Source organism: Salmo salar, chromosome ssa09 (assembly GCF_905237065.1).
Source record: "Salmo salar chromosome ssa09, Ssal_v3.1, whole genome shotgun sequence".
Taxonomy (NCBI): domain Eukaryota; kingdom Metazoa; phylum Chordata; class Actinopteri; order Salmoniformes; family Salmonidae; genus Salmo; species Salmo salar.
Window position 1 is genome coordinate 90,753,210 of NC_059450.1, and position 288,358 is coordinate 91,041,567.

The following is a 288,358-nucleotide window of genomic DNA, read 5'->3' on the forward strand; positions in this document are numbered from 1 at the left end:
TAATTTCCTGTTCTCTTTCAAGGATATAAACAGTTAATCTGAGGCGAACCCCAATCAGGACAAATTTAATGACAATGGTGGACTGTCGCTTCAGCTATTCAAAGTTAGTTGACCTTGAAAAATGGAATTAAAAGGAAATTAGTTTTCATTGAAATTAACAATGGGCTGCAACAATCAACAATCATTTTGCAGAGGTTCACTGTTAGACATTGAGAAATAATTCACCATGTTGCCTAGTCTCTTGCCATATAAATGTACTAAATGTTGTCAATCTTGAATGATTAATACAACTCCATGCCCTGTTAAGTATTCTTACTCTATGCAATATGCAATTGATGATCATGGCGCTGGACGGAATAGTGGACATTTTATGGGCTCATGAACAATTGTGCTATTTTGTGTGCGTTTTTGCTCTGATCTTAACTTTTTTTGTGCATAATGTTTACGTTATCGTTTCTTATGACCAAAAAGCGCTTCTGGACATTAGAACATTTGGACGAGGACTTCTACTCAATAAGTTGGCGGCAAAAGACATATTGATTATCTGAGACCAGGCTTAAATCCCCAAGACATGAAGAAGGAGGAGACGTCACTATAGAGGCCAGAGTATGGGATACCTGACGAGACTACGTCAGAGAGTGGATAAACCACCACTACTCTCCGTTCTATTGGCGAACGTGCAATCACTGAAGAATAAACTGGATGAGCTCCGTTTGAGATGGTCCTATCAACGTGATCTAAAGAACTGTAATATCCTATGTTTCTCAGAGTCATGGCTGAACAAGGACATGGTCAATGTAAATCTAGATTGTTTTTCTATACATCGGCAGGAGAGAACGCTTCTGCTCGCCTGAGTGAGTATACCTCATGATAGTCCTGATAGCTAATGGTTAACTATTGGACTACCTGCATTGACCCTTTCTGCACTAACTCTTTTGACTCATCACATACGCTGCTGTTACTGTTTATTATCCATCCTGTTGCCTTGTCACTTTATCCCCACCTATACCCCTGCACATCGACTCTGTACTGATACCCCGTGTATATAGCCAAGTTATATCATTGTGGATTTATTCCTTGTGTTATTAATGTTCTATTATTTCTCTTTTTTCTCTCTGCATTGTTAGGAAGGGCCGTAAGTAAGCATTTAAATGTTAGTCTACATCTGTTTACAAAGCATGTGACAAATAAAAATGTATTTGATTTGATGTAAATCTCTCTGGATGAAATCATCTACGTTCGTGTCAGGAATGTCAACGTCAACATGTAAGAAGACTGAACATTGAAACACAAGCCAACTAGGACATTATAGGCCACCAAGTGATAACCCAAACTTTCACTAATTTAAAATACAGTCCTGCACTTCTAGAAGAGAGAGAGAGAAGGACAGAAAGAGAGAAAGAGAATGACAGAAGGAGAGAGTGAGGGGAGAGGGAGAGAAGGAGAGAGAAAGACAGAGAATAAGAAATAAATGGATGAGCAGAGAGAGAGAGAGCTCCTTGCTCCCATTACTGGACAATACGTATTGATTGGTTCCGTCACATCAGAATCCTGTGCACACAGATCCATGTATCTGTTCCTCTGTCTGCAGCCGAGCTATGGTGAGCCAATGCAGACAGCAGGTCAATACACTAAAGCCTACTCAACATTCTTTTTTTTTTAATACATCAACATTATAGGCTTCTTCCGAGACGACCGGGGGAGACTACGGCAGACTGGGAGAGAACAAGGTTTCTGTTGAAGATCACTACTGCCACCTATTGGTGCTTGGATCGTTGGACTGACAATATGAATGGGTTTGGGCTTGGGTCTAGAAGCTGTTTGGAATGGGGAGGCAGGGGTTGTTTTAGCCAACTCCTGTGGTAAAAGAGACAGTGACTGAGTTGTTTGGAGCGAAACACACATGAGCATATGATAAGATCGACTACCTGAAAGATAAAAGGGCCCATCAATTAATAACTGATTCCATGTATAATTGCTATATAATTTTTTTTAAGACAGTGGTTAAGAATAGGATGGTTATCTCTAGGTCTGTAAGACTACCCACTCGGCACACCATGTCATTTCAATGTGGATAATTGGTTAATATTTGGTTGACAAGTTGATCAATGAGATTACAACCTACACTGAGTATACAAAACATCTTTCCATGACATAGACTGACAGGTGAATCCAGGTGAAAGTCACTAATTAAACCCACTTCAGTCAGCGTAGATGAAGGGGAGGAGAATTTTTAAGCCTTGAGACAATTGACACAAGGATTATGTATGTGTGCCATTCAGAGGGTGAATGGGCAAGATAAAAGATTTAAGTGCCTTTAAACGGGGTATGGTAGTACTGGTTTGAGTGTGTCAAGAACTGCAACGCTGCTGAGTTTTTCACACTCAACAGTTTCCCATGTGTATCAAGAATGGTCCACCACCCGAAGATCATCCAGCCAACTTGACACAACTGTGAGAAGCATACGAGTCAACATGGGCCAGCATCCCTGTGGAATGGAATGCTTTCGACACCTTGTAGAGTCCAATGAATTGTGGCTGTTCTGACGGCCAAAGTGGGGGGGTGCAACTAAATGTTGAGATTACATTAAAAGTACAGTACATGATGCAATTGATCAATGCCGTTCAACATTCTGTGCAGATTATTACAGCAATTGTGAAGATCTCCACAGACCTGCAACGACCTCTGCATGCTATCTTGAACATTCAAGCTTTATGTGATTACATAAGAAGACAACTTCAAAATGTGGCCGTGGATGTGTTACTAATTTTAAGGTTGAACGTTACATTAGTTTGTAAGAAAGCCTAGTGCAGTCAAAAACATGATTTTCCTGTGTTTTATATTTCCATACTATGATGTTGGAATAATATTGTGAAAATTGTAATGCCCCTTTAGTGTAAGAGCTGTTTGAAATGTTCGCCTGAAATGTCAGCCTGTTTTGGTGGGATGGTGTTCTGGCCTACCTTGTGACATCACCAGGCGGTAAATCTGTTAGTAGACCAATAAGAAAGAGAGTTCCTGTCACGTCCTGACCCTAGTAAGATGTCATTTTCTATAGTAGAGTAGGTCAGGGCGTGACAGGGGGTGTTTTTGGGTTGTTCTATGTTTTCTATTTCTATGTTTAAGTTCTAGTTTTTCTATTTCTATGTTGGGATTGTTTGGGTTGATCTCTAATTGGAGGCAGCTGGTCCTCGTTGCCTCTGATTAGAGATCATATTTAAGTAGGGGTTTTTCTTCCTGGGTTTTGTGGGTAGTTGTTTTCTGTTTAGTGTATGTCACCTGATGGAACGGTTGTCGGTCGTTTTGTTATAAAGTCTTCATTAAAAGTAAATATGTGCACTCTACACGCTGCGACTTGGTCCCCTTTAGACGACCCGCGTTACAGTTCCAAACCTCTCTGCCAATAACATCTAGTTTTCAGTTTTCCGCTCTCCACTCAGACCACTCCCAGACATTCATAGCAAAATTCTTGCGTGAGAAATGTGGGATGGTGGGTTATCGCTTCGTGGACTTCTTTGCTAAGAAGCTATTTTTTTGACCATTTTAATTGAAAACAATCACAATAAGGTACTTAATTGTTACCCAGAAATGATTTGATATTGAGACAAAAACGGCTGCATTGGACCTTTAACTTTAGGCTATTTACAGTATTACAAAACTAATTTTGAATTGTGTTTGGTTGACAACTCAACCAAATATTAACATTTAAAGTAGATGTATCTTCAGCTTGGGTCGTTCCATCTGAGCCCCTGGCTTCATCCCATTCTTTAACTTGTATTTTTGGTTGAGGTGGAGTTGTGAATCCAACATATAATATGTCAACACGTTAATAGGCTATTTATTATATTTCAAAAGTGATACTGAATTGTGTTTGGTTGTCAACGCAACCAAATATCAACATTTGAAGGCGCTTCATCTTCTGCTTGCGTAGTTCCATCTCAACCAAAAAATCTAAGTAGGACTAAACAAACTAAACTTTAAATAAAGTTGGATTTGATTTAGTCCTATTCTTCAGCTTTGATTTTTGGTTGAGATGGAGACAATTATTAATTTGAAAACAAACTGGAATTAAAGCCAGACTAAGTCAGTGGCTCAGACGGAATTATCCAAGCAGAAGATGAAGCTCCCTCAAATGTTAATATTTGGTTGCGTTGACAATCAAACACAATTCAATATCACTAAATATCATTACATTTGAAATCAACCAGAGCTTGAAACTCTAGGCCTATGTATTATCTATTTTTAGTTGAATCCTGGGTTGAATTGAAACTATAGCTGTTAATGACTTTGTTAATGCTATATAGTTCTAGATAGCCTCATTGATGATGTATGAATGACCACATGTGCTCTGTTAAACCTACCCTTTGGAATGACTTCAATAGCAACAGTGAATCTATTTATTTGTTAAGTGGAGATCTCTCAACAATCATTCTCATGATAGGGCATTTGGTAGTAGCCAGTGACATCATATCTAAGCAGGGCTGGGCTTGATTAAAGCCCTGAATTCTCCAGTAGGATGTGCTGCCAAGCTTATTGTTATTTTTGTTCTCATAGTGGATATAACGTTGAAGGTTTGACGTTCTTTTAAAAGTACAAATGTAACATATTTAATACAAGTTTTGTTTACAGTATGTTGAAATTTGGTTACCATGATGGCAATCCTGTGGTTGAAATTTTACCCTCAAAACAACAGTTTACGTTGATGACTTTTTTCAAATCCAATGTATTTCCCACGTAGATTCCACGTCACAATACGCTGACAAACTATGTTAAAACAACATTGGTTCGTCCAGTTGGTGCCCAGTGTGTAGTGGATACAAACTAGGCGATCCAGCAATCACAGTATGTAATGTATTCAAACAATTCAGCTCTTCCCCTAAAAAGAAATGCTCTCCACATTCATTTAACCACATTCTTCCAGAACCTCACCTCAACAACCAAAACCTCACCCCGTCAACCAAAACGTCACCCCAACAACCAAAACCTCACCCCAACAACCAAAACCTCACTCCAACAACCAAAAGCCAAAGCCAATTAATTGCTACTGACTCTGCTCAATATTCTCTTGATCCACCGCATGAGTTTGATAGAAATCCCAATACAAAAAGCATCCAAAGGAGTACATCAAAGGATATCACACATAAAAAAACCTCTTTTGATGTGGAATGAAACTGAATTGCAATGCAGTTCCTCCCCGCTCTTCTTCACAGGATAGCATTGGCTAATCTTGCAGTGAAACTTCATTCATCTTAATGGAACATTTAAATGGGCTCCCGAGTGGTGCAGCGGTCTAAGGCACTGCATCTTAATGCTAGAGGCGTTACTACAGACCCTGGTTCCATTCCAGGCTATATCACAACCGGCCGTGATTGGGAGAGGGCGGCGCCCAGCATCGTTAGGGTTTGGTCGGGGGAGGTCATCTTTGTAAATAAGAATTTGTTCTTAACTGACTTGCCTAGTTTAATAAAATAAATAGATGTTATGAACACCTAAAATCTGAAGAATCATGAAGAAATTCATAGGATATACAGTACCAGTCAAAAGTTTGGACACACCTACTCATTCAAGGGTTTTTAGACATCAAAACTATGAACTAACACATACGGAATCATGTAGTAACCAAAAAAGTGTTAAACAAATCAAAATATATTTTAGATTTTAGATTCTTCAAATTAGCCACCCTTTGTCTTGTTGACAGCTTTGCACACCCTTGGCATTCTACCAACCAGCTTTGTGAGGTAGTTACCTGGAATGCATTTCAATTATCAGGTGTGCCTTGTTAAAAGTTAATTTGTGGAATTTCTTTCCTTCTTAATGCGTTTGAGCCAATCAGTTGTGTTGTGACATGGTAGGGTTTGTATACAGAAGACAACCCTATTTGGTAAAAGACCAAGTCCATATTATGGCAACAACAGCTCAAATAAGCAAAGAGAAACAACATTCCGTCATTGTTTTGAGACATGAAGGTCAGTCAATGCGGAAAATGTCATGAACTTCAAAGTTTGTTCAATTGCAGTCGCAAATCCCATCAAGCGCTATGATGGAACTGGCTCTCATGAGCACCGACACAGGAAAGGCAGACCCAGAGTTACCTCTGCTGTAGAGGATAAGTTCATTAGTTACCAGCCTCAGAAATTGCAGCCCAAATAAATGCTTCACAGAGTTGAAGTAACAGACACATCTCAACATCAACTGTTCAGAGGAGACTGTGAATCAGGCCTTCATGGTCGAATTGCTGCAAAGAAAACACTACTAAATGACAGCAATGAGAAGAGACCTTCTTGGGTCATGAAACACAAGCAATGGACATTAGACCAGTGGAAATTTGCCCTTTGGTCAGATGAGTCCAAATTTGCTATTTTTGATTCCAACCACCGTGTCTTTGTGAGAGGCAGAGTAGGTGAACGGATGATATCCGCATGTGTGGTTCCCACCGTGAAGCATGGAGGAGTGATGGTGTAGGGGTGCTTTGCTGGTGACATTTTCTGTGATTTATTTAGAATTCAAGGCACACTTAACCAGCATGGCTACAACAGCATTCTGCAGCGATACACCTAGTGGGACTATCATTTGTTTTTCAACAGGACAATGACCCAACACACCTCCAGGCTGTGTAAGGGCTATTTGACCAAGAAGGAGAGTGATGGAATGCTGCATCAGATGACCTGGCCTCCACAATCACTGACCTCAACCCAATTGAGATGGTTTGGGATGAGTTGGACTGCAGAGTGAAGGAAAAGCAGCCAACAAGTGATCAGCATATTTGGGAACTCCTTCAAGACTGTTGGAAAAGCTTTCCAGGTGAAGCTGGTTGAGAGAATGCCAAGAGTGTGCAAAGCTGTCATCAAGGCAAAGGATGGCTACTTTGAAGAATCTAAAATATCTTTTGATTTGTTTAATACTGTTACGGTTACTACATGATTCCATATGTGTTATTTCATAGTTTTGATGTCTTCACTATTATTCTACAATGTAGAAAATAATAAAAATGCATAAAATCCCTTGAATGAGTAGGTGTGTCCAAACTTTTGACTGGTACTGTATATTTGTTATGTTTATTGATTTGGCAACACTGGTCTTCTCCTTCCATGAAAATAAAGCTTACTTTACATTTGGACCGACCGACCGACCGACCGACAGCGAGAGAGAGACACAGAGAGAGAGAAACAGAGAGAGACACAGAGAGAGAGAGAAACAGAGAGAGACACAGAGAGAGAGAGAAACAGAGAGAGAGAGAGAGACAGAGAGAGACACAGAGAGAGAGAGAGAGACACAGAGAGAGAGAGAGACAGAGAGAGACACAGAGAGAGAGATAGAGAGAACGACACAGAAGGAATGTATGGATAGAGGGCTGGAACTGATGATTGGAGACTGGGCCACCAAGCCGTTATTTTAGGAGGAGGTTTAAGGGAGGTAATGAATCAGACACCAGAATGGGAGACGGTGTTTACCGGCGGGGGTCTCGATTGATGTGATGGAGGAGTTGGAGATGGAGGGAGGAGTAAAGGAGTGTTAACCACACTTAACAGAATGTGACAGGCGCAAAATGACAGGGTTCGTAGCGGAGTCAGGGCGATGTGTGGTACACACACAAACACACACACGTTAGCAGCAGGGACTCAGGGTCTGAGTGAGGGAGGGGGAGGGTGGTGGGTGGATTGGAGGGCAGGAGACGGTAGTAGGGGGGCAATTTAATCTGATCCACGGAGCGCAAATCAATGGCTGCCTCCCAAATAGCACCCTTTTACCTATACTATGCACCCAATGGGCCCAGGTCAAAAGTAGGGCACTATTTAGAGGATAGGGTATCATTCAGGATGCAGAAGTGCCTCTGCTCCATCTCTCCATCTCTTCATTCGCAAGCCTGCCACATTGCCAATCAGAAAGGAGACAACACTCTCTCAGACAGGAGACGAGATGAAGTCATCCCAGTGTCACCGTGGTTCACCGTAGCGGCTTCTAGTGGAGGAGGAAATAGATGGCTATTACAGGAATGAACCTGGCGGTGGTGTGTGGAAGTCCCCTACTCTTCTCCTTTATATCGCTCTCTCCTTTGTTCTCCTCTCTTTACCTCTGTCCTCTCCTCCTTTCTCTCTCCCTATCCTTCCTCTACCATCCCTCCCTCCTCCTCAGGTAGGTCACGTGTCATTCTGAATCGTTATACCTGTGCTAGGCCTTATATCTGCCTCTGGTGGAGTTACCTGTGTCACAGTGGGAATAATGGGAATAATGAGATTAATGGGAATAATGGGAATAATGGGAATAGTAATAATAATTATAATAATGGGAATAATAATAATAATGGGAATAATGAAAATAATGGGAATAATGAGAATAATGGGAATAATGGGAATAATAATGGGAATAATGGGAATATTGAGAATATTGAGAATAATGGAAATAATGGGAATAGTAATAATAATGATAATAATGGGAATAATGGAAATAATAATAATAATGGGAATAATGAGAATAATTAAAATAATGGTAATAACGGGAATAATAATGAGAATAATGGGCATGATGGGAATAATAATGGGAATAATGAAAATAATGGGAATATTGAGAATAATGGGAATAATGAGAATAATAAAAATAATGGGAATAATAATGATAATAACGGGAATAATAATAATAATGGGAATAATGAGAATAATACAAAAAATGGGAATAATAATGATAACGGGAATAATTATAATAATGGGAATAATGAGAATAATAAAAATTATGGGAATAATAATGGGAATAATGGGAATAATAATGAGAATAATGGGAATAATGAGAATAATGGGAATAATGAGAATATTGAGAATAATAATGTATTTTTCTTCACATATACAGTACCAGTCAAAAGGTTGGACACAACTACTCATTCCAGGGTTTTTCTATATTATTACTATTTTCTACATTCTACAATAATAGTGAAGACATCAAAACTATGAAATAACACATATGGTATCATGTAGTAACCGTAACAGTATTAAACAAATCAAAATATATTTTAGATTTTAGTTAGTTGTCATCAAGGCAAAGGGTGGCTACTTTGAAGAATCTCAAATATAAAATATATTTTGATTTGTTTAACACTTTTTGGTTACTACATGATTCCATATGTATTATTTCATAGTTTTGAAGTCTTCACTATTATTCTACAAATTTAGAAAATAAAAATAAATAAAAACCCTTGAATGAGTAGGTGTGTCCAAATGTTTGACTGGTACTGTACATGTGCAACCACATCCACATATATATGAACAGGTCCTCGATCTTAGAGCTCCAGAAGTATTGGGACAGTGACATGTAGTTTGTTTGTTTTGGCTCTGTACTCCAGTGCTTTGGAATGATGCAATGACTGTTAGGTTAAATTGCAGACTGTCAGCTTTAATTTGAGGGTATTTTCATCCATATCAAGTGAACCGTTTAGAAATTACAGCACTTGTTGTACATAGTCCCCCCATTTTAGGGCACCAAAAATATAGTGACAAATTCAGTTATATGTGTACTGAAGTAGTCAAAAGTTTAGTGTTTGGTCCCATATTCATAGCACGTAATGACTACATGAAATTTGTGACTTTACAAATTTGTTGGATGCATTTGCTGTTTGTTTTGGTTGTGTTTCAGATTATTTTGTGCCCGATAGAAAATAATGGTAAATAATGTATTGAGTCATTTTGGAATAACATTTATTGTAAATTCGAATAGAATATGTTTTAAACACTTCTACATTAATGTGGATGCTACCATGATTACGGATAATCCTGAATGAATCGTGAATAATGATCATGATATGATTTTGTGCATCTGTAACGTTCCCCCCCATATTTATAGTTGCGTCCACTTTTCATCATGTTCTTCATTATGGATCGTAAATAATGGGTGTAAAGGTGCCGGGGCTCCTCCATAGTCTCCATAACATTGCCAAGCGTCATCCATCTTGTATCCCAGTCATACGGCATTACCTGTTCTGAGTTACGGTTTATTAGCTACCATCCATATGCCCCTCCTTACCTCCACATCATGGTTTCACTAAGGAGAACACACACACCTACGTACACTCAAACACACAAGCATACAGAGGTGCATGTGCACGAACACACACACACACTACAGCATGAACTTTTAAGGGCTTTATGGCATCTTCTTTACCCAAGACACACCATCAATCTGGTTAATGTCTGTCTCGACCCCTCATCCCCGTTCATAAAATAAAAAGATATGAATACAGCCCATTACAGCCTCTATTGAGGAGAGAGGGGATAAATCAGACAGGTACTTTTAGAGGGATTGGCTGGGCGAGGACAGGTTAGCCAGAGACATTCATCTAGCCTGCTTGGTTTATAGGAGGTCTCTTACCCCCAGTTTAGTGCTGAACAGTCCAAACTGAGGACACTCAAACTGACATTTGTTTTTTGCTGTAAAAGTGAAGGGAGGGATAGAAAGAAAGGGAAGGAAGCAGGGATGGATAGAGGTAGAGATAGACATAATTACATTTTGTTGGAATAGCAGTTGGACCAACTGGTATCAAGTGTTGAATTACGTAGCAAGTCGAGGTTACATGAGTCGATTGTTTATTCGGAAGATGCATCGTAAACAACCCTCAGACTGCTGTTCTTCTTGTTCATTCCTCTGTTTCTCATCCTCTTGTTTTCAAGGATTTGAATGTCCTTTTACTCAAAACAGGAAAGTAAAGAAAATTGTCTATTCCTCTTCATAGGATATCTGAAGGATAGCCCTACCTCTATTCCTCTCCATAGGATATCTGAAGGATAGCCCTACCTCAACTCCTCTCCATAGGATATCTGAGTCTCTCTCTCTCTCTCTCTCTCTCTCTCTCTCTCTCTCTCTCTCTCTCTCTCTCTCTCTCTCTCTCTCTCTCTCTCTCTCTCTCTCTCTCTCTCTGTATAAGCGACAGAAAAAAGAAAGAATTCTCTGCAGATCAGCATACAAAAGCACAGCCAACTTCACAGCATCACCACATTGCTGTTCACTCTATTGACGCAGCTAACGTGTGTGTGTGTGTGTGTGTGTGTGTGTGTGTGTGTGTGTGTGTGTGTGTGTGTGTGTGTGTGTGTGTGTGTGTGTTCCTGCTCTAGTCCCATTGTCAGGTAAAACTCTTGGCCCTACTCCTAAGCATCAAAAGTATCAACATTGATCCAGCCTGCTCTGGTGAATTGATTGGTTCTGACCTTAGATTTGACAGCTACTGCTGCAAAAGCATTTCTCATTCTCCACAAACTAATAAAATGCTGAAATCGCTCCAATCTCCCTCTACCTCTCTCTCTGTATCTCTACCTCTCCCTCTATTGCTTACTCGCTCTCTCTAAATAACCCTTTATGGTAGCTGCAAATCATCTCTCTGGCTGTAGCACACACACACACACACACACACACACACACACACACACACACACACACACACACACACACACACACACACACATACACATCCCACCAGCCCTTTACACCAGGAGAGCAGAGGCAGGTTTATCTCCTGCAGCATGGGAGTTGGACCCAGGGGGGTGATACAAAGTTATTGATTAGCTGCGCACACACAAACACACACACACAAACTTTGGCACGCGACATCCCATTAAAGATCATTGATTAACCTCACCCGCCCTAGCTCCAGTTCTCCTTCTACAGAGCCCACCTCATTACTCTCTCCTCTATTGTTGTTCTCAACTAATCCTCCACTCCTCCACCTAAACTTAACCGCTCCCCAACTTCTGCTCAGCAAACCTGTCTCTGGATTCCACCCTGTCCTCTATCTACTCTCCTCTATCCCTCTATGTCTTTTCAGCTCCCTCCGTCCCCATGCATCTCCTAGGCTAAGAACACATGCCACCACATGCTCACACTAATGCACACACATTAATCTATCAATCCAGTTTCAGGCAATAGTCAAGGTCAATTCCTACTTCTGTCAACAACCAGACAGACACACTTCATACTCATCAACAGAGAACTAACCTTTGGTCTGTGTGGAACATAACACATGGCGCACATTTTAAACAGGAAACTCCTTGTTCCTGCAACAAGCTCTCATAGTCTCACTGCAGAATTAGACGTGTATCCACATTTCTCCAGATGTCAAATTTCAAAGTTGCTCCAAACGTCAAATTTAGAAGATTAAGGATTAAGGTTTTTGATAGGGTTAAAACATTACGTTTAGGCACTCAATCGGAATTGTTAAGACAAGGGTTAAGGTTTGGGATAGGGTTAAAACAAACAAATAAAAATAAAAACAAAAACTAGTGTCCACCACTGGGATTGAAAACATAACCTTCTGATCCAGAGCCGTAGTGGCCGGTTTGGAAGGCATTTCCCGACATCCTCAGGACATGGCTAGACGTCCAATTTTGAAGTCACTCTTGCGCAACTTGCCTGTATTCCACAGCCGTATGGCGTAATAATAGACATTTGGTGACGTTACGGTATGAAGTGACTCCCGAGAGAAATTACACTATCCTGTTTCTCAGATATGAAATAACGTGGACAGAAAAGAGCGCTCATATCAATCTGTCAAACTACCACACACACACACACACACACACACACACACACACACACACACACACACACACACACACACACACACACAGCAGCGAAGACAAACCGTTATTCTAAATGGGTTTTTTCCTCTCAGTCAGTACAGGTCCAAGAGGGCAACCACATGAGAGTTTAAATAGATCTATTTCTATGGTGAGAAATCAAACAAGCCTGTAGTCCCATCTCATCCCATCTCTCCAGGGTGTTGTCACATTCACAACATGGAGTCATTTTCTCAGTTGCTAACCCATTCTCATAGTCACACCCTCCTCTGCCACTGAGCAGAATTGTAATCGGCCGAAGAGAAATAGAGAGAAAGTGTGTGTGCTTGCAAGAACATGCCAAGAAGAGACAGTATGAACATTTGCATGACTTTTTGCCTTTGTTATGAATGGGGGAAAGTGGATTTTTGATTTCTAGAATAATGTGAAAAGCAATCATGAAAACTATTTTCACTTCAACCTTTATTTTGCAAGGATGAAGGGGACAAGTGTGTTTGGGAGAGAGAGAGAGAGAGAGAGAGAGAGAGAGAGAGAGAGAGAGAGAGAGAGAGAGAGAGAGAGAGAGAGAGAGAGAGAGAGAGAGAGAGAGAGAGAGAGAGAGAGAGAGAGAGAGAGAGAGAGAGAGAGAGAGAGAGAGAGAGAGAGAGAGAGAGAGAGAGAGAGAGAGAGAGAGAGAGAGAGAGAGAGAGAGAGAGAGAGAGAGAGAGAGAGAGAGAGAGAGAGAGAGAGAGAGAGAGAGAGTTCTACTGGTCTGGACAGGGGTGTCATGGCACAAAGCAGGTCATGACAGAGGTTAGTGCTGCATTAGTAACTGTCACTGACTGGACAGAAGAGAGCAGACAGCAGGGCACCCTGTCACACACACACACACGCTCGGCCATCCTGACTCTGACAGAAGTGGACACTTCCCTCCGCTTCGGGCAGTACCCTCCGTGTGCATCACAGTCACACCTTGTTGGCTTTGATCTGTGACACAGTGTGTGACTGTGCGTGTGTGTGCGCGTGTGTGCGTGTGTGTGTGTGTGTGTGAGAGAGAGAGAGAGAGCGAGAGAGGGAAAAGTGAGTCTGGGTCAGCCAGAAACAGGACATTTTCCTTGCCTTTGAGGAAAATGGACCTTGTCTTTCACTTTCTGACACACACCATGTCATGACTGTCCTGTAAGGATCCAAGTAGGTCAGATCAGCTTTGCAATAAATAACTTCAGCCAAACCCTCTCTCACCCGCTGTCAACATTCAGCTATCTCCCTCTCACCAACTTTCAACATTCAGCTATCTCCCTCTCCAAATTCACTGGAACCATATTTCTAACATAGAACGTGGGGAATGGTCAGAGGCTACCCAAAGACCACTAATGTTGTTTGGCTGTTATTTTGTGAAGTTTCCATCCTCTACGTTGCGTATGAAATATGACACATGATGAAAGTGTTTTTGATAAGAGAGGGATGGATCTTAGAAACTATCAGAGGAAATTGTTTCTGGAACTTTGTACAAGTAAGTAGTCACCGCCCCCTTGAGTAAGATCAGAGAGCGTCAGGCGACGGATTCACCCCTTTTGAACAAACTGTATAAAACGATGGGTTGAGAATTAACATATCAGACCAGAGAGACGATGAACTGCAGCTCACGTCCAAAGTGGTTAGAACTCTGAAATCTCAACACGAGGTAGAGATGATAAACTCACCTCCAGGACAATCACTGGTACAGCTGATTAGCTGTCCTAAGTAAAGTATCTAGAAAAGTGAACTTAAGTGGGACCATTCTACTACTCTTCTCAAATCCCCGTAATACGCTACTCTCATCACCCCAATAGGAACCATCGACACGGATGGCTAGCCTATCTTCAAAGAGGCAGCTTCAGGAGAGAATGGAAGGGAAATCAACTCTGTAGTTCTGTCTGAACTACACGACAAGTCACCGGAAACCAGACGACAGCAGAGATTAACAACAGTAGAAGACTGGACAATCAGAGCCTTACAAGCGTGCAACAAAAAGGACCAACAACATTTCCAAGAAGGCCGGGCTCCAACAGAAATACACAAAGAACCAAGACATTTACACGTAAATACATTCATGAATTCTACTCCAAACGGGCAGCGGTTTGGTTACAAAGTATATGATTACTGTGAGAGTAGTTTCTAAATGTACCAAAGTATTATGTCTCTGTCCCTCTGTCCTCCCCCTCGCCATCTCTTTTGTAACAAGCCACCATATTGTGTCAGTCCGCTAGGGACCTGTTTCTAATGTATTAAGTGTGTATGTTTATCCTGTGTTACCATTTAGTTAGCTAGTAAATAAATAATTAAACCAATTTGTGTAGTACTGAATCACAAGTAAGGCTGGGGTTTTTGCAGATGCAAGGAGGATACGACTGTTCAGAATGATGATATGATACAAGGTTATGATTAATAAGTTGACTGTTTATAGATGTGATAGCTAAAGACCTTTAGAGTTTAATTGGGGAGATGGTAACTCTTTAAAGAACCACTCTTGTGGTGCCCCAAATCCTAATGAGTTAACCTGTTAGGGCTAGGGGGCAGTATTGACACGGCTGGATAAAAAAACATACCCGATTTAATCTGGTTACCACTCCTACCCAGTAACTAGAATATGCATATACTTATTACATATGGATAGAAAACACCCTAAATTTTCTAAAACTGTTTGAATGGTGTCTGAGTATAACAAAACTCATTTGGCAGGCAAAACCCTGAGACATTTTCTGACAGGAAGTGGATACCTGATGTGTTGTATTACCTTTAAACCTATCCCATTGAAAAACACAGGGGCTGAGGAATATTTTGGCACTTCCTATTGCTTCCACTAGATGTCACCAGCCTTTACAAAGTGTTTTGAGTCTTCTGGAGGGAGATCTGACCGAACAAGAGCCATGGAACGATGATGGCCCATTAGACACCTGGCGCGCGAGTTCATGTTGGGTACCCTCGTTCCAATACGTTATAAAAGAGTATGCATTCGTCCACCTTGAATATTATTCATGTTTTGGTTAAAAAGGCCCTAATGATTTATGCTATACAACGTTTGACATGTTTGAACGAACGTAAATATATTTTTTCCCCTCGTTCATGACGAGAAGTCCGGCTGGCTTAGATCATGTGCTAACAAGACGGAGATTTTTGGACATAAATGATGAGCTTTTTTGAACAAAACTACATTCGTTATGGACCTGTGATACCTGGAAGTGACATCTGATGAAGAGAATCAAAGGTAATGGATTATTTACATAGTATTTTCGATTTTAGATCTCCCCAACATGACATCTAGTCTGTATCGCAACGCGTATTTTTCTGGGCGCAGTGCTCAGATTATTGCAAAGTGTGATTTCCCAGTAAGGTTATTTTTAAATCTGGCAAGTTGATTGCGTTCAAGAGATGTAAATCTATAATTCTTTAAATGACAATATAATATTTTACCAATGTTTTCTAATTTTAATTATTTAATTTGTGGTGTTGAATTGACTGCCGGTTATTGGAGGGAAACGATTTCCTCAACATCAATGCCATAGTAAAACGCTGTTTTTGGATATAAATATGAACTTGATAGAACTAAAAATACATGCATTGTCTAACATAATGTCCTAGGAGTGTCATCTGATGGAGATTGTAAAAGGTTAGTGCATCATTTTAGCTGGTTTTATGGTTTTGGTGACCCTGTCTTTGAATTGACAAAACATTACACACAACTCTTGTAAATGTACTGTCCTAACATACTCTAAATTTATGCTTTCGCCGTAAAACCTTTTTGAAATCGTAAAACGTGGTTAGATTAAGGAGATGTTTATCTTTCAAAGGGTGTAAAATAGTTGTATGTTTGAAAAATTAGAATTTTGACATTTATTTGGATTCAAATTTGCCGCTCTTGAAATGCACCTGCTGTTGATGGAGTGCACCACGGGTGGGACGCTAGCGTCCCACCTAGCCCATAGAGGTTAACCTCTATGGGCTAGGCGGGACGTAATCGTCCCACCTACGTAACAGCCAGTGTAATCCAGTGGCGCAATTTCAAATACCTTAAAAATCCTATTACTTCAATTTCTCAAACATATGACTATTTTACAGCTATTTAAAGACAAGACTCTCGTTAATCTAACCACACTGTCCGATTTCAAAAAGGCTTTACAACGAAAGGAAAACATTAGATTATGTCAGCAGAGTACCCAGCCAGAAATAATCAGACACCCATTTTTCAAGCTAGCATATAATGTCACAAAAACCCAGAAGACAGCTAAATGCAGCACTAACCTTTGATGATCTTCATCAGATGACAACCCTAGGACATTATGTTATACAATACATGCATGTTTTGTTCAATCAAGTTCATATTTATATCAAAAAACAGCTTTTTAACATTAGCATGTGACGTTCAGAACTAGCATACCCCCCGCAAACTTCCGGGGAATTTACTAACAATTTACTAAATTACTCACGATAAACGTTCACAAAAAGCATAACAATTATTTTAAGAATTATAGATACAGAACTCCTCTATGCACTCGATATGTCCGATTTTAAAATAGCTTTTTGGTGAAAGCACATTTTGCAATATTCTAAGTACATAGCCCAGCCATCACGGGCTAGCTATTTAGACACCCGGCAAGTTTAGCCTTCACCAAAATCAGATTTACTATTATAAAAGTTTGATTACCTTTTGTTGTCTTCGTCAGAATGCACTCCCAGGACTGCTACTTCAATAACAAATGTTGGTTTGGTCCAAAATAATCCATCGTTATATCCGAATAGCGGCGTTTTGTTCGTGCGTCCCAGACACTATCCGAAATGGTAAATCAGGGTCGCGCGCATGGCGCAATTCATGACAAAAAATGTCTAAATATTCCAATACCGTACCTCGAAGCATGTCAACCGCTGTTTAAAATCAATTTTTATGCAATTTATCTCGTAAAAAAGCGATAATATTCCGACCGGGAATCTCCTTTTCGGCAAACAGAGGAAAAAACACAAAGACGGGGGCGGCCAGTGCACGCGCCTAAGCCCACAGTCCCTTGATCGGCCACTTGAGAAAGGCGATAATGTGTTTCAGCCTGGGGCTGGAATGACCACATTCAGGTTTTTCCCGGGCTCTGAGAGCCTATTGGAGCCGTGGGAAGTGTCACGTTACCGCAGAGATCCTTTGTAATTGAATGAGATGTCAAAGAAAGACAATAAATGGTCAGACAGGCCACTTCCTTTAAAGGAATCTCTCAGGTTTTGACCTGCCATTTGAGTTCTGTTATACTCACAGACACCATTCAAACAGTTTTAGAAACTTTGGAGTGTTTTCTATCCAAAGCCAATAATTATATGCATATTCTAGTTACTGGGCAGGAGTAGTAACCAGATTAAATCGGGTACGTTTTTTATCCAGCCGTGTCAATACTGCCCCCTAGCCCTAACATGTTAATTGTTACATGATTCATTTGATCGGGTCACAATTAAACATAGTTAGTTGATTAGATAAATAACAGTCATCAGATTAATGTAAGTAAAGTCACAACAATCACACCATCTCTTCCTGTCTCTTTGAACATACACCATCTCTTCCGGTCTCTTTGAATACACACCATTGTCACATCCTGACCAGTAAAGGGGTCATTTGTCATTGTAGTATGGTCAGGGCGTGGCAGGGGGTGTTGTTTTTGTGTGTTTTGGGGTTAGTTTATTTAAAGGGGATTTGTTCTAGTTCTTATTTTCTATGTTCGTTTTCTATGTGTGGCCGAGTATGGTTTCCAATCAGAGGCAGGTGTCTTTTGTTGTCTCTGATTGGAAGCCATACTTAGGCAGCCCTTTTTCCTTTGGGTTTGTGGGTGGTTGTTTTCTGTATAGGTTGTGTGCCTTACGGAACTGTTTAGTCATTTGTTTATTTTGTTTGAGTGTTCACTAAATAAAGAAGAAAGATGAGCACTATACCCGCTGAGTTTTGGTCACCTTTCATCGACGCTTGTGACAGAACCACCCACCAGAGAAGGACCAAGCAGCGGGTAAGGAGCAGGAGAGGTATTTGGAGTCGTGGACGTGGGAGGAGATTTTAGACCGGAAGGGACCCTGGAGGCAGGCTGGGGAGTATCGTCGACCGAAGGAGGAACTGGAGGCAGCGAAGGCAGAGCGGCGCTACTATGAGGCGCTGTATAAGCCAAGAGGCAAGTGCGGGAGGCAGCCCCTCAAAAAAAATTGGGGGGGGGGCGGGCACACGGGGAGTTGGGCAGAGTCAGGGGGGAGTCCTGAGCCAACTCCCTGTGCTTACCGTGGGGAGCGGGTGACGAGGAGAGCACCAAGCTTGCGGAAATACGCACGGTATCGCCCATACGCACGCACAGTCCTGTGCGGTCAGTACGGGCTCCGCAGCGTTGCCGAGCGAGAGTTGGCCGGCAGCCAGGGAGAAGTGCGCCGTCGCAGCGCATCTGGCCGCCAGTGCGTATCCTCGGTCCAGCTTACCCTGCGCCTGCTCTACACACGGCAGCCCTCACTCTCCTGCACATCCCAGTTCGCCCTGTGCCAGCGCTCCGCCCGTGCCGGGCTACACCGACCATTCAGCCAGGACGGGGTGTGCCAGCCCTGAACTCCAGACCGCCGGTGCGCCTCCACGGCCCAGTGTGCCCCGTGCCTGCTCTGCGCACCCAGTCTCCTGTAAGTCTCCCCAGTCCGGGGAGACTGGTCCCAGCTCCACGCAGGAACCTCCAGCGACGCTCCTCAGCCAGGAGCCTCCAGCGACGCTCCTCAGCCCGGAGCCTCCAGCGACGCTCCTCAGCCCGGAGCCTCCAGCGACGCTCCTCAGCCCGGGGCCTCCAGCGACGCCTCTCAGCTCGGGGCCTCCAGCGACGCCTCTCAGCCCGGGGCCTCCAGCGACGCCTCTCAGCCCGGGGCCTCCAGCGACGCCTCTCAGCCCGGGGCCTCCAGCGACGCCTCTCAGCCCGGGCCTCCAGCGACGCCTCTCAGCCCGGGGCCTCCAGCGACGCCTCTCAGCCCGGGACCTCCAGCGACGCCGCGCAGCCCTGGGCCCCCAGCAATGGTCTGCAGCCAAGAGTCTTCAGCGGTGGTCTGCAGCCAGGGGCATTCGGTGGTGGTCTGCAGCCAAGAAACTTCAGCGGTGGTCTGCAGCCCAGAGTCTTCAGAACGGGAGCCACACCCAGAGCCAGAGCCACCTCCGTAGTGGGAGGATTGGCGAAGGGGGGGGGTGCAGCACAGAAACCGTCGTTGATGGTGGCCACCCTCCCTTCCCTCCCTTTAGGTTTTGGGTTGTTTTTGTGTTTTTTTTTTGGTTTTGAGGTGCAGTTGGGGTCTCCACCTTTGGGGGGGGGGGGTACTGTCATGTCCTGACCAGTAAAGGGGTCATTTGTCATTGTAGTATGGTCAGGGTGTGGCAGGGGGTGTTGTTTTTGTGTGTATTGGGGTTGGTTTATTTAGAGGGGATTTGTTCTAGTTTTCATTTTCTATGTTCGTTTTCTATGAGTGGCCAAGTATGGTTTCCAATCAGAGGCAGGTGTCTTTCGTTGTCTCTGATTGGAAGCCATACTTAGGCAGCCCTTTTTCCTTTGGGTTTGTGGGTGGTTGTTTTTGTGTATACCTTGTGTGCCTTATGGAACTGTTTAGTCATTTATTTTGTTTGAGAGTTCTTTCTAAATAAAGAAGAAAAATGAGCACTATACCCGCTGCGTTTTGGTCACCTTTCATCGACGCTTGTGACAACCATCTCTTCCTGTCTCTTTGAACACACACCATCTCTTCCTGTCTCTTTGAACACACACCATCTCTTCCTGTTCTTTGAACACACACCATCTCTTCCTGTTCTTTGAACACACACCATCTCGTCTTTGAACACACACCATCTCTTCCTGTCTCTTTGAATACACACCATCTCTTCCTGTCTCTTTGAATACACACCATCTCTTCCTGTCTCTTTGAACACACACCACCTCTTCCTGTCTCTCTGAACACACACCACCTCTTCCTGTGTCTGAACACACACCATCTCTTCCTGTCTCTTTGAACATACACCATCTCTTCCTGTCTCTTTGAATACACACCATCTCTTCCTGTCTCTTTGAACACACACCATCTCTTCCTGTGTCTGAACACACACCACCTCTTCCTGTGTCTGAACACACACCATCTCTTCCTGTCTCTCTGAACACACACCTTCTCTTCCTGTGTCTGAACACACACCATCTCTTCCTGTCTCTTTGAATACACACCATCTCTTCCTTTCATTTTGAAGAACAACAACTCAAATGAGGGGCACATTGTGGGCAGATTAAGGACTTCCCAGCTGACTGAACTCCATGTTCCCCTGTTATCTGATCAGACAGAGGAGAAGAAAAGAGACATAACTCCATGTTCCCCTGTTATCTGCTCACATGGAGGAGAAGAAAATAGACATTAAGCAAACCCCATCTTAGAGGCCTGACCAACTTTTCTCCCAACTTCTGTCTGAATGTCTCCGTCTCTTAGTCTGGGTGTCGTTCTGTATTTAATGTACGTGTGAGTTTGTCTGTGTGTGGTGTGCATGTAGGTGTGTTTGAAGCTAGAGCTAGGGTGTATGTCTGTCTGAGCCTCTTTCAACACTTGCCAGCGTTGAATCTCTCCTTGGTTCCACATTTTACACTCTACCTCTCACCTTGCCTTTCATTATTCCGTTTTTCAGCAGACCCTGATGTTCTCAGTCCCTTCTCCTACTAGACCTTTCAGCTTTGAAGTGGTTGCACATCTGTCACCCTCAGAAGAATCCTTCCCTCCTAACACAGCCAGCGTTTTATATTACATTCAGCTTCTATTATGACCTAAGTGCTGGGTTAGAATGACGCTTATCAGCCAAGGGAGTACTCATAGCTGGTCCTTCGACAGATACAATGTATATCTACCTCTCATCGTCCACTAGTGGTCAGTAACAACACTCCATGAAATAGGCCTCTACTGTCATAAATACAGTCAAAGCAAAATGCCCTTAGCACAGTGGTTATCTCCTGGAGGACCCCCAGCCATGCCAGGAATTTCATCTATTCCAGAGGTAGCACACATTACTCAACTTGTCATCAAGCCCTTGACTAGGTGACTAAGGTGAGCTACGTCTGAAAATGTGAAACGTCTGGGGGTCCCTGAGGAGAGGTTTAAAAACCACTGCCCTATCAAATTGCAGGTGGTGTCATTGTAGTAGGTCGACACTACACTATACGTACCAGCCTATTTTAGGCCTACACTATACTATACCTACCTGTCTATTGTAGACCTACACTACACTACACCTACCTGTCTATTGTAGACCTACACTACACCACCTACCTGTCTATTGTAGACCTACACTACACTACCTACCTGTCTAGTGTAGACCTACACTACACTACACCTACCTGTCTATTGTAGACCTACACCAAACTATACCTACCAGCCTATTGTAGACCTACACTACACCTACCAGCCTATTGTAGACCTACACCACACTACACCTACCTGTCTGTTGTAGACCTACACTACACTATACCTACCTGTCTATTGTAGACCTACACTACACCCTACCTACCTGTCTATTGTAGACCTACACTACACTAAGCCTACCTGTCTATTGTAGACCTACACTACACAATACCTACCTGTCTATTGTAGACCTACACCACACTACACTACACCTACCTGCCTATTGTAGACCTACTCTTCACTACACTATACCTACCTGTCTATTGTAGACCTACACCACACTACACCTACCTGTCTATTGTAGACCTACACCACACTACACCTACCTGCCTATTGTAGACCTACACTTCACTACACTATACCTGCCTGTCAATTGTAGACCTACACCACACTACACTATACCTACCTGTCTATTGTAGACCTACACCACACCACACCTACCTGTCTATTGTAGACCCACACCACACTATACCTACCTGTCTATTGTAGACCTACACCACACTTTACCTACCTGCCTATTGTAGACCTACACCACACTAAACCTACCTGCCTCTTGTATACCTACACTTCACTACACTATACCTACCTGTCTATTGTAGACCTACACCACACTACACCTACCTGTCTATTGTAGACCTACACTACACTATACCTACCAGCCTATTGTAGCCCTACACTACACTATACCTACCAGCCTATTGTAGACCTACACTACACTATACCTACCTGTCTATTGTAGACCTACACCACACTACACTATACCTACCTGTCTATTGTAGACCTACACCACACTACACCTACCTGTCTTTGTAGACCTACACTACACTATACCTACCAGCCTATTGTAGACCTACACTACACTATACCTACCAGCCTATTGTAGACCTACACTACACTATACCTACCTGTCTATTGTAGACCTACACCACACTACACTACACCTACCTGCCTATTGTAGACCTACACTACACTATACCTACCTGTCTATTGTAGACCTACACTACACTATACCTACCTGTCTATTGTAGACCTACACTACACTAAGCCTACCTGTCTATTGTAGACCTACACTACACTATACCTACATGTCTATTGTAGACCTACACCACACTACATTACACCTACCTGTCTATTGTAGACCTACACTACACTAAGCCTACCTGTCTATTGTAGACCTACACTACACTATACCTACCAGCCTATTATAGACCTACACTACACTATACCTACCTGTCTATTGTAGACCTACACCACACTACACTACACCTACCTGCCTATTGTAGACCTACTCTTCACTACACTATACCTACCTGTCTATTGTAGACCTACACCACACTACACCTACCTGTCTATTGTAGACCTACACCACACTACACCTACCTGCCTATTGTAGACCTACACTTCACTACACTATACCTGCCTGTCTATTGTAGACCTACACCACACTACACTATACCTACCTGTCTATTGTAGACCTACACCACACCACACCTACCTGTCTATTGTAGACCCACACCACACTATACCTACCTGTCTATTGTAGACCTACACCACACTTTACCTACCTGCCTATTGTAGACCTACACCACACTAAACCTACCTGCCTCTTGTATACCTACACTTCACTACACTATACCTACCTGTCTATTGTAGACCTACACCACACTACACCTACCTGTCTATTGTAGACCTACACTACACTATACCTACCAGCCTATTGTAGCCCTACACTACACTATACCTACCAGCCTATTGTAGCCCTACACTACACTATACCTACCAGCCTATTGTAGACCTACACCACACTACACTATACCTACATGTCTATTGTAGACATACACCACACTACACTACACCTACCTGCCTATTGTAGACCTACACTACACTATACCTACCTGTCTGTTGTAGACCTACACTACACTATACCTACCTGTCTATTGTAGACCTACACCACACTACACTAGACCTACCTGTCTATTGTAGACCTACATCACACTACACCTACCTGTCTATTGTAGACCTACACCACACTACACCTACCTGCCTATTGTAGACCTACACCACACTACACCTACCTGTCTATTGTAGACCTACACCACACTTCACTATACCTACCTGCCTATTGTAGACCGACACCACACCACACCTACCTGCCTATTGTAGACCTACACCACACTACACCTACCAGCCTATTGTAGACCTACACCACACTACACTACACCTACCAGCCTATTGTAGACCTACACCACAGTACACTACACCTACCTGTCTATTGTAGACCTACACCACACTACACCTACATGCCTGTTGTAGACCTACACCACACTACACCTACCTGCCTATTGTAGACCTACACCACACTCTACCTACCTGTCTATTGTAGACCTACACCACACTATACCTACCTGCCTATTGTAGACCTACACCACACTACACCTACCTGCCTATTGTAGACCTACACTACACTACACCTACCTGTCTATTGTAGACCTACACTACACTACCTACCTGTCTAGTGTAGACCTACACTACACTACACCTACCTGTCTATTGTAGACCTACACCACACTACACCTACTTGTCTATTGTAGACCTACACTACACTATACCTACCTGCCTATTGTAGACCTTCACTACACTACACCTACCAGCCTATTGTAGACCTACACCACAGTACACTACACCTACGTGTCTATTATAGACCTGCACTATACTACACCTACCTGTCTAATGTAGACCTACACTATACTACACCTACCTGTCTATTGTAGACCTACACCACACTATACCTACCTGCCTATTATAGACCTACACCACACTACACCTACCTGCCTATTGTAGACCTACACTATACTATACCTACTTGTCTATTGTAGACCTACACCACACTACACTATACCTACCAGCCTATTGTAGACCTACACCACACTACACTATACCTACCTGCCTATTGTAGACCTACACTACACTACACCTACCAGCCTATTGTAGACCTACACCACAGTACACTACACCTACGTGTCTATTATAGACCTGCACTATACTACACCTACCTGTCTAATGTAGACCTACACTATACTACACCTACCTGTCTATTGTAGACCTACACCACACTATACCTACCTGCCTATTGTAGACCTACACCACACTACACCTACCTGCCTATTGTAGACCTACACTATACTATACCTACTTGTCTATTGTAGACCTACACCACACTACACTATACCTACCAGCCTATTGTAGACCTACACCACACTACACTATACCTACCTGCCTATTGTAGACCTACACTACACTACACCTACCAGCCTATTGTAGACCTACACCACAGTACACTACACCTACGTGTCTATTATAGACCTGCACTATACTACACCTACCTGTCTAATGTAGACCTACACTATACTACACCTACCTGTCTATTGTAGACCTACACCACACTATACCTACCTGCCTATTGTAGACCTACACCACACTACACCTACCTGCCTATTGTAGACCTACACTATACTATACCTACTTGTCTATTGTAGACCTACACCACACTACACTATACCTACCAGCCTATTGTAGACCTACACTACACTATACCTACCTGTCTGTTGTAGACCTACACTACACTATACCTACCTGTCTATTGTAGACCTACACCACACTACACTAGACCTACCTGTCTATTGTAGACCTACATCACACTACACCTTCCATGTCTATTGTAGACCTACACCACACCACACCTACCTGCCTATTGTAGACCTACACCACACTACACCTACCTGCCTATTGTAGACCTACACCACACTTCACTATACCTACCTGCCTATTGTAGACGACACCACACCACACCTACCTGCCTATTGTAGACCTACACCACACTACACCTACCAGCCTATTGTAGACCTACACCACACTACACTACACCTACCAGCCTATTGTAGACCTACACCACAGTACACTACACCTACCTGTCTATTGTAGACCTACACCACACTACACCTACATGCCTATTGTAGACCTACACCACACTACACCTACCTGCCTATTGTAGACCTACACCACACTCTACCTACCTGTCTATTGTAGACCTACACCACACTATACCTACCTGCCTATTGTAGACCTACACCACACTACACCTACCTGCCTATTGTAGACCTACACTACACTACACCTACCTGTCTATTGTAGACCTACACTACACTATACCTACCTGCCTATTGTAGACCTACACTATACTATACCTACCAGCCTATTGTAGACCTACACCACACTACACCTACTTGTCTATTGTAGACCTACACTACACTATACCTACCTGCCTATTGTAGACCTACACTACACTACACCTACCAGCCTATTGTAGACCTACACCACAGTACACTACACCTACGTGTCTATTATAGACCTACACTATACTACACCTACCTGTCTAATGTAGACCTACACTATTCTACACCTACCTGTCTATTGTAGACCTACACCACACTATACCTACCTGCCTATTGTAGACCTACACTACACTACACCTACCTGCCTATTGTAGACCTACACTATACTATACCTACTTGTCTATTGTAGACCTACACCACACTACACTATACCTACCAGCCTATTGTAGACCTACACCACACTACACTATACCTACCTGCCTATTGTAGACCTACACCACACTACACCTACCTGCCTATTGTAGACCTACACTACACTATACCTACCAGCCTATTGTAGACCTACACCACACTACACTACACCTACCAGCCTATTGTAGACCTACACGACACTACACTATACCTACCTGCCTATTGTAGACCTACACCACACTATACCTACCAGCCTATTGTAGACCTACACCACACTACACCTACCTGCCTATTGTAGACCTACACTACACTATACCTACCAGCCTGTTGTAGACCTACACTACACTATACCTACCTGTCTATTGTAGACCTACACTACACCTACCTGTCTATTGTAGACCTACACCACACTTCACTATACCTACCTGCCTATTGTAGACCTACACTACACTATACCTACCAGCCTATTGTAGACCTACACCACACCTCACCTACCTGTCTATTGTAGACCTACACTACACCTACCTGTTTATTGTAGACCTACACTACACTATACCTACCTGTTTGTTGTAGACCTACACCACACCTCACCTACCTGTCTATTGTAGACCTACACTACACTACACCTACCTGTTTATTGTAGACCTACACTACACTATACCTACCTGTTTATTGTAGACCTACTGTACATTGTAGATATGTCTCTATCTGATTGCCCGTTTCACCTTATATCCACTATGTGTATCCTGTGCATATGACACAAACGTAACTTCTCCTGTAGGTCTCTATTGGCGAATGTCGACTGAGAATTTACACTGGTGTTTTACCTCAGTGTTTTACCCTGGTGTTTTACTAAAAAGGCTCAGATGTTTCCACATCCATGGCCCGGTTCGTGACTCACTGGGCCTTGGTCTCAGTGGACCTGCTGTCTTGGGGCCAAGATGAGGACAATGGGGACTTTCCGGGCGGCCTATCCATAACAATAACTAACTGTGAACATTGGTTAACACCTTATCCCAAAACAACTACACTATACCTACCTGTCTATTGTAGACCTACACTACACCTACCTGTCTATTGTAGACCTACACCACACTTCACTATACCTACCTGCCTATTGTAGACCTACACTACACTATACCTACCAGCCTATTGTAGACCTACACCACACCTCACCTACCTGTCTATTGTAGACCTACACTACACCTACCTGTTTATTGTAGACCTACACTACACTATACCTACCTGTTTGTTGTAGACCTACACCACACCTCACCTACCTGTCTATTGTAGACCTACACTACACTACACCTACCTGTTTATTGTAGACCTACACTACACTATACCTACCTGTTTATTGTAGACCTACTGTACATTGTAGATATGTCTCTATCTGATTGCCCGTTTCACCTTATATCCACTATGTGTATCCTGTGCATATGACACAAACGTAACTTCTCCTGTAGGTCTCTATTGGCGAATGTCGACTGAGAATTTACACTGGTGTTTTACCTCAGTGTTTTACCCTGGTGTTTTACTAAAAAGGCTCAGATGTTTCCACATCCATGGCCCGGTTCGTGACTCACTGGGCCTTGGTCTCAGTGGACCTGCTGTCTTGGGGCCAAGATGAGGACAATGGGGACTTTCCGGGCGGCCTATCCATAACAATAACTAACTGTGAACATTGGTTAACACCTTATCCCAAAACAACTGTAGATGATGCAGAGGTTGCTGATTCTGCTCTTCACAAGTGTTAGGTGTCACACTTCCACATAAATAACACTAGAGCTTACATTAATATAATCATTGGAGACACTCAGGTGTTGCTATGGAAAAAGCCCTTATAAGGCCAGATAGATCTCTCAGTTCCTCTTATAGCAGCTCAACGGCAGCTCAACAGGCAGCTCAAAGGGTTTAATGACAGTCAGGTAAAATTGCTTTTTCCGCTGATGCTGTCAAACAAAGACCTGGCTGACAGGAAGAGAGGCAGGTATAAAAGACAGAGAGGAGGACGGTCACGTGTGCTCTACCTGACTGCCACGTCACTACCTGCTCTTCTTTTTATTTAACTAGGCAAGTCAGATAAGAACACATTCTTACAATGACAGCCTACTGGGGAACAGTGGGTTAACTGCCTTGTTCAGAAGAACAGATTTTTACCTTGTCAGATTGGGGATTTTATCAAGCAACCTTTTGGTTACTGGCCCAACGCTCTAACCACAAGGCTACCAGCTCTTCTCACCTCAGCTGGCTGTCTGTTTCAGGTAGGTGGATACATAACAGGGTTGGGCTCAATTACATTTTAATTCCCGTCAATTCAGGATGTACACTGAATTTCCAATTCTCTTCAATGCAAAAATTCTAATTTGGAAATTAATTTTGGTTCACTTTCTGTCTGTCTGTCTGTCTGTCTGTCACAGAGTATTTATACAGTGTATCCTGATCCTAATCCTGGATTAATCCAGAAAACAAGGAAGGGCTAGATGATGAGCTGATTAGTTGAATCAGGCATGTTGGTGCTTGAGCTGGAACTAAGGGACAGGTACAGGAAGGATGCACATCCTTCCTGTCCCTGTGATATGGACATGGACTCCCTCTCTTTCTCCATGTTCTCTCACCCAGCTCTCTTTCTATTGTTCTATGGCTGTGATACTGTGGTCTCTCTCTCCCTCCAGATCGTATATAGCTGTGGTACTGTGGTCTCTCTCCCTCCAGATCGTATATAGCTGTGGTACTGTGGTCTCTCTCCCTCCAGATCGTATATAGCTGTGGTACTGTGGTCTCTCTCCCTCCAGATCGTATATAGCTGTGGTACTGTGGTCTCTCTCCCTCCAGATCGTATATAGCTGTGGTACTGTGGTCTCTCTCTCCCTCCAGATCGTATATGGCTGTGGTACTGTGGTCTCTCTCCCTCCAGATCGTATATAGCTGTGGTACTGTGGTCTCTCTCTCTCCAGATCGTATATAGCTGTGGTACTGTGGTCTCTCTCCCTCCAGATCGTATATAGCTGTGGTACTGTGGTCTCTCTCCCTCCAGATCGTATATAGCTGTGGTACTGTGGTCTCTCTCCCTCCAGATCGTATATAGCTGTGGTACTGTGGTCTCTCTCTCCCTCCAGATCGTATATAGCTGTGGTACTATGGTCTCTCTCTCCCTCCAGATAGTATATAGCTGTGGTACTGTGGTCTCTCTCTCCCTCCAGATCGTATATGGCTGTGGTACTGTGGTCTCTCTCTCTCCAGATTGTATATGGCTGTGATACTGTGGTCTCTCTCTCCCTCCAGATCGTATATAGCTGTGGTACTGTGGTCTCTCTCTCCCTCCAGATAGTATATAGCTGTGGTACTGTGGTCTCTCTCCCTCCAGATCGTATATAGCTGTGGTACTGTGGTCTCTCTCTCCCTCCAGATCGTATATAGCTGTGGTACTGTGGTCTCTCTCTCCCTCCAGATAGTATATAGCTGTGGTACTGTGGTCTCTCTCCCTCCAGATCGTATATAGCTGTGGTACTGTGGTCTCTCTCTCCCTCCAGATCGTATATGGCTGTGGTACTGTGGTCTTTCTCCCTCCAGATCGTATATAGCTGTGGTACTGTGGTCTCTCTCCCTCCAGATCGTATATAGCTGTGGTACTGTGGTCTCTCTCTCCCTCCAGATAGTATATAGCTGTGGTACTGTGGTCTCTCTCCCTCCAGATCGTATATAGCTGTGGTACTGTGGTCTCTCTCTCCCTCCAGATCGTATATGGCTGTGGTACTGTGGTCTCTCTCTCCCTCCAGATCGTATATGACTGTGGTACTGTGGTCTCTCTCCCTCCAGATCGTATATAGCTGTGGTACTGTGGTCTCTCTCCCTCCAGATCGTATATAGCTGTGGTACTGTGGTCTCTCTCTCCCTCCAGATCGTATATGGCTGTGGTACTGTGGTCTCTCTCTCCCTCCAGATCGTATATGACTGTGGTCTCTCTCTCCCTCCAGATCGTATATGACTGTGGTACTGTGGTCTCTCTCTCCCTCCAGATCATATATGGCTGTGGTACTGTGGTCTCTCTCTCCCTCCAGATCATATATGGCTGTGGTCTCTCTCTCCCTCCAGATCGTATATGACTGTGGTCTCTCTCTCCCTCCAGATCGTATATGACTGTGGTACTGTGGTCTCTCTCTCCCTCCAGATCGTATATGGCTGTGGTCTCTCTCTCCCTCCAGATCGTATATGACTGTGGTACTGTGGTCTCTCTCTCTCTCCAGATCATATATGGCTGTGGTCTCTCTCTCCCTCCAGATCGTATATGACTGTGGTACTGTGGTCTCTCTCTCCCTCCAGATCGTATATGACTGTGGTACTGTGGTCTCTCTCTCCCTCCAGATCATATATGGCTGTGGTCTCTCTCTCCCTCCAGATCGTATATGACTGTGGTACTGTGGTCTCTCTCTCCCTCCAGATCGTATATGGCTGTGGTAGTATGGGCCCTGTCTGTTCTGTTACTGCTGGTCCTGTCTTCCCCGGGGGTCTGCTCAGCTCCCAGCGCCCAGCACCTGTGTGGCTCTCACCTGGTGGATGCCCTCTACCTGGTCTGTGGGGAACAAGGGTTCTTCTATAACCCCAACAGAACCCCCAGAGACCTACTCCTGCAACACCTCATAGGTGAGACTGAGAGCAGGGGGTGATTTGAAGGGTGGCACTATATTCAATATATTTTAAATATGTGATGCTTTTATTACAAGCTGACACATTTTGAAAGAGAGGGTATATTGTTAAAGAGATACTTCTGGATTTTGGCAATGAGAACCTTTATCTACTTCCTCAGAGTCTGATGAACTCGTGGATACCATTTATATCTCTGTGTCCAGTATGAAGGAAGTTGGTTCGTTTCTCGAGAAAATGCTAAATAGTGTTAGCACAATAAGTGGAAGCCTATGGGTATCTGCTAGCATAATTACTTGTAACATTGAACAAGTCTGCAGTCCCCCTCCCCCCAACCCTCTCTATATTAAATTAAATTAAAATGGGCTTTATTGGCATGGGGAACATATGTTTACATTGTCAAAGCAAGTGAAATAGATAATAAACTAAAGTGAAATAAACAATCAAAAATGAACAGTAAACATTACACTCACAAGTTTCAAAGGAACAGACACATTTCAAATGTCATATTATGGCTATGTAGTGTTATAATGATGTGCAAATTGTTTATGTATAAAACAAATATGGGTTGTATTTACAATGGTGTTTGTTGTCTTCACTGGTTGCCCTTTTCTTGTGGCAACACAAATCTTGCTGCTGTGATGGCACACTGGTATTTCAGCCAATAGATATGGGGGATTCTCAAAATTGGATTTGTTTTCAAATTCTTTGTGGGTCTATGTAATCTGAGGGAAATATACTGCTCAAAAAAATAAAGGGAACACTAAAATAACACACCCTAGATCTGAATGAAATAATCTTATTAAATCATTTTTTCTTTACATAGTTGAATGTGCTGACAACAAAACCACACAAAAATAATCAATGGAAATCCAATTTATCAACCCATGGAGGTCTGGATTTGGAGTCACACTCAAAATTAAAGTGGATAACCACACTACAGGCTGATCCAACTTTCATGTAATGTCCTAAAACAAGTCAAAATGAGGCTCAGTAGTGTGTGTGGCCTCCACGTGCCTGTATGACCTCCCTACAACGCCTGGGCATGCTCCTGATGAGGTGGCGGATGGTCTCCTGAGGGATCTCCTCCCAGACCTGGACTAAAGCATCCGCCAACTCCTGGACAGTCTGTGGTGCAACGTGGCGTTGGTGGATGGAGCGAGACATGATGTCCCAGATGTGCTCAATTGGATTCAGGTCTGGGGAACGGGCGGGCCAGTCCATAGCATCAATGCCTTCCTCTTGCAGGAACTGCTGACACACTTCAGCCACATGAGGTCTAGCATTGTCTTGCATTAGGAGGAACCCAGGGCCAACCGCACCAGCATATGGTCTCACAAGGGGTCTGAGGATCTCATCTCGGTACCTAATGGCAGTCAGGCTACCTCTGGCGAGCACATGGAGGGCTGTGCAGCCCCCCAAAGAAATGCCACCCCACACCATGACTGACCCACCGCCAAACCGGTCATGCTGGAGGATGTTGCAGGCAGCAGAACGTTCTCCACGGCGTCTCCAGACTCTGTCACGTGCTCTGTGTGAACCTGCTTTCATCTGTGAAGAGCACAGGGCGCCAGTGGCATTCAAAAGTGACCAAAACATCAGCCAGGAAGCATAGGAACTGAGAAGTGGTCTGTGGTCCCCACCTGCAGAACCACTCCTTTATTGGGGGTGTCTTGCTAATTGCCTATAATTTCCACCTGTTGTCTATTCCATTTGCACAACAGCATGTGAAATTTATTATCAATCAGTGTTGCTTCCTAAGTGGACAGTTTGATATCACAGAAGTGTGATTGACTTGGAGTTACATTGTGTTGTTTAAGTGTTCCCTTGATTTTTTTGAGCAGTGTATGTGTCTCTAATATGGTCATACATTTGGCAGGTTAGGAAGTACAGCTCAGTTTTCCCCTCATTTTTAGGAAGTACAGCTCAGTTTCCACCTCATTTTGTGGGCAGCGTGCACATAGCCTGTCTTCTCTTGAAAGACAGTTCTGCATACCTCAACAGCAAGACCATGCTCACTGAGTCCGTACATAGTCAAAGCTTTCCTTAAGTTTCTGCCACTGTGTACTCTCTGTTAAGGACCAAATAGCATTCCAGTTTGCTTTGTTTTTTTGGTAAATTCTTTCCAATGTGTTAAGTAATTATCTTTTTGTTTCCTCATATTTAGGTTAGGTCTAATTACGTTTGTGAACAGAGCCCTAGGACCAGCTTGCTTAGGGGGCTCTTCTCCAGGTTCATCTCTCTGTAGGTGATGGCTTTGTTATGGAAGGTTTGAGAATCGCTTCTTTTTAGGTGGTTGTAGGTGCTCTTTTCTGGATTTTAATAATTAGCGGGTATCGGTTTAATTCTGCTCTGCATGCATTATTTGGTGTTTTATGTTGTACATAGATGTTTTTGCAGAATTCTGCATGCAGTCTCAATTTGTTGTTTGTCCTATTTTGTGAATTCTTGGTTGGTAAGCAGACCCCAGACCTCACAACCATAAGGACAATGGACTCTATAATTGATGCCAGTACTTTTGATGGTATAGAAGGCCTTTCTTGCCTTGTCTCTCAGATTGTTCACAGCTTTGTGGAAGTTACCTGTGACGCTGATGTTTAGGCCGAGGTATGTATAGTTTTTTGTGTGCTCTAGGGCAACGGTGTCTAGATGGAATTTGTATTTGTGGTCCTAGCAACTGAACCTTTTTTGGAACACCATTATTTTTGTCTTACTGAGATTTACTGTCATGGCCCAGAAGATCTGGGTGCTGCTGTAGGCCCTCCTTGGTTGGGGACAGAAGCACCAGATCATCAAACAGTAAACATTTGACTTCAGTCGGTCTCTCTCTTCCATCTGTGAAGAGGGTATGTTGAAGAGGGAATACCTTCTCTTGAAGTTTGTCATATACTGTAGCTATCCCTACTGATCTTTTGCTGAGACCGTTCCTAACTACCGACTTTGTGAGATATCACATTAAGAATCTTGTGAATTCTCCAGATCCATTATATTCTCTCCCAGAACATGATCGAAGTGGATCTATCACCTCAGTTAAACCCCCTGCTCAGACATCCCATTGATATGTCTGAAGTTAACTTTACTTCAGAGGTAGGAAGCTGAGCTACACCGGTCAGATCTCTCCTCTGAAGGACGTGGAGAGCCTTAAACAAGACTAAACAGTGTGACGCTCCGATAACACGCTCATTCAGTCTGTTAAACAGCCAACATTCTAAATGGTCATTTGAGTAAGTGAAGGAGTTTGCTGATCTGCTTTACTTCACAGCTTTTGGGAAGTTTCCCTCTCTACATCCCTCCATTTCTCTCCCTCTACTTTAAAGGGTTCCTGTCTAAGAGCAGACAGGGTTGGAGGGTGAAGCAGGAACGTCCGTGGAAGGACCATGAAGACCAGAAGGTGAAAAGAGGCATTGTGGAACAGTGCTGTCATAAGCCATGTAGCTTCAGCCACCTGCAGAGCTACTGCGACTGACTGGAGTCTACTCCTCAGTCTACACTCGATTGACAAGAGCGCAGACTAGCCTCAAGAGCTACTGGTGGAAGGACATGTCAATCTTGTATAAATCTAAATGTCAAGGGGGGGGGGGGACTACAGAAAAAAATTAAACAACTGTATGACCAGTAACAGACTGTTGGTATGTTGAAGACAGTGGGTCTTTGTTCCAATGTGGGAAGTTATGAAGGAAAAAGGAGATACAAATCAGGGGGTAAAAAAAACAGTCAGGCAAGACAAAGGGTCCAGAGTGTGATGTGATTGCAATCCTAGAATGCTCTCTACTGGCTACAGAGGAGTGTGGCTGTTGATGTCAGGAGATGAGCAGCAGAGCCATGCATTTTGAGAATTGAATTTACAAACGCACCACATTAAACATGGGGAATATAAATAATATCTAACTGAATGCCTAAAATCTGAACAATACTCAAATATTTAAGATGGCTCAGCTGTAAATATATGGCTCTGACAAGCAGGTACGCTGGCTCACAGTAGTGTCTGATCGTATAGGAGTTCATAGGTATGGGACGTTTAACACAACTGGTTTTTTCATTTCAAAGTTTCCCCCCATTTTTTGGTGAATGAACAGGCCCATGTCAGGCAAGGGTAAGGTATAACAGTAATTTCAACAAGCTTGTATGGGATGACCCCACTGGGATCCCTTATCAAAAACACACTCGCTACATTTATTTAAAACAATCCTCCCGCTTCTCTCAGTGTGAAGGAAAAGAGAACATTTGGGGCTTTATTTACAAGAGTCAGTCTGTTAGAAGAAAGTGAAAAGAGAGAAGTTACATTCCCATCTTCTGGAAATCAAAACTGTTGATTAGACAAAACAAAAAAAACTTAAAATGAATAGAGCTAAACATGTACAGTGTATTTGCATTATACACAACTGTATGTTAGGTTGAAGAAAACAAACAAAACATTGTGCTTAATATGAATGCTGTAGCAAAAGAATGACGGGCATGTTTCATGCCGAAACTGACATAATTGCTCTATAGGATGGAAAAATAAAGGCCTCTGTTTCTCCTAAAACATATTCAGGGTTACAAACACCCCCACCCCCCTTATAGATTCATCAAGTAGCTTTTCAGAGCATTTGGTTTCAAATGAGAAAGAAATATTACGCATGACCATGACCTCTTGACTCAGTAGGAGGTGTCCTGTTCAACCAGGGCAGTTGGTGCTTTCTATGAGGGTCTGTCCATTGTCTAACTTTCAACAGCGGTTTCCTAAAAGAGGCAGGATTAGAGTTAGTTGCAGCATTTTCCTTTGGGAAAATTTGGGACAGTCAAATGTCCGTACAGAGTTTTACCCAAATATACTATTTATCTACAGTATCCATACGTAATAAGTAACTAATATAAAAAAAGGCACCATGTCCGTAAAATGTATGTACACGTAACAAAATGTTTGTCCTCTGATGAGGGGTACATTTCAGGTTTAAAAAAAGCTTCCGAAATTTGCAAGTTCAACTCAAATTTCAGACTTGATTATCCCTAACCAAAGATGTATCAGCCCCTACAAAAATGTCCATTAATTATAATCCACATTTCCTGTTGCTGCAGGATTATTTTCCCACTATAGCAATCTAGCTCAAATTAAGACCTGACATCTGTAGCTAGCCATCTTGAAATGTTTAACTTTGTAAAAGCTAGATATACCCTACGCAAACAGGCATTAGTGGACATTTGTCAGTTCTTGGGTAGATTAATCTAGAAAAAGCATTCATAAAATACATGAACATTTCTCCCATGAGCCAAAAACAGCTGTGTGTCACAGGCTGGGCCAAGTTGTTGTAAATTCTCTATGGGAGCACAAGATGAAGACAGGCAGAGTAGAGAGGTGATGCCATTGAAAGACAACCTGAACCAACTGCCATGCAGCCAATGTGATTGATATTCATCAGGATATTTTCTGTCGGACAATGTTCATGTGACGGTTTCTATGTCTTTAAAAATTGGCCAAAAGCTGTCAATTACCTGCTAAAAGAAACGCTGGTGAGTACTCACCCTGTCTGAGAGGTGCGGCAGCAGGCTGCTCGTTCTCCTTGCTGTCCTGGTGGTTCAAGGCTTTGGTGGGGTCAACCCTGCGTTGGGGCTGGCCTCCCTTCTTCTGACGGGACACCTGGGCACGCAGCTTAGACAGCTCCTACACACACACGCACACTTTACAATCATGTCTGACTGTAGTACACCCAAAAAGCTTTTAGCAACACCCATTCCCTTCGTGGATTTAAAAGAAGTGGATATATGAAAACAATGGTGAAACTTCTACTCCACAATTTCGTGGTAACTAAAGTGTGTGTGTTGCTATAACCATATTTTGTTAACTCCAATCAATATAGCCCATGCTTCTACAGTATTTAAATCTGTAAACCAGATGGAGGCATCTGACCTGTTTGAGAGAGACATTCTCATCTTTGAGCTTCACCACATGTCTGATCTTCTGTTTCTGGTTCTGGTGGCCAAGCAGACGAGCGTAGGCGTCCGCGAGCCGGGTCAGCTCCTCCTGGTTCGCCCCATTCTCGTTCAGCAGCGCATCCCGCTCCGCAGCAAACCCATTCAGCTGCTCCTGCAGGGCCAGACCAACCGGAGGAAGAGATGGGGGAAACATAGAATTTGAAACAGTAGAATGGGCTCCCCCCCGTTTAAGTCAATGATGGGTGTACCCCTTCTACTCATATGGGGGAATATACATGACCATCGGCAGCAACACAGAAGAAAACTCAGAGAAACTACATTTCCCATAATGCAGCAGTGGTGACCCCTTGCCTCTGCTGTGACTGACCTGGAAGGGCTTGACCTTAGTGTAGAGATCCTCGTACTGTCTCCTCCAGTGTTCCGTCTCTGCATCACTGAGAGAGGAAAGGACAGAGTTGGAACAGTGTATTGAGAGCCTATCCTTTGGTGTTATAATACCATTGTCTTCTACTTGATGATCTGGGCCAGTACTCATAAAGTCTCAGAGTAGGGTGCAGCTCCAGGCTCAGTTCCCCCCTGTCCATGCAATTGTATTTATTAATTCATCTGAAAGGTGAAACTGATCTAAGAACAGCACTCAGACAGTTCATGAATACAGGCCCTGATCTTCACAGCCCAGTCAGTGATTCCTGGTCCTCCTTACCTCTTGTCCTGAATTGCCACCAGCTGTCTCTGGTAGTCTCTTCTCTGTTCCTCCATCTCCCACTGGAGAGAAACCTTCTCCTGGACAACTGGGTCTACCTGGCTCTGGAGAGAAACCTTCTCTTCCATCAGTTCTACCTGGCTCTGGAGACTCGCTCTCTGTTCTTCTGCCTTCATCGGTCGGTTGTTTATTAGTTCTACCTGGTCCTGAAGGCCCCGTTTGTCTATGTCGAACATTTGCACTACTGTTTTCAGATCATCCCTCTCTTTCTCTACCTCCTTCATGTGGTTCTCTAGACAGGGCAGATCTTTCTTTACCTGATTCTCCAACTGGTTGTGAAGGCTCAGTTTCTCCTTCTCCACCTCTCCTACCAAGCACTGAAGAGCTAGCTTCTCCTCCTCTACCACCTCCACCCGTCTCTCTAGCCTCCCCACCTCGTCTGACATCCATTGCTTCAAGTCTCTCCTCTGCACCTCCCTCTCTCCTTTCTCCTGCTCCAGTAGTCTTTGAACCTCCTCTTTCTCCATCCTCTCCTCCTGCAGCTCCTCCTCAGCCCTCTTCATCTCCTCATCTCTCTGAGCTAGACGAGTCTGTGCCGCCAACAGCATTCTAGGGGGGGGAGAGAAGGGAGAGCGTCAGAGGTTGCACATTCAATCACCAGATATTGAGAAGAAGCCTTATGATGAGCTCACCTTGCATACTCCGCTCTTGCTTTCTCCTGAGCCTGCTGGTCAGCTAGATGTTTCTCCTGCTCCTCCAGCATCTCCTCCCTCACTTTCTTCACCTCCACCTCTTTACGCTGATTCACTCTCTCCATCTCTTCTTTCATCTGCTTAGTCACCCTCTCCACCACCTCCTCCAGCGCTCTACCCCTCTCCTCTGCTCCTTTCAGGGCCTGCCTGGAGCTGGTGGAACAAAATACACATTTTGAAGTATTAAAGCCGATTTATGCTTGATCCGGGGATGTGGTGTGGAGGCTCCGTACGTAGAGTGTGACAATTGCAGAGCCTCCGGAGGCCAAATCAAGCTCCCGTACGGCGATGCCATGCATCTCCCGCCAAACAAATTGCAATGCAGAGGGCTTCGTATATCTCCGCATTGGCAGTAGGTGGGGGCGGTACGTCCTGTATAAACACAAACTCACTTCCTCCTAGACAACAGCTCTTCTCCACTCCACGAAGCACCAGAAGTATGACTGCCCTGAACTGGCATTAATGCTGTACTGACACTGCAGAATCCGATTGACCATAAATCAGCTTTTACAGAGCCATGACTGCTAATACTTTAACCCAAAGTTAAAAAGGGACAACTGACTTAAAATGCAGTTGATGTTTTCATCCATCAAAAGTTAACTTTAGTGAAACAAGAGTGAAAGTGTTTTTTTCCCCTTATGAAAGGAGAGTGAAAGAGTCCCTTTAAACAGATTAGCATTGGACAACAGGTCAACTCCGTACCTCTCCAGTTCAGTGGCCAGGTCTCCTATCTTGCTGAGGGAGGTGGAGTGTTCCTCCTGCAGCCTCCTCATGGCAGCAGAGTGTACCTCCTGCATGTCACTGTTCCTCCTGGATGGAGATACAACACACAACATTGAAAGGAACAGTTTGATTAAAGAGGAGGTGCAGAATTCCTAATCACATAACAGGGCTCGACATTAACACTTGTCCGCTTTCCCGGGACAAGAAAAAAATAAAATAATTGTCAGGCAAGCAGAATATAGATTTAAGTTGCCCGACAAGTAAAAAAATAAAATGGCAATATCAAAAATATACTCAGATTATTGGATCAGATTGTCCTCCGGATGCAATGTTTTAAGCAGTGTTCTTTCTCCCAATTTCTGTAGACCGCGTCAGAGTAGAATTGTATTGCATTGCATTGACAGGCACAAGCTGTCTTTATCAATCCCCAGGGGCCGGCCGGTTGCACCAGCTGGTCGTAAGCCCTTCTATAAGCTAAGCTTAGGGGTGAATTCTATGCCTATTAGGGAGCAGGTATAGAGTGTTAGATTGGGACCATCATCATCATCATCATCATCATCATCATCATCATGACATACATAGAAAAGAATAGCAATTTATATTTTCAAAAGCACACGAGTCTCAGGTTTATATTTCACAACTTCCGTAAGCTTTTGGAGATGCATATGAGCGAGTGAACAACTAATAGCCTACACTTCATTTAGGCTACATTAGGAAGCTAAATGTTTCAGATCAGTGATACAGTAGACAAGCATATCTTAGTTACCTTGCTTAGAACTAGCATACCTTAAGACTCCCGAGTGGTGCTGCGATCTAAGGCACTGCATCGCAGTGCTAGAGGGATCACTACAGACCCGGGTTCGATCCCAGGCTGTGTCACAACCAGCTGAAACCAGGAGACCCACGAGGCAGCGCACAATTGGCCCAGTGTCGTCTGGGTTAGGGAAGGGTTTGGCCGGCCGGGATGTCCTTGTCCCACTGCGCTCTTGCAACTCCTTGAGACGGCCGGGCGCATGCAAGCTGACTTCAGTCGCCAAGTGTACAGTGTTTCCTCCGACACATTGGTGCGGCTGGTTTCCAGGTTAAGCAAGCAGTAGTGCAGCTCAGCAGGGTGGTGTTTCGGAGGACGCACGACTCTCCACCGTTGCCTCTCCCGAGTCCGTACGGGAGTTGCAGCAGTGGGACAAGACTAACTACCAGTTGGAAAACACCAAATGTTGGAGAAAAACAGGTAAAAAGTGGAAAAAAATACTGCTAAAAAAAATTGCCATTTTGATCCTTTATTAATGAAATGTGACTATTTTATAAAGACATGAAAAGTATTTGGTTGTAATTTTTATGTTGCAATATTTTGTTGGCTATGAAGGGTGGCCAACCATCCTCCAGGAGAGCCTTAAAGGGGCAGTGTTGTATTTTGAGACAGGCCTGAATATGCAAAGAAGCCAATAAACAGATTGAAGCCTACATTTGTCAGATTTTCTATAGTAATAACAATGGACTTTATTTTGCAAAGTGAGTCCTAGCAGAAATGATGTCGTGGACCTTTTGGGGGGGGGACAAGTGACTCGAGCTTTCAGTCAAGCCCTGCATAATGAGTAACTATTTTGTATGCAAAGTCGTCGATTCAGTTCAGTCTGACTGCAGCTAAACCTGTAGCTAAACTCCACGGCAACTCAAGCCAACCAAGTTCTCTTATTTGAAACACTATTTCAAAGAATGTTAAAAACAAAGCCGACAGAGCGCATTTCATTCATGTTTTCAGTTCCGCTTTACACTTCCAGACTCCTCACCTGTCTAGCAGTGCTCTGGTCTCAGTCAGCTCTCTCTCCAACTCTGTCTTCTCCTGTTGGAGACGCTGTAGGGCCTCCTCTCTCCGCTCCTCCTGCAACTCCAGAACCGACAGCTCTCCTAGAGCCTCCTCCAACTGTTTCCTCTCCTCCTCTGTCTCCTCCTTCACCCTCTCCAGCACCGAGGCCAGGGAGGCTGCATGCTCCTGGGGAGAACAAGAGGAGAGTCAGATGTAGGATTTTAATGGGTGCCATATTGGATTCAAGTCATCCCCAACAGCACTAACCTTTTCCTGCTTCAACTCCTCAGCCAGGGAGGTGTGTGTCTGCTCCAGCTGCTCCTGCACCTCCTTCTCACTTCTTCTGTTCTCCCGCAGGAGGCTCAGCTCTGCCTTCAGCTCCTCCACTCTCCCCTGTCTACTAACTAAAGACAGATACAGACACTTGGTATAGAGCCCACACTGACGCAACCTAGGCACTTGGTATAGAGCCCACACTGACAGCAACCTAGACGCTTGGTATGGAGCCCACACTGACGACAGCAACCTAGACGCTTGGTATAGAGCCCACACTGACGACAGCAACCTAGACGCTTGGTATAGAGCCCACACTGACGACAGCAACCTAGACACTTGGTATAGAGCCCACACTGATAACAGCAACCTAGAGATAATTCCCCAAAACCTGACCCTTCAGGAAAACTGGAAAAGGGTAAGATCAGAAATTCCTGATAAATCTGCTTCAGTTCCCATTAGACCCATTCTTTCAGATCTACAAGGAACAATCAAGAAGAGTCTAGTACTTCAGGGTATGTCAGTAATATAATTAGGGACTAGGACTGTTTGTGTACCTCTCTCCTCCTCCAGGACCTTGCACTTCTCTTCCAGGTGAGCTACTCTCTCATCCAGCTCCTCCCCTGTCCTCCTCAGCACTTCCCTCAGCCGCACTAGCTCCGCCTCTTGCTGCCACACTGCACTCTGGGAGTCAGACACTTCCTGGTTGGCCCGCTGCATCTGCACCTCCATCTCTCCCAATGCCTTCTGGGAGGACATCAGCTCCGCCTCTCGCCGCTCCAGAAGCTTCCAAGTCTCCTGCAAAGCATCCCGGGAGGCCTGCAGGTCCTGCTGACCTTTCTCTGACTCCTCCTCCTTCTGACGGAGAGTGTTCTGAGAGTTTTCGAGCTCCGTGGTGCACTGCTCAAGTTTCTGCTCAAGATGGCTGAGAGAAAAGGACATGGTAAGAGATCAGGTGTTTTTGTTTTGCATGTCAACCAAGACAACTTAGAAACTGATGTCATCAATTTCAACAGACAGAAATATAGGAAGAGGTCAAGAAGACAGAAAAATAAACCCTGAATTTCAATGATTCTGAAAGAAGTTGTTCTGGGAGGACATGTGCATTTGCTCACCCCAGTTTCTGCTGCTGAGACTCAGAGATGCTGTTCACCATCTCGGTCTTCCTATGAAGCTTCATACGCAGATCCTAAGGAGACAACAGCATGTTATAACAGCCACAATTATAATTATTTTCTGTCTACGTTGAGAACCCAATGTAAGCATGATAATGGACCAGTCAAGTAGTTTCTCCATACACATTTCTTCCCTCGGTAAACAGTATGTTTAACAGGCTCCCAAGTGGCGCAGCATCTCCGAGTTATTGGCGTAAATAAAGGTTAAATACATTTTTTTTTTTTTAAATGTTAGTATTTCATCCCTTGTTCCCTCCCTCCACACAGCTCTAAGCATCAACCTCGCCTTCCTTCTATCCTTCCCTTAAGCTCTCCCCTCCCCTATAAATTGGAAACATTCCCTTTAATTGAGATTTGTTTTTTTACCATTCCTCTCCCTTACCAAATGGTTTGTCCTGTCTGAACTAGTTTCATTTGGCTTGCTTTGTGTGCGTTTCTCCTGACATGTTTCTTCCCTCAGTGACCAGTATATTAGTACCTGGATGGGTGCGTCTCTCCTGACATGTTTCTTCCCTCAGTGACCAGTATATTAGTACCTGGATGGGTGCGTCTCTCCTTACATGTTTCTTCCCTCAGTGACCAGTATATTAGTACCTGGATGTGTGTGTGTCTCTCCTTACATGTTTCTTCCCTCAGTGACCAGTATATTAGTACCTGGATGTGTGTGTGTCTCTCCTTAAATGTTTCTTCCCTCAGTGACCAGTATATTAGTACCTGGATGTGTGTGTGTCTCTCCTTAAATGTTTCTTCCCTCAGTGACCAGTATATTAGTACCTGGATGTGGTCGTTGGCTGTGTCCAGGTAACCCTGAAGAACATTGACCTCCTCTCTCAGCTCCTGGATCACAGCTGAGAGACAGGGATACAGCACATGGTTAGAATCATGCCATCTAAAGGACGAATTATACAGAGGCTGGGAGAATGGACACAAACACAACTTACCTTGCAGCGTATCCATATCATTCTCCAGCTCCTCATTCTGGACTTTGGTGTCATGGTGGAGGTCCTCTGAAAACAAAACATTACATTTAAAAAAACATTTTTTAAATAATTTTTTTAGGCCAACTAAGCCAGGTACTGTATTAGGGGTAAGGAGTCAACCCAGGCTTGTTTTACTATTTTAAAACCTGTTGGGGCTAGGGGGCAGTATTTGCACGGCCGGATAAAAAAAACGTACCCGATTTAACCTGTTGGGGATAGGGGGCAGTATTTGCAAGGCCGGATAAAAAACGTACCCGATTTAATCTGGTTATTACTACTGCCCAGAAACTAGAATATGCATATAATTATTGGCTTTGGATAGAAAACACCCTAAAGTTTCTAAAACTGTTTGAATGGTGTCTGTGAGTATAACTCATATGGCAGGCCAAAACCTGAGAAGATTCCTTACAGGAAGTGGCCTGTCTGTAGAAGCCCAAGAAATGGTCCCTCTCTTTATCGAAAACTGAGGATCTCTGCTGTAACGTGACACTTCCTACGGCTCCCATAGGCTCTCAGAAGGCGGCAAACCGATGAATGATGTCTTTGCAGGCCCTGGCTGAAAAACATTAGCGCATTTGGATAGTGGTCGATCAGAGGACAATGAGACTGAGGCGCGTGCACGAGGCGACACCATGTTTTTATTTTTTCGTCTTTGAACTAAAACAGGGTTTCCCGGTCGGAATATTATCGCTTTTTTACGAGAAAAATGGCATAAAAATTGATTTTAAACAGCGGTTGACATGCTTCGAAGTACGGTAATGGAATATTTAGACATTTGTCACGAAACGCGTCGGGCGCGTCACCCTTCGGATAGTGTCTTGAACGCACGAACAAAACAGAGGATATTTGAACATAACGATGGATTATTTTGAACCAAACCAACATTTGTTATTGAAGTAGAAGTCCTGGGAGTGCATTCTGACGAAGAACAGCAAAGGTAATCAAATTTTTCTAATAGTAAAATCAGAGTTTGGTGAGGGCCAAACTTGGTGGGTGTCTAAATAGCTAGCCCGTGATGGCTGGGCTATCTACTCAGAATATTGCAAAATATGCTTTTGCCGAAAAGCTATTTTAAAATCGGACATAGTGATTGCATAAAGGAGTTCTGTATCTATAATTCTTAAAATAATTATGTTTTTTGTGAACGTTTATCGTGAGTAATTTAGTAAATTCACCGTAAGTTTGCGGTGGGTATGCTAGTTCTGAACGTCACATGCTAATGTAAAAAGCTGGTTTTTGATACAAATATGAACTTCATTGAACAAAACATGCATGTATTGTATAACAATGTCCTAGGATTGTCATCTGATGAAGATCAAAGGTTAGTGCTGCATTTAGCTGTGGTTTGGGTTTATGTGACATTATATGCTAGCTTGAAAAATGGGTGTCTGATTATTTCTGGCTGGGTACTCTGCTGACAATCTAATGTTTTGCTTTCGTTGTAAAGCCTTTTTGAAATCGGACAGTGTGGTTAGATTAACGAGAGTCTTGTCTTTAAAATGGTGTAAAATAGTCATATGTTTGAGAAATTAAAGTAATAGCATTTCTAAGGCATTTGAATAACGCGCCACGGGATTCCACTGGCCATTGAGTAGGTGGGACGATTTCGTCCCATATACCCTAGAGAGGTTAATCTGGTTACTACTCCTGCCCAGTAACTAGAATATGCATATAATTATTGGCTTTGGATAGAAAACACCCTAAAGTTTCTAAAACTGTTTGAATGGTGTCTGTGAGTATAACAGAACTCATATGGCAGGCCAAAACCTGAGAAGATTCCATGCAGGAAGTGGAAATCTGATTTGTGGAATCACCTTCAACACTTTGCCTATGAAACACACCGTGAGTTAGGATTCATTTAGCACTTCCTAATGCTTCCACTAGATGTCAACAGTCTTTAAAGTGGTTTGAGTCTTCCCCGGTAAAAACTGACTGAACGAGAGGCCTGGAAAGTTGGTCATAGAGGGAGGGCCATTACTACTATGACGTGGGCGCCCGTGGGTACCCTCTCGTTCCGAAACGTTTAGTAAGACAATGCAATCGTCCGCCTTGAATATTATTGAAGCTCTGATTGAAAAAGGCCCTAAAGATTTGTTATACAACATTTGACATGTTTGAACGAACGTAAATATATATTTTTTTGCACATTCATGACGACAAGTCCCGCGCGCCTCGTACATTATGAGTAGCCTTCGGAACGCGCTAACAAGAATGAGCTATTGGGACATAAATTATTAACTTTTTCGAACAAAACTACATTTGTTCTGGACCTGGGATTCCTGGAAGTGCCTTCTGATGAAGATAATCAAAGGTAAGGGAATATTTACAATAGTATATTTGATTTTAGATGGTTCCAAGATGGCGCTAACCTGTATCGCCTAGCCTATTTTTCTGAGCATAGCACCTCGTTTATTGTAAAGTGTGATTTCCCAGTAAAGTTATTTTTAAATCCGGCAATGCGGTTGCATTCACGAGATGTTAATCTATAATTCTTTGAATGACAATATTACATTTTAACAATGTTTTCGAATAGTAATTTTGTCAATTGTAGCGCTGATCCACCGGAAGCATTTGAGGGAAAATATTTTCTGAACGTCACGCGCCGATGTAAGATGCTGTTTTTATATATAAATATGAACTTTATCGAACAAAAAATGCATGTATTGTGTAACATGATGTCCTAGGAGTGTCATCTGATGAAGATTGTCAAAGGTTAGTGCTGCATTTAGCTGTGTTTTGGGTATTTGTGATGCATGCTAGTTGCTTTGAAAATGGCAGTGTGATTATTTTTGGCAGGGTACTCTCCTAACATAATCTAATGTTTTGCTTTTGCTGTAAAGCCTTTTTGAAAATCGGACAACGTGGTTCGATTCAGGAGAGGTGTATCTATAAAATGGTGTAAAATAGTCATATGTTTGAAAAATTGAAGTTATAGCATTTATGAGGTATTTGTATTTCGCGCGACGCGATTCCACTGGCTGTTGACTAGGGTGGGACGCAAACGTCCCACGTTGCCCAGACAGGTTAATGCATCTCTTCATTTTAAGTTGTGTTCATCTTTCTCACCTTTATTAGTTTATTTGGTTAGAACTAGATTTTGTTGGTAAGAAATGTCCTGTATAAAAAACATTTTATTGATTGATAAGCATTAGGCAGGTTAACGATGAGGTGTCAGTGAGGTCAGGTGGTCTCACCCAGGTCCTTGTTCCTCTCCCTCAGGGCGGTGAGTGTAGCTCTGGCAGCCTCCAGGTCTATCTCCAGCAACTTCACCTGGCCCTCTGTACTGATCTGGAGGAAACTCAGCTCCTGATAGGACAACAACTGTCAGTCAATCAACCATCCATACTACACCTGCAGGAAACTCAGCTCCTGAACAAAAACACAATATCAGCTCACACATTAATAATTTAGAGAGGTGTGTGTAAGGCCAACACCACTAGATAGACAGGATAGTAAATGGTGTGTGAACAGGGCCACTTTCAGTTTGCCAAACATTGCAGATAGAAATGCCATGAATAGAGCCAACGTAGCAATTTATTTAACATATTAGTATGTTCTACACAGCATATTTGAATCAATATTTGAACACTTTGGGTAGTGCTGAACGCGTCATACCTTGTCATTGACGTCTAATTTGTTTCTGGCCTCCATCAGCTCCATAGACAGAGACTGGATCCTCTTCTTAGTGATGTCTGCAGATACCTGGTGGAACACAACACAATCAGACATTTACAAAACAAGGTACAAACAGGGGGGGTAGTAACCGATAATAGTATTGTTTTGTCAACTAGACCCAGATAACCCATAACCAGTTTATACCTTTTTAACCCTGCAGTTAAAGACTCCTGCTTTAAGACCATGGGGCCGGTTTCCCAAGCACAGATTAAGCCTAGTCCAAGACTAAAAAGCATCCTTAAAAATGGAGATTCTCCATTGAAATAGCTTTTTATTTCAGCACTTGGCCAAATCTGTTAGGAAAGCAACCCATTGAGTTGAGCATACCAACGTTTGACTCTACCATCAAACACCACACTACCTTGTTCTTGAGGAACTCGTTAGTCTTCTTGAGCTCAGCCAGCTGTCTCTCCAGGGTGGTGACGTTAGCTGCCAGACCAGTCTTCTCCCTGACCGCAGACAACAGCTTGGCCTCCACCTTCCTCAGCTCCTCCTCCAGGGTTACCAGGCGCCTGTCCTGCTCCCCGCGCTGCTGCACCAGGGACCGGATCTACAGGAGGGAGGGAGGAGACGGGGTGGATCAGTGCGTTAGAATGAAGGGAAAAAAATAAGGCGTGCATGCAGTAAGGTAGGTCACAGCAGCTGTGATAACTGGAAAACCTTGTGTCCACATCCATGATAAATCTCTTGTCATTTTCATTTAACTGGTAACACTGACAATGTATGTATGCTATTGGGACAGACAAGACAATATATATATATATATATATATATATATATATATATATATATATAATTTTTTTTTTTTTTCTCCTCAAACCAGTCTGTATAACTAGGCTACCTCTTTCTCCAGGAGTTTCTGCTGTTTCAACTGCATCAATAGGCCGCTCTTGTCTTTCTTTGACATGGACCCATCAACCTGGGTGAAGGAGGAATGGAAGAATGAATTGCAGAGGGCCATTACATTAAGGTTCAAGGGACAGTTCAGGATTTTGGCAATGAAACCCTTCATCTACTTTCCCAGAGTCAGATGAACACATTGATAAGAGAATTATCTAATAAAAGGTAAATGAATCAATAAACCATGATTAATTATTAGTCATACAGCATGGTTAATGAATAAACAATGTAATGATCAATGTAGTGATCGATTGGTCTGATTAGTTCGAGAAAGTCCAGGAACCACTGGAGAGGGAAAGAAATGTGTGTATGTAATTAGTGTAGAGAGCAGGGGACAGATGGTAAAGGGAGTAAAACTTCAAAGGGTTCCTAACCTTGAGGAACAGGCTGAGCTAGGTAGTGATAAACAGTGTGAGAAGTCAATGGGGGATGCAGGTCACCAACAGTTTGTGTGTAAATGCATGTGCGTAAGTAAGCAAGAACTATAAAATGACTTTTGTTATCGTGACCTCAGAACGTTCTCTGAATAAAGCTACAGAAACCTTTTGCAGAAAGCTGAGTCCTTGCCTAATTATTTAACCCATTGTCTTACACACCTTGGGCATTAGTCAAGGTGAATTGATTATTATCATCAAGATATCAAATTATTCTAACACACATGGATTCCATTTTTGTCAAAGCATTCAGTTTGAAGTAAGCTGCCAACTAGAATTAGTGCTATTGCTAACTAGCGTTCTCGCAAGGACCGGAAGTCTACGGGAACAGCTAGTATGGGAAAAACTATCATGCTAGGTGTTCCTGTAGAATTTCAGTCATTGCGCTAACACTAGTTAGCATTGGCTTCCTTGATACATACTGGACAGACAAAAATGGTTTACATGATGTTATCTGACTCTGGGGAAGTAGATAAAAGGGCTCCATTGACAAAATCCTGAACTATCCCTTTAAAGCACCAGGGGTGTATCCATTAGACGGATTCCGTTGCAAAACATTTTGCAACAGAAACTGTTTCCCCAAACAGAAAACGTTTCGCAAGGATATTGCTGCCAGAGCATCTGCTAAATTACGTAAATGTCATGTAAAATGCAAGGAAAACAAGTTTCTATTTGACAAATTCAGTTAGGTCCCTCCCAGTATCATTACATTTGCTTCCATTTAGTTCCTAGAGTAAACTTTTAAATCTGACAAGATTATCTTGATGATGTGGCTGTGCCAACCAAGGCCGATGTGTTTATTATGTGAACACCAGCTTACTAAAAAGTATGTTTGAATGACACTGAGGGGCAGTGTTTTTACAGCTAATGCCGGTTTGCCTGAGGCTGATGCCATGCAGGTGTTTGTACACATGCATATATACACACACACACATTCAAATAAACGCATACAAGAACACACACATACAGTCGTGGCCAAAAGTTGAGAATGACATAAATATTAATTTTCACAAAGTCTGCTGCCTCAGTTTGTATGATGGCAATTTGCATATACTCCAGAATGTTATGAAGAGTGACCAGATGAATTGCAATTAATTGCAAAGTCCCTCTTTGCCATGCAAATTAACTATTGGGGAACTGTGTGTGTGTGTGGGGGATCTTGGAGGGTTCAGGTTCACGTTTTTTGGCCTGGTGGGAGATCTGTCAATGTGCCCGTTGACCCTGGATGCTTCTGTGTGTCGCTCTGAATAGGAGTCTGTTGGATGACTGGTATGGTGTAGTTGTTGAGCGGCTTCACTGCAAGTATATTGTATGTTTCAGATATTCAATAAAATAAAAAAGAAACAGCAACTTACCAGGCCATCCACAGACATGGTCCTACGCACAGCCACAGGTGACATGGGCACATCTTTAGAAGGAGATGGTGGTGGGATGAAAGGAGCTGAATGGAGAGAAAAGGGGAACGGTGAAATTACAATGGTGTAGAAAGTAAAAACATCTAGGCTGTACACTACCTGTCAAAAGTTTTGGAACACCTACTCATTCAAATGGTTTTTCTTTATTTTTACTATTTTCTACATTGTAGAATAATAGTGAAGACATCAAAACTATGAAATAACACAGAATCATGTAACCAAAAAGTGTTAAACAAAATCAAAATATACTTTATATTTGAGATTCCTCAAATAGCCACCCTTTGCCTTGATGACAGCTTTGCACACTCTTGGCATTCTCTTAACCAGCTTCACCTGGAATGCTTTTCCAACAGTCTTGAAGGAGTTCCCACATATGCTGAACACTTGTTGGCTGCTTTTCCTTCACTCTGAGGTCCGACTCATCCCAAACCATGTCAATTAGGTTGAGGTCGGGCGATTGTGGAGGCCAGGTCATCTGAGGCAGCACGCCATTACTCTCCTTCTTGGTAAAATAGCCCTTACACAGCCTGGAGGTGTGTTGGGTCATTGTCCTGCTGAAAAACAAATGACAGTGCCACTAAGCCCAAACCAGATTGGATGGTGTATCGCTGCAGAATGCGGTGGTAACCATGCTGGTTAAGTGTGCCTTAAATTCTAAATAAATCACAGACATTGTCACCAGCAAAGCACCCCCACACCATAACACCTCCTCCTCCATTCGTTATGATGGAAAACACACATGCAGAGATAATCCGTTCACCCACACCGCATCTCACTAAGACACGGCGGTTGGAGCCAAAAATCACAAATTTGGACTCCAGACCAAAGGACACATTTCCACTGGTCTAATGTCCATTGCTCGTGTTTCTTGACCCAAGAAGGTCTCTTCTCATTGCTGTCATTTAGTAGTGTTTTCTTTGCAGCAATTCGACCATGAAGGCCTGATTCACAGTCTCCTCTGAACAGTTGATGTTGAGATGTGTCTGTTACTTCAACTCTGTGAAGCATTTATTTGGGCTGCAATTTCTGAGGCTGGTAACTAATGAACTTATCCTCTACAGCAGAGGTAACTCTGGGTCTTCCTTTCCCATGGCGGTCCTCATGAGAGCCAGTTTCATCATAGCGCTTGATGGTTTTTGCGACTGCACTTGAAGAACCTTTCAAAGTTCTTGAAATGTTCCGTATTGACTGACCTTCATGTCTTAAAGTAATGATGGAATGTCATTCTCTTTGCTTATTTCAGCTGTTCTTACCATAATATGGACTTGGTCTTTTACCAAATAGGGTTATCTTCTGTATACCCCACTACCTTGTCTCAACACAACTGAAAGGCTCAAACGCTTTAAGTAAAGAAATTCCACAAATGAACTTTTAACAAGGCACACCTGTTAATGTAAATGCATTCCAGGTGACTACCTCATGAAGCTGGTTGAGAGAATGCCAAGAGTGTACAAAGCTGTCAAGGCAAAAGGTGGCTATTTGAATTATCACAAATAGAAAATATATTTTGAATTATTTAACCCTTTTTTGGTTAGTACATGACTCCATGTGTTATTTCATTGTTTTGATGTCTTCACTATTATTCTACAATGTAGAAAATAGTAAAATAAAATAAAAACCTTGAATGAGGAGGTGTTCTAAAACTTGACAGGTAGTGTAGATCTACTGTTAAAAGTATGAGAGTTATTTGGTATGAGATTTAAGAGTAGAGCTTCAGCTGTCTGACAGTTGAACTCACCACCACTGGCCTTGAGCAGTTTGAAGCGCTCTGACCGGTGGAAAGATGCAGGTCCCTTCACCTCTCCTGGTTTCAGCTCGTATGTGCCCGGTGCTGGGGCGCAGCCTGGACAAAACATGATGAAAACAAGAATTAGGTTGCGTTTACACAGGAAGCCCAATTCTCATGTGTTCCTCAATTATTGTCAAAAGTGAGAAAATTTGTGAGAAGAAAAAAAATCAGAATTGGGCTGCCTGTGTAAACGCATTGGCATGACTATCAACATAGGTATCCAATTAACGTTAGCTACCGTAACCGACGTGGAATTGTTTTGCCCTTTGCTTGGTGGATTGGAGTAACGTTAGACATCCCTGCATTACGTTTACGTTAACTAGCTAGCTAGTTAGTAAACAATTGTATACAAAATATTGTTGGATAGCTAGATTAGCTGGCTACTTAAAGCAGCTTACGTTAGCTAGGCCAAAGAAAGCAACGTTAGTTGGCTAGGTTTGCTCAGGTAAATCATTATTTAACTCACCGATATTTTCATTAAATCGTTTCACTGGAGCTCTTGAAAAAGACATGGCTTAAGTTTGGACGAAATTGTTCGCTAGTTTAAAAGTTATAGCGACGCACGAAGAGTTCTAACGCACTGATTAAAATTGAAAACACCAGTATCAATACGTAAGGTGTCCCGCTGAAATTTCAAAACTAGGAACGTCATAACGTTGAAAAAAGACAACAGGAATTTAACCAATCAGAGCAGAGGAAACGAGACTTCCGCCAGCGCACACTGACTTCTGATACATAGCGGATACACTGTAGCCATCTTCAAATGCATACAGAATTTTCAAGTTACAATGTACACGGTCATACATGATTCTTAGTACATTTTCAGTTAATTAACACATTTTTTATTTCATGGAAATACAATTTAATTTCCTTTTGCAGGACCATTCGTTGTACATCTTTATATTCTCTTTTACTCCTTTTTTTGTATCTCAAAACATGATCACTTATACAACAATATCATGAACAAAAACCTGTCACAAACGTACCCTTGACAATATATCGCTCTTCTTGTCATGCTAACATTTTGGAAAATGATGCACTGATAACTTTTACTTATCAATAGATCACCCATTCAATGAACATTAAGGTGTAGTTGTGTGAATAAAGATAATAAAAAGGACAATGGAACAATTACAGGAAACTAAACTTAATTTTGTTTTTTTATTCAAACTGAAAATGTGGTCGCTCCTTCATGGGTGTAACAATTAACTTTCCTTCATAAGAATAAAAACAGGGTAAAAAGACTTTGATAACACTGCTAAAGAAAAAAAATACAACAATATGGAATATTGAATATATTTAGGAAATTGCCCTCTCTCGATCTCGAAAACAAATCCTATAATATGGAATATTTAATATATTTAGGAAATCACCCTCTCTCCATCTCTTGTGTGTAATTGGTACCTAAACAGCGAAAATGCAACTTCTTGATTCCTTTAAGTCTTCTTCTATAGAGGGAATGAACTGTACAGGAGTTGGATTGGTCGTGTGATCCTACCAACATCTTCCATTCACTCTCTGAACAAATCTATCTAATACAGTAAAGTCATCCTGGTCTCTTTTGTTCTTTGACAACCAAGAATTATTTCTAACATTTTTTTTTACTCTGGAAAAAAAACTTTAAAAACACACGCGCAGATGAAGATGTTGTCAATAATTTCAAAAATGGTAAACAATATCACTGTATTAAGCGCACATACAGAATATAAAAATGTTCAATAAACTGACAAGACAGAGAGAAATCAAAAAGTAGGTGAGGATTCTCGTCAGTAGAAGAGGCAAGTTATACCAAGGATGAAAAATGTAATTATCAATAATTAATTAAAAACAATAACAATTACAACACTCAACACTTCTCTTTTTAGTTCAACAGTGACATTTACAACGGAGAATGGAACTGAATAAAAAGTATACTCAGAGGCTAAAACCCCCCAAATAAGTGAAAAATAAATAAATCAACTATGAAAAGCAGTCAAGTGTCCTTGTTATGCTATTTGAAACTGTAGGGTTGTGTGAGGGAAGAAGAGGTGAGTTGTGGCTAACTACTCCTATGACAATGGTTTACTAAGCATGGGTATGTCCAGGGAGATGTTGTCTGCATCCAAATGGCACCCTATTCCTTATAGGAGCTGGTCAAAAGTAGTGCACTATATAGGGAATAGGGTGCCATTTGGGACATACACGTTAGCTTCTGGGATGAATTAATGGACAGCTTGACTTGTGTGATGATCATATTATGGATGTTATGGGGGGAAATGCCACTGATGACTTTGGTGTAATTAAGTATCATCATAATACTTAGCACCCGTGTGGACTTCATTAAGCAATTCAATAAAATGGCCGTTAGGTTTGCTTTCGTACGTCATCTACGAAATAATAATCTCAGGTTATAGGTCATTTCAGAATCAGATTATTTGTATGCGTTGAGGTTTTGGAGATTATTCCAGCATATCTATCATCTTTTATGTAGGTTGATTGTTGTTGCTTACTAAATGGTTTCTCAGAGGTATCTGATAGACTGTTGATTGTGACTAGAGGGGAGGCAGGGCGTTACTGCAGATCTGTAACCATTCAGGATTGGCAGTTGTGTATTACTGAGCCCATCCATGTGACATATAGCTCTAGTGACAAGAGAATGGATGCTGAGTCTGGGTGTGAGAGTCACATGGGTTGAGAACAGAAAAACTAACATCTGAAAACACCCACTCCTCTAAAACTAGACTGTGGTTATGGGCCTAAAATACTCAAACTTCAGAAAACTCCGTTTGAGATTTACACTTTTTAATGGGCGCCATGTTGACACGAAAAGTTCCAAGACAGTTGCATTCTAGAATGCAAATTGGAATGTCATTGGTATGGAAAATGTGGTGCCAAGATGGTGTACAGTCAGACAGAGCTCTGGAATTCTAAGGCTCTGAGAGTCTGAGTACAAGGCCAAAGAGAGGCAGACTGTGTGGTGATGATTTGGGTTGGTGCGTGTGTGTATGTGTAGTTTGTGGGCTTATGTGTGTAGCTTATGTGTGGCTTATGTGTGTAGCGTGTGTTTGTAGCACGTGTGAGTTCTTCTCAGCATGTTGTGGCCAGGGACTGGTGTATAGGTGGCTGGAAGCAGCGGACATGCTCCACGGTGGAACTGTCCGTCTCCACAGCCTTCATGTACTTGTTGAGGATGGCAAAGATCTCATTGTTCAGGATCTGGTACTTCCTGATGCGATCAGCCATCTTCTTCAGCGGCTATAGATAGATAGATAGATAGATAGATAGATAGATAGATAGATAGATAGATAGATAGATAGATAGATAGATAGATAGATAGATAGATGATAGATAGATAGATAGGGTTTGAATCCAATTATACAATTAAAACCACAGACCAGGATTGTAGAAGCCAAGGACTTGCCACCATAAAGACGGTGAGCTTCCTCTTCTCATATCAAACAAAACAAATTGCCAGCAGTTGACATATCTCTTAATCCATTCTGTCATCCTACCTCTGTGTTAGCATGCTGGTTAAAACAAAGCAGATGTTTGCGTAGTGTCAGTGGGTACCCACCACGTTCTTGATGATCTCGTCCTTGCCGTCCTGCCTCTGCACCTTGAGCAGGTGGTAGCAGAAGTCAAACAGGTCGAAGCGGCGCTGCTGACCCAACAGCACGATGATGGAACAGCCTGCCCAGTTCAGCCCGTCACCAAAACACTGCCTGCAGAGGATACGCACAGGAACTTAGTAAGTACTTTGAATTTGTAGAAAACGCTTAACAAATCAAGCTCAGTTGATTGAATAGTGATTGGTTTTTCTATTACCGTACATGTGCACTACACTGCCCTGAGAGGACTACAGTAACTCACTGCTTACTGTGTGAGTACGCTGCCATGCCCCCTACAGTAACTCACTCCTTACTGTGTGAGTGTACGCTGCCATGCCCACTACAGTAACTCACTCCTTACTGTGTGAGTGTACGCTGCCATGCCCCTACATTAACTGACTCCTTACTGTGTGAGTACGCTGCCATGCCCTCTACAGTAACTCACTTCTTACTGTGTGTGTGAGTGTACGCTGCCATGCGCTCTACTGTAACTCTCTCCTTACTGTGTGAGCACGCTGCCATGCCCTCTACAGTAACTCACTCCTTACTGTGTGAGTACGCTGCCATGCCCTCTACAGTAACTCACTCCTTACTGTGTGAGTACACTATCATGCCCTCTACAGTAACTCACTCCTTACTGTGTGTGTGAGTACGCTGCCAAGCCCTCTACAGTAACTCACTTCTTACTGTGTGTGTGTGTGTGTACGCTGCCATGCCCTCTACAGTAACTCACTCCTTACTGTGTGAGTACGCTGCCATGCCCTCTACAGTAACTCACTCCTTACTGTGTGAGTACGCTGTCATGCCCTCTACAGTAACTCACTCCTTACTGTTTGTGTGAATGTACGCTGCCATGCCCTCTACAGTAACTCTCTCCTTACTGTGTGAGTACGCTGCCATGCCCTCTACAATAACGCACTCCTTACTGTGTGTGTGTGAGTATTCTACCATGCCCTCTACATTAACTCACTCCTTACTGTGTGTGTGTGTACGCTGCCATGCCCTCTACAGTAACTCAATTCTTACTGTGTGTGTGAGTATGCTGCCATGCCCTCTACAGTAACTCACTCCTTACTGTGTGAGTACGCTGCCATGCCCTCTACAGTAACTCACTCCTTACTGTGTGTTTGAGTATGCTGCCATGCCCTCTACAGTAACTCACTCCTTACTGTGTGAGTACGCTGCCATGCCCTCTACAGTAACTCACCCCTTACTGTGTGTGTGAGTATGCTGCCATGCCCTCTACAGTAACTCACTCCTTACTGTGTGTGTGAGTATGCTGCCATGCCCTCTACAGTAACTCACTCCTTACTGTGTGTGTGAGTATGCTGCCACGCCCTCTACAGTAACTCACTCCTTACTGTGTGAGTATGCTTCCATGCCCTCTATAGTAACTCACTCCTTACTGTGTGAGTATGCTGCCATGCCCTCTACAGTAACTCACTCCTTACTGTGTGTGTGTGTGTGTGTGAGTATGCTGCCATGCCCTCTACAGTAACTCACTCCTTACAGTGTGAGTACGCTGCCATGCCCTCTACAGTAACTCACTCCTTACTGTTTGTGTGAGTATGCTGCCATGCCCTCTACAGTAACTCACTCCTTACTGTGTGAGTACGCTGCCATGCCCTCTACAGTAACTCACTCCTTACTGTGTGAGTATGCTGCCATGCCCTCTACAGTAACTCACTCCTTACTGTGTGAGTATGCTGCCATGCCCTCTACAGTAACTCACTCCTTACTGTGTGAGTACGCTGCCATGCCCTCTACAGTAACTCAATCCTTACTGTGTGAGTACGCTGCCATGCCCTCTACAGTAACTCTCTCCTTACTGTGTGAGTATGCTGCCATGCCCTCTACAGTAACTCACTCCTTACTGTGTGTGTGTGAGTACGCTGCCATGCCCTCTACAGTAACTCTCTCCTTACTGTGTGAGTATGCTGCCATGCCCTCTACAGTAACTCACTCCTTACTGTGTGTGTGTGAGTACGCTGCCATGCCCTCTACAGTAACTCATTCCTTACTGTGTGAGTACGCTACCATGCCCTCTACAGTAACTCATTCCTTACTGTGTGAGTACGCTACCATGCCCTCTACAGTAACTCACTCCTTACTGTGTGAGTACGCTGTCATGCCCTCTACAGTAACTCACTCCTTACTGTGTGTGTGAATGTACGCTGCCATGCCCTCTACAGTAACTCTCTCCTTACTGTGTGAGTACGCTGCCATGCCCTCTACAATAACGCACTCCTTACTGTGTGTGTGTGTGAGTATTCTACCATGCCCTCTACATTAACTCACTCCTTACTGTGTGTGTGTGTACGCTGCCATGCCCTCTACAGTAACTCAATTCTTACTGTGTGTGTGAGTATGCTGCCATGCCCTCTACAGTAACTCAATTCTTACTGTGTGTGTGAGTATGCTGCCATGCCCTCTACAGTAACTCACTCCTTACTGTGTGAGTACGCTGCCATGCCCTCTACAGTAACTCACTCCTTACTGTGTGTTTGAGTATGCTGCCATGCCCTCTACAGTAACTCACTCCTTACTGTGTGAGTACGCTGCCATGCCCTCTACAGTAACTCACTCCTTACTGTGTGTGTGAGTATGCTGCCATGCCCTCTACAGTAACTCACTCCTTACTGTGTGTGAGTATGCTGCCATGCCCTCTACAGTAACTCACTCCTTACTGTGTGTGTGAGTATGCTGCCACGCCCTCTACAGTAACTCACTCCTTACTGTGTGAGTACGCTGCCATGCCCTCTACAGTCACTCACTCCTTACTATGTGTGTGAGTATGCTGCGATGCCCTCTACAGTAACTCACTCCTTACTGTGCGAGTATGCTGCCATGCACTCTACAGTAACTCACTCCTTACTGTGTGAGTATGCTGCCATGCCCTCTACAGTAACTCACTCCTTACTGTGTGAGTAAGCTGCCATGCCCTCTACAGTAACTCACTCCTTACTATGTGAGTACGCTGCCATGCCCTCTACAGTAACTCACTCCTTACTGTGTGAGTATGCTGCCATGCCCTCTACAGTAACTCACTCCTTACTGTGTGTGTGAGTGTACGCTGCCATGCCCTCTACAGTAACTCACTCCTTACTGTGTGTGTGTGAGTACGCTGCCATGCCCTCTACAGTAACTCTCTCCTTACTGTGTGAGTACGCTTCCATGCCCTCTACAGTAACTCTCTCCTTACTGTGTGAGTATGCTGCCATGCCCTCTACAGTAACTCACTCCTTACTGTGTGTGTGTGTACGCTGCCATGCCCTCTACAGTAACTCACTCCTTACTGTGTGTGTGTGAGTACGCTGCCATGCCCTCTACAGTAACTCTCTCCTTACTGTGTGAGTACGCTTCCATGCCCTCTACAGTAACTCTCTCCTTACTGTGTGAGTATGCTGCCATGCCCTCTACAGTAACTCAGTCCTTACTGTGTGTGTGAGTGTACGCTGCCATGCCCTCTACAGTAACTCACTCCTTACTGTGTGAGTACGCTGCCATGCCCTCTACAGTAACTCACTCCTTACTGTGTGAGTACCCTGCCATGCCCTCTACAGTAACTCACTCCTTACTGTGTGTGTGAGTGTACGCTGCCATGCCCTCTACAGTAACTCACTCCTTACTGTGTGTGTGTGAGTACGCTGCCATGCCCTCTACAGTAACTCTCTCCTTACTGTGTGAGTATGCTGCCATGCCCTCTACAGTAACTCACTCCTTACTGTGTGTGTGAGTGTACGCAGCCATGCCCTCTACAGTAACTCACTCCTTACTGTGTGAGTAAGCTGCCATGCCCTCTACAGTAACTCACTCCTTACTGTGTGAGTACGCTGCCATGCCCTCTACAGTAACTCACTCCTTACTGTGTGTGTGAGTGTACGCTGCCATGCCCTCTACAGTAACTCACTCCTTACTGTGTGAGTACGCTGTCATGCCCTCTACAGTAACTCACTCCTTACTGTGTGTGTGAATGTACGCTGCCATGCCCTCTACAGTAACTCTCTCCTTACTGTGTGAGTACGCTGCCATGCCCTCTACAATAACCCACTCCTTACTGTGTGTGTGTGTGAGTATTCTACCATGCCCTCTACATTAACTCACTCCTTACTGTGTGTGTGTGTACGCTGCCATGCCCTCTACAGTAACTCAATTCTTACTGTGTGTGTGAGTATGCTGCCATGCCCTCTACAGTAACTCACTCCTTACTGTGTGTTTGAGTATGCTGCCATGCCCTCTACAGTAACTCACTCCTTACTGTGTGAGTACGCTGCCATGCCCTCTACAGTAACTCACTCCTTACTGTGTGTGAGTATGCTGCCATGCCCTCTACAGTAACTCACTCCTTACTGTGTGTGTGAAATGTATGCTGCCACGCCCTCTACAGTAACTCACTCCTTACTGTGTGAGTACGCTGCCATGCCCTCTACAGTCACTCACTCCTTACTATGTGTGTGAGTATGCTGCGATGCCCTCTACAGTAACTCACTCCTTACTGTGCGAGTATGCTGCCATGCACTCTACAGTAACTCACTCCTTACTGTGTGAGTACGCTGCCATGCCCTCTACAGTAACTCACTCCTTACTGTGTGAGTACGCTGCCATGCCCTCTACAGTAACTCACTCCTTACTGTGTGAGTACGCTGCCATGCCCTCTACAGTAACTCACTCCTTACTGTGTGAGTACGCTGCCATGCCCTCTACAGTAACTCACTCCTTACTGTGTGTGTGAGTGTACGCTGCCATGCCCTCTACAGTAACTCACTCCTTACTGTGGTGTGTGAGTACGCTGCCATGCCCTCTACAGTAACTCTCTCCTTACTGTGTGAGTACGCTTCCATGCCCTCTACAGTAACTCACTCCTTACTGTGTGAGTACGCTGCCATGCCCTCTACAGTAACTCACTCCTTACTGTGTGTGTGAGTGTACGCTGCCATGCCCTCTACAGTAACTCACTCCTTACTGTGTGAGTACGCTGCCATGCCCTCTACAGTAACTCACTCCTTACTGTGTGAGTACGCTGCCATGCCCTCTACAGTAACTCACTCCTTACTGTGTGTGAGTGTACGCTGCCATGCCCTCTACAGTAACTCACTCCTTACTGTGTGTGTGTGAGGTACGCTGCCATGCCCTCTACAGTAACTCTCTCCTTACTGTGTGAGTACGCTGCCATGCCCTCTACAGTAACTCACTCCTTACTGTGTGTGTGAGTGTACGCAGCCATGCCCTCTACAGTAACTCACTCCTTACTGTGTGAGTACGCTGCCATGCCCTCTACAGTAACTCACTCCTTGCTGTGTGAGTGTACGCTGCCATGCCCTCTACAGTAACTCACCCCTTACTGTGTGAGTACGCTGCCATGCCCTCTACAGTAACTCACTCCTTAATGTGTGAGTACGCTGCCATGCCCTCTACAGTAACTCACTCCTTACTGTGTGAGTAAGCTGCCATGCCCTCTACAGTAACTCACTCCTTACTGTGTGTGAGTGTACGCTGCCATGCCCTCTACAGTAACTCTCTCCTTACTGTGTGAGTATGCTTCTATGCCCTCTACAGTAACTCACTCCTTACTGTGTGTGTGTGAGTACGCTGCCATGCCCTCTACAGCAACTCACTCCTTACTGTGTGTTTGTGAGTATGCTGCCATGCCCTCTACAGTAACTTACTCTGCGGTGAACTCGTGAGTGCCGACGGGTATGCAGTAAACAAACTGCATGGCACTCCAGAGGCGGTGGAACTCCATACACTCATCCACATGCATCACGCCATTGGTGGGAGGCGGGCCTCGCCACACGGCGTCCTGCAGGAAACTACGGATCCTCGTAAGGATCACCTCGAACATGGACAGGCCACAGCAAAGACGCTCCTTGGTCAACAGATCCCCCTCACGGGCTATAGCTATTTGCTGAAAAAGAGGAGGAAAGGAAACATTAGGAGAGGAAGGAAACATTAGGAGAGGAAGGAAGGAAGGAAGGAAGGAAGGAAGGAAGGAAGGAAGGAAGGAAGGAAGGAAGGAAGGAAGGAAGGAAGGAAGGAAGGAAGGAAGGAAGGAAGGAAGGAAGGAAGGAAGGAAGGAAGGAAGGAAGGAGAACAGGGAGTAAGGTGGATCAGATAAATAGGGAAAGTTTAATTGTTTTGGAACTTTGGTGTCAATATGGCTGCCCTTTCAAATTTCTACATTTCAAACCAAGATTGCCGAAACTGTCTAACAGCTGTGGGTCAGGACAGAGAGCCAGGTGATGAGGTATGGATGGTGATGACAAGCAGGTAGAGCTCACCTGAGGGGTCCCCAGCCTCTCGATGAGGGGCACCAGGTGGAGAGGAGCATACTTCGCCTCCAGCCTCTTCATCCTGACTTCCAGACGCTCCCCCTCTACACACACACACATCAATCAGATATGCATAATATTGACTGCCTTATCCCACCCATCCACCTTGATCTCAATCTGGATCCACACACCTGGGCCTGATTCACATACCTTTGATGTAGACCCTGGGGAGGATGTTCTGGAAGGGGGCTGCATGAAGCAGGTCACACACCTCCTCCTGGGACTGTGGTTAACACACACAGACAGAGGGAGGGAGAGGTGATATTGAACAACAGCCTAACATCTCTCCTGGACACATCTACACTACATGGGGTGGTTAGTGGTGATGGGAGGGAGGTGTTGAGAACTCATTATTAAGGAGTGGAGTCAGAGGTACATAAGCTGTGAGAATGTGTGTATAAGTGAGAGTAGTAGACTAGTACATTATGAGGAGATAACCCTAGGCAGGTGTATGACTCATGCACCAAGTACAGGAGGACGTGCCACTAAGTACAGGAGAACGTGCCACTAAGTACAGGAGGACGTGCCACTAAGTACAGGAGGACGTGCCACTAAGTACAGGAGGACGTGCCACTAAGTACAGCAGGACGTGCCACTAAGTACAGCAGGACGTGCCACTAAGTACAGGAGGACGTGCCACTAAGTACAGGAGGACGTGCCACTAAGTACAGGAGGACTTGCCACTAAGTACAGGAGGACGTGCCACTAAGTACAGGAGGCTGTGCCACTAAGTACAGGAGGCTGTGCCACTAAGTACAGGAGGACGTGCCACTAAGTACAGGAGGACGTGCCACTAAGTACAGGAGGCTGTGCCACTAAGTACAGGAGGCTGTGCCACTAAGTACAGGAGGACGTGCCACTAAGTACAGGAGGACGTGCCACTAAGTACAGGAGGACGTGCCACTAAGTACAGGAGGCTGTGCCACTAAGTACAGGAGGCTGTGCCACTAAGTTGCCACTAAGTACAGGAGGCTGTGCCACTAAGTTGCCACTAAGTACAGGAGGCGGTGCCACTAAGCACAGGAGGCGATGCCACTAAGCACAGGAGGCGGTGCTACTAAGCACAGGAGGACGTGCCACTAAGCACAGGAGGCGGTGCCACTAAGCACAGGAGGCGGTGCCACTAAGCACAGGAGGCGGTGCCACTAAGCACAGGAGGCGGTGCCACTAAGCACAGGAGGCGGTGCCACTAAGCACAGGAGGCGGTGCCACTAAGCACAGGAGGCGGTGCCACTAAGCACAGGAGGCGGTGCCACTAAGCACAGGAGGCGGTGCCACTAAGCACAGGAGGCGGTGCCACTAAGTACAGGAGGCGGTGCCACTAAGTACAGGAGGATGTGCCACTAAGCACAGGAGGCGGTGTCACTAAGCACAGGAGGATGTGTAGTACAGTACATCACACTGGTCTGACGTGTCATAGGTCTGACTTAACCTCTGGTCACCTCCCCCCTCAGTCACACTACAGGCTACTGTTACTCAGGTCTGGTTAACCAATAGGAATGGCTGGAATATGGAACTAAATGCATGGTTAAACTTGTGGTGTTAGAACCAATAGAACAAAGAGAATCAGCAAACAACAAGAGATCCAGATCAGGAAAGCTCCAGTAAAACACTATGGAAGACAGAATGATCTGCATGCTGTGATCAGCCAGTACAAACACACACTATATACACACACACACACACACACAAGGTAGTCAGAGAATGAGACAGACCAGAGGGTATGAGGGTGTAAAGAGTGACAGGCATTGAGAGAGAGGCCAGTGTAGACAGAGAGTATGGAGGTGTGAAGTTGAACACATACTTAACAGACAGCCACCCAGAAACACACATGGGAGCCAAGGACATGAAGAGATACTTTAAGATAGTCACTTTTTATTATCCATCTATTTCTGGTATTTCCCATCATAGAATAATGATTGTATTCTTGGATGTTCTTTACTTTCTTAAAACATTTTTTAATCTCAATCCTTGGCTTTCATGACCCTCCGGAGGTTAAACTTTGGGTGTCAGAGTAAGATGTTGAATAGAAAAACAGAGAAACACGGCAGCCCAAACCGAGAGAGAGAGAGAGAGAGAGAGAGAGAGATGAGTTAGGGTGTGTGGCAGCCCAAACCAACAGAGAGAGAGAGAGAGAGAGAGAGATGGAGAGATCAGTCAGGGTTTGTGGCAGCCCAAACGAACAGAGAGTGAGAGATGGAGAGAGATGGAGAGATCAGTCAAGGTGTGTGTTTGTTACTAAAGCCAAGAGCTAGATTCTTACCACCTGTGGTAGTTGCCAGCGTGAAATAAAGAATAGAGTTGCAATTCAGATACAGTCAATATCGACATTTCTGGAGGGTGAAACTTTATTGAGACAGATAGAAACAGATATATTCAAACAGACAGAAAACCAAAGGAGGAGAAATCGCCTGACAAGTAACAGTACACATTTCTGAGCATGCAAAGGTGACCCTGAGAGAGAGAAAGAATTATAGAAGAGAAAGTGGGAATAGGAGGAATAGAAGAGAGGAAAAGAGAGGGGAGAGGAGAGAGGTGATGGAGAGTAGAATAGGGGGAGAGGAGAGAGGGGAGAGGAGAGAGGTGATGAGAGTAGGATAGGGGAGAGGAGAGAGGTGATGAGAGTAGGATAGGGGGAGAGGAGAGGAGAGAGGTGATGAGAGTAGGATAGGGGGAGGGGAGAGGAGAGAGGTGATGAGAGTAGGATAGGGGGAGAGGAGAGAGAGGAGAGAGGGGAGAGGTGATGAGAGTGGGATAGGGGGAGAGGAGAGAGAGAGGAGAGAGGGGAGAGGTGATGAGAGTGGGATAGGGGGAGAGGAGAGAGAGAGGAGAGAGGGGAGAGGTGATGAGAGTGGGATAGGGGGAGAGAAGAGAGAGGAGAGAGGGGAGAGGTGATGAGAGTAGAATAGGGGGAGAGGAGAGAGAGGAGAGAGGTGATGGAGAGTAGGATAGGGGGAGAGGAAAGAGAGGGGAGAGGTGATGAGAGTAGGATAGGGGAGAGGAAAGAGAGGGGAGAGGAGAGAGGTGATGAGAGTAGGATGGGGGAGAGGAAAGAGAGGGGAGAGGAGAGAGGTGATGAGTAGGATAGGGGGAGAGGAGAGAGAGGGGAGAGGAGAGAGGTGATGAGAGTAGGATAGGGGAGAGGAAAGAGAGGGGAGAGGAGAGAGGTGATGAGAGTAGGATGGGGGAGAGGAAAGAGAGGGGAAGGAGAGGAGAGAGGTGATGAGTAGGATAGGGGGAGAGGAGAGAGAGGTGAGAGGAGAGAGGTGATGAGAGTAGGATAGGGGGGAGAGGAGAGGGGAGAGGAGAGAGTTGATGAGAGTAGGATAGGGGGAGAGGAGAGAGAGGAGAGAGGTGATGAGAGTAGGATAGGGGGAGAGGAGAGAGAGGAGAGAGGTGATGAGAGTAGGATAGGGGGAGAGAGAAGGGGAGAGAGAGGAGAGAGGTGATGAGAGTAGGATAGGGGAGAGGAGAGAGAGGGGAGAGGAGAGAGGTGATGAGAGTAGGATAGGGGGAGAGGAGAGAGAGGAGAGAGGTGATGAGAGTAGGATAGGGGGAGAGGAGAAAGAGGGGAGAGGAGAGAGAGGGGAAGAGGAAAGGAGTAAGAGAAAAGAAGGGATACAGGTGAACAGAAGAGGATGGGGGAAGGGGAGGACAGAACAGAGGAGAGGAAGGGATAGAGGTGAATAAGGAGTAGAGGAGGGACTCACCAGAGCTTGTTCGATGAGCAGACAGAAGAGGATGGCGTTCCCCACCTCCCTGAGACTCTGGAAGACATCCGTCTTCAGCTCTGCGTACTCTATAATGTCCTTCAGCTGGTGGTGGAAGAACTCCAGGATACCTGGCAGGGAAGGACAATCAATCAATGTATTTTATAAAGCCCTTTTTACATCAGCACTTTTACAGAAACCCCAAACAGCAAGCAATGCAGATGCAGAAGCACAGTGGCTAGGAAAAACTCCCTAGAAGGCAGGAACCTAGGAAGAAACCTAGAGCGGAACCAGGCTCTGAGGGGTGGCCAGTCCTTTTCTGGCTGTGTCCGGAGGAGATTTAAGAGGACAATGCTATTACGGCCAGAACACAGTTAAAAGTTACATCTACAAAGTTAAAATAACAGATCCAGATCCGATCACATGGAGTTAAATACTATGAAAGGGACTGTCCTTGACTGATAAACACACATCAGTCTCATGATGGGATCTCTGAACATCCAGGTATGGTAGGATTATCAACTATGTCATGGTGATGACGATGTCTGCTCCGTCACCAAACTCTCTGCCTGTCTGTATGTCTATCTTGTGCAGCAGCTAAACCAGGAGCTATAGCTCCAGGAGGATCAGGAAGAGCTGACAGAGATCAGGCATACAAGAAGTACAGCCTGTTACAGTACAGAACACCACTAATCTACCCAGCCTATAATCCCTGCTCATAGAGAAACATGCTAATCAAGCATATCTCATCTGATCTGTCAGAGGACTATAATATGATGGGACAACAAGAGGACGTGTTATTGTCTGGGACTGACCGGGTTTCAAACCTGGGTTGTCTGTACGAGTCATGCCTGTGTTAGCCCTCTGAGCTAAAGCCTAGACATCTGCTGTGGGTTCACTGAACTACCTCTCCTCTACAATGAACCGACCTGGGGATCCGTACTCGTGGCGCGGCAGGCGACAGATCTTGGGCATGACCTCGATCAGAGTCTTCACATACTGCAGGATAGTGCCTTGCAACTAGGTAGGGAAGAGAAGAGGGGGAGGAAGTATCAGAGGGAGAGGAAGTATCAGAGGGAGAGGAAGTATCAGAGGGAGAAGAAGTATCAGAGGGAGAGGAAGTATCAGAGGGAGAGGAAGTATCAGAGGGAGAGGAAGTATCAGAGGGAGAAGAAATATCAGAGGGAGAGGGGGAGGAAGTATCAGAGGGAGAGGGGGAAGAAGTATCAGAGGGAGAGGAAGTATCAGAGGGAGAGGAAGTATCAGAGGGGGAGGAAGTATCAGAGGGGGAGGAAGTATCAGAGGGGGAGGAAGTATCAGAGGGGGAGGAAGTATCAGAGGGGGAGGAAGTATCAGAGGGAGAGGAAGTATCAGAGGGAGAGGAAGTATCAGAGGGAGAGGAAGTATCAGAGGGAGAGGAAGTATCAGAGGGAGAGGAAGTATCAGAGGGAGAGGAAGTATCAGAGGGGGAGGAAGTATCAGAGGGAGAGGAAGTATCAGAGGAAGAATCAGAGAGGGAGGAAGTATCAGAGAGGGAGGAAGTATCAGAGGGGGAGGAAGTATCAGAGGGGGAGGAAGTATCAGAGGGGGAGGAAGTATCAGAGGGAGAGGAAGTATCAGAGGGAGAGGAAGTATCAGAGGGAGAGGAAGTATCAGCGGGGGAGGGGGAGGAAGTATCAGAGGGGGAGGATAAAAATAGAGGAGATTAGTTGGATATACTTTTTTTTAACAGAGGCTGCTATGTAGGAGTACATTCAGACAATAATGAGAGACAAATAGCCCATAATACCAGGCTCTTGACTATCTTGAGCAGTTCCTCCATCACCACGGCGATGCCCTGGTAACCAAGGAGACGGCAGATGGTCTTGAAGTGGGGCGGGCCTACGAAGTTCCTGTAGGAGCTATAGATGTGTGAGTAGGCAATGTTCAGAGGCTGGAGGAGGGAGAGAGAGAGGGAGAGAGGGAGAGAGGGAGAGAGAGAGGGAGAGAGAGAGAGAGAGGGAGAGAGAGAGGGAGAGAGAGAGAGAGGGAGGAAGGGAGGGAGAGAGAGAGGGAGCGAGGGAGAGAGAGGGAGAGAGAGGAAAAACTACATCAGAAACATGCTCTCAAAAGTGCTCTAAAAATAGGTACACATCTTTCTCATTTCTATAGTTGAATCTGAATAGCAGACAGTATATAGTACATACCTTAGACCCATACAGGTAGTACGGCTGCACGTTCGCCGGCTTGTCTCGCTGAGGCTCCTGGGTAAAGGGGATGGCAGTCCGAACGAAGCTGAGGACACAGGGAATGAGATAGAGTTCAGGGGTCATGAGCAGGAGTCCACTTAGGTAATGCCTAAATGGACTATAGGTAACAAACCGCTGAACCTGAGCAATGTTTTGGTAGACCGGCAATCAGCTGCCCAAGAACCGTAAGCTTGTGAACATGTCCAGACTACCAAAAACGCCCCCCCCTTCCCCCTACCACTGACCGGTTGGTGGAGCCGTTGTAGCAGTAGTTGGGGAGGAAGTCAAAGTTGAGTTCCCAGAAGACATGGAGCGTGATGCGTCCGTAGGGAGCGGACACATTGTGGTTGGCCTCGCGGAACATGGCGTCGAAGCTGTCCAGGGTCATGTGCTTGGAGAGCAGACGATGAGTCAGTCTGTTGATGTCCATCAACCACTCCAACTCCTGATGGGTGGATTGGACAGACAGACAGACAGACAGACAGACAGACAGACAGACAGACAGACAGACAGACAGACAGACAGACAGACAGACAGACAGACAGACAGACAGACAGACAGACAGACAGACAGACAGACAGACAGACAGACAGACAGACAGACAGACAGACAGACAGACACAGACAGACAGACAGAGATAATGATGAGATAGAATAAAAGCAGGTAATATTGTGGCCAGTGGAGCATAGGGCCAAGAGGACAGGACAGGACCCATGAGAGTGAGCCTGGGGTGTGATATGTGACTGACAGTATGCTATCTGAGAGAGTACTTTTGACCCAGGGCTAGGAGTGTGAAGGAGTGTTGGTTGTGTGGTGTGTGGGAAGGTTGAGACCACAGTATACAGTATGCCCCTGCCCTGGTGTTCTCACCACTATGGAGGTGAGGTCTTCACTCTCAAAGCGGCTGATGGCCTGGTCCAGAGACTTGTACATGGCTGCCGAGATCCTCTGGGTGACCAGACGGTTCAGATCAATGGAGCGACCCAGGAGCTGGAGAGAGAGAGAGGACAGGATGAGAGAGAGAGAGAGAGAGAGAGAGGACAGGATGAGAGAGAGAGAGAGAGAGGACAGGATGAGAGAGAGAGAGAGAGAGGACAGGATGAGAGAGAGAGAGAGAGAGGACAGGATGAGAGAGAGAGAGAGAGAGGACAGGATGAGAGAGAGAGAGAGAGAGAGAGAGAGAGAGAGAGAGAGAAAGAAAGGAAGAGAAAGAGAGTTCCCAAACCTTCCATAACAAAGCCATCACCTACAGAGAGATGAACCTGTAGAAGAGTCTCCTAAGCAAGCTGGTCCTGGGGCTCTGTTCATAAACACAAACAGACCCCACTGCCCTTTACTTACTTTTCTAGCTCTTCGTTAGACACACTTTTTGTAAGTAGTAAATTGTCCTCTCCAAGTTTAGCTTGAATTTAGCCTGAAAGGATTTGAAAAATGTGATGCGGTGCAGAGAATATGACTGGAGACGTGTTTAACACCCCCGTATAATACCTTGTCATAAGGGCAGAGTGACTGCAAGAGAGACAGGCTGGAATGTCAATTCTCATCAAATCAATAGGAAGTCTGACTGAAATACGGGACAAATCGACCTTTTATTGTAAATTTGTGGTGTTTTAATTTGTTAATAAAATGTGGGATATGATTTCTTGGATGCGGGACGCGGGACTGTCCCAGATAATCCCAGACATGTGGTCACCCAGGGTGGTGTAGGACAGACCTACCTGTACATGTCTCTGTTTGAGCAGGGTCTCATAACGATTGGAGGGGGGGTAGGGGATGATCACACCATAGTTTTTACACTCTGCCCTGAAACGCTTGTCCAGGAGGACACTGTGGACAAAAACACACAACAACATCCTTCACTGCTTGATTTAATTCCCCTCGTCAACATGATTCAGTCTTGTATCTGTTTACTGTGGTGTCTCCAGCCGTCTCTTACCTTCCAGACATGGCTTTGTAGTAGGCAAATATCTGGTCAGCCAGCTTGTAGACAAACTGATCGAAGCACAGGTTCACCTGTAGGAAAAACAGCATCCCTAACTCACTACTCTTGTGGGGATCGGTGATAAATGACTTGTCATTATTTGATTTCTGAGGCGGCCATCTTTGTTTCGTGCTAGTTTACCTCAGCCTCTATCTCATCGTAGAGGAACTGTTTCTTGAACTTGGTCAGAGCGTAGTAGCCACTGTCATTGTAGAGGTCCAGAGGGTACAACACATACCTGGGAGAAACAACAGGCAGGAGGGCATCAGCAGACACAAACACATACAGACTTAGCATGGACACCATGACAACAGAGAGACAATATCTGTCCGTCACTTTCCGTCTCCCTCTACTCCTGTCTTTTCCTCTCCCTGACCTGCACACACACACACACACACACACACACACACACACACACACACACACACACACACACACACACACACACACACACACACACACACACACACACACACACACACACACACACACACACACAGAGTGGTCTAAACAGTGTCTTACTCCATCATGGATGGCTCCTTGGTCTCCAGTATGTGGTCTGTGAGGATCCAGGGCATGGACATTTCGATGGGGAACTGTATCCTGCGACCCATGGTCAGCTCCAGGAAGAACTCTCTGAACCACAGCTGAGACAGGTCACAGCAGTGCTGCAGCGCCTCTGGAGGACAGGAAGGGAATAACATGATATTATTATATTATTACTAGAGGAAGAACTCTCTGAACCACAGCTTAGACAGGTCACTGCAGTGCTACAGCGCCTCTGGAGGACAGGAAGGGAATAACATGATATTATTATATTATTACTAGAGGAAGAACTCTCTGAACCACAGCTTAGACAGGTCACTGCAGTGCTACAGCGCCTCTGGAGGACAGGAAAGGAATAACATGATATTATTATATTATTACTAGAGGAAGAACTCTCTGAACCACAGCTTAGACAGGTCACAGCAGTGCTGCAGCGCCTCTGGAGGACAGGAAAGGAATAACATGATATTATTATATTATTACTAGAGGAAGAACTCTCTGAACCACAGCTTAGACAGGTCACTGCAGTGCTGCAGCGCCTCTGGAGGACAGGAAGGGAATAACATTATATTATTATATTATTACTAGAGGAAGAACTCTCTGAACCACAGCTTAGACAGGTCACTGCAGTGCTGCAGTGCCTCTGGAGGACAGGAAGGGAATAACATGATATTATTATATTATTACTAGAGGAAGAACTCTCTGAACCACAGCTTAGACAGGTCACTGCAGTGCTACAGCGCCTCTGGAGGACAGGAAGGGAATAACATGATATTATTATATTATTACTAGAGGAAGAACTCTCTGAACCACAGCTTAGACAGGTCACTGCAGTGCTGCAGCACCACCACAATATTATTACAGGACGGGAGGGAAATAACATGATATTATTACAGGACGGGAGGGGAATAACATGATATTATTATATTATTACTAGAGGAAGAACTCTCTGAACCACAGCTTAGACAGGTCACTGCAGTGCTGCACCGCCTCTGGAGGACAGGAAGGGAATAACATGATATTATTATATTATTACTAGAGGAAGAACTCTCTGAACCACAGCTTAGACAGGTCACTGCAGTGCTACAGCGCCTCTGGAGGACAGGAAGGGAATTACATGATATTATTATATTATTACTAGAGGAAGAACTCTCAACCACAGCTAAGACAGGTCACAGCAGTGCTACAGCGCCTCTACAGGATGGGAGGGGGAACTACAATATAGTAGTGGAGGTGTCATAATACCCATAAAACCTAGCGGTGAAACAAGGAAATGGTTCCAATCGTTTTTCCACTGTTAATTTTGCCCATAGGGGATTTTAGAAACACTTTTAAAAAGTTCTGTGTTTCATGTAGGCTTACCCTGGCGTGAAGTTTTGATAACCATGTAACTCTCTTGGTCAAGGTAACTTTTACTCTCACATTCAAAAGTGCTCATTAGCATCAAAGTAGACATCATGCAAAACTACAAATCCCTGCAAGTCATCTCTAGCGGACACCTGTGCTAACAGCTACTGTGTCAAGATCAGAGAAGTGTCCATTTAAAGAAAAGTAGCCAATTTACTGTGGTACTCTATTATAATATTATTAGAGGAAGAACTCTCTGAACCACAGCTTAGACAGGTCACTGCAGTGCTGCAGCGCCTCTGGAGGACAGGAAGGGAATAACATGATATTATTATATTATTACTAGAGGAAGAACTCTCTGAACCACAGCTTAGACAGGTCACAGCAGTGCTACAGCGCCTCTGGAGGACAGGAAGGGAATAACATGATATTATTATATTATTACTAGAGGAAGAACTCTCTGAACCACAGCTTAGACAGGTCACTGCAGTGCTGCAGTGCCTCTGGAGGACAGGAAGGGAATAACATGATATTATTATATTATTACTAGAGGAAGAACTCTCTGAACCACAGCTTAGACAGGTCACTGCAGTGCTGCAGCACCACCACAATATTATTACAGGACGGGAGGGAAATAACATGATATTATTACAGGACGGGAGGGGAATAACATGATATTATTACAGGACGGGAGGGGAATAACATGATGTTATTACAGGACGGGAGGGGAATAACATGATGTTATTACAGGACGGGAGGGGAATAACATGATGTTATTACAGGACGGGAGGGGAATAACATGATGTTATTACAGGACGGGAGGGGAATAACATGATGTTATTACAGGACGGGAGGGAAATAACATGATATTATTACAGGACGGGAGGGGAATAACATGATGTTATTACAGGACGGGAGGGGAATAACATGATGTTATTACAGGACGGGAGGGGAATAACATGATATTATTACAGGACGGGAGGGAAATAACATGATATTATTACAGGACGGGAATAACATGATATTATTACAGGACGGGACGGGAATAACATGATATTATTACAGGACGGGAGGGGAATAACATGATGTTATTACAGGACGGGAGGGGAATAACATGATGTTATTACAGGACGGGAGGGGAATAACATGATATTATGACAGGACGGGAGGGGAATAACATGATATTATGACAGGAGATAAATAACATGATATTATGACAGGAGATAAATAACATGATATTATGACAGGAGATAAATAACATGATATTATGACAGGAGATAAATAACATGATATTATGACAGGAGATAAATAACATGATATTATTACAGGAGATAAATAACATGATATTATGACAGGAAATAAATAACATGATATTATGACAGGAGATAAATAACATGATATTATTACAGGAGATAAATAACATGATATTATGACAGGAGATAAATAACATGATATTATGACAGGATGGGAGGTGAAGGAAAGAAAAAAGAACAAGGTGAGGATTGAAGGTGATCAATTGATTGTTGGTAGTGTAAGAAAGCATTATCCTGTGTGTGTGTGTGTGTGTGTGTGTGTGTGTGTGTGTGTGTGTGTGTGTGTACATACCGCTGAAGTTGAGCAGGTGTGTGAAGAAGAAGGAGTGTTTGTGGAAGTCTTCTATAGCCAGTACTATGGGTCCATCCAGACTGCTGCGTAGAGTCTTCTTAGAACCACTCTTATCGGCTATCAACGACTCCAGCATGGTACGAACCATGTACAGCTTGAGAGGGAGGAAGAGAGAGAGAAAAGTCTAAATAGTCTATTCCCTTACAAAGTCCCTGTACCTGATCCTGTCCCTACAGCCTGCCACTGTCCCCGAGTCACATCAGTCTCTTCCTAAATCCCCTAGCCCTCTGTTACCCTTCCCTCTCTCCCCTGGTGTACCTGTGTGCTCGAAGGTCCCACAGCTCTGCGGGGCACCTTGATGTCGAACCCTCCCTTGGGGTCCTTCTCCCCCCTGAGACAGGGGTCATTGGGAGGCTCCCGAGCCCCCTCCCAGTCACAGATGGTCTTACGGATCGCCTGCAGGACACTAGAGAGAGACAAAAGGTTATCAGAGAATCAGCATTATAGAGAATGACTATTTGTACGTCCCAAATGGCACCCTATTCCCTATATAGTGCACTACTTTTGACCAGGAGCCATAGGTATAGGGGGCCATTTAGGAAGCAGCCTAGCTAACTATGGAAGGTCCATGGTTCTACATGGTTCTACTGTCTCTAGCAAACAGTGAGAATTGTGCCGTATGTACACTTGAGCCTTTCAGGGGACTTGAGCCTTTATTTCAAGGTGTTTTTCATCAAGACCACCTAGAAAACAAGATGCTAAAGTACCTCTTAAGAGGATCTCTTGCCTGAAATATGTTAACAGTTGAACAAGAATGAGTGAAGGCAGATTGGTACCTGATGAGAACGTTCTTCTTCTTGCGTACGGCCTGACGTAGAGGCTCTCTGAGGGTCATCTGGGCAAAGTCCTGCAGGGCTGCATAGATGGTGTTCCTTATGGCCTGGTTGAATACGCTCTCCATACGACCCATCAACACCTACAACACAGATACCATCATCATCATCAACATCATCATCAACACCAAAGTAGCTACACTTCGACCAAGACTCACGGTGGTGAAATGCTGCTATGTTACTATTCTGTAAGCGTCCCAACGATGTCATGACCTAGCTGTCTATATGTACAGTGTGTGTTTCTGACCTGCAGTCCCTTGATCATGGCGATGACCTCGACCAGGGCAAACTTCTCCTCTGAGGTGTAGTTGTAACGTGTAGCTCTCTCATACTCCTCCGCTGTGCCAGGACAGTCCTTGTTACAGAACTTATCTGTTGGGTGGACCAACTTCCACGAGTACTGAGGGAGAGAGAGAAAATCACAAAACCAGGTAGAATATAATGACTTAATTAAAATAATAAATAAAAAAAATATATGGGACCAAGCAGGTGGACACGACCCCTTCTTTAACATAAAGCGTGCACACAAACACACCCCGTTCCCCTACTCACCACTTCCATGACGTGTGTGCTCCACTTGGACAGCAGCTGTAACCCTCTGAGTGCCAGGTCAAACAGTTCCCTGTACTCCTCGTCTGACTTATGACTGTCCAGGCCTGAGCCGGTCACTACCTCACTGTTACTGTAGCGAGCCAGCTCAGAGATGAACCGGATGTGGTCGTCTCGAATCTGAACCATCTGCTCACACAGGTTGTACTGGGGAGAGATGGAGCTCTGGGTACATGTCCACCTGTAGGAGAGAGATCAGAGGTCAGGGATCATACAGGTTGTACTGGGGAGAGATGGAGCTCTGGGTACATGTCCACCTGTAGGAGAGAGGTCAGGGTTCATACAGGTTGTACTGGGGAGAGATGGAGCTCTGGGTACATGTCCACCTGTAGGAGAGAGGTCAGAGGTCAGGGTTCATACAGGTTGTACTGGGGTGAGATGGAGCTCTGGGTACACGTCCACCTGTAGGAGAGAGGTCAGAGGTCAGAGATCACACAGGTTGTACTGGGGAGAGATGGAGCTCTGGGTACATGTCCACCTGAAGGAGAGAGGTCAGAGGTCAGGGATCATACAGGTTGTACTGGAGAGAGATGGAGCTCTGGGTACACGTCCACCTGTAGGAGAGAGGTCAGGGATCATACAGGTTGTACTGGAGAGAGATGGAGCTCTGGGTACACGTCCACCTGTAGGAGAGGTCAGAGGTCAGGGATCACACAGGTTGTACTGGGGGAGGTGAAGCTCTGGGTACACATCCACCTGTAGGAGAGTCAGGGGTTAGGAGAGGGGTGAGTATATGCTAATTTTTGCTATTTCCTTTCAATATGTGTCCAATTAAGATCTAGACAACCAGGTGAGGGGAATTCCTAACTAACCAATTAAGACCAAGACAACCAGGTGAGGGAGTTCCTAACTAACCAATTAAGACCTAGACAATCAGGTGAGGAGAGTCCCTAACTAACCAATTAAGACCTAGACAACCAGGTGAGAGGAATTCCTAACTAACCAATTAAGACCAAGACAACCAGGTGTGGGGAGTTCCTAACTAACCAATTAAGACCTAGACAACCAGGTGTGGGGAGTTCCTAACTAACCAATTAAGGAGCTGGGGTTGAGTTTGACACCTGTGGGGTAAGGGCTGGGGTTGAGTTTGACACCTGTTGGGTAGGGGCTGGTTGAGTTTGGAACCTGTGGGTAGGGGCTGGGGTTGAGTTTGGCACCTGTGAGGTAAGGGCTGGGATTGAGTTTGACACCTTTGGGGTACGGGCGGGGTTGAGTTTGACACCTGTGGGGTAGGGGCGGGGTTGAGTTTGACACCTGTGGGGTAGGGGCTGGGGTTGAGTTTGACACCTGTGTGGTAGGGGCTGGGGTTGAGTTTGACACCTGTCTAGTAGGGGCTGGGGTTGAGTTTGACACCTGTGGGGTAGGGGCTGGGGTTGAGTTTGACACCTGTGGGGTAGGGGCTGGGGTTGAGTTTGACACCTGTGAGGTAGGGGCTAGGTTTGAGTTTGACACCTTAAGGGTAGGGGCTGGGGTTGAGTTTTACACCTGTGGGTAGAGGCTGGGGTTGAGTTTGACACCTGTGAGGTAGGGGATGGGGTTGAGTTTGACACCTGTGGTGTAGGGGCTGGGGTTGAGTTTGACATCTGTGGGGTAGGGGCTGGGGTTGAGTTTGACACCTATGGAGTAGGGGCTAGAGTTGAGTTTGACACCTATGGAGTAGGGGCTAGAGTTGAGTTTGACACCTGTGGGGTAGAGGCTGGGGTTGAGTTTGACACCTGTGGGGTAGAGGCTGGGGTTGAGTTTGACACCTGTGGGGTAGGGGCTGGGGATGAGTTTGACACCTGTGATGTAGGGGCTGGGGTTCAGTTTGACACCTGTGGGGTAGAGGCTGGGGTTGAGTTTGACACCTGTGGGGTAGGGGCTGGGGTTGAGTTTGACACCTGTGAGGTAGGGGCTGGGGTTGAGTTTGACACCTGTGAGGTAGGGGCTGGGTTTTGTTTGACACCTGTGGGGTAGGGGCTGGGGTTGAGTTTGACACCTGTGGGGTAGAGGCTGGGGTTGAGTTTGACACCTGTGGGGTAGAGGCTGGGGTTGAGTTTGACACCTGTGGGGTAGAGGCTGGGGTTGAGTTTGACACCTGTGGGGTGGGGGCTAGGGTTGAGTTTGACACCTGTGAGGTAGGGGCTGTGGTTGAGTTTGACACCTGTGAGGTAGGGGCAGAGTTGAGTTTGACACATGTGGGGTAGAGGCTGGGGTTGAGTTTGACACCTGTGGGGTAGAGGCTGGGGTTGAGTTTGACACCTGTGGGGTGGGGGCTGGAGTTGAGTTTGACACCTGTGGGGTAGGGGCTAGGATGGGGTTTGACACCTGTGAGGTAGGGACGGGGGTTGAGTTTGACACCTGTGGGGTAGGGGCTGGGATTGAGTTTGACACCTGTGGGGTAGGGGCTGGGGTTGAGTTTGACACCTGTGGGGTAGGGGCTGGGATTGAGTTTGACACCTGTGGGGTGGGGGCTGGGGTTGAGTTTGACACCTGTGAGGTAGGGGCTGGAGTTGAGTTTGACACCTGTGGGGTAGGGGCTGGGGTTGAGTTTGACACCTGTGGGGTAGGGGCTGGGGTTGAGTTTGACACCTGTGGGGTAGGGGCTGGGGTTGAGTTTGACACCTGTGGGGTAGGGGCTGGGGTTCAGGACTTGTTAGAGGTCTGAGTTTATGAGTTTTCAGAGTTTGTGAGTTTAAAGATGGATGATTTTCTTACTTGGACTTGTTCTCCTCGTAGTGGGCGCTGGTCTCTATGTAACGTGACAGTTCTATCTGCATGTCTCCAAACAGAGGGACCACCTGCAGCTGAGGCATCAAGACACACAGACAGAGACAGACTTCAGTCAGGATGTGTGATCCAATAATAACATGGTGTTAACACACACACACACACACACACACACACACACACACACACACACACACACACACACACACACACACACACACACACACACACACACACACACACACACACACACACACCAACCTTGAAGAACTTGTCGATCTTTCCCAGGTTGATCCTCTTCTTGGCGTCTAGTTTGTAGATGTTACTGACGTTACCGTCCATCAGATAGAGACCGAAACCCATCACCTGACACACACACAGAGTGGAATATTACACAAACCCATCACCTGACACACACACAGAGTGGAATATTACACAAACCCATCACCTGACACACACACAGAGAGGGATATTACACAAACCCATCACCTGACACACACACAGAGTGGAATATTACACAAACCCATCACCTGACACACACACAGAGTGGAATATTACACAAACCCATCACCTGACACACACAGAGTGGAATATTACACAAACCCATCACCTGACACACACACAGAGTGGAATATTACACAAACCCATCACCTGACACACACACAGAGTGGAATATTACACAAACCCATCACCTGACACACACACAGAGTGGAATATTACACAAACCCATCACCTGACACACACACAGAGTGGAATATTACACAAACCCATCACCTGACACACACACAAAGTGGAATATTACACAAACCCATCACCTGACACACACACAGAGTGGAATATTACACAAACCCATCACCTGACACACACACAGAGTGGAATATTACACAAACCCATCACCTGACACACACACACACAGAGTGGAATATTACACAAACCCATCACCTGACACACACACAGAGTGGAATATTACACAAACCCATCACCTGACACACACACAGAGTGGAATATTACACAAACCCATCACCTGACACACACACAGAGTGGGATATTACACAAACCCAGATCAATAATATATCTGTAGATATTCTGAACACTACTGGAAGCTACAGTTGAGGACTGGTTAGCAGGAGTAAGAAGGCTAGTGGCATTTTAAGATCCAGACAGAGACAGGTATCTAGAGAAAGGCAGGTAGTTAAGATCCAGACAGAGACAGGTATCTAGAGAAAGGCAGGTAGTTAAGATCCAGACAGAGGCAGGTATCTAGAGAAAGGCAGGTATCTAGAGAAAGGCAGGTATCTAGAGAAAGGCAGGTAGTTAAGATCCAGACAGAGACAGGTATCTAGAGAAAGGCAGGTAGTTAAGGTCCAGACAGAGGCAGGTATCTAGAGAAAGGCAGGTATCTAGAGAAAGGCAGGTAGTTAAGATCCAGACAGAGACAGGTATCTAGAGAAAGGCAGGTAGTTAAGATCCAGACAGAGACAGGTATCTAGAGAAAGGCAGGTAGTTAAGGTCCAGACAGAGGCAGGTATCTAGAGAAAGGCAGGTATCTAGAGAAAGGCAGGTAGTTAAGATCCAGACAGAGACAGGTATCTAGAGAAAGGCAGGTAGTTAAGGTCCAGACAGAGGCAGGTATCTAGAGAAAGGCAGGTATCTAGAGAAAGGCAGGTAGTTAAGATCCAGACAGAGACAGGTATCTAGAGAAAGGCAGGTATCTAGAGAAAGGCAGGTATCTAGAGAAAGGCAGGTAGTTAAGATCCAGACAGAGGCAGGTATCTAGAGAAAGGGAGGTATCAGAGAAAGGCAGGTAGTTAAGAACCAGACAGAGACAGGTATCTAGAGAAAGGGAGGTAGTTAAGATCCAGACAGAGACAGGTATCTAGAGAAAGGCAAGTAGTTAAGATCCAGACAGAGACAGGTATCTAGAGAAAGGCAGGTATCTAGAGAAAGGCAGGTAGTTAAGATCCAGACAGAGACAGGTATCTAGAGAAAGGGAGGTATCAGAGAAAGGCAGATAGTTAAGATCCAGACAGAGACAGGTATCTAGAGAAAGGCAGATAAGACAGAGATCTAGATGAGGCTTTTACCTTCAGCAGCATGTGTTTCTCGCTGGGCGTCAGGTACATCTTGTTCTCATAGTAATCAACACTGATGTTGACAATGTCTGCTAACAACTCCTCATAGCCAGGAATCACCTCCAACTGCTGCTGCAGACACTACAGAGAAATATACACACTATTACTGCTGCTGCAGACACTACAGAGAAATATACACACTATTACTGCTGCTGCAGACACTACAGAGAAATATACACACTATTACTGCTGCTGCAGACACTACAGAGAGAAATATACACACTATTACTGCTGCTGCAGACACTACAGAGAAATATACACACTATTACTGCTGCTGCAGACACTACAGAGAGAAATATACACACTATTACTGCTGCTGCAGACACTACAGAGAAATATACACACTATTACTGCTGCTGCACGCACTACATAGAAATATACACACTATTACTGCTGCTGCAGACACTACAGAGAAATATACACACTATTACTGCTGCTGCAGACACTACAGAGAAATATACACACTATTACTGCTGCTGCAGACACTACAGAGAGAAATATACACACTATTACTGCTGCTGCAGACACTACAGAGAAATATACACACTATTACTGCTGCTGCAGACACTACAGAGAGAAATATACACACTATTACTGCTGCTGCAGACACTACAGAGAAATATACACACTATTACTGCTGCTGCACGCACTACATAGAAATATACACACTATTACTGCTGCTGCAGACACTACAGAGAAATATACACACTATTACTGCTGCTGCAGACACTACAGAGAAATATACACACTATTACTGCTGATGCAGACACTACAGAGAAATATATACACACTATTACTGCTGCTGCAGACACTACAGAGAAATATACACACTATTACTGCTGCTGCAGACACTACAGAGAAATATACACACTATTACTGCTGCTGCAGACACTACAGAGAAATATACACACTATTACTGCTGCTGCAGACACTACAGAGAAATATACACACTATTACTGCTGCTGCAGACACTACAGAGAAATATACACACTATTACTGCTGCTGCAGACACTACAGAGAAATATACACACTATTACTGCTGCTGCAGACACTACAGATAAATATACACACTATTACTGCTGCTGCAGACACTACAGAGAAATATACACACTATTACTGCTGCTGCACACACTACAGAGAGAAATATACACACTATTACTGCTGCTGCAGACACTACAGAGAGAAATATACACACTATTACTGCTGATGCAGACACTACAGAGAGAAATATACACACTATTACTGCTGCTGCAGACACTACAGAGAGAAATATACACACTATTACTGCTGCTGCAGACACTACAGAGAAATATACACACTATTATTGCTGCTGCAGACACTGCAAACACTACAGAGAAATATACACACTATTACTGCTGCTGCAGACACTACAGAGAGAAATATACACACTATTACTGCTGCTGCTGCAGACACTACAGAGAAATATACACAGTATTACTGCTGCTGCAGACACTACAGAGAAATATACACACTATTACTGCTGCTGCAGACACTACAGAGAATTATACACACTATTACTGCTGCTGCAGACACTACAGAGAAATATACACACTATTACTGCTGCTGCACCCACACAGAGAAATATACACACTATTACTGCTGCTGCAGACACTACAGAGAGAAATATACACACTATTACTGCTGCTGCACCCACACAGAGAAATATACACACTATTACTGCTGCTGCAGACACTACAGAGAGAAATATACACACTATTACTGCTGCTGCAGACACTACAGAGAAATATACACACTATTACTGCTGCTGCAGACACTACAGAGAGAAATATACACACTATTGCTGCTGCTGCACAACACACACACACACACACACACACACACACACACGCACACACACACCTGAGTAATCCTGTTGTGATTGGCTAGGAACATAGAGAGGTTCTGTGACTCCTGGATGGACTGAGGGTCGGCCATCTTCCTCAGGAACTGAGCCGCCCTGCAGACACAAATATTACCACATATCTAATTCTGTAGCTACACCTCACAGATTCTGTTAACCTGAGTCAATTGGGTACATCGGCCCTTCATTCTGTCCCTTTTGCTTTATTTAAGCTGATGTGAAGGAACTAGACAGGTGAAAGCAAATTCCTGTGTTTTCAGGATCACTGCAGGAGAGTTGATAGGGAGAGGAAGCCACTGCAGGCTATTGAGATGCATCCCCACATTGTGTCTGTCTTCCCTTCGTACCTTTTATAGGCAGAGTGGTCGTTCTTGACGCTGCACTTCATGTTCTTGAGTTCATCGAGCACAGCGAACATGTTGATGAACTTGCCCAGGGTGAGGAGGTAAGCTTCAGAGACAAAGTCTTTCCTCCGCTCAGCGTGGCACAGACGCTTCACCTCCCCACAGAAACGCTCGATGGCCTTACGCTGCAGGGGAGGACAGGGAAAATGGAGACGGCAGAGAGAGGAGAGGTTCTCAGATATGTATAGGACTCATTTATTTGTTCATTAATTCATTCATTATTTAATTCAAGGGACAAGGATATGATTGACTGACAGAGTTCCAATTCAAATACGATACATTCATTACGTTGTTCATTCATTTGATTCATTCATTCATTCATTCATCCATCCATCAATGGTCTCTCACCTGAAAGTACATGAACTTCATGAGCTTGGTGACCTCTGGTTCCAGCACCTCCACAGTCTTCTCATAGATCTCCACCCTGTTGGGCTGCTCATTACACTTCACCTGGAGAACACAGGGGGGCACCGTCACACAGCCTGCTCACTGGAACCACTCACAGGGCTCTCCCACATCTTTATTTACACGTCACAGATCACAGTGTCCCTAGCCAGTATCACATTTGTAGGATCAGATCCCCGTACTAGAGCTGGTACGATAAACAGAAAATTATCAACGATACGATCACTTATCGCAGGCATTTTGCTGATATCGTTGATTACGATAAGTAGCCAATACTAGAGAAAAGTTGAAATTAAATAAGTTTGCTAATATGGGTGATAGTTAATGGAACAATTGATGGCTACAACCATAAAACGAGTAGTAGCAGTTTAAAGGAAAAACTGTGGTGCACATTACAGTTACAAACTGTGGTGCACATTAATGTTATAAACTGTGGTGCACATTACAGTTACAAACTGTGGTGCACATTACAGTTAAACTGTGGTGCACATTAATGTTATAAACTGTGGTGCACATTAATGTTATAAACTGTGGTGCATATTACAGTTACAAACTGTGGTGCACATTAATGTTATAAACGGTGGTGCACATTACAGTTACAAACTGTGGTGCACATTACAGTTACAAACTGTGGTGCACATTAATGTTATAAACTGTGGTGCACATTCATGTTAAAAACTGTGGTGCACATTAATGTTATAAACTGTGGTGCACATTAATGTTATAAACTGTGGTGCACATTACAGTTACAAACTGTGGTGCACATTACAGTTACAAACTGTGGTGCACATTAATGTTATAAACTGTGGTGCACATTAATGTTATACACTGTGGTGCACATTACAGTTACAAACTGTGGTGCACATTACAGTTACAAACTGTGGTGCACATTACAGTTACAAACTGTGGTGCACATTAGTTACAAACTGTGGTGCACATTACAGTTAAACTGTGGTGCACATTAATGTTATAAACTGTGGTGCACATTAATGTTATAAACTGTGGTGCACATTAATGTTATAAACTGTGGTGCACATTAATGTTATAAACTGTGGCGCACATTGCAGTTACAAACTGTGGTGCACATTAATGTTATAAACTGTGGTACACATTACAGTTACAAACTGTGGTGCACATTAATGTTACAAACTGTGGTGCACATTAATGTTACAAACTGTGGTGCACATTAATGTTACAAACTGTGGTGCACATTAATGTTACAAAATGTGGTGCACATTAATGTTACAAACTGTGGTGCACATTAATGTTACAAACTGTGGTGCACATTAATGTTACAAACTGTGGTGAACATTAATATTATAAACTGTGGTGCACATTAATGTTACAAACTGTGGAGCACATTAATGTTACAAACTGTGGAGCACATTAATGTTATAAACTGTGGTGCACATTAATTTTATAAGCTGTGGTGCACATTAATGTTATAAACTGTGGTGCACATTGCAGTTACAAACTGTGGTGCACATTAATGTTATAAACTGTGGTACACATTACAGTTACAAACTGTGGTGCACATTAATGTTACAAACTGTGGTGCACATTAATGTTACAAACTGTGGTGCACATTAATGTTACAAACTGTGGTGCACATTAATGTTACAAAATGTGGTGCACATTAATGTTACAAACTGTGGTGCACATTAATGTTACAAACTGTGGTGCACATTAATGTTACAAACTGTGGTGAACATTAATATTATAAACTGTGGTGCACATTAATGTTACAAACTGTGGAGCACATTAATGTTACAAACTGTGGAGCACATTAATGTTATAAACTGTGGTGCACATTAATTTTATAAGCTGTGGTGCACATTAATGTTATAAACTGTGGTGCACATTACAGTTACAAACTGTGGTGCACATTAATGTTACAAACTGTGGTGCACATTAGTGTTATAAACTGTGGTGCACATTAATGTTATAAACTGTGGTGCACATTACAGTTACAAACTGTTGTAACGAGGGTCGTATAAAGGGGACCAAGGCGCGGCGTGTAGATTGCTCATATTTACTTTAATGATAACACTAGAACAAAAACAACAAACCGACAGCCAACAGTTCCGCCAGGTGACACTCACAAAACGGAAAACAACTACCCACAAAACCCCATAGACAAACCCCAACTTAAATATGATCTCCAATTAGAGACAACATGAACCAGCTGCCTCTAATTGGAGATCATCCAAAACTCAACCTAGAAATAGAAAAACAAGAACAAAACATAGAAACAAAAAACATAGACTGCCCACCCATATCACACCCTGACCTAACTAACCAGAGAAAAAACAGCTCTCATAGGTCAGAGCATGACAACTGTGGTGCACATTACAGTTACAAACTGTGGTGCACATTACAGTTACAAACTGTAGTGCACATTACAGTTACAAACTGTGGTACACATTAATGTTATAAACTGTGGTGCACATTACAGTTACAAACTGTGGTGCATATTAATGTTACAAAATAAACTGTGGTGCACATTAATGTTACAAACTGTGGTGCACATTAATGTTATAAAATAAACTGTGGTGCATATTAATGTTATAAACTGTGGTGAACATTAATGTTACAAACTGTGGTGCACATTAATGATATAAACGTATTGTTCTATTTATCATTATCGCATCAATTCAGGAAATGTATCACAACATGGATTTCTGTCCATAATTGCCCAGCTCTACCCCTACACTTTCTGGGGAGGACAAATGGCCCCTATGTATGTCCCAAATGGCCCCCATGGGCCCTGGTCAAGAGTAGTACACTACATAAGGAATAGGATGCTATTTGGGAAGCAAACAAATGATGTGTCCCTGAGGCTACAAATTCAGCTCTAATACTACACTATCAACTATCAACACTATCAACAGTCCACAGCACCTGGCCTCACCCTACTAGAATCTGAAATCAAATGGACTACTGTTTGCTAATGATCTGGTGTTTCCGTCCCCAACCAAGGAGGGCCTCAGCAGCACCTAGATCTTCTGCACAGATTCTGTCAGACCTGGGCCCTGACAGTAAATCTCAGTAAGCCAAAATTAATGGTGTTCCAAAAAAGGTCCAGTTGCCAGGACCACAATATAAATTCCAGCTAGACACCGTTGCCCTAGAGCACACAAAAAACTATACATACCTCGGCCTAAACATCAGCGTCACAGGAAACTTCCACAAAGCTGTGAACGATCTGAGAGACAAGGCAAGAAAGGCCTTCTATACCATCAAAAGGAAAAATGTAACATACAAATTAGGATCTGGCTAAAAATAGTTGAATCAGTTGTAGAACCCATTGCCCTTTATGGTTGTGAGGTCTGGGGTCCGCTCACCAACCAAGAATTCACAAAATGGGACAAACACCAAATTGAGACTGCATGCAGAATTCTGCTAAAATATCCTCAGTGTACAACGTAAAACACCAAATAATGCATGCAGAGCAGAATTAGGCCGAAACCCGCTAATTATCAACATCCAGAAAAGAGCTGTTAAATTCTACAACCACCGAAAAGGAAGCGATTCCCAAACCTTCCATAACAAAGCCATCACCCACAGAGAGATGAACCTGGAGAAGAGTCCCCTAAGCAAGCTGGTCCTGGGGCTCTGTTCACAAACACAAACAGACCCCACAGAGCCCCAGGACAGCAACACAATTAGACTCAACCAAAACATGAGAAAACAAAAATATAATTACTTGACACATTGGAAAGAATTAACAAAAAAACAGAGCATGCTATTAGAATGCTATTTGGCCCTAAACAGAGAGTACACCGTGGCAGAATACCTGACCACAATGACTGACCCAAACTGAAGGAAAGCTTTGACTATGTACAGACTCAGTGAGCATAGCCTTGCTATTGAGAAGGACTGCTGTAGGCAGACCTGGCTCTCAAGAGAAAACAGGCTACGTGCACACTGCCCACAAAATGAGGTGGAAACTGAGCTGCACTTCCTAACCTCCTGCCAAATGTATGACCATAGAGACACATATTTTCATCAGATTACATAAACCCACAAAGAATTTGAAAACAATCCCTTTTGTACTTTAACTAGTTGCACATAATATGACATTTGAAATGTCTTTATTCTTTTGTGAGTGTAATGTTTACTGTACATTTTTGTATTGTTTATTTCACTTTTGTTTATTATCTATTTTACTTGCTTTAGCAATGTAAACATGTTTCCCATGTCAATAAAGCCCCTTGAATTGAATTGAGAGAGAGAGAGAGAGAGAGAGAGAGAGAGAGACAGAGACAGAGAGAGAGACACAGAGACAGAGAGAGAGAGAGAGAGAGAGAGAGAGAGAGAGAGAGAGAGAGAGAGAGAGAGAGAGAGAGAGAGACACAGAGACAGAGTGAGCGGACACAGAGACAGAGAGACAGAGAGAGGGAGACAGAGAGTGTGTGAAATGTTTACTGTGAATTTTATAGTTTTTATTTTACTTTTGTTTATTAATCTATTTCACTTGCTTTGGCGATGTAATCATTTGTTTCCCATGTCAATTAATCCCCTTGAATTGAGAGAAAGAGAGCGAGAGAGAGAGAGAGAGAGAGAGCGAGAGAGAGAGAGAGAGTTACCTGTGGTATAGCTCTTGAGCAGCTTCTCCAGGTGTAGAGCATGACAGCGTACTCATGGCCCTCCTCCAGCATCTCATTCTGGGGAGAGAGAACAGACAGAGGGGTTATATCTACGCCTATTTATAAATGATATGGCTAACTGTATGGATAAAAGGATACATTGTGCTGCCCTCTTCATTGACCTGTCAAAGGCTTTCGATACTGCTAATCACTCACTGCAAATTCAGAGGCTTTCCTCAATGGGTCTAGACCAGGCTGTATGTAACTGGTTAAAACATGATTTGACAGATAGAACTCAATGTGTGTCTACTGACGCTGTTAAATCAGGTTTCCTGGATATTATGAAAGGTGTCACGCAGGGGTCGATTCTGGGTCCAGTACTTTTTAATGTTTACATTAATAATATTGTATTGCCTGTAAACAATTGTGACCTGCACTTGTATGCCGATGATAGTGTTGTGTCTGCTATTGTCCCCATGGTTGACCAGGCTCTATCTGAACTACAGTCTGCCTTCATTGTATTACAGAAAACTATTGATCGTGTCCCTGCTTCCAAATATCTGAGCATCTGGACAGATGAAACGCGGTCTTTTAAAAAGCATACTGATGAGTTAGTTACAGTTGAAGGAAGTTTACATACACTTTGGTTGGAGTCATTAAAACTCGTTTTTCAACCACTCCACAAATTTCTTGTTAACAAAGTATAGTTTTCGATTAGGACACCTACTTTGTGTATGACACAAATAACTTTTCCAACAATTGTTTACAGACAGATTATTTCACATATAATTCACTGTATCACAATTCCAGTGGGTCAGAAGTTTACATACACTAAGTTGACTGTGCCCTCTAAACAGCTTGGAAAATTCCAGAAAATGATGTCATGGCTTTAGAAGCTTCTGATAGGCTAATTGACATAATTTTTATCAATTGGAGGTGTAGCTGTGGATGTATTTCAAGGCCTACCTTCAAACTCAGTGCCTCTTTGCTTGACATCATGGGAAAATATAAAGAAATCAGCCAAGACCTCAGAAAACAATTGTAGACCTCCACATGTCTGGTTCATCCTTGGGAGCAATTTCCAAACGCCTGAAGGTACCACGTTCAATACTACGTAAGTATAAACACCATGGGACCATGCAGCCATCATACCGCTCAGGAAGGAGACGCGTTCTGTCTCTTAGAGATGAACGTACTTTGGTGTGAAAAGTGCAAATCAATCCCAGAACATCAGCAAAGGACCTTGTGAAGATGCTGTAGGAAACAGGTAAAAAAATATCTATATCCACAGCAAAGATCGTACTTTTTGGAGAAATGTCCTCTGGTCTGATGAAACAAAAATAGAACTGTTTGGCCATAATGACCATCGTTAGGTTTGGAGGAAAAAGAGGGAGGCTTGCAAGCCGAAGAACACCATACCCTCCGTGAATCACGGGGGTAGCAGCATCATGTTGTGGAGGTGCTTTGCTGCAGGAGGGACTGGTGCACTTCACAAATAGATGCCATCATGAGAGGGAAAATGATGTGGATATATTGAAGCAACATCTCAAGACATCAGTCAGGAAGTTAAAGCTTGGTTGTAAATGGGTCTTCCAAATGAACAATGACCCAAGCATACTTCCAAAGTTGTGGCAAAATGGCTTAAGGACAACAAAGTCAAGGTATTGGAGTGGCCATCACAAAGCCCTGACCTCAAACCTATAGAAAAGTTGTGGGCAGAACTGAAAAAGTGTGTGCGAGCAAGGAGGCCTACAAACCTGACTCAGTCACACCAGCTCTGTCAGGAGGAATGGGCCAAAATTCACCCAACTTATTGTGGGAAGCTTGTGGAAGGCTACCCGAAACGTTTGACCCAAGTTAAACAATTTAAAGGCAATTCTACCAAATACTAATTGAGTGTATGTAAACTTCTGACCCACTGGGAATGTGATGAAAGAAATAAAAGCTGAAATAAATCATTCCCTCTACTATTATTCTGATATTTCACATTCTTAAAATAAAGTGGTGGTCCTAACTGACCTAAGATAGGGAATTTTTACTAGGATTAAATGTCAGGAATTGTAAAAAAAAAACTGAGTTTAAATGTATTTGACTAAGGTGTATGTAAACTTCCGACTTCAACTGTAAGAAGCTGAGAATAAAAATGGGCTTATTCTATAGAAATAGGTCCTGCCTCTCGGTAAATAGTAGAAAGCAGATTAGGAACATTGATGTTCCTATCGGTCCTAGATAGGGCTGTTCCGGTGACCGTATTACCGCCACACCGGCGGTCAAGAGTCATGAAGGCAGTCCAATTCCACGTAACAGTTTAGTCACGGTAATTAGGCTTCTCCAAGCTCTGATGCTGCTGCTGGTCATTGGTAGCCTACCAAACTTGCTAACTGCCTGGTACTCAGCAATCTATTATCCCTCTAATCACTCTGACATCAATGCAAATGTATTAACGAATCTAATCAAACAGGCCACTCCAGGACCTTAATGTGCTTCTTCTTGAGCCACTCCTTTGTTGCCTTGGCTGTGTGTTTTGGGTCATTGTCATGCTGGAATACCCATCCACGACCCATTTTCAATGCCCTGGCTGAGGGAAGGAGGTTCTCACCCAAGATTTGACGGTGCATGGCCCCGTCCATCGTCCCTTTGATGCGGTGAAGTTGTCCTGTCCCCTTAGCAGAAAAACACCCCCAAAGCATAATGTTTCCACCTCCATGTTTGACGGTGGAGATGGTGTTCTTGGGGTCATAGGCAGCATTCCTCCTCCTCCAAACACAGTGAGTTGAGTTGATGCCAAAGAGCTCCATTTTGGTCTCATCTGACCACAACACTTTCACCGGTTATTCTCTGAATCATTCAGATGTTCATTGGCAAACTTCAGACGGGCATGTATATGTATTCTTGAGCAGGGGGATCTTGCGGGCGCTGCAGGATTTCAGTCCTTCATGGCGTAGTGTGTTACCAATTGTTTTCTTGGTGACTATGGTCCCAGCTGCCTTGAGATCATTGACAAGATCCTCCTGTGTAGTTCTGGGCTGATTCCTCACCGTTCTCATGATCATTGCAACCCCACGAGGGGAGATCTTGCATGGAGCCCCAGGCCGAGGGATATTGACAGTTCTTTTGTGTTTCTTCCATTTGCGAATAATCACACCAAATGTTGTCACTTTCTCACCAAGCTGCTTGGCGATGGTCTTGTAGCCCATTCCAGCCTTGTGTAGGTCTACAATCTTGTCCCTGACATCCTTGGAGAGCTCTTTGGTCTTGGCCATGGTGGAGAGTTTGGAATCTGATCGATTGATTGCTTCTGTGAACAGGTGTCTTTTTTACAGGTAACACGCTGCGGTTAGGCGCACTCCCTTTAAGAGTGTGCTCCTAATCTCAGCTCGTTACCTGTATAAAAGACACCTGGGAGCCAGAAATCTTTCTGATTGAGAGGGGGTCAAATACTTATTTCCCTCATTGAAATGCAAATCAATTTATACAATTTTTCACATGCGTTTTTCTGGATATTTTTGTTGTTATTCTGTCTCTCACTGTTCAAATAAACCTACCATTAAAATTATAGACTGATCCTTTCTTTATCAGTGGGCAAACGTACAAAATCAGCAGGGGATCAAATACAAACCGCTCCCTCTGTTCTCTCCATAGGCCCCATTCCAAACCAATCCCTCTATGTTGCCTACTCACCATGCTAGAGTGGACAGTTGCCTGCTCGATGTAGCGAGCTATCCCCGTCACAAACGCATTCCTGTCCTCAAAGTTGGTATCAAAGTTAGCCTAGAGAGAAAGAGAAAGACAGAGTTTAGTACTCTTGCAATTCATTTGAAAACTCAGACGTGTGTGTGTGTGTGTGTGTGTGTGTGTGTGTGTGTGTGTGTGTGTGTGTGTGTGTGTGTGTGTGTGTGTGTGTGTGTGTGTACCTGGTACATGATGGATGAGGGCGGAGGTTCAATGCAGGGCTGCTGGTCAGGGAGGGGCAGCTCCTCCAACAGATCCACGTTAGACAGAGCATCCTCCAGGGTCACGTGGGTCGTCATGGTTACAAGAGGTCACTCACACAACCGGCCAGTCTGACAGAGAGACACACAGACAGACATTAAATGTCACTTTTGTTTACCCATTTCACTTGCTTTGGCAATGTAAACACATGCCAACAAAGTAGAGGTCGACCGATTAATCGGAATGGCCGATTAATTAGGGCCGATTTCAAGTTTTCATAACAATCGGTAATCGGTATTTTTGGCCACCGACTTGCCAATTTTATTTTTATTTTTTTAATATTTTTTTTTTTTTTTACACCTTTATTTAACTAGGCAAGTCAGATTAAGAACACATTCTTATTTACAATGACGGCCTAGAAACGGGGGTTAACTGCCTTGTTCAGGGGGGATTCATTTTTGCAACCTTCAGTTACCAATCCAACGCTCTAACCACCTGCCTTACATTGCACTCCACAAGGATTAACAGGCTGACTACCTGTAACGCGAGGGCAGCAAGAAGGAAAGGTAAGTTGCTAGCTAGCATTAGACTTATAAAAAACGATCAATCTTAACATAATCACTAGTTAACTACACATGGTTGATGATATTACTAGTTTATCTAACGTGTCCTGCGTTGCATATAATCGATGCGGTGCCTGTTAATTTTCATTGAATCACAGCCTACTTCGACAAACGGGTGTTGATTTAACAAGTGCATTTACGAAAAAAGTACTGTCGTTGCACCAATGTACCTAACCATAAACATCAATGCCTAACAGGAATATTTAGACTTAGTCACCCGTTAGATAAAATACGGAACGGTTCCGTATGTCACTGAAAGAAAAAAACGTTTGTTTTCGAGATGATAGTTTCCGGATTCGACCATAATAATGACAATTAAGTGATAATTAAGTCTATGATTTGATAGAGCACTCTGACTGAGCGGTGGTAGGCAGCAGCAGGCTCGTAAGCATTCATTCAAACAGCCCTTCGCTGTGCTTCAAGCATTGCACTGTTTATGACTTCAACCTGGGTGGGTATAATTTGTGGAACGTTCCAACAGGAATCTATTCCAAAAACTTTGTAACTAACAAGGTTTCCAAAAAACAACGCATACAAAGTTGTATAGCGGCAGAATAAGATACCGGGTAGGGAGCGGTCTATTTCATTGCGTTTTTCACTCATCACGTTTATTACGAAAAATGTCTGTCCTCACATGTCTGTTTGCCTATGGACAAACATTAAGAATAAGCTACGTGGTGAGTTGATGCCTATTCGGCAGCTAGTTAGCTAGGTTTGTATGCGTTGCTACTTTGTATGCGTTGTTGGTTGGCAACCTTTTACTTTACGTTTTTTGGAACAGATTCCTGTTGGAACGTTCCACAAATTATACCCACCCCTTCAAGCCTATCAACTCCCAAGATTAGGCTGATGTAACCGATGTGAAATGGCTAGCTAGTTAGCCGGGTGCACGCTAATAGCGTTTCAAACGTCACTCGCTCTGAGACTTGGAGTAGTTGTTTCCCTTCCTCTGCATGGGTAACGCTGCTTCGAGGGTGGCTGTTGTCGATGTGTTCCTGGTTTGAGCCCAGGTAGGAGCGAGGAGAGGGACGGAAGCTATACTGTTACACTGGCAATACTAAAGTGCCTATAAGAACATCCAATAGTCAAAGGTATATGAAATACAAATCGTATAGAGAGAAATAGTCCTATAATTCCTATAATAACTACAACCTAAAACTTCTTACCTGGGAATATTGAAGACTCATGTTAAAAGGAACCACCAGCTTTCATATGTTCTCATGTTCTGAGCAAGGCACTTAAACATTAGCTTTCTTACATGGCACATATTGCACTTTTACTTTCTTCTCCAACACTTTGTTTTGCATTATTTAAACCAAATTGAACATGTTTCATTATTTATTTGAGGCTAAATAGATTTTGTTGATGTATTATATTAAGTTAAAATAAGTGTTCATTCAGTATTGTTGTAACTGTCATTATTGTAAAAAATTAAAACGGCCGATTAATCGGTAGCGGCTTTTTTGGACCCTCCAATAATCGGTATCGGTGTTGAAAACTCATAATCGGTCGACCTCTACAACAAAGCCCCTTGAAATGGATTGAGAGAGAGAAAGAGAGAGAGAGAGAGAGAGAAAGGCAAACCACAACCTGTCAGTAAAAAAAAGAAGAGTACAAATCCTAATCCATAATGAGTGTAGACTCCATCACCAGGAACACTGTCATACACTGTCTGGTATTCACTCTCATTTCCTCTTTAGGAACCACTTGCTACAGCACGTCTGTCTGTCTGTCTGTGCACCTGTAACCTGTCTGTCTGTCTGTCACTCTGTCTGTTTGCCTGTGCACCTGTAACCTGTACGTCTGTATGTGCACCTGTACGTCTGTCTGTCTGTGCACCTGTAACCTGTAACCTGTACGTCTCTCTGTCTGTGCACCTGTAACATGTCTGTCTGTCTGTCTGTCTGTCTGTCTGTCTGTCTGTCTGTCTGTCTGTCTGTCTGTCTGTCTGTCTGTGCACCTGTGTCTGTCTGCACGTCTGTCTGTGCACCTGTGTCTGTCTGCACGTCTGTCTGTGCACCTGTGTCTGTCTGCACGTCTGTCTGTGCACCTGTAACCTGCACACCTGTCTGTGCACCTGTAACCTGCACGCCTGTCTGTGCACCTGTAACCTGCACGCCTGTCTGTGCACCTGTAACCTGCACGCCTGTCTGTGCACCTGTAACCTGCACGTCTGTCTGTGCACCTGTAACCTGCACGTCTGTCTGTGCACCTGTAACCTGCACGTCTGTCTGTGCACCTGTAACCTGCACGTCTGTCTGTCTGCCTGTGCACCTGTAACCTGTACGTCTGTCTGTGCACCTGTAACCTGTACGTCTGTCTGTGCACCTGTAACCTGCACGCCTGTCTGTGCACCTGTAACCTGCACGCCTGTCTGTGCACCTGTAACCTGCACGCCTGTCTGTGCACCTGTAACCTGCACGTCTGTCTGTGCACCTGTAACCTGCACGTCTGTCTGTGCACCTGTAACCTGCACGTCTGTCTGTCTGCCTGTGCACCTGTAACCTGCACGCCTGTCTGTGCACCTGTAACCTGCACGCCTGTCTGTGCACCTGTAACCTGTACGTCTGTCTGTGCACCTGTAACCTGCACGTCTGTCTGTGCACCTGTAACCTGCACGTCTGTCTGTCTGCCTGTGCACCTGTAACCTGCACGCCTGTCTGTGCACCTGTAACCTGCACGTCTGTCTGTCTGCCTGTGCACCTGTAACCTGTACGTCTTTGCACCTGTAACCTGCACATCTGTCTGTGCACCTGTAACCTGCACATCTGTCTGTGCACCTGTAACCTGCACATCTGTCTGTGCACCTGTAACCTGCACATCTGTCTGTGCACCTGTAACCTGCACATCTGTCTGTGCACCTGTAACCTGTACATCTGTCTGTCTGCCTGTGCACCTGTAACCTGTACATCTGTGCACCTGTAACCTGTACGTCTTTGAACCTGTAACCTGTACGTCTGTGCACCTGTAACCTGTACGTCTGTGCACCTGTAACCTGTACGTCTGTGCACCTGTAACCTGCACATCTGTCTGTCTGTCTGTCTGTCTGTGCACCTGTAACCTGTACGTCTGTGCACCTGTAACCTGTACGTCTGTCTGTGCACCTGTAACCTGCACGCCTGTCTGTGCACCTGTAACCTGCACGCCTGTCTGTGCACCTGTAACCTGCACGCCTGTCTGTGCACCTGTAACCTGCACGTCTGTCTGTGCACCTGTAACCTGCACGTCTGTCTGTGCACCTGTAACCTGCACGTCTGTCTGTCTGCCTGTGCACCTGTAACCTGCACGCCTGTCTGTGCACCTGTAACCTGCACGCCTGTCTGTGCACCTGTAACCTGTACGTCTGTCTGTGCACCTGTAACCTGCACGTCTGTCTGTGCACCTGTAACCTGCACGTCTGTCTGTCTGCCTGTGCACCTGTAACCTGCACGCCTGTCTGTGCACCTGTAACCTGCACGTCTGTCTGTCTGCCTGTGCACCTGTAACCTGTACGTCTTTGCACCTGTAACCTGCACATCTGTCTGTGCACCTGTAACCTGCACATCTGTCTGTGCACCTGTAACCTGCACATCTGTCTGTGCACCTGTAACCTGCACATCTGTCTGTGCACCTGTAACCTGCACATCTGTCTGTGCACCTGTAACCTGTACATCTGTCTGTCTGCCTGTGCACCTGTAACCTGTACATCTGTGCACCTGTAACCTGTACGTCTTTGAACCTGTAACCTGTACGTCTGTGCACCTGTAACCTGTACGTCTGTGCACCTGTAACCTGTACGTCTGTGCACCTGTAACCTGCACATCTGTCTGTCTGTCTGTCTGTCTGTGCACCTGTAACCTGTACGTCTGTGCACCTGTAACCTGTCTGTCTTTTCTGTGCACCTGTCTGTCAGTCTGTTTGTTTGTCCACCTGCAACCTGTCTCTCTCTGTCTGTGTACCTGTCAGTCTGTCTGTCTGTCTGTCCACCTACAACCTGTCTCTCTGTCTGTGCACCTATAACTTGGCTGTCTGTTTGTGCATCTGTCACCTGTAACCTGCACATCTGTCTGTGTACCTGTAACCTGCACGTCTGTCTGTCTGCCTGTGCACATGTCTGTCTGTCTATCTGTCTGTCCACCTGCAACCTGTCTGTCTGTCTACCTGCCTGTCTATCTGCAACCTGTCTCTCTGTCAGTCTGTCTGTCTGTCCACCTACAACCTGTCTCTCTGTCTGTACACCTATAACTTGGCTGTCTGTGCATCTGACACCTGTACGTCTGTCTGTCTGTGCACCTGTAACCTGTCTGTCTGTGCACCTGTAACCTGTCTGTCTGTATGTGCACCTGTACATCTGTCTGTATGTGCACCTGTAACCTGTCTGTCTGTGCACCTGTAACCTGTCTATCAACACAGTGTGGGGGATGTGGGCACTGGGCACGTTTCCCTTTTACAACCGATGTCATCAGACAAACAACCTTTGTGACACCATGAAAAGACAAGTGTTGTCATGCTAGACAACGCTGTCCTTCTGAGTAGGAGGAGAGCAGCAGTAAACTGACTGTCAGACCAGACTGCTGAATGTACGTAGTACACTGGTATACATGATGTTGTTCTGTCTGCTCTGCACTGTAACCAAACAGCTGAGTAGGCTAACTCACCTGCAGACAGGCAGCTCATTAACACTTGATTGAAGATGGACAAAAATAGTGCAGAAAGGCACATCAATAGCTTACCAAACAAAGGTGTTCCTAGTCAATCAATCGATTACATTATTGCTCTCTTGCACACAGAAGCCTTGTATAGCGGACTGTTTAGAAAACCATAGATCCTTACAGCCAGTCTGGTCTGGGTCTGAGCAGGAACAGACCCTTACAGCCAGTCTGGTCTGGGTCTGAGCAGGAACAGATTCTTACAGCCAGTCTGGTCTGGGTCTGAGCAAGAACAGACCCTTACAACCAGTCTAGTCTGGGTCTGAGCAGGAACAGACCCTTACAGCCAGTCTGGTCTGGGTCTGAGCAGGAACAGACCCTTACAGCCAGTCTGGTCTGGGTCTGAGCAGGAACAGACCCTTACAGCCAGTCTAGTCTGGGTCTGAGCAGGAACAGACCCTTACAGCCAGTCTGGTCTGGGTCTGAGCAGGAGCAGACCCTTACAGCCAATCTGGTCTGGGTCTGAGCAGGAACAGATCCTTACAGCCAGTCTGGTCTGGGTCTGAGCAGGAACAGACCCTTACAGCCAGTCTGGTCTGGGTCTGAGCAGGAACAGACCCTTACAGCCAGTCTAGTCTGGGTCTGAGCAGGAACAGACCCTTACAGCCAGTCTGGTCTGGGTCTGAGCAGGAGCAGACCCTTACAGCCAATCTGGTCTGGGTCTGAGCAGGAACAGATCCTTACAGCCAGTCTGGTCTGGGTCTGAGCAGGAACAGACCCTTGCAGTCAGTCTGGTCTGGGTCTGAGCAGGAACAGTGTGACTACGTCCCAAATGCCACCCTATCCCCTACATAGTGCACTATATAGGAAATGGGGTGCCATTTGGGACTACAAACTGTGTCTGGCCCGGCGCCTAGGGCCTGGCCTACATATCATGTGCCTCTCAGGAGTGTGTTTTTACCTCTGCTCTGACACACAGAGGCTGACATGCCTGATAAGATGCTTAATCTCCTCCAGCCAGAAGGAACAGTGGGGGAGATGAAGAGAAAGAAGGAAAGAGGGTGAAGAGGGAAGAGGGGGAAGAGGGAAGTGGGTGAAGAGGGAAATGGGTGAAGCGGGGAGAGGGTGAAGAGGGAAGAGGGGAGGGTGTGAAGGGGGGGGGTTGAAGAGGAAGCGTATTCCTCCAAAGCTCCGTTGTCCTGAGTCTGCACAACCCTGCCAGGACCTAGGATCAAGGGGAGACACTAAAGTGTTCTAGTACTATATCTCTTGACACAATGATGAAAATAATCATGGCCTCTAAACCTTCAAGCTGCATACTGGACCCTATTCCAACTAAACTACTGAAAGAGCTGCTTTCTGTGCTTGGCCCTCCTATGTTGAACATAATAAACGGCTCTCTATCCACCGGATGTGTACCAAACTCACTAAAAGTGGCAGTAATAAAGCATCTCTTGAAAAAGCCAAATCTTGACCCAGAAATTATAAAAAACTATCGGCCTATATCGAATCTTCCATTCCTCTCAAAAATTGTAGAAAAAGCTGTTGCGCAGCAACTCACTGCCTTCCTGAAGACAAACAATGTATACGAAACGCTTCAGTCTGGCTTTAGACCCCATCATAGCACTGAGACTGCACTTGTGAAGGTGGTAAATGACCTTTTAATGACGTCAGACCGAGGCTCTGCGTCTGTCCTCGTGCTCCTAGATCTTAGTGCTGCTTTTGATACCATCGATCACCACATTCTTTTGGAGAGATTGGAAACCCAAATTGGTCTACATGGACAAGTTCTGGCCTGGTTTAGGTCTTATCTGTCGGAAAGATATCAGTTTGTCTCTGTGAATGGTTTGTCCTCTGACAAATCAACTGTAAATTTCGGTGTTCCTCAAGGTTCCGTTTTAGGACCACTATTGTTTTCACTAGAATATTTTACCTATTGGGGATTTCATTCGAAAACATAATGTTAAATTTCACTGCTATGCGGATGACAAACAGCTGTACATTTCAATGAAACATGGTGAAGCCCCAAAATTGCCCTCGCTAGAAGCCTGTGTCTCAGACATAAGGAAGTGGATGGCTGCAAACGTTCTACTCTTAAACTCGGACAAAACAGAGATGCTTGTTCTAGGTCCCAAGAAACAAAGAGATCTTCTGTTGAATCTGACAATTAATCTGGATGGTTGTACAGTCGTCTCAAATAAAACTGTGAAGGACCTTGGCGTTACTCTGGACCCTGATCTCTCTTTTGAAGAACATATCAAGACTGTTTCAAGGACAGCTTTTTTCCATCTACGTAACATTGCAAAAATCAGAAACTTTCTGTCCAAAAATTACGCAGAAAAATGTATCCATGCCTTTGTTACTTCTAGGTTGGACTACTGCAATGCTCTACTTTCCGGCTACCCGGATAAAGCACTAAATAAACTTCAGTTAGTGCTAAATACGGCTGCTAGAATCCTGACTAGAACCAAAAAATGTGATCATATTACTCCAGTGCTAGCCCCCCTACACTGGCTTCCTGTTAAGGCAAGGGCTGATTTCAAGATTTTACTGCTAACCTACAAAGATTTACATGGGCTTGCTCCTACCTATCTTTCCGATTTGGTCCTGCCGTACATACCTACACGTACGCTACGGTCACAAGACGCGGGCCTCCTAATTGTTCCTAGAATTTCTAAGCAAACAGCTGGAGGCAGGGCTTTCTCCTATAGAGCTCCATTTTTATGGAATAGTCTGCCTACCCATGTGAGAGACGCAGACTCAGTCTCAACCTTTAAGTCTTTACTGAAGACACATCTCTTCAGTAGGTCCTATGATTAAGTGTAGTCTGGCCCAGGGGTGTGAAGGTGAACGGAAAGGCTGGAGCAACGAACCGCCCTTGCTGTCTCTGCCTGGCCGGTTTCCCCTCTTTCCACTGGGATTCTCTGCCTCTACCCCTATTACGGGGGCTGAGTCACTGGCTTGCTGGTGTTCTTCCATGCCGTCCTTGGGAGGGGTGCGTCACTTGAGTAGGTTGAGTCACTGACGTGGTCTTCCTGTCTGGGTTGGCGCCCCCACTTGGGCTGTGCCGTGGCGGAGATCTTTGTGGGCTATACTCGGCCTTGTCCCGAGATGGTATGTTGGTGGTTGGAGATATCCCTCCAGTGGTGTGGAGGCTGTGCTTTGGCAAAGTGGGTGGGGTTATATCCTACCCGTTTTGCCCTGTCTGGGGGTTTCATCAGATGGGGCCACAGTGTCTCCTGACCCCTCCTGTCTCAGCCTCCAGTATTTATGCTGCAGTAGTTTATGTGTCGGAGGGCTAGGGTCAGTCTGTCACATCTGGAGTATTTCTCTTGTCTTTTCCGGTGTCCTGTGTGAATTTAAAAATGCTCTCTCTAATTCTCTCTTTCTCTCTCTCGGAGGACCTGCGCCCTAGGACCATGCCTCAGGACTACCTGGCTTGATGACTCCTTGCTGTCCCCAGTTCACCTGGCCGTGCTGCTGCTCCAGTTCCAACTGTTCTGCCTGCAGCTATGGAACCCTGACCTGTTCACCGGATGTGCTACCTGTCCCAGACCTGCTGTCCCAGACCTGCTGGAACCCTGACCTATTCACCGGATGTGCTACCTGTCCCAGACCTGCTGTTTTCAACTCTCTACAGACAGCAGGAGCGGTAAAGATACTCTCAAAGATCGGCTATGAAAAAGCCAACTGACACTTACTCTTGTGTTACTGACTTGTTGCACCCTCGACAACTACTATGATTATTATTATTTGACCATGCTGGTCATTTATGAACATTTGAACATCTAGGCCATGTGCTGTTATAATCTCCACCTGGCACAGCCAGAAGAGGACTGGCCACCCCTCATAGCCTGGTTCCTCTCTAGGTTTCTTCCTAGGTTTTGGCCTTTCTAGGGAGTTTTTCCTAGCCACCGTGCTTCTACACCTGCATTGCTTGCTGTTTGGGGTTTTAGGCTGGGTTTCTGTAAAGAACTTTGAGATATCAGCTGATGTAAGAAGGGCTATATAAATACATTTGATTTGATTGATTTGAAGAGGGAAGAGGGTGAAGAGGGGAGAGGGGGAAGGGGGAAGGGGTGAAGAGGGGAGAGGGTGAAGAGGGAAGGGGGTGAGAGGGAAGAAGGTGAAGAGGGAAGAGTGTGAAGGGGAAGAGGGGGAAGAGGGTGAAGAGGAAAGAGGGTGAAGAGGGAAGAAGGTGAAGAGAGTGAAGAGGGGAGAGGGTGAGGAGGGGAGAGGGTGAAGAGGGTGAAGAGGGAAGGGGGTGAAGAGGGTGAAGAGGGGAGAGGGAAGGGGTGAATAAGGAAGAGGGTGAAGAGGGAAGAAGGTGAAGAGGGAAGTGTGTGAAGGGGAAGAGGGGGAAGAGGGAAGAGGGTGAAGAGGAAAGAGGGAAGAGGGTGAAGAGGGAAGAGGGGAGAGGGTGAAGAGGGAAAAGGGTGAGGAGGGGAGAGGGTGAAGAGGGGAGAGGGTGAAGAGGGGAGAGGGTGAAGAGGGTAGGGGGTGAAGAGGGTGAAGAGGGGAGAGGGGGAAGGGGTGAAGAGGGGAGAGGGTGAAGAGGGAAGGGGGTGAGAGGGAAGAAGGTGAAGAGGGAAGAGTGTGAAGGGGAAGAGGGGGAAGAGGGTGAAGAGGAAAGAGGGTGAAGAGGGAAGAAGGTGAAGAGAGTGAAGAGGGGAGAGGGTGAGGAGGGGAGAGGTTGAAGAGGGTGAAGAGGGAAGGGGGTGAAGAGGGTGAAGAGGGGAGAGGGAAGGGGTGAATAAGGAAGAGAGTGAAGAGGGAAGAAGGTGAAGAGGGAAGTGTGTGAAGGGGAAGAGGGGGAAGAGGGAAGAGGGTGAAGAGGAAAGAGGGAAGAGGGTGAAGAGGGAAGAGGGGAGAGGGTGAAGAGGGAAAAGGGTGAGGAGGGGAGAGGGTGAAGAGGGGAGAGGGTGAAGAGGGTAGGGGGTGAAGAGGGTGAAGAGGGGAGAGGGAAGGGGTGAATAAGGAAGAGGGTGAAGAGGGAAGAAGGTGAAGAGGGAAGTGTGTGAAGGGGGAAGAGGGGGAACTCTGGAACTCTGGAGCTCTGTTAGAGTGACCATCGGGTTTTTGTTCACTCCCTAACCAAGGCCCTTCTCCCCCGATTGCTCAGTTTGGTCGGGCGGCCAGCTCTAGGAAGAGTCTTGGTGGTTCCAAACTTCTTGTATTTAAGAATGATGGAGGCCACTGTGTTCTTGGGGATCTTCAATGCTGCAGAAATGTTTTGGTACCCTTCCCCAGATCTGTGTCTCGACACAATCCTGTCTCGGAGCTATACGGATAATTCCTTCGACCTCATGGCTTGGTTTTGCTCTGACATGCACTGTCAACTGTGGGACCTTATATAGACAGGTGTGTGCCTTTCCAAATCATTTCCAAACAATTTAATTTACAACAGGTGGACTCCAATCAAGTTGTAGAAACACCTAAAGGATGATCAATGGAAGCAGGATGCACCTGAACTAATTTTTAAATCTCATAGCAAAGGGTCTGAAAAGTTATGTAAATAATGTATTTCTGTTTTTTTATCAATTTGCTACAATTTCTATCAACATGTCATCGGTTTGTCATTATGTGGTGTTGTGTGCAGATTGCTTTTGAGAGTCAAATGTATATATAACATAAGGGATATTTAAAAGGCAAAGGCAAAGGCAAAAAGGAAGTGTGATAGCAAGAGAGAAAGGAGAAGAGAGAGAGAGATAGAGAGAGAAAAAGCAAGGAGAGAAAGGAGAGAAAGGACGAGAGATAAATGAGAGAAAGGAGAGAGGAGAGAGAAATGAGAGAGAGGAGAAAGGAGAGAGAGAGAGGGGAGAGAGAGAAAGGAGAGAGAGAGATAGAAAGGAGAGAGAGAGAGAGAGAGAGAGAGGGGAGAGAGAGTGATAGAGGGGAGAGAGAGAGAGATAGAAAAGGAGAGAGAGAGATAGAAAGGAGAGAGAGATAGAAAGGAGCGAGAGAGATAGAAAGGAGCGAGAGAGATAGAGAGAGATAGAGGGGAGCGAGAGAGGGAGATAGAAAGGAGAGAGAGAGATGGAAAGAGAGAATGAAGTGTGTCATGTCCGGGTCACACCACTCAATGGGTTCCCCCCTTGGCTACCATCCTCGCCACACACACGGAAAATACAGGGTCTGTTTATGAGCGACATGGTGGAACAGACAGTGGAATTCATCTGAGAATGTCTGGCCTACATTAACACAGCAAGAAAGTGTAATAACAACACACACAATTGGTTTAGGAATCGGTTGATCCGATACAGACACATTCCTTCATCTTTCATTAGCTTCAGCCCAACATCACACACACACAGTCTCTGATAATATACCTTTATTTGCTCTTTTCAGTATTATGTCTATCTCTGATAAGCTACCCAGGAAAGGGCTGAAAATAGCCCATATTAATATATGTAGCCTTAGAAAGGTTCATGAAATCAATAACTTGCTAACATCAAATAACATTGATATACTGGCCATCTCTGAAACTCACTTAGATTATTCCTTTGATGATACAGCAGTAGCAATACAGCGATAACATTTATAGAAAAAACAGGAATGCCTATGGGGGAGGTGTTTTTGTATATGTTCAGAGCCATATTCCTGTAAAGCTTAGAGAGGATCTCATGTCTAATGCTGTTGAAGTGTTGGGGTTGCATATTAACCTGCCTCATCTAAAGCCTCTTATTTTGGGGTGCTGCTATAGGCCACCAAATGCTAACAGTGCTGCTAAGTGCTAACGGTGCTGCTAAGTGCTAACGGTGCTGCTAAGTGCTAACGGTGCTGCTAAGTACTAACGGAGTTGCTATGTGCTAACGGTGCTGCTAGGTGCTAACGGTGCTGCTAAGTGCTAACGGTGCTGCTAAGTACTAACGGAGTTGCTATGTGCTAACGGTGCTGCTAGGTGCTAACGGTGCTGCTAAGTGCTAACGGTGCTGCTAAGTGCTAGTGGTGCTGCTAAGTGCTAGCGGTGCTGCTAACTGCTAACGGTGCTGCTAACTGCTAGCGGTGCAGCTAAGTGCTAGTGGTGATGCTAAGTGCTAGCGGCGCTGCTAACTGCTAACGGTGCTGCTAACTGCTAACGGTGCTGCTAAGTGCTAACAGTGCTGCAAAGTGCTAACAGTGCTGCTAAATGCTAACGGTGCTGCTAAGTGCTAACAGTAAGTATTTGGATAACAAGTGTGCACTGCTTGATAATGTGTGTGATGTTAACAGAGATGTCTATTTTCTACCAATAGTGTTGGATCTGTGACATCCACTTGAATCAATCATATCTTCACTAACGCTGCAGAACTTTGCTTCAAAGAAATATCAGTTTGCATTGGCTGTAGTGACCATAATATTGTGGCAATAACAAGGGAAGCCAATGCCAAAGGTTGGGCCTAAAGTAATTTATAAGAGATCATACAAAAACAATTCGAAAGGAGTGTGTGTCCACAGGCGTGGAAGGAAGCTAAAGTTATTCCACTGCCTAAAAATAGTAAAGCACTCTTTGCTGACTAACAGCCACTCAATCAGTTTGCTGCCTGTTCTGAATAAACTGATGGAGAGGATTGTGTTTGAGCAAATACAATGCTATTTTTCAGATAACAAGTTACCTACTGACTTTCAGCATGCATATAGAGAAGGGCACTCAACTTGTATTGCACTGACTCAGATGACTGATGATTGGTTAAGATAAATGGATAATTAGATTTCAGTGCAGCCTTTGATGTTATTGATCATAAATTATTGAAAAAAACTAACTTTCTATGGCTTTACATCACCTGCCATCACATGGTTAGAGAGTTACTTATCCAATAGAACCCAGAGAATGTTTTTCAATGGAAGCTTCTCCATCATCAGACATGTGTATGTGCAGTGTCCCGCAGGCCGTTACGCTCTATTTTTACAATTGATTTGCCACTGGTCTTACACAAAGATAAACTCTGCTAAAAAAGAAATGTCCACTCACTGCCAACAGTGTTTATTTTCAGAAAACTTAACATGCGTAAATATTTGTATGAACATAAGATTGAACAACTGAAACATAAACTGAACAAGTTCCACAGACATGTGACTAACAGAAATGGAATAATGTGTCCCTGAACAAAGGGGGGGTCAAAATCAAAAGTAACAGTCAGTATCTGGTGTGGCCACCAGCTGCATTAAGTACTGCAGTGCATCTCCTCCTCATGGACTGCACCAGATTTGCCCATTCTTGCTGTGAGATGTTACCCCACCTGCAAGTTCCCAGACATTTCTGGGGGGGAATGGCCCTAGCTCTCACCCTCCGATCCAACAGGTCCCAGACGTGCTCAATGGAACTGAGATCCGGGCTCTTCACTGGCCATGGCAGAACACTGACATTCCTGTCATGCAGGAAATCACGCACAGAACGAGCAGTATGGCTGGTGGCATTGTCATGCTGGAGGGTCATGTCAGGATGAGCCTGCAGGAAGGGTACCACGAGGGAGGAGGAAGTCTTCCCTGTAACGCACAGCGTTGAGATTGCTTGCAATGACAACAAGCTCAGTCCAATGATGCTGTGACACACCGCCCCAGACCATGACGGACCCTCCACCTCCAAATCAATCCCGCTCCAGAGTACAGGCCTCTGTGTAACGCTCATTCCTTCGACGATAAATGCTAATCCGACCATCACCCCTGGTGAGACAAAACTGTGTTTCGTCAGTGAAGAGCACTTTTTGCCAGTCCTGTCTAGTCCAGGAACGGTGGGTTTGTGCCAATAGGCAACGTTGTTGCCGGTGATGTCTGGTGAGGACCTGCCTTACAACAGGCCTACAAGCCCTCAGTCCAGCCTCTCTCAGCCTATTGCGGACAGTCAGTGCTCATCTCCATCAGTACTCATCTGCCTATTGCGGGCAGATGAGCACTGATGGAGGGATTGTGCGTTCCTGGTGTAACTCCGGCAGTTGTTGTTGCCATCCTGTACCTGTCCCGCAGGTGTGATGTTCGGATGTACCGATCCTGTGCAGGTGTTGTTACACGTGGTCTGCCACTACGAGGACGATCAGCTGTCGGTCCTGTCTCCCTGTAGCACTGTCTTAGGTGTCTCACAGTACGGACATTGTAATTTATTGCCCTGGCCACATCTGCAGTCCTCATGCCTCCTTGCAGCATGCCTAGGGCATGTTCACGCAGATGAGCAAGAACCCTAGGCATCGTTCTTTTGGTGTTTTTCAGAGTCAGTAGAAAGGCCTCTTTAGTGTCCTAACTGTGACCTTAATTGCCTACCGACTGTAAGCTGTTAGTGTCTTAACGACCGATCCACAGGTGCATGTTCATTAATTGTTTATGGTTCATTGAACAAGTATGGGGAAGTGTTTAAACCCTTTACAATGAAGATCTGTGAAGTTATTTGGATTTTTACGAATTATCTTTGAAAGACAGGGTCCTGAAAAAGGGACGTTTCTTTTCTTGCTGAATTTAGAAAGACTATGTATGCGAATTATTCCACACTCTACATGTCTGCACGCAATGCCAGAGATCACTGAAATTCTAAATAAGGAGTTACAGTCAGTATCAGAATGGGTGATTAATAATAAACTGGTCATAAATACACCTAAAACTAAAAGCATTGCATTTGGTTCAAAACATGCTCTAAGACCTAAACCTCAACTAGAGTTGTACACAAAGGGTGACCACTGAGAAAATGTAGGACGTTAAACTCCAAGGTATAACATTGGATGGTCAATTATCATGGTCAAATCATATTGATAAAGTTGTTGTGAAGATGGGGAGGGGTATGTTCATTATAAAAAAACGATGTTCTGCATTTTTTATAAAAAAATTAACTGTACTAGTTGTTCAGGCTCTGATCTTGTCCCATCTTGATTACTGTCTGGTAATATGGTCAAGTACAGCAAAGAAAGACCTAGCAGCAACTGTCTCAAAACAGAGCAGCATGCCTTGCCCTTAAGTGACCATCAGTGGAGGCTGCTGAGAGGCTCATAATAATGGCTGGAATGGAGTACAATGAATGGAATGGAGTACAATGAATGGAATGGAGTATAATAGCACGGTATGAAACTCATGTTTTTGATACCATTCCATTTACTCCATTCCAGCCATTATTATGCGTTGTAACGCACATACAGAACTAACATCAACAACATGCATGTCAGTCTTTCCTGGTTACATTTACATTTTAGTCATTCAGCAGACGCTCTTATCCAGAGCGACTTACAGTAGTGAATGCATACACTTGTCATGACGTTGGCCTCTTTTGGTACAGGGAGGACAGTTGACTCCCCCCCAATCCACCCTGTGTGTAAAGGGTCGTAAAAACTCTAAAATTCCAGGAGAGTCTCTGGCCACATGGCCCATAGAGAGACACAGGAAATTCTTCCAACTCATAGAATTGGAGAGCCAAGCGACATTTTGTGTTCTGGAGAAGGTATGGAAGATTGGTGAAGAATCCAGCTACGAACTGATCCGCTTGGTACAATTTTGTGATACTCAGAAGAGACAATATAGCCATATTACCATAAAACTGTTTATATAATAGCATCATAATGGTTGTATAGAATGTATTAATAAGGATAAAGCTTTTGTAAGACATTGAGATGCTATGTACTGATGTAATGTGATAGGTTTGGTTACAGAAATACAATTCTAACTCAGTCATAGGCACGCCCCAGGGACACATACAGGACCAGGCGTCATTTGACAAGCCTGTTCGATGGGCACTATAAAACACCCCCTGATTTACATTTCTTCAGACCAGGCCTACACTCTATGGCCAGAGGTTTGACCATCCAAGTACTCTACTGAAAGTGAACCATACCACTTGGTTAACTTTTAGACTATTGATACCGACAGAATAAGAACAAGTCTTTGATATTAATTATTAGTCTGCAGCTAAGTAAATTATATCATCGAACGCGAAGACCAACGAAACAACCATTCTATGACGACATTAATGAATGTCGCTCTGAAAGATCCATTCTAACCGAGAGAGAGAGAGAGAACGCGGACAAAACTCCCCAACAGAACAGAACTCTCGAACAAGGATCACGACGACACATGAGCGTAAATATGTATTGATTGCAATTGTTCCCGAATGAGTGAGCCTTCAATTGTCAATTGTTAATATTAATGAACCCTGTGTAACTTCTCAGCGGACCGTTTATGACCCATTGTTCAACAGGCCGACCTGCCTGTTTAGCCCACAAGGGCACATTCCTCTACCAATCCTTTGTGACGATAATTACTGTTTGTATGTTTTCTGTTAATTACTTAGTGTAGTAAATAAATGATTTTAAGACAATTGATGTATGGATGATTTTAGTAAAGACTGGGTTCGTGCAGATACAACAATTTACGACGTTTGGAATGAGACTGGACTCGAGGTAAATACACCATTTGAACTAGAAGATAATCGGCCTATACTATAATAGAATATAATATTATAGTACAGGAAAGTTATATTAGGAAAATTATAGCTTTGTATCTGAATATTCTCCTTGGTGCCCCGATCTCCTAGTTAATTACAATTAAACGATTAATCAGTTTAATCGCGTGATAATAATTACAGGGAGCTAATTGATAAACATATCTTCAGTTTAATGGTACCCCCAAAGACACGACATATTGGTGCCCCCGTGTGAGGACTCAAACTAAAACGCACGTTGGGCCATTTTGATAAGACATATTGGAGCCCCCGTGCGAGGAATCTAAGATAGAATTGGACTTTGCTGTGAAATTCTATATATCAATTGTGCAAACAGAATTGTACAAACAGCCTGCTATATAAACAAAGTGATTGTGCATTTTCCATTGAGAGAAGCTATTTAGAGTAGCTCCGGTCTTATGTCGATAGCAGTGAGGATTAAATTCCAGATTTAGTCCGTTAGGCCAAACGGTACTATTTCTGTCGGTCAATATTAACTTCTAGAGTAAGGTTAGAAATTAGAAGTTAACTGTCCGGTAAACCGAGCCGAATAATTTGCCTACCGCACTAAGACAGTGTGGGCAGACCGTATGCATATTTTGTATTTAAGTACCGTGTCGCTCCGGTCAGCATAAACAACAGCAGAATATGCTGAATGGGGTTAAGGTGAGACGTCACTAGAAAACCCACCCTTTCCATAAGTGAAAGGATCCTATTTTGGTGCTTGGAAGGATACTCCTGAACCAAGTAGCAATAGCTTAGCATTACGGGTAAGCTAACAGAGAGGGAACATTTTACCCTCCCCCGTAACACGTTTAAAATTTCTCCTCTAGCGCGACGGAAGTCCGACCTTTGTACTTCCGTTTAATTTAAGCATTCTGCACCCTGGTGGTGAAGAATTGCCAGTACATCTCTAGGGGAAATTCAAACGTGGAGCACGGTAACATATCCAGACAATCACAATTGACTGGATATGACGTCTCATTCAATTTAACCAACAAGTGAAATTGCCAGATTTACCTTTTCAAGTGGATCTTTCAAATAATATCCAAAATTGATTGGGCGTCTACAATGAGACATGATTAACTTTTTCCAAACTTAACTTAGATGAAGCAATGCTCTCAGGTTAATTGAAAGTTCATTCCCAGATAGCCTATACGGGTTTGATTTATCATAAATAGATTAAGCAGTAAAATCTGCTTTAGCAAGGCACAGTCAGTAAAACCCCTTTACGGACGCTCAGCCCCAGGGAGGAGCGTACCCTAGTGGTGAAGGGTCCCAACATTTGAACTACGGTTTACACCTATGATATCCAATCAATGGAGATTGTATGGATTATCGTCTCATTCAATTTATTTATTTAAATTGTCGAACATACCTTTCTAGGTTCTTCCAATTAAATGAGACAACTTAAACTTTGCATATTAACCGGGATGAAGCAACCTCTCAGGTAATTCATAGTTAATTCCCAGATAGCCTATACAGGTTTGATATATCATAAATAGATTAATCAGTAAAATCTGCTTTAGCAAAGCACATTCACCAAACCCATTACTGACGGGAGTGAATCCCATGTGGCTCAGCCCCAGGGAGGAGCGTACCCTAGTGGTGAAGGGTCCCAACATTTGACCTACGGTTTACACCTATGATATCCAATCAATGGAGATTGTATGGATTATCGTCTCATTCAATTTATTTAGTTAAATTGTCGAACATACCTTTCTAGGTTCTTCCAATTAAATGAGACAACTTAAACTTTGCATATTAACCGGGATGAAGCAACCTCTCAGGTAATTCAAGTTTAATACCCAGATAGCCTACCCAGGTAGGACTAATCATTGGCATTGATTAATTCAATTTGCTTTTGCAAATTCATTCACGTCCAACTTCCACAGTACTGTACAGTACTGATAGTTCATTAACGTCTATAAATAGATTAAAATCGTCTTTGCAGTTTTCCACATTCCAAAATTTTGGAAAATTAGGAAAAACATTTTTCCTTTCAAATGTTCTAATAATGTGCAGGCTATCAGAGGGGGTGGTCCCCACTCGCCTGCTAATTAGTGAACCTCCACCCGTAAATGGATTGATCTCTGACCTCAGCAGCGATAACAACCCTAATTATGCCATTAGTGGAAAAGCAGACAACAATGTTTTCCAAAATCAACCATCGGGCGCAGGCCTCGTAAAGGTTCTCTCCAGTCTAGCTCTGATGTCTTGCCATCCGAGATTGCCATCTGTCCAATACCGCAGTGCACAGCTGAAGCACGAGCAGGTAACGGTAGACATAAAGGGACAGGTGGAGAGAACCGGGAAACCAATGACAAATGCAGAAAAGGGAAAAATTCTGCTAGCTATGGAACTGCGTTCGAAAACTGAACAATTAAATGTAATTGCAAAAACGTATGACGATGAACAAGCACAAGCTCTTCAACAAAATCATTTTCTACAGGAACAACTCGATTTAGCCAAAACTAAATACGATGATGTCCATGCCAAACTAGATAAATCTGAAGAGTTATCTACAAACAGGAGCGCTCAACTTGACAACATGCATGCTGTTTTGTTGAATGTTACTCAAAATAACACGGTGCTCCTCAAAGCGCTGCAGACCAAAGACGATCAGTTAATGAACACAATGACAAAGTTGGATGATAAATCAGCAGAACTTATTGAAGCCGCTGACCAAATGAATGATGAGAGAACTCAGGTGATGAGGTTGGAAATATTGATTTCTAAGCAAGCAGAGGAAATCTCATCACTGAATCTCTCGCTCCGTACTCAAGACCTCTACCTGCAAACCATGACAGATAAGTTTGAGACCGAAAGGAGCAGGTGTGACTCACGTGTCCAAAATCAGTACTCTAAGCGCTCAAGTGGACTCTGCAATGCAGCAGAATTCCACCCTTAGGTACCATCTGGAGGAAATCCAGAATGGTCACGCTCTACAGTGCGACTTCCCATCCAAGCAACCGGAGCCCTGTACTCACAGGAGTGAAGACAATAGGTTTCAGACCTTGCCTCCCTCATGTGTCCCTCAGTCTTCTCCTCTTGGCCCTTCGGCACTGAGTAATATGGCGCCTCTTGGCCAACAACAACAAGGCTTGGCTTCTTCTCTTGGCCTTTCGGCCCCAATCTCTCCACAGGATGAAGCCAACCCTCTCCGCCCGCTTGGCGTGGAATACCTTGACAAACTCGTCAAGAATTTCCCCACCTTTGACCCCGTTCCAGGTCAGCCAAACGATACTGAGACGTTCCTAGCTGACATAGAGGACGCGTTGGGTGGCTACCCGAACGCTACGGGTTCTGACAGGGTTTACCTGTTGAAGCGAACGTCGAATAGACACGTGACGAGGTTCCTTCGTCTACAACAGCAACACGTGCTAAATGACTATGCTAAACTTGCCACAGCTTTGATATTAGAATTCAGTGGTTCTGCGACTCGCAAACACGATAGCTCACTGGCTAACACCGTCAAACAAGCTCGGAACGAACACCCACAAGCTTTCTATCATAGGCTTCGTTCAGCTTACTTTGGCCTACTCACAGAAACAGGAATGTAAGAGCTGTTACCATTCAAACAAATGTTTCTGTCAAACATGTATCCCACCTTCATTACCTACTTGGGCCCTGCAGCCCACGTTGGCTTGCCTATCTTACAACTCAGAGAGCTTGCAAGCACAGCTTTTGAGGCATCAAAAGTTCACAACGCTAAGAGCCCTGACCACTTGTAGTTTTGAAGTTTAACCAGGAGCACTCACTCCAGTTAGAGGGGGCATTATCAGGTATTGGAGCGTCGAGAGATGACGCACAACAACAGTTTCTACCACGAAACCATGATTCCAATAACCTCCGCGGTCGAAATAACTGTAAAGTACGTAGCCATCAACATGACTACCGCTACAACCGACCCGTTCGCTACGTTCCTGCACCCAACCCACAAAAAGTGTCAGAGCACAAGGGTAACAAAGGGTTGAAGGACGATCAAAACGTAGAACAATGTTCTCCAGAAGTCCCACTACGGGAAGAACTTAAGCGAGAACAATTTGAGAAAAGGGTAAAAGATAAGTCACAAGGACTAGACGGGGAATTACCGGACACCAGGTCCGCAGGAATTAACACCCATAGCATGGACGTTAAAGTTCAAATTTCTCACGCTCTCATTCAAGACCCTATCCAGGGCCCGCTTGATCAAGAAACAAGCCCCCGGGCTCTGTCCATAGACTCTGATACAAAAGTTGCGAAGAAAAAGGTCAAACGCTTCGTTAAAGCCAAGCCCACTCAAAATCGGAAAAGTCAATCTGCTTCCATCTTGAACAGACATGGCACATCACGTCGTTGCGAACGACCACTCCACTTTGTGGGGAATATGTCCACTAACCACGAATCTAAACGGCCATACCTGGAAACAGTCCTGGAGGACTGCTTAGCTTGTCATGCGCTAATTGATTCGGGTGCGACAATATCACTCATCTCTCAAACATTGTTTGATGATCTAAAAAGGGCTTTGAAACCAACTAAACGTTGGTTAAAAGTGGAACGATGCGACACTAAACTTCGAGGGGTCACTCAGACTACCTCGCCTCTCACATTGAGAGTCATGCTGAAACTACACTTCCAGGACGTATCGCTCGTTCACCCTGTGTATGTTACCAGCCTCGAAACTGTAACCCTGCTACTTGGAGCAGACTTGATGGATCGGTTACTCCCATTGATGGATTGGAAAACCAACCAGGTATGGTCACAGGCCACAGTGCCTTCTCCACTGACCACACCGTCTCCCCCTAACGCTAGCTGCAACGCAGTCCTTCACGAGGGGTATCTGTCGAAAGCACCCCTTGAGAAAAAGACGTTTAGAAACCTCTTGGTACAAAATCCGATCCACGGAGATAGCACGATATCTCGACACATTCCATCAGCCAACCTGATTGACCATTCTTTTCATGATTTCGAGCCAGCTGTCTCTGTGAATAAGCAACTTCCCTCCTCCTTGCAGTCATGTAATACGGTAGTTGAGATGAACTTTTCTTTCCCTTTGGACACTTCCGCAAGCACTGCGGCCGTCCCAGCAAGAAAAACATTGATGCGCAGAGTATACTCTGCTTCCGATGATACACCTTCCGCTTTGTTGGGGACTGTCACCCCTTACAATGACACTAATGGCGTCAGTCCAGCAACTGACCCGATGACTCCCACTTGTGAAACACTTTGCGATATCACAGACCGATATCCTCGTCTCAGTTCGCAGGTACTGAAGAGGTTGCCACACGCGGACGCGGTGGTGACTGACATGCCTCGACAGCCACTGAGCGTTTTGAAGCACAAACACCAGGAGATTTGGTTGAAAGGTTACAGCCATTCTCATAACAACGCGGCCGCTGAAAACTCGTACGTAGGGTCCGATCTTCTCGTTTGCGCATCGGACACCAACACCACCCGCTGGTGGGGGGGTCAAGACTACGGACAACACCGTACGAGGCCGCCAGAGCATAAATCAAATCTAGTTGTAAACTCCCCTATGAGAACAGTGAGGAGCAGACAGGCCCCTAGACGGGGATTATCTTAGAAGACATCTAAGATAGTACTGAGGTGTACCACACTGGTCGTAAAGGAAGTCCAGTGGACTTGTCCACCTCCAAAACAAATGGCAACCATAATCATTCTTTGCCATGCGTAGGTTCAACTACAATACAACTAGTAAAATGCTCCAATCATGTGTTCCGGTAGATAATATTTCAGAATAAATCGGTAGGATAACTGGTCCCCTTGAGTACCAGTACCAATACTAGCAACAGTCAGTCCAGCTACAATCAGTAAGAAGGTTAGAGACTTAACCAATCAAATTACCATTGACAACAGCGACATAGGAGTCACTCAGAGTGCAACACGTGGAGGGGAATCTCCAGTGCACTCTTCCAATGGTTAACACACATGTCATTAATAAATAGGATCCTCCATTCAGGAGGAAAATTATTAGAAGTCATGAACCATGATCACACCACGTATGACTGGTCCAATACTTAAAGAGTACTTCCGTCATGAGGTTAGCTCCTCCGTGGATAACATAGCTATGAAATAGACTTCATACCTATCGCCACTACAAAAGTGGAAGAAACAGTGACTTGTAGAAAAACTACTACAGACTCACTTGACACCAATTCTGACTGACCTCCAGGCATTGACCTGAAAATTACCTGACTACGTCAGACTCATTCTGAACAAGTTGTAATCTGCCCGGATACTTGGTTTTCTTCCCTTGACATGAGCGCTTGTGTTAGCATAAACGCACATGCACAACGGAACATCCAATTAGGATTTATGCTAGGACCACTTAAGGGCCCAAGCAATATACCAGCCTTAGTAAAGTTGAACATTTACTTCTAGGCCTGTGACTCTACAGCACTCACCAGTTTTCTTCCCAGAAGTCCATAGGTCATACCTGTAGACTGCCCAAAACTAGTGCATTACAGCTGTAGACTTATCATATAGTTATCAACTTAGGATAGCGCCTAAGCAACACACCAAGTAGGAAAACCCTAGATATGGCATTAGAGACAATGCCATGATAATCATTTTGCCAGAACATTGGACGTATATAGAATACAGTCCAATTAGATGATTTTTTTTGTGTGAACTATATTGTGTATATTTTTTTGTTTTGTTATGCTTTCATTCCTTTTCGGTTCAGTTCCTTTGACACTTAGGAAGTGATAGAGCCATAAACAAAGTCCCCATACAACCATCACTTAGTGCCACAACGCCGCTCATTGGGGAATGAATGTAATTATATATATTTCATGAGTGTGTGTGCGTTGTTAACATCTGCCTAAGTTACTGCCCAGATCTTCCAGTCTGGACGACGGGTCCGGAACGGCGACCCCAAATCCGGACACCCACAGCCTATCCTTGTGGCGGCATGCCCGCTGTCAGAGAGACTACCAAGGTAAACCACCAGAGGGAGGGACCGCAACGGCGATCACCAACCAGGACATCCCCTGGCCCTTCCTGGGGTACTTTGCAGCTTCCAGGGAACCTACCAAGGTACACCAATTGAGGAGACCGCAACGGCGATCACCAACCGGACATCAACTGCCCATCCTTGTGGTGGACGGCTCCGCTTTCAGAGAGCCTACCAAGTTCAACCACCAGAGAGGACTGCAACGATGATCTACCAATGGGACATCACGTGGTCATGATTTTATGTTGATTTGTAACTTACAGGATAAACAAGATCCAAACCACCAGGGGGGGTATGTCATGACGTTGGCCTCTTTTGGTACAGGGAGGACAGTTGACTCCCCCCAATCCACCCTGTGTGTAAAGGGTCGTAAAAACTCTAAAATTCCAGGAGAGTCTCTGGCCACATGGCCCATAGAATGGAAATTCTTCCAACTCATAGAATTGGAGAGCCAAGCAACATTTTGTGTTCTGGAGAAGGTATGGAAGATTGGTGAAGAATCCAGCTACGAACTGATCCGCTTGGTACAATTTTGTGATACTCAGAAGAGACAATATAGCCATATTACCATAAAACTGTTTATATAATAGCATCATAATGGTTGTATAGAATGTATTAATAAGGATAAAACTTTTGTAAGACATTGAGATGCTATGTACTGATGTAATGTGATAGAATTGTATTTCTGTAACCAAACCTAACTCAGTCATAGGCACGCCCCAGGGACACATACAGGACCAGGCGTCATTTGACAAGCCTGTTCGATGGGCACTATAAAACACCCCCTGATTTACATTTCTTCAGACCAGGCCTACACTCTATGGCCAGAGGATTGTCCATCCAAGTACTCTACTGAAAGTGAACCATACCACGTGGTTAACTTTTAGACTATTGATACCGACAGAATAAGAACAAGTCTTTGATGTTAATTATTAGTCTGCAGCTAAGTAAATTATATCATCGAACGCGAAGACCAACGAAACAACCATTCTATGATGACATTAACCTCTCTGGGCTAGGCGGGACGAATTCGTCCCACCTACGTAACAGCCACTTGCAGCCTGTGGCGCGATTTTCAAAACCTTAAAAATCCTATTACTTCAATTTCTCAAACATATGACTATTTTACAGCTATTTAAAGACAAGACTCTCGTTAATCTAACCACACTGTCCGATTTCAAAAAGGCTTTACAACGAAAGCAAAACATTAGATTATGTCAGCAGAGTACCAAGCCATAAATAATCAGACACCCATTTTTCAAGCTAGCATATAATGTCACCAAAACCCAGAAGACAGCTAAATGCAGCACTCACCTTTGATGATCTTCATCAGATGACAACCCTAGGACATTATGTTATACAATACATGCATGTTTTGTTCAATCAAGTTCATATTTATATCAAAAACCAGCTTTTTACATTAGCATGTGACGTTCAGAACTAGCATACCCCAACCGGATTCCGGGAATTTACTAACAGTTTGCTAAATTACTCACGATAAACGTTCACAAAAAGCATAACAATTATTTTAAGAATTATAGATACATTACTCCTCTATGCACTCGATATGTCCGATTTTAAAATAGCTTTTCGGATGAAGCACATTTTGCAATATTCTAAGTACATAGCCCGGCATCACAGGGCTAGTTATTTAGACACCCACGCAGTTCAGCCTTCACCAAAATCACATTTCCTATAAGAAAAATGTTCTTACCTTTCTTGTTCTTCGTCAGAATGCAGTCCCAGGACTTCTTCTTCAATAACAAATGTAGGTTTGGTCCCAAATAATCCATCATTATATCCAAACAGCGACGTGTTGTTCGTGAGTTCTAGACACTATCAGAATGGTAATCCACGGTCACGAGCATAGCGTATGGCGTGACAAAAAATGTCTAAATATTCCATTACCGTACTTCGAAGCATGTCAACCGCTGTTTAAAACCAATTTTTATGCCATTTATCTCGTAGAAAAGCGATAATATTCCGACTGGGAATCTGCAATAAACTAAACAGCCGAATTAAAATACTCCACGGGGGCTAATCGCGCACGCGCCTCACTCCATTGTCACCTAATGGGACACTTGAATAAGATGATAATCTGTTTCAGCCTGAGGCTGCCTCGTCAACCTTCATGATTTTCCCGCATCCTGAGAGCCTATTGGAGCCCTGGGAATTGTCACGTTACAGCTAAGATCCTTACTTTTCAATAAACAGATGCAAGACGCACGACTCCTTGTCAGACAGGCCACTTCCTGCATGAAACCTTGTCAGGTTTTTGCCTGCCATAGGAGTTCTGTTATACTCACAGACACCATTCAAACAGTTTTAGAAACTTTAGGGTGTTTTCTATCCAAACCTGAACAATAATATGCATATTCTAGCTTCTGAGTTGGTGTAGGAGGCAGTTAAAAATGGGCACATATTTTTTCCAAAATTCTCAATACTGCCCCCTAGCCCAAACAGGTTAATGAATGTCGCTCTGAAAGATCCATTCTAACCGAGAGAGAGAGAGAGAGAGAACGCGGACAAAACTCCCCAACAGAACAGAACTCTCGAACAAGGATCACGACGACACATGAGCGTAAATATGTATTGATTGCAATTGTTCCCGAATGAGTGAGCCTTCAATTGTCAATTGTTAATATTAATGAACTCTGTGTAACTTCTCAGCGGACCGTTTATGACCCATTGTTCAACAGGCCGACCTGCCTGTTTAGCCCACAAGGGCACATTCCTCTACCAATCCTTTGTGACGATAATTACTGTTCGTATGTTTTCTGTTAATTACTTAGTGTAGTAAATAAATGATTTTAAGACAATTGATGTGTGGATGATTTTAGTAAAGACTGGGTTCGTGCAGATACAACAATTTACGACGTTTGGAATGAGACTGGACTCGAGGTAAATACACCATTTAAACTAGAAGATAATCGGCCTATACTATAATAGAATATAATATTATAGTACAGGAAAGTTATATTAGGAAAATTATAGCTTTGAAATCTGAATATTCTCCTTGGTGCCCCGATCTCCTAGTTAATTACAATTAAACGATTAATCAGTTTAATCGCGTGATAATAATTACAGGGAGCTAATTGATAAACATATCTTCAGTTTATTGGTACCCCCAAAGACACAACACACTTCATACATTTATTTTATTTTTTTTGATTTTTTCGTACTGGTCCCCCGTGGGAATCGAACCCACAACCCTGGCGTTGCAAACACCACGCTCTACCAACTGAGCCACACGGTTGAGGGTTGACGAGAGATGAACTGCTTCTCTTCTAGTTCTTATGAGAAATATTTCTGTGATGAACATTCCAGATTGACTACATAATCAAATAACATTCTGCTCAAACACCCATAACTACCCCACAAGACATGCCACCAGGGGTCTCTTCACAGTCCGCTAGTCCAAAACAAATTCACGGCAACGCATAGTTTTAAAGAGCCATGATCGCATGGAACTCCCATCTCCAATTACTCAAGCAAACAGTAAAATTAGCTTTAAAAAACGGATTAAACCACAAATCATGGAACGGCGGGGTAATGAATGGGCACACACACATTTTTTGTTGTTGTATTGTTTGTATTATGTCTTCTTTGTCATTGTATTTAAAATATGTGTGACTGTCCTTGTCTATCGGTGTATCAGTGTTTTGTTACTTGTCATGTTCTGTGTTTTTTGCAGACCCCAGAAAAAGTAGCTGCTGCTGCAAAAGCTAATGGGGATCCAAATAAACAAATCTTTCAAGTGTTACAGTCGAATAAAGTCAAATGGTTATTAATTATTTGAGTGTGGAAAAAATCATTCATTTGATGTTGGAGAATCCATTGCCTACATAACGGAAGTGGATGAACCTGCCATCCGTGCATCAGTCTAGAACAGCATCATGAGGCCTGGGTTGGAAGGACGCATCTACAATGAAAATGTGGCTACATTGATATTTGTAAACCTGCCTTTTGTCAACGAGGTGACGCTTAACGGATACATTGTAACGAATTGCTGATAGGAGTTGAAGTGGGCTATTAGAAAACAATGAAAACTATAAAGAATTTAGTCGACGGGTAGACTACACGTTAGATAACTAATCTCCACCAGCTGTAACCAATGTATCTCTCGGAACATGTCACTATAACATAATATAATTGTTTTATTATAAGACAAAATGCATTGTGTGATATGAATATCACCCGTAGCCTATTTTCATGTAAAAATATTTCCCTACAGACACTGCCACACGCAAAACCTCGTTCACCCCACCCATCTGTCGGAGTATGACGCTATCAATACACTGGCTGAAATAACGGGGTGCTTCATTCATATCACCGAATAAGTGAAGAGGCTAACGAACGCAAAAATTAATGAATGATAGAATCCGATGAGTTTATTTGTTATCATTGTTTTAAAAAATGGCAGAAAAAATACGTTAATTGCTTCCAAAGGTACAGTGATGTTGCACCATGCAAGATAGGGGAAACACGGCAGGTTCTGTACGTCTATCGCAGCCTCCGGTCGAGAAGGGAGTTTAGGCTACCCGCACATCTTTGCCGTGCACTGCCAACATATTCCGCTACATTTTGCACATACCTGCAACTTGCATGTCCGTCCAGGATAATTAGTGCGGACAATGTCTCACTGTGCGACGAAAATCCAATGTTTTATTGAAGTTTTTCTGTTCTTTTCCCCGATTGATGCTCTCGTTTCACTCAGCGCATAGCCGAATAATCCACCCCACACAAAGAGCAGAAAATGGCTGCAAGTGTATTTCCTTAAAGAGACACTCACTCACACAGGCAGGAGGATGGAACTGTGGTACTGAATATGGCCAATGTTGTTGCACAGACCGACACTCAAAACGCCTTGCGATGAGGCTTTTGTGTCGTCAAAATAAAATAATGTATTTGCAATGTCGCCTATCTATCGCTATTCGCTACAAACTATTCCCCTTGAAATCATATTATAAACCACTAGGCCTACATTGAAACGTGCTACAGATTCTTCCGAAGGTCCATTTGATTAGATATTGCAGGATATTACTTACTTACCATGCACTGCACAGGCACCACTCAATGACCCAGTTTTCATGGCAGAGATGGTGTCAAACTTTGATCACATCAACTGCACAGGTTACAGCGTCCTTGACAGGACTGTATAGGCCTAGTATGCTATTTTATAGGCACAGGTGTTCTTAGAAGTAAAGAAAATATTTTTTAGAATTTAGTTCAGTCACTTTACAATGGATTGTATATAAAGGTTTAGTAGAATATGCCTAAAACTATCTACTGTATGTTTATATCTATCTATATGTCGATCTATATCTAGTCTATCATGTCTATCTATACTCCCACAGAGATCCTATATGTAATTCTGCGTATACTCTCTGCCTGATAGGGTATTACTATGCCAGTACGGGTACCCAGTCAAACCTCGTTGTCACAGCAACCAGAGCAGGCATGTAGGGCTGTCAGGAAGCACAAACTTAGAACACATTCATACTTTATCAGGGCTCAGTGTGTGTGTGTATGTGTGTGTGTGTGTGTGCACATCTGCCTGAGAACCCTGGATACATTAAAACCACCTACAATTACTGTATTGACAAGTGAACTATTAATGAGTATTATGCATTGTGGTTATTTAGTTTTAGGACGGCAGGAGCCAGCTATACAGAGATCCTAGTACGTAAGGACGTAGAAGGGTGATGGGAATAGCCTACATTATGACATCATGTGAGTAAATGGGTTGTGATGGACAGTCAGACTTGGAACGACAGAGAGGGAAATCAAACAAAAGTCAACTTATGAAACAACTAATAAACACAATAGACAGAAACAAGAAATCAAGACACAAGAGAAGTAGACTTCTTCATTTTATAAAAAATATGGTTGCTATAAAAAAAAGTAAGAAATAGAAACTAGAAGGAAATTAATAAATAACATAAATACAGCTAGCTAAGTCTTTTTTGTATAGAATCTTCAGTTTTATTGAGCAAATGATTCTTCCATGATTTACCCCGGATAGCTAGTTAGCAGACTAGGTTTGGTTGAATAGCTTGTCCATTCAGGCTCAGAGGTCTGAGAGAGAGGCCAGCTCGTGCAGCAGGAGAGCAAAGGATGGACGGTCCTCTGGTTTCTACACAGGAAGAGACAGATCAATCACAAGACATTATGCTTAAAACACAAGCTACACTAAGATAACAGGTGAACCAACCTACCAAGCTGAATCAGTAAGGTACAGGTGAACCAACCTACCAAGCTGAATCAGTAAGGTACAGGTGAACCAACCTACCAAGCTGAATCAGTAAGGTACAGGTGAACCAAGCTGAATCAGTAAGGTACGGGTGAACCAACCTACCAAGCTGAATCAGTAAGGTACAGGTGAACCAAGCTGAATCAGTAAGGTACAGGTGAACCAACCTACCAAGCTGAATCAGTAAGGTACAGGTGAACCAACCTACCAAGCTGAATCAGTAAGGTACAGGTGAACCAACCTACCAAGCTGAATCGGTAAGGTACAGGTGAACCAACCTACCAAGCGGAATCGGTAAGGTACAGGTGAACCAACCTACCAAGCTGAATCGGTAAGGTACAGGTGAACCAACCTACCAAGCTGAATCAGTAAGGTACAGGTGAACCAACCTACCAAGCTGAATCAGTAAGGTACAAGTGAGTCTGTCTACTGCAGCGTTTCCCAAACCCCAAGGGGTGCATATTTTGTTTTTTATACTAGCATGGATTCAAATAATCAACTCATCATCAAGCTTTGATTATTTCAATCAGCTGTTTAATGTTAGGGCAAAAAAATGACATTTGCACCCCTTGGGGTCCCGAGGACCGAGTTTGGGAAACCCACCCACCCTACCCATCCACACACACAAACCCATACTACACCCATACACTACACCCACCCACACAACACCCACCCCCACACACACCCACCTTACCCACCCACACTACTAACAGTACAGGTGAGTCAGTAAGCTACAGGTGTGAACCAGGTAGATCCTTCCCACCCACCTCCTTCCAGCACCACTCCATGAGGAGGTGCACAGCCTCTGGGGCCTGTCTGGGTTTCAGCAGCCTCAGGCCTGCATTCAGGGCCTCCACCACCTCACCATTAGACCGGTTCTCATAGGGCAGACGCCCCTCAGTATACACCTCCCACATAAACACACCTGGAGGAGAGGGGAGGAGAGGAGGAGGAGAGGGGAGGATTCAACATTCATTCATCATACCTCTAGTATACATTTTCTAAGTTGAAAAAGCTCAGTGTCTGACCATGCACAACAGTCTCAGAGAGAATGAATAAACCCACCAAAGGACCAGACGTCAGACTTGCTGCTGAACTTGCAGTACTTGATGACCTCAGGAGAAGACCACTTGATGGGGAACTTGGAGCCCTGGGAGCTGGTGTACTGGTCATCTAGAACAAACCTGGTAGGACAGGACAGGGGAGGAAAGGACACACGGTTATCTGTGTGCGTCTCTGCAGCTTCCATGGATAGATACACAGTCCCCCCTGTAGAGAAGTCTGACCAGTTTCCCTGTCAGGGTGGGTCACTGGTTCAAGTCTTCACCCTGAATCACCATATATTCTGGCCTTTATCAATAGGTATCAACCAGTCTGTCACAAACTCACCTGGTCATTCCAAAATCAGACACCTTCACCACGTTGTTGCAGGAGACCAGACAGTTTCTGGCTGCCTGTGAGGGTTGGGTTCAGAACACACACTTATGCTCTGCAGTAGTTTGTCCATCTTATGTACTATACACTCCACTATCACTGAAAATACATCTAGGCCTTAACCAAGCAGAGTTCCTTGATGTTTCAGCCAGTGAGGTAAAACAACCATTTCTAAGCTGTTCTGTGTTTTCTTTCTATGAATGAATTTACATTTTCTATGTAAAGTGTGTTGAGATTTGTGAAATGCACTTAAAATAAATTGTGACTAAACAAGCTCACACGCAAGCAGGCAAGCACGTACGCATGCACACGCTCATAAACACATATGTTCAGGTCTTTGGGTGGGTTACCAGGTCTCTGTGGATGAAGTTATTGCTCTCCAGGTATGCCATCCCTTCACTGACGTCCAGACACATCCCCAGTAGGGTGTCCTGGGACATACGCCCCCTCCTGGCTCGGAGGTAGTCCGACAGGCAGCCCTGCTCCATCAACTCAAACATCAGACACATGGGAGAATGCTGGGTACACACACCATACAGCTGTACCAGCTTACAGTGGGACAGCATCCTGCAACACGCACACGCACACACACACACACACACACACACACACACACACACACACACACACACGCTCTGATCAGAAGTAGGTCATTACATAGCACAGGTCCAGTGTGTAATTTGAGACACAGCCTTGCATTTCACGGCTAAAAAAATTGTTACAAATAGTCCACTATGTAGGGAATAGGGTGTCTTCTAAGATGTCCGTCCCCCCCCCCCCACTATAAAGTCCACTCACGTCATGACCCTGGCCTCCTCTTTAAAGTCCTCCTCAGACATGGCTCCCTCCCGGATCATCTTCACAGCTACCCTGCGCTCCCTCCACCGCCCCTGGAGTACCAGGCCAAACTGACCGCTGCCCACTTCCTCACCCAGGATCAGCTCTGCCGGGTCCACCTCCCACTGACCTGGAGGGTTGGGGTAGGGAGAGGGAGGGGGAGAGAGAGGGAGGGTGGAGGGGGTAGGGAGAGGGAGGGTGGAGGGGGTAGGGAGAGGGAGGGTGGAGGGGGTAGGGAGAGGGAAGGGAGAGGGAGGGGGTAGGGAGAGGGAGGGTGGAAGGGGTAGGGAGAGGGAAGGGAGAGGGAGGGGGTAGGGAGAGGGAGGGTGGAAGGGGAGAGAGAGAGTGCAGAAGTAATAATGACATACTAATGCAATTATTGGAAGATACATCAAGCCTGAACACAACATGGTACACTGTGGTTGCCTGCCACATTCTCCTCCAGGTCGTCCCTCCTGTGTGGAGGTTTTCAGGGTGTGGTGGAACTGCCTGCCTATTGGCTGCTAAACCTGGGTACCTCATCACACAGGTGTCTACCTTACATCACCACTAATGTCATCCCAGTCCGAATGCTTTTAGAATAGCAAAACATGCCAATTCTCACTATCATGCATATGTTATGTTTGATCTTATCTTTATTATACAGTAACTTATCTATAACATATAAGCATATCTATATTATACAGTAACTTATCTATAACATAAAAGGATATCTTTATCATACAGTAACTTATCTATTTCATTTAAGTGTATCTTTATTACACAGTAACTTATCGCTAAAATAGAAGTGTATCTTTATTACACATTAACTTATCAATAAAATATAAGCGTATCTTTATTACACATTAACTTATCAATAAAATATAAGCGTATCTTTATTACGCATTAACTTATCAATAAAATATAAGCGTATCTTTATTACGCATTAACTTATCAATAAAATATAAGCGTATCTTTATTACGCATTAACTTATCAATAAAATATAAGCGTATCTTTATTACACATTAACTTATCAATAAAATATAAGCGTATCTTTATTCCACATTAACTTATCAATAAAATATAAGCATATCTTTATTACACAGTAACTTATCAATAACATATACGTATCTGGTGTGTTATCTGCTTTGTGTTTGAGCTTTGTAATTGTCATTAATTCAGGGTTAGGTAACTTCCATAGAGATAGTTAGAGGACTGCGTATAGACAGCCCTGCTGTTACAGATGCTATAATCAAACAGATACAAAAATTAGTCCTCAAACTATCTCTATGGTAACTATAATCAATAACCAAACAAAATGGTTGCTGGCTGCCTAGAGGCAGGAGCAGCAGGTCGACCTCTGACCTTTTGAGAGTTCTGCAGGGCTCTGAAAGTTCTCTCTACCCTGAGAGATGGGATGCCTCAGTCGCGTGATCAGACCTGCAGAGACCAGACACACAAACATGCACACCCCACACACACACAACACGCGCTCGCACACACACACAGACAACACGCGCTCGCACACACACACACACACACACACACACACACACACACACACACACACACACACACACACACACACACACACACACACACACACACACACACACACACACACACACACACACACACACACACACACACACACACACACACACACAGAGAGAGAGAGAGAGTGAATGTCAGGATGAAACAACAAAACTAAATCAAAACTAAATGTGCATATACCAGTAGTTAGATAATGTAGAGGCTTTAGGCTATTCTGCTTTAACAATAGAACACATTAACTCTTATTTTACAGGCAGTTTCCTCTGTAGAATGTTGCTGTAAGGAAACGATTGTACCCTATACTAAGGAAAAGACTGTACCCTATACTAAGGAAACGACTGTACCCTATATAAAGGAAACGATTGTACCCTATACTAAGGAAACGAATGTACCCTATACTAAGGAAACGACTGTACCCTATACTAAGGAAAAGACTGTACCCTATACTAAGGAAAAGACTGTACCCTATACTAAGGAAACGACTGTACCCTATACTAAGGAAAAGACTGTACCCTATATAAAGGAAACGATTGTACCCTATACTAAGGAAAAGACTGTACCCTATACTAAGGAAACGATTGTACCCTATACTAAGGAAAAGACTGTACCCTATACTAAGGAAAAGACTGTACCCTATACTAAGGAAAAGACTGTACCCTATACTAAGGAAAAGACTGTACCCTATACTAAGGAAACGATTGTACCCTATACTAAGGAAACGATTGTACCCTATACTAAGGAAAAGACTGTACCCTATACTAAGGAAAAGACTGTACCCTATACTAAGGAAAAGACTGTACTCTATACTAAGGAGAGAACATCTGGACCATAGAATGTATAGAACCATTTCACACAGAGGAGGCTGATGGGAGGAGCTATAGGAGGACGGGCTCATTGTAATGGGTGGATTGGAATAAATTGAATGGTACCTAACAGATCAAACACATGGAAACAATGTGTTTGACTCTGTTCCATTGACAACATTCCAGCCATTACAATGACCCCATCCTCCTATAGCTCCTCCCACAGGGAGCTATAGGATTTCACACTACATTAACACTCATCTCCCATCTCCCTCTCTACTGTGGGAGATCCATGCTGGTGGAACCTTACATGACCCCTGAAGATGCCTAGGCTTTATCTCAACGGACTAACAAACACAGTCGACCTGGGTACAAATCCAAATAGGTCACACTGGCCTGTAAACAGCTGTATTAGGTAGCTCAGGTACCTGCAGCGTTGTGTTGGTGGTACTGGATGAGCTCAGGTACCTGCAGCGTTGTGTTGGTGGTACTGGATGAGTTCAGGAATAGTCATGAACAGGTATTTCTCTGCCAGGTAAAACTTGGACGTCTCCTCTGCCTCTGACTGTCTGATCTGGTAGTGCTTCACCCGCGGGTTCTTCTGCCCGTTGGATCTGAAGGTGGTTCATCATCATGTAACTATGTCATAGCAAAATCTTTAAAGGGGCAATATACAGTTCAAATAATAACAAAGCAGGCAACCCACCACTGTTTTGATAAAAAGCTGAGAGATGGGGCTGGATATATGTAACCACTCTCAAATTCTTAGACAGTGCTAGGGATGTCAAAATACCAATCACAGATTGCCCCTTTAACTGACTGTCATTGAAGCTGAGCGACATGGCTGAAACAGGCAGTAGTTACCCTGGGGCTTTAGTGAAGACAGACACAGTGTAGACACCTGCACACCTGGAGTCTCGCACCATAAAGGCTCCTTCCTTACCCTGCACAAACAAACACAACCTTTCATCTGAGTAGGATAAATCACAATCGGCAGATAAAATTCATTATAATTCAAGCCATCTGCTGAGTTCATTACGTTGAATCTGTTGTATGTCATATCATAGTTACGTGGATGTAATATTTTCAATCTCTACTTACGGTAATATTATGTGAATAAGCCTTGACATGATAGCACAGTGAGACTCCCCAACGGACGGGAGCATGAAACGCACAACACCCATTTTACTCTCCAAATGTCACACAACACAACCCTAACCCTACCCTCCCACTGTCACACTACACAACCCTAACCCTTCCCTACCACTGTCACACAACACAATCCGAACCCTCCCTACCACTGTCACACTACACAACCCTAACCCTTCCCTACCACTGTCACACTACACAACCCTAACCCTACCCTCCCACTGTCACACTACACAACCCTAACCCTTCCCTACCACTGTCACACTACACAACCCTAAACCTACCCTCCCACTGTCACACTACACAACCCTACCCTCCCACTGTCACACTACACAACCCTAACCCTTCCCTCTCACTGTCACACTACACAACCCTAACCCTACCCTACCACTGTCACACTACACAACCCTAACCCTTCCCTACCACTGTCACACTACACAACCCTAACCCTTCCCTACCACTGTCACACAACCCTAACCCTCCCACTGTCACACTACACAACCCTAACCCTCCCACTGTCACACTACACAACCCTAACCCTCCCACTGTCACACTACACAACCCTAAACCTCTCACTGTCACACTACACAACCCTCCCCTACCACTGTCACACTACACAACCCTAACCCTCCCACTGTCACACAACACAACCCTAACCCTTCCCTACCACTGTCACACTACACAACCCTAACCCTCCCACTGTCACACTACACAACCCTAACCCTACCACTGTCACACAACACTAACCCTACCCTCCCACTGTCACACTACACAACCCTAACCCTTCCCTACCACTGTCACACTACACAACCCTAACCCTAACCCTCCCACTGTCACACTACACAACCCTAACCCTTCCCTACCACTGTCACACTACACAACCCTAACCCTAACCCTCCCACTGTCACACAACACAACCCTAAACCTCTCACTGTCACACTACACAACCATAACCCTACCCTACCACTGTCACACTACACAACCCTAACCCTACCCTACCACTGTCACACTACACAACCCTAACCCTAACCCTCCCACTGTCACACTACACAACCCTAACCCTTCCCTACCACTGTCACACTACACAACCCTAACCCTACCCTACCACTGTCACACTACACAACCCTAACCCTTCCCTACCACTGTCACACTACACAACCCTAACCCTTCCCTACCACTGTCACACTACACAACCCTAACCCTTCCCTACCACTGTCACACTACACAACCCTAACCCTTCCCTACCACTGTCACACTACACAACCCTAACCCTCCCACTGTCACACTACACAACCCTAACCCTTCCCTACCACTGTCACACTACACAACCCTAACCCTTCCCTACCACTGTCACACTACACAACCCTAACCCTCCCCTACCACTGTCACACTACACAACCCTAACCCTCCCACTGTCACACTACACACCCCTAACCCTCCCACTGTCACACTACACAACCCTAACCCTCCCACCGTCACACTACACAACCCTAACCCTACCACTGTCACACTACACAACCCTAACCCTTCCCTACCACTGTCACACTACACAACCCTAACCCTAACCCTCCCACTGTCACACTACACAACCCTAACCCTTCCCTACCACTGTCACACTACACAACCCTAAACCTCTCACTGTCACACTACACAACCCTAACCCTTCCCTACCACTGTCACACTACACAACCCTAACCCTAACCTACCACTGTCACACTACACAACCCTAACCCTACCCTCCCACTGTCACACTACACAACCCTAACCCTCCCACTGTCACACAACACAACCCTAAACCTCTCACTGTTACACTACACAACCCTAACCCTCCCCTACCACTGTCACACTACACAACCCTAACCCTCCCACTGTCACACTACACAACCCTAACCCTTCCCTACCACTGTCACACTACACAACCCTAACCCTTCCCTACCACTGTCACACTACACAACCCTAACCCTCCCCTACCACTGTCACACTACACAACCCTAACCCTACCCTACCACTGTCACACTACACAACCCTAACCCTTCCCTACCACTGTCACACTACACAACCCTAACCCTTCGCTACCACTGTCACACTACACAACCCTAACCCTCCCCTACCACTGTCACACTACACAACCCTAACCCTTCCCTACCACTGTCACACTACACAACCCTAACCCTCCCCACCACTGTCACACTACACAACCCTAACCCTTCCCTACCACTGTCACACTACACAACCCTAACCCTCCCACTGTCACACTACACAACCCTAACCCTTCCCTACCACTGTCACACTACACAACCCTAACCCTTCCCTACCACTGTCACACTACACAACCCTAACCCTTCCCTACCACTGTCACACTACACAACCCTAACCTCCCTACCACTGTCACACTACACAACCCTAACCCTTCCCTACCACTGTCACACTACACAACCCTAACCCTTCCCTACCACTGTCACACTACACAACCCTAACCCTTCCCTACCACTGTCACACTACACAACCCTAACCCTTCCCTACCACCGTCACACTACACAACCCTAACCCTCCCCTACCACTGTCACACTACACAACCCTAACCCTTCCCACCACTGTCACACTACACAACCCTAACCCTTCCCTACCACTGTCACACTACACAACCCTAACCCTTCCCTACCACTGTCACACTACACAACCCTAACCCTCCCACTGTCACACTACACAACCCTAACCCTTCCCTACCACTGTCACACTACACAACCCTAACCCTTCCCTACCACTGTCACACTACACAACCCTAACCCTTCCCTACCACTGTCACACTACACAACCCTAACCCTACCACTGTCACACTACACAACCCTAACCCTTCCCTACCACTGTCACACTACACAACCCTAACCCTAACCCTCCCACTGTCACACTACACAACCCTAACCCTCCCACTGTCACACTACACAACCCTAACCCTACCACTGTCACACTACACAACCCTAACCCTACCACTGTCACACTACACAACCCTAACCCTTCCCTACCACTGTCACACTACACAACCCTAACCCTTCCCTACCACTGTCACACTACACAACCCTAACCCTTCCCTACCACTGTCACACTACACAACCCTAACCCTTCCCTACCACTGTCACACTACACAACCCTAACCCTTCCCTACCACTGTCACACTACACAACCCTAACCCTCCCCTACCACTGTCACACTACACAACCCTAACCCTACCCTACCACTGTCACACTACACAACCCTAACCCTTCCCTACCACTGTCACACTACACAACCCTAACCCTTCCCTACCACTGTCACACTACACAACCCTAACCCTACCCTCCCACTGTCACACTACACAACCCTAACCCTTCCCTACCACTGTCACACTACACAACCCTAACCCTTCCCTACCACTGTCACACTACACAACCCTAACCCTCCCACTGTCACACTACACAACCCTAACCCTCCCACCGTCACACTACACAACCCTAAACCTCTCACTGTCACACTACACAACCCTCCCCTACCACTGTCACACTACACAACCCTAACCCTTCCCTACCACTGTCACACTACACAACCCTAACCCTTCCCTACCACTGTCACACTACACAACCCTAACCCTCCCACTGTCACACTACACAACCCTAACCCTCCCACTGTCACACTACACAACCCTAACCCTTCCCTACCACTGTCACACTACACAACCCTAACCCTCCCACCGTCACACTACACAACCCTAACCCTTCCCTACCACTGTCACACTACACAACCCTAACCCTACCACTGTCACACAACACAACCCTAACCCTTCCCTACCACTGTCACACTACACAACCCTAACCCTCCTACCACTGTCACACTACACAACCCTAACCCTCCCCTACCACTGTCACACTACACAACCCTAACCCTTCCCTACCACTGTCACACTACACAACCCTAACCCTCCCCTACCACTGTCACACTACACAACCCTAACCCTTCCCTACCACTGTCACACTACACAACCCTAACCCTAACCCTCCCACTGTCACACAACACAACCCTAAACCTCTCACTGTCACACTACACAACCATAACCCTACCCTACCACTGTCACACTACACAACCCTAACCCTACCCTACCACTGTCACACTACACAACCCTAACCCTAACCCTCCCACTGTCACACTACACAACCCTAACCCTTCCCTACCACTGTCACACTACACAACCCTAACCCTTCCCTACCACTGTCACACTACACAACCCTAACCCTCCCACTGTCACACTACACAACCCTAACCCTCCCACTGTCACACAACACAACCCTAACCCTTCCCTACCACCGTCACACTACACAACCCTAACCCTTCCCTCCCACCGTCACACTACACAACCCTAACCCTACCACTGTCACACTACACAACCCTAACCCTTCCCTACCACTGTCACACTACACAACCCTAACCCTTCCCTACCACTGTCACACAACACAACCCTAACCCTTCCCTACCACTGTCACACTACACAACCCTAACCCTTCCCTACCACTGTCACACAACCCTAACCCTCCCACTGTCACACTACACAACCCTAACCCTTCCCTACCACTGTCACACAACCCTAACCCTCCCACTGTCACACTACACAACCCTAACCCTCCCTACCACTGTCACACTACACAACCCTAAACCTTCCCTACCACTGTCACACTACACAACCCTACCCCTACCACTGTCAAACTACACAACCCTAACCCCTACCACTGTCACACTACACAACCCTAACCCTTCCCTACCACTGTCACACTACACAACCCTAACCCTTCCCTACCACTGTCACACAACACAACCCTAACCCTACCCTCCCACCGTCACACTACACAACCCTAACCCTAACCCTCCCACTGTCACACTACACAACCCTAACCCTCCCACTGTCACACTACACAACCCTAACCCTTCCCTACCACTGTCACACTACACAACCCTAACCCTTCCCTACCACTGTCACACTACACAACCCTAACCCTTCCCTACCACTGTCACACTACACAACCCTAACCCTTCCCTACCACTGTCACACTACACAACCCTAACCCTACCCTACCACTGTCACACTACACAACCCTAACCCTCCCTACCACTGTCACACTACACAACCCTAACCCTTCCCTACCACTGTCACACTACACAACCCTAACCCTTCCCTACCACTGTCACACTACACAACCCTAACCCTTCCCTACCACTGTCACACTACACAACCCTAACCCTAACCCTCCCACTGTCACACTACACAACCCTAACCCTAACCCTCCCACTGTCACACTACACAACCCTAACCCTCCCACTGTCACACTACACAACCCTAACCCTTCCCTACCACTGTCACACTACACAACCCTAACCCTCCCACTGTCACACTACACAACCCTAACCCTCCCACCGTCACACTACACAACCCTAACCCTCCTCCACTGTCACACTACACAACCCTAACCCTCCCACTGTCACACAACACAACCCTAACCCTTCCCTACCACCGTCACACTACACAACCCTAACCCTTCCCTACCACTGTCACACTACACAACCCTAACCCTAACCCTACCACTGTCACACTACACAACCCTAACCCTACCCTCCCACTGTCACACTACACAACCCTAACCCTCCCTACCACTGTCACACTACACAACCCTAACCCTTCCCTACCACTGTCACACTACACAACCCTAACCCTTCCCTACCACTGTCACACTACACAACCCTAACCCTCCCACTGTCACACTACACAACCCTAACCCTTCCCTACCACTGTCACACTACACAACCCTAACCCTCCTACCACTGTCACACTACACAACCCTAACCCTTCCCTACCACTGTCACACAACCCTAACCCTCCCTACCACTGTCACACTACACAACCCTAACCCCTCCCACTGTCACACTACACAACCCTAACCCTTCCCTACCACTGTCACACAACCCTAACCCTCCCACTGTCACACTACACAACCCTAACCCTACCACTGTCACACTACACAACCCTAAACCTCCCTACCACTGTCACACTACACAACCCTTCCCTACCACTGTCACACTACACAACCCTAACCCTACCACTGTCACACTACACAACCCTAACCCTTCCCTACCACTGTCACACTACACAACCCTAACCCTTCCCTACCACTGTCACACTACACAACCCTAACCCTTCCCTACCACTGTCACACTACACAACCCTAACCCTTCCCTACCACTGTCACACTACACAACCCTAACCCTCCCTACCACTGTCACACTACACAACCCTAACCCTTCCCTACCACTGTCACACTACACAACCCTAACCCTTCCTTACCACTGTCACACTACACAACCCTAACCCTCCTACCACTGTCACACTACACAACCCTAACCCTTCCCTACCACTGTCACACTACACAACCCTAACCCTTCCCTACCACTGTCACACTACACAACCCTAACCCTTCCCTACCACTGTCACACTACACAACCCTAACCCTTCCCTACCACTGTCACACTACACAACCCTAACCCTCCCCTACCACTGTCACTACACCCTAACCCTACCACTGTCACACTACACAACCCTAACCCTTCCCTACCACTGTCACACTACACAACCCTAACCCTACCCTACCACTGTCACACTACACAACCCTAACCTCCTCCCACTGTCACACTACACAACCCTAACCCTCCCACTGTCACACTAACCCTAACCCCTACCACTGTCACACTACACAACCCTAACCCTACCTCCACTGTCACACACAACCCTAACCCTCCCCACTGTCACACTACACAACCCTAACCCTACCCTACCACTGTCACACTACACAACCCTAACCCTACCCTACCACTGTCACACTACACAACCCTAACCCTACCCTACCACTGTCACACTACACAACCCTAACCCTACCCTCCCACTGTCACACAACACAACCCTAAACCTCTCACTGTCACACTACACAACCCTAACCCTTCCCTACCACTGTCACACTACACAACCCTAACCCTAACCCTCCCACTGTCACACAACACAACCCTAAACCTCTCACTGTCACACTACACAACCATAACCCTACCCTACCACTGTCACACTACACAACCCTAACCCTTCCCTACCACTGTCACACTACACAACCCTAACCCTCCCACTGTCACACTACACAACCCTAACCCTACCCTACCACTGTCACACTACACAACCCTAACCCTCCCCTACCACTGTCACACAACACAACCCTAACCCTTCCCTACCACTGTCACACTACACAACCCTAACCCTAACCCTCCCACTGTCACACTACACAACCCTAACCCTCCCACTGTCACACTACACAACCCTAAACCTCTCACTGTCACACTACACAACCCTCCCCTACCACTGTCACACTACACAACCCTAACCCTACCACTGTCACACTACACAACCCTAACCCTTCCCTACCACTGTCACACAACACAACCCTAACCCTTCCCTACCACTGTCACACTACACAACCCTAACCCTTCCCTACCACTGTCACACTACACAACCCTAACCCTTCCCTACCACTGTCACACTACACAACCCTAACCCTCCCACTGTCACACTACACAACCCTAACCCTTCCCTACCACTGTCACACTACACAACCCTACCCTCCCACTGTCACACTACACAACCCTAACCCTCCCACTGTCACACTACACAACCCTAACCCTTCCCTACCACTGTCACACTACACAACCCTAACCCTTCCCTACCACTGTCACACTACACAACCCTAACCCTACCCTACCACTGTCACACTACACAACCCTAACCCTTCCCTACCACTGTCACACTACACAACCCTAAACCTACCCTCCCACTGTCACACTACACAACCCTAACCCTACCCTACCACTGTCACACTACACAACCCTAACCCTTCCCTACCACTGTCACACTACACAACCCTAAACCTCCCACTGTCACACTACACAACCCTAACCCTACCCTACCACTGTCACACTACACAACCCTAACCCTACCCTACCACTGTCACACTACACAACCCTAACCCTACCCTACCACTGTCACACTACACAACCCTAACCCTCCCCTACCACTGTCACACTACACAACCCTAACCCTTCCCTACCACTGTCACACTACACAACCCTAACCCTTCCCTACCACTGTCACACTACACAACCCTAACCCTAACCCTCCCACCGTCACACTACACAATCCTAACCCTCCCACCGTCACACTACACAACCCTAACCCTTCCCTACCACTGTCACACTACACAACCCTAACCCTCCCACCGTCACACTACACAACCCTAACCCTCCCACCGTCACACTACACAACCCTAACCCTCCCACCGTCACACTACACAACCCTAACCCTCCCACCGTCACACTACACAACCCTAACCCTCCCACCGTCACACTACACAACCCTAACCCTCCCACCGTCACACTACACAACCCTAACCCTCCCACCGTCACACTACACAACCCTAACCCTCCCACCGTCACACTACACAACCCTAACCCTCCCACCGTCACACTACACAACCCTAACCCTTCCCTACCACTGTCACACTACACAACCCTAACCCTCCCACCGTCACACTACACAACCCTAACCCTCCCACCGTCACCATCTGTCTGTAATAGCGATTATGACACATTTACAACAGGAAATCCTGGACCTGAGCAACCTGCTCTGTTGTTTCAAATGTCATCTTTCACTCTGTGTGTGTGTGTGTGTGTGTGTGTGTGTGTGTGTGTGTGTGTGTGTGTGTGTGTGTGTGTGTGTGTGTGTGTGTGTGTGTGTGTACGTGCATGTACGTGCATGCGTGTGGACATGCATCTTGCAAAATGCAGCTTTTTCATCCGTGCTGCTGCGGCAAGATACAGGAATTTATTCAGTCAAATCCGGTAACCAAATTTTCTGGATAAATTCAAAACATGATCTCATTTTCAAACATAATCAATAAAAAAATATATATATTTTTACAGTTATACTTTTTTAGGGATAACAAAAACATGTTTTCTCTCTAGTTTCAGTATTGTCTGGTTGTAATTCTGATAACCTTGCTTTTTGATTTACTCAGGCCCACAATGTCTGTCCTCTCCCTTCTGTAGTACAGTTTAACACCAAACTATGTCTATCCTCTCCCTTCTGTAGTACAGTTGAACATCAAACTATGTCTGTCCTCTCCCTTCTGTAGTACAGTTTAACACCAAACTATGTCTGTCCTCTCCCTTCTGTAGTACAGTTTAACACCAAACTATGTCTGTCCTCTCCCTTCTGTAGTACAGTTTAACAAAAAACTGAAGAAGTTGTCGGCGTTGTTTACCTCTGTCATCAGGAGTTCCTCAGCTCTCCCTCTCGTTATGTCTTTGTTGTACCATCTGGAAAACAAGTAGGGGAATTATAAACAACCTAGACCAATCAGATGGCTGAAATAAAATATCATAAAATAAAAATAGTCAGGAGAATTGTATTTGATATAAATCTGACTCACTCAAATCTGTTGAAGTTGTTGCAGGATTTTTCCGCTATATAAGTGCAAGGTACAAAACCTGTGTTTCTATGGAAGGAACGGACAAAATGGGATGAATACTTTAGGTGTGTACAACTACACAGCCAATAATACATATTACAGATAGGCTTATAGAGTTGTCGTAGGGTTGTCATCAGGTTGTCATATGCCACAGAGTTGTCACAGAGTTCTCATAGAGTTGCCATGTCGTCTCTACTTACCCTCTGTGGTCCTGTACGGTCCACCAATCATGGTGGGAGCTGTCAGTCAGGATGTACTCCTGGTCTTTGTGAAGGGCCAGCTCTGTGTCTCCATGGGGACTGTAGTTCTGTAGCGCAACCACCACACTCTGGCCCGGGTCGGAGAGCCGCCGCTATGGGCACGATGTAAGGGAAACACTGATCCTTAGCATTAAAATGACTCAAAGCAACATACTGTACGTTTACAGGCACGGTGAAGTATATAGACATGACATATGCATATTTACCTGTGTGTCCGGGGTTGGAGGGAGAGGCTTCTTGGAAGCTACAGAAAGGCATTTTGTGGTTAATTCTTAAAAGTCTAAGCTGTTGGGGGGGGTGATTAGGCCTTTACTACTATAGCCCATAAAAATGTATTGAATAACATATCCATAAATGGCAAAAAAGACAGTCAAATAATCAGAGGATTTGAAGTCTCTGTCCTATATCTAGGAGAAATACAAAAAAATATATGGAAATATACTGTATATATAATTTTTTTACACATATTTAACCCCTTATTTTTGTTGGCACAAAACAACCTCCATACCTCCATTCATGTGTATGGGTTACTTTAAGAGTCTCCCTTTTCAATAGTGGTCATATTAGTTTGTGTGCTACAGACATTTTCATGAGAAGACTGATTGTCGGGATGACTCCTGGTCTGATAAACAGCGTTGTAGCTCTGCCACTTTCCACTGCAGAATGGCGACAAAGGCGGATGCGGTGGATTGAGACGCAGCCCATGCAAAAAAACATCTCTAGCGTAAACTGACAGATTTTATTATTATGTTACTTAGATTGACACACCAGTGCGTCAATAGGCAATAAAGAGGGTTAAATTCACATTATGGGCAGTTAACATAATAGACTTTTCAAAGGATTTATATATGGTTTATATGTAAGATATAATATTATTATTATTATTATTATTATTATTATTATTATTATTACTATTATTATTATTATTATTATTATTGAGTGTGGGAAATGCACTCTTCAAGTGAAATATACCTGTACCGTATCCCACAGGGTCGTACTCCTGACATCCTGTCGCCATCTTCTCTGTCTGGTAACAGCACCTCCACCTCCCCTCCATCCAGAAGTTGGGGTGATACTTCAGGAGTAATGCGTTGCACTTGGTCTCTTTATTGCAAGAGAGAGAAATGAAATACAGTGTAAGACATGGAGGCTCAAATGTGTCATAGAGTTTATAATATAATGTTGATATACTACTCTTAATATTATGTTGTTTTTCTAATCTTATGAGAGATTATATATATATATAAACAAACTCAGCTCTGTGGTATTGGTATTATGGGTCTGATGTTGAATGTTTTCCATAACTGCTGCTCACCCTCCTTCAGAGCTCGGACCCATCTCTGACGACAGTCGTTGTCTGGGGCGAAGATGTACAGGTAGCAGTTGTCGTGGACAACCTGTTGAGACATTTATGCGTATCTAAAATAAAAACAGTGTCATGGCTTATAAATGAAAGTCATTGTAAATTGTTCCCAATGGTGAGTAATTAGCATTCCTCCATTAGACAGAAGCAGTAGAAGAGATGAGTTGTCTTATGTGGTCTTACCTGGAAGGGGTACTTGTTGCTGCAGGGGATTGGGGCTTCACTGCACACTATCTCCACACACTTGATCCTGGAGAGCTCAATGCAGCCTTTCTGGATGGGCTTTTTCTGAAGAAGAATACAGCCTTCTATCAACATCTTCACAACTTTCTATTTTCACATCAAACAATACAACCCCCATACAGTAACTGTCATATTCTGTAAAAGCAAGATTTCTTCATAACTCAATATATGATTTTCAAAATTAGACTACTGAAGTGTAAAGTGTAAATTAATTTCAACAATAAATGTCATTTTTGACAGATATTGATAAACAAACAAACCACGCACAATTTAACAATAAAAATTGTACATACCCCAGGGCGCTGTTCAGAATAGGTCAGGTCCTGGGTGTCCAAGACAAATAACCTTTCCTTGTAATTACAGGGCGACGTCCTTCGCTTCTGCTGAGACTTCTTGATGAGAGTCCCCTTCAAGATTACTGTGGGGAGCATAGTGAACACAGATACCTGGCTAACATTGAGAGACAGAGAGAGAGACAGCGAGGTGGGCTGTAGAGTTAGACTGAACACCTATATAATGGAGAGAAGGAAAAGAGTGATGGGAGTTCGTGTCGTGTGAGTTTCCGCTGTAGATACACTAGGTAAACCACTTCCTTGAGCACGGCACCAACACTCACACACAGACTAAGATGCACTCACACACACACACACACGTTGAAACATCACAAGCTGCATGGGTGCACAGAACCACAGGGCCTGAGCAGCTCTCTCCCCAGAAATTAGGCTAAACGTACACTTAAAACACATTTGTAGTTGAACAAATGCTATTATGCAGGTAACTGCCAAACTAATGGAAACACTTGAATAACTGAGGGATATTAAGTATATCGAAAGCAGGTGCTTCCACACAGGTGTTGTTCCTCAGTTAATTAAGCAATTCATATCCTATCAAGCATGTATAAAAATGCTGGACAGGTCATTATTTTGGCAACAGTGGCTATTTGTATTTGTAATTATTATGGATCCCAATCACAGTAAGGTACTTAAAGATATTCGCTGGTACTTTTGCCTACTTTTTAGCCAGTACTTCTGCAGTAGCACTCCCGAGCCAAAAGTGGTCCAGGAAAATATGTTGTTTTGAGCACCAAGTCATTAATCTCTCTCCCACTCTACTGCTGTGTGCATGATGTGCCTCTTGCTTGCTGTAACTCATATGGCGAGGAGCTGAAGCTCATTGGATAAACTAGGATTGCTAGGGGGCTGGCCCATGTGGGTGAAAATGAAGGGAAAATGGTGCACCACAGCTTCCAGAAAAAGTTGCTTTCAAACTAGGGATTTCGTGGCTAATTAAGGTAAGACAGTAATTCTGCTCATAGTTTAAGCATGTATAAATTACACATTGGACACATCCAACCCAATGTAGGATGTTTAAAAAAATACTTAAAAGTTGTCAAAGTTCCAGAGCATGTCTTTAATTGTTAACCAGAAATTATTTGATATTTAAGCAATAAGGCCCAAGGGGGTGTGGTATATGGCCAATATACCACTGGCTAAAGGCTGTTCATAGGCACAACACAAACCCCTGAGGTGGCTTATTGCCAGTGGTGGGATAAGTACCCAATTTTCATACTTAAGTAAAAGTAAAGATACCTTAATAGAAAATGCCTCAAGTAAAAGTGAAAGTCACCCAGTAAAATATTACTTGAGTAAAGTATAAAGGTATTTGGTTTTAAATATACTTAAGTATATGTATGAAGAGTTCCATCAGCCACTCCTGGGCTACAATCACCTATCCAGACCCGTTTTACTGCCGATGCGGAGCCCCATCGGGCCTTCATGACGTTATCTATCGACGTTATCTGCCCGAGGGAGTTATCCAACTGGCCCCTCCGTCACGACGTAACCTGAACGCCCATCTGCGGCCAGCTAATCGTTAGCTGTCTTATCAGCTGCTATCTGAATAGGTCTATCGGCCAATTTTCTTGGGCCTGTCACGTCCTGACCAGTATAAGGGTTATTTGTTATTGTAGTTTGGTCAGGACGTGGCAGAGGGTATTTTGTTTATGTGGTTCGGGGTGGTGAGTTATGTAGTAGGGTGTTTGATTTATTATTTCCGGGTTTTGGTCTATGTTCTTTCTGGTTTGTTGTATGTCTATGTTTAGGTTGATGGGGGGTTGGACTCTCAATTGGAGGCAGGTGCTTTCTCGTTGCCTCTGATTGAGAGTCCTATATATGGGTAATTGTTTGGTTTGGTGTTGTGGGAGATTGTTTCTGGTTTTCCTGAGTGTGCATGACAAGACTGTCTAGTTTGTTTGTGTTTTGTATACGTTTTGGTTTTTTCCTTCTTTCCCTAATAAAAGAAGATGAGTATTCATGTCCCTGCTGCGTTTTGGTCCTCTCCTTACGACAGTTATGACAGGGCCACTATAACTATTTTGCCAATTGGATTGGTCCCCTCTACCACACGGAACCCCACTAATCTACCGACGGAAACGCACGAGGTGGCTAAAAACAGACCATCTTCTGCCAACTTCTGACTTGCTACCCATGGCCTGGCTAGCTGTCTGAATCGCCGTGACCACAACCGACCTCACTACTCACTGGACCCTTTTGATCACTTGTCTAAGCATGCCTCTCCTTAATGTCAATATGCCTTGTCCATTGCTGTTCTGGTTAGTGTTTATTGGCTTATTTCACTGTAGAGCCTCTAGCCCTGCTCATTATACCTTATCCAAAGTTCCACCACCCACACATGCGATGACATCACCTGGTTTCAATAATGTTTCTAGAGATAATATGTCTCTCATCATCACTCAATGCCTAGGTTTACCTCCACTGTATTCACATCCTACCATACCTTTGTCTGTACATTATACCTCGAAGCTATTTTATCACCCCCAGAAACCTGCTCCTTTTACTCACTGTTCAGGATGTCCTAGACGACCAATTCTCATAGCTTTTAGCCGTACCCTTATCCTACTCCTCCTCTGGCGATATAGAGGTGAATCCAGGCCCTGCAGTGCCTAGCTCCACTCCTATTCCCCAGGCGCTCTCTTTTGATGACTTCTGTAACTGTAATAGCCTCGGTTTCATGCATGTTAAAATTAGAAGCCTCCTCCCTAAGTTTGTTTTATTCACTGCTTTAGCACACTCTGCCAACCCAGATGTCCTAGCCGTGTCTGAATCCTGGCTTAGGAAGACCACCAAAAACTCTGAAATCTCCATCCCCAACTACAACATTTTCAGATAGAACGGCCAAAGGGGGCGGTGTTGCAATCTACTGCAGAGATAGCCTGCAGAGTTCTGTCCTACTATCCAGGTCTGTACCCAAACAATTTGAACTTCTACTTTAAAAAAAAATCCACCTCTCTAAAAACAAGTCTCTCACCGTTGCCACCTGCTATAGACCACCCTCTGCCCCCAGCTGTGCTCTGGACACCATATGTGAACTGATTGCCCCCCATCTATCTTCAGAGCTCGTGCTGATAGGTGACCTAAACTGGGACATGCTTAACACCCCAGCCATCCTACAATCTAAGCTTGATGCCCTCAATCTCACACAAATTATCAATGAATCTACCAGGTACAACCCCAAAGCCGTAAACACGGGCACTCTCATAGATATCATCCTAACCAACTTGCCCTCTAAATACACCTCTGCTGTTTTCAACCAAGATCTCAGCGATCACTGCCTCATTGCCTGCATCTGTAATGGGTCAACGGTCAAACGACCTCCACTCATCACTGTCAAACGCTCCCTGAAACACTTCAGCGAGCAGGCCTTTCTAATTGACCTGGCCCGGGTATCCTGGAAGGATATTGACCTCATCCCTTCAGTAGAGGATGCCTGGTTATTGTTTAAAAATGCCTTCCTCACCATCTTAAATAAGCATGCCCCATTCAAGAAATTTAGAACCAGGAACAGATATAGCCCTTGGTTCTCTCCAGACCTGACTGCCCTTAACCAACACAAAAACATCCTGTGGCGTTCTGCATTAGCATCGAACAGCCCCCGTGATATGCAACTTTTCAGGGAAGTTAGAAACCAATATACACAGGCAGTTAGAAGAGCCAATGCTAGCTTTTTCAAGCAGAAATGTACTTCCTGCAACACAAACTCAAAAAAGTTCTGGGACACTAAAGTCCTTGGAGAATAAGAGCACCTCCTCCCAGCTGCCCACTGCACTGAGTATAGGAATCTCTGTCACCACCGATAAATCCACTATAATTGAGAATTTCAATAAGCATTTTTCTACGGCTGGCCATGCTTTCCACCTGGCTACCCCTACCCCGGTCAACAGCACTGCACCCCCCACAGCAACTTGCCCAAGCCTTCCCCATTTCTCCTTCTCCAAAATCCAGTCAGCTGATGTTCTGAAAGAGCTGCAAAATCTGGACCCCTACAAATCAGCCGGGCTAGACAATCTGGACCCTTTCTTTCTAAAATTATCTGCAGAAATTGTTGCAACCCCAATTACTAGCCTGTTCAACCTCTCTTTCGTGTCGTCAGAGATTCCCAAAGATTGGAAAGCAGCTGCGGTCATCCCCCTCTTCAAAGGGGGGGACACTCTTGACCCAAACTGCTACAGACCTATATCTATCCTACCCTGCCTTTCTAAAGTCTTCGAAAGCCAAGTCAATTAACAGATTACCGACCATTTCGAATCCCACCGCACCTTCTCCGCTATGCAATCTGGTTTCAGAGCTGGTCATGGGTGCACCTCAGCCACACTCAAGGTCCTAAACGATATCTTAACCGCCATCGATAAGAAACAATACTGTGCAGCCGTATTCATTGACCTGGCCAAAGCTTTCGACTCTGTCAATCACCACATCCTCATCGGCAGACTCAATAGCCTTGGTTTCTCAAATGATTGCCTCGCCTGGTTCACCAACTACTTCTCTGATAGAGTTCAGTGTGTCAAATCGGAGGGCCTGTTGTCCGGGCCTCTGGCAGTCACTATGGGGGTGCCACAGGGTTCAATTCGTGGGCCGACTCTCTTCTCTGTATACATCAATGATGTCGCTCTTGCTGCTGGTGAGGCTCTGATCCACCTCTATGCAGACGACACCATTCTGTATACTTCTGGCCCTTCTTTGGACACGGTGTTAACTACTCTCCAGATGAGCTTCAGTGCCATACAACACTCCTTCCGTGGCCTCCAACTGCTCCTAAATACAAGTAAAACTAAATGCATGCTCTTCAACCGATCGCTGCCTGCACCTGCCCGCCCGTCCAGCATCACTACTCTGGACGGTTCTGACTTAGAATATGTGGACAACTACAAATACCTAGGTGTCTGGTTAGACTGTAAACTGTAAACTCTCCTTTCAGACTCACATCAAACATCTCCAATCCAAAGTTAAATCTAGAATTGGCTTCCTATTTCGCAAACAAAGCATCTTTCACTCATTCTGCCAAACATACCCTCGTAAAACTGACCATCCTACCGATCTTCGACTTCGGCGATGTCATTTACAAAATAGCCTCCAATACCCTACTCAATACATTGGATGCAGTCTATCACAGTGCCATCCGTTTTGTCACCAAAGCCCCATATACTACACACCACTGCGACCGTTACGCTCTCGTTGACTGGCCCTCGCTTCATACTCGTCGCCAAACCCACTGGCTCCAGGTTATCTACAAGACCCTGCTAGGTAAAGTTCCCCCTTATCTCAGCTCGCTGGTCACCATAGCAGCACCCACCTGTAGCACACGCTCCAGCAGGTATATCTCTCTGGACACCCCCAAAGCCAATTCCTCCTTCGGCCGCCTCTCCTTCCAGTTCTCTGCTGCCAATGACTGGAACGAACTACAAAAATCTCTAAAAGTGGAAACATTTATCTCCCTCACTAGCTTTAAGCACCAGCTGTCAGAGCAGCTCACAGATTACTGCACCTGTATATAGCCCATCTATAAGTTAGCCAAAAGAACTACCTCTTCCCCTACTGTATTTGTTTATTTAGCTCCTTTGCACCCCATTATTTATATTTCTACTTTGCACTTTCTTCCACTGCAAAGCTACTATTCCAGTGTTTTACTTGCTATATTGTATTTACTTCGCCACCATGGCCTTTTTTTTGCCTTTACCTCCCTTATCTCACCTCATTTGCTCACTTTGTATATAGACTTATTTTTCTACTATATTTTCTACTATATTTTTCTACTATACTATAGTATGTTTGTTTTACTCCATGTGTAACTCTGTGTTGTTGTGTGTCAAACTGCTTTGCTTTATCTTGGCCAGGTCGCAATTGTAAATGAGAATTTGTTCTCAACTTGCCTAACTGGTTAAATAAAGGTGAAATAAAATAAAAAATAAAAATGTAAATGTAATTGCAAAAATATACTTAAGTATCAAAAGTAAAAGTATAAATCCTTTCAAATTGCTTGTATAAAGCAAACCAGACAGAACAATTTGAATATTTTTTTTTTTTTTTTTACAGATAGCCAGGGGCACACTCCACTACTCAGACATAATTCCAAACGAAGCATTTGTGTTTAGTGAGTCTGCCAGATCAGAGGCATTAGGGATGACCAGGGATGTTCTCTTGATATGTTCGTAAATTGAAATTTTTTCCTGTCCTGTTAAGCATTCAACATGTAATGAGTACTTTTGGTATCAGGAAAAACATATGGAGTAAAAAGTACATTATTTTCTTTAGGAATGTAGTGAAGTAAAAGTTGTCAAAAATATAAATAGTAAAGTACAGATATCCCATAAAACTACTTAAGTAGTACTTTAACGTATTTATACTTAAGTACTTAGCACCACTGCTTATTGCTATTATAAACTGGTTACCAAAGTAATTAGAGCAGTAAAAATACATGTTTTGTCGTAAGGTCCGCTGTACCTCGTCTGTCAGCCAATCAACATTCAGGGAACGAACCACCTAGTTTATAATGAGATATAGACAGCTGTATTGGACGTTTAAGACACTTTATGTTGGTGTTTCCTTCATTATCTCAGTTAGCTGTATGTTGACCATCACAATGAGACATTCATTTATGGAAGATTGAACATCGCACTTTTGACCTCTTACGCCACTCTGTTACAAAACGTTACACTGTACAAATTTGATGGATGAAAATCTAAAATATTACCACAATACGTCGGCCCAGTCTGCGATAACCAATCAAACCGCGCATTACTGTCGAGAAGCTCACCAATCCGCACCGCCAACAAATGATGTCAAGCAAAAACCCAACCAATGGGATAGGATGACAGGGGCATGAAAGGGAAACGAGAAGAGACGTAGCGCATACAAATGTTTTGTGAAAAACAATAATTGTGGTGGTGAATTCAGTTGATAGTAGGTAGATACAGTACTTGAGGACTCCATATAAAGGTATGTTTAAGCTTTTGTTGCCTTTGTCGTGAAATGACTTCCAAGTCTGCCAAGCTCTCATGTTTGCTATCTAACTCCTGGCTGTTAGCTAGCTAACGCGTTAGCTCGCTAGAGACTGAATCAACTGAAAATAATTTTTATTTCACCTTTATTTAACCAGGTAGGCTAGTTGAGAACAAGTTCTCATTTGCAAATGCGACACATACAATAACACAGAGTTACATATGGAATGAACAAAACAGTCAAATACAGTAGAACAAAAGAAAAGGAAAAGTCTATATACAGTGAGTGCAAACGAGGTAAGTTAAGACAATAAATAGGCCATGGTGGCGAAGTAATTACAATATAGGAATTAAACACTGGAATGGTAGATGTGCAGAAGATGAATGTGCAAGTAGAGATACTGGGGTGCACAGGAGCAAGATAAATAAATACAATATGGGGATGAGGTAGGTAGATAGATGGGCTGTTTACAGATGGGCTATGTACAGGTGCAGTGAACTACTCTGACAGCTGGTGCTTAAAGCTAGTGAGGGAGATATGGGTCTCCAGCTTCAGAGATTTTTGCAGTTCGTTCCAGTCATTGGCAGCAGAGAACTGGAAGGAAAGACGACCAAAGATAAAACGTCATTAAGTGTAGCTAGCTAGATTGTTCGCTTATGTTTCTAATAAAAGCCGTCTGTAGGCTTCTAGCTAGCGCATTAATGCCATTTGCCCAGAAGGTTAGTTTTAGACAACGTAGCCAGCTGTGCTCCGCCCTAGGTACTGTAACGTTAAAGTTAGCAACGCTAGCCAGCTAGATGCTGCCCCTCTTGGCGCATGCGCGGCTACTCACATGGCTAGCAACTATTACCACGGATTAATAGGGGAAACCCTATGAATTATAATTCTTTGATTATACTGTCTAAATAAAGAGGTGAGCCATCCTCTTTGTTAATCAGCAGGATAATAGCATCTGTTCTTTCCCCAGTTTATTTTTAATGGCGATGCAGCTAAAAAGGTCAAGTAGGATGTTTAAGTAATATGGTAGGCTATAATACATCTGTAATCTCATTTTCCTCTATCCAGGCCTCACTATGGGTGAACCACAGCAGGTGAGTGCCCTGCCTCCCCCTCCCATGCAGTACATCAAGGAGTACACTGACGAGAACATCCGCAAGGGGCTCATCCCCAAACCCCCTCCTCCCATCCGAGACACCTACATGATGTTCGGCAACCAGTTCCAGTGCGACGACCTGATCATCCGACCGCTGGAGAGCCAGGGCATCGAGCGGCTCCACCCAATGCAGTTCCACCACAAACGGGAGCTCAAGAAGCTCAACATGTCCATCCTGGTGAATTTCCTGGATCTCCTGGACATCCTGATCAAGAGCCCTGGCAGTATAAAGAGAGAGGAGAAGCTGGAGGACCTGAAGCTGTTGTTTGTCCACATGCACCATCTGATCAATGAGTACCGTCCGCACCAGGCCAGAGAGACCCTGAGGGTGATGATGGAAGTGCAGAAGAGACAGCGACTGGAGACTGCAGAGAGGTTCCAGAAACATCTGGAGAGGGTGGTGGAGATGATCCAGGGGTGCCTGGCCTCACTGCCCCATGACCTACCCCAGACTGAGGGCTTGAGTGGGGCAGGGGATGGGGCGAGGGGTGTTGGGATTGGAGGGGCGTTGGGGTTGGACGCCAGGCTAAAGACTGAACCCATGGACATGGAGGAGGCTGGGACTAGCTGTATGGCTGTTGGGTCACAACAGGACAAAAGCATGGGTGGTGCTGCTAAGAAAGACAGAGTATTGGACAAGGATGCTGCCATGTGTAATATTATCGACGAGATCGCCTGAGTTTTGTGTTTAGAGCTGGGGTCTCTACAGCAGGGTGCAACGATGATGAACGTTCAGATATAAAAATTGTTCTGTAGAGCAATGATTGTCTGTGTAGAATAGTGAATCGACCACTCTGTTCATTATATTTCTATATGCAACGTTCAGAATCAAAATGATTCACCTTGCTGAATATAGGTTTTCCTGGTCGTTATGTTTGTTTCGTTGGTCTCGGTTGAATTGTTTTGTATGCTTAATGTAGTTATGATCACATACGCTGTCCGCAGTTATATTATCTTTTCTTAAGTCAAAGCTTTATTGAAATGATGTGTCATGGACTATGAAGACACACCTTCCTTGAGTTGAGACATTTGGGATATCATTGGGGTTTAGATGCTACTAAAATTCATAATTTGATAAAGTTTTAATAAAGTCATTTCTAAGTCCGGTAACAATTTATATACGTTTTTTTTCTTCACCCAAAACATTTAGTAGAGGTGCTGATTAATGCAGCCTAAACTGTCTAAAAATAGTTCAACACTATGTAAATGCTCCCAACAATTGAACGGGTAAATCAACAACTTTTAGACAATGCCATGTATCCTGAAGTAGGCACTGTTGCTGAAACATCGGTGATTTACCTATTTAATTGTGGGGAGCAGTTACATAGTGTGCAACTCTTTTATGAAGTTTCCCCTAGCAACAAGATGTTGTATCAGCTTCCCCAATCCTAACCTGAACCATTAGTGGGGGAAACGGCCGGGGTGACTACACTGACAGACCGCTTGGCTCTGTCTGCACTCTCACAGTTACCAACGTGTTATCAGTGTTGTATAGGCTTGGTCTGTGCTATGTAACATGCAGTAATGTGAGTTTGCTCATTGGCTGTGTTTAGCTCCTATTAGAAGACAGATAGTTGGTGACATACAGGGAAATTGAATCCTTACACAACATGGGATGAGCTAGTACTGCAGGCAGGCCTGGGTTGTGTAAGCGAAGGTTTGCATAAGTGCACTTTAGTCCCATAAACAGAGACACACGACGTGGATTCAGATTTCCTGACTACGGCATACATACAGGCCTTGAATTTATGTTCGGTTTGGATTAATGAGGACAGACATAACACTACCCGTGAAATGTGAATCTGAATTTCCATTCCTGTTTTATGAAAACATGTTTTGTTATTGAACTCATTGGGAAACACAGTTGCCTTGTTTGTTTTTCTGTATGTAATGTAGTAGCCTAGATACTGCTATCTCTGATTCAACATGTCTGTGAAGCCTGCATTATTTCAACAGGAGCACAATACATTACCTAACACTACTGCCCCAGATATCAAACTCCTTCTCAAACCAGAGAGACCTACATTTTCAAGTGGTTGCTATAGTGACAGAATGATTATGAATGGTAGGTGGCCAATGAAAGACGGGATGCATTATGTGGGTCTGTACAGTCGTGGCCAAAAGTTTTGAGAATTACACAAATATTAATTAATCACAAAGTCTGCTGCCTCAGTGTCTTTAGATATTTTTGTCAGATGTTACTATGGAATACTGAAGTATAATTACAAGCATTTCATAAGTCTCAAAGGCTTTTATTGACAATTACATGAAGTTGATGCAAAGAGTCAATATTTGCCGTGTTGACCCAACTTTTTCAAGACCTCTACAATCCGCCATGGCATGCTGTCAATTAACTTCTGGGCCACATCCTGACTGATGGCAGCCCATTCTTGCATAATCAATGCTTGGAGTTTGTCAGAATTTGTGGGTTTTTGTTTGTCCACCCGCCTCTTGAGGTTTGACGACAGGTTCTCAATGGGATTAAGGTCTGGGGAGTTTCCTGGCGCTTGATGAACTTTCTTGGGCGCCCTGAAGCCTTCTTCACAACAATTGAACCGCTCTCCTTGAAGTTCTTGATGATCTTATAAATGGTTGATTTAGGTGCAATCTTACTGGCAGCAATATCCTTGCCTGTGAAGCCCTTTTTGTGCAAAGCAATGATGACGGCACGTGTTTCATTGCAGGTAACCATGGATGACAGAGGAAGAACAATGATTCCAAGCACCACCCTCCTTTTGAAGCTTCCAGTCTGTTATTCGAACTCAATCAGCATTACAGAGTGATCTCCAGCCTTGTCCTCGTCAACACTCACACCTGTGTTAACGAGAGAATCACTGACATGATGTCAGTTTCCTTTTGTGGCAGGGCTGAAATGCAGTGGAAATGTTTTTGGGGGATTCAGTTCATTTGCATGGCAAAGAGGGACTTTGCAATTCATCTGATCTCTCTTCATAACATTCTGGAGTATATGCAAATTGCCATCATACAAACTGAGGCAGCAGACTTTGAAAATGAATATTTGTGTCATTCACAAAACTTTTGGCCACGACTGTAGATGCTAGGTGTGCAGGCTGTTGTTCCGACATTACTTTAACACCCCTGATCCAGCTAATCAACGCCCTAAGGAACCCAATTGATTAGCTAAATCAGATGTGTTAGAGCTGGTCACCAAATAGCTAGCTCAGCTTTCCAGGAGGAGAGTTGGCCACAGCTGATCTGGGCTAAAGGCTGGGTAGCCGTATCATCAGATTGACTATGTTTAGATGTGTCAGTCTTTAAATAAATGGCCTTATTGGCCTACTTTTGACCAGATCTCATGTTCCCTACATAGTGCAGAGCCCTGGTCAAAACCAGTGCACTATATAGAGAATAGGGTGGCATTTGAAACAACCCTTATCTTGGCCAGAGACACGCACAGTGATTGACCCAAAAACTGAAATGGTGTTGTGATGGACCAGGGACGAAACCCATATTAGGCTACCCCTGACGTGCTGTTACCTGTGCCATGGAGAGCAAAGGGGGGAAGGTCAGAGGGTTTACAGCTTTATTTAGACTACTGTAGCACGAGGAGGGGGAGCTGGCTGAAGAACTGTTTACATGGGGATGGTTGCCAATTTAGCCTGCTCTGCTATTAGAAAACACATCTTTGTTGGGTTAAAGAAATGTTAAGTAGGCTGTAATAATACTCAAATATGTTTTTTGTTGCACAATCTCTTGTGGACAGATGAAATGGTGAAAATCTGTCAAGGCTCACAAAGAATTATGTGATTACAAGCAGCAGTAGTTCCTGGTTTGGGTTTTCGTCATTGATTATTTGGACAAATCAAGATTGGGTGAAGGTGGTGCTTGAACTAACCTAAAGTTGCAGGCATAAAATAAATGCCTAAAACTAGATCCCATGACAACTGCACAGGTCGCACAGCCACAAAGTCATAAACCCAGCCTAATTCTACTATTATTTTCATAAATGTGATTTTAAACCTAACCATAACCACACTGTTAACCTTATGACTAATCTTAACCTTAAATTAAGATCAAATAGCAACAACAACAAAAATTCATACATTTTTACGATAGCCAATTTTACTTTGTGTCTGTGGTAATTAGTGACAACCCCTGGCACAGAGGTCTTGAAGATAAGAAAAAAACCTGTCAGGGGAGGTTCTCTTCTGCACTGTTCCACCAATCCAGTAAATGTGGAGAAGTTAAGATGGAGTGCTGCTTTGTTAACACAGACAGAACAAGGAGCCAGATGTTTCACTGGATGTATAAATCTGAAGCATCCGGTTGGCATTTCCACTCACCACCAAATGTGGTGATGAGAGCAAGCCCAGGGCCCGCAGTGGGAAAAGATGGGGTTTCCACTAGTTACCATGGCCACAAAGTCAAAATTCATGAAAACAATAATGATCTTTTTGGTCTTTATTTAAGGTTAGGTTTAGGCATACGATTAGCAGTGTGGTTAGGGTTAAATTTAGGGTTAGGTTTAAAATCCAAATTGAAGAAGAGAAATTGGAGAAATAGGCAGGGTTATGACGTTGTGGCTGTGGTAACTAGTGACGACCAAGAAGATGAAGCAAGATGAATTTTGGCTGACATTCTGCAAATACATGCTATTAAGCACCAATAGGATCTCACTAGCTCGTGCTTGGCTCTGCCCACCTCCTTGCTTGTTCTTCCCACTATGATTCATTTGCTCCCATTGTTAAATATAAAATGACAGGCTATGGTCTATCTTGGGTTATTTATGCAAATATTTGTTGTTAACGTCTGAAAGTTGTGTCACAGGCTCTCTTTCCATTTCCCCAGAAAACATCCAGTTGTTGGTGACTCAGCAGGGTCAGTGCTATGCGGAATCCTTGGTACCTCCCTACCCTAACCACTGGGCACAGACGTCAATTCAACATCTATTCCCCGTTGGTTTAACGTAATATCATTGACATGACATGGAAACAATGTTGATTTAACCAGTGTGTGCCCAGTGGGTAACCCTAACACCTACCCTTAACATTAACGATTTTGCATTTCTACTTCAATGGGGGTAGGAACGTCCCATTGAATAGCACAGACCGACTCTGCAGATCCTAGCTCAGAGATATTAGAGTAAGGAGGAGATAGGAATCCAATTGGGCAATGAATGGAGAACCATATAACATAACGCCCCACCCAGCAGACTGTCGACCAATCAAGTTCACGTTGTCATGCTGTGTCACATGGTTGCTAAGCTAATTGTCAAGCAATTCCTTCTCAAAGTCAGGGTATGATGATGCTTTCAAGACAACTGGGAACTCGTAAAAAACAAGGTGTAATCATGACATCATTGATCTTAGGTCGGGAACATCAGAGCTCGAGATATATGCCGAGTTCCGGACTTGGAATCCCGAGTTGGATGACCGTTCAAAAGGATTTTTCCCAGCCGGGGTTAGTTTTTTCCTTTCCTTTTATTTTGTATTTATTTAACCTTCAACTTATTTTCCTTGAGTTCCCAGTTGTCTGGAACGCACTGAAGTCTAAGGGAGTTTTCACACTTGGTTCCTTTCAGACAATTTTTGTGAACTTGGTTCGCTTAATTTTTCATGCGGTGTGAACACTCCAAAGGAACTCAAACCCCACAAAAGAGCCCCCAAAGCGAACCGAACTGAGACCATCTCGAGAGGTGGTCCGAGTTCGGTTCACTTGAATTCCGTGGTCCGGAATGTGAACACAAAGCTCCCCAGGACCGCTTGTCATTATTCCTGGACCACACACTAGACTACAACAACATCGTTTCCCCTGCCATAAACCTTCCTGCATTGGTGCCACACTAGACTACTACAACACCGTTTCCCCTGCCATAAAAAAAAGGTGTGCTGTTTTTGGTTAGGCCTATTGATTAGCGATTGTCAAGGATGCACAGAAATTCCAAAATGTGTGGAGCTTTTAGTTCAAATTATTTGCAATATGTGATCTATAGGCTAATAGCTCATACGCTATTTATTCGATTGTAGGGTTTGAATAGTGTGAGAAGACACCAACTTATTTGGTGAGAATCACAACATAAAATACAAAATCAGTTCTAGCTCTTAAAGGGGCAGTAGTCTAAATTGGGTATACAATTTGCAATTACAGCATTATTTAATCTGCAATAATACTTACATGTTAATAGTATCTTCTGATTACAATTACTATGTCTCATCTTTTAACTACATTATACATTTTAGTCATTTAGCAGACGCTCTTATCCATGAGCGACTTACAGTAGTGAATGCATACATTTCATACATTTTTCCGTACTGGTCCCCCGTGGGAATCGAACCCACAACCCTGGCGTTGCAAACACCATGCTCTACCGACTGAGCCACACGGGACTAAATGCAATCTATTAGCTTCCAAAATGTAAGTAGGTATATCTAGCTGTCCGATAACACATTCAGATGAAATGGCTTGTCCTGCACATAGTGCTTTGATTGAATGTTGGAAAAACATCTTGATTCTTTTCAAAACATAGCAATGTGAATGCAAAGAGGACTAGACAACAAAATAGTTGAAGTGAACTGGCAAAAGAGTTGAGTCCAAGGGCAGTGTGAATACAAAGAGTGTTAATGGGTATTAGTAGGATTCCAATGGAGTTTCCCCATCTCCTCAAAAGTATCTCTGACTAGCTTAAACTGGTGCAGTGATTTTCAAGCCCGTGTGCAGATGAGAAACGGTTTCCACTAGATTCCACATCCACAAAAATTCAAAATTGTCTATGTCATAAAAATTCATGAAAACCAAACTTAGGAACGTGCTGGGTTTCACTACTTCATTCTAGCTTCTGTGTTATCTGAGAAAATGAATGTGTTAGCTACTTTCACCTCATGTTACTTCATCCCAGCTTTCCCCTACGTCTCGGCCAGGTGATGAAGGTAGGCAACGTTACCTCATCCACACTGATCCTCAACATTGGGACCCCACAAGGGTGCGTTCTCAGTCCCCTCCTGTATACCCACGACTGCATGGCCTCACACAGTTTCAACTCCACCAAGTTCACTGACGACACGTCAGTAGTAGGCCTGATTACCAACAACAACAAGATGGCCTACAGAGAGGAGGTAGGCACTCTGCCGGCGTGGTGCTAGGTAAACAACCTATCCCTCAACGTCAGCAAAACAAAGGAGCTGATTGTGGACTTCAGGAGGAACCAGGTTGGGCAAACCCCCATCCTCATCAACGGTGCCACCATGGAGACGGTCAAAAACATCAAGTTCCTCAGCTTACACAGCTCAGATGAGCTGAAATGGTCAAACCACACAGACTCCGTGGTGAACAAGGCACGGCAGCAACTCTTGAACCTCAGGAGGCTGAAGAAATTTGGCCTGTCCCTGATGGGCCTCGCAGTGTTCTAAAAGAGCACCATCAAGAGCATACTGTCGGTTTGCATCATGGACTGATGTAGTAACACAACTCAACTCCACCGCCGCTGACATCAAGTCTCTACAGAGGGTGATACGCGCCATTGGGTGCTCAATGTCTACAACACCAGGGGTCACAGGAAGGCCAAGAATATCATCAAGGACCACAATCACCCGAGCCACGCCCTGTTCCCCCCGCTTCATTCACTCAGACACAGGCAGAATAGGAACATTTTGTAATGAGATGTTCGACGAGCAGGTGTCCACATACTTTTGGCCATGTAGTGTATCATTAGACAAAGAAAGTAGCATATCACGTTGCACAATATAGCCTAGCATCTGTTATAAAAGTGTCTATTTGCAGAAAAAAAGCGTCACGTTTTTCTGTCACATCACATTTTTGCAGGTGGTGGATTATCTGTATTTCGATGACTGCAAGGGCCCAGGTCTTCATAATAGAGTGTGGAGATTAGTAACTTGTTAACTTGATGGTGTGTGCTAGTTATGATTTTGAACAACATAAAGCAGTAAAAATACTTTAAAGTACTACTTTGATCGTTTTTTGTGGTATCTGTACTTTATACTATTTATATTTTTGACTACTTTTACTTCTAATTCACTACATTCCCAAAGAAAATAATGTATTTTATACTCCATACATTTTCCCTGACATCAAAAAGTAGTCGTTACATTTTGAATGTTTAAAATTATACAATTCACACATTTATCAAGAGAACATACCTGAACATACCTGATCATCTCTACAGTCACTGTCTGTCGGGTCCTCCCGGTTATTCAGTCGGAGAAAAAGCATGTTATGAAACTCCGCATAAATCAGTTTCACAACAGGGTGGGACGCCGGTCTTTCGACCAATAGCATGCCCAGCTTTCCCGTCACGTGATCTTTATTTATGTAAGGTAATGGTGTTACACTGTATGGCTTGGGCTTTGTCGAGATCCATCCGTACAATGCGTAGCAGGGCGATAAACTGACATCTCCCAGCGGTGTTTTTACAGTTGAGCCCGAGGCCGAAACATTCGAGGAATCGTTGTTAAAATTCTGACCCAAAATTGGTTTATTGTTGATGGACTTCAGAGTTGAAGACAACCAGACTAGAAGCGATCGGACTTTATATTCATCATGTTTCCAGGAAAGGGAAGACGTTACTTTATGTTTGATGATGGAAAAAGCTTGTGAATGAATCAGAAGGGTTTTGTCAGTTGGAATTACACTATAAGGGCTTTATGGTTGGATCTTGGGTTCAGAGAGCCTTTGTTTACTGGATCATAAAGAGGCCAGGAGTCAGTTCATGTGAATTGGAGAGGGGTGTCTGTCGTCGTTTAGATGGCGATTAGAAAGACAGGAAGGATAGATTGGGACTAATAAGAAGATCACGTTACTTAACCATAAGCAGCGCACGTTACTTAACCCACTGAAACCATGTCGCATGTGACTGACTGGGAAGCGTCCGCGTCGATAATCGTATAACCTGAGAGAGAAAGCATCTTGGGAGCGGGGCCTCTAAACTCACCGCTGGCAGGAGACAACACGGACCCGCTGGGGTGACACAACCCCGATACGGTGCCACCATGGATCTACTTGAGTGCCCAATCTGCCTGTTCCTCATGTGTGAACCGGCCACCATGTCCTGTGGTCACTCGTTCTGCCGGAGCTGCCTGGGAAACTACTTGCCATCCAGGTGCCCAGCCTGCAAGGAAAGATTTAAACAGAGAGACGCCAAAAATATCAAGAACACCATCCTGATCTTCAGTGTCATTGAGAAGTGCTGCCCAGAAGAAACGAGGATGAAATGCCATATTCTGGAGAAACTCAAAACCAGCGAGTTCACAGAAGCTTTACGCATCGCGGATGAAGGGATACAACTAGGTAGGTTTATAACAAATAATGTGTGAACTTGAGTACGTTCGGGGAAGACATTTCCTTACGCAACCCTCGACTAGGCTGCAGGACAGACCGAAGATCAAATGTGTATACGTTGTGTAAAGTGGAATCCAGCCACTTATAAAAGCACCACACCACCCTGATTACGTACATTTACGTCACACATATGTTTGCCCATGAAACTCCAGCCAAGACGTAGGATGTAAAATGATCATGCTGACTAATACAAACACACACACCTGAAGCTAATTACGACATATTAATGTACTCACATGAAATTGCTTTAATTGTTTTTATTTGTCTTCAGTGCAATATAGCCTACAGAATCAGGCTCCCCTCGCAAAAGAGGCTTCTAACCGCAACGGGCTTTTCCTGGTTAAATACTGTTAAAACTATTATAATATAACAGTGGTGTAGTGACCTGGCATGCGCTCCCTGTTGTAGCCAGTAAGAGTCACGTGGTGGGAGGCAGTAACAGTGGTCCAACATATATAACCAAACCTTTAAAAAAACTCTAACATACACCAGATATCACAGTTGAAAGAATCGGCTTTATTGAATGCAGTTATATTGCCACAACTTTAGAAGTATGCTTGGGGTCATTGTCCATTTGGAAGACCCATTTGCGACCAAGTTTTAACTTCCTGACTGATGTCTTGATGTTACTTCAATATATCCACATAATTGTCCCTCCTCATGATGTTTTGTGAAGTGCACCAGCCCCTCCTGCAGCAAAGCACCCCCACAACATTATGCTGCCACCCTCGTGCTTCACAGTTGGGATGGTGTTCTTTGGCTTGCAAGCATCCCGCTTTTTCCTCCAAACATAACGATGGTCATTATGGCCAACAGTTCTATTTTTGTTTCATCAGACCAGAGGACATTTCTCCAAAAAGTACAATCTTTGTCCCCATGTGCAGTTGCAAACCGTAGTCTGGCTTTTTTATGGCGGTTTTGGAGCAGTGGCTTCTTCCTTGCTGAGCGGCCTTCCAGGTTATGTCGATATAGGACTCGTTTTACTGTGGGTATAGATACTTTTGTACCTGTTTCCTTCAGCATCTTCACAAAGTCCTTTGCTGTTGTTCTGGGATTGATTGCACTTTTCGCTCCAAAGTACATTCATCTCTAGGAGACAGAACACGTCTCCTTCCTGAGCGGTATGAAAGCTGCGTGGTCCCATGGTGTTTATACTTACGTACTATTGTTTGTACAGATGAACGTGGTACCTTCAGGTGTTTGGAAATTTCTCCCAAGGATGAACCAGACTTGTGGAGGTCTACATTTTTTGGGTGGCTGATTTCTTTAGATTTTCCCATGATGTCAAGCAAAGAGGCACTGCGTTTGAAGGTAGGTCTTGAAATACATCCACAGGTACACCTCCAATTGACTCAAATTATGTGAATTAACCTATCAGAAGCTTCTAAAGCCAAGACATCATCTTTTGGAATTTCCCAAGCTGTTTAAAGGCACAGTTAATTTAGTGTATGTAAACTTCTGACCCACTGGAATTGTGATACAGTGAATTATAAGTGAAATAATCTGTCTGTAAACTATTTTTGGGAAAATTACTTGTGTCATGCACAAAGTAGATGTCCTAACCGACTTGCCAAAAGTATACTTTCTTAAGATGACATTTGTGCAGTGGTTGAAAAACAAGTTTAAATGACTCCAGCCTAAGTGTATGTAAACTCCAACTCTATATCAGCTATTATCAGTTATATTAGCTGTGTGCAGTGTTTTAGCAATGTGCAAATTGTTGTAATACAAATGGTAGTGGGAAGATAAATAAACAGATAAATATTGGTGCTATTTACAATGTTGTTTGTGCTCCACTGGTTGCTCTTTTCACATGGCAACGAGCCACAAATCTTTCTGCTGTGATTTCGCCTAATAGATATGCTGTGATATAAAGTACTTACGTAAAAATACTTTAAAGTACTACTTAAGTAGTTTTTTGGGTTATCTGTACTTTATATTTTTGACTACTTTTACTTTTACTCCACTACATTCCGAAAGAAAATAATGTACTTTTTCTTCCTTGACACCCAAAAGTACTCGTTACATTTTGAATGCTTAGAGGGACAAGAAAATTCACGCACCTATCAAAAGAACACCCAGTTCATCCATACTGCCTCTTTAAAATATATATATATGTATTTCACCTTTTATTTAACCAGGTAGGCCAGTTGAGAACAAGTTCTCATTTACAACTGCAAACTAGCCAAGATGATAAAGCAAAGCAGTGCGACAAAAACAACAACACAGAGTTACACATAAACAAATGTACAGTCAATAACACAATAGAAAAATATATGTACAGTGTGTGCAAATGTAGAAGAGTAGGGAGGTAAGGCCATAGAGGCAAAATAATTACAATTTAGCTTTAACACTGGAGTGATAGATGTGCAGATGATGATGTGCAAGTAAAGATACTGGGTTGCAAAAGAGCAAGAAGTTAAATAACAATAACGGGATGAGGTGGTTGGGTGTGCTATTTACAGATTGGCTGTGTACAGGTACAGTGATCGGTAAGCTGCTCTGACAGCTGATGCTTAAAGTTAGTGAGGGAGATATAAGACTCCAGCTTCAGAGATTTTTGCAATTCGTTCCAGTCATTGGCAGCAGAGAACTGGAAGGAAAGGCGGCCAAAGGAAGTGTTTGCTTTGGGGATGACAAGTGAAATATACTTGCTGGAGCGCGTGCTACGGGTGGATGTTGCTATGGTGACCAGTGAGCTGAGATAAGTAGGGGCTTTACCTAGCAAAGACTTATAGATGACCTGGAGCCAGTGGGTTTGGCGACGAATATGTAGCGAAGGCCAGCCAGCAAGAGCACACAGGTCGCAGTGGTGGGTAGTATTTGGGCTTTGGTGACAAAGCGGATGGCACTGTGATAGATTGCATCCAATTTACTGAGTAGGGTGTTGGAGGCTATTTTGTAAATGACATCGCCAAAGTCAAGGATCGGTAGGATAGTCAGTTTTACGAGGGTATGTTTGGCAGCATGAGTGAAGGTTGCTTTGTTGCAAAATAGGAAGGCGATTCTAGATTTAATTTTGGATTGAAGATGCTTAATGTGAGTCTGGAAGGAGAGTTTACAGTCTAACTAGACACCTAGGTATTTGTAGTTCTCCGCATATTCTAAGTCAGAACCGTCCAGAGTAGTGATGCTAGTCGGGCGTGCAGGTGCAGGCAGCGATCGGTTGAAGAGCATGCATTTAGTTTTACTTGTATTTAGGAGCAGTTGGAGGCCACGGAAGGAGTGTTGTATGGCACTGAAGCTCATCTGGAGGTAACATCTCTGATCTGGAGGACTCACTTAACACAAGTGCTTAATTTGTAAATTATGTCTGAGTGCTAGAGTGTGCCCCTTGGTTATCTGTAAGTTCCAAAAAAAAGAAAACCGTGCCATCTGGTTTGCCTAATGTAAGGAATTTTAAATGGTTTATACTTTTACTTTTGATACTTAAGTATATTTTAGCAATTACATTTACTTTTGATACTTAAGTATATTTAAAACCAAATACTTTTAGACTCAAGTAGTATTTTACTGTGTGACTTGTACTTTTAATTGAGTAATTTTCTATTAAGATATCTACTTTTACTCAAGTATGACAATTGGGTACTTTTTCCACCACTGCAGATATAGGAGTTTATCAAACAAAACGCATATGTTTCAGCCTCAGGCCTTCGTCAGTGGCCTCTTTCAATAGCAAGGCCATGTTCAGTGAGTCTGTACAAAGTCAAGGATTTTCTTAATTTTGGATCAGTCACATTGGTCAAGTATTCTGCCACTGTGTACTTACTTTATTAGCTAGCATTCTAATTTGCACCGTTTTTTTGTGGATTCCTTACAGTTTGTCAAATAGTTATCATATTTTGGTTGGGTCTAATAGTGTTGCTGTCCTGGGGCTCTGTGGGGTCTGTTTGTGTTTGTGAACAGAGCCCCAGAACCAGCTTACTTAGGGGACTCTTCTCCAGGATCATTTCTCTGTAGGTAAAGGCTTTGTTATGGAAGGTTTGTGAATAGCTTCCTTTTAGGTGGATTTTGATAATTAGTGGGTATCAGCCTAGTTCTGCTCTGCATGTGTTATTTTGTGTTTTACGTTGTACACAGAGGATATTTTTGCAGAATTCTGCATGCAGTCTCAATTTAGTGTTTTTCCCATTTTGTGAATATATGGTTGGTGAGTAGACCCCAGACCACACAATCATAAAGGGCAATGGGTTCTATAACTGGTTAAACCATTTTTTGCCAGATCCTAATTGGAATGTCAAATGTTATGTTCCTTTTGATGGCGTAGAAGGCTCTTCTTGACTTGTCTCTCAGATCGTTCACAGCTGTGGCGCTGATGTTTAGGCCGAGGTATGTAAAGTGTTTTGTGTGCTCTAGGGCACCGGTGTCTAGATGGAATTTGTATTTGTGGTCCTGGCAACTGAACCTTTTTTAGAACACCATTATTTTTGTCTTACTGAGATTTACTGTCAGGGCCCAGGTCTGACAGAATCTGTGCAGAAGATCTAGGTTCTGCTGTAGGCCCTCCTTGGTTGGGGACAGAAACACCAGATCATCAGCGAACAGTAGACATTGAACTTCAGATTCTAGTAGGCTGAGGTCGGGTGCTGCAGACTGTTCTTGTGCCCTCGCCAATATGTTGATATACAGTAGCAGTCCAAAGTTTAGACACATACTCATTCTAGGGTTTTTCTTTATTTTTACTATATTCTACATTGTGTGAAATAACACATATGGAATCATGTAGTAACCAAAAAGGTGTTCAATATTTAAGATTCTTTCAAGTAGCCACCCTTTGCCTTGATGACAGCTTTGCACACTCTTGGCATTCTGTCAAAATGCTTCATAAGGTAGTCACCTGGAATGCATTTCAATTATCAGGTGTGCCTTGTTAAAAGTTTAATTTGTGGAATTTCTTTCCTTCTTAATGCGTTTGACCCAATCAGTTGTGTTGTGAAAAGGTGGGGTGGTTTACAGAAGACAGGCCTATTTGGTAAAAGACCAAGTCCATATTATTGCAACAACAGCTCAAATAAGCAAAGAGAAATGACATTCCATCATTACTTTAAGACATAAAGTTCAGTCAATGCGGAAGATTTCAAGAACTTTTAAGGTTTCTTCATGTGCAGTCGCAAAAACCATCAAGCGCTATGATGAAACTGGCTCTCATGAGGACCGCTACTGGAAAGGAAGGCCCAGAGTGAACTCTGCTGCAGAGGATCCGTTCATTGGCGTTAACTGTACCTCAGATTGCAGCCAAATAAATGCTTCACAGAGTTCAAGTAACAGACACATCTCAACATCAACTGTTCAGAGGAGACTGCGTGAATCAGGCCTTCATGGTTGAATTGCTGCAAAGAAACCACTTCTAAAGGACACCAATAATAAGAAGAGACTTGCTTGTGCCTAGAAATACGAACAATGGACATAAGACCAGTGGAAATCTGTCCTTTGTTCTGATGAATCCAAATTTGAGATTTTTGGTTCCAACCGCCGTGTCTTTGTGAGACGCAGAGTAAGTGAATAGATTATCTCTGCATGTGTGGTTCCCACCGTGAAGCATGGAGGAGGAGGTGTGATGGTGCGGCGGTGCTTTGCTGGTGACAATGTCTGTGATTTATTTAGAATTCAAGGCAGACTTAACCAGCATGGCTACAACAGCATTCTGCAGCGATATGCCATCCCATCTGGTTTGCGCTTAGTGGGACTATCATTCGTTTTTCAACAGGACATTGACCCAAAACGCACCTCCAGGCTGTATAAGGGCTATTTGACCAAGGAGAGTGATGGAGTGCTGCATCAGATGACCTGGCCTCCACAATCACCCGACCTGTCACGGTTGTCGTAAGAATGGGACCAAGGCGCAGCGGATGTTGAGTTCCACATATTTATTACAAATTGAAACTTTAAGCAAAAGCAAATAAATCAATAAACGAACAACGAAACGTGACTACGTGGTGCACATGCACAAACACAAAACAATATCCCACAACACAGGTGGGAAAAATAGCTACTTAAATATGATCCACAATTAGAGGCAACGATTACCAGCTGCCTCTAATTGGGAACCAAACCAAAACACCAAAATAAAAATGTTAAACTAGAACACCCCCTCGTCATGCCCTGACCTACTACACCATAGAGAAACGAGGGCTCTCTATGGTCAGGGCGTGACAGTACCCCCATCCCCCCCCAAAAGTGTGGACTCCGGCCGCAAAACCTGAAACCAAATGGGAGGGTTTGGGGGGTGACTAGTGTCGGTGGCGGCTCCGGTGCGGGTCGTAGCCCACCCCAGACCCCGGATCCGACCATGGCGATGGGCTGAATGACGTGCCTGGACTGGGCATCGGTGCAAAGAAGGGCTCCGGCCCTGGAGCTGGGTTGGACGCCATGCCTAGACTGGGCATCGGAGCAGAGGAAGGCTCCGGCCATGGAGCTGGGTTGAACGCCGTGCCTAGATTGGTCACCGGCACTGAGGAAGGCTCCGGCCTAGGAGCGGGACTGGACGCCGTGTCTGTACTGATCACCGGCGCAGAAGAAGGCTCCGGCCTTGGAGCGGGACTGGACACCGTGCCTGGACTGAGCACCGGCGCAGAGGAAAGCTCCAGCCCTGGAGCAGGACTGGACGCCGTGCCTGGACTGGGCACCGGCGCAGAGGGAGGCTCCGACCTTGGAGCGGGACTGGACGCCATGCCTGGACTGGGCATCGGCGCAGAAGAAATCTCCGGCCCTGAAGCTGGACTGGACGCCGTGCCTGGACTCTCCGGACCGTGGACTGTCGCCGGAGGTTCCGGACCGTGGACCGTCGCAGGAGGCTCCGGACCGTCGCCGGAAGCTCCGGACCGTGAACCGTCGCCGGAAGCGCTGGACTGTGAATGCGCACTGGAGGCCTAGTGCGTGGAGCCGGTACAGGTGGCACCAGACTGGTGACACGCACTTCAGGGCGAGTGCGAGGAGCAGGCACAGGACGTACCGGACTGGGGAGGCGCACTGGAGGCCTGATGCGTGGGGCCGGCACAGGTTGCACCGGACTGGTGACACACTCTTCAGGGCGAGTGTGAGGAGCAGGCACAGGACGTACCGGACTGGGGAGGCGCACTGGAGGCCTGACGCGTGGGGCCGGGACAGGTTGCACCGGACTGGTAACACGCTCTTCAGGGCGAGTGCGAGGAGGAGGCACAGGACGTACCGGACTGGGGAGGCGCACTGGAGGCCAGAAGCGTGGAGCCGGCCCAGGTTGCACCAGACTGCTAACCGGATCCTCTGGTCGGATGTTGAGCAGAACACATCTCTCTCTCATCTCTCTCTCTCCCAACTTCCCCATTGCCTCCCTGACGGTCTCTGGCTCTTCAGGGTGAGTGCAGGGAGCAGGCACATGACGTACTGGGCTGGGGAGGCGCATTGGAGATCTGGTGCGTGGTTAGCCGGCACAAATGGCACCGGACTGATGACCCGATCTTCAGCCCACCTGCGCTGCAGCCTACTCTTCGCCAACATCATTCTCCAATATCCTTCTTCACATTGCTCCATCGACTCCCAGGCGGGCTCTGGCTCTCTTCTTGGGTCGACCGACCACTTCTCTATCGCCTGCTCCATGTGCTCTGGCTCTTCCCGTGGCTCAGCCGGCCACCCCTTGTGCCCCCCCCCAAAAAAAATCTTTGGGTTGTCCTTGGGCTTTCTGTGGCCGCGAACCCTGGCGTCGTCGCTGTCCTCCATTATTACCTTCCGTCTGCCACCAAGGAAGGGTTTCGCATCCACCCATCACTTCTTCCCATGTCCAAAACTCCTTTTACCTCGTGGATACGCTACTTGGTCCTCTTTTGGTGGGATATTCTGTCACGGTTGTCGTAAGAACGGGACCAAGGCACAGTGGATGTTGAGTTCCACATATTTATTACAAAGTGAAACTTTAAGCAAAAGCAAATAAATCAATAAACGACCAACTAAACGTGACTACGTGGTGCACATGCACAAACACAAAACAATATCCCACAAACACAGGTGGGAAAAAATAGCTACTTAAATATGATCCCCAATTAGAGGCAACGATTACCAGCTGCCTCTAATTGGGAACCAAACCAAAACACCAACATAGCCATTTTAAACTAGAACACCCCCTCGTCATGCCCTGACACGACCTCAACCAAATTGAGATGGTTTGGGATGAGTTGGATCACAGAGTGAAGGAAAAGCAGCCAACAAGTGCTCAGCATATGTGGGAACTCCTTCAAGAGTGTTGGAAAAGCATTATTCATGAAGCTGGTTGAGAGAATGCCAAGAGTGTGCAAAGGTGTCATCAAGGCAAAGGGTGGCTACTTTGAAGAATCTAAAATATTAAATGTATTTCGATTTGCAACACTTTTTTGGTTACTACATGATCCATATGTGTTATTTCATAGTTTTGATGTCTTCACTGTTGTGCTACAATGTAGAAAATAGTAAACATGAAGAAAAACCCGGGAACGAGTCGGTGTGTCCAAACTTTTGACTCGTTCTGTATTATGTAAAAGCGGGTATTGCTCAAGCTGCATCCCTGTATCACCCAACGGCCCTGTGGAAAGAAATGTGTGTTTTTTGCCAATTTTAACTGCACTCTTGTTGTTTGTGTACATGGATTTTATAATGTCATGTGTCACGGTTGTCGAAAGGAGGAGCGGACCAAAGTGCAGCGTGTGTGTCGTTCCACATTTTATTTATACTGTGAAACTATGCAATACATAAATAACCTGAATGACTGACAAAAACAACAAACCGTGACGCAGAGGTGAAACATACACTGACTCAAAAATAATCTCCCACAAACCTAGGTGGAACAAGCACCAACTTTAAATATGACCTCCAATTAGAGACAACGATGACCAGCTGCCTCTAATTGGAGATCATCCCAAACAAAGCCCAACATAGAAATACAAAACTAGACCATAACAACATAGAAAAACTAAACTAGAAAACTCCCCGTCACGCCCTGACCTACTCTACCATAGAAAATAACAGCTTACTATGGTCAGGACGTGACAATATGTTTATCCCCCAACACCGCTTTCCATCAATTTGTAAAGCAGACCCTCATGCCAAATTGAGTCAAAAGCTTTTTTGAAATCAACAAAGCATGAGAAGACTTTGCCATTGTTTAGGTTTGTTTGTTTTTGTCAATTTGGGTGTGCAGGGTGAATATGTGGTCTGTCGTACGGTAATTTGGTAAAAAGCCAATTTGACATTTGCTCAGAACATTGTTTTCACTGAGGAAATGTACGAGTCTGCTGTTAATGATAATGTAGTGGATTTTCTCAAGATTGCTGTTGACGCATATCCCATGGTAGTTATTGGGGTCCAATTTGTCACCAATTTTGTGGAATGGGGTGATCAGTCCTTGGTTCCAAATATTGAGGGAGATGCCAAGAGTTTTAGTTTAACCAATTGTAATTTGTGGTCTGTATATTTCATATAGGATACCATCAACACAGCAGGCCTTTTTGGATTAGAGAGTTTGTATTTTGTCCTGTAGTTCATTCAATGTAATTGGAGAATCTTGTGGGTTCTGGTAGTCTTTAATAGTTTTCTCTTTCTCCCCCCGACCCACACAGCCAGCCTTGTGTAACACTGTAATCTGTTGTAAATGGGGTACACTTAGTCTGTCTGTGTTATAAGCATTGTAGTGTTATTGACTCTTCGTTACTGTTCCTCTTTGCTATGGATGGTCAGTAATGCTAGTAGTCCTCACACATAGTTCCACTCACCCAGAGAAGCACAGCAGTGTTTAGGGGAGTGACCTGGGTTACTTCTGAGTTGTTGAGCTGAGGAGTGTAAGGTGATATTCAGTTTCCTTGTCTTTTTTGTATTTTTGTCATTGCTAATTTTCTTTCTGTTTGAGTCATGACTGTCATGACAGCCTTACACAGTAGCTGATTTTCTCTCTGTTTGAGTCGTGACTGTCATGACATCCTTACCCAGTAGTTGATTTTTCTCTCTGTTTGAGTCATTACTGTCATGACAGCCTTACCCAGTAGCTGATTTTCTTTCTGATTGAGTCGTGACTGTCATGACAGCCTTACCCAGTAGCTGATTTTCTTTCTGTTTGAGTCGTGACTGTCACGACAGCCTTACCCAGTAGCTGATTTTCTCTCTGTTTGAGTCGTGACTCTTGTGACAGCCTTACCCAGTAATTGTGTTTATGTGTGTGGGAGTTATCTTTCATAATGAATGCCTAACCTCATACTAATGATCTGTCATTACACAGAGAATGAAACAACTTCCTACAAGAGAAATTCTGTGATGATTCTGACTGGATGTTTCTCCTCTACCCAGTGTTGTCATACTGAGGGTGTCAGTGCACCAAACACGTTGCATAAATAACAGTTTCTATGCACCACACAGGACTATGGATAACAGTTTGGGTTTTACTCCATTGTTTTGATACACACATTATATTAATACTCAGCAGACTTTGCTGTAAAGCTAGCAGGTAGCATGCTACACCCAAAGAACCCTGGTATTGGGGGAGGAGGGAAGGTGAGGGTGTGAGGTCAGATGATTGTGCAACTTGTAGCTCATATTGTAACTTCAGGTTTTTGGGAGATTGTGTAATATTCCCGATGCACTGCAGGTGCAAGGGCAAATCAAACTAACCCAATTCTGACTGGGAAGCTATCACTGATAATGATCACTGTTAATTACAGTGGGGCAAAAAAGTATTTAGTCAGCCACCAATTGTGCAAGTTCTCCCACTTAAAAAGATGAGAGGCCTGTAATTTTCATCATAGGTACACGTCAACTATGACAGACAAAATGAGAAATAAAATCCAGAAAATCACATTGTAGGATTTTTTATGAATTTATTTGCAAATTATGGTGGAAAATAAGTATTTGGTCACCTACAAACAAGCAAGATTTCTGGCTCTCACAGACCTGTAACATATTCTTTAAGAGGCTCCTCTGTCCTCCACTCGTTACCTGTATTAATGGCACCTGTTTGAACTTGTTATCAGTATAAAAGACACCTGTCCACAACCTCAAACAGTCACACTCCAAACTCCACTATGGCCAAGACCAAAGAGCTGTCAAAGGACACCAGAAACAAAATTGTAGACCTGCACCAGGCTGGGAAGACTGAATCTGCAATAGGTAAGCAGCTTGGTTTGAAGAAATCAACTGTGGGAGCAATTATTAGGAAATGGAAGACATACAAGACCACTGATAATCTCCCTCGATCTGGGGCTCCACGCAAGATCTCACCCCGTGGGGTCAAAATGATCACAAGAATGGTGAGCAAAAATCCCAGAACCACACGGGGGACCTAGTGAATGACCTGCAGAGAGCTGGGACCAAAGTAACAAAGCCTACCATCAGTAACACACTACGCCGCCAGGGACTCAAATCCTGCAGTGCCAGACGTGTCCCCCTGCTTAAGCCAGTACATGTCCAGGCCCGTCTGAAGTTTGCTAGAGAGCATTTGGATGATCCAGAAGAGGATTGGGAGAATGTCATATGGTCAGATGAAACCAAAATAGAACTTTTTGGTAAAAACTCAACTCGTCGTGTTTGGAGGACAAAGAATGCTGAGTTGCATCCAAAGAACACCATACCTACTGTGAAGCATGGGGGTGGAAACATCATGCTTTGGGGCTGTTTTTCTGCAAAGGGACCAGGACGACTGATCCGTGTAAAGGAAAGAATGAATGGGGCCATGTATCATGAGATTTTGAGTGAAAACCTCCTTCCATCAGCAAGGGCATTGAAGATGAAACGTGGCTGGGTCTTTCAGCATGACAATGATCCCAAACACACCGCCCGGGCAACGAAGGAGTGGCTTCGTAAGAAGCATTTCAAGGTCCTGGAGTGGTCTAGCCAGTCTCCAGATCTCAACCCCATAGAAAATCTTTGGAGGGAGTTGAAAGTCTGTGTTGCCCAGCGACAGCCCCAAAACATCACTGCTCTAGAGGAGATCTGCATGAAGGAATGGGCCAAAATACCAGCAACAGTGTGTGAAAACCTTGTGAAGACTTACAGAAAACATTTGACCTGTGTCATTGCCAACAAAGGGTGTATAACAAAGTATTGAGATAAACTTTTGTTATTGACCAAATACTTATTTTCCACCATAATTTGCAAATTAATTAATTAAAAATCCTACAATGTGATTTTCTAGAAAAAAAATTCTCATTTTGTCTGTCATAGTTGAAGTGTACCTATGATGAAACTTACAGGCCTCTCTCATCTTTTTAAGTGGGAGAACTTGCACAATTGGTGGCTGACTAAATACTTTTTTGCCCCACTGTATATGCTCCCTCCCCTAGCCCCTGGTGATGTGAGTCTGAAGGTGTGGAGAGCGGAGGCCAGTATGGGACTGAGACTGTTCTCTGATGCCCTGAGGGACCTTGAAGACCTCTGCTGCATTCGCCCCAAGTGGACAGAGGTAAGAAACACGCCCCAACCAACTGGAAGGAGGGAGGGGGAGAGAGAGGGGAAGATCTCACCACCCCCACACCCCCCTTTTAAAAAAACAAATATCCCCTGTGCTGTATACTTACCTTGCCCTCTAACACACGATACAAAACAACATCACACATCACAATAACCAAAACCTCACCACTTCTACAACCGTATATCCAACCCATCTTCCCCAGGTACAGAGACGGCCTCCTCGACACACCATATTTCCTTAAATATCTCCAATATCCAACTCCAATATCTTTTTTATCATTTTATAAGAACTCAAATTCTATCTTAAGGCATGCAGAGACCATGTCAATAGAAAAGGTCTGTTATCCCCCCACCTTTGACCCTGTTCCTCCTTGTTAGCCAAATAGCCAACTTTGCCTGAGCAAACAGAAAATTCAACAACACACATTTGGCCTTTTCCTTATTCGAATACCTCTGTACCCCATTATAAACATCCCAACAGTAAACTCCACCCTCAACCTCTCACACAGACATTCCAACATGCTTTACCTCCCACCCCCTCAAACTCCCCCAGGCTCGGAGTGTTAAAGTCAAATAAGTCCTCAATACCCCCTTGCCAGTCCCCAGTTTCTGCCGTCACCTGCAGTGGCGGAAACATTGGTCACCCCTCCCCGTTTGGCCGCTCAAAAACCCCTCTTACCAACTCAGACAGTGTCTCCTGGACCTCCTCCAGGAATCTCTCCAGCAGCCTAAGAGATGTTAGTCCTGTTTGTTGTGCCAGGACTTCCATGTTTTTCCACCCCTCCTCCCCACATAGCCGCCGGTCGCCAAACCTTAGTAAACACGCTGCCATCAGTCGCTTCTGCAGGGTGGCCGACTGAACCAATCTCAAAAGGTTGGCTGGATTGTGGAAGATAAGCTTCTCCCACAGCCCAGGCTCCACACCCCCTTCTCGTGTGGGCCATAGCAGCTGCCAGGCCCTCAGGACTGCAGAGTAAAAATCAGAGAGACCTGCTGTGCTCAGCCTCTCCAGCCTCATGAGGAACAGCTGCCGGTCCAACCATAATCCACCAGCTCACCTTAGCAGCACGCATGTTGCTTCCCTCCAGCCGACATCAGTATGGTACAGCAGTCTCTGCGCCGCCTTTAGTCGGAATGCAGCCACCCTGCTCTCCAGTTCGACCAGGCCCTGTCCTCTTTTGTGGACGGACATGTACAACACTGCTGCACTTAGCCAGTGATGGCACGACCAGAAAAAATCCACCAGCTTGCGGTGCAGATCTGTGAGCAAACCAGCGGGGGGTTGAGGACAGCCAGTTTATGCCACAGGAAAGATGCCAGCAGGTTGTTGATTATCAGCACCCTCCCTCTATATGACACTTGGGACAGGAGCCACCACCTGGCCAGTCTTGACACCGCTACCTGTGACAGCCCCTCCCAGTTCTTCCTGACCCACCTCTCCAAGCCCAGGTACACCCCCAACATTTTAAGCCCTTCACAACTCCACTGTAAACCCCATAGAAGCAGTGGGGGAGCCCTATCCCTCCATGCCCCACATAACAGAGCATTGATCTTGCCCCAGTTCACCTTAGTTGACGAAGCTCCCTCGTACACCTTCAGACTCATCTCTAGTGCCTGCATATCCTGCCCATCCCTGACCATCACAGAAACGTCATCTGTATTTGCCGACACTGCAATGCCTGTCAACACACCCACTGTCTCGCACACTCCCTGCAGTCTCCTGCGTAGGAGGCTCAGAAAAGGCTCAATGGCTAGTGTATATAACTGCCCCGATAGAAGGCATCCTTGTCTAATGCCCCGTCTCACCCAGACTGGCCTACTGAGCCCCCCTCCCTCCTTGACCATACATGATGGCCCAGCATACAACATCTTCACACAAGCTAAAAACCTTTCCTCAAACGCAAACACAGACATCACATTGAACAGATACTCATGGCCCACTCTATCAAAAGCTTTCTTTAGAGAGACCAGTCCAAAGTTCACATTAGAAACTCTCGACAACTCCAACATGTCCCTGATTAATAAGAACAGGTTGTCCGTGATTGAGCGTCCCGGTACACAATGTGTCTGGTCCTTGTGTACTATAGAGTCCAGATGGGACTTCAGTCTGTTAGCGAGGACCTTGGCAACTATATTGAAGTTCGCACCGAGCATTGCCACAGGCCTCCAGTTCTTAAGTTCACACAAGTCCCCTTTTTTGGGCAGGAGAGTCAGAGCCGCCCGATGGCAGCTCATCGGCAACTCTCCTACCCCTACGCACTCACACAACACGCAAAAGAAGTCCAGTCCAATTATTCCCCAGGATTTTTTATAAAACTCTACTGGGAGTGCATCGACCATCGGTGCACAGCTGGGGGACATCTAGTTTATGCCTTTGCCAGTTCATGGGACAACAGGGGAATGTCCATTTCATCCCTCTGTGTCAGAGAGAGCTTAGGGAGTTCTGCAAACAAAACCTGAGCACACATAGGATCACACAGTTCCTCTCTCTCTACCTCTCTCTCTCTCCCATTCCTCTACCTCTACCTCTACATCTCTCTTTCCCATTACTCTCTCTCCCATTTTCCATTCCATTCCTCTCTATATCTCTCTCTACCTCTCGCTCGCCTTCTCTCTCTACCTCTATCGATCTATCTATCTCTCTCTCATCCATTATTCTCTCTCTTGTCTATTCTCTCCAGGGTTTCTTTCGTAAAGGTAATGTGTTACTGGAGATGGGCCGTCAGTCTGAAGCCCTGATCCAGTTTCACCGCTGTCTCAAACTACAGGCCGACTTCACTCCTGCCAAGATCCAGATTAAAAAGGTCAGTAGCTATAGCCAACACTGACTGGCTCATTTACTGACTGTCTCATTTACTGACCGTTTACTACAGACCGGCTAATTTACTGACTGGCTCATTTACTGACTGTTTACCATTGACCGGCTCATTTACTGACTGGCTTATTTTTTGCCGGTTTACCACTGACTGGCTCATTTACTGACTGTTCACTATTGACTGGCTCATTTACTGACTGTTTACTACAGACTGTCTCATTTACTGACCGTTTACTACAGACCGGCTAATTTACTGACTGGCTCATTTACTGACTGTTTACCGTTGACCGGCTCATTTACTGACTGGCTCATTTTTTGCCGGTTTACCACTGACTGGCTCATTTACTGACTGTTTACCAATCACTGGTCCTGTTACTTACTGACTGTTTTTCACTCACTGACTGTCTGCCTGACTGTGCTTCACTGGCTCATACAATCTCACTAGCTGAGTGTGTCAGTGACTGCTTGGCTGAATGACTGTATGGGGTCAGGTTCTAGGAATGGGTGGTATTTGCTGCTTTTAGGATTTTTTTAAATAATGGAATGCCTTGGAACAATGTTAAACAACCTAAACACGTACTGTATACTAAGTACAGCAAGTGTGGGCAATCATTTCCGCTCCAGGGTCACTTTGGGATTTCAAAATTCAGCGGAGGGCAGCACATTTTTTCCCAGACTGATTTGTTAGTCAAAAGCAATTTGTGGGCCAGAAAAAGGGCAGTTAATTGAAAATGTGAAGGTTCATTATAATGGAAGGATTTATTGATTGATTTGTGTGTCTGTTTCCCCTGGTCAGATCCTGGAGGCGGAAGGCATGTCGGTTCCAGAGGAGGTGCCCCAGATCCTCCAGGTGGTCTCGGAGTACCTCAGAGACCTCTGCCCCCCCATCACAAGCCTTTTCCCCGATGGACCCACACAAAGCCACACACACAGCCATGCCGAAAGCCTCCGATTCCCTCAGGAGGAGGGGGCCGACGGGGACAGGAGAGGAGACTCTGAGAATGGGTCAAAGGTGAAACATGGGACCAGTACTGAGTGCTGTCTCAGTCTCTGTCAGGCCGTGTCCTTCCTCCCTACAGCCGAGGATGATGAGGAGATGATGATGAGGAAGGAGGAGAGGCACAGCAGGGGTACATAGAACACACACACACACACACACACACACACACACACACACACACACTGGAAGAGAGAATAGACACATGTTGATGGTTGATAATGGTTCTATGTTGTCTCCCTCAGGAGGCTGCAGTCTGGACAGAAGAGACTCTCTGAGTGTCCTCACTGTGTCTGACTTTGAATGTCCCCTCTGTATCAGGTTAGTAGTTTCCATAGATGGTACATCCTGTGGAGTCTTGTGGTACTGTGTTATTGTTGAGAAACTTGTGCTGTACTCTGATCTTAGTGCTGTACCTCTACAGGTTGTTCTATGAGCCAGTGACCACTCCCTGTGGACACACATTCTGTAGGACCTGCCTCGAGAGAAGCCTAGACCACAACCTCCGCTGCCCCCTCTGCAAACAGCCACTACAGGAGGTAACTACGGCCTACGTAACTACGACCTACGTAACTGTGGTCTAGGTAACAGTGGTCTATGTAACTAGTGTCTACATAAGTAGTCTACGTAACTACAGTGCCTTGCAAAATTATTCACATTTCATTGTGTTACAAAAGTATTCACATTTATTGTGTTACAAAGTGGGATTAAAATCAATTTAATTGTGTGTTTTTTTTATAACAATCTACACAAAATAATGTGGAAGATTTTTTTTTTTTAGATAAATAAAAAATGAATAACTAAAATATAGTCGTTGCATACTGTAAGTATTCCACCCCTTTGTTTATCCAATCCTAAATTGATTCTGTAAGGTCCCTCTGTAAGGTCCCTCTGTAAAGTCTCTCTGTAAGGTCCCTCACACAGATTAAACTACAATGACCAGGGAGCTTTTCGAAAGCCTCATAAAGAAGGGCAGTGATTGGTAGATGGGTAACAATAAATCAGACATGGAATATCTCTTTAAGCATGGTCAAGTTAATAATTATGCTGTGGATGATGTATTAAACCACCCAGACACCTCAAAGATACAGTCGTCCTTCTGAACTGAGCTGTAGGACAGGAATTAAACCGCTCAGGGATGTTACCATGAGGCCATTGGTGATTTTAAAACAGCTACAGAGTTCAATGGATGTGATGGGATAAAACTGAGGATGGATCAATAACATTTTAGTGACTCCACAATAATGACCTAAATGACAGAGTGAAAAGAATACAAATACACAGAATAACAATATGTATGCAACAGGGCACCAATGTAATTCTGCAAAAAAACACGGCAAAGAAATACACTTTTTGGCCTAAATGCAAAGCCTTCTGTTTGGGGAAAACACAACACATAACTGAGTAACTGCCTCCTTATTTTCAAGCATGGTGGTGGCTGCATCATGATATGGGTATGCTTGACATCGGCAAATACTTGGGAGTTTTTCAGGATAAAAAGAAACAGGATGGATGGAGCTAAGCACAGGCAAAATCCTAGAGGAAAACCTGCTTCAGTGTGCTTTACACCAGAGACTGGGAGAGGAATTCATCTTTCAGCAGGACAATAACCTAAAACACAAGGCCAAATTTACACTGGAGTTGCTTACCAAGAAGACAGTGAATGTTCCTGAGTGGCCAAGTTACAGTTTTGACTTAAATCTGCTTGAAAATCTATGGCAAGACTTGAAAATTGCTGTCTAGCCATGATCCCCAACATCTTGACACAGCTTGAAGTATTTTTTAAAGAATCATGCTTAAATATTGCACAATTCAGGTGTGCAAAGCTCTTATAGAATTAGCCAAGAAGACTCACAGCTGTAATTGATGCCAAAGGTGTTTCTCACATGTATTGACTCGGGGAGCTGAATACAATATTTAAGTTATTTCAGTTCTATTAATCTTTAGAAAACATAATTGTTCTTCCACTTTGACATTACAGATTATTTTGTGTAGATCGTTGACAAAAAATTACAATGAAATCAATTCATGGGGTCTGAATCATTTTCCAAGGCACTGTTGTGATGTGATTATCATTAATGTGATGACTGCTATGTATCGAATATTTAGCTACTATGTTTAATTATTACTCAATTAAATTCATCATGTAACATTTAACTCATTAGGAATTTGGGGCAGCACAGGAAAAGTTGTTTACCGAGTTCCTATGTCCTGACTTAAACTCTAAAGATTCATAAATATCTCTTACATCAATAACAGTTAATTATTACCTCATCAGTCTCATTCTGAATGTCACGTAATTATTAGATATCTGCACGAACCCTAACCTAAGTGATGAATCAGCGTTACACAAATTGGCTTAATTATTTATTTACTAACTAACTAAATCATCACACAGAATACGTAAACACACACAGTATAGGTTATTGATTACATACATAATACAATGAAAACAGGTCTCTAGTGGACTAACAAAAGCATGACCGTTTGGTTACTCAATGGAAAGTGAGGGGTAGGTAAGGAGAGGGACAACAAAGAGAGTCAACTTATTGTACATACATTTGGAAGCTATGCTCACGGGAATATGAATACTTTGCACATGAACGACCGCTCATTCGGAAAAGAAATGCAATGTTTATATTTACGAATAGATGTCTTTGTTGTCTCTCTGTTGAACTTGATGGTTCTAAGGGAAGTGGTTCGATGTAAGTCTCTGGTTATCCACCAGAGGTCACAATGTCCTTCTTAGTTGTAGGCTTCTTCTGTCTTGGAGTTTCTGTTAGAATAGTTACCTCAGGTGTACCACAGGGGGTGAGAGAGATCTGTCTTCCATCTTATCTTTGGTCAAATGTCATAGATTACTTTACATGCACAGCTGCAGACTGTGAATGTTTGGTCTAGTCTTTACCTTCACCCGTTGAGAGTTTCAGAGGGTCTTACCATTTTCAGCCGTGTAGCAACCGCTCCATGCTGTCTGGTCTTGTAGTTTTAACCATTTCAACGTGTGGGCCACAGCCTCATGTTCTCTGGTCTAATGTAAATTTCGTTAGCGAGTCCTTTTAAGCACTCTGGTCTTGGAGGGTGTTCTGCCATGTTGACATGAACTCTGAGCTCACTTGGGCGTGGCTATTGACTGGGTACACGTTTACATGAAACACAATTCTCATTTAGAAGGCTAAAATCACATTTCCATCTTTTCAAAATAGTTTCATATTTAATCATATAATTTTTACATCATTTAGATGTACATCTGATAAATACAGTGTGAAAGCTCTTAACGTTTCCGTTATGTCTTTCTGATAATTTTAATGACGTCACAAAATAGACATTAATTGTCCATATTCCATGTCTCATCATCCCCAACATTCGGATGTTGAAATATATTGTCATGACAGCATTGTATGTTCTACATAACTAGGGTCTTCGTCTATCTACATAGTCTATGGGCTCAATCAGGAACACATTATATATAATTACAATGGAAGGTCTGCTTTGCACTGTTTTTTATGTTGCTACCATGTTTATAACCCAAGGGGGATAACTGGGGTGAACTTATTTGTTACTTTTCTTCCCATTTTAATGCTGAATCACTTTTTGTTTCCTGTGTAGTACTTTAAGAACAGGAAGTACAACCCCACAGTGCTGCTGCAGGAGATCATGTCCCGCCTCTTCCCCCTGCAGCTGGCTGAGAGGAAGCAGGTCCACGAGACTGAGATGGCCGAACTCTCCAAGTGAGTCCTGTCGCTGACGCACTGTAACCAGGGGTAAACGGGGGTCGATGTCGAACCCTCCCGGTTTGTTCTAGAGTCTCACAGAACTTTAGCCTGGCACTCAAACTGATTTCTCTACGTTTCCCCTTTGTGGGTGCAGCGTTCAGTCTGGTTTAACCAGGCTACCAAAATTGGTCCTTACCTGTAAAACGAGCTTTGGAACTATTTCTTAATGCCTGAAAGAAATGAGAGACTGAAACGTGAAAATGTTGATGAACTATCATATGATCGCCAGAATGATCTTGGGGCAAGTTGGCAACCTTAATGGTAACTGTGGCAATAGGCATCAAGCTCCTCATTCAGGAAAGAGTAAAAGTCGTTATGACTGTGAGATCATTGGCAAGGCACCGCACACAGCAACAACACCAGCTGCTGGAGAACAGCGATGCAGAAAAGAGACATGGACTTTTGTTTTTTCAAAATACACACCTTCTTAACCCTACTGTTACCCTGATATATTTCTCTCTCTCAATTCAATTTAAGGGCTTTATTGGCATGGGAAACATATGCTAACATTGCCAAAGCAAGTGAAGTAGATAATAAACAAAAGTGAAATAAACAATAAATCTATATCTCTGTCTCTCTGCATCCTCGCTCTCTCTCTCTCTGTCTCTCTGCATCCTCGCTCTCTCTCTGCATCCTCTCTGTCACTCCCTCTCTCTTTCTGTCTCTCTGTATCCTCTCTTTCTGTCTCTCTGTATCCTCTGTCTCTCTCTGAATCCTCTGTCTCTGCATCCTCTCTGTCTGTCTCTGTCTGTCTCTCTGCATCCTCTTTCTCTGCATCCTCTCTGTCTCTCTCTGTCTCTCGCTCTCTCTGCATCCTCTCTGTCTTTCTGCATCCTCGCTCTGTCTCTCTCTTTGCATCCTCTCTGTCTCTCTGTCTGCATCCTCTCTGTCTGTCTCTGCATTCTCTGTCTCTCTCTCCCTCTCTCTCTCTCTTTGCATCCTCTCTGTTTCTCTCTGTCTATCTCCCTCCATCCAACAGTCTAACTAAGGACATCCCTATCTTTGTGTGTGCGGTGGCGTACCCGGGTGTGCCCTGTCCTCTCCACATCTTCGAGCCTCGTTACCGCCTCATGATGAGACGATGCATGGAGACGGGCACCAGGAAGTTTGGCATGTGCAGCTACGAACATGGAAAAGGGTGGGTCTTGGATGTATACAATTAGAAAATACTGGTATGAAAATGTGTGACCCTGTGTGTGTCACTGTGCTGAGTCACACTGTGGTGGGGATCTGATTGTCTTTCACATGAACCTTTCAGCAGGTTCCAACAACTCAATGTGTGTCTGACTCTGTGTGTGTGTGTCTGACTCTGTGTGTGTGTGTCTGACTCTGTGTGTGTGTGTGTCTGACTCTGTGTGTGTGTGTGTCTGACTCTGTGTGTGTGTCTGACTCTGTGTGTGTGTGTGTGTGTGTCTGACTGTGTGTGTGTGTGTGTGTGTGTGTGTGTGTCCTCCAGATTTGCAGACTACGGCTGTATGCTGGAGATCCATAGCCTAGAGGTGTTGCCTGATGGTCGCTCCTATGTGGACTGTGTGGGTGGAAGTCGCTTCAGGGTCCTAAAGAGAGGACAGAGAGATGGATACCACACTGCTGATATAGAATACATGGAGGACCACAAGGTAAGTTACCACAGGCTGTTCTAAACTACTCCTGGCCCTGGGTGACCCCTGTGAAGGCTGAGTTTTGGTTCAACTTACCACTCCTAAGGAAGGTTACAAATGCTATTTTTATTAGCTAGTTCTTCAGTGAGTGTTCCGCTGGTACTTTGCCTGTTTCCAAGCAACAGTTTGTAAAGGCAATGTTCAGCGCCCTAGTGGGTATATCTGAGGAGGGCATGGGAGGGATCGGGGGGGGGGGGGAGCGGGAGGGAGAGAGGGAATATTAGACTAGATATTAGACAATACGTGAGTTCTGGTCTGGAAGGGGTAGGTGATAGGCAGGTCCATGTGTGAGAGAAATGAATCAAATAAAGACTAAAGAGAGAGTTTGTTTATTTAAAGGTGTGAACAGAATCAGTTGTACTATATGTATTTTTCATAGAGATTCTCCTCCTATGTTCCTAGGCTGAGGGGTCAGAGTTGGAGCTGTTGCAGAGCCTCCATGACAGTGTGTATGAGCAGGCCCAGGACTGGTACACACGCCTCAACACACGGCTCAGAGAACAGATCAGCAGACAGTATGGAACCATGCCTGACAAGGACGACAACATACAGGTACACACACACTTACAGACAGACCTTGCCTATCACCTACCACTCCCAGACCAGTACTTATCTAGTGTCTACTATCTCTCCCTGTCTCTCTCTCTCCTTTTCTCCCTGTCTCTCTCCCTGTCTCTCTACTTTTCTCCCTGTCTCTCTCTCTCCCTTCTCTCTGTCTCTCATTTTCTCCCTGTCTCTCGCTGTCTCTCTCTCCCTTCTCTCCCTGTCTCTCTCTCTCCCTTTTCTCCCTGTCTCTCTCTCTCTCTCCCTTCTCTCTGTCTCTCATTTTCTCCCTACTTCTCTCCCTGTCTCTCTCCTTTTCTCCCTGTCTCTCTCTCTCCCTTCTCTCATTTTCTCCCTACTTCTCTCCCTGTCTCTCTCCTTTTCTCCCTGTCTCTTTCTCTCCCTCTTCTCTCCCTGTCTTTCTCCCTCAGGCCTCCATTAACGGTCCAGCGTGGTGTTGGTGGTTGTTGTCAGTTCTCCAGCTGGACCCTGCCTACCAGACCACTGTGTTGTCTCTGCCCTCCCTCAAAGATCGCCTGGGACACCTGCGCATCGTTCTGGAGTACTTCTCCCAGAGCTAGAGAAGAGGAGGAGTATAAAGGAGATAGAGAGATACAGCGATACTTGGTTTCTGATGCCAATTCAGTACCCTACACAGAGGAGAATATCTACAGACTGGATAATGTGAACCATACACAATACAGAAATACACACAAACACACATCCACTAATATATCACATATACACACACACTAATATATCACACACACATACACACAATCTTTCAGAAAGAGCTTGTTGTATCACTTACATAAATACCATATTGAATTGCTGGTGAAAGAGAGGAGCTTTTGGTTTTTGGAGAAAACTAACTCAATATACTTTCAAATGACTATAACATGTCTTGACTGTCCAGCTCGCTAATAATCGCCTAAATTAAAGCTAGACAGTCAGGGACTATCGTAAATTCCCATATTTTAACGGCGAGGAAATAATCATATTCAGTGCAGCCCTCCGGAACTTGTTGAAGACCAAATGCAGCCCCCAGGGCAACATTTGTTTGACCCCCCTGCAGTAGAGGGTTCAACTCAACCTGTTCTGATTCATGCCAAAGGACGTAAACCTGGTGTTAATGTCTCAGACAACCACTAGGTGTCCCTGTTCACTCCTGTTTCCCCTATCAGCCAAACATACTGCCTTTCGCAATGGCAACTGACCTGCGCTCATGATGTAATCAGCCATGTCATAATCAGATGATCTGATTAGTCTGACTCCTATGGCTCTAAAGTGCTTGATGAAATGCTATTAAAGAAGAGATGGGATGATAGCGGGATAGAGAGAGCGACACAGAGATCGCTCAGTCTTACAGAGCTGAAAACAACTTGATTTCCTGGATAATGCACAGTATGCTATTGAAGAGTTTGGGTTAATGTTATGGATAGTTCAGAATAATCATGTTGTCTTTTTGGGGGGGTTCTTTAAAACCTTGGCAAGCTCCCATATTGTGACAAACACAATGAGCAGCCATTTGCTTTCTAACAATCGGCCGCTAAATTAGGATCATAAATTCTTATTTTATTACTAGCACTATAGTATAATTGCTATTGCCGTTACTATATATTTCCTGCAATGAAACATCGTTACCAATATTGAATAGGATGTAATATTACTGTGTTATTGCAATAATTATCTATTATGAAACATTGAAACATAAAAAGGCGCCGCCTGGGTGAAAATCGTAATATTTAGGAGTAATGTGAATTAAAAGCTGCCATTGGCTGACTTCTGTCTCTGTAGTGTTGATGAAGATGTATTGAACAGGTCACATCCCAAATTGGCACCTTATTCCCTTCATAGTGCACTACATTTGACCAGGGCCTCTATAGGACTCTGGTGAAAAGTAGTGCACTATATAGGGAATTGGGTGCTATTTGGGATGCAGACCCAGGTGTTAAATAAGACAGATGAGGTGGAAAGAGACGGAGACAGACATATACAGTTGAAGTCGGAACTTTACATACACCTTGGCCAAATGCATTTAAACTCAGTTTTTACAATTCCTGACATTTAATCCAAGTAAAAATTCCCTGTTTTAGGTCAGTTAGGATCACCACTTTATTTTAAGAATGTGAAATGTCAGAATAATAGTAGAGAGTGATTTATTTCAGCTTTTATTTATTTCATCATGTTCCCAGTGGGTCAGAAATGTACATACCCTCAATTAGTATTTGGTAGCATTGCCTATAAATTGTTTAACTTGGACCAAACGTTTCGGATAGCTTTCCACAAAATTCCCACAATAAGTTGGGTGAGTTTTTGCCCATTCCTCCTGACAGAGCTGGTGTAACTGAGTCAGGTTTGTAGGCCTCCTTGCTCGCACATGCTTTTTCAGTTCTGCCCACAAATTTTCTATGGGATTGAGGTCAGGGCTTTGTGATGGCCACTCCAATACTTTGACATTGTTGTCCTTAAGCCATTTTGCCACAACTTTGGAAGTATGCTTGGGGTCGTTGTCCATTTGGAAGACTCATTTGCGACCAAGCAATATATCCACATAATTGTCCCTCCTCATGATGCCATCTATTTTGTGAAGTGCACCAGTCCCTCCTGCAGCAAAGCACCCACACAACATGATGCTGCCACCCCCGTTCTTCACGGTTGGGATGGTGTTCTCTGGCTTGCAAGCATCTCCTTTTTCCTCCAAACATAACGATGGTCATTATGGCCAAACAGTTATATTTTTGTTTCACTAGACCAGAGGACATTTCTCCAAAAATTACGATCTTTGTCCCCATGTGCAGTTGCAAACCGTAGTCTGGCTTTTTTATGGCAGTTTTGGAGCAGTGGCTTCTTCCTTGCTGAGCGGTAATTCAGGTTATGTCGATATAGGACTCGTTTTACTGTGGATATAGATCATTTTGTACCTGTTTCCTCCAGCATCTTCACAAAGTCCTTTGCTGTTGTTCTGGGATTGATTTGCACTTTTCACACCAAAGTACGTTCATCTCTAGGAGACAGAACGCGTCTCCTTCCTGAGCAGTATGACGGCTGTGTGGTCCCATGGTGTTTATACTTGCGTACTATTGTTTGTACAGATGAACGTGGTACCTTCAGGTGTTTGGAAATTGCTCCCAAGGATGAACCAGGCTTGTGGAGGTCTACATTTTTTTGTCTGAGGTCTTGGCTGATTTATTTTGATTTTCCCATGATGTCAAGCAAAGAGGCACTGAGTTTGAAGGTAGGCCTTGAAATACATCCACAGCTACACCTCCAATTGACTGAAATGATGTCAATTAGCCTATCAGAAGCTTCTAAAGCCATGACATTATCCAAGCTGTTTAAAGGCACAGTGAACTTAGTGTATGTAAACTTCTGACCCAGTGGAATTGTGAAACAGTGAAGTTTAAGTGAAATAATCTCTCTAAACAATTGCTGGAAAAATTACTTCTGTCATGCACAAAGTAGATGTCCTAACCGACTTGCCAAAACTATAGTTTGTTAATTAACAAGAAATGTGTGGAGTGGTTGAAAAACGAGTTTTAATGACTCCAACCTAAGTGTATGTAATCTTCCGACTTCAACTGTATGTACTGTATGTGTTTAGTACACGTGTCCACAGGCATATGTATGTAAATAGTCTTTAGATAGCAGTCCTCTCTCTGACATCACAAACAAGTTGATGTTTTGTTGGACAGGAGACACCACTCCTCCAGTACTTTCTCCCTCTCTCTATGTGTGTGTGATTGTGTGGGCGGAGACAGGTGTGCTGGAGTCAGAGCAGATCCCCACCAGCTGCAACCTGTTCCATAATCAAGACCTCTACAAATACTCAGCCCTGCCACTTCCACGCTGCTGGATCGTAATCTCTGCTCAGTCAGTCTACGGTTCTAGCCGCTTGTTACTATTCAGATCCTGTTATGCCTGTAGTCCTTGCCTGACGCTGTTTTCCTTTCCGCTATAGTTCTGCCTGCTCTGACTCTGGTCCCTGTCTCCAGTCCCACGTCTCGTAATTGTGCTACTCTGTCCTGAATTCCCCACTCTACTACTCCCTTGGATTCCCCTGAGGCTCCAGCCTCAGCCTCCGCACCTGGTTTCCAGCAACCCGCCCGAGCTTCCCCTGACCTGCACTCCATCTCCCCCCTGTGTTTCAATAAATACCTTGGTTACTTCATCCCAGTCTCCTCGTCTGAGTCTGCTCTTGGGTTCCACTCCGCGTAACAGGCATTCAGGCCAAATAGTTCAATCTTGGTTTCATCAGACCAGAGAATCTTGTTTCTCATGGTCTAAGAGTCTTCAGGTAACTTTTGGCAAACTCCCAGCGTGCTGTCATGTTCCTTTTACTGAGGAGTGGCATCTTTCTGGTCACTCTACCATAAAGGACTGATTGGTGGAGTGCTGCAGAAATGGTTGTCCTTCTGGAAGGTTCTCCGATCTCCACAGACTAACTCTAGTGCTCTGTCAGAGTGACCATCGGCTTCTTGGTCACCTCCCTGACCAAGACCCGTCTCCCCTGATTGCTGTTTGGCCGGGTGGCCAGCTCTGGGAAGAGTCTTGGTGGTTCCAAACTTCTTCCATTTAAGAATGATGGAGGCCACTGTGTTCTTGGGGACCTTCAATGCTGCAGAAATGTTTTGGTACCCTTCCCCAGATCAGTGCCTCGACACAATCCTGTCTCGGAACTCTACGGACAATTCCTTTGACCTCATGGCTTGGTTTTTGCCCTAACATGCGCTGTCAACTGTGAGACCTTTCTATAGAGAGGTATGTGCCTTTCCAAGTCATGTCCAATCAATTGAATTTACCACAGGTGGACTCCAATCAAGTTGTAGAAACATCTCAAGGATGATCAATGGAAACAGGATGCATCTGAGCTCAATTTCGAGTCTCATAGCAAAGGGTCTGAATACTTGTGTAAATAATGTGTTTCTGTTTTTTATTTGTAATACATTTGAAAAACTCTAAAAACCTGTTTTTGCTTTGTCATTATGGGGTATTGTGTGTAGATTGATGAGGATGTATTTAAAAAAAAAATGTTTTGAATAAGGCTGTAACATAACAAAATGTGGAAAAAGTCAAGGTGTCTAAATACTTCCGAAGGTATTGTACAGATCACTACCCACACAGAACCTTAGAACCAACAGGTTCTGACCTACACACCAGCTTTCTGAAAACATGCAATACAGCAATGACCATGAGGTCCAATGTAGGCCTAGAACCCTCCCTAATGTGCAGATTTGACTGGATTACTACAGATCAGTGGCTGTCAGACATGTATATAAGTCTTTAGCTGATTGTTTGTCCAATCATAAAAACATTGATCACTTTACACTTCGGCCATCTTGAATTCCCCTAACTGATTCAACAAGAAGAGACTTTGATCAGGACTTTGTTGTTTATCCTCATAGTTGATTATGACTTACTGTTCGCTATCTGTTTTCATGTATCAGGGCTTTATTCAGGAACCTGACTTTACTGTTAACAATTGGGTGTAAATTGATTACAGTTGACTTCTCATTGGAGAGGTCGACCTCTATTCGTTCACAGTACAATAGATATGCATGTCCTGTTTCTTCATTTTCTTCTGATCCTATTTAATTACATTTTTAACGTTCAGTGGCGTAGGTGCACACAGGTGTTTTGGCTTCTGTTCCACACTACGTTGCTTCATGCTAAGTAGCTAGCACATTAGTGTGGATATTGGATCAGAACCAATGATTATTTGAGGGCGCATAAGGACACTGTAGTCATCACCAGAGATTTCAGAATTAGTTTGTGTTTCTTCTCTGCCCAGTGTAGTTCTTTATCTAATGTGATATACAGACATTAAATGGTAGAGAAAGGTATTGACCATGGAAGCCATTCTAGCCTGCTAGACTACTGTCTGTCTAAACAGTTGATATTGATAACCCACTGCTCTGCTGTGTACAAGCCCCCTGGCAACCGATGATGAATCATCATAAAATACCTGATTGATTTATTTGCTTCCATTATCCCTGGATGATGATTTTTCAAATGTTAATATTATAAATAAAGTTATTCAAATGAAAGTGTGTTTTTTAAATTTTTTATACATTTGATTAATTGTTTAATTGAATGACATGTTGATGATTTTATGATTGGTAATCATACGTTACCAGGAAACCCTTGGAGGAGAGACATCCAGGCAGAAATGATTAAGTGGCATCAACTGGTGTAAACTGGAAAATCTAGCCTTAATCCGAGTGAGATGGAGGACATTGGGCAATGGCCTGTGCTCCTGATAGGAGCCAACGGCTTAAGTCAAGTAGGTCTATCATACATTTATTGATCTATCAGGATGTGAAGTTATTATGGACTTCAGATCTACTGTATATACAAAACATTAGGAGCACCTGCTCTTTCCATGACATAGACTGACCAGGTGAATCCAAGGGAAAGCTATGATCCCTTATTGATGTCACTTGTTAAATCCACTTCAATCAGTGTAGATGAAGGGGAGGAGACAGGTTAAAGAAGGATTTTTAAGCCTTGAGACAATTGAGACATGGATTGTGTATGTGTGCCATGCAGAATGTGAATAGGCAAGACAAAAAATGTAAGTGCCTTTGAATGGGGTATGTTAGTAGGTGCCATGCGCGCTGGTTTGAGAGTGTCAAGAACTGCAACGCTGCTGGGTTATCACACTCAACAGTTTCCGTGTGTATCAAGAATGGTCCACCACCCAAAGGATATCCAGCCAACTGGTCACAATTGTGGGAGTGGTTGGAGTCAACGTGGTCCAGCATCCCTGTGGAACGTGTTTGACACCTTGTAGAGTCCATGCTCTGATGAATAGAGGCTGTTCTGAGGGGGAGAAATGTAATATTAGGAATGTGTTCTTAATGTTTTATACATTCCAGTGTATAACTTTTGTAGCTCAATTGGTAGAGCTTGGTGCTTGCAAAGCTAGCATGGTGTATTCAATTCCTGGGACCACGCATATGCATGTTGTAAACTCAGCAAAAAAAGAAACGTCCCTTTTTCAGGACCCTGTCTTTCAAAGCCAATTCATAAAATCCAAGTAACTTCACAGATCTTCATTGTAAAGGGTTTAAACACTGTTTCCCATGCTTGGTCAATGAACCATAAACAATTAATGAACATACACCTGTGGGATGGTCGTTAACTTTTTAGTGACGGGGCAGTATTTGGAAATTCAGATGAATGACGTGCCCAAATTAAACTGCCTGCTACTCAGGCCCGGAAGGTAGGATATGCATATTATTAGTTCATTTGGATAGAAAACACTCTGAAGTTTCTAAAACTGTTTGAATGATGACTGTGAGTATAACAGAACTCATAAAGCAGGCAAAAACCTGAGAAAAAAATCCAACCAGGAAGTGGTTTGTAGTTTTTCAAGTGATTGCCTATCCAAACTACAGTGTCTGTGGGGTCATTTTGCACTTCCTAAGGCTTCCACTAGATGTCAACAGTCTTTAGAACCTTGTTTCATGCTTCTACTGTTACTGGGGAGAGAATAAGAGCTGACTCAAGCCTGAGACCTATGAGTTGTTTACTGCGCAGTCACACAGGCGCACCGTTCCTTCTTTTTCCTCTGTAATGAATACGCTATTGTCCGGTTGGAATATTATCGAAGATTTATGTTAAAAACACCCTAAGGATTGATTGTAAATGTCATTTGACATGTTTCTACGAACGGTAATGGAACTTTTTGACTCTTCATCTCGGGTTTTGTGCTCGCGCATTATGCCTTTGGAATAGTGATCTGAACATGCGAACAAAACGGAGGTATTTGGACATAAATATGGACTTTATCGAACAAAACAAACATTTCTTGTGGGAGTCCTGGGAGTGCATTCTGACAAAGATCAGCAAAGGTAAGTGAAGATTTATAATACTAATTCTGAGTTTAGTTGACTCCAGAACTTGGCGGGTAACTGTATAAGTTGCTTTGATGGCTGAGCTCTGTACTCAGAATATTGAACAATGTGCTTTCGCCGTAAAGCTATTTTGAAATCTGACACAGCGGTTGCATTAAGGAGAAGTGTATCTATAATTCTTTCAATAACTGTTGTAAATTTTATCAACGTTTATGATGAGTATTTTTGTAAATTGATGTGCTCATTCATCGGAAGTTTTGGGAGGCAAAATATTTCTGAACATCACGCGCCAATGTAAAATGGGGTTTTTGGATATAAATATGTACTTTATCAAACAAAACATACATGTATTGTGTAACATTGAGTCCTGGGAGTGTCATCTGATGAAGATCATCAAAGGTTAGTGATTAATTTTAGCTGTATTTCTGGTTTTTGTGACGCCTCTCCTTGCTTGGAAAATGGCTGTGTGGTTTTTCTTGTTTAGGCGCTGTCCTAACATAATCTAATGTTATGCTTTCGCCGTAAAGCCTTTTTGAAATCGGACAATGTGGTTGGATTAATGAGAAGTGTGTCTTTAAAATGGGATATAATAGTTGTATGTTTGAGAAATTTGAATTATGAGATTTTTGTTGTTTGGAATTTGCCGCCCTGCTATTTCACTGGCTGTTGACTAGTGTGTCCCGCTGGTCCCAGAGAGGTTAAGATACTAACAGCTTGCAGACAGTAGGCAATTAAGGTCACAATTATGAAAACTTAGGACATTAAAGAGGCCTTTCTACTGACTCTGAAAAACACCAAAAGAAAGATGCCCATGGTCCCTGCTCATCTGTGTGAACATGCCCTAGGCATGCTGCAAGGAGGCATGAGGACTGCAGATGTGGCCAGGGCAATAAATTGCAATGTCCGTACTGTGAGACGCCTAAGACAGCGCTACAGGGAGACAGGACGGACAGCTGATCATCCTCGCAGTGGCAGACCACGTGTAACAACACCTGCACAGGATCGGTACATCCGAACATCACACCTGCGGGACAGGTACAGGATGGCAACAAGAACTGCCCAAGTTACACCAGGAACGCACAATCCCTCCATCAGTGCTCAGACTGTCCGCAATAGGCAGAGAGAGGCTGGACTGAGGGCTTGCAGGCCTGTTGTAAGCCTATGGGCACAAACCCACCGTCGCTGGACCAGACAGGACTGACAAAAAGTGCTCTTCACTGACGAGTCACGGTTTTGTCTCACCAGGGGTGATGGTTGGATTTGCGTTTATCATCGAAGGAATGAGCGTTACACCGAGGCCTGTACTCTGGAGCGGGATCTGAGGGTTTGGGGGTAGAGGGTCCGTCATGGTCTGGGCGATGTGTCACAGCATCATTGGACTGAGCTTGTTGTCATTGCAGGCAATCTCAACGCTGTGCGTTACAGGGGAGACATCCTCCTCCCTCATGTGGTACCCTTCCTGCAGGCTCATCCTGACATGACCCTCCAGCATGACAATGCCACCAGCCATACTGCTCATTCTGTGCGTGATTTCCTGCAAGACAGGAATGTCAGTGTTCTGCCATGGCCAGTGAAGAGCCCGAATCTCAATCCCATTGAGCACGTCTGGGACCTGTTGGATCGGAGGGAGAGGGCTAGGGCCATTCCTCCCAGAAATGTCCAGGAACTTGCAGGTGCCTTGGTGGAAGAGTGGGGTAACATCTCACAGCAGGAGCTGGCAAATCTGGTGCAGTCCATGAGGAGGAGATGCACTGCAGTACTTAATGCAGCTGGTGGCCACACCAGATACTGACTGTTACTTTTGATTTTGACCCCCTCCCCCCTTTGTTCAGGGACACATTATTCCATTTCTGTTAGTCACATGTCTGTGGAACTTGTTCAGTTTATGTCTCAGTTGTTCAATCTTGTTATGTTCATACAAATATTTACACATGTTAAGTTTGCTGAAAATAAACACAATTGACAGTGAGAGGACGTTTCTTATTCTGCTGAGTTTACTAGAAACTCTCTAAAATGTATTCAGATGTAATGACCAAAGCATCCACCAGGGCTCAGTGTGTAGCTTCGGATGGACAGCTGGAGTTCTTCCATGGAACAGGAAGTTGAGGGAATGAGACTGTTGAAGAGAACAGTTGTTGAATAGAGAGCAGTAGTAATGGCGTCTTTTTGTAGGCACTAATTTTGCCTTTGTACGCACTAGCTCTACCATGGTTGGTAGGACAACGCCTATGGGAAAATTTAGTTTTTGTATAAACACCAAAAGTAAGGTCCGTAGTAAACACAAAGGCTTAGGAGATCCTATGTTTTGTTTTTTGAGATCATATTCATCAGCTAACATTGAATGGAATAAAAGAACATAAAGCACAAAGGCTTCATAATTCATAAAGTTAATTTTCCCTGACTGCTATGATCTCCTAGAACAAAGTTCTCCTGAGCCTGTGTAAACCTTATTTTCAGCCTTCTTTCCCCATTAATTTCCTCGTAGGAATGGCTGAACGAACCAGATGTTACTCATTTCCGGTTTTAGGACTACAAACTTGTGAGCTCTATTCAAGAGAGTTAATGAAAGCCAAACCAAACTGTACTGCAGCCCATGGTGCATCACAGAAAACTGAAGGCAAGCTGATTAAAACAATTCTATATTTTGTGAGTCTGTGTGTGTTTAGCACATGCGTTTGTGAGTGTGTGTGAGTATAAGTATAACCATTTAATTTACAGTATTTCAACTTAAAACACTACCAGCGTGAAGGGGAGAATGTCAGTATATTATTGCCTTAAGAGCTTTCTGGGCAGATCCAGTTGGTAATAGAACGTCGCGGCCCGCCTGCCTGTGGGGAAAACTCTCTGTGGTTACCTAGATCACGCTAGGTTACTCCATTGGCTCAAACACACTTTTCTTGTCTCCTTGTTTTAATTAAGTACATGTCTAAAGAGGACTTTTCAACACTCCCTATTGTTCTCACTACTTATAAAAACATAACATTGTAGCTTCCCTCATGCCTCTTTTCATGAAGGTGCTAGCAGTCAGTCAGTGAGTGCTAGTTAGCTACCTACCAGAACATTAAGCTAGCCAAGACCAACAACATAAACAAACGGACTACACAGCTACAAGTAGTGAGTGGAGTTACAAACAGACTATACTAAACAAGTTAAATGTCTTACCCGTGATTAAATGTTTTCCACACACTAAGCAACCTGTAGCCTACTTGGACACCGGGTCCCCACATTTCCCACCAAATATCCTGAAGCCACAGGGCTCTTCTCGCAGCCTCTATTTCTCTACCTGACGAACCGTACGTTGTTTTTTTATACCTGGTTACATGTACATTGAGCAGCACAGCAGCACAGCAACTGTGTTTTGTTATTTCTGTATAACAAAACATGGACAACGAAGTTGGCTTTTTTACAGTGGGGGTCAATAGGAAATAATGTTTGTTTTCCCCAACGTGTGGCCGTGATCGAGGGGAATTCCTTATTATTACGTGAATGTCGACTCTGTCATTCCAAACACATCTAGAGGCAAAGGCCCCAACGCTAAGCATCTGTGACCCACCATCCGATGGCACTAGTTATGTTACTATAGTAACAGCATTAGAAAAGGCCACAGCGGTACAGTAGGATGACCAGAAGAAGAGAAGAGGAATGATAAAAGCAACATGGCCACCCTGCGGAACATTTTGAGACAACTTCCTCATGTAGAACTACAACCATGAAAAGAATACAGTGTGTGTGTGTGTGTGTGTGTGTGTGTGTGTGTGTGTGTGTGTGTGTGTGTGTGTGTGTGTGTGTGTGTGTGTGTGTGTGTGTGTGTGTGTGTGTGTGTGTGTGTGTGTGTGTTTGTTTGCTTGCGTGCTTGCATGCATGTGTGTAGGAGTCTGTGTCTGATGGAGATGAGAGAGAACTATTACCATGTGATTATAGCAGGACTCACTGAAGTGTCAAAATGCCACCAATCATCAGAAGCAAAAAAAACAAATGTAATTTCCTCGGTGCCAATCCGAAATGGGAAAAAGGGGGTGACACTGTCTGTCCTTCAATGAAGAGTCAGTCAAGCACGAACGCATTCACACATGCATGTGCCACTCAGTTACCATAGGAACAGAGTGCTGATAGGTTAGAGGAAAACTTGAAGTGGAGAGAGGATTATCAATTAGAAAATGAACAAACTTTGTCTTTGAAGTGTGAAGTGTTTTGAGAGACAATTTGTACTAAGCTAATACAGGAAGATAGGGGTACGGAGTTAGGAATGAAGGGAGGGGATAGAGAGAGACAGAGGGAGTGAGAGAGAGATGGAGCAGGAGAGAGAGGAGGAGAGAGATGGAGAGAGAGCTCAAGTTGCCACATCTGTGTTTTCCACAGCGCTCGTGCCCTTGCTCTTTGAGGGATTAGAACGATTTGAGAGGATGCTGTGTGTGCGTGAGTGTGTGTGTTGGTGTGTCTGCGTGTGTGTGTTGGTGTGTCTGTTTGTCTGCGTGTGTGTGTGTGTGTGTGTGTGTGTGTGTGTGTGTGTGTGTGTGTGTTTGTGTCTGTCTATGTGTCTGCGTGCGTGTCTGTGTGTGTGCTCATACGTAAGGGTAAGGCAGTGATAAAGCTGGCTTGTTTCTCTGCTGCATAATCCCTAAACAGTCTTGTGATAAACCCTGGAGTACCCAGCACCCACCGTCCCTCTGTCTCTGTGATAAACCCTGGAGTACCCAGCACCCTCCATCCCTCTGTCTCTGTGATAAACCCCGGAGTACCCAGAACCCTCCATCCCTCTGTCTCTGTCTCTGTGATAAACCCTGGAGTACCCAGCACCCTCCATCCCTCTGTCTCTATGATAAACCCTGGAGTACCCAGAACCCTCCATCCCTCTGTCTCTGTGATAAACCCTGGAGTACCCAGAACCCTCCATCCCTCTGTCTCTGTGATAAACCCTGGAGTACCCAGAACCCTCCATCCCTCTGTCTCTGTGATAACCCTGGAGTACCCAGAACCCTCCATCCCTCTGTCTCTGTGATAAACCCTGGAGTACCCAGAACCCTCCATCCCTCTGTCTCTGTCTCTGTGATAAAACCTGAAGTACCCAGAACCCTCCATCCCTCTGTCTCTGTCTCTGTCTCTGTGATAAACCCTGGTGTACCCAGAACCCTCCATCCCTCTGTCTCTGTGATAAACCCTGGAGTACCCAGAACCCTCCATCCCTCTGTCTCTGTCTCTGTGATAAACCCTGAAGTACCCAGAACCCTCCATCCCTCTGTCTCTGTCTCTGTGATAAACCCTGGAGTACCCAGAACCCTCCATCCCTCTGTCTCTGTGATAAACCCTGGAGTACCCAGAACCCTCCATCCCTCTGTCTCTGTGATAAACCCTGGAGTACCCAGAACCCTCCATCCCTCTGTCTCTGTCTCTGTGATAAACCCTGGAGTACCCAGAACCCTCCATCCCTCTGTCTCTGTGATAAACCCTGAAGTACCCAGAACCCTCCATCCCTCTGTCTCTGTGATAAACCCTGAAGTACCCAGAACCCTCCATCCCTCTGTCTCTGTGATAAACCCTGGAGTACCCAGAACACTCCATCCCTCTGTCTCTGTGATAAACCCTGGAGTACCCAGAACCCTCCATCCCTCTGTCTCTGTGATAAACCCTGAAGTACCCAGAACCCTCCATCCCTCTGTGATAAACCCTGAAGTACCCAGAACCCTCCATCCCTCTGTCTCTGTGATAAACCCTGAAGTACCCAGAACCCTCCATCCCTCTGTCAATGAAATTCAAGGGGCTTTATTGGCATGGGAAACATATGTTTACATTGCCAAAGCAAGTGAAATAGATAATAAAAAGTGAAATAAACAATAAAAAATGAACATAAACATTACACTCACAAAAGTTCCAAAAGAATAAAGACATTTCAAATGTCATATTATGTCTATATACAGTGTTGTAATGATGTGCAAATAGTTAAAGTACAAAAGGAAAAATAAATACACATAAAAATGGGTTGTATTTACAATAGTGTTTGTTCTTCACTGGTTGCCCTTTTCTTGTGACAACAGGTCACAAATATTGCTGCTGTGACTGCACACTGTGGTATTTCATCCAATAGAAATGGGAGTTTATCAAAATTTGATTTAATTTTGAATTATTTGTGGGTCTGTGTAGTCTTCTCTTGAGAGCCAGGTCTGACTCTGTCTCTGTGACATAGCCTGGAGTACACATCACCCACCGTCCCTCTGTCTCTGTGACATAGCCTGGAGTATACATCACCCACCGTCCCTCTGTCTTTGTCTCTTTCTCTGTCTCTGTGATAAACCCTGGAGTACACATCACCCACCGTCCCTCTGTCTTTGTCTCTTTCTCTGTCTCTGTGATAAACCCTGGAGTACCCAGAACCCTCCATCCCTCTGTCTCTGTGATAAACCCTGGAGTACCCAGAACCCTCCATCCCTCTGTCTCTGTGATAAACCCTGAAGTACCCAGAACCCTCCATCCCTCTGTCTCTGTGATAAACCCTGGAGTACCCAGAACCCTCCATCCCTCTGTCTCTGTGATAAACCCTGGAGTACCCAGAACCCTCCATCCCTCTGTCTCTGTGATAAACCCTGGAGTACCCAGAACCCTCCATCCCTCTGTCTCTGTGATAAACCCTGAAGTACCCAGAACCCTCCATCCCTCTGTCTCTGTGATAAACCCTGGAGTACCCAGAACCCTCCATCCCTCTGTCTCTGTGATAAACCCTGGAGTACCCAGAACCCTCCATCCCTCTGTCTCTGTCTCTGTGATAAACCCTGGAGTACCCAGAACCCTCCATCCCTCTGTCTCTGTGATAAACCCTGGAGTACCCAGAACCCTCCATCCCTCTGTCTCTGTGATAAACCCTGGAGTACCCAGAACCCTCCATCCCTCTGTCTCTGTCTCTGTGATAAACCCTGGAGTACCCAGAACCCTCCATCCCTCTGTCTCTGTCTCTGTGATAAACCCTGGAGTACCCAGAACCCTCCATCCCTCTGGCTCTGTGATAAACCCTGGAGTACCCAGCACCCTCCATCCCTCTGTCTCTGTGATAAACCCTGGAGTTTACAGGTGAACAAAAAGCTGTGACGAACTCAGACAACTTCTTTAGGAAACACTTTACATCGGGTGATAAACTTGAAACATATTTTTTTTACAGTTATGAGTTATGATTTATTACATATGACTTTCTTTCCCTTTGTGTTTGGTGGAGCTCACAGCTCTGTGCCATACCTGTCCCTGGGGAAGGAAAATAAAGGATGTCTTGATGCGAGTCGGACCACCCCGTGGTGAAACAGAGGATGGGTGACACAGGAAGCTGTATCACTGCAGGGGATGTGATGTAATCTGATCAGCTCACAGATTGGCTGAGTGAACTCCTGATGAGAGAAAGCTGGTTGCTAGTGCTCTTCACTTCACTTCCTTCTCTCACCCCCCCAACACCCCCCCTCCCCCACAGTTACACTTCTCTCTATATGACATAGACAGGCACACCGCAAACCTGGAGGAAAAAGAGCTTGTTGGCATAGCAACATTATTGTGTGAGGAAAAGCAAAACAAAAGAGGGATGAAAGCTGATGGACAGTACACCACGAGATGCCAATATGTCTGCAGACACAGTATTACCCCTGAGAGAGAGAGAGAATCAGTTATAGAACCAATTGCCCTCTATGGTTTTGAGGTCCACTCACCAACCAAGAATTCACAAAATCGAGGCTCCTGAAAACAGTATCCCTGTACAATGTAAAACACCAAATAATACATGCAGAGAAGAATTACAAAAATCCAGAAAAGAGCAATTAAATTCTACAACCACCTAAAAAGAAGTGATTCTCAAACCTTCCATAACAAAGCCTTCACCTACAGAGAGATGAACCTGGAGAAGAGCCCCCTAAGCAAGCTGGTCCTGGAGCTCTGTTCACAAACACAAGCAGACCCCACAGAGCCCCAGGGCAGAAACAAATTTAGACCCAACCAAATCACGAGAAAGCAAAATGATAACTATTTGACACACTGGAAAGATTCAACCAAAAAACAGAGCAAATTGCAATGCTATCTGGCCCTAAACAGAGAGTACACAATGGCAGAATACCTGACCGCTGTGAGTCACCCAAAATTAAGAAAAGTATTGACTATGTGCCGACTCAGTGAACATAGCCTTGCTATTGAGAGAGGCTGCCATAGGCAGACCTGGGTAATGAGAGAAGACAGGCTATGTGCACACTGTCCACAAAAGGTAGAAACTGAGCTACACTTCCTAACTTCCTGACAAATGTATGACCACATTAGAGACCCATACAGTACCAGTCAAAAGTTTGGATACACCTACTCATTCAAGGGTTTTTAGCAAAGGGTGGCAACTTTGAAGAATCTCAAATATTGTCACGCCCTGACCTGAGAGAGAGGGTTTGTTTCTCTATGTGGTTAGGTCAGGGTGTGGGGTGGGCATTCTATGTGTGGTATTTCTTTGTGTTGGGACGAGTATGGTTCCTAACCAGAGGCAGCTGTCTATCGTTGTCTCTGATTAGGAACCATACTTAGGCAGCCTGTTTTTCCTTTGGGTTTTGTGGGTAGTTGTTTTCCATTTTGTTGTAAGTACCTGACAGAACTGTCAGCTGTCATTTTTGTTTATTTGTAAAGTGTTAATTTTTTGCATTAAACTACAAGATGAACATATTCCACACTGCACCTTGGTCTACTCATTTTGACGCTTGTGACAAATATAAAATGTATTTTGATTTGTTTAAGACTTTTTTGGTAACTACAAGATTCCATGTGTTATTTCATAGTTTTGATGTCTTCACTATTATTCTACAATGTAAAAAATAGAGAAAAACCCTGGAATGTGTAGTTGTGTCCAAACTTTTGACTGGTATTGTATTTCCAACAGATCAACCACAAATACTTTTTAAACAAATCAAACATTGATAAACTCTCATATCTGTTGGGTAAAATACCAGTGTGCAGTCACAGCAGAAAGACTTGTGGCCTGTTGCCATGAGAAAAGTGTGCAGTCACAGCAGAAAGACTTGTGGCCCATTGCCATGAGAAAAGTGTGCAGTCACAGCAGAAAGACTTGTGGCCCGTTGCCATGAGAAAAGTGTGCAGTCACAGCAGAAAGACTTGTGGCCTGTTGCCATGAGAAAAGTGTGCAGTCACAGCAGAAAGACTTGTGGCCTGTTGCCATGAGAAAATTGTGCAGTCACAGCAGAAAGACTTGTGGCCCGTTGCCATGAGAAAAGTGTGTGGCCCGTTGCCATAAGAAAAGTGTGCAGTCACAGCAGAAAGACTTGTGGCCTGTTGCCATGAGAAAAGTGTGCAGTCACAGCAGAAAGACTTGTGACCTGTTGCCATGAGAAAATTGTGCAGTCACAGCAGAAAGACTTGTGGCCCGTTGCCATGAGAAAATTGTGTGGCCCGTTGCCATGAGAAAAGTGTGCAGTCACAGCAGAAAGACTTGTGGCCCGTTGCCATGAGAAAGACTTTCGTACTTCAACAATTTTTTATTGTTATAACACTGTACATAGCAAATAATTTAACATTTCAAATGTCTATATTTGTTTTAAACGTTTGTGAGTGTAATGTTTACTGTTTATTTCCCTTTTGTTTATTTTCCTTTTGTTAATTGTCTATTCCATTTGCTTTGGCAATATAAACATACTGTATATTTCCCATGCCAATAAAGACCTTTGAGTTGAATTGAATTGAGAGAGAGAATATCAGACTAGACATTAGACGCTAGATGAGTTCTGGTCTGGAAGGGGTAGGTGATAGGCAAGGTCCATGTGAGAGAGAGAGGAATCAAATAAAGACTAAAGAGAGAGTTTGTTTCTTTATTTAAAGGTGTGAACAGAATCAGTTGTGTGTGAGTTGGGAGAGGATGTGCTTCCAGCATGGGGTCATTCAGGTGTTATTTAAATGTGTCAACTCCGTGAGGTAAATACACAGATGTCAGTCTCTCTCGTCTTAACTTCCTGGTTGTATAAATCAGCCGCCGGCAGTCAGCTAGAGCAGGTTTACAGTAGAGAGAGAGAGAGTAGACGCACATTGCGGTGGGTCTGGAGCTGGAGTCAGAGGAAGAGAAGGTATATTGTGGCAGATGGGAGAAAGGATGAATAGAGAGATTCAACTCCTACCTGTTCCCCAGACAATGGTTCCAGTTGTGCTTTTGGCTTGGTTATTATTGTCGTGTCTTTGGGCATCATTAACTTGAAGACATGTTTATCAAATAATTATCTGTAATTATTATTACGCGATTAACTGATTAATCGTTTAACTGTAATTAACTAGGAGGTCGGGGCACCAAGGAAAATATTCAGATTACAAAGTTATAATTTTCCTAATATAACTTTCCAGATGTCATAATATCTGACCAATTATCTTCTGATTAATGATGTGTTATTACCTCGCGCCCAGTCTCATTCCAAACGTCGTAAATTGTTGTTATCTGCACGAACCCAGTCTTCACTTAGTCATCCATACATCAATTGTCTTATAATCATTTATTTACTAAACTAAGTAATTCACAGAAAGCATACAAAACAGTAGGTATCGTTACAAAGCAAATGGTAGCGGAATGTGCCCTAGTGGGCTAAACCGGCATGGCGGCTTGTTAAACAAAAGAGTAGTGGGGGTCAGCTGAGAAGACCCTACAGAGTTGATAAATATTAACAATTGATATGCTAATCCTTTGCACATGAACGCTCACTCATTCGGAAAACAATTGCAATCAATATATATATATACGCTCAGTGTGTCGTCATGATCTTTGTTGGAAAGGTTTGTCCTGTTGGAGAGTTCCCTCTCTCTCTCTCTCTCTCTCTCTTGGTTAGAATGGCTCTTTCAAAGCGACATTCATTAATGTCGTTATAGAATGGATGTTTCGTCGGTCTTCGCTGACACTGAATTTCTAGCTGCAGACTAGTAATTAATATCAAAGACTTGTTATTATTCTGTCGGTATCGATAGTCTAAAAGTTTAACCACGTGGTATGGTTAACCTCTTGGGGCTAGGTGGGACGCTAGCGTGCCACCCGTGGTGCACTCCATCAACAGCAGGTGCATTTCAAGAGCGGCAAATTTGAATCCAAATAAATGTCAAAATTCAAATTTTTCAAAAATACAACTATTTTACACCATTTGAAAGATAAACATCTCCTTAATCTAACCACGTTTTACGATTTCAAAAAGGTTTTACGGCGAAAGCATAAATTTAGAGTATGTTAGGACAGTACATTTACAAGAGTTGTGTGTAATGTTTTGTCAAGTCAAAGACAGGGTCACCAAAACCATAAAACCAGCTAAAATGATGCACTAACCTTTTACAATCTCCATCAGATGACACTCCTAGGACATTATGTTAGACAATGCATGCATTTTTAGTTCTATCAAGTTCATATTTATATCCAAAAACAGCGTTTTACTATGGCATTGATGTTGAGGAAATCGTTTCCCTCCAATAACCGGCAGTCAAGTCAGCGTCACAAATTAAATAATTAAAATTAGAAAACATTGGTAAAATATTATATTGTCATTTAAAGAATTATAGATTTACATCTCTTGAACTCAATCAACTTGCCAGATTTAAAAATAACCTTACTGGGAAATCACACTTTGCAATAATCTGAGCACTGCGCCCAGAAAAATACGGCGTTGCGATACAGACTAGACGTCATGTTGGGGAGATCTAAAATCGAAAATACTATGTAAATAATCCATTACCTTTGATTCTCTTCATCAGATGTCACTTCCAGGTATCACAGGTCCATAACGAATGTAGTTTTGTTCAAAAAAGCTCATCATTTATGTCCAAAAATCTCCGTCTCGTTAGCACATGATGTAAGCCAGCCGGACTTCTCGTCATGAACGAGGGGAAAAAATATATTTCCGTTCGTTCAAACATGTCAAACGTTGTATAGCATAAATCATTAGGGCCTTTTTTAACCAGAACATGAATAATATTCAAGGTGGACGAATGCATACTCTTTTATAACGTATTGGAACGAGGGTACCCAACATGAACTCGCGCCAGGTGTCTAATGGGACATCATCGTTCCATGGCTCTTGTTCGGTCAGATCTCCCTCCAGAAGACTCAAAACACTTTGTAAAGGCTGGTGACATCTAGTGGAAGCAATAGGAAGTGCCAAAATATTCCTAAACCCCTGTGTTTTTCAATGGGATAGGTTTAAAGTCAATACAACACATCAGGTATCCACTTCCTGTCAGAAAATGTCTCAGGGTTTTGCCTGCCAAATGAGTTCTGTTATACTCACAGACACCATTCAAACAGTTTTAGAAACTTTAGAGTGTTTTCTATCCATATATAATAAGTATATGCATATTCTAGTTACTGGGTAGGATTAGTAACCAGATTAAATCGGGTACATTTTTTTTATCCAGACGTGCAAATGCTGCCCCCTAGACCCAACAGGTTAAAGTTCAGTAGAGGAATGCATGGTCAAACCTTTGCTCTCTCTCTTCTCGAGGAAAGCTGGTCTGCAGAAAGAAACCCTGGGTGGGCTTATATACTGGACGTAGAAAAGGCTGTCACATGACGCCTTGTCCTGTCTGTGTCCCTGGGGGCGTGCCGATGACTTAGTTAAGCTTTGAACAGACATACAATTCTCTCACATTAACATAAGTACATAGCATCTCAACATTTTCCAAATAGCTTTATCCTTATTAATACATTTTGTACAACCATTTAGATGTAAGTCCCATAGCTGAGGCTATTATATAAACATTATTATGGTAATATGGCAATATTGTCTCTCATGGGTTTCACAAAATTGTACCAAGTGGACCAGTTCATAGCTGGATTCTTCACCGATCTTTTATACCTTCTCCAGAACATAAATGTTGTTCGGTTCTCCAATCCTGTGAGGTGGAAGAATCCTTTGTTCTCTATACAAAACCCACTCTGTCTCAAAACTGTGGCCTTTTTTCCATACTGGTCTCCTGTGGGAATTGAACCCACAACCCTGGCGTTGCAAACACCATGGTCTACCAACTGAGCCACACGGGACCAAAGCCTTATCCACACCCCTGTTTCGATAAAAAGCTGAAGGATGCGCTGGAAAAATGTAACCAGTCTCAAATTCAAAGACAGAGCTATTGATGCAAGGACTGACCATTCTTGATATCACAATGATAGTTTTAACCATGTTTTGAGTCTGTTTGTTTACATTATACTTTGTTTATAAACAGTGAAGTAAAACCAACATATATTTTGGGTTCTGATGGGGTAAAACAGTTGGATTAAGCTGTAGCTATAAACTTTAAAGTTATATTTTTCAAGACATTCTCATTCATTTATTTGTCCAAAAATGTATGTAGGAACTGTAGATTTCCTCTTTAAACATTGCATTGGGCCTTACTGCTATCAGCCAGTAGAAACGCATTGAATAACAGATTCATACATGGAAAAACAGATAAATCAAAAGGAAGTATGTTTTGAAGTGTCTGTCCTATATCTATGAGATATAAGAAAGCTCAGAAAGAGAATCTCATCTTTCCATGGAGGGGTCATATTAGTATGTAGCCCAAACAGTTTGGACGCTACAGACAGAAGTTGACACATCAGCGGTACCGGTACCGGGTTGCCTTTCATATTAGTTTGTAGCCCAAACCATTCGGACGCTACAGACATTTTTGTGATGTCTCCTTGTCTGACTAACACCGATGTAGCTCTGCCACCTTCCACCCCAGATGCGGAAGGCCGACATCAACAGATGCGGGAGATTTCTAGCTTAAACAGACAGATTTTGATCGGGATTTTAAAAAATGCTTATTCGATTTCCGGCGGGGCCACAGACATCGACTATAGCTATAGATATGAAAAGAGGCTCATTCTTTCGGGTGTTAGTTCTATGAATGAATTTGTACTTACAGAGCTTGTATCTTGTATTAATGTAAACTCTCTGGGAATGCTCATTCATTTCAGACCATTGGTCTTCTGTGATCTGGGTCCCTCTCCCGTTTCTCTTTCACCCTTGTTGTCACAATCGTCGTATTGAGTGGACCAAAATGCAGCGGGTATGTGAATGCTCATCTTCTTATTTATTAAGAGGATACAAAACACTGAAACAAAATAACGACAAAAAACAGTCCTGTAAGGTACTATGACTATACATGGAAACAACCACCCACAAAACACAAGCTGAAAACCCCTACTTAAATATGGCCTCCAATTAGAGACAAAGAAGAACAGCTGCCTACCATTGAAGGCCAAACCAAAACCATGAACATAGAAATAGAACTAGAAATACAAACATAGAAATACATGATATAGAACAGTACCCAAAAATCCCAACAACACAAAACAAACACACCTCTGTCACATCCTGACCATACTACAATAACAAAATGCCCCCTTTACTGGTCAGGACGTGACACTTGTTGTGGTAGCTTTAGAATATTCTGTTAATAGGCTATGGGTTTGTGATATGTGTTTGTAAAAGAGATTTGAGTGATGGTTGTTTGGTCCTACCCAGTGAGCCTCCTTGCCTGGTCTGGATGAATGGCTAGGTCTTCTGATGGTTGTGTAAGAGTAGCTATCTCTCTCCTATTGGTATCTAATTGGCTATTTCTCGCCTAACTGGTATCTGATTGTCTATCTCTCTCCTAACTGGTATTTCATTGGTTACCTTTCTCCGATCTGGCACAGTATGTGATTGGCTACCTTTCTCCTGCTGGTATTTAACGACTACAGGTATCCTAGCGGTTAGAGTGTTGGGCCAGTAAAAGGAAGGTTGCTCGTTTGAATCCCCGAGCTGACAATGTGAAAAATGTGCCAATGTGCCCTTGAGCAAGGCACTTAAACCTAATTGCTCCAAGGTTGCCGTTAATAATGGCTGACCCTGGTCGTGACACCACTCTCTGATAGTGAATAGTGATAGTGGATAGTTGGGATATGCCAAAAAAATGAACATTTCCAATTCACACGTGTATTAATACACACTTGCACATGTAAAATAGGACAAATATAAGCACCCAACAAATTATTGGTTATAGCTCTCCTACATGGAATCTGATTGTCTGTCTCTCTTCCTGCCTGCTATCAGAGTGGGCCCTTATCACAGAGCTCTTAGGTCTTCCTCCATGAACATTGTTTTGTCTCGCTGTTGTCTCGCCGTTGCGTGGAAACGGAGCTGCAGCCTTGGTTACTGCAGCGAGCATCGACTATCGTCACTGAATACGCAGACATCCTGGTTATTCAGAGTGAAGCTGAGAGGGGGGGGGGTGTGTGTGCTTGAAGTTGTATTAGTCATATGTATGGGATACACATGGTATACATGTCCAATGAAATGCTTACTTGTATTTCACGTTTGTGTGTGAGTGTGTGTGTGTGTGTGTGTGTGTGTGTGTGTGTGTGTGTGTGTGTGTGTGTGTGTGTGTGTGTGTGTGTGTGTGTGTGTGTGTGTGTGTGTGTGTGTGTGTGTGTGTGTATGACATAACACAAGATGATCCAGGACCAGGAATGTAATTGTGTCAACAGGTGGCTGCTGTAGTTAGTTCGGTACTAGCTGCTGTAGTTAGTACTGTACCGAGTGCTGTAATTAGTACGGTACCGGGTGCTTTAGTTAGTACTGTACCGAGTGCTGTAATTAGTACTGTACCGGGTGCTTTAGTTAGTACTGTACCGAGTGCTGTAATTAGTACTGTACCGGGTGCTTTAGTTAGTACTGTACTGGGTGCTGTAGTTAGTACTGTACCGAGTGCTGTAATTAGTACTGTACCAGGTGCTGTAATTAGTACTGTACCAGGTGTTGTAGTTAGTACTGTACCGGGTGCTGTAATTAGTACTGTACCAGGTGCTGTAGTTTGTACTGTACTGGGTGCTGTAGTTAATGTACTGGGTGCTGTAGTTAGTACTGTACTGGGTGCTGTAGTTAGAACTGTACTGGGTGCTGTAGTTAATGTACTGGCTGCTGTAGTTAGTACTGTACTGGCTGCTGTAGTTAATGTACTGGCTGCTGTAGTTAGTACTGTACTGGGTGCTGTAGTTAGTACTGTACCGGGCGCTGTAGTTAGTACTGTACTGGGTGCTGTAGTTAATGTACTGGTTGCTGTAGTTAGTACTGTACTGGGTGCTGTAGTTAGTACTGTACTGGGTGCTGTAGTTAATACTGTACTGGGTGCTGTAGTTAGTACTGTACTGGGTGCTGTAGTTAGTTCTGTACTGGGTGCTGTAGTTAGTACTGTACTGGGTGCTGTAGTTAGTACTGTACTGGGTGCTGTAGTTAGTACTGTACTGGGTGCTGTAGTTAGTGCTGTACTGGGTGCTGTAGTTAGTACTGTACTGGGTGCTGTAGTTAGTACTGTACCGGGTGCTGTAGTTAATGTACTGGGTGCTGTAGTTAGTACTGTACCTGGTGCTGTCGTTAGTACTGTACTGGGTGCTGTAGTTAATGTACTGGGTGCTGTAGTTAGTACTGTACTGGGTGTTGTAGTTAGTACTGTACTGGGTGCTGTAGTTAATGTACTGGGTGCTGTAGTTAGTACTGTACTGGGTGCTGTAGTTAATGTACTGGCTGCTGTAGTTAGTACTGTACTGGCTGCTGTAGTTAATTAACTGGCTACTGTAGTTAGTACTGTACTGGGTGCTGTAGTTAATGTACTGGGTGCTGTAGTTAGTACTGTACCGGGTGCTGTAGTTAGTACTGTACTGGGTGCTGTAGTTAATGTACTGGTTGCTGTAGTTAGTGCTGTACTGGGTGCTGTAGTTAGTACTGTACTGGGTGCTGTAGTTAATACTGTACTGGGTGTTGTAGTTAGTACTGTACTGGGTGCTGTAGTTAGTTCTGTACTGGGTGCTGTAGTTAGTACTGTACTGGGTGCTGTAGTTAATTTACTGGGTGCTGTAGTTAGTACTGTACTGGGTGCTGTAGTTAGTACTGTACCGGGTGCTGTAGTTAATGTACTGGGTGCTGTAGTTAGTACTGTACTGGGTGCTGTAGTTAGTACTGTACTGGGTGCTGTAGTTAATGTACTGGCTGCTGTATTTAGTACTGTACTGGGTGCTGTAGTTAGTACTGTACTGGGTGTTGTAGTTAGTACTGTACTGGGTGTTGTAGTTAGTACTGTACTGGGTGCTGTAGTTAATGTACTGGGTGCTGTAGTTAGTTCTGTACTGGGTGCTGTAGTTAATGTACTGGGTGCTGTAGTTAGTACTGTACTGGGTGCTGTAGTTAATGTACTGGTTGCTGTAGTTAGTACTGTACTGGGTGCCGTAGTTAGCACTGTACTGGGTGCTGTAGTTAATGTACTGGGCGCTGTAGTTAGTACTGTACTGCGTGCTGTAGTTAGTACTGTACTGGGTGCTGTAGTCAATGTACTGGCTGCAGTTTTAAAAGAGCTATCGGATGAGACGCTATAATAGCAGGGAGTGTTACCACAGTGCAGGGATTGTAGGGCTATGCTGTGTGTGTGTGTGTGTGTGTGTGTGTGTGTGTGTGTGTGTGTGTGTGTGTGTGTGTGTGTGTGTGTGTGTGTGTGTGTGTCTGTGTGTGTGTGTGGATGTGTTTAACTATATAAATACTAAACAAACAAAAATTTGACCAACTGGGGACATTTTGGTCAAATGCTTTTTCTAGGGGGTTTTGGGTTAAAGTTAGAATTCGTGTTAAGGGTAAAGGTTTGGAGCTTTACCAGCATTGCAGGACACTAGAAGAGGCATATGATAACTTTTCAATCAAATCCAATACTCTCTCTTACACCCTGGAACAAGCTGCACACACACTCCTTAAAGCACAAAACACAATCTCTTCAAAGCCTGGGAACGTGATGTACACTTTGGGACTCTTCATAACTAGAAGAACACACACTCTCAAAACCCTTGGAATAAACCACACACACACACACACACACACACACACACACACACACACACACACACACACACACACACACACACACACACACACACACACACACACACACACACACACACACACACACACACACACACACACAAAGCCACTGAGCACAGCCTGGCCTGGAACATAACACACACACAATCTGTCCGGTCTGTTTTCCTCCCTGTGGGGGATTTGGGGAACATAGGGAAGGATTTCTGTCATCCATGGGCAAATTGAGCGCTGAGCCTGCCTACCACACCAGCCAGGTCACCCGTGATACAAGTCAGCATTTGACGTCCATCCATGTCTGAGGACGTTATGAGATGATGTTGAAACTGGCCACTAGGGGCAACCGAGCGCACTGTTACCTTCAAGTAGGTTTCAGCTTTGCTAGGGTGTTGTGGACGGGGATGGTGAATAGGCGAAAGCATTTTCTAAAGGTTGTCAGTTTGATTCCAGCAATAGAAAGTTATTTTTGTTTTAAGCCTATCCCAAATGTTAACCTTTACCTTAACCAATCAGAGTTAATGCCTCACTTTAACCATTCCGAGTTGATGCCTGAACTTAACCTTAAACACTTAGAAATGTGATGCTTGGAACAACTTCAAAATGTAACATTCCCACACACACACACACACACACACACACACACACACACACACACACACACACACACACACACACACACACACACACACACACACACACACACAGACACAGAGGTCTCAGAGACCTCTGAATCACACTCTATGATCACTGCTTTCTGACTGCAACTATTCCCTCGTCTTTTTAATGCATATTATTTCCATACATTTACCGTACCCCCTTTGAACATTTTCTAAGCTATGGACAGACAGGCAGACAGACAGACAGGCAGATGGACAGACAGGCAGATGGACAGACTGAGGCAAAGACTACAGTACATTCATCAGGTAACTCTTTGAGGAAGTGTCAGGTTTTGATCTGTAGTTGAGTCCCAAATTGCATCCTATTCCCTATATAGTACATATGGGCTCTGGTCAAGTAGTGCACTGTATAGGGAAAAGGGTGCCATTTGGAGGAGTCTGAGTTAGTCAGAGGAGTAGACTGGTGGTAGGGGGTGGCAGAGTTAGCCAGAGGAGTAGACTGGTGGTAGGGGAAGGCAGATTTAGTCAGAGGAGTAGACTGGTGGTAGGGGGAGGCAGATTTAGCCAGAGGAGTAGACTGGTGGTAGGGGGAGGCAGATTTAGCCAGAGGAGTAGACTGGTGGTAGGGGGAGGCAGATTTAGCCAGAGGAGTAGACTGGTGGTAGGGGGAGGCAGAGTTAGTCAGAGGAGTAGACTGGCGGTAGGGGGAGGCAGATTTAGCCAGAGGAGTAGACTGGTGGTAGGGGGAGGCAGAGTTAGTCAGAGGAGTAGACTGGCGGTAGGGGGGAGGCAGATTTAGCCAGAGGAGTAGACTGGTGGTAGGGGGGAGGCAGAGTTAGCCAGAGGAGTAGACTGGTGGTAGGGGGGAGGCAGATTTAGCCAGAGGAGTAGACTGGTGGTAGGGGGAGGCAGAGTTAGCCAGAGGAGTAGACTGGCGGTAGGGGGAGGCAGAGTTAGTCAGAGGAGTAGACTGGTGGTAGGGGAAGGCAGATTTAGCCAGAGGAGTAGACTGGTGGTAGGGGGAGGCAGAGTTAGCCAGAGGAGTAGACTGGCGGTAGGGGGAGGCAGAGTTAGTCAGAAGAGTAGACTGGCGGTAGGGGGAGGCAGAGTTAGTCAACAAAGGCAGAGGGAAATATAAGCTCAAAGATGTCTCATATTCTGCCTTTCTGAAGGTAGTGGGGAGAGAGAGCTGACTGAATCTACTGTAGGTGGTGGGGAGAGAGAGCTGACTGAATCTACTGTAGGTGGTGGGGAGAGTGAGCTGACTGAATCTACTGTAGGTGGTGGGGAGAGAGAGCTGACTGAATCTACTGTAGGTGGTGGGGAGAGAGAGCTGACTGAATTTACTGTAGGTGGTGGGGAGAGAGAGCTGAATGAATTTACTGTAGGTGGTGGGGAGAGAGAGCTGACTGAATCTACTGTAGGTGGTGGGGAGAGAGAGCTGACTGAATCTACTGTAGGTTGCATACCGCCCCAACAGATCCAGAGATGATGCGATGTCTATTGCATTCCACACTGCCCTTTCACACCTGGACAAAAGGAACACCTACACTACCGTTCAAAAGTTTGGGGTCACTAAGAAATGTCCTTGTTTTTGAATGAAAAGCACATTTTTGTCCATTAAAATAACATAAAATTGATCAGAAATAGAGTGTAGACATTGTTAATGTTGTAAATGACTATTGTAGCTGGAAACGGCTGATTTTGAATAGAATATCTACATAGGCGTACAGAGGCCCATTATCAGCAACCATCACTCCTGTGTTCCACTGGCACGTTGTGTTAGCTAATTCAAGTTTATCATTTTAAAAGGCTAATTGATCATTAGAAAACCCTTTTGCAATTATGCTAGCACAGCTGAAAACTGTTGTACTGATTAAAGAAGCAATAAAACGGGCCTTCTTTAGACTAGTTGAGTATCTGGAGAATCAGCATTTGTGGGTTCGATTACAGGCTCAAAATGTCCAGAAACAAAACACTTTCTTCTGAAGCTTGTCAGTCTATTCTTGTTCTGAGTAATGCAGGCTATTCCATGCGAGACATTACCAAGAAACTCAAGATCTCGTACAACGCGTTGTACTATTCCCTTCACAGAACAGCCCTAACTGGCTCTAACCAGAATAGAAAGAGGAGAGAGAGGCCCCGGTGCACAACTGACCAAGAGGGCAAGTACATTAGAGTGTCTAGTTTGAGAAACAGATGCCTCACATGTCCTCAACTGGCAGCTTCATTAAATAGTACCCGCAAAAGACCAGTCTCAACGTCAACAGGGAAGAGGCGACTCCGGGATGCTGGCCTTCTAGGCAGAGTTCCTCTATCCAGTGTCTGTGTTCTTTTGCCCATCTTAATATTTTATTTTTATTGGCCAGTCTGAGATATGTCTTTTTTTTTTTGCAACTCTGCCTAGAAGGCCAGCGTCCTGGAGTCGCCTCTTCACTGTTGACGTGGCAGGCCTGATTAACGACGAGACAGGCTATAGGGAGGAGTTCAGAGACCTGACTGTGTGGTGCAAGGACAACAACCTCTCCCTCAACTTGATCAAGACAAAGGAGATGATTGTGGACTACAGGAAAAGGAGGACCGAGCAAGCCCCCATTCTCATCAATGGGACTGTAGTGAAGCAGGTTGAGCGCTTCAAGTTCCTTGTAATCTCTCTCCCTCTCCCTCTATATCTCTCTCCCTCCCTCCCTCCCTCTCTCTCTCTCTCTCTCTGTCTCTTTGCATTCTTCTCTCTCCCTCTCTATCTCCCTCTCTCACGTCCCCCTCCCTCTCATTCTCCACCCCTTCCTCTCTCCCTCTCTTTGAAAGAGTAGCTTTAAGGTTTGTTAGAGTTGGTGGCCTGTGATTGCCTTTTAATGAGTGACAGAGTGTGTTGGAGGAGCGATAAGGGTCTGAGGGGCTGAGAGGTCCTGAGTGGGGTGGATTAGTATAATCATCTAAAAAATACCATGTCTTAAAAAAAAACACCACACGATGGAACACGTTGGCAGTGCACCGCCACCCCACCCCTTCCCCCTATCTGCCACTCCGCCCGGCGACAACTAATCAATTTACATTCCACCGGTGTGGTGGTCCAGAGGCTGCCTTCTGAATAGGAATATGTTGTTTGTTTAGTTCCTTTAAAAACATGCTATTTCTGTTCCTTTTCCCAGTCCTAACCTCAACCATTAGGGGGAAGCAGAAAACTGATCAGGGCCTATACCAGGTAGTTTGCTCTGTGTCATTTTGGGAGCTGTAACAGGCCCATGTAACAGATAGGGTGTCATTGGGGTAACAGGCCCATGTAACAGATAGGGTGTCATTGCTGTAACAGCCCTATGTAACAGATATGGTGTCATTGTTGTAACAGCCCTATGTAACAGATAGGGTGTCATTTCTGTAACAGGCCTATGTAACAGATATGGTGTCATTGGGGTAACAGGCCCATGTAACAGATAGGGTGTCATTGCTGTAACAGCCCTATGAAACAGATAGGGTGTCATTGCTGTAACAGCCCTATGTAACAGATAGGGTGTCATTGCTGTAACAGGCCTATGTAACAGATATGGTGTCATTGGGGTAACAGGCCCATGTAACAGATATGGTGTCATTGGGGTAACAGGCCCATGTAACAGATAGGGTGTCATTGCTGCAACAGGCCTATGTAACAGATATGGTGTAATTGCTGCAACAGGCCTATGTAACAGATATGGTGTCATTTGGGTAACAGGCCCATGTAACAGGTATGGTGTCATTGCTGTAACAGGCCTATGTAACAGATATGGTGTCATTGGGGTAACAGGCCCATGTAACAGATATGGTGTCATTGGGGTAACAGGCCTATGTAACAGATATGGTGTCATTGCTGTAACAGGCCCATGTAACAGATATGGTGTCATTGGGGTAACAGGCCCATGCAACAGATAGGGTGTCATTGTTGTAACAGGCCTATGTAACAGATATGGTGTCATTGCTGCAACAGGCCTATGTAACATATATGGTGTCATTTGGGTAACAGGCCCATGTAACAGGTATGGTGTCATTGGGGTAACAGGCCCATGTAACAGATATGGTGTCATTGCTGTAACAGGCCCATGTAACAGATATGGTGTCATTGCTGCAACAGGCCTACGTAACAGATATGGTGTCATTGGGGTAACAGGCCTATGTAACAGATATGGTGTCATTGCTGTAACAGGCCTATGTAACAGATATGGTGTCATTGCTGTAACAGGCCCATGTAACAGATATGGTGTCATTGGGGTAACAGGCCCATGTAACATATATGGTGTCATTGCTGTAACAGGCCCATGTAACAGATATGGTGTCATTGCTGCAACAGGCCTATGTAACAGACACAGGTGTCATTGGGGTAACAGGCCTATGTAACAGATATGGTGTCATTGCTGCAACAGGCCTATGTAACAGATATGGTGTCATTGGGGTAACAGGCCTATGTAACAGATATGGTGTCATTGCTGCAACAGGCCTATGTAACAGACACAGGTGTCATTGGGGTAACAGGCCTATGTGACAGATATGGTGTCATTGCTGCGACAGGCCTATGTGACAGATATGGTGTAATTGCTGCAACAGGCCTATGTAACAGATATGGTGTCATTTGGGTAACAGGCCTATGTAACAGATATGGTGTCATTGCTGCAACAGGCCTATGTAACAGATATGGTGTCATTTGGGTGACAGGCCCATGTAACAGATATGGTGTCATTGGGGTAACAGGCCTAGGTAACAGATAGGGTGTCATTGTTGTAACAGGCCTATGTAACAGATATGGTGTCATTGCTGCAACAGGCCTATGTAACAGATATGGTGTCATTTGGGTGACAGGCCCATGTAACAGATATGGTGTCATTGCTGCAACATGCCCATGTAACAGATATGGTGTCATTTGGGTGACAGGCCCATGTAACAGATATGGTGTCATTGCTGTAACAGGCCTATGTAACAGATATGGTGTCATTTGGGTGACAGGCCCATGTAACAGATATGGTGTCATTGGGGTAACAGGCCTAGGTAACAGATATAGTGTCATTGCTGTAACAGGCCTATGTAACAGACCGTAGCTAGCCCTGAACTGTTAGTCATGAACTGTTAGTCATGGACACATCACTTTAGTGTTATTGTTGCAGCCCCATATTTCTTGGACTGCCTCCCCTATATAATACACTACTTTTGACAAGGAATAGGGTGCCAATTGGGACACAGTCATAATCTTTAGTAACAGTCAGCAGATAGGCAAGCAGACACAGGTGTTAGTCTCTAATCTAATGGTAGTAGAGGAGGTTGAGAGCTTCAAGTTACTGGATGTCCACATCATCAACAAACTAATATGGTCCAAGCACACCAAGACAGTCGTGAAGAGGGCAAAACAAAGCCTATTCCCCCTCAGGAGACTGAAAAGACTTGGCATGAGTCCTCAGATAACGGCTCTGTACCGGTACCCCCTGTATATAGCCTCGCTACTGTCTATTTTACTGCTGCTCTTTAATTATTTTTATTTTTTATTTTTTGCTTATCTATTTTTTTTACTTAACACTTATTTTTCCTAAAACTGCATTGTTGGTTAAGGGCTTGTATGTAAGCATTTCACTGTTGTATTCGGTGCACGTGACAAATATAGTTTTATTTTATTTGTTAATGGCATCCTATTTCCTGTAAAGTCCATTACCTGTGACCAGAGCCTCGGCCCACTACCTGTGACCAGAGCCTCGGCCCATTACCTGTGACCAGAGCCTCGGCCCACTACCTGTGACCAGAGCCTCGGCCCAATACCTGTGACCAGAGGCCTCGGCCCACTACCTGTGACCAGAGCCTCGGCCCAATACCTGTGACCAGAGGCCTCGGCCCATTACCTGTGACCAGAGGCCTCGTCCCACTACCTGTGACCAGTGCCTCGGCCCACTACCTGTGACCAGAGCCTCGGCCCACTACCTGTGACCAGAGCCTCGGCCCACTACCTGTGACCAGAGCCACGGCCCACTACCTGTGACCATAGCCTCGGCCCACTACCTGTGACCAGAGCCTCGGCCCACTACCCGTGACCAGAGCCTCGGCCCACTACCTGTGACCAGAGCCTCGGCCCACTACCTGTAACCAGAGCCTCGGCCCATTTGAGAGATGGTCAGAGTTGCGGTCAATTCAATTTCAACGGACACAATTCAGAAAATGAACTGAAATTCCATTTCAAGAAGGAAGAAAGCCTTGACGACTACATGTCATTGTTAAATTCTTAGACTGAAACCTAATTTAATCTCCTGAAAGAATTTAATTAAAATGGCATCGAGACTAGATTTGGATGGAGTCACAGATATTAAACTGTTGGTTTATTACGGGTCAAGGCTTGACTGTACTGTAAAGTAGATGTCAGGCAGCTGGGGCCTGTCAGTACAGTGGTGCAGAAGTACGGCAGTACTCCTCTCTTCTCTCTGTCAGGCAGGGAGCAGCTAAAAAGGAATATTTGAAACGGATGCTTGTTTCAGACCACTTTTCCTTCTGAGGTGCTAAATGATTGATGCTAATCGCCTGTAGAGAGAGGAGCTGGGAGGACATGGACTCTCACTAACACACAGTCAAGGGAGATTATACTGCACTGAAGGCCAGTAGAGGTGTGTGTGTTTTAGAGTTAACATCTTACCAGCTGACTCATTGTGTTGTGATTGTACAGAGAGGTGTGTATTGTTATTGGCATTCAGCAAAGCTAATGCACACACACACAACACATTTACACTGAGAGAGAGAGAGAGAGAGAGAGAGAGAGAGAGAGAGAGAGAGAGAGAGAGAGAGAGAGAGAGAGAGAGAGAGAGAGAGAGAGAGAGAGAGAGAGAGAGAGAGAGAGAGAGAGAGAGAGAGAGAGGTATGCCACTCTCTTAGCAGGCAGCAGGAATTATATTTCTGGGATGTCATGCATTGTGACATTTAGAATGTTATTAAACTTCAATAGACTGGGCTTAAGGTTCACTGGTCTCTCTCACATACTGGGAATCCATTATTCTGCTGGCTTTACTTCACATTGCCTGTTTACCAAAATCACAACCACAGACCCGCATACATTACACACACTGGCACACATACACCCCAGCATGCACCAATGCACACACGTACGCACACTAACGTAGCAGGCAGACAGACACGTACGCAGGCAGGTACATATGTAACAGTATAGCTTCCGTCCCTGTCCTCACCCCAACCTGGGCTTGAACCAGGGACCCTCTGCACACATTGTTGAGCTGAATATCAGGAGTGAGTCAAAGAACTACACTTCCCAGAGTGCACCAGCAGCAGCAAACCGGCTGCTTGTCACCTGATCAATAATTTTCACTGATTTGGAGCACCTGTGAAGGCATGGAGGGCGTCAGTCATTCAGAAGAACAAACTTCAGAGGAAAAACTCCAAGTTCACTCACAGGTTCAGTCCAAAGACGCCAATGGTAAAAGGCATAAATGGTTAATTCATCTTAGTTATTTAAGATGTTATTTAAATGTTTAAACTAATTTAAGTTCATTAAAATGTTTAATTAAGATGGTAACTTTTTGTTCTGTCTTTAAAGGTTTACAACCTAATTTACAGGCTAATTTACAGGCTAATTTACTGGCTAATTTACTGGCTAATTCACTGGCTAATTTACTGGCTAATTTACTGGCTAAATTACTGGACAGACCAATCAACTGAAGGCAATCTAAAAATAAAAAAGATTGAGTTGGAAAATTGAGTTGTCCCTGTGTCCTTTGGATGGTGAACAAGAGGAGGACTTGACACGCATCAACAACTGACATCCACGAAGCATCGTTACCCATCGCGCCACAAAAGCCGCGGGAACAACTACTTCAGGTCTCAGAGCGAGTGATGTCACCCGATTGAAACACTATTAGCGCGCACCACCGCTAACTTACTAGCCATTTCACATCGGTTACACACACACACAGAAACATGCACACACACAGATACACACACACAGAAACATGCACACACACGCGCGTGCGCAGGCAAGAGCATATGCACACTCAATCTCAGAAACACTTTAGACTTGCAACACTACTGTATTTTGTTAATTAAATCTCCATAGTCAAGGAGATTGGCTTCCATACTAAATCTGCATTAGTTGTACACTAAGAACAGAAGCTGAAGTAAGGGCTCTAGATAATATCAGATCTGTGCTAGCCGATATCCGCATAGTTGTCTGCCGAAGTCAATGCCTCTCCTTGTTTCGGCGGTGTTCGGCGGTCAAAGTCGATGGCTCTCCTTGTTTCGGCGGTGTTCGGCGGTCGAAGTCGATGCCTCTCCTTGTTTCGGCGGTGTTCGGCGGTCGAAGTCGATGCCTCTCCTTGTTTTGGTGGTGTTCGGCGGTCGAAGTCGATGCCTCTCCTTGTTTCGGCGGTGTTCGGCGGTCGAAGTCGATGCCTCTCCTTGTTTCGGCGGTCGAAGTCGATGCCTCTCCTTGTTTCGGCGGTCAAAGTCGATGCCTCTCCTTGTTTCGGTGGTGTTCGGCGGTCAAAGTCGATGCCTCTCCTTGTTTTGGTGGTGTTAGGCGGTCGAAGTCGATGCCTCTCCTTGTTTCGGCAGTGTTCGGCGGTCGAAGTCGCCAGTCTTATAGCCTTCACCGATCCATTTTTCATTTTCCATTTGTTTTGTCTCATTTTTCCACACACCTGGTTCTCATTTCCCTCATTATGTGTTGTGTATTTAACCCTCTGTTTTCCCCATGTCTTTGTGTGGTATTGCTTATCTGTTCATGTATGCGCACATTAGGCTGGTTAAGCTGGGTTATGTTAAACCCTTATTTGTATTTCGTGTTAGTTTGTGCTTTTGGGTCGCCAAATAAAAGACTCCGTTTTGCTACCAACTATCTGCTCTCCTGCGCCTGACTTCCTACAGCCCTTCACGCATACCCTGACAATAGTGGTTGTTTTGGCGGTGTCGAGGTGGAAGTGCGATAGAGCTGTCAGATCCACACACGCTCTTCGCGTTAGTTTATCACGGACACTGCCATTGGATGCAAGGAAACCACACCCGTCTTTATATCCAGCCGCATTAGAAATTCAAACACTGGAATGCATGATTAGACTGACAGGCGTATTGTCCGCTCATCCAAATTAACATAAAAACATGCAGTAGAAATAATGACAGCCTATCATCGATAGAGTCTACACGTTTTCAACTTCTAAGGCAGTAGGGATAAGGAAGGGAATGGTTGGTAACACACAAGAGCAGCCGCTCACAGACATGTCAGCTCATACCTCTGTTACACCTCCAACCCCGCCAAAACATCTGCTATGCGAATGTCTGCCAATGTGGGTTAAAACTCAGTATGTTTGAATCGAGACCTAAATTCAAGCTAAGAATTTTTCAGTGTAGGATATAAACTCAGCAAAAAAAGAAACGTCCTCTCACTGTCAACTGCGTTTATTTTCAGCAAACTTAATGTGTAAATATTTGTATGAACATTACAAGATTGAACAACTGAGACATAAACTGAACAAGTTCCACAGACATGTGACTAACAGAAATTGAATAATGTGTCCCTGAACAAAGGGGGGAGGGGGTCAAAATCAAAAGTAACAGTCAGTATCTGGTGTGGCCACCAGCTGCATTAAGTACGGCAGTTCATCTCCTCCTCATGGACTGTACCAGATTTGCCAGTTCTTGCTGTGAGATGTTACCCCACTCTTCCACCAAGGCACCTGCAAGTTCCCGGACATTTCTGGGGGGAATGGCCCTAGCCCTCACCCTCTGATCCAACAGGTCCCAGACGTGCTCAATGGGATTGAGATCCGGGCTCTTCGCTGGCCATGGCAGAACACTCACATTCCTGTCTTGCAGGAAATCATGCACAGAACGAACAGTGGCATCGTCATGCTGGAGGGTCATGTCAGGATGAGCCTGGAGGAAGGGTACCACAGGAGGGAGGAGGATGTCTCCCCTGTAACGCACAGAGTTGAGATTGCCTGCAATGACAACAAGCTCAGTCCAATGATGCTGTGACACACCGCCCCAGACCATGACGGACCCTCCACCTCCAAATCGATCCTGCTCCAGAGTACAGGCCTCGGTGTAACGCTCATCCTTCGACGATAAACGCGAATCTGACCATCACCCCTGGGGATACAAAACCGCGACTCGTCAGTGAAGAGCACTTTTTGCCAGTCCTGTCTGGTCCAGCGACGGTGGTTTTGTGACCATAGGTGACGTTGTTGCCAGTGATGTCTGGTGAGGACCTGCCTTACAACAGGCCTATAAGCCCTCAGTCCTGCCTCTCTCAGCCTATTGCGGATAGTCTGAGCACTGATGGAGGGATTGTGCGTTCCTGGTGTAACTCGGGCAGTTGTTGTTGCCATCCTGTACCTGTCCCGCAGGTGTGATGTTCGGATGTACCGATCCTGTGCAGGTGTTGTTACACGTGGTCTGCCACTACGAGGACAATCAGTTGTCCGTCTTGTCTCCCTGTAGCGATGTCTTAGGCGTCTCACAGTACGGACATTGCAATTCTTTGCCCTGGCCACATCTGCAGTCCTCATGCCTCCTTGCAGCATGCCTAAGGCATGTTCACGCAGATGAGCAGGGACCATGGGCATCTTTCTATTGGTGTTTTTCAGAGTCAGTAGAAAGGCCTCTTTAGTGTCATAAGTTGTTATAACTGTGACCTTAATTGCCTACCGTCTGTAAGCTGTTAGTGTCTTAACGACCGTTCCACAGGTGCATGTTCATTAATTGTTTATGGTTCATTGAACAAGCATGGGAAACAGTGTTTAAACCCTTTACAATGAAGATCTGTGAAGTTATTTGGATTTTTACAAACTATTTTTGAAAGACAGGGTCCTTTCTTTTTTTGCTGAGTTTATATATATATATTTTAAATGTAACCTTTATTTAACTTGGCAAGTCAGTTAAGAACAAAATTTGTATTTACAATGACATCCAAACCCGGCCAATTGTGTGCCGCCCTAAGGGACTCCCAATCACGGCTGATTGTGATACAGCCTAGAATCGAACCAGGGTGTCTGTAGCAACGCCGCTAGCATTGAGTTGCAGTTCCTTAGACCGCTGCACCACTCGGGAGTCCAGTGACAGAGAGGACATTTGACATTGAACAAAACACATTGCTTGACTTCAAATGAACCTAACTGAAATATTTTACCCTCAAACCAAACCAACATTCACAATCTACCAAAAAGTATTCTGCTTTTCGCAAAAGACTATTAAAAGGGATGTTATGGACAATATAACCATGGCTTTAAACAGAGGTCATCTAACGGAAGGTTTTCTAGCTCCTTTGGATGACATATTGCATTTAAATGGGAACTATTTCCTGTCTCTTTGCACTGAGCCCATCTGCTTCCGTGATTGGCTGGGGGTCGACCGGGCCGTCCAATCAGCCACCTGCAGTTTGATCGCTGCTCCAACTAGGCCTGCTCTGTAATCTCATCATCTGTCATCATGTCTGGAACAATGTAAACCACCATACATCTCTATTTCTATCCCTCTCTCTTTCTCTCTTTCCTCCCACTCTCTCCCTCGCTTTCTTGATCTCCCTTTCTCGCAATACTTCACTCTCCACCTCTTGCTGTCTCTCCTTCGCTCTCTCACACACACTCTCCAGTACCCATTTACCTCCTCCATCCATCTTCTTAACCTGGCCCCCATCCACACATGGATGGACAGATGGGGGAATAGAGGGATGAAGGGTGCTGTACAGCCTCTCTCAGTCTCCTGGCTGTTTCTACTCTCCAGGCTCCAAGTCTAATTGGGATGGTTGGAACACCATCCTGTGACGCTTTGGATGTATGAACAAACGTATCATAATAGAATGACCTTTCCTCCAGTGCATAATGAAACAGAATAATGTAACAAATCAATGGGTAATGTATTAAGACGAGTATTAGAGGGAAGAAAGAGAAGAAAGAGGAAGTTGAAAGTCTGTTAGACAGAGATATGAGACACAGGTTCAGGCTTTACGTCTCTACGATGTACAGGACCTGACATATGTCTGGATTACTAAACTGCTGTGAAGCGAGCTCACCATCACGCTTCAGGCGTGTGCGTGTGTGTCTGTGTGTGTACGGTGTGTGTGTGTGAATTTCTACAGAATAAACCATTTAGACTGCCCTGAGGAAAAGACAGCTTTGGATAAAATATTTACCTTGCTATTTACTGCTGCGAAACGTGCTCACCATCATTCAGGCGTGTGTTTGTGTTTGTCTGTGTCTGTGTGTGTCTGTGCGTGTGCGCGTGTGCATGCATGTGTCTGTCTATGCGCATGATAGTCACTGTACTCTAATCTGAAAATTCTATTACAAATCAATCAAGTTAAAATGACAATGCTTTCTTCACGACCACTGGAATGGTTTTCATTGTCTGAGTTTAACATGGCAACAGTGTCTTCACAGACAAATTTCCTTTCCTCTCCCATTTGTAACAACACGGCTTAAATCAGAGGAGTTCTCACTCAAACATTACCTCTCTTCACAGACAGAATAATGAAAACATGAGGGAGAGAGAGAGAGATATTTGACAAAACAGAAGAGAGAAAGAGGGAGAGACAGAAAGCGTATGGTAGGGATAAGATGTAGACAAACCAAAGAGTGCTTCCAGCGTAAGTCAATAGTTAAGTCCTCCATAGTGATTGTGTTGTCTAGCAGTGCAGTAGTGAATAGTTAAGTCCTCCATAGTGATTGTGTTGTCTAGCAGTGCAGTAGTGAATGGTGAAGTCCTCCATAGTGATTGTGTTGTCTAGCAGTGCAGTAGTGAAGCGTTAAGTCCTCCATAGAGATTGTGTTGTCTAGCAGTGCAGTAGTGAAGAGTTAAGTCCTCCATAGTGATTGTGTTGTCTAGCAGTGCAGTAGTGCTCTGCCCTGAATACATATGAGTAGACCTTACAGTGCTTCTGTACCAAAGAGAAAACACATCTTTCCGTTAGTGAGATTCACAGGATGAAGTCTGTGACTGCTACAGACAGCCTCGTCTCCTGAAACATACATGTTGTCCCTGTCACCCTGGATGATGAGAGGAGGAGAGGAAGAAGAGGATAGGAAAAGAGGAAGGTGGTAGGATAAATGAGGAGAATAGGGGATGATATTAGGAGGAGGAAGACCAGGGTGAGGAGAATAGGGGATGATAATAGTAGGAAGACCAGGATGAGGAGGATAGGGAATGAAAATAGGAGGAGGAAGACCAGGATGAGGAGAATAGGGTATGATAATAGGAGGAGGAAGACCAGGATGAGGAGAATAGGGGATGATAATAGGAGGAAGACCAGGATGAGGAGGATAGGGGACGATAATAGGAGGAGGAAGACCAGGATGAGGAGAATAGGGGATGATAATAGGAGGAAGACCAGGATGAGGAGGATAGGGGACGATAATAGGAGGAAGACCAGGATGAGGAGGATAGGGGATGATAATAGGAGCAGGAAGACAATGATGAGGAGAATAGGGGATGATAATAGGAGAAAGACCAGGATGAGGAGAATAGGGGATGATAATAGGAGGAGGAAGACCAGGATGAGGAGAATAAGGGATGATAATAGGAGGAAGACCAGGATGAGGAGAATAGAGGATGATAATAGGAGGAGGAAGACCAGGATGAGGAGAATCGGGGATGATAATAGGAGGAGGAAGACAAGGATGAGGAGAATAGGGGATGATAATAGGAGGAAGACCAGGATGAGGAGAATAGGGGATGATAATAGAAAGAGGAAGACCAGGATGAGGAGAATAGGGGATGATAATAGGGGGAGGAAGACCAGGATGAGGAGGATAGGGGATGATGAAGAAGACAGGATGAGAATTGGGGATGATTATAGGAGGAAGACCTGGATGAGGAGAATAGGGGATGATAATAGGAGGAAGACCAGGATGAGGAGAATAGGGGATTATAATAGGAGGAAGACCAGGATGAGTAGAATAGGGATGATAATAGGAGGAAGACCAGGATGAGGAGAATAGAGGATGATAATAGGAGGAAGACCAGGATGAGGAGAAAAGAGGATGATAATAGGAGGAACACCAGGATGAGGAGAATAGGGGATGATAATAGGAGGAAGACCAGGATGAGGAGAATAGGGGATGATAATAGAAAGAGGAAGACCAGGATGAGGAGAATAGGGGATGATAATAGGGGGAGGAAGACCAGGATGAGGAGGATAGGGGATGATAATAGGAGGAGGAAGACCAGGATGAGGAGAATTGGGGATGATTATAGGAGGAAGACCTGGATGAGGAGAATAGGGGATGATAATAGGAGGAAGACCAGGATGAGGAGAATAGGGGATTATAATAGGAGGAAGACCAGGATGAGTAGAATAGGGATGATAATAGGAGGAAGACCAGGATGAGGAGAATAGAGGATGATAATAGGAGGAAGACCAGGATGAGGAGAAAAGAGGATGATAATAGGAGGAACACCAGGATGAGGAGAATAGGGGATGATAATAGGAGGAAGACCAGGATGAGGAGAATAGGGGATGATAATAGGGGGAGGAAGACCAGGATGAGGAGGATAGGGGATGATAATAGGAGGAGGAAGACCAGGATGAGGAGAATTGGGGATGATTATAGGAGGAAGACCTGGATGAGGAGAATAGGGGATGATAATAGGAGGAAGACCAGGATGAGGAGAATAGGGGATTATAATAGGAGGAAGACCAGGATGAGTAGAATAGGGATGATAATAGGAGGAAGACCAGGATGAGGAGAATAGAGGATGATAATAGAGGAGGAAGACCAGGATGAGGAGAATAGGGGATGATAATAGGAGGAAGACCAGGATGAGGAGAATAGGGGATGATAATAGGAGGAAGACCAGGATGAGGAGAATAGGGATGATAATAGAAAGAGGAAGACCAGGATGAGGAGAATAGGGGATGATAATAGGGGAGGAAGACCAGGATGAGGAGGATAGGGGATGATAATAGGAGGAGGAAGACCAGGATGAGGAGAATTGGGGATGATTATAGGAGGAAGACCTGGATGAGGAGAATAGGGGATGATAATAGGAGGAAGACCAGGATGAGGAGAATAGGGGATTATAATAGGAGGAAGACCAGGATGAGTAGAATAGGGATGATAATAGGAGGAAGACCAGGATGAGGAGAATAGAGGATGATAATAGGAGGAAGACCAGGATGAGGAGAAAAGAGGATGATAATAGGAGGAACACCAGGATGAGGAGAATAGGGGATGATAATAGGAGGAAGACCAGGATGAGGAGAATAGGGGATGATAATAGAAAGAGGAAGACCAGGATGAGGAGAATAGGGGATGATAATAGGGGAGGAAGACCAGGATGAGGAGGATAGGGGATGATAATAGGAGGAGGAAGACCAGGATGAGGAGAATTGGGGATGATTATAGGAGGAAGACCTGGATGAGGAGAATAGGGGATGATAATAGGAGGAAGACCAGGATGAGGAGAATAGGGGATTATAATAGGAGGAAGACCAGGATGAGTAGAATAGGGATGATAATAGGAGGAAGACCAGGATGAGGAGAATAGAGGATGATAATAGGAGGAAGACCAGGATGAGGAGAAAAGAGGATGATAATAGGAGGAACACCAGGATGAGGAGAATAGGGGATGATAATAGGAGGAAGGCCAGGATGAGGAGAATATGGGATGATACTAGGAGGAGGAAGACCAGGATGAGGAGGATATGAGATGATAATCGGAGGAGGAAGACCAGGATGAGGAGAATAGGGGATGATAATAGGAGGAGGAAGACCAGGATGAGGAGAATAGGGAATGATAATAGGAAGAAGACCAGGATGAGGAGAAATGTGGATGATAATAGGAGGAGGAAGAACAGAAGGAGGAGAATAGGGGATGATAATAGGAGGAGGAAGACCAGGATGAGGAGGATAGGGGATGATAATAGTAGGAGGAAGACCAGGATGAGGAGAATAGGGGATGATAATAGAAGGAAGACCAGGATGAGGAGGATAGGGGATGATAATAGGAGGAAGACCAGGTTGAAGAGAATAGGGGACTATAATAGGAGAAAGACCAGGATGAGGAGAATAGGGGATGATAATAGGAGGAGGAAGACCAGGATGAGGAGAATAGGGGATGATAATAGGAGGAGGACCAGGATGAGGAGAATAGGTGATGATAAAAGGAGGAGGAAGACCAGGATGAGGAGAATACGGGATGATAATAGGAGGAGGAAGTCCAGGATAAGGAGAATTGGGGATGATAATAGGAGGAAGACCAGGATGAGGAGAATAGGGGATGATAATAGGAGGAAGACCAGGATGAGGAGAATATGGGATGATACTAGGATGAGGAAGACCAGGATGAGGAGGATAGGGGATGATAATAGGAGGAGGAAGACCAGGATGAGGAGGATAGGGGATGATAATAGGAGGAGGAAGACCAGGATGAGGAGAATTGGGGATGATAATAGGAGGAAGACCAGGATGAGGAGAATAGGGGATGATAATAGGAGGAAGACCAGGATGAGGAGAATCGAGGATGATAATAGGAGGAAGACCAGGATGAGGAGAATCGAGGATGATAATAGGAGGAATACCAGGATGAGGAGAATAGGGGATGATAATAGGAGGAAGACCAGGATGAGGAGAATAGGGGATGATAATAGGAGGAAGACCAGGATGAGGATAATTGGGGATGATAATAGGAGGAAGACCAGGATGAGGAGAATTGGGGATGATAATAGGAGGAAGACCAGGATGTGGAGAATAGGGGACGAAAATTGGAGAAGGAAGACCAGGATGAAGAGAAAAGGGGATGATAATAGGAGGAGGAAGACCGGGATGAGGAGAATAGGGGATGATAATAGGAGGAAGACCAGGATGAGGAGAATAGAGGATGATAATTGGAGGAGGAAGACCAGGATAAGGAGGACAGTGGATGATAATAGGAGGAGGAAGACCAGGATGAGGAGAATAGGGAATGATAATAGGAAGAAGACCAGGATGAGGAGAATAGGGGATGATAATAGGAGGAGGAAGAACAGAAGGAGGAGAATAGGGGATGATAATAGGAGGAGGAATACCAGGATGAGGAGGATAGGGGATGATAATAGGAGGAGGAAGACCAGGATGAGGAGAATAGGGGATGATAATAGGAGAAAGACCAGGATGAGGAGAATAGAGGATGATAATAGGAGGAGGAAGACCAGGATGAAGAAAATAGGGGATGATAATAGGAGGAACACAAGGATGAGGAGAATAGGCGATGATAATAGGAGGAAGACCACAATGAGGAGAATCGGGGATGATAGTAGGAGGAAGACCAGGATGAGGGAGGAAGACCAGGATGAGGAGAGTTGGGGATGATAATAGGAGGAAGACCTGGATGAGGAGAATAGGCGATGATAATAGGAGGAAGACCAGGATGAGGAGAATAGGGGATGATACTAGGAGGAGGAAGACCAGGATGAGGAGAATAGGGGATGATAATAGGAGGAAGACCAGGATGAGGAGAATAGGGGATGATAATAGGAGGAAGACAAGGATGAGGAGAATAGGGGATGATAATAGGAGGAAGACCAGGATGAGGAGAATAGAGGATGATAATAGGAGGAAGACCAGGATGAGGAGAATCGAGGATGATAATAGGAGGAAGACCAGGATGAGGAGAATAGGGGATGATAATAGGAGGAAGACCAGGATGAGGATAATTGGGGATGATAATAGGAGGAAGACCAGGATGAGGAGAATTGGGGATGATAATAGGAGGAAGACCAGGATGAGGAGAATAGGGGATGAAAAATGGAGGAGGAAGACCAGGATGAAGAGAAAAGGGGATGATAATAGGAGGAGGAAGACCGGGATGAGGAGAATAGAGGATGATAATTGGAGGAGGAAGACCAGGATGAGGAGAATAGGGAATGATAATAGGAAGAAGACCAGGATGAGGAGAATTGGGGATGATAATAGGAGGAGGAAGAACAGAAGGAGGAGAATAGGGGATGATAATAGGAGGAGGAAGACCAGGATGAGGAGGATAGGGGATGATAATAGGAGGAGGAAGACCAGGATGAGGAGAATAGGGGATGATAATAGGAGAAAGACCAGGATGAGGAGAATAGAGGATGATAATAGGAGGAGGAAGACCAGGATGAAGAAAATAGGGGATGATAATAGGAGGAAGACCAGGAAGAGGAGAATAGGGAATGATAATAGGAGGAAGACCACAATGAGGAGAATCGGGGATGATAGTAGGAGGAAGACCAGGATGAGGGAGGAAGACCAGGATGAGGAGAGTTGGGGATGATAATAGGAGGAAGACCTGGATGAGGAGAATAGGCGATGATAATAGGAGGAAGACCAGGATGAGGAGAATAGGGGATGATACTAGGAGGAGGAAGACCAGGATGAGGAGAATAGGGGATGATAATAGGAGGAAGACCAGGATGAGGAGAATAGGGGATGATAATAGGAGGAAGACCAGGATGAGGAGAATAGGGGATATAATAGGAGGAAGACCAGGATGAGGAGAATGGGGGATGATAATAGGAGGAAGACCAGGATGAGGAGAATGGGGGATGATAATAGGAGGAGGAAGACCAGGCTGAGGAGAATAGGGGATGATAATAGGAGGAGGAAGAACAGGAGGAGGAGAATAGGGGATGATAATAGGAGGAGGAAGACCAGGATGAGGAGGATAGGGGATGATAACAGGAGGAGGAAGACCAGGATGAGGAGAATAGGGGATGATAATAGGAGAAAGACCAGGATGAGGAGAATAGAGGATGATGATAGGAGGAGGAAGACCAGGATGAAGAAAATAGGGGATGATATTAGGAGGAAGACCAGGATGAGGAGAATAGGGGATGATAATAGGAGGAAGACCAGGATGAGGAGAATCGGGGACGATAGTAGGAGGAAGACCAGGATGAGGAGAATGGGGGATGATAATAGGAGGAGGAAGACCAGGATGAGGAGAATAGGGGATGATAATAGGAGGAAGACAAGGATGAGGAGGATAAGGGATGATAATAGGAGGAGGAAGACCAGGATGAGGAGAATAATGGATGATAATAGGAGGAAGACCAGGATGAGGAGAATAGGGGATGATAATAGGAGGTGGAAGACCAGGATGAGGAGAATTGGGGAAGATAATAGGAGGAAGACCAGGATGAGGAGAATAGGGGATGATAATAGGAGGAAGACCAGGATGAGGAGAATATGGGATGATAATAGGAGGAGGAAGACAAGGATGAGGAGAATAGGGGATGATAATAGGAGGAAGACCAGGATGAGGAGAATAGGGGATGATAATAGGAAGAGGAAGACCAGGATGAGGAGGATAGGGGATGATAATAGGAGGAGGAAGACCAGGATGAGGAGAATTGGGGATGATTATAGGAGGAAGACCTGGATGAGGAGAATAGGGGATGATAATAGGAGGAAGACCAGGATGAGGAGAATAGGGGATTATAATAGGAGGAAGACCAGGATGAGTAGAATAGGGGATGATAATAGGAGGAAGACCAGGATGAGGAGAATAGAGGATGATAATAGGAGGAAGACCAGGATGAGGAGAAAAGAGGATGATAATAGGAGGAACACCAGGATGAGGAGAATAGGGGATGATAATAGGAGGAAGACCAGGATGAGGAGAATATGGGATGATACTAGGAGGAGGAAGACCAGGATGAGGAGGATATGGGATGATAATCGGAGGAGGAAGACCAGGATGAGGAGAATAGGGGATGGTAATAGGAGGAGGATGACCAGGATGAGGAGAATAGGGAATGATAATAGGAAGAAGACCAGGATGAGGAGAATAGGGGATGATAATAGGAGGAGGAAGAAACGAAGGAGGAGAATAGGGGATGATAATAGGAGGAGGAAGACCAGGATGAGGAGGATAGGGGATGATAATAGTAGGAGGAAGACCAGGATGGGGAGAATAGGGGATGATAATAGAAGGAAGACCAGGATGAGGAGGATAGGGGATGATAATAGGAGGAAGACCAGGTTGAAGAGAATAGGGGATGATAATAGGAGAAAGACCAGGATGAGGAGAATAGGGGATGATAATAGGAGGAGGAAGACCAGGATGAGGAGAATAGGGGATGATAATAGGAGGAGGACCAGGATGAGGAGAATAGGTGATGATAAAAGGAGGAGGAAGACCAGGATGAGGAGAATAGGGGATGATAATAGGAGGAGGAAGTCCAGGATAAGGAGAATTGGGGATGATAATAGGAGGAAGACCAGGATGAGGAGAATAGGGGATGATAATAGGAGGAAGACCAGGATGAGGAGAATATGGGATGATACTAGGAGGAGGAAGACCAGGATGAGGAGGATAGGGGATGATAATAGGAGGAGGAAGACCAGTATGAGGAGAATTGGGGATGATAATAGGAGGAAGACCAGGATGATGAGAATTGGGGATGATTATAGGAGGAAGACCTGGATGAGGAGAATAGGGGATGATAATAGGAGGAAGACCAGGATGAGGAGAATAGGGGATGAAACTAGGAGGAGGAAGACCAGGATGAGGAGAATAGGGGATGATAATAGGAGGAAGACCAGGATGAGGAGAATAGGGGTGGAAAATTGGAGGAGGAAGACCAGGATGAAGAGAAAAGGGGATGATAATAGGAGGAGGAAGACCAGGATAAGGAGGACAGTGGATGCTAATATTAGGAGGAAGACCAGGATGAGGAGAATAGGGAATGATAATAGGAAGAAGACCAGGATGAGGAGAATAGGGGATGATAATAGGAGGAGGAAGAACAGAAGGAGGAGAATAGGGGATGATAATAGGAGGAGGAAAACCAGGATGAGGAGGATAGGGGATGGTAATAGGAGGAGGAAGACCAGGATGAGGAGAATAGGGGATGATAATAGGAGGAGGAAGACCAGGATGAGGAGAATAGGGGATGATAATAGGAGGAAGACCAGGATGAGGAGAATAGAGGATGATAATTGGAGGAGGAAGACCAGGATAAGGAGGAAAGTGGATGATAATAGGAGGAAGACCAGGATGAGGAGGATAGGGGACGATAATAGGAGGAGGAAGACCAGGATGAGGAGAATAGGGGATGATAATAGGAGGAAGACCAGGATGAGGAGGATAGGGGACGATAATAGGAGGAAGACCAGGATGAGGAGGATAGGGGATGATAATAGGAGCAGGAAGACAATGATGAGGAGAATAGGGGATGATAATAGGAGAAAGACCAGGATGAGGAGAATAGGGGATGATAATAGGAGGAGGAAGACCAGGATGAGGAGAATAAGGGATGATAATAGGAGGAAGACCAGGATGAGGAGAATAGAGGATGATAATAGGAGGAGGAAGACCAGGATGAGGAGAATCGGGGATGATAATAGGAGGAGGAAGACAAGGATGAGGAGAATAGGGGATGATAATAGGAGGAGGAAGAACAGAAGGAGGAGAATAGGGGATGATAATAGGAGGAGGAAAACCAGGATGAGGAGGATAGGGGATGGTAATAGGAGGAGGAAGACCAGGATGAGGAGAATAGGGGATGATAATAGGAGGAGGAAGACCAGGATGAGGAGAATAGGGGATGATAATAGAGGAAGACCAGGATGAGGAGAATAGAGGACGATAACTGGAGGAGGAAGACCAGGATGAGGAGGAAAGGGGATGATAATAGGAGGAAGACCAGGATGAGGAGGATAGGGGACGATAATAGGAGGAGGAAGACCAGGATGAGGAGAATAGGGGATGATAATAGGGAGGAAGACCAGGATGAGGAGGATAGGGGACGATAATAGGAGGAGGAAGACCAGGATGAGGAGGATAGGGGATGATTATAGAGCAGGAAGACAACTGATGAGGAGAATAGGGGATGATAATAGGAGAAAGACCAGGATGAGGAGAATAGGGGATGATAATAGGAGGAGGAAGACCAGGATGAGGAGAATAAGGGATGATAATAGGAGGAAGACCAGGATGAGGAGAATAGAGGATGATAATAGGAGGAGGAAGACCAGGATGAGGAGAATCGGGGATGATAATAGGAGGAGGAAGACAAGGATGAGGAGAATAGGGGATGATAATAGGAGGAAGACCAGGATGAGGAGAATAGGGGATGATAATAGAAAGAGGAAGACCAGGATGAGGAGAATAGGGGATGATAATAGGGGAGGAAGACCAGGATGAGGAGGATAGGGGATGATAATAGGAGGAGGAAGACCAGGATGAGGAGAATTGGGGATGATTATAGGAGGAAGACCTGGATGAGGAGAATAGGGGATGATAATAGGAGGAAGACCAGGATGAGGAGAATAGGGGATTATAATAGGAGGAAGACCAGGATGAGTAGAATAGGGATGATAATAGGAGGAAGACCAGGATGAGGAGAATAGAGGATGATAATAGGAAGAAGACCAGGATGAGGAGAAAAGAGGATGATAATAGGAGGAACACCAGGATGAGGAGAATAGGGGATGATAATAGGAGGAAGACCAGGATGAGGAGAATAGGGGATGATAATAGAAAGAGGAAGACCAGGATGAGGAGAATAGGGGATGATAATAGGGGGAGGAAGACCAGGATGAGGAGGATAGGGGATGATAATAGGAGGAGGAAGACCAGGATGAGGAGAATCGGGGATGATTATAGGAGGAAGACCTGGATGAGGAGAATAGGGGATGATAATAGGAGGAAGACCAGGATGAGGAGAATAGGGGATTATAATAGGAGGAAGACCAGGATGAGTAGAATAGGGATGATAATAGGAGGAAGACCAGGATGAGGAGAATAGAGGATGATAATAGGAGGAAGACCAGGATGAGGAGAAAAGAGGATGATAATAGGAGGAACACCAGGATGAGGAGAATAGGGGATGATAATAGGAGGAAGGCCAGGATGAGGAGAATATGGGATGATACTAGGAGGAGGAAGACCAGGATGAGGAGGATATGAGATGATAATCGGAGGAGGAAGACCAGGATGAGGAGAATAGGGGATGATAATAGGAGGAGGAAGACCAGGATGAGGAGAATAGGGAATGATAATAGGAAGAAGACCAGGATGAGGAGAAATGTGGATGATAATAGGAGGAGGAAGAACAGAAGGAGGAGAATAGGGGATGATAATAGGAGGAGGAAGACCAGGATGAGGAGGATAGGGGATGATAATAGTAGGAGGAAGACCAGGATGAGGAGAATAGGGGATGATAATAGAAGGAAGACCAGGATGAGGAGGATAGGGGATGATAATAGGAGGAAGACCAGGTTGAAGAGAATAGGGGACTATAATAGGAGAAAGACCAGGATGAGGAGAATAGGGGATGATAATAGGAGGAGGAAGATCAGGATGAGGAGAATAGGGGATGATAATAGGAGGAGGACCAGGATGAGGAGAATAGGTGATGATAAAAGGAGGAGGAAGACCAGGATGAGGAGAATACGGGATGATAATAGGAGGAGGAAGTCCAGGATAAGGAGAATTGGGGATGATAATAGGAGGAAGACCAGGATGAGGAGAATAGGGGATGATAATAGGAGGAAGACCAGGATGAGGAGAATATGGGATGATACTAGGATGAGGAAGACCAGGATGAGGAGGATTGGGGATGATAATAGGAGGAGGAAGACCAGGATGAGGAGGATAGGGGATGATAATAGGAGGAGGAAGACCAGGATGAGGAGAATTGGGGATGATAATAGGAGGAAGACCAGGATGAGGAGAATAGGGGATGATAATAGGAGGAAGACCAGGATGAGGAGAATCGAGGATGATAATAGGAGGAAGACCAGGATGAGGAGAATCGAGGATGATAATAGGAGGAAGACCAGGATGAGGAGAATAGGGGATGATAATAGGAGGAAGACCAGGATGAGGAGAATAGGGGATGATAATAGGAGGAAGACCAGGATGAGGATAATTGGGGATGATAATAGGAGGAAGACCAGGATGAGGAGAATTGGGGATGATAAATAGGAGGAAGACCAGGATGAGGAGAATAGGGGACGAAAATTGGAGAAGGAAGACCAGGATGAAGAGAAAAGGGGATGATAATAGGAGGAGGAAGACCGGGATGAGGAGAATAGGGGATGATAATAGGAGGAAGACCAGGATGAGGAGAATAGAGGATGATAATTGGAGGAGGAAGACCAGGATAAGGAGGACAGTGGATGATAATAGGAGGAGGAAGAACGGGATGAGGAGAATAGGGAAATGATAATAGGAAGAAGACCAGGATGAGGAGAATAGGGGATGATAATAGGAGGAGGAAGAACAGAAGGAGGAGAATAGGGGATGATAATAGGAGGAGGAAGACCAGGATGAGGAGGATAGGGGATGATAATAGGAGGAGGAAGACCAGGATGAGGAGAATAGGGGATGATAATAGGAGAAAGACCAGGATGAGGAGAATAGAGGATGATAATAGGAGGAGGAAGACCAGGATGAAGAAAATAGGGGATGATAATAGGAGGAACCCAAGGATGAGGAGAATAGGCGATGATAATAGGAGGAAGACCACAATGAGGAGAATCGGGGATGATAGTAGGAGGAAGACCAGGATGAGGGAGGAAGACCAGGATGAGGAGAGTTGGGGATGATAATAGGAGGAAGACCTGGATGAGGAGAATAGGCGATGATAATAGGAGGAAGACCAGGATGAGGAGAATAGGGGATGATACTAGGAGGAGGGAAGACCGGGATGAGGAGAATAGGGGATGATAATAGGAGGAAGACCAGGATGAGGAGAATAGGGGATGATAATAGGAGGAAGACAAGGATGAGGAGAATAGGGGATGATAATAGGAGGAAGACCAGGATGAGGAGAATAGAGGATGATAATAGGAGGAAGACCAGGATGAGGAGAATCGAGGATGATAATAGGAGGAAGACCAGGATGAGGAGAATAGGGGATGATAATAGGAGGAAGACCAGGATGAGGATAATTGGGGATGATAATAGGAGGAAGACCAGGATGAGGAGAATTGGGGATGATAATAGGAGGAAGACCAGGATGAGGAGAATAGGGGATGAAAAATGGAGGAGGAAGACCAGGATGAAGAGAAAAGGGGATGATAATAGGAGGAGGAAGACCGGGATGAGGAGAATAGAGGATGATAATTGGAGGAGGAAGACCAGGATGAGGAGAATAGGGAAATGATAATAGGAAGAAGACCAGGATGAGGAGAATTGGGGATGATAATAGGAGGAGGAAGAACAGAAGGAGGAGAATAGGGGATGATAATAGGAGGAGGAAGACCAGGATGAGGAGGATAGGGGATGATAATAGGAGGAGGAAGACCAGGATGAGGAGAATAGGGGATGATAACAGGAGAAAGACCAGGATGAGGAGAATAGAGGATGATAATAGGAGGAGGAAGACCAGGATGAAGAAAAATAGGGGATGATAATAGGAGGAAGAACCGGGAAGAGGAGAATAGGGAATGATAATAGGAGGAAGACCACAATGAGGAGAATCGGGGATGATAGTAGGAGGAAGACCAGGATGAGGGAGGAAGACCAGGATGAGGAGAGTTGGGGATGATAATAGGAGGAAGACCTGGATGAGGAGAATAGGCGATGATAATAGGAGGAAGACCAGGATGAGGAGAATAGGGGATGATACTAGGAGGAGGAAGACCAGGGATGAGGAGAATAGGGATGATAATAGGAGGAAAGACCAGGATGAGGAGAATAGGGATGATAATAGGAGGAAGAACCGGGATGAGGAGAATAGGGGATATAATAGGAGGAAGACCAGGATGAGGAGAATGGGGGATGATAATAGGAGGAAGACCAGGATGAGGAGAATGGGGGATGATAATAGGAGGAGGAAGACCAGGCTGAGGAGAATAGGGGATGATAATAGGAGGAGGAAGAACAGGAGGAGGAGAATAGGGGATGATAATAAGAGGAGGAAGACCAGGATGAGGAGGATAGGGGATGATAACAGGAGGAGGAAGACCAGGATGAGGAGAATAGGGGATGATAATAGGAGAAAGACCAGGATGAGGAGAATAGAGGATGATGATAGGAGGAGGAAGACCAGGATGAAGAAAATAGGGGATGATATTAGGAGGAAGACCAGGATGAGGAGAATAGGGATGATAATAGGAGGAAGACCAGGATGAGGAGAATCGGGGACGATAGTAGGAGGAAGACCAGGATGAGGAGAATGGGGGATGATAATAGGAGGAGGAAGACCAGGATGAGGAGAATAGGGGATGATAATAGGAGGAAGACAAGGATGAGGAGGATAAGGGATGATAATAGGAGGAGGAAGACCAGGATGAGGAGAATAATGGATGATAATAGGAGGAAGACCAGGATGAGGAGAATAGGGGATGATAATAGGAGGTGGAAGACCAGGATGAGGAGAATTGGGGATGATAATAGGAGGAAGACCAGGATGAGGAGAATAGGGGATGACAATAGGAGGAAGACCAGGATGAGGAGAATATGGGATGATAATAGGAGGAGGAAGACAAGGATGAGGAGAATAGGGGATGATAATAGGAGGAAGACCAGGATGAGGAGAATAGGGGATGATAATAGGAAGAGGAAGACCAGGATGGGGAGGATAGGGGATGATAATAGGAGGAGGAAGACCAGGATGAGGAGAATTGGGGATGATTATAGGAGGAAGACCTGGATGAGGAGAATAGGGATGATAATAGGAGGAAGACCAGGATGAGGAGAATAGGGGATTATAATAGGAGGAAGACCAGGATGAGTAGAATAGGGGATGATAATAGGAGGAAGACCAGGATGAGGAGAATAGAGGATGATAATAGGAGGAAGACCAGGATGAGGAGAAAAGAGGATGATAATAGGAGGAAACACCAGGATGAGGAGAATAGGGGATGATAATAGGAGGAAGACCAGGATGAGGAGAATATGGGATGATACTAGGAGGAGGAAGACCAGGATGAGGAGGATATGGGATGATAATCGGAGGAGGAAGACCAGGATGAGGAGAATAGGGGATGGTAATAGGAGGAGGAAGACCAGGATGAGGAGAATAGGGAATGATAATAGGAAGAAGACCAGGATGAGGAGAATAGGGGATGATAATAGGAGGAGGAAGAAACGAAGGAGGAGAATAGGGGATGATAATAGGAGGAGGAAGACCAGGATGAGGAGGATAGGGGATGATAATAGTAGGAGGAAGACCAGGATGGGGAGAATAGGGGATGATAATAGAAGGAAGACCAGGATGAGGAGGATAGGGGATGATAATAGGAGGAAGACCAGGATGATGAGAATAGGGGATGATAATAGGAGAAAGACCAGGATGAGGAGAATAGGGGATGATAATAGGAGGAGGAAGACCAGGATGAGGAGAATAGGGGATGATAATAGGAGGAGGACCAGGATGAGGAGAATAGGTGATGACAAAAGGAGGAGGAAGACCAGGATGAGGAGAATAGGGGATGATAATAGGAGGAGGAAGTCCAGGATAAGGAGAATTGGGGATGATAATAGGAGGAAGACCAGGATGAGGAGAATAGGGGACGATAATAGGAGTGAAGACCAGGATGAGGAGAATATGGGATGATACTAGGAGGAGGAAGACCAGGATGAGGAGGATAGGGGATGATAATAGGAGTGAGGAAGAGCAGGATGAGGAGAATTGGGGATGATAATAGGAGGAAGACCAGGATGATGAGAATTGGGGATGATTATAGGAGGAAGACCTGGATGAGGAGAATAGGGGATGATAATAGGAGGAAGACCAGGATGAGGAGAATAGGGGATGAAACTAGGAGGAGGAAGACCAGGATGAGGAGAATAGGGATGATAATAGGAGGAAGACCAGGATGAGGAGAATAGGGGTGGAAAATTGGAGGAGGAAGACCAGGATGAAGAGAAAAGGGGATGATAATAAGAGGAGGAAGACCAGGATAAGGAGGACAGTGGATGATAATATTAGGAGGAAGACCAGGATGAGGAGAATAGGGAACGATAATAGGAAGAAGACCAGGATGAGGAGAATAGGGGATGATAATAGGGAGGAGGAAGAACAGAAGGAGGAGAATAGGGATGATAATAGGAGGAGGAAAACCAGGATGAGGAGGATAGGGATGGTAATAGGAGGAGGAAGACCAGGATGAGGAGAATAGGGGATGATAATAGGAGGAGGAAGACCAGGATGAGGAGAATAGGGGATGATAATAGGAGGAAGACCAGGATGAGGAGAATAGAGGATGATAATTGGAGGAGGAAGACCAGGATAAGGAGGAAAGTGGATGATAACAGGAGGAAGACCAGGATGAGGAGGATAGGGGACGATAATAGGAGGAGGAAGACCAGGATGAGGAGAATAGGGATGATAATAGGAGGAAGACCAGGATGAGGAGGATAGGGGACCGATAATAGGAGGAAGACCAGGATGAGGAGGATAGGGGATGATAATAGGAGCAGGAAGACAATGATGAGGAGAATAGGGGATGATAATAGGAGAAAGACCAGGATGAGGAGAATAGGGGACGATAATAGGAGGAGGAAGACCAGGATGAGGAGAATAAGGGACGATAATAGGAGGAAGACCAGGAAGAGGAGAATAGAGGATGATAATAGGAGGAGGAAGACCAGGATGAGGAGAATCGGGGATGATAATAGGAGGAGGAAAGACAAGGATGAGGAGAATAGGGATGATAATAGGAGGAAGACCAGGATGAGGAGAATAGGGGATGATAACAGAAAGAGGAAGACCAGGATGAGGAGAATAGGGGATGATAATAGGGGAGGAAGACCAGGATGAGGAGGATAGGGGATGATAATAGGAGGAGGAAGACCGGGATGAGGAGAATTGGGGATGATTATAGGAGGAAGACCGGATGAGGAGAATAGGGGATGATAATAGGAGGAAGACCAGGATGAGGATAATAGGGGATTATAATAGGAGGAAGACCAGGATGAGTAGAATAGGGATGATAATAGGAGGAAGACCAGGATGAGGAGAATAGAGGATGATAATAGGAGGAAGACCAGGATGAGGAGAAAAGAGGATGACAATAGGAGGAACACCAGGATGAGGAGAATAGGGATGATAATAGGAGGAAGACCAGGATGAGGAGAATAGGGGATGATAATAGAAAGAGGAAGACCAGGATGAGGAGAATAGGGGATGATAATAGGGGGAGGAAGACCAGGATGAGGAGAATAGGGGATTATAATAGGAGGAAGACCAGGATGAGTAGAATAGGGATGATAATAGGAGGAAGACCAGGATGAGGAGAATAGAGGATGATAATAGGAGGAAGACCAGGATGAGGAGAAAAGAGGATGATAATAGGAGGAACACCAGGATGAGGAGAATAGGGATGATAATAGGAGGAAGGCCAGGATGAGGAGAATATGGGATGATACTAGGAGGAGGAAGACCAGGATGAGGAGGATAGTGAGATGATAATCGGAGGAGGAAGACCAGGATGAGGAGAATAGGGGATGATAATAGGAGGAGGAAGACCAGGATGAGGAGAATAGGGAAATGATAATAGGAAGAAGACCAGGATGAGGAGAAATGTGGATGATAATAGGAGGAGGAAGAACAGAAGGAGGAGAATAGGGGATGATAATAGGAGGAGGAAGACCAGGATGAGGAGGATAGGGGATGATAATAGTAGGAGGAAGACCAGGATGAGGAGAATAGGGGATGATAATAGAAGGAAGACCAGGATGAGGAGGATAGGGGATGATAATAGGAGGAAGACCAGGTTGAAGAGAATAGGGGACTATAATAGGAGAAAGACCAGGATGAGGAGAATATGGGATGATAATAGGAGGAGGAAGACCAGGATGAGGAGAATAGGGGATGATAATAGGAGGAGGACCAGGATGAGGAGAATAGGTGATGATAAAAGGAGGAGGAAGACCAGGATGAGGAGAATACGGGATGATAATAGGAGGAGGAAGTCCAGGATAAGGAGAATTGGGGATGATAATAGGAGAAAGACCAGGATGAGGAGAATAGGGGATGATAATAGGAGGAAGACCAGGATGAGGAGAATATGGGATGATACTAGGATGAGGAAGACCAGGATGAGGAGGATAGGGGATGATAATAGGAGGAGGAAGACCAGGATGAGGAGGATAGGGATGACAATAGGAGGAGGAAGACCAGGATGAGGAGAATTGGGGATGATAACAGGAGGAAGACCAGGATGAGGAGAATAGGGATGATAATAGGAGGAAGACCAGGATGAGGAGAATCGAGGATGATAATAGGAGGAAGACCAAGATGAGGAGAATCGAGGATGATAATAGGAGGAAGACCAGGATGAGGAGAATAGGGGATGATAATAGGAGGAAAACCAGGATGAGGAGAATAGGGGATGATAATAGGAGGAAGACCAGGATGAGGAGAATAGGGGATGATAATAGGAGGAAAACCAGGATGAGGAGAATAGGGGATGATAATAGGAGGAAGACCAGGATGAGGATAATTGGGGATGATAATAGGAGGAAGACCAGGATGAGGAGAATTGGGGATGATAATAGGAGGAAGACCAGGATGAGGAGAAAAGGGGATGAAAATTGGAGAAGGAAGACCAGGATGAAGAGAAAAGGGGATGATAATAGGAGGAGGAAGACCGGGATGAGGAGAATAGGGGATGATAATAGGAGGAAGACCAGGATGAGGAGAATAGAGGATGATAATTGGAGGAGGAAGACCAGGATAAGGAGGACAGTGGATGATAATAGGAGGAGGAAGACCAGGATGAGGAGAATAGGGAATGATAATAGGAAGAAGACCAGGATGAGGAGAATAGGGGATGATAATAGGAGGAGGAAGAACAGAAGGAGGAGAATAGGGGATGATAATAGGAGGAGGAAGACCACGATGAGGAGGATAGGGGATGATAATAGGAGGAGGAAGACCAGGATGAGGAGAATAGGGGATGACAATAGGAGAAAGACCAGGATGAGGAGAATAGAGGATGATAATAGGAGGAGGAAGACCAGGATGAAGAAAATAGGGGATGATAATAGGAGGAAGACCAGGATGAGGAGAATAGGCGATGATAATAGGAGGAAGACCACAATGAGGAGAATCGGGGATGATAGTAGGAGGAAGACCAGGATGAGGGAGGAAGACCAGGATGAGGAGAGTTGGGGATGATAATAGGAGGAAGACCTGGATGAGGAGAATAGGCGATGATAATAGGAGGAAGACCAGGATGAGGAGAATAGGGGATGATACTAGGAGGAGGAAGACCAGGATGAGGGAGAATAGGGGATGATAATAGGAGGAAGACCAGCGATGAGGAGAATAGGGGATGATAATAGGAGGAAGACAAGGATGAGGAGAATAGGGATGATAACAGGAGAAGACCAGGATGAGGAGAATAGAGGATGATAATAGAGGAAGACCAGGATGAGGAGAATCGAGGATGATAATAGGAGGAAGACCAGGATGAGGAGAATAGGGATGATAATAGGAGGAAGACCAGGATGAGGATAATAGGGGATGATAATAGAGGAAGATCGGATGAGGAGAATTGGGGATGATAATAGGAGGAAGACCAGGTGATGAGGAGAATAGGGGATGAAAATTGGAGGAGGAAGACCAGGATGAAGAGAAAAGGGGATGATAATAGGAGGAGGAAGACCGGGATGAGGAGAATAGAGGATGATAATTGGAGGAGGAAGACCAGGATAAGGAGGACAGTGGATGATAATAGGAGGAGGAAGACCAGGATGAGGAGAATAGGGAATGATAATAGGAAGAAGACCAGGATGAGGAGAATTGGGGATGATAATAGGAGGAGGAAGAACAGAAGGAGGAGAATAGGGGATGACAATAGGAGGAGGAAGACCAGGATGAGGAGGATAGGGGATGATAATAGGAGGAGGAAGACCAGGATGAGGGAGAATAGGGGATGATAATAGGAGAAAGACCAGGATGAGGGAGAATAGAGGATGATAATAGGAGGAGGAAGACCAGGATGAAGAAAATAGGGGATGATAATAGGAGGAAGACCAGGAAGAGGAGAATAGGGAATGATAATAGGAGGAAGACCACAATGAGGAGAATCGGGGATGATAGTAGGAGGAAGACCAGGATGAGGGAGGAAGACCAGGATGAGGAGAGTTGGGGATGATAATAGGAGGAAGACCTGGATGAGGAGAATAGGCGATGATAACAGGAGGAAGACCAGGATGAGGAGAATAGGGGATGATACTAGGAGGAGGAAGACCAGGATGAGGAGAATAGGGGATGATAATAGGAGGAAGACCAGGATGAGGAGAATAGGGGATGATAATAGGAGGAAGACCAGGATGAGGAGAATAGGGGAAATAATAGGAGGAAGACCAGGATGAGGAGAATGGGGGGGATGACAATAGGAGGAAGACCAGGATGAGGAGAATGGGGGATGATAATAGGAGGAGGAAGACCAGGCTGAGGAGAATAGGGATGACAACAGGAGGAGGAAGAACAGGAGGAGGAGAATAGGGGATGATAATAGAGTGAGGAAGACCAGGATGAGGAGGATAGGGATGATAACAGGAGGAGGAAGATCAGGATGAGGAGAATAGGGGATGACAACAGGAGAAAGACCAGGATGAGGAGAATAGAGGATGATGATAGGAGAGAGGAAGACCAGGATGAAGAAAATAGGGGATGATATTAGGAGGAAGACCAGGATGAGGAGAATAGGGGATGATAATAGGAGGAAGACCAGGATGAGGAGAATCGGGGACGATAGTAGGAGGAAGACCAGGGATGAGGAGAATAGGGGATGATAATAGGAGGAGGAAGAACAGGATGAGGAGAATAGGGATGATAATAGGAGGAAGACAAGGATGAGGAGGATAAGGGATGATAATAGGAGGAGGAAGACCAGGATGAGGGAGAATAATGGATGATAACAGGAGGAAGAACTCGGATGAGGAGAATAGGGATGATAATAGGAGGTGGAAGACCAGGATGAGGAGAATTGGGGAAGATAATAGAGGAAGACCAGGATGAGGAGAATAGGGGATGATAATAGGGGAAGACCAGGATGAGGAGAATATGGGATGATAATAGGAGGAGGAAGACAAGGATGAGGAGAATAGGGGATGATAATAGGAGGAAGACCAGGATGAGGAGAATAGGGGATGATAACAGGAAGAGGAAGACCAGGATGAGGAGAAAAGGGGATGATAATAGGGGAGGAAGACCAGGATGAGGAGGATAGGGGATGATAATAGGAGTGAGGAAGACCAGGATGAGGAGAATTGGGGATGATTATAGGAGGAAGACCCGGGATGAGGAGAATAGGGGATGATAATAGGAGGAAGACCAGGAAGAGGAGAATAGGGGATTATAACAGGAGGAAGACCAGGATGAGTAGAATAGGGGATGATAATAGGAGGAAGACCAGGATGAGGAGAATAGAGGATGATAACAGGAGGAAGACCAGGATGAGGAGAAAAGAGGATGATAATAGGAGGAACACCAGGATGAGGAGAATAGGGGATGATAATAGAGGAAGACCAGGATGAGGAGAATATGGGATGATACTAGGAGGAGGAAGACCAGGATGAGGAGGATATGGGATGATAATCGGAGGAGGAAGACCAGGATGAGGAGAATAGGGGATGATAATAGGAGGAGGAAGACCAGTGATGAGGAGAATAGGGAATGATAATAGGAAGAAGACCAGGATGAGGAGAATAGGGGATGATAATAGGAGGAGGAAGAAACGAAGGAGGAGAATAGGGGATGATAATAGGAGGAGGAAGACCAGGATGAGGAGGATAGGGGATTATAATAGTAGGAGGAAGACCAGGATGGGGAGAATAGGGGATGATAATAGAAGGAAGACCAGGATGAGGAGGATAGGGGATGATAATAGGAGCAGGTTGAAGAGAATAGGGGATGATAATAGGAGAAAGACCAGGATGAGGAGAATAGGGGATGATAATAGGAGGAGGAAGACCAGGATGAGGAGAATAGGGGATGATAATAGGAGGAGGACCAGGATGAGGAGAATAGGTGATGATAAAAGGAGGAGGAAGACCAGGATGAGGAGAATAGGGGATGATAATAGGAGGAGGAAGTCCAGGATAAGGAGAATTGGGGATGATAATAGGAGGAAGACCAGGATGAGGAGAATAGGGGATGATAATAGGAGGAAGACCAGGATGAGGAGAATATGGGATGATACTAGGAGGAGGAAGACCAGGATGAGGAGGATAGGAGATGATAATAGGAGGAGGAAGACCAGGATGAGGAGAATTGGGGATGATAATAGGAGGAAGACCAGGATGATGAGAATTGGGGATGATTATAGGAGGAAGACCTGGATGAGGAGAATAGGGGATGATAATAGGAGGAAGACCAGGATGAGGAGAATAGGGGATTATAATAGGAGGAAGACCAGGATGAGTAGAATATGGGATGATAATAGGAGGAAGACCAGGATGAGGAGAATAGAGGATGATAATAGGAGGAAGACCAGGATGAGGAGAATCGAGGATGATAATAGGAGGAAGACCAGGATGAGGAGAATAGGGGATGATAATAGGAGGAAGACCAGGATGAGGATAATTGGGGATGATAATAGGAGGAAGACCAGGATGAGGAGAATTGGGGATGATAATAGGAGGAAGACCAGGATGAGGAGAATAGGGGTGGAAAATTGGAGGAGGAAGAACAGGATGAAGAGAAAAGGGGATGATAATAGGAGGAGGAAGACCAGGATAAGGAGGACAGTGGATGATAATAGGAGGAGGAAGACCAGGATGAGGAGAATAGGGAATGGCAATAGGAAGAAGACCAGGATGAGGAGAATAGGGGATGATAATAGGAGGAGGAAGAACAGAAGGAGGAGAATAGGGGACGACAATAGGAGGAGGAAGAACCAGGATGAGGAGTGATAGGGGATGGTAATAGGAGGAGGAAGACCAGGATGAGGAGAATAGGGGATGACAATAGGAGAAAGACCAGGATGAGGAGAATAAAGGATGACAATAGGAGGAGGAAGACCAGGATGAGGGAGAATAGGGGATGACAATAGGAAGGAAGACCACAATGAGGAGAATCGGGGATGATAGCAGGAGGAAGACCAGGATGAGGGAGGAAGACCGGGATGAGGAGAGTTGGGGATGATAATAGGAGTGAAGACCGGGATGAGGAGAATAGGGGATGATAATAGGAGGAAGACCAGGATGAGGAGAATCGGGGACGATAGTAGGAGGAAGACCAGGGATGAGGAGAATAGGGGATGATAATAGGAGGAAGACCAGGATGAGGAGAATCGGGGACGATAATAGGAGGAAGACCAGTGATGAGGAGAATGGGGGGATGATAATAGGAGGAGGAAGAACCGGTGATGAGGAGAATAGGGGATGACAATAGGAGGAAGACAAGGATGAGGAGGATAAGGGATGATAATAGGAGGAGGAAGACCAGGATGAGGAGAATAATGGATGATAATAGGAGGAAGACCAGTGATGAGGAGAATAGGGGATGATAATAGGAGGTGGAAGACCAGGATGAGGAGAATTGGGGAAGATAATAGGAGGAAGACCAGGATGAGGAGAAAAGGGATGATAATAGAGGAAGACCGGGATGAGGAGAATATGGGATGATAATAGGAGGAAGACCAGGATGAGGAGAATAGGGGATGAAACTAGGAGGAGGGAAGACCAGGATGAGGAGGATAGGGGATGATAATAGGAAGAAGACCAGGATGAGGAGAATAGGGGATGATCATAGGAGGAGGAAGACCAGGATGAGGAGAATTGGGGATGATAATAGGAGGAAGCCCAGGATGAGGAGAATAGGGGATGATAGTAGGAGTGAGGAAGACCAGGATGAGGAGAATAGGGGATGATAATAGGAGGAGGAAGACCAGTTGATGAGGAGAATAGGGGATGACAATAGGAGGAAGCCCAGGATGAGGAGAATAGGGATGATAGTAGGAGGAGTGAAGACCAGGATGAGGAGAATAGGGGATGATAATAGGAGGAGGAAGACCAGGATGAGGAGAATAGGGGATGATAATAGGAGGAAGACCAGGATGAGGAGAATAGAGGATGATAATTGGAGGAGGAAGACAAGGATAAGGAGGACAGTGGATGATAATAGGAGGAGGAAGACCAGGATGAGGAGAATAGGGAATGATAATAGGAAGAAGACCAGGATGAGGAGAATAGGGGATGATAATAGGAGGAGGAAGAACAGAAGGAGGAGAATAGGGGATGATAATAGGAGGAGGAAGACCAGGATGAGGAGGATAGGGGATGATAATAGGAGAAAGACCAGGATGAGGAGAATAGAGCATGATAATAGGAGGAGAGAAGACCGGTGATGAAGAAAATAGGGGATGATAATAGGAGGAAGACCAGGATGAGGAGAATAGGCGATGATAATAGGAGGAAGACCACAATGAGGAGAATCGGGGATGATAGTAGGAGGAAGACCAGGATGAGGGAGGAAGACCAGGATGAGGAGAGTTGGGGATGATAATAGGAGGAAGACCTGGATGAGGAGAATAGGCGATGATAATAGGAGGAAGACCAGGATGAGGAGAATAGGGGATGATACTAGGAGGAGGAAGACCAGGATGAGGAGAATAGGGGATGATAATAGGAGGAAGACCAGGATGAGGAGAATAGGGATGATAATAGGAGGAAGACAAGGATGAGGAGAATAGGGATGATAATAGGAGGAAGACCAGGATGAGGAGAATAGAGGATGATAATAGGAGGAAGACCAGGATGAGGAGAATCGAGGATGATAATAGGAGGAAGACCAGGATGAGGAGAATAGGGGATGATAATAGGAGGAAGACCAGGATGAGGATAATTGGGGATGATAATAGGAGGAAGACCAGGATGAGGAGAATTGGGGATGATAATAGGAGGAGGAAGAAACGAAGGAGGAGAATAGGGGATGATAATAGGAGGAGGAAGACCAGGATGAGGAGGATAGGGATGATAATAGTAGGAGGAAGACCAGGATGGGGAGAATAGGGATAACAATAGAAGGAAGACCAGGATGAGGAGGATAGGGATGATAATAGGAGGAAGACAGGTTGAAGAGAATAGGGATGATAACAGGAGAAAGACCAGGATGAGGAGAATAGGGGATGATAATAGGAGGAGGGGAAGACCGGGATGAGGAGAATAGGGGATGATAATAGGAGGAGTGAACCAGGATGAGGAGAATAGGTGATGATAAAAGGAGGAGGAAGACCAGGATGAGGAGAATAGGGGAATAATAGGAGGAGGAAGTCCAGGATAAGGAGAATTGGGGATGATAATAGGAGTGAAGACCAGGATGAGGAGAATAGGGGATGATAATAGGAGGAAGACCAGGATGAGGAGAATATGGGATGATACTAGGAGGAGGAAGACCAGGATGAGGAGGATAGGGATGATAATAGGAGTGAGGAAGACCAGGATGAGGAGAATTGGGGATGATAATAGGAGGAAGACCAGGATGATGAGAATTGGGGATGATTATAGGAGGAAGACCTGGATGAGGAGAATAGGGGATGATAATAGGAGGAAGACCAGGATGAGGAGAATAGGGGATTATAATAGGAGGAAGACCAGGATGAGTAGAATATGGGATGATAATAGGAGGAAGACCAGGATGAGGAGAATAGAGGACGATAATAGGAGGAAGACCAGGATGAGGAGAATCGAGGATGATAATAGGAGGAAGACCAGGATGAGGAGAATAGGGGATGATAATAGGAGGAAGACCAGGATGAGGAGAATAGGGGTGGAAAATTGGAGGAGGAAGACCAGGATGAGGAGAATTGGGGATGATAATAGGAGGAGGAAGACCAGGATAAGGAGGACAGTGGATGATAATAGGAGGAGGAAGACCAGGATGAGGAGAATAGGGAATGATAATAGGAAGAAGACCAGGATGAGGAGAATAGGGAATGATAATAGGAGGAGGAAGAACAGAAGGAGGAGAATAGGGGATGATAATAGGAGGAGGAAGAACAGAAGGAGGAGAATAGGGGATGATAATAGGAGGAGGAAGACCAGCATGAGGAGAATCGGGGACGATAATAGGAGGAGGAAGACCAGCATGAGGAGAATCGGGGACGATAATAGGAGGAAGACCAGGATGAGGAGAATGGGGGATGATAATAGGAGGAGGAAGACCAGGATGAGGAGAATAGGGGATGATAATAGGAGGAAGACAAGGATGAGGAGGATAAGGGATGATAATAGGAGGAGGAAGACCAGGATAAGGAGGATAGGGGATGGTAATAGGAGGAGGAAGACCAGGATGAGGAGAATAGGGGATGATAATAGGAAGAAAGACCAGGATGAGGAGAATAGATGATGATAATAGGAGGAGGAAGACCAGGATGAAGAAAATAGGGGATGATAATAGGAGGAAGACCAGGATGAGGAGAATAGGGGATGATAATAGGAAGGAAGACCACAATGAGGAGAATCGGGGATGATAGCAGGAGGAAGACCAGGATGAGGGAGGAAGACCAGGATGAGGAGAGTTGGGGATGATAATAGGAGGAAGACCAGGATGAGGAGAATAGGGGATGATAATAGGAGGAAGACCAGGATGAGGAGAATCGGGGACGATAGTAGGAGGAAGACCAGGATGAGGAGAATAGGGGATGATAATAGGAGGAGGAAGACCAGCATGAGGAGAATCGGGGACGATAATAGGAGGAAGACCAGGATGAGGAGAATGGGGGATGATAATAGGAGGAGGAAGACCAGGATGAGGAGAATAGGGGATGATAATAGGAGGAAGACAAGGATGAGGAGGATAAGGGATGATAATAGGAGGAGGAAGACCAGTGATGAGGAGAATAATGGATGATAATAGGAGGAAGACCAGGATGAGGAGAATAGGGGATGATAATAGGAGGTGGGAAGACCAGGATGAGGAGAATTGGGGAAGATAATAGGAGGAAGACCAGGATGAGGAGAAAAGGGGATGATAATAGGAGGAAGACCAGGATGAGGAGAATATGGGATGATAATAGGAGGAAGACCAGGATGAGGAGAATAGGGGATGAAACTAGGAGGAGGAAGACCAGGATGAGGAGGATAGGGGATGATAATAGGAAGAAGACCAGGATGAGGAGAATAGGGGATGATCATAGGAGGAGGAAGACCAGGATGAGGAGAATTGGGGATGATAATAGGAGGAAGCCCAGGATGAGGAGAATAGGGGATGATAGTAGGAGGAGGAAGACCAGGATGAGGAGAATAGGGGATGATAATAGGAGGAGGAAGACCAGGATGAGGAGAATAGGGATGATAACAGGAGGAAGCCCGGGATGAGGAGAATAGGGGATGATAGTAGGAGGAGGGAAGACCAGGATGAGGAGAATAGGGATGATAATAGGAGGAGGAAGACCAGGATCAGGAGAATAGGGATGACAACAGGAGGAAGACCAGGATGAGGAGAATAGAGGATGATAACTGGAGGAGGAAGACCGGGATAAGGAGGACAGTGGATGATAACAGGAGGAGGAAGACCAGGATGAGGAGAATAGGGAAATGATAATAGGAAGAAGACCAGGATGAGGAGAATAGGGGACGATAATAGGAGGAGGAAGAACAGAAGGAGGAGAATAGGGGATGATAACAGGAGGAGGAAGACCAGGATGAGGAGGATAGGGATGATAATAGGAGGAGGAAGACCAGGATGAGGAGAATAGGGGATGATAATAGGAGAAAGACCAGGATGAGGAGAATAGAGGATGATAATAGGAGGAGGAAGACCAGGATGAAGAAAATAGGGGATGATAATAGGAGGAAGACCAGGATGAGGAGAATAGGCGATGATAATAGGAGGAAGACCACAATGAGGAGAATCGGGGATGATAGTAGGAGGAAGACCAGGATGAGGGAGGAAGACCAGGATGAGGAGAGTTGGGGATGATAATAGGAGGAAGACCTGGATGAGGAGAATAGGCGATGATAATAGGAGGAAGACCAGGATGAGGAGAATAGGGGATGATACTAGGAGTGAGGAAGACCAGGATGAGGAGAATAGGGGATGATAATAGGAGGAAGACCAGGATGAGGGAGAATAGGGGATGATAATAGGAGGAAGACCAGGATGAGGAGAATAGGGGATGATAATAGGAGGAAGACCAGGATGAGGAGAATAGAGGATGATAATAGGAGGAAGACCAGGATGAGGAGAATCGAGGATGATAATAGGAGGAAGACCAGGATGAGGAGAATAGGGGATGATAATAGGAGGAAGACCAGGATGAGGATAATTGGGGATGATAATAGGAGGAAGACCAGGATGAGGAGAATTGGAGATGATAATAGGAGGAAGACCAGGATGAGGAGAATGAGGGATGATAATAGGAGGAAGACCAGGATGAGGAGAATGGGGGATGATAATAGGAGGAGGAAGACCAGGCTGAGGAGAATAGGGGATGATAATAGGAGGAGGAAGAACAGGAGGAGGAGAATTGGTGGATGATAATAGGAGGAGGAAGACCAGGATGAGGAGGATAGGGGATGACAACAGGAGGAGGAAGACCAGGATGAGGAGAATAGGGGATGATAATAGGAGAAAGACCAGGATGAGGAGAATAGAGGATGATGATTGGAGGAGGAAGACCAGGATGAAGAAAATAGGGGATGATATTAGGAGGAAGACCAGGATGAGGAGATTAGGGGATGATAATAGGAGGAAGACCAGGATGAGGAGAATCGGGGACGATAGTAGGAGGAAGACCAGGATGAGGAGAATGGGGGATGATAATAGGAGGAGGAAGACCAGGATGAGGAGAATAGGGGATGATAATAGGAGGAAGACAAGGATGAGGAGGATAAGGGATGATAATAGGAGTGAGGAAGACCAGGATGAGGAGAATAATGGATGATAATAGGAGGAAGACCAGGATGAGGAGAATAGGGGATGATAATAGGAGTGTAGAAGACCAGGATGAAGGGAGAATTGGGGAAGATAATAGGAGGAAGACCAGGATGAGGAGAATAGGGGATGATAATAGGAGGAAGACCAGGATGAGGAGAATATGGGATGATAATAGGAGGAGGAAGACAAGAATGAGGAGAATAGGGGATGATAATAGGAGGAAGACCAGGATGAGGAGAATAGGGATGATAATAGGAAGAGGAAGACCGGGATGAGGAGAAAAAGGGGATGATAATAGGGGAGGAAGACCAGGATGAGGAGGATAGGGATGATAATAGGAGGAGGAAGACCAGGATGAGGAGAATTGGGGATGATTATAGGAGGAAGACCGGGATGAGGAGAATAGGGATGATAATAGGAGGAAGACCAGGATGAGGAGAATAGGGATTATAATAGGAGGAAGACCAGGATGAGTAGAATAGGGGATGATAATAGGAGGAAGACCAGGATGAGGAGAATAGAGGATGATAATAGGAGGAAGACCAGGATGATAATAGGAGGAAGACCAGGATGAGGAGAATATGGGATGATAACAGGAGGAGGAAGACAAGATGAGGAGAATAGGGATGATAATAGGGGAGGAAGACCAGGATGAGGAGAATAGGGATGACAATAGGAAGAGGAAGACCAGGATGAGGAGAAAAGGGGATGATAATAGGGGAGGAAGACCAGGATGAGGAGGATAGGGATGATAATAGGAGGAGGAAGACCAGGATGAGGAGAATTGGGGATGATTATAGGAGGAAGACCTGGATGAGGAGAATAGGGGATGATAATAGGAGGAAGACCAGGATGAGGAGAATAGGGATGATAATAGGAGGAAGACCAGGATGAGGAGAATAGGGATGATAATAGGAGGAAGACCAGGATGAGGAGAATAGAGGATGATAATAGGAGGAAGACCAGGATGAGGAGAAAAGGGGATGATAATAGGAGGAAAGACCAGGATGAGGAGAATAGGGATGATAATAGGAGGAAGACCAGGATGAGGAGAATATGGGATGATAACAGGAGGAGGAAGACCAGGATGAGGAGGATATGGGATGATAATAGGAGGAGGAAGACCAGTGATGAGGAGAATAGGGGATGATAATAGGAGGAGGAAGACCAGGATGAGGAGAATAGGTAATGATAATAGGAAGAAGACCAGGATGAGGAGAATAGGGGATGATAATAGGAGGAGGAAGAACGAAGGAGGAGAATAGGGGATGATAATAGGAGGAGGAAGACCAGGATGAGGAGGATAGGATGATAATAGTAGGAGGAAGACCAGGATGGGGAGAATAGGGGATGATAACAGGAGGAAGACCAGGATGAGGAGGATAGGGATGATAATAGGAGGAAGACCAGGATGAAGAGAATAGGGATGATAAGTAGGAGAAAGACCAGGATGAGGAGAATAGGGGATGATAATAGGAGGAGGAAGACCAGGATGAGGAGAATAGGGATGATAATAGGAGCGAAGACCAGGATGAGGAGAATAGGGGATGATAAAAGGAGGAGGAAGACCAGGATGAGGAGAATAAGGGGATGATAATGAGGAGGAAGTCCAGGATGAGGAGAATAGGGATGATAATAGGAGGAGGAAGACCAGGATGAGGAGAATAGGGGAAGATAATAGGAGGAAGACCAGGATGAGGGGAGAATAGGGGATGATAACAGGAGGAAGACCAGGATGAGGAGAATAGGGGATGATAATAGGAGGAGGAAGACCAGGATGAGGAGAATAGGGATGATAATAGGAGGGAAGACCAGGATGAGGAGAATAGAGGATGATAATAGGAGGAAGACTCAGTGATGAGGAGAAAAGGGGATGATAATAGGAGAGGAAGACCAGGATGAGGAGAATAGGGATGATAATAAGGAGGAAGACCAGGATGAGGAGAATTGGGGATGATAATAGGAGGAAGACCAGGATGAGGAGAATAGGGAGTGAAAATAGGAGGAAGACCAGGATGAGGAGAATAGGGGATGATAATAGGAGGAGGAAGACCAGGATGAGGAGAATAGGGATGATAATAGGAGAGGAAGACCAGGATGAGGGAGAATAGAGGATGATAACAGGGAGGAAGACCAGGATGAGGAGAATAGGGGATGATAATAGAGGAGGAAGACCAGGATGAGGAGAATAGGGGATGATAACAGGAGGAAGACCAGGATGAGGAGAATAGGGGATGATAATAGGAGGAGGAAGACCAGGATGAGGAGAATAGGGGATGATAATAGGGAGGAAGACCAGGATGAGGAGAATAGGGGATGATAACAGGAGGAGGAAGACCGTGATGAGGAGAACAGGGGATGATAACAGGAGGAAGACCGGGATGAGGAGAATAGGGGATGATAACAGGAGGAAGACAGGATGAGGAGAATAGGGGATGATAACAGGAGAAGACCAGGATGAGGAGAATAGGGGATGATAATAGGAGGAAGACCAGGATGAGGAGAATAGGGGATGATAATAGGAGGAAGACCAGGATGAGGAGAATAGGGGATGATAATAGGAGGAAGACCAGGATGAGGAGAATAGGGGATGATAATAGGAGGAGGAAGACCAGGATGAGGAGAATAAGGGATGATAATAGGAGGAGGAAGACCAGGATGAGGAGAATAGGGATGATAATAGGAGGAGGAAGACCAGGATGAGGAGAACAGGGGATGATAATAGGAGGAAGACCAGGATGAGGAGAATAGGGATGATAACAGGAGGAGGAAGAACCAGGATGAGGAGAATAGGGGATGACAATAGGAGGAAGACAGGATGAGGAGAATAGGGGATGATAATAGGAGGAGGAAGACCAGGATGAGGAGAATAGGGGATGATAACAGGAGGAAGACCAGGATGAGGAGAATAGGGGATGATAACAGGAGGAAGACCAGGAAGAGGAGAATAGGGATGATAATAGGAGAGAAGACCAGGATGAGGAGAATAGGGATGATAATAGGAGGAGGAAGACCAGGATGAGGAGAATAGGGGATGATAATAGGAGGAAGACCAGGATGAGGAGAATAGGGGATGATAATAGGAGGAGGAAGACCAGGATGAGGAGAATAGGGGATGATAATAGGAGGAGAAAGACCAGGATGAGGAGAATAGGGGATGATAATAGGAGGGAAGACCAGGATGAGGAGAATAGGGGATGATAAGGAGGAGGAAGACCAGGATGAGGAGAATAGGGGATGATAATAGGAGGAAGACCAGGATGAGGGAGAATAGGGGATGATAATAGTGAGGAAGACCAGGATGAGGAGAATAGGGGATGATAATAGGAGGAAGACCAGGATGAGGAGAATAGGGGATGATAATAGGAGGAAGACCGGGATGAGGAGAATAGGGGATGAAAATAGGAGGAGGAAGACCAGGATGAGGAGAATAGGGATGATAATAGGAGGAAGACCAGGATGAGGAGAATAGGGATGACAAAAGGAGGAGGAAGACCAGGATGAGGAGAAAAGGGATGATAACAGGAGGAAGACCAGGATGAGAGAGAATAGGGATGATAAAGAGGAGGAAGACCAGGATGAGGAGAATAGGGGATGATAATAGGAGGAAGACCAGGATGAGGAGAATAGGGGATGATAATAGGAGGAAGACCAGGATGAGGAGAATAGGGATGATAGTAGGAGGAGGAAGACGATGAGGAGAATAGGGGATGATAAAGAGAAACAGAGATGAGGAGAATAGAGAGAGAGGAAGACCAGGATGAGGAGAAAAGAGGGATGATAATAGGAGGAAGACCAGGATGAGGGGAGAATAGGGGATGACAATAGGAAGGAAGACCAGGATGAGGGAGAATCGGGGATGATAGCAGGAGGAAGACCAGGATGAGGAAGAATAGGGAGAAATAGGAGGAAGACCAGGATGAGGAGAATAGGGGACGATAACAGGAGGAAGACCAGGATGAGGAGAATAGGGGATGATAATAGGAGGAAGACCAGGATGAGGAGAATAGGGATGATAATAGGAGGAAGACCAGGATGAGGAGAATAAGGGAGAAAGAGAGGAAGGAAGACAAAGGATGAGGAGAATAAGGGATGATAATAGGAGGAAGACCAGGATGAGGAGAATAGGGGATGATAATAGGAGGTAAAGACAGGATGAGGAGAATAGGGGAAGATAACAGGAGGAAGACCAGATGAGGAGAAAAGGGGATGATAATAGGAGGAAGACCAGGATGAGGAGAATAGGGGATGATAATAGGAGGAAGACAAGGATGAGGAGAATAGGGATGAAACAGAGGAGGAAGACCAGGATGAGGAGGATAGGGATGAAAATAGGAAGAAGACCAGGATGAGGAGAATAGGGATGATCATAGGAGGAGGAAGACCAGGATGAGGAGAATTGGGGATGATAATAGGAGGAAGCCCAGGATGAGGAGAATAGGGGATGATAGTAGGAGGAGGAAGACCAGGATGAGGAGAATAGGGATGATAATAGGAGGAGGAAGACCAGGATGAGGAGAATAGGGGATGATAATAGGAGGAAGACCAGGATGAGGAGAATAGAGGATGATAATTGGAGGAGGAAGACCAGGATAAGGAGGACAGTGGACGATAATAGGAGGAGGAAGAACAGGATGAGGAGAATAGGGAACGATAATAGGAGGAAGACCGGGATGAGGAGAATAGGGGTGGAAAAATTGGAGGAGGAAGACCAGGATGAAGAGAAAAGGGATGACAATAGGAGGAGGAAGACCAGGGATAGAGAGGACAGTGGATGATAATAGGAGGAGGGAAGACCAGGATGAGGAGAATAGGGAAATGATAATAGGAAGAAGACCAGGATGAGGGAGAATAGGGGATGATAATAGGAGAGAAGCCCAGGATGAGGAGAATAGGGGATGATAGTAGGAGGAGGAAGACCAGATGAGGAGAATAGGGGATGATAATAGGAGAAAGACCAGGATGAGGAGAATAGAGGATGATAATAGGAGGAGTGAAGACCAGGATGAAGAAAAATAGGGGATGATAATAGGAGGAAGACCAGGATGAGGAGAATAGGGATGATAATAGGAAGGAAGACCACAATGAGGAGAATCGGGGATGATAGCAGGAGTAAGACCAGGATGAGGGAGGAAGACCAGGATGAGGAGAGTTGGGGATGATAATAGGAGGAAGACCAGGATGAGGAGAATAGGGGATGATAATAGGAGGAAGACCAGGATGAGGGAGAATCGGGGACGATAGCAGGAGGAAGACCAGGATGAGGAGAATAGGGGATGATAATAGGAGGAAGACCAGGATGAGGAGAATAGGGGACGATAATAGGAGGAAGAACAGGATGAGGAGAAATGGGGATGATAATAGGAGGAGGAAGACCAGGATGAGGAGAATAGGGGATGATAATAGGAGGAAGACAAGGATGAGGAGAATAGGGGATGATAATAGGAGGTGGAAGACCAGGATGAGGAGAATGGGGAAGACAATAGGAGGAAGACTCAGATGAGGGAGAAAAGGGGATGATAATAGGAGGAAGACCAGGATGAGGAGAATATGGGATGATAATAGGAGGAAGACCGGATGAGGAGAATAGGGATGAAACCAGGAGGAGGAAGACCAGGATGAGGAGGATAGGGGATGATAACAGGAAGAAGAACGGGATGAGGAGAATAGGGGATGATCATAGCAGGAGGAAGACCAGGATGAGGAGAATTGGGGATGACAATAGGAGAGGAAGCCCAGGATGAGGAGAATAGTGGATGATAGTAGGAGGAGGAAGACCAGGATGAGGAGAATAGGGATGATAATAGGAGGAGGAAGACCAGGGATGAGGAGAATAGGGATGATAATAGGAGGAAGACCAGGATGAGGAGAATAGGGACGATAGTAGGAGGAGGAAGACCAGGATGAGGAGAATAGGGATGATAACAGGGAGGAAGACCAGGATGAGGAGAATAGGGATGATAATAGGAGGAAGACCAGGATGAGGAGAATAGAGGATGATAATTGGAGGAGGAAAGACCAGGATAAGGAGGACAGTGGATGATAATAGGAGGAGGAAGACCAGGATGAGGAGAATAGGGAAATGATAATAGGAGGAAGAACCAGGATGAGGAGAATAGGGTGGAAAAATTGGAGGAGGAAGACCAGGATGAAGAGAAAAGGGATGATAACAGGGGAGGAAGACCAGGATACAGAGGACAGTGGATGATAATAGGAGGAGGAAGACCAGGATGAGGAGAATAGGGAAATGATAATAGGGAAGAAGACCAGGATGAGGAGAATAGGGATGATAATAGGAGGAAGCCCAGGATGAGGAGAATAGGGGATGATAGTAGGAGGAGGAAGACCAGGATGAGGAGAATAGGGATGATAATAGGAGAAAGACCAGGATGAGGAGAATAGAGGATGACAACAGGAGGAGAAACCAGGATGAAGAAAATAGGGGATGATAATAGGAGGAAGACCAGGATGAGGAGAATAGGGGATGATAATAGGAAGGAAGACCACAATGAGGAGAATCGGGGATGATAGCAGGAGTAAGACCAGGATGAGGGAGGAAGACCAGGATGAGGAGAGTTGGGGATGATAATAGGAGGAAGACCAGGATGAGGAGAATAGGCGATGATAATAGGAGGAAGACCAGGATGAGGAGAATAGGGGATGATACTAGGAGGAGGAAGACCAGGATGAGGAGAATAGGGGATGATAATAGGAGGAAGACCAGGATGAGGAGAATAGGGGATGATAATAGGAGGAAGACCAGGATGAGGAGAATAGGGGATGATAATAGGAGGAAGACCAGGATGAGGAGAATAGAGGATGATAATAGGAGGAAGACCAGGATGAGGAGAATCGAGGATGATAATAGGAGGAAGACCAGGATGAGGAGAATAGGGGATGATAATAGGAGGAAGACCAGGATGAGGATAATTGGGGATGATAATAGGAGGAAGACCAGGATGAGGAGAATTGGAGATGATAATAGGAGGAAGACCAGGATGAGGAGAATGAGGGATGATAATAGGAGGAAGACCAGGATGAGGAGAATGGGGGATGATAATAGGAGAAGGAAGACCAGGCTGAGGAGAATAGGGGATGATAATAGGAGGAGGAAGAACAGGAGGAGGAGAATTGGTGGATGATAATAGGAGGAGGAAGACCAGGATGAGGAGGATAGGGGATGACAACAGGAGGAGGAAGACCAGGATGAGGAGAATAGGGGATGATAATAGGAGAAAGAACCGAGATGAGGAGAATAGAGGATGATGATTGGAGGAGGAAGACCAGGATGAAGAAAAATAGGGATGATATTAGGAGGAAGACCAGGATGAGGAGATTAGGGATGATAATAGGAGGAAGACCAGGATGAGGAGAATCGGGGACGATAGTAGGAGGGAAGACCAGGATGAGGAGAATGGGGGATGATAATAGGAGGAGGAAGACCAGGATGAGGAGAATAGGGATGATAATAGGAGGAAGACAAGGATGAGGAGGATAAGGGAAGATAATAGGAGGAGGAAGACCAGGATGAGGAGAATAATGGATGATAATAGGAGGAAGACCAGGATGAGGAGAATAGGGGATGATAATAGGAGGTAGAAGACCAGGATGAGGAGAATTGGGGAAGATAATAGGAGGAAGACCAGGATGAGGAGAATAGGGGATGATAATAGGAGGAAGACCAGGATGAGGAGAATATGGGATGATAATAGGAGGAGGAAGACAAGAATGAGGAGAATAGGGGATGATAATAGGAGGAAGACCAGGATGAGGAGAATAGGGGATGATAATAGGAAGAGGAAGACCAGGATGAGGAGAAAAGGGGATGATAATAGGGGGAGGAAGACCAGGATGAGGAGGATAGGGGATGATAATAGGAGGAGGAAGACCAGGATGAGGAGAATTGGGGATGATTATAGGAGGAAGACCTGGATGAGGAGAATAGGGGATGATAATAGGAGGAAGACCAGGATGAGGAGAATAGGGATTATAATAGGAGGAAGACCAGGATGAGTAGAATAGGGGATGATAATAGGAGGAAGACCAGGATGAGGAGAATAGAGGATGATAATAGGAGGAAGACCAGGATGATAATAGGAGGAAGACCAGGATGAGGAGAATATGGGATGATAATAGGAGGAGGAAGACAAGAATGAGGAGAATAGGGGATGATAATAGGAGGAAGACCAGGATGAGGAGAATAGGGGATGATAATAGGAAGAGGAAGACCAGGATGAGGAGAAAAGGGGATGATAATAGGGGGAGGAAGACCAGGATGAGGAGGATAGGGGATGATAATAGGAGGAGGAAGACCAGGATGAGGAGAATTGGGGATGATTATAGGAGGAAGACCTGGATGAGGAGAATATGGGATGATAATAGGAGGAAGACCAGGATGAGGAGAATAGGGGATTATAATAGGAGGAAGACCAGGATGAGTAGAATAGGGGATGATAATAGGAGGAAGACCAGGATGAGGAGAATAGAGGATGATAATAGGAGGAAGACCAGGATGAGGAGAAAAGAGGATGATAATAGGAGGAACACCAGGATGAGGAGAATAGGGGATGATAATAGGAGGAAGACCAGGATGAGGAGAATATGGGATGATACTAGGAGGAGGAAGACCAGGATGAGGAGGATATGGGATGATAATCGGAGGAGGAAGACCAGGATGAGGAGAATAGGGGATGATAATAGGAGGAGGAAGACCAGGATGAGGAGAATAGGTAATGATAATAGGAAGAAGACCAGGATGAGGAGAATAGGGGATGATAATAGGAGGAGGAAGAAACGAAGGAGGAGAATAGGGGATGATAATAGGAGGAGGAAGACCAGGATGAGGAGGATAGGGATGATAATAGTAGGAGGAAGACCAGGATGGGGAGAATAGGGGATGATAATAGAAGGAAGACCAGGATGAGGAGGATAGGGGATGATAATAGGAGGAAGACCAGGTTGAAGAGAATAGGGATGATAACAGGAGAAAGACCAGGATGAGGAGAATAGGGGATGATAATAGGAGGAGGAAGACCAGGATGAGGAGAATAGGGGATGATAATAGGAGGAGGACCAGGATGAGGAGAATAGGTGATGATAAAAAGAGGAGGAAGACCAGGATGAGGAGAATAGGGGATGATAATAGGAGTGAGGAAGTCCAGGATAAGGAGAATTGGGGATGATAATAGGAGGAAGACCAGGATGAGGAGAATAGGGGATGATAATAGGAGGAAGACCAGGATGAGGAGAATATGGGATGATACTAGGAGGAGGAAGACCAGGATGAGGAGGATAGGGGATGATAATAGGAGGAGGAAGACCAGGATGAGGAGAATTGGGGATGATAATAGGAGGAAGACCAGGATGATGAGAATTGGGGATGATTATAGGAGGAAGACCTGGATGAGGAGAATAGGGGATGATAATAGGAGGAAGACCAGGATGAGGAGAATAGGGGATTATAATAGGAGGAAGACCAGGATGAGTAGAATATGGGATGATAATAGGAGGAAGACCAGGATGAGGAGAATAGAGGATGATAATAGGAGGAAGACCAGGATGAGGAGAATCGAGGATGATAATAGGAGGAAGACCAGGATGAGGAGAATAGGGGATGATAATAGGAGGAAGACCAGGATGAGGATAATTGGGGATGATAATAGGAGGAAGACCAGGATGAGGAGAATTGGGGATGATAATAGGAGGAAGACCAGGATGAGGAGAATAGGGGTGGAAAATTGGAGGAGGAAGACCAGGATGAAGAGAAAAGGGGATGATAATAGGAGGAGGAAGACCAGGTTACAGAGGACAGTGGATGATAATAGGAGGAGGAAGACCAGGATGAGGAGAATAGGGAATGATAATAGGAAGAAGACCAGGATGAGGAGAATAGGGGATGATAATAGGAGGAAGCCCAGGATGAGGAGAATAGGGATGATAGTAGGAGGAGTGAAGACCAGGATGAGGAGAATAGGGGATGATAATAGGAGAAAGACCAGGATGAGGAGAATAGAGGATGATAATAGGAGGAGGAAGACCAGGATGAAGAAAATAGGGATGATAATAGGAGGAAGACCAGGATGAGGAGAATAGGGATGATAACAGGAAGGAAGACCACAATGAGGGAGAATCGGGGATGATAGCAGGAGTAAGACCAGGATGAGGGAGGAAGACCAGGATGAGGAGAGTTGGGGATGATAATAGGAGGAAGACCAGGATGAGGAGAATAGGGGATGATAATAGGAGGAAGACCAGGATGGGGAGAATCGGGGACGATAATAGGAGGAAGACCAGGATGAGGAGAATGGGGGATGATAATAGGAGGAGGAAGACCAGGATGAGGAGAATAGGGGATGATAATAGGAGGAAGACAAGGATGAGGAGGATAAGGGATGATAATAGGAGGAGGAAGACCAGGATGAGGAGAATAATGGATGATAATAGGAGGAAGACCAGGATGAGGAGAATAGGGGATGATAATAGGAGGTGGAAGACCAGGATGAGGAGAATTGGGGAAGATAATAGGAGGAAGACCAGGATGAGGAGAAAAGGGGATGATAATAGGAGGAAGACCAGGATGAGGAGAATATGGGATGATAATAGGAGGAAGACCAGGATGAGGAGAATAGGGGATGAAACTAGGAGGAGGAAGACCAGGATGAGGAGGATAGGGGATGATAATAGGAAGAAGACCAGGATGAGGAGAATAGGGGATGATCATAGGAGGAGGAAGACCAGGATGAGGAGAATTGGGGATGATAATAGGAGGAAGCCCAGGATGAGGAGAATAGGGGATGATAGTAGGAGGAGGAAGACCAGGATGAGGAGAATAGGGGATGATAATAGGAGGAGTAAGACCAGGATGAGGAGAATAGGGGATGATAATAGGAGGAAGCCCAGGATGAGGAGAATAGGGGATGATAGTAGGAGGAGGAAGACCAGGATGAGGAGAATAGGGGATGATAATAGGAGGAGGAAGACCAGGATGAGGAGAATAGGGGATGATAATAGGAGGAAGACCAGGATGAGGAGAATAGAGGATGATAATTGGAGGAGGAAGACCAGGATAAGGAGGACAGTGGATGATAATAGGAGGAGGAAGACCAGGATGAGGAGAATAGGGAATGATAATAGGAGGAAGACCAGGATGAGGAGAATAGGGGTGGAAAATTGGAGGAGGAAGACCAGGATGAAGAGAAAAGGGGATGATAATAGGAGGAGGAAGACCAGGATAGAGAGGACAGTGGATGATAATAGGAGTGAGGAAGACCAGGATGAGGAGAATAGGGAAATGACAATAGGAAGAAGACCAGGATGAGGAGAATAGGGATGATAACAGGAGGAAGCCCAGGATGAGGAGAATAGGGGATGATAGTAGGAGTGAGGAAGACCAGGATGAGGAGAATAGGGGATGACAATAGGAGAAAGACCAGGATGAGGAGAATAGAGGATGATAATAGGAGGAGGAAGACCAGGATGAAGAAAATAGGGGATGATAATAGGAGGAAGACCAGGATGAGGAGAATAGGGATGACAACAGGAAGGAAGACCACAATGAGGAGAATCGGGGATGATAGCAGGAGTAAGACCAGGATGAGGGAGGAAGACCAGGATGAGGAGAGTTGGGGATGATAATAGGAGGAAGACCAGGATGAGGAGAATAGGGGATGATAATAGGAGGAAGACCAGGATGAGGAGAATCGGGGACGATAGTAGGAGGAAGACCAGGATGAGGAGAATAGGGGATGATAATAGGAGGAAGACCAGGATGAGGAGAATCGGGGACGATAATAGGAGGAAGACCAGGATGAGGAGAATGGGGGATGATAATAGGAGGAGGAAGACCAGGATGAGGAGAATAGGGGATGATAATAGGAGGAAGACAAGGATGAGGAGAATAGGGGATGATAATAGGAGGTGGAAGACCAGGATGAGGAGAATTGGGGAAGATAATAGGAGGAAGACCAGGATGAGGAGAAAAGGGGATGATAATAGGAGGAAGACCAGGATGAGGAGAATATGGGATGATAATAGGAGGAAGACCAGGATGAGGAGAATAGGGGATGAAACTAGGAGGAGGAAGACCAGGATGAGGAGGATAGGGGATGATAATAGGAAGAAGACCAGGATGAGGAGAATAGGGGATGATCATAGCAGGAGGAAGACCAGGATGAGGAGAATTGGGGATGATAATAGGAGGAAGCCCAGGATGAGGAGAATAGGGACGATAGTAGGAAGAGGAAGACCAGGATGAGGAGAATAGGGATGATAATAGGAGGAGGAAGACCAGGATGAGGGGAATAGGGGATGATAATAGGAGGAAGCCCAGGATGAGGAGAATAGGGGATGATAGTAGGAGGAGGAAGACCAGGATGAGGAGAATAGGGGATGATAATAGGAGGAGGAAGACCAGGATGAGGAGAATAGGGGATGATAATAGGAGGAAGACCAGGATGAGGAGAATAGAGGATGATAATTGGAGGAGGAAGACCAGGATAAGGAGGACAGTGGATGATAATAGGAGGAGGAAGACCAGGATGAGGAGAATAGGGAATGATAATAGGAGGAAGACCAGGATGAGGAGAATAGGGGTGGAAAATTGGAGGAGGAAGACCAGGATGAAGAGAAAAGGGGATGATAATAGGAGGAGGAAGACCAGGATACAGAGGACAGTGGATGATAATAGGAGGAGGAAGACCAGGATGAGGAGAATAGGGAATGATAATAGGAAGAAGACCAGGATGAGGAGAATAGGGGATGATAATAGGAGGAAGCCCAGGATGAGGAGAATAGGGGATGATAGTAGGAGGAGGAAGACCAGGATGAGGAGAATAGGGGATGATAATAGGAGAAAGACCAGGATGAGGAGAATAGAGGATGATAATAGGAGGAGGAAGACCAGGATGAAGAAAATAGGGGATGATAATAGGAGGAAGACCAGGATGAGGAGAATAGGGGATGATAATAGGAAGGAAGACCACAATGAGGAGAATCGGGGATGATAGCAGGAGTAAGACCAGGATGAGGGAGGAAGACCAGGATGAGGAGAGTTGGGGATGATAATAGGAGGAAGACCAGGATGAGGAGAATAGGGGATGATAATAGGAGGAAGACCAGGATGAGGAGAATCGGGGACGATAGTAGGAGGAAGACCAGGATGAGGAGAATAGGGGATGATAATAGGAGGAAGACCAGGATGAGGAGAATCGGGGACGATAATAGGAGGAAGACCAGGATGAGGAGAATGGGGGATGATAATAGGAGGAGGAAGACCAGGATGAGGAGAATAGGGGATGATAATAGGAGGAAGACAAGGATGAGGAGGATAAGGGATGATAATAGGAGGAGGAAGACCAGGATGAGGAGAATAATGGATGATAATAGGAGGAAGACCAGGATGAGGAGAATAGGGGATGATAATAGGAGGTGGAAGACCAGGATGAGGAGAATTGGGGAAGATAATAGGAGGAAGACCAGGATGAGGAGAAAAGGGGATGATAATAGGAGGAAGACCAGGATGAGGAGAATATGGGATGATAATAGGAGGAAGACCAGGATGAGGAGAATAGGGGATGAAACTAGGAGGAGGAAGACCAGGATGAGGAGGATAGGGGATGATAATAGGAAGAAGACCAGGATGAGGAGAATAGGGGATGATCATAGGAGGAGGAAGACCAGGATGAGGAGAATTGGGGATGATAATAGGAGGAAGCCAAGGATGAGGAGAATAGGGGATGATAGTAGGAGGAGGAAGACCAGGATGAGGAGAATAGGGGATGATAATAGGAGGAGGAAGACCAGGATGAGGAGAATAGGGGATGATAATAGGAGGAAGCCCAGGATGAGGAGAATAGGGGATGATAGTAGGAGGAGGAAGACCAGGATGAGGAGAATAGGGGATGATAATAGGAGGAAGACCAGGATGAGGAGAATAGAGGATGATAATTGGAGGAGGAAGACCAGGATAAGGAGGACAGTGGATGATAATAGGAGGAGGAAGACCAGGATGAGGAGAATAGGGAATGATAATAGGAGGAAGACCAGGATGAGGAGAATAGGGGATGATAATAGAAGGAAGACCAGGATGAGTAGGATAGGGGATGATAATAGGAGGAAGACCAGGATGAGGAGAATATGGGATGATAATAGGAGGAAGACCAGGATGAGGAGAATGGGGATGATAATAGGAGGAGGAAGACCAGGATGAGGAGAATTGGGGATGATAATAGCAGGAAGACCAGGATGAGGAGAATAGGGGATGATAATAGGAGGAAGACCAGGATGAGGAGAATAGGGGATGATAATAAGAGGAGGAAGACCAGGATGAGGAGGATACGGGATGATAATACGCGGAAGACCGGAAGAGAATGGGGATGAAATAGGAGGAAGACCAGGATGAGGAGAATAGGGGATGATAATAGAAGGAAGACCAGGTTGAGGAGAATAGGGGACGATAATAGGAGGAAGACCAGGATGAGGAGAATAGGGGATGATAATAGGAAGAGGAACACCAGGATGAGGAGAATAGGGGATGATAATAGGAGGAGGAAGACCAGGATGAGGAGAATAGGGGATGATAATAGGAGGAAGACCAGGATGAGGAGAATAGAGGATGATAATTGGAGGAGGAAGACCAGGATAAGGAGGACAGTGGATGATAATAGGAGGAGGAAGACCAGGATGAGGAGAATAGGGGATGATAATAGGAGGAAGACCAGGATGAGGAGAATAGGGGATGATAATAGGAGGAAGACCAGGAGGAGGAGAATATGGGATGATAATAGGAGGAAGACCAGGATGAGGAGAATGGGGATGATAATAGGAGGAGGAAGACCAGGATGAGGAGAATAGGGCATGATAATAGGAGGAAGACCAGGATGAGGAGAATAGGGGATGATAATAAGAGGAGGAAGACCAGGATGAGGAGGATACGGGATGATAATTCGCGGAAGACCAGGATGAGGAGAATTGGGGATGTTAATAGGAGGAAGACCAGGATGAGGAGAATAGGGGATGATAATAGAAGGAAGACCAGGTTGAGGAGAATAGGGGACGATAATAGGAGGAAGACCAGGATGAGGAGAATAGGGGATGATAATAGGAGGAGGAACACCAGGATGAGGAGAATAGGGGATGATAATAGGGGGAGGAAGACCAGGATGAGGAGAATAGGGGATGATAATAGGAGGAGGAAGACCAGGATGAGGAGAATAAGGGATGATAATAGGAGGAAGACCAGGATGAGTAGGATAGGGGATGATAATAGGAGGAAGACCAGGATGAGGAGAATATGGGATGATAATAGGAGGAAGACCAGGATGAGGAGAATAGGGGATGAAACTAGGAGGAGGAAGACCAGGATGAGGAGGATAGGGGATGATAATAGGAAGAAGACCAGGATGAGGAGAATAGGGGATGATAATAAGAGGAGGAAGACCAGGATGAGGAGGATACGGGATGATAATACGTGGAAGACCAGGATGAGGAGAATTGGGGATGATAATAGGAGGAAGACCAGGATGAGGAGAATAGGGGATGATAATAGAAGGAAGACCAGGTTGTGGAGAATAGGGGACGATAATAGGAGGAAGACCAGGATGAGGAGAATAGGGGATGATAATAGGAAGAGGAACACCAGGATGAGGAGAATAGGGGATGATAATAGGAGGAGGAAGACCAGGATGAGGAGAATAGGGGATGATAATAGGAGGAAGACCAGGATGAGGAGAATAGAGGATGATAATTGGAGGAGGAAGACCAGGATGAGGAGAATAGGGGATGATAATAGGAGGAAGACCAGGATGAGGAGAATAGGGGATGATAATAGGAAGAAGACCAGGATGAGGAGAATAGGGGATGATAATAGAAGGAAGACCAGGATGAATAGGATAAGGGATGATAATAGGAGGAAGACCAGGAGGAGGAGAATATGGGATGATAATAGGAGGAAGACCAGGATGAGGAGAATGGGGATGATAATAGGAGGAGGAAGACCAGGATGAGGAGAATAGGGCATGATAATAGGAGGAAGACCAGGATGAGGAGAATAGGGGATGATAATAAGAGGAGGAAGACCAGGATGAGGAGGATACGGGATGATAATACGCGGAAGACCAGGATGAGGAGAATTGGGGATGATAATAGGAGGAAGACCAGGATGAGGAGAATAGGGGATGATAATAGAAGGAAGACCAGGTTGAGGAGAATAGGGGACGATAATAGGAGGAAGACCAGGATGAGGAGAATAGGGGATGATAATAGGAGGAGGAACACCAGGATGAGGAGAATAGGGGATGATAATAGGGGGAGGAAGACCAGGATGAGGAGAATAGGGGATGAAACTAGGAGGAGGAAGACCAGGATGAGGAGGATAGGGGATGATAATAGGAAGAAGACCAGGATGAGGAGAATAGGGGATGATAATAAGAAAAAGACCAGGATGAGGAGAATAGGGGATGATCATAGGAGGAAGACCAGGATGAGAAGAAAAGGGGATGATAATAGGAGGAAGACCAGGAAGAGGAGAATAGGGGATGATACTAGGAGGAGGAAGACCAGGATGAGGAGAATAGCGGATGATAATAGCAGGAGGAAGACCAGGATGAGGAGAATAGGGGATGATAATAGGAGCAAGACCAGGATGAGGAGAATAGGGGATGATAATAGGAGGAGGAAGACCAGGATGAGGAGAATAGGGGATGATAATAGGAGGAGGAAGACCAGGATGAGGAGAATAGGGGATGATAATAGGAGGAAGACCAGGATGAGGAGAATAGAGGATGATAATTGGAGGAGGAAGACCAGGATAAGGAGGACAGTGGATGATAATAGGAGGAGGAAGACCAGGATGAGGAGAATAGGGGATGATAATAGGAGGATGACCAGGATGAGGAGAATAGGGGATGATAATAGAAGGAAGACCAGGATAAGGAGGACAGTGGATGATAATAGGAGGAGGAAGACCAGGATGAGGAGAATAGGGAATGATAATAGGAAGAAGACCAGGATGAGGAGAATAGGGGATGATAATAGGAGGAGGAAGAACAGAAGGAGGAGAATAGGGGATGATAATAGGAGGAGGAAGACCAGGATGAGGAGGATAGGGGATGGTAATAGGAGGAGGAAGACCAGGATGAGGAGAATAGGGGATGATAATAGGAGAAAGACCAGGATGAGGAGAATAGAGGATGATAATAGGAGGAGGAAGACCAGGATGAAGAAAATAGGGGATGATAATAGGAGGAAGACCAGGATGAGGAGAATAGGGGATGATAATAGGAAGGAAGACCACAATGAGGAGAATCGGGGATGATAGCAGGAGGAAGACCAGGATGAGGGAGGAAGACCAGGATGAGGAGAGTTGGGGATGATAATAGGAGGAAAACCAGGATGAGGAGAATAGGGGATGATAATAGGAGGAAGACCAGGATGAGGAGAATCGGGGACGATAGTAGGAGGAAGACCAGGATGAGGAGAATAGGGGATGATAATAGGAGGAAGACCAGGATGAGGAGAATGGGGGATGATAATAGGAGGAGGAAGACCAGGATGAGGAGAATAGGGGATGATAATAGGAGGAAGACAAGGATGAGGAGGATAAGGGATGATAATAGGAGGAGGAAGACCAGGATGAGGAGAATAATGGATGATAATAGGAGGAAGACCAGGATGAGGAGAATAGGGGATGATAATAGGAGGTGGAAGACCAGGATGAGGAGAATTGGGGAAGATAATAGGAGGAAGACCAGGATGAGGAGAAAAGGGGATGATAATAGGAGGAAGACCAGGATGAGGAGAATATGGGATGATAATAGGAGGAAGACCAGGATGAGGAGAATAGGGGATGAAACTAGGAGGAGGAAGACCAGGATGAGGAGGATAGGGGATGATAATAGGAGGAGGAAGACCAGGATGAGGAGAATAGGGGATGATAATAGGAGGAAGCCCAGGATGAGGAGAATAGGGGATGATAGTAGGAGGAGGAAGACCAGGATGAGGAGAATAGGGGATGATAATAGGAGGAGGAAGACCAGGATCAGGAGAATAGGGGATGATAATAGGAGGAAGACCAGGATGAGGAGAATAGAGGATGATAATTGGAGGAGGAAGACCAGGATGAGGAGAATAGGGAATGATAATAGGAAGAAGACCAGGATGAGGAGAATAGGGGATGATAATAGGAGGAGGAAGACCAGGATGAGGAGAATAGGGGATGATACTAGGAGGAGGAAGACCAGGATGAGGAGAATTGGGGATGATAATAGCAGGAAGACCAGGATGAGGAGAATAGGGGATGATAATAGGAGGAAGACCAGGATGAGGAGAATAGGGGATGATAATAAGAGGAGGAAGACCAGGATGATGAGGATACGGGATGATAATACGCGGAAGACCAGGATGAGGAGAATTGGGGATGATAATAGGAGGAAGACCAGGATGAGGAGAATAGGGGATGATAATAGAAGGAAGACCAGGTTGAGGAAAATAGGGGACGATAATTGGAGGAAGACCAGGATGAGGAGAATAGGGGATGATAATAGGAGGAGGAACACCAGGATGAGGAGAATAGGGGATGATAATAGGGAGAGGAAGACCAGGATGAGGAGAATAGGGGATGATAATAGGAGGAGGAAGACCAGGATGAGGAGAATAGGGGATGATAATAGGAGGAAGACCAGGATGAGGAGAATAGAGGATGATAATTGGAGGAGGAAGACCAGGATAAGGAGGACAGTGGATGATAATAGGAGGAGGAAGACCAGGATGAGGAGAATAGGGGATGATAATAGGAGGAAGACCAGGATGAGGAGAATAGGGGATGATAATAGAAGGAAGACCAGGATGAGTAGGATAGGGGATGATAATAGGAGGAAGACCAGGATGAGGAGAATATGGGATGATAATAGGAGGAAGACCAGGATGAGGAGAATGGGGATGATAATAGGAGGAGGAAGACCAGGATGAGGAGAATAGGGGATGATAATAGGAGGAGGAAGTCCAGGATGAGGAGAATTGGGGATGATAATAGGAGGAAAACCAGGATGAGGAGAATAGGGGATGATGGTAGGAGGAAGACCAGGATGAGGAGAATAGGGGATGAAACTATGAGGAGGAAGACCAGGATTAGGAGGATAGGGGATGATAATAGGAAGAAGACCAGGATGAGGAGAATAGGGGATGATAATAGGAGGAAGACCAGCATGAGGAGAGTTGGGGATGATAATAGGAGGAAGACCTGGATGAGGAGAATAGGCGATGATAATAGGAGGAAGACCAGGATGAGGAGAATATGGGATTATAATAGGAGGAAGACCAGGATGATGAGAATAGGGGATGATAATAGGAGGAAGACCAGGATTAGGAGAATAGGGGATGATAATAGGAGGAAGACCGGGATGAGGAGAATAGGGGATGATAATAGGAGGAAGACCGGGATGAGGAGAATGGGGGATGATAATAGGAGGAAGACCAGGATGAGGAGAATGGGGGATGATAATAGGAGGAGGAAGACCAGGATGAGGAGAATAGGGGATGATAATAGGAGGAGAAAGACCAGGATGAGGAGAATAGAGGATGATAATAATAGGAGGAGGAAGACCAGGATGAGGAGAATAGGGGATAATAATAGGAGGAAGACCAGGATGAGGAGAATTGGGGATGATAATAAGAGGAAGACCAGGATGAGGAGAATAGGGGATGATAATAGGAGGAGGAAGACCAGGATGAGGAGAATAGGGAATGATAGTAGGAGGAGGAAGACCAGGATGAGGAGAATAGGGGATGATAATAGGAGGAAGACCAGGATGAGTAGAATAGGGGATGATAATAGGAGGAAGACCAGGATGAGGAGAATAGGGGATGATAATAGGAGGAAGACCAGGATGAGGAGGATAGGGGACGATAATAGGAGGAGGAAGACCAGGATGAGGAGAATAGGGGATGATAATAGGAGGAAGACCGGGATGAGGAGAATAGGGGATGATAATAGGAGGAAGACCAGGATGAGGAGAATAGGGGATGATAAGAGGAGGAGGAAGACCAGGATGAGGAGAATAGGGGATGATAATAGAAGGAAGACCAGGATGAGGAGAATAGGGGATGATAATAGGAGGAGGAAGACCAGGATGAGGAGAATAGGGGATGATAATAGGAGGAAGACCAGGATGAGGAGAATAGGGGATGATAATAGGAGGAGGAAGACCAGGATGAGGAGAATAGGGGATGATAATAGGAGGAGGAAGACCAGGATGAGGAGAATAGGGGATGATAATAGGAGGAAGACCAGGATGAGGAGAATAGGGGATGATAATAGGAGGAGGAAGACCAGGATGAGGAGAATAGGGGATGATAATAGGAGGAAGACCAGGATGAGGAGAATAGGGGATGATAATAGGAGGAGGAAGACCAGGATGAGGAGGGTGTGACAGCTGACAGGTCGATGGAGAGGGATGTCAGTTCTCAGACATTAACTGTTCTCCACAGGAGGAAAGATGTGTTTGTGTGTGTGCGCACTCTGGTCTAATGTGAGGATGAGTGTATGTGTGATCTGCACCTGGACTCAATTAACCAACCCTCACTTCCAATCACGCTCCCGTCTATACTGAGATGGTCTCTCTCTCTCGTCCTCTCTCTCCATTTTTTTTGCTCCATTTCCCCCCTCTCTCTTCTTCTCTCCCCTCTTTCTCATTTTCTCATCTCTTTCTCACTTCCTACTTCCCTCCCTCCATCTCTCCCTCATACGTCTCTCCCTCCCCTCTTCCTCCATCTCTCCATCTCTCCCTCCCTCCCCCTCTCCCTCCCTCCTCCTCTCCCTCCCCCTCTCCTCCATCTCTCCCTCCCTCCCTCCCTCCCCCCTCCCTCCATTTTCCCTCCCTCCCTCCCCCCTCTCCTTCCATCTCTCCCTCCCCCCCCCTCCCCCCCCCCCCCTCCCTCCCTCTCCCTCCCTCTCCTCCCTCCCTCCTCCCTCCCCCTCTCCCTCTCCCTCCCTCCATCTATCTCTATGTGGTTTCAGTCTCTTGAGAATGAGACGCAGCAGGAGTTTACTCTAGTTCTCCCCTGGCTGCTTACTGAGATACAACAACACCTCAATGACCATTGACTGGCTGCTTACTGAGATACAACAACACCTCAATGACCATTGACTGGCTGCTTACTGAGATACAACAACAGCTCAATGACCATTGACTGGCTGCTTACTGAGATACAACAACACCTCAATGACCATTGACTGGCTGCTTACTGAGATACAACAACACCTCAATGACCATTGACTGGCTGCTTAGTGAGATACAACAACACCTCAATGACCATTGACTGGCTACTTACTGAGATACAACAACATTAATGAATGAACTTCGAATGAATGAACTTCTAATGTTTGTGTGTGTGTATGTGTGGAGAGTTTACGGGGGCTGATGATGGTACTATAATCACAGGGTGCAAAACAGAAACGGTGGGCAAATGTGCACACATATAAACACCCACACAGCTTCCGAACATCATTTCATTATCACAATTCCCTTCCACATGTCAAAGAATGAAAGTGTTGGTGATGAGTTTAGGTTTGTACAGTACTGTGACTTACAATAATGGTATACCTTGTATCTCTTCCCTAAAATAGCCCCACAGTATACAGAGAGATCTCAGTGTGACTCCCCTGGTTAGATAAAGGATATATGAATTCATTAAAAAGGTGAAAAAGGGTCCAGCTGTCATTTGAAATAGTTACAGTTGACATTTAGATTTGTATAATGTTCTGAAAGAGAGTGCAGCAGGCCTCTTTTCTTCACATTGATGGGCTTCCGCATGCAGTATTAATATATCTGTGATAATGACACACACATCACAGTATCATTGGCTGCATGGTTGCACAGCACCAAAGGGGCTGAGCAGCTCTCTCCCCAGAAATGAGGTTAAACGCACACTTATGTCAATTATTCAAAGAAATGAGCATCATGCTAGGAACAAGAGTTATGAACCATGAGGGTTTTTTTCCATATAAATGTCCTGAAGCAGGTTAGATACAGTAGAAGGATTACAATCAAAGTCATGTAAGCAAACATGAACATGAGGAAAATTATCCAATCTGTGTATTCATAAGGTATTGCATGTAAGTGTGAAAATATATCTATTCCTTATTCCATTGTTATATATATATATAATATACACTGGAGTGTACAAAACATTAGGAACACCTTCCTAATATTACGTTTCCCCCCCTCAGAACAGCCTCTATTCATCAGAGCATGGACTCTACAAGGTGTCAAACACGTTCCACAGGGATGCTGGACCATGTTGACTCCAACCACTCCCACAGTTGAGACCAGTTGGCTGGATGTCCTTTGGGTGGTGGACCATTCTTGATACACACGGAAACTGTTGAGCGTGATAACCCAGCAGCGCTGCAGTTCTTGACACAAACCGCTGCGTCTGGCACCTACTACCATATCCTGTTCAAAGGCACTTAAATATTTTATCTTGCCCATTCACCCTCTGAATGGCACACACACACAATCCATGTCTTAATTGTCTCAAGGCTTAAAAATCCTTCTTTAACCTGTCTCCTCCCCTTCACCAACACTGACTGAAGTGGATTTAACAGGTGACATCGATAAGGGATCATAGCTTTCACCTGGATTCACCTGGTCACTCTGTCATCGAAAGAGCAGGTGTTCCTAATGTTTTGCGCACTCAGTGACCAGAACAGAATTGAGGCTGTTCTGAGGGCAAAGGGGTGTGCAACTCAATATTAGGAAGGTGTTCCTAACGTTTTGTACACTGAAATAAAATAACAAACATATTGACATAGTTTATTCCTTTATTCTGTTACAAAAAGCATGATGACTTTCTTCAGAGACACTTTGCTTAGAAAACGTTTATTTCTCAAAAGTTTATTTGTCTTTTCTCTTATTCATGAATGATCTCCATGTATTTTATAAATGTTTTATTCAGCAACATCTTTCAGTAGTGATGTATAAAAAAAACTATACTGTGAGGTTTTCAGGTGAACAAACTAAATCGCTTTATATCATAACCCTTCATATCCTTGTAGTAAAACTTTTTGAAAAAAGAAAAAATGAAGAAGAAAAGTCAAATGTTGTTCAGTCTTAAACACCTAATGAAACACCAACTGGACATCCCTTTAATTCAAATGTCAAAATTATATTGGCTTAAGTTTTACTTTTAATTGGTTAAAACATTGTCTATGCCTTATTCAACATCTGCTTTTTCTACACTTTTTCAAAGTGTGAAACACCATTTTTTGCAGCTCTCAAACTCTCTATACGAAACAAACATTGAATGTATTTTTCTAAATCTGTTAGGGAATATAAAACATCTTCTCTTGAGACAAAAACTTCTGCCAAGGACTCACTTTGTGCTGTGCCTTCATCAATACAACACTAAAGAACTAAAGGAGAAGAGAGGATGAACTAAAGGAGAAGAGGGGAAGAACTAAAGGAGAAGAGGGGATGAACTAAAGGAGACGAGAGGAAGAACTAAAGGAGAAGAGGGGAAGAACTAAAGGAGAAGAGGGGAAGAACTAAAGGAGAAGAAGAAGAACTAAAGGAGAAGAGAGGAAGAACTAAAGGAGAAGAGGGGATGAACTAAAGGAGAAGAGGGGATGAACTAAAGGAGAAGAGGGGAAGAACTAAAGGAGAAGAGAGGAAGAACTAAAGGAGAAGAAGAACTAAAGGAGAAGAAGAAGAACTAAAGGAGAAGAGAGGAAGAACTACAGGAGAAGAGAGGAAGAACTAAAGGAGAAGAAGAAGATCTAAAGGAGAAGAGAGGAAAAACTAAAGGAGAAGAGGGGATGAACTAAAGGAGAAGAGAGGAAGAACTAAAGGAGAAGAAGAAGAACTAGATAAGAGAGGAAGAACTAAAGGAGAAGAAGAAGAACTAAAGGAGAAGAGAGGAAGAACTAAAGGAGAAGAGGGGATGAACTAAAGGAGAAGAGGGGATGAACTAAAGGAGAAGAGGGGAAGAACTAAAGGAGAAGAGAGGAAGAACTACAGGAGAAGAGGGGATGAACTAAAGGAGAAGAAGAACTAAAGGAGAAGAGAGGAAGAACTAAAGGAGAAGAAGAAGAACTAAAGGAGAAGAAGAAGATCTAAAGGAGAAGAGAGGAAAAACTAAAGGAGAAGAGGGGATGAACTAAAGGAGAAGAGAGGAAGAACTAAAGGAGAAGAATAAGAAATAGATAAGAGAGGAAGAACTAAAGGAGAAGAAGAAGAACTAAAGGAGAATAGAGGAAGAACTAAAGGAGAAGAGGGGATGAACTAAAGGAGAAGAAGAACTAAAGAAGAGAGGAAGAGCTAAAGGAGAAGAAGAAGAACTAAAGGAGAAGAGATGATGAACTAAAGAAGAGAGGAAGAATTAAAGGAGAAGATGGGATGAACTAAAGGAGAAGAAGAACTACAGAAGAGAGGAGGAACTAAAGGAGAAGAAGAACTAAAAGAGAATAGAGGAAGAACTAAAGGAGAAGAGAGGAAGAACTAAAGGAGAAGAAGAACTAAAGAAGAGAGGATGAACTAAAGGAGAAGAGAGGAAGAACTAAAGGAGAAGAAGAACTAAAGGAGAAGAAGAACTAAAGGAGAAGAAGAAAATCTAAAGGAGAAGAGAGGAAAAACTAAAGGAGAAGAGGGGATGAACTAAAGGAGAAGAGAGGAAGAACTAAAGGAGAAGAATAAGAACTAGATAAGAGAGGAAGAACTAAAGGAGAAGAAGAAGAACTAAAGGAGAATAGAGGAAGAACTAAAGGAGAAGAGGGGATGAATGAAAGGGAAGAAGAACTAAAGAAGAGAGGAAGAGCTAAAGGAGAAGAAGAAGAACTAAAGGAGAAGAGATGATGAACTAAAGAAGAGAGGAAGAATTAAAGGAGAAGATGGGATGAACTAAAGGAGAATAAGAACTACAGAAGAGAGGAGGAACTAAAGGAGAAGAAGAACTAAAAGAGAAGAGAGGAAGAACTAAAGGAGAAGAAGAAGAACTAAAGGAGAAGAGAGGAAGAACTAAAGGAGAAGAGGGGATGAACTAAAGGAGAAGAAGAACTAAAGGAGAAGAGAGGAAGAACTAAAGGAGAAGAAGAAGAACTAAAGGAGAAGAAGAAGAACTAAAGGAGAAGAGAGGAAAAACTAAAGGAGAAGAGGGGATGAACTAAAGGAGAAGAGAGGAAGAACTAAAGGAGAAGAATAAGAACTAGATAAGAGAGGAAGAACTAAAGAAGAAGAAGAACTAAAGGAGAAGAGAGGAAGAACTAAAGGAGAAGAGGGGATGAACTAAAGGAGAAGAAGAACTAAAGAAGAGAGGAAGAGCTAAAGGAGAAGAAGAAGAACTAAAGGAGAAGAGATGATGAACTAAAGAAGAGAGGAAGAATTAAAGGAGAAGATGGGATGAACTAAAGGAGAAGAAGAACTACAGAAGAGAGGAGGAACTAAAGGAGAAGAAGAACTAAAAGAGAATAGAGGAAGAACTAAAGGAGAAGAGAGGAAGAACTAAAGGAGAAGAAGAACTAAAGAAGAGAGGATGAACTAAAGGAGAAGAGATGAACAACTAATGGAGAAGAAGAACTAAAGGAGAAGAAGAACTAAAGGAGAAGAAGATCTAAAGGAGAAGAGAGGAAAAACTAAAGGAGAAGAGGGGATGAACTAAAGGAGAAGAGAGGAAGAACTAAAGGAGAAGAATAAGAACTAGATAAGAGAGGAAGAACTAAAGGAGAAGAAGAAGAACTAAAGGAGAAGAGAGGAAGAACTAAAGGAGAAGAGGGGATAAACTAAAGGAGAAGAAGAACTAAAGAAGAGAGGAAGAGCTAAAGGAGAAGTAGAATAACTAAAGGAGAAGAGATGATGAACTAAAGAAGAGAGGAAGAATTAAAGGAGAAGATGGGATGAACTAAAGGACAAGAAGAACTACAGAAGAGAGGAGGAACTAAAGGAGAAGAAGAACTACAGAAGAGAGGAGGAACTAAAGGAGAAGAAGAACTAAAAGAGAAGAGAGGAAGAACTAAAGGAGAAGAAGAAGAACTAAAGGAGAAGAAGAAGAACTAAAGGAGAAGAGAGGAAGAACTAAAGGAGAAGAGGGGATGAACTAAAGGAGAAGAAGAACTAAAGGAGAAGAGAGGAAGAACTAAAGGAGAAGAAGAAGAACTAAAGGAGAAGAAGAAGAACTAAAGGAGAAGAGAGGAAAAACTAAAGGAGAAGAGGGGATGAACTAAAGGAGAAGAGAGGAAGAACTAAAGGAGAAGAATAAGAACTAGATAAGAGAGGAAGAACTTAAGGAGAAGAAGAAGAACTAAAGGAGAAGAGAGGAAGAACTAAAGGAGAAGAGGGGATGAACTAAAGGAGAAGAAGAACTAAAGAAGAGAGGAAGAGCTAAAGGAGAAGAAGAAGAACTAAAGGAGAAGAGATGATGAACTAAAGAAGAGAGGAAGAATTAAAGGAGAAGATGGGATGAACTAAAGGAGAAGAAGAACTACAGAAGAGAGGAGGAACTAAAGGAGAAGAAGAACTAAAAGAGAATAGAGGAAGAACTAAAGGAGAAGAGAGGAAGAACTAAAGGAGAAGAAGAACTAAAGAAGAGAGGATGAACTAAAGGAGAAGAGAGGAAGAACTAAAGGAGAAGAAGAAGAACTTAAGGAGAAGAGGGGATGAACTAAATGAGAAGAGAGGATGAACTAAAGGAGAAGAGAGGAAGAACTAAAGGAGAAGAAGAACTAAAGGAGAAGAAGAACTAAAGGAGAAGAAGAACTAAAGGAGAAGAGAGGAAGAACAAAAGGAGAAGAAGAAGAACTAAAGGAGAAGAGGGGATGAACTAAAGGAGAAGATCGGAAGAACTAAAGGAGAAGAGAGGATGAACTAAAGGAGAAGAGAGGAAGAACTAAAGGAGAAGAAGAAGAACTAAAGGAGAAGAAGAACTAAAGGAGAAAAGAAGAAGAACTAAAGGAGAAGAAGAACTAAAGGAGAAGAGAGGAAGAACTAAAGGAGAAGAAGAACTAAAGAAGAGAGGATGAACTAAAGGAGAAGAGAGGAAGAACTAAAGGAGAAGAAGAAGAACTAAAGGAGAAGAGGGGATGAACTAAATGAGAAGAGAGGATGAACTAAAGGAGAAGAGAGGAAGAACTAAAGGAGAAGAAGAAGAACTAAAGGAGAAGAAGAACTAAAGGAGAAGAAGAACTAAAGGAGAAGAAGAACTAAAGGAGAAGAGAGGAAGAACAAAAGGAGAAGAAGAAGAACTAAAGGAGAAGAGGGGATGAACTAAAGGAGAAGAAGAAGAACTAAAGGAGTAGAGGGGATGAACTAAAGGAGAAGAGAGGAAGAACTAAAGGAGAAGAGAGGAAGAACTAAAGGAGAAGATCGGAAGAACTAAAGGAGAAGAGGGGATGAACTAAAGGAGAAGAGGGGAAGAACTAAAGGAGAAGAGAGGAAGAACTAAAGGAGAAGAAGAACTAAAGAAGAGGAGAGGATGAACTAAAGGAGAAGAGAGGATGAACTAAAGAAGAGAGGAATAATTAAAGGAGAAGATGGGATGAACTATAGGAGAAGAAGAAGAACTACAGAAGAGAGGAGGAACTAAAGAAGAACTACAGAAGAGGTGAGGAACTAAAGGAGAAGAAGAACTAAAGGAGAAGAGAGGAAGAACTAAAGGAGAAGAGAGGAAGAACTAAATGAGAAGAAGAACTAAAGAAGAGAGGAAGAACTAAAGGAGAAGAAGAACTAAAGGAGAAGAGGGGATGAACTAAATGCGAAGAGAGGATGAACTAAAGGAGAAGAGAGGAAGAACTAAAGGAGAAGAAGAAGAACTAAAGGAGAAGAAGAACTAAAGGAGAAGAACTAAAGGAGAAGAGAGGAAGAACTAAAGGAGAAGAAGAACTAAAGGAGAAGAGGGGATGAACTAAAGGAGAAGAGGGGATGAACTAAAGGAGAAGAGAGGAAGAACTAAAGGAGAAGAAGAAGAACTAAAGGAGAAGAAGAAGAACTAAAGGAGAAGAAGAAGAACTAAAGGAGAAGAGGGGATGAACTAAAGGAGAAGAGGGGATGAACTAAAGGAGAAGAGAGGAAGAACTAAAGGAGAAGAAGAACTAAAGGAGAAGAGAAGAAGAACTAAAGGAGAAGAAGAAGAACTAAAGGAGAAGAGGGGATGAACTAAAGGAGAAGAGAGGATGAACTAAAGGAGAAGAGAGGAAGAACTAAAGGAGAAGAAGAACTAAAGGAGAAGAAGAACTAAAGGAGAAAAGAATAAGAACTAAAGGAGAAGAAGAACTAAAGGAGAAGAGAGGAAGATCTAAAGGAGAAGAGGAGATGAACTATAGTAGAAGAGGGGAATAACTAAAGGAGAAGAAGAAGAACTAAAGGAGAAGAGACAAAGAACTAATGGAGAAGAAGAAGAACTAAAGGAGAAGAGGGGATGAACTAAAGGAGTAGAGAGGAAGAACTAAAGGAGTAGAGAGGAAGAACTAAAGGAGAAGAAGAACTAAAGGAGAAGAAGAAGAACTAAAGGAGAAGAGAAGAAGAACTAAAGGAGAAGAAGAAGAACTAAAGGAGAAGAGAGGATGAACTAAAGGAGAAGAGAGGATGAACTAAAGAAGAGAGGAAGAATTAAAGGAGAAGATGGGATGAACTAAAGGAGAAGAAGAACTACAGAAGAGAGGAGGAACTAAAGGAGAAGAAGAACTCAAAGAGAAGAGAGGAAGAACTGAAGAAGAGAGGAAGAACTGAAGAAGAGAGGAAGAACTAAAGGAGAAGAAGAACTAAAGAAGAGAGGATGAACTAAAGGAGAAGAGAGGAAGAACTAAAGGAGAAGAAGAAGAACTAAAGGAGAAGAGGGGATGAACTAAATGAGAAGAGAGGATGAACTAAAGGAGAAGAGAGGAAGAACTAAAGGAGAAGAAGAAGAACTAAAGGAGAAGAAGAACTAAAGGAGAAGAAGAACTAAAGGAGAAGAGAGGAAGAACAAAAGGAGAAGAAGAAGAACTAAAGGAGAAGAGGGGATGAACTAAAGGAGAAGAAGAAGAACTAAATGAGAAGAGGGGATGAACTAAAGGAGAAGAGAGGAAGAACTAAAGGAGAAGATCGGAAGAACTAAAGGAGAAGAGGGGATGAACTAAAGGAGAAGAGGGGAAGAACTAAAGGAGAAGAGAGGACGAACTAAAGGAGAAGAAGAACTAAAGAAGAGGAGAGGATGAACTAAAGGAGAAGAGTGGAAGAACTAAAGGAGAAGAGAGGAAGAACTAAAGGAGAAGAAGAAGAACTAAAGGAGAAGAGAGGATGAACTAAAGAAGAGAGGAATAATTAAAGGAGAAGATGGGATGAACTATAGGAGAAGAAGAAGAACTACAGAAGAGAGGAGGAACTAAAGAAGAAGAAGAACTACAGAAGAGAGGAGGAACTAAAGGAGAAGAAGAACTAAAGGAGAAGAGAGGAAGAACTAAAGGAGAAGAGAGGAAGAACTAAAGGAGAAGAAGAACTAAAGAAGAGAGGAAGAACTAAAGGAGAAGAAGAAGAACTAAAGGAGAAGAAGAAGAACTAAAGGAGAAGAGGGGATGAACTAAATGCGAAGAGAGGATGAACTAAAGGAGAAGAGAGGAAGAACTAAAGGAGAAGAAGAAGAACTAAAGGAGAATAAGAACTAAAGGAGAAGAACTAAAGGAGAAGAGAGGAAGAACTAAAGGAGAAGAAGAACTAAAGGAGAAGAGGGGATGAACTAAAGGAGTGGAGGGGATGAACTAAAGGAGAAGAGAAGAAGAACTAAAGAGAAGAAGAAGAACTAAAGGAGAAGAAGAAGAACTAAAGGAGAAGAAGAAGAACTAAAGGAGAAGAGGGGATGAACTAAAGGAGAAGAGAGGAAGAACTAAAGGAGAAGAAGAACTAAAGGAGAAGAAGAAGAACTAAAGGAGAAGAGAAGAAGAACTAAAGGAGAAGAAGAAGAACTAAAGGAGGATAAGAACTAAAGGAGAAGAGGGGATGAACTAAAGGAGAAGAGAAGATGAACTAAAGGAGAAGAGAGGAAGAACTAAAGGAGAAGAGAGGAAGAACTAAAGGAGAATAAGAACTAAAGGAGAAGAACTAAAGGAGAAGAGAGGAAGAACTAAAGGAGAAGAAGAACTAAAGGAGAAGAGGGGATGAACTAAAGGAGTGGAGGGGATGAACTAAAGGAGAAGAGAAGAAGAACTAAAGAGAAGAAGAAGAACTAAAGGAGAAGAAGAAGAACTAAAGAAGAAGAAGAAGAACTAAAGGAGAAGAGGGGATGAACTAAAGGAGAAGAGAGGAAGAACTAAAGGAGAAGAAGAACTAAAGGAGAAGAAGAAGAACTAAAGGAGAAGAGAAGAAGAACTAAAGGAGAAGAAGAAGAACTAAAGGAGAAGAAGAACTAAAGGAGAAGAGGGGATGAACTAAAGGAGAAGAGAGGATGAACTAAAGGAGAAGAGAGGAAGAACTAAAGGAGAAGAGAGGAAGAACTAAAGGAGAAGAAGAACTAAAGGAGAAGAAGAACTAAAGGAGAAGAGAAGAAGAACTAAATGAGAAGAGGAGATGAACTGAAGTAGAAGAGGGGAATAACTAAAGGAGAAGAAGAAGAACTAAAGGAGAAGAGACAAAGAACTAAAGGAGCAGAAGAAGAACTAAAGGAGAAGAGGGGATGAACTAAAGGAGAAGAGAGGAAGAACTAAAGGAGAAGAGAGGAAGAACTAAAGGAGAAGAAGAACTAAAGGAGAAGAGAGGAAGAACTAAAGGAGAAGAACTAAAGGAGAAGAGAGGAAGAACTAAAGGAGAAGAGGGGATGAACTAAAGGAGAAGAGAGGATGAACTAAAGGAGAAGAGAGGATGAACTAAAGGAGAAGAGGGGTTGAACTAAAGGAGAAGAAGAAGAACTAAAGGAGAAGGGGGGATGAACTAAAGGAGAAGCGAGGAAGAACTAAAGGAGAAGAAGAAGAACTAAAGGAGAAGAAGAACTAAAGGAGAAGAGAGGAAGAACTAAAGGAGAAGAAGAACTAAAGGAGAAGAGGGGATGAACTAAAGGAGAAGAGAGGATGAACTAAAGGAGAAGAGAGGAAGAACTAAAGGAGAAGAAGAAGAACTAAAGGAGAAGAGAGGAAGAACTAAAGGAGAAGAGAGGAAGAACTAAAGGAGAAGAAGAAGAACTAAAGGAGAAGAGAGGAAGAACTAAAGGAGAAGAGGGGATGAACTAAAGTAGAACAGGGGATGAACTAAAGGAGAAGAGAGGAAGAACTAAAGGAGAAGAGAGGAAGAACTAAAGGAGAAGAAGAAGAACTAAAGGAGAATTAGAACTAAAGGAGAAGAGGGGATGAACTAAAGTAGAAGAGGGGAAGAACTAAAGGAGAAGAGAGGAAGAACTAAAGGAGAAGAAGAAGAACTAAAGGAGAGAAGAAGAACTAAACGAGAAGAGAGGAAGAACTAAAGGAGAAGAAGAAGAACTAAAGGAGAAGAGGGGATGAACTAAAGTAGAAGAGGGGAAGAACTAAAGGAGAAGAGAGGAAGAACTAAAGGAGAAGAGAGGAAGAACTAAAGGAGAAGAAGAAGAACTAAAAAAGAATTAGAACTAAAGGAGAAGAGGGGAGGAACTAAAGTAGAAGAGGGGAAGAACTAAAGGAGAAGAGAGGAAGAACTAAAGGAGAAGAAGAAGAACTAAAGAAGAAGAAGAACTAAAGGACAAGAGGGGATGAACTAAAGTAGACGAGGGGAAGAACTAATGGAGAAGAGAGGAAGAACTAAAGTTGAAGAAGACGAACTAGAGAAGAGAGGAAGAACTAAAGGAGAAGAAGAAGAACAGAAGCATCACACAGATTCAGGCAGATTGGGTCAGAGAAGGAAAGAACAAGTTTCCTAGCAGTAGAGAAGAATCAACCCTTTTATATACATAGTGGATGGAGAGATGAGATATATTTGATGTAAGCAGTCTATCTCTGCCCAGTGTCTGTCTTCACTGCTGCGTCCGTGTTGAACACTATCTTTATGGCAGAGACCCACACCAACAGAGCCAGAGCAGAGCTGGAGAGTGTAGCTAGCAAATGTTCCCTTTGTAGCTGTAGGCAGGCTGTCTCTTATTCTGATTCCAGTATCCTAACGAGGCTTCTCTCTGCTGCCAGCCCTATAGGCTACAGCAACACGCACAATGACCTAAACATCAAACAATACTGAATAACCTCTGTCATAAAATAACAAACTACTGAGAGAGAAACAAGATTGGTTGCCATGGTGGTAGCCACCGTTTCCATGGTTTCCATTAACGATCGCCAAAGGCTGATTGACTGTGAACGTGTAAATCAAGCAGGGGTTTCTGTGCGTAAGTCATGCCTCCTTCCTCTGTCAGTTAGGCTGTGTTCAAAAATGGCCACTCTCTCTACAAAATAATACAGTGGAGCCACTGAAGAAATCAATGGTGTTAATCTGTGGTACTTTGTCAAGTTCTGACCATGTCTGACCAGACTTCCTCACTTCCAAATCTAGCCATACCAATCATTCTAGGTAGTTTAATAACGTGACAGTGTGTGTGTGTGTGTGTCTGTCGACCACAGACACACAAGGCATGGTGTAGCAGTAAAGCATGTTTGTTGAGGAGAACACGACACAGCTGGTTAAGCATCAATTTAAACGTCTTTCGCCTGTGAGATCAGGACAAACTAAATCAATACTTATACAGGGATAAGTCTCTGTGGGAATGACTGTCAGCAGATGGTTCAGAGAGGCCAGGGATGACTGAGCTCTGTGCATGATTATTCATGTCTGTATTTTAAGATTGCATTGGTGCTTGGTATGCTTGTATTCCAGTTCATGATGCCTTTCCAATATAACGTGTGTAACTGTGTCCAAAACACACGAGAGAAACCAGAGCCACAAATATTAAATGACCATAATAATCAATCAGCATTATTATCATAATTGTCTTTTAGCTGTGCAAAGACACAAAGAAACCCCCATTTTGTGATCCGTCATCACTAAGTAAATGGTCAGAGAGAGTAGGTAGTAAACTGAGATTTTACAGACAGACAGACAGACAGTCAGACAGACAGACAGACAGACAGACAGACAGACAGACAGACAGACAGACAGACAGACAGACAGACAGACAGTAGACCAGAGAACGGCCACAGCTCAGGTTAGAGAAGGTCAGGGCAGGGCAGGGCAGAAGAGGTCAGGGCAGAAGAGGTCAGGGCAGAAAAAGGCAGGTCAGGACAGGGCAGAAGAGGTCAGGGCAGGTCAGGGCAGAAGAGGTCAGGGCAGAAGAGGTCAGGGCAGAAAAAGGCAGGTCAGGGCAGGGCAGGTCAGAAAAAGGCAGGGCAGGGCAGGTCAGAAAAGGGCAGGGCAGGGCAGGTCAGAAAAAGGCAGGGCAGGGCAGGTCAGAAAAAGGCAGGGCAGGGCAGGTCAGAAAAAGGCAGGTCAGGGCAGAAGAGGTCAGGGCAGAAGAGGTCAGGTCAGAAAAGGGCAGGGCAGAAGAGGTCAGGTCAGAAAAAGGCAGGGCAGGGCAGGTCAGAAAAAGGCAGGGCAGGGCAGGTCAGAAAAAGGCAGGGCAGGGCAGGTCAGAAAAAGGCAGGTCAGGGCAGAAGAGGGCAGGGCAGGTCAGGACAGAAAAAGGCAGGTCAGGGCAGAAAAGGGCAGGGCAGGGCAGGTCAGGTCAGAAAAAGGCAGGGCAGGTCAGGTCAGAAAAAGGCAGGGCAGGGCAGGCGGCATTTAAGGGATAGTTCTCTTTTTTTACACAGAAATTAACACCTTTTTTTTCAAAAATCATTATAAAAGAAACAAAAAAAATCACGTCCCAACAATGGCTCCATTTTCAAAACATTTTCCTTATCTTCTTTTCTGTTCATTTCTATTCTCCATCTACATGTTTCCCCTGTTTGTAGTGAGTGATTTCAGAGTGCATTTGGCAGTAGTATTGAAGTCTGTCTCCGACACAGCACGCAGCCACCACACAAACAAACGGTTCAGAAAGAGGGCCATGTTCATAAGGTCAATGTCACCATTAATGTGGCCATCTTTGTAAGGTCTATGAGTGAGTCTCCTGCTCAGTCCCTTGTGCCAAGTCATGTGATCACATGCCGGAGGCGCTGAGCCCCATGCTGGCGGTGTGGCTCATGCAGGGGAGAGTCTGGACTGTTTCAGGGAAGTCGTGAGTTAGGATGCGTCCGTTCTCTCCTCCACCTCCTCCTCCCCCGTTCCCGTTCCCGCTCATGGTGGAGCAGTGCATGGCGTCGTTGACGTTCTGCTGCAGATAAAAGAAAGAGAAGAGGGAAAACAGAGTTGGACACCAAGACAAGACGACAGTCACAGCCATCCATACATCCTGTCTATGGGCTCTGAGTAATACTGGTCACCTAAACAGAGGTTAACCCTACCAGGTAAATACTGTCTATGGGCTCTCAGTAATACTGGTCACCTAAACAGAGCTTAACCCTACCAGGTAAATACTGTCTATGGGCTCTGAGTAATACTGGTCACCTAAACAGAGGTTAACCCTACCAGGTAAATACTGTCTATGGGCTCTCAGTAATACTGGTCACCTAAACAGAGGTTAACCCTACCATGTAAATACTGTCTATGGGCTCTCAGTAATACTGGTCACCTAAACAGAGGTTAACCCTACCAGGTAAATACTGTCTATGGGCTCTGAGTAATACTGGTCACCTAAACAGAGGTTAACCCTACCAGGTAAATACTGTCTATGGGCTCAAAGTAATACTGGTCACCTAAACAGAGGTTAACCTTACCAGGTAAATACTGTCTATGGGCTCTCAGTAATACTGGTCACCTAAACAGAGGTTAACCTTACCAGGTAAATACTGTCTATGGGCTCACAGTAATACTGGTCACCTAAACAGAGGTTAACCTTACCAGGTAAATACTGTCTATGGGCTCTGAGTAATACTGGTCACCTAAACAGAGGTTAACCCTACCAGGTAAATACTGTCTTTTGGCTCTCAGTAATACTGGTCACCTAAACAGAGGTTAACCCTACCAGGTAAATACTGTCTATGGGCTCACAGTAATACTGGTCACCTAAACAGAGGTTAACCTTACCAGGTAAATACTGTCTATGGGCTCTGAGTAATACTGGTCACCTAAACAGAGGTTAACCTTACCAGGTAAATACTGTCTACGGGCTCACAGTAATACTGGTCACCTAAACAGAGGTTAACCTTACCAGGTAAATACTGTCTATGGGCTCTGAGTAATACTGGTCACCTAAACAGAGGTTAACCCTACCAGGTAAATACTGTCTATGGGCTCACAGTAATACTGGTCACCTAAACAGAGGTTAACCCTACCAGGTAAATACTGTCTATGGGCTCTCAGTAATACTGGTCACCTAAACAGAGGTTAACCTTACCAGGTAAATACTGTCTATGGGCTCTGAGTAATACTGGTCACCTAAACAGAGGTTAACCCTACCAGGTAAATACTGTCTATGGGCTCTCAGTAATACTGGTCACCTAAACAGAGGTTAACCTTACCAGGTAAATACTGTCTATGGGCTCTGAGTAATACTGGTCACCTAAACAGAGGTTAACCCTACCAGGTAAATACTGTCTATGGGCTCACAGTAATACTGGTCACCTAAACAGAGGTTAACCCTACCATGTAAATACTGTCTATGGGCTCTGAGTAATACTGGTCACCTAAACAGAGGTTAACCTTACCAGGTAAATACTGTCTACGGGCTCACAGTAATACTGGTCACCTAAACAGAGGTTAACCTTACCAGGTAAATACTGTCTATGGGCTCTGAGTAATACTGGTCACCTAAACAGAGGTTAACCCTACCAGGTAAATACTGTCTATGGGCTCACAGTAATACTGGTCACCTAAACAGAGGTTAACCCTACCATGTAAATACTGTCTATGGGCTCGGAGTAATACTGGTCACCTAAACAGAGGTTAACCCTACCAGGTAAATACTGTCTCTGGGCTCACAGTAATACTGGTCACCTAAACAGAGGTTAACCCTACCATGTAAATACTGTCTATGGGCTCTGAGTAATACTGGTCACCTAAACAGAGGTTAACCCTACCAGGTAAATACTGTCTATGGGCTCACAGTAATACTGGTCACCTAAACACAGGTTAACCTTACCAGGTAAATACTGTCTATGGGCTCTGAGTAATACTGGTCACTTAAACAGAGGTTAAACCTACCAGGTAAATACTGTCTATGGGCTCTGAGTCATACTGGTCACCTAAACCCAGGTTAACCTTACCAGGTAAATACTGTCTATGGGCTCTGAGTAATACTGGTCACCTAAACAGAGGTTAACCTTACCAGGTAAATACTGTCTATGGGCTCACAGTAATACTGGTCACCTAAACAGAGGTTAACCTTACCAGGTAAATACTGTCTATGGGCTCTGAGTAATACTGGTCACCTAAACAGAGGTTAACCTTACCAGGTAAATACTGTCTATGGGCTCACAGTAATACTGGTCACCTAAACAGAGGTTAACCTTACCAGGTAAATACTGTCTATGGGCTCTCAGTAATACTGGTCACCTAAACAGAGGTTAACCCTACCAGGTAAATACTGTCTATGGGCTCTCAGTAATACTGGTCACCTAAACATTGGTTAACCCTAAAAGGTAAATACTGTCTATGGGCTCACAGTAATACTGGTCACCTAAACAGAGGTTAACCCTACCAGGTAAATACTGTCTATGGGCTCTGAGTAATACTGGTCACCTAAACAGGGGTTAACCCTACCAGGTAAATACTGTCTATGGGCTCTGAGTAATACTGGTCACCTAAACAGAGGTTAACCCTACCAGGTAAATACTGTCTATTCGCTCTCAGTAATACTGGTCACCTAAACAGAGGTTAACCCTACCAGGTAAATACTGTCTATGGGCTCTGAGTAATACTGGTCACCTAAACAGAGGTTAACCCTACCAGGTAAATACTGTCTATGGGCTCTCAGTAATACTGGTCACCTAAACAGAGGTTAACCCTACCAGGTAAATACTGTCTATGGGCTCTCAGTAATACTGGTCACCTAAACAGAGGTTAACCTTACCAGGTAAATACTGTCTATGGGCTCTGAGTAATACTGGTCACCTAAACAGAGGTTAACCCTACCAGGTAAATACTGTCTATGGGCTCTCAGTAATACTGGTCACCTAAACAGAGGTTAACCCTACCATGTAAATACTGTCTATGGGCTCTCAGTAATACTGGACACCTAAACAGAGGTTAACCCTACCAGGTAAATACTGTCTATGGGCTCTGAGTAATACTGGACACCTAAACAGAGGTTAACCCTACCAGGTAAATACTGTCTATGGGCTCAAAGTAATACTGGTCACCTAAACAGAGGTTAACCTTACCAGGTAAATACTGTCTATGGGCTCTCAGTAATACTGGTCACCTAAACAGAGGTTAACCTTACCAGGTAAATACTGTCTATGGGCTCACAGTAATACTGGTCACCTAAACAGAGGTTAACCTTACCAGGTAAATACTGTCTATGGGCTCTGAGTAATACTGGTCACCTAAACAGAGGTTAACCCTACCATGTAAATACTGTCTATGGGCTCTCAGTAATACTGGACACCTAAACAGAGGTTAACCCTACCAGGTAAATACTGTCTATGGGCTCTGAGTAATACTGGACACCTAAACAGAGGTTAACCCTACCAGGTAAATACTGTCTATGGGCTCAAAGTAATACTGGTCACCTAAACAGAGGTTAACCTTACCAGGTAAATACTGTCTATGGGCTCTCAGTAATACTGGTCACCTAAACAGAGGTTAACCTTACCAGGTAAATACTGTCTATGGGCTCACAGTAATACTGGTCACCTAAACAGAGGTTAACCTTACCAGGTAAATACTGTCTATGGGCTCTGAGTAATACTGGTCACCTAAACAGAGGTTAACCCTACCATGTAAATACTGTCTATGGGCTCTCAGTAATACTGGTCACCTAAACAGAGGTTAACCCTACCAGGTAAATACTGTCTATGGGCTCTGAGTAATACTGGACACCTAAACAGAGGTTAACCCTACCAGGTAAATACTGTCTATGGGCTCAAAGTAATACTGGTCACCTAAACAGAGGTTAACCTTACCAGGTAAATACTGTCTATGGGCTCTGAGTAATACTGGTCACCTAAACAGAGGTTAACCTTACCAGGTAAATACTGTCTATGGGCTCACAGTAATACTGGTCACCTAAACAGAGGTTAACCTTACCAGGTAAATACTGTCTATGGGCTCTGAGTAATACTGGTCACCTAAACAGAGGTTAACCCTACCAGGTAAATACTGTCTATGGGCTCACAGTAATACTGGTCACCTAAACAGAGGTTAACCCTACCATGTAAATACTGTCTATGGGCTCGGAGTAATACTGGTCACCTAAACAGAGGTTAACCCTACCAGGTAAATACTGTCTCTGGGCTCACAGTAATACTGGTCACCTAAACAGAGGTTAACCCTACCATGTAAATACTGTCTATGGGCTCTGAGTAATACTGGTCACCTAAACAGAGGTTAACCCTACCAGGTAAATACTGTCTATGGGCTCACAGTAATACTGGTCACCTAAACAGAGGTTAACCTTACCAGGTAAATACTGTCTATGGGCTCTGAGTAATACTGGTCACCTAAACAGAGGTTAACCCTACCAGGTAAATACTGTCTATGGGCTCAGAGTAATACTGGTCACCTAAACCGAGGTTAACCTTACCAGGTAAATACTGTCTATGGGCTCTGAGTAATACTGGTCACCTAAACAGAGGTTAACCTTACCAGGTAAATACTGTCTATGGGCTCACAGTAATACTGGTCACCTAAACAGAGGTTAACCTTACCAGGTAAATACTGTCTATGGGCTCTGAGTAATACTGGTCACCTAAACAGAGGTTAACCTACCAGGTAAATACTGTCTATGGGCTCACAGTAATACTGGTCACCTAAACAGAGGTTAACCTTACCAGGTAAATACTGTCTATGGGCTCTCAGTAATACTGGTCACCTAAACAGAGGTTAACCCTACCAGGTAAATACTGTCTATGGGCTCTCAGTAATACTGGTCACCTAAACAGAGGTTAACCCTAAAAGGTAAATACTGTCTATGGGCTCACAGTAATACTGGTCACCTAAACAGAGGTTAACCCTACCAGGTAAATACTGTCTATGGGCTCTGAGTAATACTGGTCACCTAAACAGGGGTTAACCCTACCAGGTAAATACTGTCTATGGGCTCTGAGTAATACTGGTCACCTAAACAGAGGTTAACCCTACCAGGTAAATACTGTCTATGGGCTCTCAGTAATACTGGTCACCTAAACAGAGGTTAACCCTACCAGGTAAGTACTGTCTATGGGCTCTGAGTAATACTGGTCACCTAAACAGAGGTTAACCCTACCAGGTAAATACTGTCTATGGGCTCTCAGTAATACTGGTCACCTAAACAGAGGTTAACCCTACCAGGTAAATACTGTCTATGGGCTCTCAGTAATACTGGTCACCTAAACAGAGGTTAACCTTACCAGGTAAATACTGTCTATGGGCTCTGAGTAATACTGGTCACCTAAACAGAGGTTAACCCTACCAGGTAAATACTGTCTATGGGCTCTCAGTAATACTGGTCACCTAAACAGAGGTTAACCCTACCATGTAAATACTGTCTATGGGCTCTCAGTAATACTGGACACCTAAACAGAGGTTAACCCTACCAGGTAAATACTGTCTATGGGCTCTGAGTAATACTGGACACCTAAACAGAGGTTAACCCTACCAGGTAAATACTGTCTATGGGCTCAAAGTAATACTGGTCACCTAAACAGAGGTTAACCTTACCAGGTAAATACTGTCTATGGGCTCTCAGTAATACTGGTCACCTAAACAGAGGTTAACCTTACCAGGTAAATACTGTCTATGGGCTCACAGTAATACTGGTCACCTAAACAGAGGTTAACCTTACCAGGTAAATACTGTCTATGGGCTCTGAGTAATACTGGTCACCTAAACAGAGGTTAACCCTACCATGTAAATACTGTCTATGGGCTCTCAGTAATACTGGACACCTAAACAGAGGTTAACCCTACCAGGTAAATACTGTCTATGGGCTCTGAGTAATACTGGTCACCTAAACAGAGGTTAACCCTACCAGGTAAATACTGTCTATGGGCTCAAAGTAATACTGGTCACCTAAACAGAGGTTAACCTTACCAGGTAAATACTGTCTATGGGCTCTCAGTAATACTGGTCACCTAAACAGAGGTTAACCTTACCAGGTAAATACTGTCTATGGGCTCACAGTAATACTGGTCACCTAAACAGAGGTTAACCTTACCAGGTAAATACTGTCTATGGGCTCTGAGTAATACTGGTCACCTAAACAGAGGTTAACCCTACCAGGTAAATACTGTCTATGGGCTCTCAGTAATACTGGACACCTAAACAGAGGTTAACCCTACCAGGTAAATACTGTCTATGGGCTCTGAGTAATACTGGTCACCTAAACAGAGGTTAACCCTACCAGGTAAATACTGTCTATGGGCTCACAGTAATACTGGTCACCTAAACAGAGGTTAACCTTACCAGGTAAATACTGTCTATGGGCTCACAGTAATACTGGTCACCTAAACAGAGGTTAACCTTACCAGGTAAATACTGTCTATGGGCTCACAGTAATACTGGTCACCTAAACAGAGGTTAACCCTACCAGGTAAATACTGTCTATGGGCTCACAGTAATACTGGTCACCTAAACAGAGGTTAACCTTACCAGGTAAATACTGTCTATGGGCTCTCAGTAATACTGGTCACCTAAACAGAGGTTAACCCTACCAGGTAAATACTGTCTATGGGCTCACAGTAATACTGGTCACCTAAACAGAGGTTAACCTTACCAGGTAAATACTGTCTATGGGCTCTGAGTAATACTGGTCACCTAAACAGAGGTTAACCCTACCAGGTAAATACTGTCTATGGGCTCACAGTAATACTGGTCACCTAAACAGAGGTTAACCCTTACCAGGTAAATACTGTCTATGGGCTCTGAGTAATACTGGTCACCTAAACAGAGGTTAACCCTACCAGGTAAATACTGTCTATGGGCTCACAGTAATACTGGTCACCTAAACAGAGGTTAACCCTACCAGGTAAATACTGTCTATGGGCTCTGAGTAATACTGGTCACCTAAACAGAGGTTAACCCTACCAGGTAAATACTGTCTATGGGCTCACAGTAATACTGGTCACCTAAACAGAGGTTAACCCTACCAGGTAAATACTGTCTATGGGCTCTCAGTAATACTGGTCACCTAAACAGAGGTTAACCCTACCAGGTAAATACTGTCTATGGGCTCTCAGTAATACTGGTCACCTAAACAGAGGTTAACCCTACCAGGTAAATACTGTCTATGGGCTCTCAGTAATACTGGTCACCTAAACAGAGGTTAACCCTACCAGGTAAATACTGTCTATGGGCTCTCAGTAATACTGGTCACCTAAACAGAGGTTAACCTTACCAGGTAAATACTGTCTATGGGCTCTGAGTAATACTGGTCACCTAAACAGAGGTTAACCCTACCAGGTAAATACTGTCTATGGGCTCTCAGTAATACTGGTCACCTAAACAGAGGTTAACCCTACCAGGTAAATACTGTCTATGGGCTCTCAGTAATACTGGTCACCTAAACAGAGGTTAACCCTACCAGGTAAATACTGTCTATGGGCTCTCAGTAATACTGGTCACCTAAACAGAGGTTAACCCTACCAGGTAAATACTGTCTATGGGCTCACAGTAATACTGGTCACCTAAACAGAGGTTAACCCTTACCAGGTAAATACTGTCTATGGGCTCACAGTAATACTGGTCACCTAAACAGAGGTTAACCCTACCAGGTAAATACTGTCTATGGGCTCTGAGTAATACTGGTCACCTAAACAGAGGTTAACCCTACCAGGTAAATACTGTCTTTTGGCTCTCAGTAATACTGGTCACCTAAACAGAGGTTAACCCTACCAGGTAAATACTGTCTATGGGCTCACAGTAATACTGGTCACCTAAACAGAGGTTAACCTTACCAGGTAAATACTGTCTATGGGCTCTGAGTAATACTGGTCACCTAAACAGAGGTTAACCCTACCAGGTAAATACTGTCTATGGGCTCACAGTAATACTGGTCACCTAAACAGAGGTTAACCCTACCAGGTAAATACTGTCTATGGGCTCTGAGTAATACTGGTCACCTAAACAGAGGTTAACCCTACCAGGTAAATACTGTCTATGGGCTCACAGTAATACTGGTCACCTAAACAGAGGTTAACCCTACCAGGTAAATACTGTCTATGGGCTCTGAGTAATACTGGTCACCTAAACAGAGGTTAACCCTACCAGGTAAATACTGTCTATGGGCTCACAGTAATACTGGTCACCTAAACAGAGGTTAACCCTACCATGTAAATACTGTCTATGGGCTCTGAGTAATACTGGTCACCTAAACAGAGGTTAACCCTACCAGGTAAATACTGTCTATGGGCTCACAGTAATACTGGTCACCTAAACAGAGGTTAACCTTACCAGGTAAATACTGTCTATGGGCTCTGAGTAATACTGGTCACCTAAACAGAGGTTAACCCTACCAGGTAAATACTGTCTATGGGCTCACAGTAATACTGGTCACCTAAACAGAGGTTAACCCTACCAGGTAAATACTGTCTATGGGCTCTCAGTAATACTGGTCACCTAAACAGAGGTTAACCCTACCAGGTAAATACTGTCTATGGGCTCTCAGTAATACTGGTCACCTAAACAGAGGTTAACCCTACCAGGTAAATACTGTCTATGGGCTCTGAGTAATACTGGTCACCTAAACAGAGGTTAACCCTACCAGGTAAATACTGTCTATGGGCTCTCAGTAATACTGGTCACCTAAACAGAGGTTAACCCTTACCAGGTAAATACTGTCTATGGGCTCTCAGTAATACTGGTCACCTAAACAGAGGTTAACCCTACCAGGTAAATACTGTCTATGGGCTCTGAGTAATACTGGTCACCTAAACAGAGGTTAACCCTACCAGGTAAATACTGTCTATGGGCTCACAGTAATACTGGTCACCTAAACAGAGGTTAACCCTACCAGGTAAATACTGTCTATGGGCTCTGAGTAATACTGGTCACCTAAACAGAGGTTAACCCTACCAGGTAAATACTGTCTATGGGCTCACAGTAATACTGGTCACCTAAACAGAGGTTAACCCTACCAGGTAAATACTGTCTATGGGCTCTGAGTAATACTGGTCACCTAAACAGAGGTTAACCCTACCAGGTAAATACTGTCTATGGGCTCACAGTAATACTGGTCACCTAAACAGAGGTTAACCCTACCAGGTAAATACTGTCTATGGGCTCTGAGTAATACTGGTCACCTAAACAGAGGTTAACCCTACCAGGTAAATACTGTCTATGGGCTCACAGTAATACTGGTCACCTAAACAGAGGTTAACCCTACCATGTAAATACTGTCTATGGGCTCTCAGTAATACTGGTCACCTAAACAGAGGTTAACCCTACCAGGTAAATACTGTCTATGGGCTCACAGTAATACTGGTCACCTAAACAGAGGTTAACCTTACCAGGTAAATACTGTCTATGGGCTCTGAGTAATACTGGTCACCTAAACAGAGGTTAACCCTACC

General features: G+C 44.6%; 7 protein-coding genes and 1 long non-coding RNA gene across 10 annotated transcripts in view; 4 read left to right on the top strand and 4 right to left on the bottom strand.

Moving 5' to 3' along the window:
• The first annotated feature begins 28,560 nt into the window (after window positions 1-28,560).
• Window positions 28,561-35,098, top strand: LOC106612054 (insulin-like). Its single transcript, XM_014212872.2, has 3 exons — window positions 28,561-28,818; window positions 30,996-31,198; window positions 34,516-35,098. The coding sequence occupies exons 2-3, from the start codon at window positions 31,003-31,005 to the stop codon at window positions 34,662-34,664; spliced, it is 345 nt and encodes a 114-aa protein (XP_014068347.1). The 5' UTR covers window positions 28,561-28,818; window positions 30,996-31,002; the 3' UTR covers window positions 34,665-35,098.
• Window positions 35,099-35,374: 276 nt separating this feature from the next.
• On the bottom strand, window positions 35,375-52,381 carry LOC106612053 (hyaluronan-mediated motility receptor (RHAMM)). Of its 2 annotated transcripts, XM_014212870.2 has the most exons (20): window positions 52,204-52,381; window positions 51,687-51,791; window positions 49,889-49,974; window positions 48,041-48,118; window positions 47,561-47,749; window positions 47,140-47,226; window positions 46,719-46,830; window positions 43,486-43,551; window positions 43,319-43,392; window positions 42,485-42,558; window positions 41,927-42,294; window positions 41,364-41,500; window positions 41,080-41,282; window positions 39,269-39,376; window positions 38,507-38,719; window positions 37,815-38,423; window positions 37,479-37,545; window positions 37,086-37,262; window positions 36,701-36,839; window positions 35,375-35,920 (listed from the first exon to the last, which is right to left on the bottom strand). In XM_014212870.2, exons 1-20 carry the CDS (start codon window positions 52,247-52,249, stop codon window positions 35,907-35,909), a joined length of 2,952 nt encoding a protein of 983 aa, XP_014068345.2. In that variant the 5' UTR covers window positions 52,250-52,381; the 3' UTR covers window positions 35,375-35,906. The 2 variants fall into 2 exon arrangements, with proteins under 2 accessions (XP_014068345.2, XP_045580144.1); XM_045724188.1 differs by lacking the exons at window positions 51,687-51,791; window positions 52,204-52,381 and adding an exon at window positions 50,282-50,348.
• Window positions 52,382-52,884: 503 nt separating this feature from the next.
• On the bottom strand, window positions 52,885-119,088 carry LOC106592010 (cytoplasmic FMR1-interacting protein 2). The gene is made up of 30 exons (XM_045724189.1): window positions 118,822-119,088; window positions 90,608-90,757; window positions 90,375-90,464; window positions 86,694-86,771; window positions 82,048-82,149; window positions 81,643-81,824; window positions 81,295-81,391; window positions 79,366-79,494; window positions 77,543-77,647; window positions 77,270-77,358; window positions 74,516-74,753; window positions 74,211-74,363; window positions 73,907-74,046; window positions 73,389-73,536; window positions 73,071-73,224; window positions 70,095-70,251; window positions 69,714-69,810; window positions 69,528-69,604; window positions 69,310-69,418; window positions 68,462-68,581; window positions 67,837-68,036; window positions 67,550-67,637; window positions 67,153-67,296; window positions 66,293-66,383; window positions 65,364-65,494; window positions 61,804-61,876; window positions 61,603-61,697; window positions 60,991-61,229; window positions 55,291-55,438; window positions 52,885-54,971 (listed from the first exon to the last, which is right to left on the bottom strand). Exons 2-30 carry the CDS (start codon window positions 90,722-90,724, stop codon window positions 54,804-54,806), a joined length of 3,759 nt encoding a protein of 1,252 aa, XP_045580145.1. The 5' UTR covers window positions 90,725-90,757; window positions 118,822-119,088; the 3' UTR covers window positions 52,885-54,803.
• A 999-nt stretch (window positions 119,089-120,087) lies between these two features.
• Window positions 120,088-139,252, bottom strand: LOC106612060 (tyrosine-protein kinase ITK/TSK). Of its 2 annotated transcripts, none has more exons than XM_014212877.2 (17): window positions 137,975-139,252; window positions 137,622-137,726; window positions 137,391-137,472; window positions 137,054-137,179; window positions 136,282-136,319; window positions 136,016-136,167; window positions 135,777-135,842; window positions 135,609-135,663; window positions 125,953-126,032; window positions 125,557-125,702; window positions 124,097-124,171; window positions 122,713-122,881; window positions 122,265-122,481; window positions 121,870-121,934; window positions 121,546-121,664; window positions 121,248-121,405; window positions 120,088-120,363 (listed from the first exon to the last, which is right to left on the bottom strand). In XM_014212877.2, exons 1-17 carry the CDS (start codon window positions 138,110-138,112, stop codon window positions 120,298-120,300), a joined length of 1,857 nt encoding a protein of 618 aa, XP_014068352.2. In that variant the 5' UTR covers window positions 138,113-139,252; the 3' UTR covers window positions 120,088-120,297. The 2 variants fall into 2 exon arrangements, with proteins under 2 accessions (XP_014068352.2, XP_045580146.1); XM_045724190.1 differs by having other exon boundaries at window positions 137,048-137,179; window positions 137,975-139,249.
• A 5,445-nt stretch (window positions 139,253-144,697) lies between these two features.
• Window positions 144,698-147,239, top strand: LOC106612059 (mediator of RNA polymerase II transcription subunit 7). The gene is made up of 2 exons (XM_014212876.2): window positions 144,698-144,973; window positions 146,042-147,239. Exon 2 carries the CDS (start codon window positions 146,050-146,052, stop codon window positions 146,806-146,808), a length of 759 nt encoding a protein of 252 aa, XP_014068351.1. The 5' UTR covers window positions 144,698-144,973; window positions 146,042-146,049; the 3' UTR covers window positions 146,809-147,239.
• A 7,188-nt stretch (window positions 147,240-154,427) lies between these two features.
• On the top strand, window positions 154,428-179,414 carry lonrf1 (LON peptidase N-terminal domain and ring finger 1). Its single transcript, XM_014212875.2, has 11 exons — window positions 154,428-155,390; window positions 167,714-167,832; window positions 170,522-170,644; window positions 171,452-171,785; window positions 171,898-171,973; window positions 172,077-172,191; window positions 175,262-175,383; window positions 176,408-176,566; window positions 176,885-177,047; window positions 177,492-177,641; window positions 178,064-179,414. Exons 1-11 carry the CDS (start codon window positions 155,093-155,095, stop codon window positions 178,211-178,213), a joined length of 1,809 nt encoding a protein of 602 aa, XP_014068350.1. The 5' UTR covers window positions 154,428-155,092; the 3' UTR covers window positions 178,214-179,414.
• Window positions 179,415-180,982: 1,568 nt separating this feature from the next.
• On the top strand, window positions 180,983-181,869 carry LOC123744676 (uncharacterized). Its single transcript, XR_006771083.1, has 2 exons — window positions 180,983-181,505; window positions 181,594-181,869. It is a non-coding gene; the product is annotated as an uncharacterized lncRNA (long non-coding RNA).
• A 96,448-nt stretch (window positions 181,870-278,317) lies between these two features.
• LOC106612123 (glutamate receptor 1-like) overlaps window positions 278,318-288,358 on the bottom strand; it is a gene marked incomplete at its 5' end in the record, with an annotated part of 68,133 nt that continues 58,092 nt past the window's right edge. Inside the window, one exon of the mRNA XM_045724994.1 lies at window positions 278,318-278,925. Within this exon, the coding sequence (XP_045580950.1) occupies window positions 278,752-278,925 (174 nt within the window). The remainder of the gene's footprint in view (window positions 278,926-288,358) is intronic.

Excerpts from the sequence above, each read along its gene's own strand:
- LOC106612054 (XM_014212872.2), top strand. The coding sequence starts at position 31,003 with ATGGCTGTGGTAGTATGGGCCCTGTCTGTTCTGTTACTGCTGGTCCTG. Across the intron at positions 31,199-34,515 it reads ACTCCTGCAACACCTCATAG|GGTTCCTGTCTAAGAGCAGA; the intron begins GTGAGACTGAGA and ends TCTACTTTAAAG.
- LOC106612053 (XM_014212870.2), bottom strand. The coding sequence starts at position 52,249 with ATGTCTTTTTCAAGAGCTCCAGTGAAACGATTTAATGAAAATATCG. Across the intron at positions 46,831-47,139 it reads AATTAGACGTCAATGACAAG|GAGCTGAGTTTCCTCCAGAT; the intron begins GTATGACGCGTT and ends TTGTCCTATCAG. Across the intron at positions 42,295-42,484 it reads TCTCAGCAGCAGAAACTGGG|CCATCTTGAGCAGAAACTTG; the intron begins GTGAGCAAATGC and ends CTTTTCTCTCAG.
- LOC106592010 (XM_045724189.1), bottom strand. The coding sequence starts at position 90,724 with ATGACGACCCACGTGACCCTGGAGGATGCTCTGTCTAACGTGGATCTG. Across the intron at positions 77,359-77,542 it reads AGATCGACAAGTTCTTCAAG|CTGCAGGTGGTCCCTCTGTT; the intron begins GTTGGTGTGTGT and ends TTGATGCCTCAG. Across the intron at positions 74,047-74,210 it reads CCATGATCAAGGGACTGCAG|GTGTTGATGGGTCGTATGGA; the intron begins GTCAGAAACACA and ends TCTGTGTTGTAG.
- LOC106612060 (XM_045724190.1), bottom strand. The coding sequence starts at position 138,112 with ATGCTCCCCACAGTAATCTTGAAGGGGACTCTCATCAAGAAGTCTCAG. Across the intron at positions 122,882-124,096 it reads CCCTGCAGAACTCTCAAAAG|GTCAGTGGGAGGTGGACCCG; the intron begins GTCAGAGGTCGA and ends CCAACCCTCCAG. Across the intron at positions 121,935-122,264 it reads ACTTCATCCACAGAGACCTG|GCAGCCAGAAACTGTCTGGT; the intron begins GTAACCCACCCA and ends CAACCCTCACAG.
- LOC106612059 (XM_014212876.2), top strand. The coding sequence starts at position 146,050 with ATGGGTGAACCACAGCAGGTGAGTGCCCTGCCTCCCCCTCCCATGCAG.
- lonrf1 (XM_014212875.2), top strand. The coding sequence starts at position 155,093 with ATGGATCTACTTGAGTGCCCAATCTGCCTGTTCCTCATGTGTGAACCG. Across the intron at positions 167,833-170,521 it reads TTCGCCCCAAGTGGACAGAG|GGTTTCTTTCGTAAAGGTAA; the intron begins GTAAGAAACACG and ends TATTCTCTCCAG. Across the intron at positions 170,645-171,451 it reads CCAAGATCCAGATTAAAAAG|ATCCTGGAGGCGGAAGGCAT; the intron begins GTCAGTAGCTAT and ends TCCCCTGGTCAG.